The 288,358-nt window shown below is 42.2% G+C and overlaps 2 protein-coding genes across 4 annotated transcripts in view; both read left to right on the forward strand.

Moving 5' to 3' along the window:
- The first annotated feature begins 9,784 nt into the window (after positions 1-9,784).
- On the forward strand, positions 9,785-146,035 carry ESYT2 (extended synaptotagmin 2). 3 transcript variants are annotated; one of them, XM_054021081.1, is made up of 23 exons: positions 9,785-10,512; positions 51,314-51,355; positions 52,113-52,247; positions 56,664-56,740; positions 63,618-63,690; positions 64,438-64,527; positions 99,442-99,497; positions 106,695-106,815; positions 108,060-108,236; positions 109,093-109,175; positions 110,393-110,441; positions 111,246-111,335; positions 114,986-115,081; positions 119,407-119,508; positions 127,592-127,666; positions 132,841-132,927; positions 133,829-133,978; positions 135,131-135,516; positions 136,331-136,429; positions 139,804-139,935; positions 143,160-143,265; positions 144,312-144,361; positions 144,446-146,035. In XM_054021081.1, exons 1-23 carry the CDS (start codon positions 10,159-10,161, stop codon positions 144,486-144,488), a joined length of 2,673 nt encoding a protein of 890 aa, XP_053877056.1. In that variant the 5' UTR covers positions 9,785-10,158; the 3' UTR covers positions 144,489-146,035. The 3 variants fall into 3 exon arrangements, with proteins under 3 accessions (XP_053877056.1, XP_053877057.1, XP_053877058.1); XM_054021082.1 differs by lacking the exon at positions 119,407-119,508 and adding an exon at positions 123,710-123,772 and having other exon boundaries at positions 9,790-10,512; XM_054021083.1 differs by lacking the exon at positions 119,407-119,508 and having other exon boundaries at positions 9,794-10,512.
- A 20,262-nt stretch (positions 146,036-166,297) lies between these two features.
- NCAPG2 (non-SMC condensin II complex subunit G2) overlaps positions 166,298-288,358 on the forward strand; it is a 127,778-nt gene continuing 5,717 nt past the window's right edge. The window contains exons 1-27 of the mRNA XM_054017023.1: positions 166,298-166,377; positions 171,006-171,117; positions 175,923-176,111; positions 177,122-177,236; positions 180,718-180,878; positions 184,568-184,702; positions 187,380-187,474; positions 189,610-189,679; positions 194,791-194,877; positions 207,353-207,448; positions 224,302-224,427; positions 225,447-225,626; positions 226,581-226,733; positions 237,039-237,261; positions 240,314-240,417; positions 240,848-241,021; positions 246,664-246,734; positions 247,016-247,169; positions 247,324-247,497; positions 249,094-249,210; positions 249,304-249,444; positions 263,121-263,220; positions 269,014-269,201; positions 270,426-270,569; positions 273,222-273,325; positions 277,722-277,819; positions 278,242-278,344. Coding sequence (XP_053872998.1) covers positions 171,040-171,117; positions 175,923-176,111; positions 177,122-177,236; positions 180,718-180,878; positions 184,568-184,702; positions 187,380-187,474; positions 189,610-189,679; positions 194,791-194,877; positions 207,353-207,448; positions 224,302-224,427; positions 225,447-225,626; positions 226,581-226,733; positions 237,039-237,261; positions 240,314-240,417; positions 240,848-241,021; positions 246,664-246,734; positions 247,016-247,169; positions 247,324-247,497; positions 249,094-249,210; positions 249,304-249,444; positions 263,121-263,220; positions 269,014-269,201; positions 270,426-270,569; positions 273,222-273,325; positions 277,722-277,819; positions 278,242-278,344 — 3,380 coding nt within the window. The 5' untranslated portion in view covers positions 166,298-166,377; positions 171,006-171,039. The remainder of the gene's footprint in view (positions 166,378-171,005; positions 171,118-175,922; positions 176,112-177,121; positions 177,237-180,717; positions 180,879-184,567; positions 184,703-187,379; positions 187,475-189,609; positions 189,680-194,790; positions 194,878-207,352; positions 207,449-224,301; positions 224,428-225,446; positions 225,627-226,580; positions 226,734-237,038; positions 237,262-240,313; positions 240,418-240,847; positions 241,022-246,663; positions 246,735-247,015; positions 247,170-247,323; positions 247,498-249,093; positions 249,211-249,303; positions 249,445-263,120; positions 263,221-269,013; positions 269,202-270,425; positions 270,570-273,221; positions 273,326-277,721; positions 277,820-278,241; positions 278,345-288,358) is intronic.

A 288,358-nucleotide genomic window follows, 5' to 3' on the forward strand; every position in this document is an offset into this window, starting at 1 on the left:
ACCTTACAAGACCGGACATAATTAGCAACGTCCTTGCCCATTCCCTCCCAGTGGAAGGACTTCCCCAACCGGTTTTTGGTTCTGTTCACCCCAGAATGGCCACTGGGATAATCATGGGCTAAGCTTAAGAGCTTTACCCGATACTTAGTGGGAACTACCAACTGTCTTTGAGGATGCCAGTCTTTCTGGTGCCCACCAGAAAGAGTCTCCTTGTATAAAAGTCCTTGTTCTACAACAAACCGGGATCGGTTAGAAGAGCTGAGAGGCGGTGGGGTGCTCCGCGCCACCGCCCAAGCTTTTTGAAGGCTGTTATTTGCTTCCTGCTCGGCCTGGAACTGTTCCCTTGATGCTGGAGACATCAGTTTCTTCTTGGACTGTGGACTGGGGCTTGGTCCCTCTGGAAGTGATGCAGGTGCTGGGGCTGTTTTTATTGACTGTGAACCGCTGTTCGCTGGTGCACTATGTGGTAACTCAGGCTCTGGCTGAGCCTCTTGGGTAGGGTTATCTGCTGCTTCTGCCAGTTTAGGCTCGCTGGTGCCCTCTGGCATTGGAGTTGTAGACGGGTTTGCAAGCGCTGGACTTAGGGCTGGCAATGGTTTTGGTGCTGGTTGCGTTGCCAGTTTCGGTTTTGGGACTGGCTTTGGCTGGGTTTTTGGGATTGGATTCACTACGGCTGTTGCAGTTGTTGGCAGGGGATTTAGTTCCACCACCTTTGTTTGGGTTTTCGGTAACACAGACGGGGCCCTGGTGGACGGCTCAGGAACAGGGATGGGGGTGAAAGCTTGCTTAGCCTGGCTGCGGGTGACTATTCCCACCCTTTTGGCTAGCTTTACATGGTTGGCCAAGTCTTCCCCCAGCAGCATGGGAATGGGATAATTGTCATAGACTGCAAAAGTTCACATTCCTGACCAGCCCTTGTACTGGACATGCAACGTGGCTGTAGGCAAGGTTACAGACGGTGACACGAAGGGTTGAATTGTCACTGTAGCCTCTGGGTTGATGAGTTTGGGGTCCACTAGGGATTGGTGGATAGTTGACACTTGAGCCCCAGTGTTCCTTCAAGCGGTAACCTTTTTTTTGCCCACTCTTAAGGTTTCCCTTTGCTTCGAGGGTATGAGAGAGGCATCTGGGTTTGGGGATCTTTGGTGTGATTGGGGTGTAATGAACTGTAATCGGTTGGGGTTTTTGGGGCAGTGAGCCTTTATATGTTTCAGTTAATTACATCTAAAACATCGCCCTGCTAAGGTATCACCGGGACGAGGTTGGTTGGTGGAGACTGGTGTGGTGGGGTGAGAAGGCGTCTGGGGTTTCCCTTGGGATGTGGGTGGGGCCTTGGGTTGTCCCCGGTGGTAAGGTTTTGTTTCGGCTTGCCCCTTCTGATATTCGCTCCAACTGCTACTAGTTTTTTTTTTTTTTGCCACCTTCACCCATTGGGCTCCAATCTCCCCCGCCTTAGTTACAGTTTTGGGCTTCCTATTTAGGATGTACCTTTCTATTTCCTCAGGAACACCCTTTAAAAACTGCTTCATTTTTACTAGGGAAAGCAGATTTTCCAGAGATTTAACATTTGCTCCTGATACCCAGGCATTACAATTTTTGTTAATGTGGTAGGCATGACGGGTAAATGACACATCCGGTTTTCACTTTAGGGCTCTGAACCGCCGACGGGCATGCTCGGGTGTTAGCCCCATTTTGAGTCTGGCCTTGTTTTTAAAAAGTTTATAACTGTTTATGTGTTCCTTAGGCATTTTAGCCGCCACCTCTGCTAAGGGTTCACTGAGCTGCGGCCTCAGCTCTACCATGTACTGGTCTGCAGTGATGCTGTATCCAAGGCAGGCCCTTTCAAAATTTTTTAAGAAAGCCTTAGTATCATCGCCTGCCTTGTAGATGGGGAATTTTCTGGGATGGGAAGTGGTACCTGGAGGGGGGTTGTTAGCATTGGCTAGTGCATTCTGCTTAGCTTTTGCTACTTCCAGTTTATGCTTCCTTTCTTTTTTTCTTTCCTTCATTTCTTTTTTTTTTAGCTCCATAGTTTTTTTGTGAGCCTCCTCTTTGGCTTTTTTTAGCTCCATTTCTCTTTTATGGGCCTCCTTTTTGGCTTTTTTTTCTTTTTCTTTTAGCTCCATTTTTCTCTTGTGGGCCCCCTCTTTGGCTTTTTCCTTTTTGTTTCTCAGCTCTATTTCTTTTTTGTGGGCCTCCTTTTTGGCTTTTTCTTCTTTGGTAGTTATTTTCCTGTTTTTTTGTGCTGGGTCACCCCCTTTGCAGTTGACAAACTGGGAAGCTCTCAGCTCTGGCTGCTGCAGAGTTAACAGTAACTTTCTAACTAGCTACTTCCGAGGATGTAAAAAGAAAAAAAAACTATTCAGCTTGTAAATACCTTTTACCAGTTATTTGCTAATTGAACCCTTCTCTTAACAAAGGACCTGTAAAAAAAACTTAACACCTCTGCCTTCAGGCAAGGAGAGATAAGATATGCATCTATCTACTTCCAGCTCGGCTTTCCAAGCCGCTAGAAGGAAAAAAAAAATCACTGGCTTTTGGGTTTAAAATGATCCCACCGCTGCCACCATGTCAGGACTGAGATCCCCACTTTGAACTTTAGGGTACAAATGTAGGGGCCTGCATAAAAACTTCTAAGCTTAATTACCAGCTTAGCTCTGGTTCGGCTGCCACCATTTTTAATGGATTCCCTCCCTGGGAAACCTTGAAAAACCTTCACCAAATCCCTGGTGAAAACAAATTCAACCCCTTGGATTTAAAACAAGGGGAAATTAACCATTTCCCTCCTTCCTCCCACCAACTCCTGGTGAATCAAGATCCAAAACCCCTTTGGATCTAAAACAAGGAAAAAATCAATCAGGTTCTTAAAAAGAAGGTTTTTAATTAAAGAAAAAGGTAAAAATCATCTTTGTAAAATCAGTATGGAAATCAACCTTACAGGGTAATCAAACTTAAAGAGCTCAGAGGACTCCCCTCTAGTCTCAGGTTCAAAGTACAGCAAACAAAGAGAAACACTCTAGTAAAAGGTACATTTACAAGTTGAGAAAAACAAAGGAAAACTAACACGCCTTGCCTGGCTATTTACTTACAAGTTTGAAATAGGAGAGGCTTGTTTAGAAAGATGTGGAGAACCTGGATTGATGTCTGGTCCCTCTCAGTCCCCGAGAACGAACACACTCCCAAACAAAGAACACAAACAAAAGCCTTCCCCCCCCCAAGATTTGAAAGTATCTTGTCCCCTTATTGGTCCTTTAGGTCAGATGCCAGCCAGGTTACCTGAGCTTCTTAACCCTTTACAGGGAAAAGGATTTTGGAGTCTCTGGCCAGGAGGGATTTATAGTACTGTACACAGGACAGCTATTACCCTTCCCTTTATAGTTATGACAGAGGCCCTGGCTGGGTTTCCTCTGACCCTAGTAGCTGATGCCTGGCGAAATTCCTGGCAATATCTTTGTGGAGCTTGCTCTACCCTGGGAGCTTCCTGCAGAGCCTCATGGCTACCCGGGTGAAATTTCAATAGGATTGTCTCTTCCTTTCAAAGAGACTGGTGTGAGCTACTTGTGGGCTATGTGAAGAAAGATGAGAAAAGACAACAAGCTCCTTCATTCCCCCAATGTATCCCTGGGATGGGACGTATAACGTCTTTATCTAAAGTATTTAAGGCCCCTGGCAGAGGGAAAGATGAGGGCCAAAGACATGACAAGTGATACAGTATCACACTGCAGGCAGGGGCGGCTCTATGTATTTTGCCACCCCAAGCATGGCAGTCAGGCGGCTTTCGGTGGCATGCCTGCAGGCGGTCTGCTGGTAACGCGGATTCGGCAGCATACCTGCGGGAGGTCTGCCAGTCCTGCGCCTTTGGCGTACCCGCTGCTGAATTGCTGCCAAAACCGCAGGACTGGCGGACCTCCCGCAAGCACGCCGCTGAAGGCAGCCTGACTGCCACCTTTACAGCGACTGGCAGGCCGCCTCCCGTGACTTGCTGCCCCAGGCACGCGCTTGGTGCCCTGGTGCCTGGAGCCGCCCCTGACTGCAGGACACTTAACCCACACTAATTTTCAGGGCTCATAGTGTGGGTTTGAGTTGTAGGAGGTGGCTTTTTAATGAAATGCAACATCATTTTTCAAGTCTGTCAGTGGGTTTGGGGTGTTTTACCCACGAAAGCTTATGCCCAAATAAATCTGTTAGTCTTTAAGGTGCCACTGGACTTCTCATTGTTTTTGTAGCTACAGACTAACACGGCTACCCCCTCTGATACAAGTCTGTCAGTGTAATTCTTCCTCCTGTCAGTGACTTTAAATGCTTTAAATAGATAAAAGGACTTAAATTTCACTCCTCGAATGTATGCAAAATGCTGGGGGGAGAGGGAAGGCAACACGAGTCTAGAGCCCAGAAGTAGCTATTACTCTAAAGGCAGCTCCTCCTTGTATCTGACTGCAGGTCAGGTGGTGGGTTGAAGAGGCAACATGATCTTTTGGATAGGGCACCGGGTTGGATCTCACAAGACCTGGCTTCCATTTCCAGCTCTTCTGTTATCCTGCTGCGTGGTCTTTGGCAAATCATTCTACCTCTGTGTGTCTGTTTCACTTCCTATCCCTTGTCTGACTTGACCATTGACATAGTCCTTACAGCCATGAAAGCTTATGCCCAAATAAATACATTTGTTAGTCTCTAAGGACTCCACGTTGTTTTTACAGTCTCTTAGGGTATGCTTACACTTAAAACACTACAGCGACACAGCTGTACCAGTATAGCTGAGTTGCTGTAGTGCTTTAGTATAGACACTACTTAAGCTGACAGGAGGGGTTCTCCCATCAGCATAGGTAATTCACTTCCCCAAGTGGTGGTAGCTAGGTTGATGGAAGAATTCTTCCATCGACCTAGCACTGTCCACACTGGGAATTAAGTCGATATAGCTACGTCTCTCAGGGGTGTGGATTTTCCACACACAAGGGCAGTCTACACTACAAACTGTAGTGCAGTTATAGTACTTCTGGTGAAAACACTAAGGGCTTGTCTACATTACAAAATTAAGTCAACTTAAGTCGATGCACAGCCACCGCAGCAATTAAAGTGGTGGTTCACATCCATACTTGCTCCTTCTGTCGGTGGTGCACATCCTCACCAGTCCCATTTCCACTGACTGAAGTGGAGCATGGTGGGACACTGACAACTGGAGCCCTGGAGCGGCTGTCCATGGGGAGGCAGGGCCGGCTTTAGGCCAATTCAACCAATTCCCCTCAATCGGGTTCCACCCCTAAGAGGGCCCCACGCCCAAGCCCCGGTACTGGAGTGGCCCGGCTTTCCCAGGGAGCAATTTAAAGGGCCTGGGGCTCCCAGCAGGGGCTGGAACCCCAGGACCTTTAAATTGCCACCAGAGCCCCACTGCTGGAGCCCTGGGGTAGGGCAGCAGGGCTCTGGGGGCTATTTAAAAAGTCCGGGGCTCTCGTTGCTTCTACCGCCCCGGCCCTTTAAATAGCCACTGGAGCCCCACCGCTTCCCCAGGGCTCCCTCAGCTATTTAAAGGGTCGGGGTGGTAGAAGCAGGGGCCCTTTAAATAGCCCTCAGAGCCCTGGGATAGCGGGGGGGCTATGGGGGCTATTTAAAGGGCTGGGGCTCCAGCTGCCTCTGCCGCCCTGGTCCTTTAAATAGCCACTGGAGCCCCGCCGCTTCCCCAGGGCTCCCTCGGCTATTTAAAGGGCTGGGGCGGTAGAAGCAGGGGCGCTTCGGGCCCTTTAAATAGCCCCCGAGCTGCTGCTGCTGCTATCCTGGGGAGGGGGGGAAGAAGGAGAGGGGGCACTTACCGTACAGGGTGGGCTGTACCCACACCCCCTGCCTGCACCAACCCCGCACCCCCAGCCCTGCCCACAGCCAGCCCGTCTCCAGCCAACCCCGCACCCCATGCCCCGCCTGCAGCCAGCCCCACACCCCCTGCCCGCAGCCAGCCCGTCTCCAGACAGCCCCTGCCGCACCCCCTGCCCGCAGACAGCCCCTGCCGCACCCCCTGCCCGCACCATTGTTCTTCAAACCTCAGATCAGTGAAATGCAGCTTTGCATTTGAGATATTATATGACTGTAGTATATTTTGCACTGCCTGCATCTACACGGACATCAGGAGAGGAGAAGAGGACAAGACTGTCCCTAGCATATATGATTTTTTTAAAAAAGGCGAGACACATCCACCCACTATCAATGCAATAAGAAGGGAGAACAGTAGCTGGGGCCAAGAGAAGATGCAATGAAACCCTCCTGTACCCACAACTGATATCTGAAAAGCATCAGTCACTCTGCAGATCAAAGAAAGAAAGAGCAGCCAGTATTCAGACAGATAGGATCCTTATGACCTATATTGGAGAAGTGCACTTTCTAAGTAAACTGTAGCAGTTTCCCAACAGAGTTTTCTTATGGACTTATTTATTAAGCACAAATTAAGATTAGGAGTCTGATTTAAATTATGTAAATTTTCAGTTTCAGTTAATTGTGGAACTATTGCAGCCACTTTTATTTTACTCCTGCCTTCATAAAAAGCTACAGAATTATAACAGATAATTAAAAAGACTAAAGTACATGCTTTAATATAATTAGGACCGGGCCATCCAAGATGAAAACTACACCATGGAAGAGTCCTACAACCAGAGTATTTGAGGCCAATCCCTTTATCAATGGAATCCTCAACCAAAATGTGAGGAAGAAGAAGAGTACACCCTCTAACTTTTGACAATAATTCAAGGTCAGCCAGCCACCAAGAAGAGCAACAGCCAAGCCACATGTTGAATCCTATTGCAAACAGTATGGGTGACGCATGAGGTATTCTGAAGCAAGAGGAGATTACTGGAAAATTTTAAATAAGACACAGAAAGAATAAAGTTTTCCTAGGTTTTGTTTCTGTCGGATTTATTGTATTATGTATAGTAAGTGTTTAATATAAAAATCAGGTAGTAGGGTTTACAATGTTATAACAAGAGATTACCATTATCCAGTCAACTTGCACACTACTATTTTGAATTAGTGATAATTCACAGAGAGAGAAAGAAGAAAGCTGAATTTAGAGAACAATTATTAACCAGATTCCTGGTTATTCACCAGCCACTTTGCTCCAGTCCATAGTACAAAGCACCATAAACCCAGTAGAATCTGGCCAAGAGACTATTCACTCAAATTGGCATCTGCTACACTCCTGCACCCCCACATTCCCAGTCACCACTATTCAGGAGATAGCTAAGTGAAAAGGTGGCATGGCTGAAGCATTTAGCAGGCAATTGAAAACTAGTATAGAGCACTTTCCCTGAGAACATTGCTTAATTCTGAGCACTGGGTCTGCAGCTAGTCAGCAGTGAGACTGAGGAGACATGACTGGCATCTTAAAGCGCATTTACCCCTCCTTCCTTCACAAGCTGCACTAAGCACAGTTTCACAGCCCCAGGAGCAGCACTGGGGGAGTGGGGGAGGATAACCCAAAGTCGCTCCTTTGCCTCCTGGTTCTGCCGCTCCCTCAGCCCCCTCGGCTGAAGAGAGACCACGAGAAAAAACATCCTCCTTCCCCCCCTTTTCCTTCCTTCTCCACCTCCTCCGCCGGCACCAGCTGGGCTTCAGAGCCACCTTCCCTGCCGTGCGGCCGCCTCGCTCTGCATGGGGCTGCTGGGGGCCAATGGGGCTGCTGCTCCTCAGCCCCCCCCGCCGTGCAGGGGAGGCTGCGCTGCCGCCCAGGAGCGGTGCCAGGGTTTTTGCCGCCCTAGGCAGCTGCGCTCCTCCTCTGAGCATTCAGGGGGCCTGGGGTTTTCGGCGGCGGGGGTCCTTCCGCTCCGCATCTTTGGGGCACTTCAGCGGCGGGTCCCGGAGCAAGAGGACCCGCCACCGAATTTCCGCCGAAGATCCAGAGCAGAAGGACCCCTGCCGCAGAATTTCCGCCGAGGGTGGCAAAATGCTGCCCCCCAAATCCTGCCGCCCTAGGCCACCTAAGGTCGCCTAGTGGAAGCGCCGTCCCTGCTGCCACCCCTTCCCCTCCTGGCAGAGCCCACCCCTGCTTAGAGAGCCGGGCAGTTGCAGGCGGGTGGGAGCCTCCTCCTCCTCATCCCCGGGGAGCCCGGCAACCAGCCGATGCTGCCTGCAGCCCCGAAGCGAGCGAGCCAGGCTGGGGATGCGGGAGGGTGGTGCGGAGACCAGAGCCAGCCTGCGGCCGCATGGAAAACCTAGCTTCGGACTTCAAGTCCGGAGCCCAGCGCTGGCTGCGTGGAAAGGCGCTACTTTTGGAAAATGTGCTCATGGGGGAGCAGCCGCTCCCCCTGCTCCCCCCCTAGCTACGCTACTGGTCGCAGTATTGCCCCCCTCACTTCTGTGCTGCCTTCAGAGCTGGGCGGCCGGGGAGCAGCGTCTGTTGGTCAGACGCCCAGCTCTGAAGGCAGCGCACTGCCAGCAGCAGTGTAGAAGTAAGAGTGGCAATACCATAGCATGCCACCCTTACTTCTGTGCTGCTGCCTTCAGAGCTGGGTGGCTAGAGAATGGCATCTGCTGACTGAGGGCGCAGCACTGCAGGCAGCAGCGCAGAAGTAAGGGTGACAATACCATATTATGCCATCCTTACTTCTGTGCTAGTGGTGGCTCTGCTTTCAGAGTTAGGCTCCTGGCCAGCAGCAGCTGTTCTCCAGCTGCCCAGCTCTGAAGGCAGCTCTGTTGCCAGCAGCAGCACAGAAGTAAGGGTAGCAGTACCACCTACAATAACCTTGCAACCCCCCCCACCCCAACTCCTTTTTGGATCAGGACCCCTACAATTTACAACACCATGAAATTTCAGATTTAAATAGCTGAAGTCATGAAATTTATGATTTTTAAAATTCTATGACCATGAAATTGACCAAAATGGACCCTGAATTTGATAGGGCCCTAGCTATACCAATGTTAGTTTTGAGTGTAGACAGGGGCTAACTATGTATCTGTATAGCACTTAGCACAGAGGAGCCCTATTCTTGACTGGGGCCTCTAGGCACTACTGTACTATTAACAGTAGGATGTCAGAGACAGCAATAGTAGAGTTGAGGTGAGAAAAACTACAGGAAAACCTGATGTAGCTGAGAACTGGGGGAAGCAGCTGGTGGATCCTTTGAAGCTACTCACTTCTTAACCGTTTGTTCTGTGCTAGTTATGGGTGCAAAGTATGTGGAAGGCAGCTTCCCACCTGGGCTGTAACAGGTAGCAGCCTCTTGACAACCACTAGCATGACTAGTACAAAGTGGGGTGATGAGGGGAAAAGCAGTCACATGGGACTAAGGTAGAAGAGAAGGAGATGGTGATGTGTGTGGAGAGTACAATGTACATCTGTACTTGGGGAGCCCTTAATTCTATGGCCCTACAAAGTGGGTTTGTCTCACGTCTCCCATCTGTGGTCCTTCTCCCTGATTTTGACCAGCCGTCCTATATTTCTCCCTCTCCTGTCCCAGTCCCCTTCTCCATGCACAGTTGGGCGTTGACCCTGTGATTAGTACCCCAGGACCAACTGAGGGAAGCTGGGATGCTGGTATTACCGGCGGGGCGGAGTTGGACAGCCCCCTGGCTCCCACCCAGGAAGCATGCGGGGGTGGGGGGAAGAGAGAGAGGCACTGTTTGGCTTTCTCTGCACGCCGGGCTGGCCCAGAGCCAGCTTCAGTAATGGTGCAGCTGCACCCGCCCAGTTGCCGGGGGTGGGGCCCCTGTGCAGAAGACCCAGGGGAGGCAGCCCTGGTTCTGGGGCCCCGCAGGGCGCGGAGGGTCCCACGTGTGGCGTGTCCGCTGCGGGGGTTGATGTTCACTTGGGCTCCCTGGGGAGGCGCTTGGCGCGGCGGCGGGCGCTCGGGGCCCGCCTCTGGGGAGGGGCGCTCGGGTTCCCTGCGCTGCCGAGCGGCGCCTACAGACGCAGCGGGCTGAGCGGACGGCGACCCAGGGCGGCTCCTCGCAGCGGGCAGGGGAGGGGACGGGTTCGCGGTTGGGCAGCTCCGCGCCCCTCCCTCGGCGGGCTGGGCCGGGCCGGGCCGGGCCAGGCCGCGGCTCGGCACCCGGAAGCGGGCGGCCGTTGGCGTGTGGCAGTGCGAGCGGGGCTGAGCGCAGCATGCGAGGCGCCGCCGCCCAAGCCCTGCCCCACTGCCCGCCCGGAGCCAGCGCCCGAGGAGCAGTTGCCGGCGGCAGAGCATGAGCGGGTCAGCGGCCCAGCAGCCCCCCGGCGCGGGGTCGGGGCAGGACCCCGCCGCGGCGGGGAAGGCTGCGGCCGGGGAACCGGTGCCGGAGCCTCCCCCGATGCTGAGCGTCGACGTGTCGGGGCTGGTGTCGCAGTTCGCGCGGAGCTTCGCGCTGATTTTCCCCGTGTACGTGCTGGGCTACCTGGGGCTGAGCTTCAGCTGGATCCTCATCGCCCTGCTCGGGCTCTTCTGCCTGCGCAGGCACCGCATTGGCAAGAGCTCCCGCCTGGGCCGGGCCCTCGCCTTCCTGCAGGACGAGGAGCGGGTGGTGCGGCTCAGCGTCTCCTCGGCCGAGCTGCCGGCATGGGTGAGTGACACCCCGCGCCGGGACCCGACACCTCCCTGCCCCCGGCGGGAGCGACACTCCCGGGCCGCGGCCTGTCGCCACCCTCAGGACTTGACCACCTGGGGCAGTGACATACACCCCGAGCTGGGATCTGGCACCTTCCCCCGGGGGAAGAGACACAAGCCAGGCTAGAACCTTCTCAGTGACTGGGCTGGGGGGCCCGACCTCCTTGGGGCTTCTTTGCGTGAGGAGCCAGAGCCACACATCACCTGCCAGCGCCCCTAGGGTGCCTGCCCGAGTGTTTCCACCAATATTCGTGACTCCACCCGTGTCTGGTGGAGGGGTGCTGCTTCTCTCTCATCCCCAGGCCGGGCGATAGCACCTCTTGGCCCCTTCGCCGCCTACCTGCCTACTCGCTGTCTGGCCCCCACTCGCTCACCCACCCTGCCTTGGGAGCAGCACTCTCTGCCCACCTTTTTTTATTAGCTTCAGTTCTCAGACACTTATACCCCATCCAGTTTAATATCTCTGCTGAGCATGAAGCAGTCACTGCCTTCTGCTGACTAGTAATTTACGTTTACGAGTAGGGTTTGAACCTTTCATGGCTGGGGTTTCTTGCAAAGAAAAAATGTAGCTCAGCATTTTAGCTGTATACGCTGGTGTGGATCTTAGCCTCTTACATTAGCTCTGAGGAAATAAAGAATCTTTAAGGTATAAATCTCATGCATCAGACAAATCCTGTAAGAGTAAATTTTCTAAAAAACAAACACTGAGTATGACACTTCAACACCACCCCACAGCTTAATTTTACCAGTGATTCTTAATGAACCTTGAATAGATGGATGAGGTTCTGTTTCTGGCTCTGGTCTCAGAGTCATGCCGTGAGGACTGACCTAAGGCTATTTGAGTAACTTTAGTGTGTGAACTGATTTATTTTAAAAAAGGTCTTTTAGTGTTTTATAAGTGGAGCTTTAATTTTGGAATTTGCTGGCTTTTTAGCACTTTGAGAAATATAGCTGTTATCTGAAGTTAAATTTTTTTCAAATTTTAGGTTGACTAAGGTTTTTATCTAGTAATTCCTTTAAATCTTAATTATTTTAAGAATAGCTTAGACGGGATTACCTGGAATCCACACAACAGTGTCAAGGGACCTTTCAAATGTCTCAAAGATAGATCCCCATTCCTTCCTGGACACTGTTGTCTGAAGCTACCAGTGTGGTGGTCTGCTTTCTCCTATGTTGATATCACTCGGCTGAATGCGTCTGTTCCCTCTGTGTGCTGCCCCAGCTTTGCGCAAATAGCTGACACAGCAGACCCGAAGAGAACCCCCAATAACCAGAGAGTCTAGTAAGATGCAAAGTCACGTTGATTAGGTTTATTGCGATCTTGGACACAATTGCAGTTCCCCGTAGATTACTTAGTTTACCGGGCATACTACGAGAAAGTGCCTCTTGGCCAGGACCCGGCTCAGTGGCGGGACTTTCCACTGCCCCCGTGGTCGGACAAAGATACCACCCCAGGGATACATTCTTATACGCAGGTACAAACAAGTTACACATCACTCCTGACGTATTGAGGTGCAACCCCTCTACGTAGTAAGGTGCCGCCTCTCACCTTGTACACGTTGGTTCAATCAAAACAACTCTATCCATCATTTTACCCTTTTGCCCACGTCATTGGGATGGGTCGGCCTGTTCCATGTTATCTGTGGAATGTTCCAGTATAGTATGTCTTGGTACCATGTTTATACTTTAATTTTGCTAGGTGAATATATATTTATGCAACATCAGCCCTTTCCTTGCCAGCTTCTGTGAGCAGGGCCTGCCTCTGGCTCACAGTTTAACTTTGCTTTATGTTAGCAAAGTCTTGACTATTACTTTAGTTCAGGCCTCAAGCCTCATACTGGGCCTTCACTTACTACAGACACCTTCTCCACATCTAACTTCTGTCCTCACAGTCTCCGCATCACACCTCTAGACTGGAAAGATTAAATGGAAATCCACAAATCTACTTCTGTGTGATTCCTCTAATAACTATTCTTCTCTCCATCCCTGTCTCTCAGACATCCACATTTGAGCCATGCATACATTGCAATGAATGCATCTAGTGTTGTGTGAGGATAAGCTTAAAATACATGTGTAGTATTGTTTTTTGCTTTCATTTGCTCAAATCTTTATATTTAAATAATCTAATTGCTCTCTGATCTGTTCAGAATTAGTAAACGACATTTCTTCTTGTTAAACACTCCAGTAGAAGTGATTTTTGGAGATGTTTCAGAGAAGACTAGTGAGAGGGGAGGGTGGCAAGTGTTTGAAACTTTTAAATCTCCATAACTGTAACTGTGTGACTTGCCCCAAACTTTGTATACAGTCTAGTCTAGGATGAAATGGGAGCAGTAGACTGGTTTTGAAGTTGGGGTGTGTGCATTTGGAAGCTTGGTTAATTACAGGAAGCAAATTTTAACTATATAGCATGGCTAGTTCATCTCCATAATCTAATTTGCTGTCTAGATTCTGTATAGGAAGATGCTTACAGTAATTACATATGAACAGTAAATCCTCTGTAGTCAAGATTAATGTTGTATATTTTAGTTTTTGCATTATGACGTTTTGTATAGGCAGTAGAGAAAATGGGATTTATTTCCCTGAGGGTGTGTAGACCAAAGACCTAAAGCTTTGGGAAGTGTGCCTATATAATGTCTGTCCCTTAGAGGGTTGAAACTATACTTTGTAGGCTGTTGGAGAGACTAAATTCTAGTGGATATCAGAAGCTCAGCTAATGATGGAAAAAAATAGAATTAGGAACGCTGTTAGATTTAATGCAATATTTTTTTATTAAATAAAAATGTTCATTATCAAATAGAACTCTTCATCCTAACTGCAAACCAGTGGTTTGTTTTTAGCCCTGACCTTTTGTAGTGATTGATTACCCAAGATTTTCAGTCTGTATTAATGCAGCTCATAGATTCATAGACTCTAAGACTGGAAGGGACCTCGAGAGGTCATAGAGTCCAGTCCCCTGGCCTCATGGAAGGACCAAATACTGTCTAGACCTGAATATCTACTTCAGGGAGCTTTGACAGCAAGACCAGCTGAAAGAACACCTATATGGTGCTCAAATTTTCCTGTTATTAGTGCTAATAGAAGTAGTTACTGGATAGCATGCTCCTATTGGTTAGCTCAGTGGTTCCCAAACTTTAACAAGCGGTGAACCCCGTTCACTAAAGTGTGAAATCTTGTGAACCCCCTCCTAAAAATGAATATTTCTAGGGATTTAAGTTTAAATCTCCTCAGTGTGATGCCAACATTCACTTACCTCTCACTGAAGCAAAACAGCACTCCAGAGAAAATGACTTAGTATCGAATTACTGAGGCACCTGAACACTGCTACATTGACTGCTACCTGGTTCCGGCTGGTTTGGCGCGCAAACACCTTTTCTTCCACCACCAGGACCATCCCTAGGAGAGTGCCCCATGAGGGACAAATTAGTCTGGCCTACCCCCCACGTACAGCATGGCCCCTGCTCACTCTGCCCCTCATGCCACCCAACTTCCCGTCTGCCAAGGACAGGGATCCGAGCTGCCACCTGCGTGCCTGGGGTCCCAGCTGCCTCCCTGCCTGCAATGGGGGGTGCTGCCGGCTCCACAGGGCTTGGGCTGCTGGCCCCCACTGACTGCTGGGGCTTGGGCTGCTGGCCCCAACTGCCCGGCCCCGTGCTGCATGGGGCTCAGGCTGCCGGCACCTCCACTGACCGCGGCTTGGCTGCGCGCTCTGCGCGGCTCGGGCTGCTGGCCCCGCGCTGACTGGGGCTCAGCTGCCCACTCAGCACTCCACAGGGCTTGGGCTGTCTGCTCCGCAATTGGGTCACACCTGCTGCCTCCCATGCCCGGGGTTCTCTGGCCGCCATTAAGGAAATTTTTCTGGTGACCCCCCTGTAACATTGTGTGAACCCCCAGGGGTTGGCGAACCCCAGTTTGGGAACCACTGGGTTAGCTTCTCCATAGTATGTTACAGTGCAATGAGAAATCTGTCAGATAGGAAAGCTGCTATCTCCAACATGACCTTTTACTTGGGAAGTATATTTAATATATATTAGTAAACCTGCATTTGTTCTTCCTGTCTAATCAGATGGCTGGCCTGAATGTAAAAAATCTTGGTCCTCTTTCACCAGATAGATGTAATGATGATACATTTTATCCATGAAGAGAGAAGGCCTGCTGACCACATTTCTAAAGTCAGATCTGTTCCTTAAATGGACAAAAGCACTTGCTGCCACAGTCAATACAAATGAGCTTTATGGGAGTTCTTATTCTGTCTTTTCCTCCCTCATGTAATGTATCCCAGAAGATTTTCTTTCCCTCATCTCTCTCTGCACTTTAAAGACTTTTTGAGGGTCATTGATTGCAGCTGCTATTCCAAAATGAGGACATTTGGACAAGACACTGAATCCACTGCAGTATAACTATCCAAAATCAGAATCAGGTACTGCAGGGCATTGCACTGTCTGCAGGTCACTGGAATAATGAGAGAGGGTGTTTCCTTAATATCTGAGGCTTACTACTTTTTATGGGACAGAAAATGAGTCAGGGAGAGCATAGAATACACTTTCTATTAAAAAATTACCTATAATCCTACATCTGAATCATTTCTTTAGTTCCATTTGTTCTATTTTTGGTATACACCACTGCAAAATTGAAACCTAAATTTTGGGTAAGAATACTGCTTTAGTACTATGTATTGAGGGAATGTAATAGTTCTTTGTGGTGTTAATTTAAGCAGGCAGTTCCAGTTGTATGCCAAGGATATTAACTGCTGTGTCAACTGTGATTTGAAAGTAATGCTACTCTTCTGCTGAAATATCTAGAAAAGGTATAAGGTCAACTAATCCTATCTTGTGATTGCAGTTCACTTTGTTTCTGTAACCAGGTGGTCAGGCAGTGAGAATACTTTGTTTTTAAATACACAAAAAATAAGTTCATTGAATATTAACAGGAGTTGCATAACTTGAAGAAGCCGCCCTGATCCATTTTTAAATACGTGTATTTAAATACACGTTTAAACAGTGTAAATATTCTGTTAAAAGAAACTCTTTGGTACTATTTTTTATTGCCCTTAGATATTTGGGCACCATGTTTTTTTCCATATTTTCAACTTCGCATGACTGTTTTGTGCATCAGCATTCTCATTGTGAACACAACCTGAAATGGAGTATAGAATAACTTCTTTAAAAAGAGTAGGATCCACTAAAGCAATAAACACACTAAAATCTAGGTAAAGCTTTGGTATGTGTTTTTACTGGGAAGTTGGCAGTGATTCACATATAAAGTGGCTGTTTTCAAATCACTAGTTCCTCTGTTTATTTTAAATAGGAGTAGGATTGGGGCTCAAAGTGCTCTTACAAGCAAGGGCAACACTTCTTACCCAGCATTGTGAAAGGGTTTACAATCTTCAATACAAAGAAAAGCAGCAGTTGAAGAATTTCACTTTAGAGATGGAAAGTGGGACTTTCCTCCAGTTTGTTTTAAAAGACCAATGTCCCACTGGGCTTTGTACTGTCAAACAGGTTGACAGGATTTCAGACTCTTAGAAGTAAAACCTTTACTTTCTACCATCTTACAAAAAACAAACAAAAAAACCCTTACGTGATTCTAAGTTTGATCTTTTTTTAAGGTGACTGTCTCCTTGTTTTCATTAGGGACATGTATGCAGGCATTTGTCTGAATTTCGTGGATGAGTGAAACTTCACTGCTTTTTTCAGCACATAGTTGATGACTGTCTCAGAAATTTTTCCCAGATTAATACATCTGGCTGGGGAGAGAGACATTGCAGCCATGCAGTCTCTGATAGCAGTCAGCAGAGAAGCACATGAAGAAATTTTAGCATTATTAACCATTTCTGCATGAAAACATTTAAGTCACAAATACTTTATTGGTGTTTCCAACTGATGAACTTCAAATGATTCTGAAGCTTAAATGTTTTGATCTTTGTGGCAAAGATAATGACGTGAAAAGCTTAACTGTAAATTTCTGAAACTGTTTTGCAATCTGTCTTTGTCTACATGAGAGGTTACAGTTAAACTAGAGTTGTGTGTTTTTGTTTCAGAATGGCTTATTGTTGTTTACTGTAAACAGTGTCCTCATCTAATTAAAATTAAAAACCTGGTTTAAACCAAAACAGGTGTCTACACAGTGGGTTTGGATTGCATCTGTATAAGTAAATCAGGTTAAAATAAACTGTCGCAACTTTCTTGCATAAATAAGTCAAAAGTGATGCTTTTATGATTCAATGAGACTGCACTATGCCACTACAACAGTTAAAGGGAAAGGACACTAATATATAATTACCAACATGTATTAGTTTTACGAGGATGTCCCTAAAGACCTGAACTAATGAGTGTATAGCTACAATGTATTTAGAAATTTTATTTAGTTTATATTCAGTAAAGCATTGATGAAATGGTGCAAAGTGTGTGGCTTTACTTCACACAATGTATATTTAAATATCAGTTTGATCTTAAATATTGATATATGAACAATAAACATTAGTTCCTTGCAAGAAGAGGTGAGGGATCATGCTGCTGAAGAATAAATTGAGCATGCCTACTGAAAATATAAAGAACTTCTTTTCATAAACTTTCTTGGTATATACAGGTGTTTAGTCTTCATTTTTTTTTAAATAAAATATACAGCTTTTGTGTTTTGTCAAACCCTTCAGTATGATTCTACAGAGATGATGATGGAATTCTGACAAATTAGACAGTTTTACTTTACTTCTATTAACACTACAATTTTGAGTTACTGGGTCAAATTCTGCCCTGGTTTATGTCTATGGATTATAGAATTTGAAGACTGAGGTGACAGAGATGCAAGGTGCGTAAATTTGTCTTGCAGAATCCTTGACTGGTGATGAAATGTGAACTAAAAAGAAACAAACTTACCAGCTGGATCTTAGGTTCACTTTTAAGGCTGGCACTCAAAACAAACCACTTTTCTACTTATGAATGCAACAAATCTGGTACACAAATTAAACACAAAAATGGAACCCCACAGTGCTATTTTTATCACTTTTCAGAGTATAAAGAGACTTCAGTTAAATTTTCCTATACCTAGCAAAGTGAAAAGACAAAAAACAGGGCTACTGATACTACTGCTTGATGTTGTTGTTATCCTAGGTATAGCAAGTCCAGGAGACTTCTTATTCTAAAATGCCAATACTCAAAGTTGGAGGCTGAGTCATAAATGTCCAGGTACATTTCTGTGGTCAGATCTAAGTATAAAATGTGTCCATATTAAATTGAACTTGCCTACAAAGTGATGGTTGGCCTAATAATTTGCTGCAGCTAAAGCAGTTTGTATGACGAGTATTGCAGACAATTGTCTAGACATCAATTTTATGTGTGGGAAATACGAAAGAGTAGCAAGGACATTAATAGAGAATTAAGAGTTAACTTGTTTACTTTTAGCCAACATATTTTGACACCCCCTCCCCGTTCAGCGCTGACTTTTGAGCTAAATTCAAGCTTGTATTACATTTTGAAACAGGAGAGAAGCCACACCATAAATTTTACCTGCAGTAGCTTTAATAAAGCTCTAGTTCATCTTGAGTGCAGTTGTTTAAAAAGGCAATGTAACAAAGGTATATTGAAGCCACTGCTAAATAGTGTCTCACCCACTGTTTGCTGCCTTTCTGATTTTAGGCCTCGATTCACGAATATACTTAGGCATCATGACAGCTGCATCACCGCACCTAACTTTTAGGTGCATAGAAAATCACAGGAACACACTGCAATCCATGAAGTCTGAGTTAAGCACCTGGGCTCCTATACAATGAATGGGGAGAGATGGGGGTCTTAGACTGCAATTCATAAAGGCAGCATGCTAGGCGAGGAGCTGCTTAAGCTAGTCAGTGGGAGATGCTGACGAGGGGTACGTGCTAGACCTGCCCCTTTAAGGCTACGTCTACTCTACGGACCTTACCGCGGCACAAGGGTACCGCTGCAGCTGCGCCGCTGTAAGGTCTCCTGTGTAGCTGCTCTGTGCCGGTGGAAGAGAGCTCTCCGGCCAGCATAATTAAACCATGCCCACTGATATTGCGCTGTCCACACCGGCGCTTTTTGTCAGTGAAACTTATTTCAGTCAGAGGGGTATTTTTTTCTCACCCCTGACTGACAGAATATTTGCCAACAAAAGTGCTAGTCTAGACAAAGCTTCAGGGAGGTAGGCACCTGCCTGCAGCCTGGATTTAAGCACCCTATCTCTGCTAGGGAATCTCCGCTGTAAACTCACTTTGGAGTTGGAGGTCAAAGATACTTTTGCAAGAAGCTGGGGTGGGGGAGGATATATCCCTCAACTTCTATTCCAGTGGTTAGGATACTCATCTAGGAGGTGGGAGACTCAAGTCCCTGCTCCACCTGATGAGAAGAGAAGAGATTTGAACATGGTGTTTTGCTGCCTTTCAGGTGAGTGTGCCGTAACCGTTGGGCTATGGGATACTTTGATGTAGGACTCCCTCAGTCTCTCCTGTTGAAACCGTTGCACTGTGGATAAATACATTTTTTTTTTTTAAGCCATTGGAGCAGGGTAACTGGGTCTCCCTAAAGCTCTAACCACCAGGCTATAGAGCAGTGGTTTTCAACTTATTCGGCCCACGCTGTGTTACCTGGGCCCCAGAGAACTGGTGGCAGGGCAGCCCGGAGTCCAGCTGTGCGGGGTCGGTTGGCTGCCTGCCCCGGACCTCCGCCATGCCACTGCCTCGGCCTCCAAAGCTTGTGGGGCCGGGCAATTGCCCCAGACCCCCACTGCCCGGCTGCCCTGTACGCCCACCCTCTGGGGCTGACTGGGAGTCCTGGAGTTCGCGGGGCCAGGTGCCTGTGCCGGAGCTTGTTGGGCCCCCTGACCTCTGGGGCTGGCCGGAAGCCCTGGAGCTTGCAGTGCCAGGCACCAGCCCTGGACACCGTGGGGCCGGACAGGAGCCCTGGGCCCCTGACGCCGGGGGTCCAGCTGGCTGCCTCAACCCTGGACCCTTGCCGTGTGGGGCAGGCTGGTAGCCCTGACCCTGCCATGCTGGGCTGCGGGACAGCCTGGGCCCCACTGCACCGGGCAGCTGGGAACCTGGGCCCAGCCACACGGGCCAGCCTTTAGCACACAGCTGAGCTGGGCTTCAGCGGTGTGCTAATTGGGCCGCTTGCAGGCTGCTGGTTGAGAACTGCTGCTGTAGAGTCATTCTTACGCTTGTGCGCACGCGCTCTCTCGGGCCCAATGATTCTTTCATTATTTATCCATAGTGGAACTACTTCAATGGGAGAGACTGAGGGAGTTCCACATCAGAATATGCAATAGCCCAATGGCTAGGGCACTCACTTGAGAAGTGGCAGATTCCTGTTTTTAAAAAAAAACCTCTCTTCTTAAAAGGTAGAAGGGGGACTTGAACCAGGGGTCTCCCACATCCCAGGTGTGTACCCTAACCACTGGGCTAAAAGCAAGGAACGTTCGCCTTCCTTCTCTCTCCCCCCATCGGTTTTGTATGAACTTGCCTAAGGGGCCACGAAGTGGTAGGTGTGTTCTAAAGGATGGGGATGTTAGAGTCTGTTAAAGAAGAGGTTTCCCAAATGTTTTAACAGAGGGTAAAGTAAGTTTTTTCCCACTTTTGTTCTCCAGAATGGCTGAACTGGTTTGTCTGAAGAAGTTTTCCAAAATATTTAGTGTAAGGCAGACACCTGGCATGGAGACTTTCAGCCCAAATAATTTAAGTTTGGCAAAGTTATAAGCAAGTGAAAAGAGGACCTTATAATGGGAAGAGTCAGGCAGTGTTGTTAGGTGCTACCAGCTCTGCCTGTGATGTTTGAAAAAATATTTCATGCATGACAATTTCCTAGTGAAGAAGAGAAACTATTGCAATGGAGTAGGCAAATGCTCCATTGAGATGTCAGTTGGTGAGTGGTGAAGGCGATCTGTTAACTTGCTCATTACAATTAAACTTGTAATTTTATGCTGTCAAATCTGCCCATCCAATCTCTTGTGTTTCACCATTTCAGATGAACTGTTAACCAACTTCGTTGCAAAAAAAATTCAAATAACACTGAAAATTAGGTTGTTTACAAGCCATCTTTAAATTTAGCATTCTGGTATGAAAACTGGCCTATAAAAGATGACAAACTTAATTTGCATAACATATTTACTTAGTTCTTTAAATGCACTAGTGAAGACATTGAATAAATGATGGCTGCTTATTTTGGAGAGATCACTTGTGGGAGGTAGTGGGGCTGATTTTTAAAAAAAATTATGTATGTGCCTATCAGCCAAAAAATATAGTATTAAAATTTTGTGCAGCAAACTGTTAAAACATAGTTTATCTAGTAGAACTCTTCTCACATAAATAACCTTTAGAAGAATTTGGAAGAATAGCATTCCCCTGCAATGAGTCAGTGCATTAAGTTTTTCCACTGTATGCTGCTATGACTGAAATTCTCATCCAGAGTTAAACAAAGATTTGAAAAATGGATTAGAGGTTCACAATTAGCTGAAGCAATCTAGAATTATGTACCATGAAGTTGTTACTAGAACTGTGAGAGTGTAGGTTTACCTTGTCTGAAAATAACTGTCACGTGATAAGTATTATGTTGTCATTTGGCGGTCCTTATCATGTAGCAGCATGGCTTATGTTCTCGTTAGTTCAAAGTCAGCCTCTTTTTATATTAATAGAAATAATTTGATCAAATATCTTTCCAATAGAACATAAATCTTAATCAGATTATAGATACAGTTTACATCATACATTTAACACTTCTTAATGAAGATATTAACTAAGGCAGGACCTAATGCACATCTCTGCAATATCTCATTAGACTATTGTTTTCATAACCTTTGTTTACATTTCTTCAGCCAGTTGTTAGTCCATATGAATGTCCCTGCTGAAGTCTATTTGAATTAGGATTTTGTGAGACATAGCATCAAATGCTTCATTTAATTCTGAATATATCTACTGCTTTCCCTTTGTCCACTAAGTGTCTGTCTTTAAAAGAAAAAGCAGCTACATTTCTGTCAAGATGCAGATTTAACTTCCAATTTAAAACAACCCAAAGAAAGACTGGTGCATGAAGGAAACTGTAAAACATGTTTCAGATGGGAGCGATTGAACCAGTCCTGTGCCAAGAGAGCACATTATGGGTGGTAGGTATAAGAGGCCAGGGGATGCTCAGCCTCCCCAAACAGGATGTGGCACACCTACCTTTGGAGGTGTGCTGGCGGCCTGCTGCCTTTGGAGCGTCGCTGCCGAAAGGGCACCTGAGCTATAGCCCTGCCCATGCTCCGCCCCAAGGCCCTGCTCCTGCGTCCTGCTCTTCCCCCAAGGCCCTGCCTTTGCTCTGCCTCATCCTGTCCCCACTCCGCCTCTTCCACCAAGCTCCCCCCGCCTTCCTCTTGCGGGAAGGTGCCAGTTAAGCCAGAGGGCTGAGCAGTACCAACTGCAATGGCCAGGACAGGAGTATCCCCTGCCACCTCCACCTGGTCCAGAGCCCTTCAGAGCGTTCTGGTGAGCAGCAAGTGGCAATTATGGGGTGTCTGAGAGCAGTGAATGCCGCCCCCCGAAGTGTTTGTACTTGCTCAAAGTTCCATGAGGAGTGGGAGGGGCCTTGGCAAAGAGGTGCCACGGGTGAGTGGGGGGGGCTTGGGATGGAGCGGGGGCAGGGCCTTGGGTGTAGAAGGCCGAGCAAGAGCAGGGCTCAGGGTTGAGTAGGGGTGGGGCCACAGTCTGGGACCCCCCCCTCCCCTTCTAGGGAGCTTTGGTGCTCATGCCTAGCCTCCCCAAATATAGGAGTCACACAGTGCCCATGGAGCATGTTAAGGGTTATAATCCATCTTGTTTCTAGTGTCAAAGATCTAAAGAAGTGGAGCAGTACTCAGTCTGAAACAGAAGAGTTTCCTGAAGAAACAGCCGTTCAAGATGGAAATGCTTACGTTCAAGTTAGCAGACTTCAGCATAGGTGATCCCTCTCATACTTAGATTTGAAGGAAGGTTCTCTTCACGTCCACGTTTTACTTTATCACACAAATTCTTTCACTTGTTAAAATCTCATAACATCTGCATATCTCAGTGCTAAGACTAATAATGTATCCATACTTACTGGAATTTCCTTTCTTTAAGTGTTAAGATCTACAAATCCTTTGCCCAAGGTGGTTTGGGTCTGTGGTCAAACGGATACAAATTGATATCCAAAAACTTTTCAAGAATTCTTGCCACATCCTGCTGTGGACAGAATGTTAAATATAAAATATTTTACTATTGTATCCCTGTAGTCAAATGAATTTACTGTGGTTGTGGAAGCTGTCTCAACTGGCAGGCTCATAGAGAGTGGCAAGAGATACTCTCCACGCCTGCTGGTGGTGAACAGGTCTGATTCTGCCCCCAAACTTCAAGCAGACTGACATTATTTGTAATGGCTGTATGAACCTATTATGTGAAGAAAGGAATTTTTTTTCCTCTCTGAACATGAACATATTCTTTAATTCAGAATATATGCCTGCTGTATCTGCTTTCTGAACAAATGTATGCTAAACACCTTTTTGTTCTGATGTCTACAGATCTGTCTTGTTCTGTACTGTACTAACAGGTATATTTAAAGCACCAGATTTTCTTTTACATGCTGCGAAATAAATTCTTTGTTTTTTGAGCCTTGTTTAATTAATTATTGAATGATGTATGTTGGGATATATACAATATCTGTTACTCACCTCTCATATACTAATCCTCACCCAGTGTTTTTCCCTCTTATATACTTTAACTTGAAAGACAACACCCCCATTTAAATGTCAGAGACAACAGGAGCTATAACTTAGTATTTTATACATGTGGATCTGTGTGTCATTGAACCATATATGCTATAAGGGACACTACTGGGTGATTTTTTACTTTGAATTACAATATAACTAAAACAGAGAGCAGCATCCATCCAAGCCTCTGACTGCCCTTGACAATCTCTCCTTTAAAATAAACATTTAAATAAATTAATTCTAAAAATAATTCAACTTCTTTGGTTTCTTTTTTGCCCTTTTTCTAGAGACGGCGTAATTTGTGCAAAGTTGATACCATGTTAATATAAAACTATCCTACCAGAACTGCTACTGTTCATTAAAGTCAAGGGGGCTTCTTTTCTATTACTGCCTTAATCAGCTGGGCCCTTAACTGTTAGGAGTTCACTTTAGCTCTTTGACAAAATTGAAGGAGCTGAGTACATTTTTAGTTCATTATTGTTTAATTGGAGATGCTAATTCAGCAGCTGTAGTATATCTGTATGTCTAACATTCTAGATATAAAATAACATAGGGAAGCTTGAGGAAATAAAGCTCTTCAACTGGTACTCTTTTGTATCTAGGTATAATTGAAAATGTAGTCTGTTGTGAAGTTTCTATGTCCTTTCAATTTGTATCCTGTCTTTCAAAGGGTGGATAAAAATTGTTGATTTAAAAAAAATTGATTTTCTTAACTGAAATTGGATTTTGTGTTTAAACGCAGATTTATTTTAAAAAATAAACCAATTTCAAATTACTGTAAATTTGAAATTGACAGTGTATGTTGAGGCCTAAACTACTTATAATTTATTAAAATAATTAAAATACAAAAAACAAGTAGTACAGGTTTGCTGCCAAGTTTTAAACAAAGTCAGACCACTGAACTGGTGGAAGTCATGGACCAAACACCTGGAACCAGAGTTTGTTAAAGTACTTTTGATAGCAGTAGCCCCTTCTGCAGGGACAGAGAGAATATTTTCTTCATTTCAGTTTATTCAACTAGTTCAGTTCATTGACTAGTTTATTAGACATTAAGAAATGAACTGGGAGTTGGAAAAGCAGGAAAGCCTGTTTTTTCCGCTTCCAATCTGTTAATAAAAACTAGGTGTGAGAGCATGAGGTCTACTAGTTCTAAAATTTTGAACACTCGATGACTAGAAATAATTAGTTCAATTAACTAAGTAAAGAAAATACCCTTTGTTTAATAAATGTTACTTAAGTTTTAATGCAAAACATGTTTTGATAAACTTTTTGATAAACCTAGTATATTAAGTGTTTTACTTAATAAAAGCAATCACAATTTTTTTTACATTTTTAAGTGAATTTGACTTTCCATCCAAATTGAGCTTAACAAATGACAAGTAAAAGTTAATCTACAAATAAGAAATTAATATTTTCTAATACAATAAAACCTTTAAATTTTAAGAATTTGAATAAATGTAAGGTAAGCTATATAAATTGCTTAAATAAATGTGTATAAATACAGTGTTTCCCTCCAGGATAGCAAAAAGAAAAACACCCACTTTAGTGAAAAATCTATCTCTAGTTGCATACATGAGGCACTCTTGTCTCCTGTTTCATTTAAGCAGTTGATTACTAATGTTTTGTTATTGATTTTCACAAGCTCGATTACTATGGAGGTTTGGGAATTTGTTCCCCAATTCAGTTGGTTAGTAGCTATTTTTAGAAGAATAAGAAATAGAATATTGCTGAGTGAAAGATGAGGGACTACAAAAGCATTCCTATAAATTGGCAATCCAGGGTTCAGTTCTGTTCCATTCTCTCCATTGGATAATAGCAATTTATAATAAAGCTATCTGCTACAGCTTGAAAGTACTATATATTTTATTTTAAATCTCCAGCAGGTATAAACCTTTGTTACAGTAGCACTGTGACAATACTTCAGATAATATTGAACTTGCAAGTACAATAGTGGACACTGACACTCCTCTCTCCCCCCCCCCCCCCTTTTTTTTTTGTTTTTGTTTTGTTATTTTGCTAGCATTAAATTTCTGTGTTGAGAAAAACAGCTGTAAGGTACAGTGGTGCTGTGTAGTGCACAGACATGGGAAGGAATTGTAGATGGAGCAGTGTTTTAAATTCTGAATTCTTTGCCTCTACCCTTTTAGCTGGAAAAAGTGAAATGGGGCAAATAAGTTGTAGGCAACTTGTTTGAGTTAAAGGAAATTTTCTCATTATAAATCAATCAGACTTCAAAACAAGCCAAATGTAACTCCATAAAAAGTAATAAATGCAGTGGGACAAATTCTTTCCTAGTGTATCTCCTTAATACCTTGTGGAAATCTGTCCTGGCTTCCTATAAACTTTCTTTTGCATGTGAATTGGTGGAAGATGTTCTATGTGCCTCTCTTAAGAGGACCAGACAACAGTGCTAATACAGAATTAGAGGTTTGATATGCATTGTGTAGATCCAGTGCCTACCTTGGTATGACATTGTGAAATGTCCATTTGTTGGACAAGAAGAAAGTAACAATATTTTCTCTATAATTCTTTTAATTGTAAAACATAAAGTTCAGCAATAGCAAAATGTCCACTTTACATAAATGAATGTCTGCCAGATGATGGTGTCAAATTATTCTTTGGACGATATCATGAGCTGTTGTTGGCTGGACTATGTCTGACATTGGTTCAGTGGTTTTAAATAATATTTATTTGAATGTATATATAAACAAGTTAATATTGACTGAACCCGAGTTAGTTGTTTTTTTCCTCCATTGAAAGATAGATTCTAAATGAATGGTCCTATTCTTGTTTTGGAAGATATATGGCTGGGCTTGCTTCTAAATGAATAAAGCCACTATGATTAGTAGGGGAGTTTAGTTTGTCAAATGATCATCAGACTAAAACATTGCAGGGAGGTGTGTCAAGATTTCTATTACTTGCTGAGGCCTGAAAATGAAAGTGATCTTTGTTTTGATGAATACTGGATTAGTTTCTCTAACAAACACAATTCTGTAATCTTGTTTTCAGTATTTAGCATTCCCAGTGTCCATTTATGGCACTAAATATGTGGGAGGGATGTCACTAGGTAGGGTGACCAGATGTCCCTATTTTACAGGGACAGTCCCGATATTTTGGCCATTTTTTTTCTATAGGTGCCTATTACCTCCCACCCCCGTCTCTATTTTTCACACTTGCTGTCTGGTCACCCTATCACTAGGTTTCTCTGTAGAGGTATTTTTGGTCTAAAAAGAAAGAACTTCCACCATTAGGCATATTTTGAGGTGTACTGTATTGACCTTAAAGACCTGAAAGAGGTGTCTTGCAAGAAATGGAACAGCTGCTTTTGAAACTGTCGTGGTAGATCCTCCTTTTCCCCTAGTAAGGGTCTTGAGTTGTTTTTACTTCATGGTGTCCCAAATGATGATTTTATGTCACTGAGAGATTCTCCCTGAACCCTTAAATTGCTGTAGCTTATAATATCAACAGCCATCTATCAGCAAATGATTTCTAGAAGTCATAACAGTGTTGATTATTTGCAAGATCATCAGAAGATACTTTTAAAACGTCTCAGCCAGTAGCCAGGAGAAGAGATAGTACTGGGGTAATGTGTCTGGGCAGAAGAAATGTTTCTCAATATGTCTGTGGAACCTGAATGTGTTTTGTGTATTATTTTCCTAAAATACTAAGAATAAGATGCAAGAGAGGAGTTCATATGTTAAAAACGTATTTTCTGATATGGCAAATATGGGTAGTGAGTTCAGCACCATAAATGTATGAGGTGTACAGCCATGACCATAATCCTCAGCATATTGTGTTATAGAATGTATAAATGATTTCTTATTTTCCAGTCATAGCAAGTCCTTGGTTTGTCACAAGGAGCAAGTGTTTGTTCTGTGACCAAGCTTTTGTTTTATTAGTTACTCAGGGAAAAGAATGGTCTTCCTGATCCCTCTACTAGATGTGACAGAGGCTTGGTCACAGAACAAACACTTGTTCCTTGCAACAAACCAAAGGTTTGTTATGGTTAGAAAATAAGCAGTCAGTTATTGCGTGGAGATGAATGTCGATTTCAGACCTCCTAATTATTGACTCAGAAAACAGGAATCAAAGTTGAATGTTGATATATGCAAAGTAATGCACATTGGAAAACATAATCCCAACTATACATAGAAAATGATGGGGGAGTAAATTGGCCGTTATCCCTCAAGAAAGAGATCTTAGAGTCATTGTGGATAGTTCTCAGAAAACATCCACTCAATGTGCAGCGGCAGTCAAAAAAGCGTATAGAATGTTGGAAATCATTAAGAAAGAGATAGATAATAAGACAGAAAATATCATTTTGTCTATATATAAATCTATGGTATGCCCACATCTTGAATACTGTGTGCAGATGTGGGCGCCCCATCTCAAAAAAGATGTTTTGGAATTGGAAAAGGTTCAGAAAGGGGCAACAAAAATGATTTGCGGTATAGAACGTCTGTCAGATGAGGAGAGATTAATAAAACTGGGACTTTTCAGTTTGGAAAAGAGACGACTAAGGGGGGATATGATAGAGGTCTATAAAATCATGACTGGTGTGGAGAAAGTAAATAAGGAAGTGTTATTTACTCTTTATTACAAGAATTAGGGGGTCACCAAATGAAATTAATAGGCAGCAGGTTTAAACCCAACAAAAGGAAGTATTTTTTTCACACAAGTACAGTCAACCTGTGGAACTCCTTGCCAGAGGATGTTGTGAAGGCCAAGTCTATAACAGGGTTCAAAAAAGAACTAGATAAATTCATGGAGAATAGGTCCATCAATGGCTATTAGCCAGGATGGGCAGGGATGGTGTCCCTAGCCTCTATTTGCCAGAAGCTGGGAATGGGCGATTACCTGTTCTGTTCATTCCCTCTGGGGCACCTGGCATTGGCCGCTGTTGGAAGACAGGATACTGGGCTAGATGGACCTTTGGTCTGACCCAGTATAGCCATTCTTAAATTCTTATGAAGAGCACAAAAAGGGGCTTTATTGTTAGAAATAGCAATTGATGTTTAAAATAATCTTCTGTGCAAAATACTACATGAAACCAACATATAAACTGCTTGGTAGGCTACTCTTAAGGCTGGTCATTAGAGATGCAAAAATACTGTCTTGCCGTTCAACTCTATTGTTTGGCCACAGATACCTTGAATGGTCCTATTATCACCCTTTCTTTTCTCCAGTAATATTGCACTGGAATTTGTGCAGACTGAGTTTTTGATCCTTGATGCTCTCTTCTTCCGACTATTCTTCAAGCAATAATGAGTTGCAGTATACCTCCTTGATTTGATAACCAAACTGGCAGCAGTATCTTCTAGGTTATCCAAGGTTGGGGGAGTGGCCATTGGGGTGTTTGGAACTGACATCAGTTTCCAATGGATTATTCTGTTGTAACACCTCGAGGTTTCCTTAGCACTTGGCTACTGCACTATACATTCCATCATAATTAAAATGTGCATCTTTAGTTTTGTCAGTGTTCTGGTCCACAGAAGATATAATAAGAAGGTTTAACTTAAAAGGAAATTGTGTTCCAATGATTCCTGTTTACTTCTGTAAAGTACTAAGGGTAAAAAAGTTAAAATCCCAAAGTAAGCCATATAGGTAAGATGTTTTAAGAACACAAAATAGAAATGGTAGGTAAGAGAAATTGCCTTCTTTTATATCTTTCTCCCCAGGCCTGTTTTCCTATTATTTTTTGGCACATTAACCAGTCTTCTTGAATGTCTGTGAAGGGTATAACACACCTTTGATCAGTTTAAATACTAAGACCTCATCGACACTCTGTTTTTATTTACCTCTGTATCTGCACTAATGCCCATCCATTGTGTAGACACAATTTCACACTGCATTCGTGTAAATTGTCCGTAGGCTGCACCAGTGCTTTACTTGCTTTTGTGCAAGAAAATTCTTGGAATTGTTTTTCTTGACGTAATACAGACAGACAGTGCCTTAATGATATGCTGTAGCATTTTTTCTTTCTTGTTTATCTTGCTGTCTCACTTATGGTGACCCTTGCAGATTAAAATATTAAATTGAAAATAATCCATACCTGTGTACCAAATATCACCTTAGAGTGCTTATTTTGGTTGGTTTACTGTTTGTGCATTGTTTCATTCTGAGGAATGATGATAGACGACTCAATATTACTTTCTGGATCTCATGTGTTAGACCCATGTTGCTGAGCTGTCAACACCACAGAGAGTTTCCATAAAGTTTTCAGAGAAACTAAAGTTCGTTAAAATGTTTTTGGTATGTCTTGTAAAATATTGTAACACAAATATTAGATCTAAACTCATTGACTACTGTTACACTACATGTGGATTGATATCAGATGAAGTGCATAGCACGCATAGTAAACATGTGAAACCGTAGAACTGCACTGTTGTTAATCTTGTTCAGGCAAAAAACATGGTTGTGCAGACTTGCATAATTGTATTCGATCTGAATACAAGAACTGAATCAGCCAGATTGTTCTCAGTGTTGTTTTTTTACATTGCAGATTCCTATATTTGTACACCATTCAGGAACCAAAAAAAAAAAAAAAAAAAGGACACACACAACTCTGACTCCTTCTAGAAAAAAAACAAAAAACATGAAACTAAAATATGCATGCTAAACAATCACTCCTTTTTTCCCATTGCATCCTCCTCTATCCTCTGTCTATTCACAAAGTATGAACTTGTCTTCTCACAAGTCAGGCATGTTTTCTTGGGCAATATGAATAGTAAAAATCTTATCTGTGTTCTACAGATCCAGGAAGGCTTCTACAAATGTAAACAACATCAGATTTACAAAACTTACTCTGAATTTCTGTAAGGTGTTTTTTGTGGTTTGTTTTTAATTAATTCCTGTATAAATCTCATCTAAGAGCCAGGAACTGACAGACTGCTTACAAGTTTTAAGATTTTATTTGAAAAATGAAATGACAATTGACTATGACAGTCAAGGCCAAGTGGTTATCATGCTGCTTACAGGTGCTTTGCCAGTTCCCTCATGTAGCCAGCTCTACCAGTGTATTTTCAGTGTTGAGATACCACAGTAATAGGTACTTGACAAATATCTAAGCTAGAGTGTGCTTAGCAACAGTCTTGGTATTCAAGTTCTGTAGCTTTCCTTTTAGTTGCCAAGTTGTAGAGGATCTAGAAGTGGATCAGTATAAACTACTGAGACACCACACAACTCACTATTTTACTTTAGATGCACTAGATGCAAAGATGAGCCAAAGATGACTAACACATGCTCATTAATCTACTGTGACACATAACCTGTAGTTCTATAGGTATTAATTCCAGTTTTTGTTACCTATATGCCATGCTACACAGTTTTCTTCCCTCACTCCCCTTGCCCTCTGCTGAATGTGCTCATAATCTGAGACAGGTATTAGAAATGAGTATTAACAAAAATTCTTGCTTTACTTGTATGTCACAGCTTGGATAAAAAACTCATAGTAGCCAAAAAACTGCTATTAGCATGCCATACTAAGTAGAGCTTTGCAGGTGACACTTGAGGTAACATGGAATATATCCATTATTGTTGTTGTGGTTTTTTAGCCCAGTATACCCACTTTTCATCAGCTGTGAATGGTGGTGGTAAAGATTTTAAATGACAGATTTGAATTCCTAGGTTGCCTCAGTTCAAAAATGCCTGACACAATTTCTGATGTAATTGACGGCTTAAAAGAATAATGAATCTTTTGCCTTTACTTCCAGATCTGGATGAACAATGCTGACTTAAAATATTTTTAAATTCAAAATCTTCCACTCCCTGTAAATCCACAGGATTGATGAAGTTTAGTGCATTTTTACTCTCTTGATGGGCTCCAGATGGAGTAATCATAGTTTGGCTTTTGGCAGGCCTGCCAATAGCAGGAAGATGAGTGTGAGATTCCAGTGGCTTGTAATTCCATAAAACTCCAATGTACTGTGTACAATGATGATTTATTTAATTCTAAAATTACTACATCCAATGATCTCATGAGTACTTTTAAAATCTATTCCTGTGAAATTCCCTAAAGAAATAGAAGGCCTGTGACTTTGTCTAGTTTCAACAAGAATCAATCCTAGTTTGTTTCTGTTTGGTAGGGGATTAATCCAGATATGGCACCGGCTACTCTGTACAGTACCTGTTACTATTGCAGTTGGATTTCAGACATTTGGAAGAAATCTCTGGGGCTAGTCTGTGGTAGTGAAATGAGGGGCAGTTGCTAACTGGTAGAGTTTTTTCCCAATAGAATCTCTGCTGGAAGTCATGATAGTCAGAGTAGTGACTTGCGAGGTCTCAAACAGCAACCCAGCTCATGAGGTAGGGTTGTCAAGGTTATAGATTAGCATGGATATATTGAAATTGTATGGTTGGGACTAGGACTTCCTTCAGTCCCTAGGGTCATTGAGTTGGAGACTATACTCCATCGCTATGCAGCTGTTAATCATTCCCATCCCTGGGGCTAATGCTCTGGGAACATTGCAACTGCATTGAATTTTCTGATTAACTTCATACTGTTGCATGCTTTTTTTACTTGAAACGGGGATAGTGTTGATTTACTGAGTATAAGAAAAGAGAATTCTAATCCAGTTCTCACCTACTTGACCAATAAAAAATATGAAGATTTAATACAATTCTCAGGATGTACGTGAGTGCCATCATGGGACTAATGTTAAATAGTTTTGAAACTATTTTACTTTGGTAGAGAAAATGATGGCTTTCTGCTTTTCTTCATGCCTGATTTCTAGGACTGGTTGTCATTAGTTCTGACTTTCATGGCCAGCTCCTAGGAAATGCAACTACTGTGCTGACCCCTGAACCATATCATAGAGCGCTAGCCTTCATGGGTTCTACCTTCTGGCAGGACTGTTCTTGCCAACCAAAGTCTCCTTATCTCCCTGTGGCCCAAGACTCAGCAGAGCTCTTCTTGTTCTCCATAGCTAGGTGTGTTATCTTGAGTAAGCAGAGTATGCTTGGCATAAGGCTAGTAATGGCACCACTTTATGCAAAAGAGTGATTGGCTATGGCTCCACAGCCACCACAAACCTAAACCATTTCCTGGCCTGCCTAGCTCAGTCCTTGCTTGGCTGCAAGCCTAGGAAAAGTAGGGACTGTTAATCGCCAAACTGTTATTTCCAGTAGTTGTTGCCTTGTCTTAAGGGCACCTTGTCCCAATACTGTAACAAAAATCTAAAACAAATATGTCTTCCTTTTGGGAGTGGGCAAAAAACCCTCTATCCTAATTTTATTTAAATGAGAATTTTATATTGCAAAAAATGTAGCTCTCAATAAATTGCTTGGAATTGTACCATCAGTGTGAAAAAACAGCAAATCTCTAAATTAAAAAATTAAGGTTCACTATATGATTGGTGAAAACTCTCTTGTATCTTTCTGAAAGTTTTAAGATGTGACTCTTCAGTGAGAACAATATATTCTGGAGATGCCTTTGCTATTATTAGTGAAGGTTGAGTTGAGATCTTTTTAAAGCAGGGCCTAAATATCTTAAATATATAGAGTGCAGTGTATGCGTCCACAATTTTACAGTGCTTACTCTTCAAGAATGCAGACTAGATATTCAAGTAAATCTGTAAGTTTGTGTTATAAGCATTTTAAAATGACTGTTCTAAACATTTTTTGTGGTCCAGACTTCTTTGGTTTGATTACTCTAGAAAACAAGTCAACCTTTTTTAAAACTGACTGACTTGGAGTTCTACAATCTGCAAGATCACTGTAAGGAATAGAGTGAAACCGCAGATTTTAGGGAAGAGAATAGCAGTGAAATTGGAATTCATTTAAGTTTTGTTTGTTTTGTTCTTTTTTACATATCCTTGGGCTCTTTCTTATTGTCTAAACTTGGAAACTAGTTCCAGGGCCACCCATTAACTTATCCTTTTATGGTGTTAAAAGCATGAGATTTTTTTCCCTCACCTTAGCACAGTAGACAAAAATAGGAGGTGGGATTTTCAAAAGTGCCTAAGTAATTTAGGAGTTGCATGGCTCCTAAGTCACAAGGTCTTTAGACCTGCTGTCCATTTCTGATAGGGGGAGAGAGGGATAGATCTAATTTCAAAAGCTGTTGCAGCCAAATATCAAGCTTAAGAAAATGTCAAATGGAGTTGACCAATTATTGAACACATTTCAGAGCGTGGTCTTTCACCAATGCTTGCACTGACTCTGAAGCAGGTTGCTCATGCAGGCATGAAACAATAACACATTTGTTTGTCTGGATCAAAAATCTGCATTTACCTTGTATAGATCTCTGCAAGATGTTTTGTGGCTGCTCTTATGATTTGCTAGATTGACAGAGTGAAGGTAACATAGAATAATGACTAAAATTAAAGCTAGTAGAAAGTATTTGGATTTTTTGTGTGGTTTAATACTAAGTATGTGTTTCCCCCAGCACACATCTTGCTCTGATCTACGATACAAACTTATGTTGATATAACTATGTCGCCCAAAATCCACACCCCCGAGCAATGCAGTTATGTGGACTGAACTCCCAGTGTAGACAGCGCTATATTGACAGGAGGGCTTCTCCCATCGACGTAGCTACCACCTCTCACGGAGGTGGAGAAGATCTCCTGCTGACTTAGGTAGCATCTACGCTAAGCATTACAGTGGTGCAGCTGCACTTCTGCCACACTGCAAATATAGACAAGTCCCTTGTCTCTTAGCACAAATCTGATTTAGAGAACGCTTTTTAAAAAAGCATTATTTTTGAAGGAAAATGTTATCCAAGCATCCATCACGCTTAGATTGTGTGGCAATTTACAAATCAATGCAGGACCCTTAATTTTTAAACTTGTTTACTACTATTGCTGTTTTCTCAATTTACATTAATTCCATTAGAGTAGAAATTAAATTCATTCAGTTAAATTTTTTTTAATTCCCACATTAAAAGCTACATTAAACTGGAATTAAGGTTGAGTATACATCTGTAATTTACAGATAAAACATTACAAGCATGTTGCAGTTATCTCAAAACCAAACATTACAAATCCAGGAAACACAGAGTTAAGGTAAATCTCAAGGAAATCCAAATATATTAAGGTATGGAAATGGAAGGGACCCAAACTCTGCTCTGTGCAGTAACAATATAATTATGATTAGCCTAGCTGTTTGTAGTCAGATTAGATTAAATTGATTTTCAAAGATACATTAGACTTTTTCATATCTTTTTTTCCTAAGTGTGCCACTACAGAGTAGAGTTGGGGTACTTAAGTGCATTTCCATATATTAATACTTTTTATACTTTGAGGATAATCAGTACTGTACAAGGTAGTGAACATAGGAATCTGTTAAAGAGCTGTTAACGGAACATGAACTCCGTATATAAGGCCCAATGGGTACCATGTATTTGTATTATAAATCCAAGGGCCAAATAAACAATTCTGTCAAAAATAGCATACATGTATATAGAGGTTTGCCTCCTTCCACTTGTAGTGGCAAAATAGAGAGAAGACTTGGGAGGCAAGGTTGAGCTCATGCTAGTTAGCACTAAATGAATCACTTCAGATTTCGAAGAGAGAGACCACATCCTGTTTGGTAACTAACACCATTTTCATTCTTTACAAATCACATATGTATGTATGTATGTATTTATTTGTGTGTGTGTGTGTGTGTGTGTGTGTGTGAATTTCTACAAATTTGACTGGATTTTCTTTGCCTTGAATTGATTAGCTCTTTGCTCCAGCCCTCTTCCCCTTCCTTCTCCCTCCATCTTTTTCCCTTGGCTTCACACCTTCCCCTCTTACCTTCTTATCCCTTGCTCTGTCACCATATCTCCTTTCCCTTCTAAGTTCCCTCTGCCATTCAAAAACAGACAAACAAACAAAACCCTAATGTGATGTTTGTTGCCATCTCGTTCACTCTGCTTGTGCATTATACCCCTTCCCCACTCTGTCTTGTCTATTTAGACTGTAAGCTCTTTGGGGCAGGATTGGTCTGCTATTCTGTATTTGTACAGTGCCTGGCATAATGGGGCCCTGCTCTTAGTTGGTCCTTAGCCATACTGTGTACTGAATGAAGTATAGTACGTGATTAAAGACTATCATAATGTATATGGAAAAGGGGGCTAAATTAAGGTTGCACAGACAACCTTAATTGTGGAATTTACTAACTTTTGAGTGGTTGACTTGACAACCTTAATGTTCTTTTAACATGGTGTATATGTTTATGGGTGTGTGTACAAGTGGTATAGTATTAAAATATTATCAAAGACTTAAGTTCTAGGCTACTCCACAGAAATGTTGGTATGCTGTGAAGTGGGGGAAGGAGAGGAAATAACTTCATCCTCTCATTTCCTCCGTATAATAGACTGAACAGGAAATTGCTGTTACTGTTTCCTGAGTTAACATTGTATGAGTAACATCAGTCTGTGGAAGGGATCTGATAAAGTTTGAAATAAGTGCTATTTCTGTTCATCAGACCTCTGGAAGCTGAGTCATATAGCCTAATCAAATTCTTCATTAAGCAGAAGAAATTTGCTCTAGATTGTACCATTTTGCAGTGAGGAACCTTCTTGTTTGGTTTGATCTGGAAATACTGTAAATACTCTACTGTTACAAGTAGACAGACTATTATTACCTTCTTGGCCAAGGATGCAATAAAATTGATAGAAATAATTCCAACCTTTCTGGGTAACTAGACTCTCTATCTCCACAAAACAGATGAAGTGGGTTAGTGGCAGTAGTGGCGTCCTCACCTTCCCCAAGCAATGTACCTCAACCTTGCTATCTAGTGATCTACCGCTAAATGAGAAGATAATTCATTCCCCATGTTCATTCAGTCTCCTGAGACTGCCAAAGCAAGCAAATTTTAGTTGACTTTTAATGATGCTGATTATAGATGCATATATTTCTGGGATGACAAGTGAGCATAGGAGAAGCAGAAAGAGAATTGCACACATTACCTACTGCCCGAGTTTAACCAGTTTTTCAGACTGATTGGTAGGGAAAGCAAGGTCAACCCAGGCAGCAAGGAAAGATGAGAGAGTATGCAGTCTGAGACCAGCACTTGTGTAGCTGGCTGTGTGCTTGCCTTCTCTCCATTGTTTGGATTTGGCTGCTAGTAACCAGTATGGTAAAAGCCAGGATACCCAGAATGGCTTTAGAGCTAGTTGTTCTGCTATCAACCAGATCTTTACTTCAAAACCATTTTTTAAGGAGATGTCTGAATTTAATAAATGTGCAGCACTTTTTATAGACTTACATTAGGCCTTGCATTGAGTAAGTTTGTGGGTTCTGATGAAGTGACTTGGTGTCCCTTGGATGATAGTGTCATCAATAGAAGAGCTCTATGATGGAATAGAAAACTGTTTGAGTTAATGATAAATACATGGCATGGTTTCCTATTTCCATGGGAATTTAGCAAGAGTGCGTCCTGTCACCATTGTTGTGCAATGTCGGCATGGACTGGTGGATGGATAAGCTTGAAGAGGCAGCTGTTAGAGATTTTGCTTTGAGATCTCAAGTACATCAAAGATACTGTCTTGCTGGCTCAGTTTGATGAATCACTGCAGAGATAGCTGATCTAGTTGGTCAAGAAGCAGAGTGCATTAGTCAGTTTGTTAATCCAGATGAAACTAAGTCCCTGGCCCTTGTCATTAAGTAGCCTCCAACTTCACATTACAAACAGTTCAGTATGAACCTATCCAGATGCAATATAGAGCAGATGGCAACTGTCAAATGCTTGGGAAGCTTCTTAGATAGATACTTCTTAGAGCTGGAGGATGCTCAAAAGATGTGTACATCCATATTGTAGCAGCAACTGTTGCCATGTCCCAGGCCCTTCAGCAGGTGGAGACATTGTGACATCAAGCTTACCAGGGAGCTGTGGGTCTATAGTACCTCAGTTATACCAACTCTATTGTATAATAGTGAAACATGGATGGTAAGGAAGCCGGAAAAGCAGTAAATTGACTATATCAGCACTGGTATGGTTTTGTTGGCCTTCTTAGTATTGGCATGTTGTTACTAGGATGGAAGACCAATGAATTAGGAAGTTACCAAGGAATGCTGCTACACAGTTGGTGATCAGATGGCTGCCAAAAGCTTTGGTGGCACGATAAGCTCACCAATGACATATACAGACTGAACATTCAGCCAAACTGTCTTAATGAGCTACCTAGAGATGGATTGCATTGGTACTCGATTTGTTTCATGGGCATCCTACTAGATTGCTAGCTGCTTTTCAACTGAAGTGTGGGGAGGGGGGGAGAGTGTGATAGGAGTGAGTGTGGGGCAGGGAGAGACAGAGACAGACTGTGTTGGGGAGTGAGAGAAAGTGTGTGGGAGGGAGTGTATATATGTGAGAGAGACAGTGTGTGTGTTGCGGGAGAATGAGTGTGTCGGAATGTTGTCTCTTTAAATTCAGACAGCAGCCGGAAGTAACCGGTCTTAAGGCAGGGGACACTCCCCGACATCAGTCCCGCCTTCCTCCCCAGCTCTGCACAGCACACCAGTCTCGCACACACGCACACATCCTAGGTGGTTTTATTTTGTTGGTAAACAGAGTTTTGCTGCCAAAAGTAGCATTGTCGTGTTTACATCGCCACTGTACACTGTGTAGTGTAGACAAGGCCATACTCTTGCAGTACTTCTTAAATGTATGCTTGTTCTGCAAAGTGATGCACTTTAGACGTGTGTGAATAGAATAATTTAAAATTAGACTGGACAAAGCACTAGACTAGAGGGACACTGTTATTCACTGGTTGAATGACTTACGCTAGTTGGTCTCATCTCTAATTTTTGATTTGGGCTTGAAAAAAACAATTTGAAACATGCTAATATTGCACTGCCTAATAAAACTAGAACTTTGTACTAATAGGGCTTATAGCTGATCAGAGAGTCACAACTATTGATCGGCTTTTCAATGCTTTCATTTGGAAGCAGGACCAGATATTCTTCTCACCTTTCAGATTTTGGGTTTTTAAGATGCCGTACCATTAGTAGCAATAAAATGCTATGCAGAATTGTTGCAAATGGGCAAAATAAAAACAGCTTTAGACATATTTTGGCTTAAGTTTTGAAAGTACTGTGTTTTGGATTAAACATGCCAAATGTAGTTAAACTCTATATTATGCTTACTGCTATGACTTATTGTATGAATTCTTCTACAGAATACTTTCTGAAATAGATAAATTCTCTTGGACTGTAGCCTCATATGAGGCTGTTCCAGATAGGAGACTACTTTTTGTGACTTGGAAAGCAGTAGTCTAAATTGCTTGAATTGGATACCAGCCTTATATAGACAACCTCTAAGTCATTATACTTTTTATTTTCAATCTTACTATTTTCCAGGGCAATTCTGTTTTCTTTGTTATCTGATAATGTTTTTGTGTAGACTTCTTCATAAAAAGCAGAGCTGATGGAAATCTGATGGAATGTTTTTACATCAGAAAATGCTGATTTGTCGAAAAAGAAACATTTTGTGGAAATGGGTTTTTGATTAAATTTCATTTTAAAAAGGAACTGAGCCTTCTAATAAGAATATTTCAACCTTTGATTTTCCATTTTGAAATAACTTTTTGTTTTAATTTTATGTCATACAACATAATACAGAAAAGTCAAAATCAGGACATAACATTTTGATAATCCCCAAACTAAGTTTTTCTGGAATTCTGTTTCGCTGGAAATTTCAGTATTTTTTGTTTTGTTTTTTTTCACGTGGTAAAAAAAATTAAATTGCAGATTCTGATTTCCATCCAGCTCTAGTAAAAAGCTTGTGTACAGTTTTATTTAGTGTCTCTAATGCTTCATGAGAAAAATTCTATTTAGGCATAATTATTTTATATCATGTATCTTCTGTTTCTAATTATTAAGGATGATTGGGTAACAGTCCATTGTATGCCCGTTGGTTGTTCTGTGGTGTTTCTCATTATGCAGTCCACTACCAGTAAAAAGATAATGGGAGACATAACACATGTGGTCTGAGGCCAGTATTAACTTTAAATGGCTTAGTCAGTTCACTGTTATGTGTTCCTTAGCATTTCACGTTTTTTATAGAAGCTCAGAATGATCAAAAATTTCAGAGTGATTCCATAGTGGTGTAGCAACTTCAATAAAACTGTTATATCTGTTGTATCAAAGGCTTTCATACAAGGGTCATACAGTGGACTTTCATGTAGAAGTTTGAAGATGACCTCACCTTGGTATGACATACCCATAGAGACATGCAAGCCAAAAGAAATGATCTCCAGGCCTGTGCACAGTTATTAGGGTTGAAAATCAACACAGGCAAAACTAAAACCGTAATAATCAATGCGAAACAAGAAACCCCAATAACACTTTCTGGGCCTGACATAGAAGAGGTTCAGTAATTCACATATCTTGGCAATATTATAAGTACAACACGTAGAACAGACGAAGGGGACTGGACTCGATGACCTCTCAAGGTCCCTTCCAGTCCTATAATCTATGAATCTATGAAGACATTAAAGCCAAAATAATGAAAACCAGACATGCTTTCATAACTGTAATGCCATTCTGAAGAAACAGAAATCATTCCCTCCAAACTAAACTTAAGACTTTTACAGTGGTTTTAAATATTTGGTCTTACTACATGGTGCTGAAACTTGGAGACTTAAGACCTTACTAACTCATCTCCAAGTTTTCATAAACAGCTGCCTTAAACAAATCCTCAATATTATGAGAGGCCAGAAAAAAATCACAAATGAAGAACTCTGGAAGAGGACGAAACAGAAACTGAGAGGGCAGGAAAGTATTGAACGAAAATGGAGATGGCTAGGAAATACATAAGGAAAGACCCAAATAACATAATAAAACAAGTTGAATTGGAACCTGAAGAGCCAGAGGTGACTAGATAAACTAAGGATAGCGTGGAAATGCATAATGGAAACAGAATTGAAATCTATCAAAATAAAATGGGAAGAAGCTAAGACTGCAGCAAGAGACCATCAAAGATGAAGGTTCTGTTCCACATGAAATAAAGAGGCATATGTCTAGTTTATGTTCTCTTGTTTATTTCTTATCCAAGCATTGTGACCTATGCTGTCACAGTGATTTGACATCATCTAAATACCTAGCTAGATCCTCTGTGATGTTACATAGTTGCTGTTAAGACAATTATGTCAGAGGATTCTGAACTCTTAAGGAACACATCTAGTTTTCTTGGAAACAAAGGAATAGAATATAAGAACATTGTACTAAAGCACTTTCTCCCCTCCGGTAGAATATGTTTATGAAGTGTCAGAGTCTCTTTAAATTTAATACTTATAGTAGGTGTTCTTTGAGCTTCCTTGCATGTTATGGACTGGATTTGTTCACATGGATGATGTTGGTGTGCACACGACACACATATTGTTTTCAAGAGCCATATGTGACTATGTAAGCTTCTCAAAAATGTGGCCAGGAAAGTCTCTTCCCTTGCATCAAAGGTCTGTTTATGCACAGTACCAAAATTCTGAAAAGGGCTTTAGTTTTTTAATTTCATTATGTGCTGCTACTTCAGGTTGACCCACTCTGCCCCTGACCTCCCCCCAGAAGGGGCGGGACCTTGGGCAGAAGGGGTGGGGCTGTGGAGTCAGCATCCCCCAGCGAGCCAATCTGCACTGCCTGGCTCCGGCCGCTGCTGCAGTAGGGGCAGCCGGAGCACCGGGCCCTTTTAAATCACCGGCCCTGGGGCATCTGCTCCTTTTGTCACCTCCCCCCATTGGCGGCCTGGGGGGATTGGGGGGGGGGCAATGACATTAAAGCGCTGCCATGGCATGGTACGCATGCTGGCCCGTACCATTTTACTTTCACTCCTGGCAACAGGAAATCTCTTGTGAATTTTCGCTTGTAATCCAAAGTGTTCCTTCTCACTTTGGCTAGCTCTACAGTAACCAGTTGGTACATTGGTATTTAAACTCCACTTACTGTGCTTCCAGCTCTGTATTCATACCAGGATTATTTTCCTTTCAAGTTCCCCTAATTAGTTTACAATGAAAGCTGCATGGGCTAAAGCAAACTGTAACAAATTAGCCTGGCAGTTATAGTTTAAAGGAACACTTAGTTTCATCTCAAAATTTAGGTTTTTCAGGCAAAGCAGGATGGCTTAGGATTGGAGATATGCCAAATCTAATATGAAGGGAATGACTTTTGTGAGCTGAACTGAAAATCTGTTTAAGAACAGTTCCTTGCAGTGTTGTGATTCTAAATTCAATTGCATTGTGTTGGTGCATGAGAACCAAAAGACGAAATGTATCCATCTAGTTTCATTTCTTTTCTTTCATTTTGAGCATAAAGTAAATGAACAGCATAAATGGAAGAAACTAACTTCAATTTTTGCATTTTCGTAATAGGGGTTTTAACACAATTCAGCATTAGTGCATATTGATTCTGTTCATTAATTCCTGAAGAAATCTATACTAACCTTTCAAGTTTTGGTCCACTTAGAAAATATTTATCATCATTAGTAGGCAGATCTCATTGTCACATGAGATCAACTAACAACTAGTTTTACTTAGCTGTGAGTACCCTGTATAGAAAACACTTTCTTGCTTTTCTAGAGAGAAAAGTGTTTTCAGATTCTGCTGGTGTACCAGTCCAGCCTTTAATGATATTAATTTGTAGACTAGTTTCTCAAATCTTTCAAGTTCTAGAAGAGAATATGCTTCATAATTGTAACCTTTTATTATCCTGACTTTAAAGAAGTCCTTCGTTTAACTGTAGTAATGTTAAATGGTACCATGATGTTAGTAGCATTTTAGTAATGCTTTAATTACTTTGATGTGATAAGCAACAGTGTTATGTAGATCACTGAAAAATATTTGGCTTACAGTAGTTTCTTTCGATTTTACGGAATAGACCTGGTAGCTGAGAACCATACTTGTGTCTGCACCACTTGAAAAATATAATTGGGTTTTCCAAAGTAGGAGAGTTATGTAATGTTACATGTTTTGGCTAATACACAGTTTTAAATAAGGCTGATGACAAAGGTAGAAAGATAAGACACCAGGTGTTTTTTGTGACATAGAGCATCAGCAGGCAACCAGTCACCGCACTGCAGCTCATGTTTTAAATCAGGCAGTTTATCTGAGATGTCTCCCTTGCTTTGAGTTACGCAAAACTGTTTCCAGGGGAATGCTACACCTCACTGCTTGCAAAGCTTCTTTGCCTTGTGCTTTCTTTTAGTGACACGTGTACAGATTTGTGAAACCTCCATTGTTAAAGGAGAGGAGATATGTTCCTCTCTCTGATGTACTACCTTTTTGACATACATTATTCTTAGTTATTTGCCACCCCCAGTAGCCACATGCTGGTGGTTACTAATTGTGGGTGATAGTGAAGTGAGCTTTGACAATGCTAACAGCAAATATGCAGCAGGGTGTTGCATTCCTTTTTCTGGGGCTTTAAGTTTTTAATTGGTCCTGGCAGAAAAAATAGTTCATCGTAAATTCAGGACTTGGCAGGGACTGGCAGTGTAGGGTGCAGGGCACATCGAAAATGAAAAATACAGTCAACAGTTATTCAGGGCTAAGCACAAGTATCTGTATGATAATGTGGACTTGTGTACATTTTAAAAAGTGCAGAACTGTATAACTCTAAGCATTTTGAAAAGAAATCTTAATATGAATAAAACATTCTTGAAACTATTAACATTGAATTTGATTTAGTGTTCAACACTGTCTTTAGGGTGTTGGTAATATTTGCCACAGTATTTCTACATGGATTATTCTTTGCTGTCTTTTTAATAATTAAAAATGTCTCCAAGTGGCGAATGTGACTGTACTTATCAAACTTGCATGAAAAGTTCAATAAAAAAATGGTATTGTGGAAAACATTTCCTGTTTCTGTATTTAAAGGTCCCTAATATCCCCTTTTTCCATCCACAAAGCTTGACTAGGCAGGCTTTGAATAGGAGTTAACTGCAGGCCTCCGATACCTGCTGCCCTCTCTCTCAGCACAGAACATCAGTGGAGTTGCTTTGTGGATGCTGTGTTGTCAAAGCTGCCAGACCCAGAGTCTAGGTACAAGAAGCTGGTGTCAGTGCCTCTTCTGTTGCAGAAAGGAAATCTTAGTCTTAAGTTGAGCTAGTGTGTATTGTAAAGATACAGGCTGTGGAATGGAACAGGGATTTCTGTATAGCCAGTATAATGGGCACTGTGTGAAAATAATCACTGAAAATGGGTAAGCTGCCTTATTGGGCACAGCACTGCTTTATCAAGTTAAAATTAGCTCTGCCCACCTGATTCATGTTTAAGGGGCCTCAAGCAAAAAAAAGCTTTATTTACCAATTTATGAACAATGGTGCTTCAGGCCATTTAGTCCCAAAGTAACTAAAAATAAAAGCCAGGGCTATACTACAAAGTTTGGTCAATGTAAGTTGCCTTGCGTTGACCTAGCTGTGCATGTATCTACACTCTTTCAAGGCCTCCCTCAGCTGCATGGCTCCACATGGAGCTCTTCTAATAGCCCGTGTGTCTGGTTGTTGGAAGTCAGCCAGCAGCCGCTCCGCATTGACACTTGAGGCAACTTTTCCTCACAAGTATTATGCAAGACTGAACAGGCAGCTGTAACTATTGAGATCTTTTTCTCACTGAGATCCAATCTTGTGAGTAAACCACACCAGCGCCGCTTCAGTCTACCGAAAGCATATTCAACTGTCTTTCCGCAGCTGCTGAGTGAGTAGTTGAATCTTTCCTTGGTGCTGTTGAGGTGCCTATTGTATGGCTTCATGAGCAAGGGATAGGCGTGGCTCCCCAGGATTACTATTGGCATTTCAACATCACCATTGGTAATCCACTGGTTGGGAAAGAATGTCTCTGCTTGCAGCTTTCTGAACAGTCCTGTATTATTAGAGATGTGAGCGTCATGCACCTTCCCTGACCAGTTGTCATTGATCCACCAAAGCTTGTATAATCGTAAAAAAAAGTAGTTTTTCTGTTGATGTACTCTGTGGCAAGGCGGGCTGGTGTCAAACCAGGGACATGTGTGCCATCTATCACCCCACTGCTGTTTAGAAACCCCATAGCTGCAAATCCATCCATTGTGTCCTGCACATTACCAAGGGTCACAGTCCTGTGTAGTAGAAGACAATTAATGGCCCTGCATAGTTGCAAAACAACGGCCCGCACTGTGGAGTTTCCAACTCCAGAATGATTTCCCATTGACCGTAGTAATCCGGCGCTACAAGCTCCCACTGTGCAATCGCCAGTCATTTCGCAACTATTAGTGCAGATCTCATTCTGGAGTCTCTGTGCTGGAGGGTTGCGGTGAGCTTAGCTCACAGATCCAGGAATGTGGGCTTTTGCATCTGAAAGTTTTGCAGCCACTGCTTGTCATCCCCAACCTGCAATTTACAATGCAATCCCAATCAGTTAGTGCTGGGGTGGGCAAACTTTTTGGCCCGAGGGCCACATCAGGGTTGCGCAACTGTATGGAGGGCCGGGTAGGGAAGGCTGTGCCTCCCCAAACAGCCTGGCCCTGCCCCCTCCCACTTCCCGCCCCCTGACAGCCCCCCCGGGACTCCCACTCCCTATCCAACCGCCCTCTGCTCCTCATCCCCTGACCACCCTGCCCCGGGACCCCCCGCCCCTAACTGCCCCCCAGGATCCCACCCCCTTGTCCAACCTCCCCTGCTCTGTGTCCCCTGACTGCCCTCCAGACCCCTATCCACATCCCCGCCCCCTGACAGGCCCCCCCGGGACTCCCACTCCCAACCCTCCCTGTTCCCCATCCCCTGACCGCCCCCCGAGAAGCTCCACCCCATCCAATTGCCCCCTCCTCCCTGACTGTCCCCCAGAATCCTCCACTCTCTTACCCAACCCCCTCCGCTTCCCGCCCCCTTACCAGCAGCCGGAAGCTCACAGCCATGACACCTGGCCAGAGCCAGCTGCGCCCCCCACGCTGCCCAGCGGGAGTGGCAGGCCAGAGCGCGGCCCGAGCGGTGGCGTGACTGCGGGGGAGGGGGACAGTAGGGGAGGGGCCGGGGACTAGGTTCCCCGGCTGGGAGCTCAGGGGCCAGGCAGGCTCATGTCTGAGTTACTGTTTGTTTTTCAGGCCCAGAAATGGCACTGCACCGTCTGCAGATGCTCCATAAGTGTCATCGATAATCTTGAATTGGTTTTTGCTGTGTCCCACAGCAGTCTGTCCTCCATGAAATCGTCATGTACCTTGCTGCTGTGGTTCTTCCTACGGGCTCTGCAAATAATGGAGGATCATTCATCCTGTGTTTGCAATGCTCATGAAAATAGTGCAGAGCTATGCAGGCTCCATGCTTCTGTCAGAGATGGCAGACAGCAAGAAGTGCTGTGTGGTTTTGTGGGACTTTTTAAAAAGGTGCAAAAATTATGGGACATGTGGCATTATGGGATGGGGAAAGTTGCATGGTTCTCCAAGTCTCCCTTGCGTATTCATTTTGCCCCACCATGCTTTGCTAAAATTTCCCCAAAGACAGTGTTCCAGATGATGGCGAGTTGCACACTGGGTTATGTATCCCAGTGATGCATTGCACTGTGCATCAGCGTAAGCACTCCTGATGAGTACTTGCAATGCTAATGCAAGGAGCCAAGTATGCACCTGCACAAGTGATATGGTAACTGTGGTGTCTTTATGCCAATGTAACTTGCATTGACCAAAGTTTGTAGTGTAGACATGGTCAAAGTGTGATGTAGAAGTGTAGACCTTCCAAAACAGAGCTGTGGAGCGTCTAAAATGCAACTATAGCTTCAACTCTTGCCCAGGGCGAAGGACCTGTCTGGTTTTAAGATTAAGCTAGATAAGTTTATGGAGGGAATGGTTTAATGGGATAACATGATTTTAGTCAAAGGAACAGCGTGCCATGGCAGGTAAATAGTATAATGGCTAATGAGGGTCAGGCTGGAGAATCTTGCCTACGTGCTCGGGGTTTTACTGATCACCATATTTGGGGTCGGGAAGGAATTTTCCTCCAGGGTAGATTGGCAGAGGCCCTGGAGGTTTTTCGCCTTCCTCCGCAGCATGGGGCAGGGATCGCTAGCAGGAGGATTCTCTGCTAATTGAAGTCTCTAAGCCACAGGATTTGGGGATTTCAACAGCAGAGTCAAGGGAAAGGGTAGGGACGGCTTTGTGGCTGCATCATGCGGGAGGTCAGACCAGATGATCATAATGGTCCCTTCTGACCTTACAGTCTATGAGTCTATGAGCTTGGGCTGGGACCCCTTGAGAGTTGATAGCCTTCATACTCTGGGGGAGGGGAAAATGCAAAAAATGTTGATTCAGAAGAGGTGCCATATGTATGCCATATGTCGCTTTGCTTGACCAAAAGTGTATTCTTTATTATTCTACCCTTAAGTCCTCAAAACATAAAGATAGATCAGGATCTTGAAGGGTGCAGATAGGGAATTAAATTACATACTTTTTTATGCTTAACTTTTAGTTCTTGTTATGATTAATAAAGGGACATCTAAAGGATTATATAGTTCCATACATTGTATACGGTTAGTACAGGGGTCTCAAACTCAAATGACCATGAGGGCCACATGAGGACTAGTACATTGGCCCGAGGGCCGCATTACTGACACCTCGCCCCTCCCGCCCCCACTCCACCCCTTCCATGAGGCTCCGCCCCTGCCCTGCCTCTTCCCACCCCTTACCTGCCCCCATTCCAACCCCTTCCCCAAAATCTCCACCCCAACTCTGCCCCCTCCCTGCCCCCAGGGGGTGCAGGAGGCATGTGGAGTGTGGTGGGGGCTCAGGGCAGGGAGTTGGGGTGTGGGGTGCAGGAGGGGTGAGGGGTACAGCAAGGGGTCAGGGTGCAGGGTGCGGCGGGGGCTCAGGGCAGGGGGTTGGGATGCAGGAAGGGTGAGGGGTGAGGCAGGGAGTCGGGGTGCAGGGTATGGCAGGGGGTCGGGGTGCAGGAGCGGTGTGGCGGGGGGCTTAGGGCAGTGGGTTGGGATGCAGGGTGAGGCAGGGGGTCGGGGTGCAGGAGGGGTGCAGGGTACGGCAGGGGGCTCAGGGCAGGGGTCAGGGTGCAGGAGGGGTGCAGGGTATGGCAGGGGGTTGGGGTGCAGGAGGGGTGTGGCAGGGGGCTCAGGGCAGTGGGTTGGGATGCAGGAGGGATGCGGGGTGAGGCAGGGGGTCGGGGTGCAGGAGGGGTCCGGGGTATGGCAGGGGGTCAGGGTACGGTAGGGGGTTCGGCTGCAGGAGAGGTTCAGGGGGCAGGATCTGGCCCGGCGCATACCTGTGGCAGGGCAGGCTGCCTGCCTGTCTGCCCTGCCCCCGCAAGAGGCTGAAACATGGGGAAGGGGGGGCGGAGGGGCTGTGCGTTTCTGTTGCTTGAGGCACTGCCTCCAGCAGCTCCCATTGGCCGCAGATCCCTGTTCCCGGCCAATGGGAGCTGCTGGGGGCGCGGCCTAAAGTAACAGCCACACACAGCCCCTCCGCCCCCCCCTTCCCCACGTTCGAACCTCTTCCCGGAGCTGTGCAGGGCAGGCAGGCAGGCAGGGGGCCTGCTCTGCTCCCGGTGCACGTCTGGCCACCGCTCTGGTAAACACTGGGGGAGGGCGGGGGGACTGCGAGGGGCTTGTGGGCCGCAGAAAATCACCCCGCGGGCCGCGTGTTTGAGACCCCTGGGTTAGTACAAGTATTAAAAACGAGACCCTTTTTTGTAAGGCATATACAAAGGTGTATGTCATGTGAATGTAAGGCAAGTAAGTATTAACCTGAGCCAGAACACACAATTGTACCCTGTTAAGCAAGGCTTAATAGACACATTTTAGTTTAATTTGAGAGAATTTATAAACTACTTTAATCTTGTGCGTTTGGCTTTTTCTCCCTCCTATTTATCTTTCCCACCTATCAAATGCTATCCTGCATAATTCAGAAGCAATGTGCGCGGGAGGAAAGTGGGTGTGGGAGAGGCAGGCAAAGAGAGACTGGAAGGAATAGGAGATGGAAATTCTACATGCAATATCAAGTTCAGCTGTGTGCTTAGCATTGTTCAAAACACAGAGGTGACATGGTCCATGCATTAAGGAGCTTATGCTCCAAATTCTGGATGTCAAACATATATGTGGAGCAGGCCAAATTCCATTTTGGATTATGGTTTGTGGACAAGGTATATATTTAGGATTACATACACTTCTCAATCTATAATGGATGTCAATGGGATGCTTCCACAAAGATCAAGGGTGGAATATGAAATGTATGTAAATAAATAATAAAATAATAGGGAGTGGGAGAATTCTTGGAACCATTGTATCAGTGGGTCTGCAGACTCAGGAAGGTAGCATTGCATCAATTTGAAAGGTGAGGGCTGCCACCTCGAGATCTAGAAACTTTTAAAATTTTATATATAGCTTAGATGCTACAGAATCTGAACAGGCAATGTGTGAGCCAAAAAAATACAGAATTTTGTCCAGGATATATTACACATCTTGTCTAAATGGACAAACTGTACAATTAACATAAAATACAGAAAATTGATTTACCACATAGTAGTACCACACCCTGCCCCAATCCTAGGTATTAAATAAAACGGTGTAGTGGTTTATTACTGATGACATCAGAATAACTGTGTTTTGAGGAAGCATTTGTAAGAGGAGATTACATCAGCAGTACATAGTATCTCAGGCAAATAGAAGCATGAAGGAAGGAATCTGGGGTGCTGGAACAATTTTTATAGTGGGAGTGATGCGAGCAGTTGAACCAAACTGTAAACCCTGTACATGATGGAAACCGCTTCAAGCCAGAGGGTGTGGCAGCACCCACTGCACCCCTAGTTCCAGGTTCCAGCACTTATGGAAGGAATATGAGAGCAGATATGTAGAAAGGAGAATTGTTCAGTGTTTTACAATCTTTAATGTGGAATGGAATTTAGGATATACAATAGCAACATGCATTATCTTATCCATCTACAGTAATCTCATATCTTTCATCAGCAGTGATCAGTAGCAGATGCTTTGAAGGAAGGCAAAAAAAAAAGTTACTTAACCCCTGCTTCCTAAATCTTCCTCTTTCTTTCTTTCTTTCTTTCTTTCTTCTTATACCTTTCAACCCTTCTGAAGGAGCATAGGTTTTGAGACAAATATTGAATTAAAGTTTTATGTTTAATTATAGGTTCTGATTCAGTGTAAACACGAAACATATACATATGTACTATTTTGTTTTTTTGTTATTTTTTTATTTTGTTGTATTCCTACTAGATACTTTATAGAGACATTTAAGTTTTGATTTCCCAGCCGTCTGCCTCTAAGTCAGCCTAGATTGCCCATCTATTGAATTCTACATTAATAAAATATTATAGTCTAGTACAGAGGAACACAAATATTCATTATTAATAATTTCCATGCACTTAAATTCTTTATATAGGAAATCTATATTGAACACATAGCCTCTTAGTGAAAGCCTAGTGAGGTTCAGAGATTTACTTAAAGAACAAACAAATATACAAAAAGGCAGAAAAAATCTACCCATGTTTGTAATTCCAGGGTACATATCTGCTAAGTGTAATGATTATACTGGACAAATTTCAGTGGTGCATTAAAAAAAGAATTTTTTTTTCCTGGAGAAAAGGGATTCCCAAAACTTTGACGCTGGGGTCAATATTTGTAACTTTAAGAATGTCAGAGCTACATAATTTTTTGTATCAAAACCACACATGTACATTCACATAACAATAGTTAAAAGAGAGGCAATCAGAGCAATCTCTTCTGCCACCACTTAATTGCAGCATGTGTGGTGTGTTTGGCATCTCCACTCACCATCATTTGTTTCCTCACTCTTCTGGCCCCCAGAAGCTTCTTACAAACTTTTTAAAAATTCAGGACATGCTTTGAAAAACTTCCTAGTGGAATTTGAACCCACAGCGCTGAACTTCACTTTATAGCAGAATAAGTACTACCTAATCCTACATTGCTACTTACCTAGACACCCTTCCATAGGACCTCATAAGGAGGGAGAACCAGTCAGGGTTCATGTCATCGCCACAAAGAGGGGAAAGCTTTGGGCCTGACTGTGCATAAGTGTCCCAACCTCAGGGCCACTGCTTCCCCATGTGTTCTGCTACACTTGCTGCCTCTGCTACACTTCTTGGGGTGACTTCCAGTCAGTCCCCACTGGGGATTCTTACTAGTCACCCTAATGTTCCTGAGAATCTGTAACCTGGAAGTAGGGGCTGGGGAAAGGGTTTATAAATCCTCCCCTTTGGTGCATGACAGCTTCACACTTCAAGCCAAACAGTCACAGAACTCCTCCAGGTCACAAGTAGGCAGAGTGCCCATGAGGAGGGTGGTGGTGGTGTGTGTGTGTCAATCCTTAGAGGGGCCACCGCTTTTCTTTCCCCTACTGGCCCAGACAAAGTCTCCCTACCTCTGAGGCTTGGGAGGAGGAACAGAGAGTAGAGGCAATTTTAGACTGTAAAGTGAGAGCAAAGTAAAGAACTAGAAACATATAAATAAAAATCTTATTTAAATATCTTGAAATACCTGCAAAATCACTTAAATTAAAAAAAATCAGTCCATCCTTTTTCATGGAAGCAGTGCAGAGCATGATTTGGCATGTATTTAACATCCATAGTTGCTTAATTCTTTTTCAAAAGTAGAAACTGAGATTTGTGTACGATTGTTCTTGCTCCCAATGAGCATACCTCATTCTTTCTCACTTCAGTTTTTTGAGGTCTTAATAACCACCAGACAAGTCATTTTTCAAAATCATCAGCTAGTATTCTGGTCTCTTACAAAATACCCAAAAGAGAAGTTACCCTTGTACAGTGTCCTTAAAACTGAGAGGCATGTTGTATTGACTAATCTCGCTGTGGACTTGACTGTTGTATTTATTGGTCTCACACTATCATTTACACTGTGCTAAAACAACACTTCCTACACACCTGTACTATGGAGTATACATGAGTGTGTATTTACCTGGTTTACAATTTTTTAATTGACATTTACTTCAACTATTTAACCACGTTTATACATTCTTATTATGAATCTTGGGTCCTGGATAATTAGTGGTTCTTTGTACCAGTTCCAGATATTAAATTTATTGCTCCTAATAGTACCATATCTACTTGTCATTTTTACATTGTATTTTCATTAATTAAGTGTGCTTGTAGTAATTGCTTTTTTTTTTCTTTTCCTTTCTCCTTAGGTTCATTTTCCAGATACAGAAAGGGCAGAATGGCTAAATAAGGTAAGATGTTCTTCCAGATAGCTGATGGACTTGAGGATAAAATATTTATTGTCCTTTTACATTTGATGTTTTGGCAGTTGATCAATGTACAGATCTGTACCCCACACACTAAATACAGTTTGTGTAAACCAAGGGCCAATCTTTCTTTAGTTGATAATTGTGATGCCAGTGTAATAGTACTAAATCATGATCTGCCATTCTTGAACAGAGTGATCCATTTCAATCTGCATTAAAATAATTTAAATCAGACTTATGGACAGTCAACTGCAGATTCTAAGCATAAATTTACCTTTTTGCTTGGCTCGTGTCCTAATGTACCATATACAAATTAACCAATTTTGTATTTGTTTTATAAGTGAACAGAACTTTGAAGTGCCATGTGTATAAAATAAAATAAAACACAGAACAATGCACCTTCAGTTGGTGTAGGGTCTTTCATTCAAAGTGTATCCCAGAACAATATTTTAGTAATAGTAAATATTAGAATAGAGAAATTAATATGTATAGTAATGGGCAAAAAAGTTCTTAAACAAGATATGAAAATAGATGGAGAATTGAGACACTGGTCCAAGAAGGCTTTTCCATGTGGTAGGAAATGCAGAAGTGAGGGATCTCTTGGCAAATGGCAGAGAGAAGAGTTGTATTATATTTAAAAAAATCTTTTGCTTTGAAGACTTTCTCCGTTGACGCATGTTGAAATAATACAAATATGTATGTTCTTAACTGTTCAATACAATCTTTATTTCTTTTTCCTCAGACTGTAAAACACTTATGGCCTTTTATTTGCCAGTTTATTGAGAAACTTTTCAGAGAAACGATAGAACCCGCTGTGAGAGGAGCAAACAACCACCTTAGTACCTTCAGTTTCACAAAGATTGATATAGGTCACCAGGTCAGTTTCTTCTAACATATGAGTTTTTAAATGTGTCTCTCTCTTGCTTGCTTTTTAACATGATACATGAATTTACACAAGTAAGGGCTTTTGGTGACATTTGATTGTAAATTCTCAGGGGCAGATTATGTCTTTGAATGTGTTTGTGCAGCACCCAGCACAATGAAGTCCTGTTAAGGGCCTCTGGGTGCTATTATAATATAAATATTAAAATACATATGTGTGTGACTTGGGAGGCAAATTTAATGCTGCCTTTTGATCTAAGGTCACCATTGTGGAAAGATTATCCCACTTGTGGGAGAATGGCAAAGAGTAATCCTTAATCTTAAAGGATTCTGATATTAACATAATTAAATGTAAGCCTCTCAATAATACCTTTTTAAATTAACTCAGTAGGCTTAAACGATAATTTAGGCGGAGGAATCTTATTTGCTTTGTTAATTTAAAAAAAATTATCACTGCTGATCCCATTGGTAACAAATTTTGGGCAAAAAAGACTAGTGTAAGGCCTATGATTTCAGTGGGGAGCACTAGTACGTTGGTTGAGTATGTATAATGCTACTGTTGTGCTAAAGTACTACACTACTGTGAGTTACGTTCTTGAAGAAGGAATTACACTCACCCCTATTTCCTTACACAGCAGAATCTTCATTCCAGCTTTGTGTGGTGTGGCTATTAATGTCTCATTGTGGTTGGTTAGGTGGATGATTGCTAGTATAATGTAGCTATAATGAAGTAAAAACAAAAAATAAAAAGATTGTAAAGCATATATAAGAACTTGTGTAACAAGCTTTTTAGGCAGTCAATAATTGATGCTTACAATTTTCTTCCCCCTTATCTTGAACAAATATTACCCTTCCCCTTTTCATGAGTCTGACAGTGTTTGAAAGTCAAATTCATTCCTTGTGTTTCTCTATTGACTTCAGTGAATTTAAATGAGTGAATGAATTTGGTCTCAGCCTCCAGTGTAAAGTCATAGGAGAAGCTCAGATATAGAGGTAACAATGTAGAGAAAATATTTGACAGCATACTTCCAGTCTAATTTAGAGAGAATGAAATCTTGCTTATATATTCATTGAATTTTAAGGATAGGATCCTGATTCATATTGCCACTTTAACTCATAAAGTTGCAGAACACACCAAAATTCCTCTGTCTGCTGGACTGTCAAGAGCTCTTCAGAAGACTTCTGTTGCTTCTTTGATAGTTCTGGTTTGTTTATATTTCCATTTCTTAGAACCTCAATGCTGATAATTAAAAGGATCAGATCCTGGGCACTGCTCTGGCCACTTTGCACTATGTCAATGACACAAATGGTCTGTACAGCTTCCTTAACAGTCAGCTGGGTATTCCTCTGGCAAGGCTGAATCTCTGGCTTGCAGAGAAGGCATGGCATGGCCAGAGCATGCTACCCTCTAGGAGTCCCAGCTGTGGAGCCCTTTGGGATTGTTCCAGCCAAATGAAATTGAGCTTCTCTGAGACTCCTTTGAATTACAACAAAGTCTAGAATGACCTCCAGTAGCCTTTCAGATTGGGGAAATACAAAGATGGGTTAGAGTAACCAATATGCTTATGCTCATCTGTGTCAAGTGGAGTTGTAGAGCAGTTGAGGATGTAGTAACACAGAGCACATCATGGGACACCGTGGGACACCGTCAGTACCAGGTCGAGTAATTGAGAACGCCGGTCAGGGAAATAACCCACTTCCTTCCTTCCCTGACAAACCAAGGGACGTGTCCCCTTCCCCCAAGTATTTATTCACTACACCAGTACTGACTTGGACTCTAAATACATTCTGTGGGTGGCCTACCTGAGATCACTTATCCACTTATGAGATGTTTTAAAAACTCCTGCATCCCAATCTGGGTCTATGCTGGTTATGTACTATGTATATATCTTATGAACCTTGTAACTGACACTTGTAATCCCTCATAACTCAAGCCTGACCCCAGATGTACAGTACCTTCCTTCTTAACTTGTGTAAATTTGATTTTAAACATCAACTTTAATATACTTTTTTTGTGTGGAAAAGTCCTACATTGTTCTTTCAACCTATCATGAGTGCGAAGAAGGGTTTTCATTGGGGATTTCAAAGTGCTTGCTTCTCCTTTTCTCCCATCATGCCCACTGGGAATCGGGAGATCTGAGGTTCAGCTTCCAGTGCTGCTACAGTCTCCCTGGCGATGTAAGTCAGTCTCTCTGACTTCATTCTGTAAAATGGGGATGATAATGCTTTCTTTCCTCCAACTTTTATCTGTCTTGCTTTTTGAGCCAGAGAATCTTACTATGTGCTTGTACAACACCTAACTCAGTGAACCCTGATCTCACTTGGTATCTTAAGGTGCATTTCTAATATAAATAGTAAATAATAAAGTTTAAGCTGAACAAGGTCAGCTCTTAGGCCTGGTCTACACTGCGGGGTGGGGGATCGATCTAAGATACGCAACTTCAGCTACAAGAATAGCGTAACTGAAGTCAATGTATCTTAGATCGACTTAGAATCACTTACTTCGCGTCCTCGCGGCACGGGATCGATGGCTGCCACTCCCCCTCGACTCCGCTTCCGCCTCTTGCCGTGGTGTAGTTCCGGAGTCGACGGCAGAGAAATCGATCCCCGTTAGATCGATCACTACCCACCGGATTGGGTAGTAGACTACCCTTAGATTGAAGAGACCCAGGAAAGGAAAACCCAGGAAGTGATGTTAATAAATAAATTGGTGGGACTCTTCCATATGTGTCAGTATTGAATCAGTGTCTGAGCATGGTGTTCTGAGTGGTGCAAGGTCAGAACCCTGGGAAGTTGAATATGCTGTCTTTCATTTGGGACACAAAACCGAGGCTTTGATCAAGACAAGAATAATACTGTAATATATAAAGAATCCTGGAGGTTAATTCTTACATTCTGGCTAAATTCCAATTCAGACAACTAAGTTGTGCATATGAAAACTTTCCCTGTAGTTTCAGTTGTGTAGTGTTACACTGATCTCCTTGTGTAGTGTTGCTCTCTGCAGTATATCTGAAACTTTCCACCCAGAAGTGGGTGATGGGAGAAATATGATTCCTTCGAGACTTTTTTTTTAAATGAAAGCTGCTTTATAAGTGTTATTTCTAGACTTGATAGAAAGCTTATTGAAATCAGTGAGAATGTTTATATTGACTTTCATTGGCAGTGGTCTTTGGGTCAGGCCCTCAGTGTGCACGCTCACAGGAGTTGCACATGGGCAAAATTAACATTCTTACATGTACCAAGAGAGGCTATAGCAAGATGGGTCTTTGTCTTCTCTCATAAGAACACGTATTATTAAAGAATTGTAAGAATGAAAGATACAGAACATGTATTTTTACATAATTAATTCCAGCATATCCTTTTAATACAATATAGAACTATAAAATCAATTCAAATTACCACAAGCTTCAATGTCTTGGAATCCTACCTTTCCACTAAAAAAGTTGAAGTTTAAACTACCATAAATGAGTCTTTTCATGATATAGTTTAGTTATTTTAGAAAAATCCAAAATGGAAACTTTGGTTAGTGAACTAGTTCTAACAATATAGTTTGCTGTGAGTTGTAAGGAAGGATTCAGAGGTCCTCACCCTCACTTACAAACAGACAAAATAAAATCTGTAAAAACAGTCATTAAAGAACATTAAACAGAACTATTTGCTTAGCCTCATCAGCGTGTGTCTAATTTCTTAATTTTTCTCAGACCTGGTGTAGACCGGCCCAATTGCACTGCTCTGCTATACCAGGGTATTAAAGTTTGAATCTTCGTCTTTCACTTTGGAGATCAGCAAGAGCTGAAAACTTTGCAGACGCTGCGGGCAAAAAATAAAATAAAAAAAAAAAAAATCTTGAGGCTCCTATATCACAGCTTCTCCACGCTGGTTGATATGAATGAGTTGCAGTGTTCTAAATTGCATACGATTCCTGTCAGCTTCCATTAAATGCTGCTGTTTTAACAAGCCTGATAAAGGAAGTGATGGGATGTTTCTTTTGAGGGGGGAGATTAGTGATGTCCCCTGTCAAGCAGGAAAGAGATTTTTAAGGGGAACAAAGGCTTATCATAAAATATATAGGTAAAGCCTGAAACCTAAGCCCTGGATGCTGTTTCCAGGAATGGTCTGGCAAGGTTTGTCGAGCCACAGCATGGCAGCACTTGGATGAAGCTGGGTACATGGCCAGTAAATTCCCACTCCTACTTCACTGTGTTAAATTGACAAATATGTTTTAAATTGCATTTTTTTGTGATGCTTTGGTGAAATAATGTAGATAATAAATATGTAAGCAATTCCTGCTGCAACTTTGTTTATGTTACTCAATACTATATCCTTCTGTTAAAGATAAGGTTCAAAACATGACAAATTTTTGAAGAAAGTTTAACATTTTTAAATGGACACCTTATTGTTATTGTTTCAGCCACTTCGGATAAATGGTGTAAAAGTGTACACTGAAAACGTAGATAAAAGACAGATCATTTTGGATCTTCAGATCAGGTAATCCTATTTATTTATTATCATATAAGAGCATGCACATCCATTATAAAAATATTTTAGAATTTATGATTTGTTTATTTTGGTTCTGCATTCATGTTGTTGGGGGTTTTATAACTGAATTTGTTAGGCGGTCATTCTCAGTTCTTTAAGCACTTCCTGGCTCTTTGAGCTGTGGCGCAAACGTAGTATCTGTTAATATAATTGTGCATATAGTCATTATCTAAAGCAGTCTGTATGTTTGCTTTATGAATACACAATTTAAAAATAACTTGAATTTTTCTAAAATGACAAGTCATCCCAATTCCCTGGCTGCCGGGGCTGGGCTTGGGTCTCTGCTCCCAGCCTCACCCCCAGGTCTGGCCCCAGCCTTAGCCCTCTTACCCCTGTCTGCATCCCCCCCCTCCCGGAGACTCAGCCCCACTCCTGGTTCTGGGGGCGCAGACAAGATAAGGAGAGATGCAAGGTAAAAAGTTTGGGGACCACTGCCCTAGCCTCTGATTGCTAGAAGTTGGGAGTGGATGATAGGGGATGGATCACTAGGTGATTGCCTGTTCTGTTAATTCCCTTTGAAGCACCAGGCATTGGCCAATTCCGAAGACGGATACTGGGCTAAATGGACCATCAGTCTGACCCAGTATGGCCGTTCTTGTGTTTTTTTAGGCATGGGAGAGCCATAGTGATACTATTTATGTCTTTCTGGCTTTCAATCTTGATTAACCTAGCAATGAATTTTCAGATATCTGTATCTCACAGAGGATGTCTGCTATTGCAAGACTATTCCTCCATCCGGGAACAAATAGGCTTAAGATGAATGCTTAGATGTAGTGGTTTATTACTCTCATGGACCCCAAAAGAGAAATCAACAAGTAGAATTTATTCTACTGGATGTTGCAAAGTCCATAGTTTAACTACCACATTAAACCCGTGAACATAGCCTTCATTTCCGCCAGGAGGGCCTTATTATGGAAGTGTAAGAGTGTCCAGACAAAAATTTCAGGTCTCTGTAGTCTGAGGTTCTCAGCACGTTCAGAAAAGGAAGTTTTCCAACTTTTCCAAGTTTTCCAAGAATTCCAACTTTAAGAACTTCCTCAGGGCAGCAACTTTATTCCAACCTCCCAAGGTCATACAGCATGATGTTGGAACCTCATTCTTCTCTTTACAGCACAGATTGAACCCTTCCACGGTTTACAAGGCCAGAAGGGACCATTGTGATCATCTAGTCTGACCTCCTGTGTAACACGGGCCATAGAACTTCCCCAATATAATTCCTAGAAAACATCCTGTTTTGACAGAAGGTGTCATATGCAGTGTTGTAGCCATGTAGAAGGTGTCCTACATCTATACATTAGCAGCCATCAGGATGTCTACTGTATCTCCAATTAGATTAGTTTATTTGAAGTTGGAAGCTTTCGCTAATGAGACCTAGTGTTACACATTTAATTCTGTCTGGTAGTCCTCAGAACTGTCATAATATTCATTCACTTCAAGAAATATTCCTCCTTTAGTTTAACATCAGAGTCCAGGTTTTACAAGCACTGATAATCTCAGAGCAGGATATTCACGTGTCCTGTACTGAGATTTGCTAGATAGCCATTAGTTAAACACATACTGCATATTGCTCATCCAATCTTAGCCAATGTAATTTCCTTTCTTTTTGCAGAAGTTTTCTTAAGGCCTTTGTGACCAGGTGAAGATGGCAGTGATTTATATATAATCTGCCTCATTTTGTTTGTCCAAATTTAAAGAATAATCCTGTTTCCCACCCCTGAAACACATCTGTATACTTTAACATGAAGAAGAATAGGAAAATGTATCTGTGCTTATCTGAAAATTCCTTTCTTTGTGTAGGATCTGGCTCACCTTCGGACAAACAAATGATCCAATATAAAGATGAAAATTAACATACAAGGATTTGAGTTTGTTGTTGTTATGTAGAATTCACCATGCTCTGCAATAGGAGAAATGTTTTCCATAAATGTGTTTAACGGAGTCGAATTTAGGAAAGTAGATTTGAATTATCCTGGCTGTGGAAGTTTCCTCAGCTGGAGGGCGCATCAGGAGATGGGGCACTTCTCTGTTGCGAGTGATTGACAAATCTGGTTCTGCCCAAGGTGCAAGCATGCTGAAGTACCCAGTGTAATGGATTTGTGGACTTTGGGGCTTGTCTCCCTGGCAAGTTAGAGCTCAAACAGAGAGGGTGTATTTACAGTACACTGGCTACTCTCCACTAATTCCCTATTTATTAATTCTTATTGCACACTAAAAGTTCCTTTGTGACTATTACCTTAATTCACTCTAGGGCTTAGCTATGCCGCAAACTACTATGTTGCAAGCCAGGAAGTGAATCTTTCCACACCAGCTTGCTTCACAGTAAGGTCCCATATGAACAGTGGTACAATGCAATGAAAGTCCTGGAGTGCAGCTTGGAGTATTACATTTTGAAGTAGCAGCACGCTAAGCCCTGCTCTGCAAATTTCACTGTGCTGTAGCAGTGTCTGCATGGGACTGTAGAGACACACCTTGGCTTGCTGTCAGGGTGGATTTGATTTAAATCAAATTGATTTAAATCACTAGTCAGGAAGACTCGATTTAATCATGGATTTCTACATAAAAGTGAATTTTTGTTGGTTGTTATAACCTTAATACATATTCTTCACAACTCAGAGATAGGTGTAGGTTTCATTTTTAGAAGGTACACACTATACATTTTTAAGGTGATTTATTCTGAAAACTTTTCAGATTAGTTTTACAGCTATATCAGAAAATGAATGATGGTTTGGTTATTTAATTTACCAAAGGTAATTGAAGCAGATATTTATGAAATAATTGGGAGGTGAACTATCTCCAATTCAACAGGTTAATCATTAACATTTTGAGGATTTTCTTGCCATAATGTATTAGGAGGAGAACATCCCCAGACAGGCATGTAAATTGTTTTATTTAACTAAAACAACAATGTTCTGTATTCTGGATTTTTTTCTTCAACAGCAAATATATAATATTTTAACAAAACAAGCATATGAATTTTTGAATTTAGTTAAACATTGAAGTTTTTTAAAATCAGGTTTGTTTTTGTTATAATTGTTTTTAACTAAAATAGTTAAATGAAATATTTTAAAAAAAATGTAATAGACTATGTCAGCCAGGTCAATATGAAAAACTTAAAATATTGTCATCTGCAGCTAACTCAGTCATCTTCACCATCATTTTCCTGTTTGTTCATAATCTGGAAAAGAAAAACAAGCTTTCCTGCTTTTTCAGGTCCCAAACGATTTCTCAATTTGGAATGAATTAGTCCAAAGGAAGAAAATATTCTTTCTACACTGGCAGAAGAAGCTACTGCTATTAAAAGTGAGATTATACTTCAACAGTCTCTGAATCCAAGTGCTTAAGTCACTTCCACCAGTTCACTGGTGTGACTTTCTTTAAAACATCATCAGCAAACATATATTTCTTGAATGGCTCTTATTCCCAAACTGGGTCTCTTTTGCAGCCTGCTGCTGTTATAGGTTTTCCCTTCTAGTCAGAGAATGGTATGGTAGATCTCAAATCAATGGAGGCTACACTCAGAAAGAACTCAAGACTTCTGGAATATGCTGCTCAAACAGTTTCTGTATTTCTTCACACAATGCACAGTCAACCTGTGGAGCGTTTTGCCAGAGGATGTTGTGAAGGCCAAGACTATAAGAGGGTTCAAAAAAGACCTGGATAAATTAATGGAGGATAAGCCCATCAGTGGCTATTAGCCAGGATGGGCACGGATAATGTCCCTAGCCTCTATTTGCCAGAATCTTGTAATGGATGACGGGATGGATCACTTGATGATTACCTGTTCTGTTCATTCCCTCTGGGGCACCCACCTGGCATTGGCCACTGTCGGAAGACAGGATACTGAGCTAGATGGATCTTTGATCTGACCCAGTATTGCAGTTCTTATGTTCTTATATGGAAAGGTAGTGCAGAGTGGCTAATGTGCTGTAAATTCAAACTTCCCCAAGTAGACAAGCCCTTATTATTATCTAAAAAGGGAAATTTTCAGGTAAGCACAGATGCATTTTCTTAATCTGCTTCGTCGGGGAAGGGAGAACATTGTCTTTTTAATTTATTTGAAAGGCTCACAAATGTTGAGAGCCATTTAAGTACTGAAAAAGATACAAAAAATCTAAATGAGATGTTAATCCATTAGGTCAGTAATCCTTCTGTTAGTCTGATACTGACTCACTAATGACTGTTATGGCTTGCCAGATAAAGAATCTGCACACTTTATTGTCTATTAATTCTCCTCTTTCATACTATGAGTAACTCCCAAAGCACTTTTATGGAACACACCGAGTGGATGAATATCTAAGAAATCAAAAGGCTGTGGATTAAAGTGTTCCCCACTAGACTGTGACATGTCTCTCTGTCACTTTAGTGATCTCCAAATTAAAGTAGTCTTAAATGTTTCTGGACCATTATGATCTCAATTGGATAGACTGTGCTTGTTAAATGAGACTCCAAATAGTAGGTGATGGTACAGCCTAACTGTGTCACATATACATGGGTCCAGCAAAACGTGTTAAAGGGCAAAGTTTTCTCTAATATATTTTAAGATTAAAGCTTGTTACTGATTTTTTCCAGTTTGGTGCTGTTTACTTCTAATGGCCAGTTTGTTTTGATAAACTCTTATAACAGACACAAAGACAAAGAAACTAATATATTACACACACCAAAAAAAAAAAATTTAAAAACATTATTAAGATTGCAAAGTCATGCACTGAAAAATTAGGAAATGTCCATACAACCTTAATTTGGTCTCTTTTTAGCATGTGCATTATGATACAGTGTTTAATTATGTGATTCAGTACTATTTTTTCCATAGGACCCTTGTTTCACTCAGCGCACAAGCTGGACCTGCTCTGGGGATAAATCAGGGTTGTGTAGTAAAGGAAGCTGTTGTCTGTAGGACCCCTGTTTCATCTGTAGCTCTAGCTGAGAGGTGTGTAGTGAATGAGCCAGGGGATTGCTGGAAGAGATGGTTAAGACAGTTGAATGCAGCCCTGGGGAATAGTATCTCTGGATGTGCCACAGAGTTCCTATCTGATGCTAGACAAGTCACTTAAACCAAATATTTCACAGGTGATCACTAACTGTGTGTTATGTCATTTCTGGATGCATGATTTTAGATTCTGGGGTCTGATTTGCAGAGTGCTGAGAACACACAGCTCAAATTGCAGTCAATGGGAGCTCTGCTTTGAACTTATAAATTGCTATATAATTCTAAGTCCTCTGAAAAATCAGGTCCTAGGTATCTCAAATTGAGCACCCAAAATTAGTGGATATTTTTGACCTTAATGTCTCTGTGTCTCAGCTTCCGATCTGCATAATGAGGATAGTAATATTCAAAGGGGTGTAGTGAAAATAAATTCATTAATATCTGAAGCACTCCAATACTATAGCAAGGAGTGCCATCAAAAAACCCATGAGGAAATGAATAATTCTATATTCATAACAGGGTTTTAATAGTGTGTACTATAAATAAGACCTTCATTGAACAATGAAGAGAAAACAAAATATTGAACAGCTAGCTAAATGAATGAGGCTGTGGTTCTATGGAAAAATAGTAAGTGATCATGTAAATAAAGACTGTATTGTAATGCATATGCACAAATTCAGGTTGCACATACAACCTTAATTCTGGCATTTCCTGACTTTTGATTACTTGACTTTCAAGCTTAATATTCTTTTACTGTGATTTTTTTGTGCCCAACATGCAAGTCCTTATTGCAAATCATGAGGGAGTCATAAATTTTAAGGCCACAGAGATAATTGTGATCATCTAGTCTGACCTCCTGTACAGCACAAGCTTTAGAACTTCCGCAAAATAATTCATAGAGCATATCTTTTAGAAAAACATCCAAGCTGGATTTTAAAATTGTCAGTGATGGAGATCCTTGGTAAATTGCTCCCATGGTTAATTACTTTGACCATTAAAAAATTTGCACCTTATTCCCTGTCTGAATTTGTCTAGCTTCAGCTTCCAGCCATTGAACCGTGTTACACATTTCTCTGCTAGATTGAAGAGCCCATTATTAACTTTCTCTTTGTTAAGCTTCATAGATTGAGCTCCTTGAGTCTATCACTATAAAAAGCATGTTTTTTAATCCATTAATCATTCTTGTGGCTCTTCTCTGAACCCTCTCTAATTTATCAGCATCCTTCTTGAGCTAGAGCTTTTTAAATTAAAAGTCACCAAAAAATTGTAATATGTGCAAAACAAGGATTTCCTCCCCAGCCTTGTTCATGAAAATGGCTGAACAATTTTCCAGAACAATTCAGCCTGAGTCAGACAGCATGGAAAACTTCAGCCCAAATAGTTAGTTTAGCAAAGTTATAAGCAACTGAAAACAGGGTCCTATAATTGTGTCAGACATCTATAATAAGAGATGGCCCTACTAGCTCTGCCTATAATAATCAAAGATACTTCTCAAGATCTGAATGTTTTCTCATGGCACCATACAACAAATGAGAAAATCTATCGTATAACACGTGCCCCTAAAAGGAAGTGTGTATTCATAATAAGTACTTCCATTATTTCCCAGAACTATAACTTTTCTGCTTTTTTCTCTTTTACATACAGTTTTAAAGATGAGAGTACACCTCTTCCATCTGATTTTACAATCTAACTTCAGGATAAAATTCTGTGTTTGTGCTTTAAAATGATAGTTATTTTTATATCGAATATAATTGTTTCTGAAAAGCACAATTGTTTCATATGAAATGTTTAGTGTTATTGGGAAAAGAATGCTGGCGTTAGCAATTAAATATGTGTCTCAATTTTAGAGTCTAGAAATGTAAAACATTTATACAGTACTGTAGTTTTTCTGTTTTTCCTCAGTTTTGTTGGCAATTGTGAAATTGATTTGGAGATCAAGAAATTCTTCTGCAGAGCTGGTGTAAAAAGTATACAGGTGAAGTTCAGTTTTTCTCTTGTTTCACCATAGCCACAATTTTACAAATTATCTCACATTTGTCATGACACAATTCACCAGTTGACACACAAAATATAATTTACCAATTCTTTTGCTTTTATTATTACCTCTGAATTGCATAGCATTGGTCTTTGTTACATAATAATTTAAATCTCATTAGTATACTCTTGACATACTAGTTAATTTATTCTCTCAAATATGGAAATAAATGTTAAACATGTGGCATGTTCTGCTGAGAACAGCATGAAGGCAAAGTAAAAGATTTTAAGAATGAATTAGTTCATAAGGTATATTTATAAGGATTCACATTTACTTGTGTCTCTGCTATACATGTATGTCTGTTGCAGCATTTTGTGGCATATGAGTAAATACATATTTCCACATTTATTATTTAGTTGTAGTAAAGTAGCATCTAAGAATGTTTAGCATCAGTTGTATATAAATCAAAAGTATGCTAGTGTGACTTAACAATTTAGGGTGAATGCATCCGTTTACAGTGGACTTGCACAAAGACCTATGTACCACTTAACTCCCCCTTGTTAAGGGCTTTAGTTAGACTGAGTGATGTATAGGGCCATCTGCACTTGCATAAACTAACCCATAATGAAAGGCTTTCAAAAAAGCAGTTATGTGTATATTTGCTACTGTGTGCACTTAATCTATATATAGTACCTAGATTGATAGGAGTCAATTACATTATCCTTCCCCCCCCTTTTTTTTCTTCAGATGCATGGTACTATGAGGGTTATCCTGGAACCATTGATTGGAGACATGCCCTTAATTGGAGCACTATCTATTTTTTTCCTTAGGAAACCCGTAAGTAAAAAAACTAGCTATGAATCATTGCTCTGCTCTTTGACTAGTATATTAATAAGAATAGTAAGAATGAATGAGCTCTTCTGATTTTATGATGGAAAGAGACTGAAGATAAGGACTCTGTATGCATCACAAGAATTCCCTGGACTTATCTTGTCACAGGACATTATCTAGAAGGTTTGACTATTAACTTAGCAAAAGTTGCAAGGCCTTTAATGCTAGACTTGTTTTTTTTAAACCTTGGAATTATATTCATAGTGAAATTAGATTCAGAGGTCTTAGAACAATAACATTTACATAACACCTTTCCTGTTAGTCAAGTTTTTTTGACATATTTTAAAATCTGATTTCTGTATTCGAAATCAGACTGTTGGTACAGTCACATTTTAGAAATCTACCCTTTCTCCAGGCACTTGTCTTTTCAAGATGTCTCTGTACCATACAAACAACAATGAAAATAGACGCTTCTTTTGTACAGCTAGCAGGAGTCTATATTTGCAAAAGCAGGTATATTCAATTTTGCAAATTCAGGGCTGATTTTAACTATAGTTAGTAGTTCTGCAGTTTCACATTTGAGTTCCTTCAGAACTCTTGGGGGAATACCATCTGGTCCTGGTGACTTATTGCTGTTTAATTTATCAATTTGTTCCAAAGCCTTCTCTAATCATACCTCAATCTGGGACAGTTCCTCAGATCTGTCACCTAAAAAGAATGGTTTGGGTTTGGGAGTTGTGCTTAGAACTGCCTCTCCATTTATCCCTTTCACCATTTCTTCTTCTGACTTGAATAGAATATAGTTTTTTCTATCCTGTTCTGAATCTGAATGTTCATTGTTGTCTCTCATTTTCTAGAACTGTTTGTTCACAGGACACTCCAGGGCAAGTTTGTAAATCAGATAGCATTTGTATGTTTTCATTCTAGGAAAAGCCTTAGAGCAACTGATGCTACTACATCTAGATTGGTTAGAGATGTTCTGTTTGAGGAGACTTACAGCTCATAAAGCTACGAAGTCATCCTTCACAGGGTTGCTTCATCTGGGACAAACAATTAGTGCCTAGTAAAAGGGAATATGGGTTAAAATTGCAGTGGTATATGTAAAAATGTTAAGGAAATATTTCAAGGATAAATTGATGATAAGATAAGGGGGTGGAGTCATGTAATACTGCTACATGTAAGCAACGTTGGATGACTGGAATTTAAAAGAATATCAGTTTTGTATTTGGAAGAAGTTGATTGGCTTTTTGTGGGAGGTCAGGAAATTTATTTCTATTTCTCCCCAGAATTAACTCCCTCTCCAAAATGAGTAAAAGTATAGGGATTTAGGGGGTTCTGTTGGTTTTGGGAGCATTTTTATCCTTTGGCATGAAAAATGTAAGAGTGTAGAGGACAGAAATGGAAGAGTTATTAAGTTGTTCAGACATGAATGGCCTATGTCCTGCTTCTGGCCCTACATGACTATATACCAGTTTCTTACAAGGGATATCACATGGAGCAGTACAGATGTTCTCACTAAACCCTGTCAATTGGATTTCTTTGTCATAGGCAGTACCTTTCTCTGTCCATTGTGTTTGGGATGGTGGGAGCCTTTGTTCATGTTAGCTCAGGGCTACTTGGCTAACAGGTGCTGTAAATGCAGATCCTTTGAGTTAAGATTTTAAATTAGATGCAAATCCCAATTAAAATCCCTTCCTAAAAGGTGTTGGTCACCTTATGAGTGACATGAGGTCAGGGTAGTACATTTTTTAGAGTCTCAAGATCTAGCAGTTGAGATTCACATGGCTAAATCCCCCCCACCAAATTCTATGTCTTTACATGCCCATTTAGTTCTTGTGAAAGGTGCCAGATAGACAGTGAAGCAGTCTATTCTCAGAACAGGCACAGTCTGGTACTAATCTCCTTCAGATTGTAGTTCATTCTGCATTCCTTTGGACCTTAGCTGGTCTCATTTGGGTGAACTATGGTCTTTTAGAGATAGTGGACACCTATGCACTAGGCGCTAGAGTGAGAATAACGGCACTCTTGATATAGGAAACAGAACTGGCATAGAATCGTAGGACTGGAAGGGACCTCAAGACGTCATCTAGTCCAGTCTGCTGCCCTCATGGCAGGATTAAGAGTATTATCTAGACCATCTTTGCCAGGTGTTTGTCTAACCTGCTCTTAAAAATCTCCAATGATGGAGATTCCACAATCTCCCTAGGCAATTTATTCCAGTGCTTAACTACCTTGACAGTTACAAAATTTTTCCTAATGTCCAACCTAAACTGCCCCTGCTGCAATTTAAGCCCATTGCTTCTTGTCCTATCCTCAGAGGTTAAAGAGAACAATTTCTCTCCCTCCTCCTTGTAGCAACTGTTTATGTACTTGAAAACTGTTATCATGTCCCCTCTCAGTCTTCTCTTCTTCAGACTAAACAAACCCAATGTTTTCAATCTTCCCTTATAGGTCATGTTTTCTAGACCTTTAATCATTTTTGTTGCTCTTCCCTGGACTTTCGCCAATTTGTCCATATCTTTCCTGAAATGTGGTGCCCCGAACTGGATACAAAACTCCAGTTGAGGCCTAATCAGCGTGGAGTAGAGCAGAATTACTTCTCATGTCTTGTTTACAACACTCCCGCTAATACATCCCAGAATGATGTTAGCTTTTTTTTTTCAACAGTGTTACACTGTTGACTCATATTTAGCTTGAGATCCACAATAACCTCTGTGACGGGTTGAATCACAGAAACCCCCTTCGGAGCTGCCACCTGATGTGCCAAGACTACTACTTCTCCTGCTTTCCCTTCCAGCTCGGGACCCCAGCACCCTGTCTTGCTGAGCCAGACTCGCCCATCTGCTCCAACACAGACGCGGGGTCTGAATTACTTGCCCCAAAGCTGCAGACTTAACTGAAAGCAGCTTACAGAAGAGTTCTTGTCTTTAACACTCAGATGCCCAACACCCAATGGGGTCTAAACCCAAATAAATCCGTTTTACCCTGTATAAAGCTTATACAGGGTAAACTCATAAATTGTTCGCCCTCTATAATACTAATAGAGAGATATGCCCAGCTGTTTGCCCCCCCCCCCCAGGTGTTAATACATACTCTGGGTTAATTAATAAGTAAAAAGTGATTTTATTAAATACAGAAAGTAGGATTTAAGTGGTTCCAAGTAGTAACAGACAGAACAAAGTGAATTACCAAATAAAATAAAACATGCAAATCTAAGTCTAATACAGTAATACAACTGAGTACAGATAATACCTCACCCTGAAAGATGTTTCAGTAAGTCTCTTTCACAGACTGGACGCCTTCCTAGTCTGGGCACAATCCTTTCCCCTGGTACAGCCCTTGTTCCAGCTCAGGTGGTAGCTAGTGGATTCCTTATGATGGCTCTTTCTTTGTTCTGTTTATATATTTTATAATATATATAAGGGACAAAGGATTCCCACCCATTTATATATCTTTTGCATAAGGTGGGAATCCTTTGTCCCTCTGGGTTCCCCTCTCCCCCATTCTCAATGGAAAAGCAATAGGTTAAAGATGGATTTCAGTTCAGGTGACATGATCACATGTCACTGTAAGACTTCATTACCCACTTGCCAGCATATACGTATACAGGAAGACTTACAGGTAAAACAGAGCCATCTGCAATCAATTGTCCTAGTTAATGGGGGTCATCAAGATTCCAAACCACCACTAATGGCCCACACTTTGCATAATTACAGTAGGCCCTCAGAGTTATATTTCATATTTCTAGTTTCAGATACAAGAGTGAAAAGCAACAGAGGGTCCTGTGGCACCTTTAAGACTAACAGAAGTATTGGTACTCGGTACTTGATACAAGAGTGGTACATTTATACAAATAGGATGATCACACTCAGTAGACTATAAGCTTTGTAATGATACCTTACAAGAGACCTTTTGCATGAAGCATATTCCAGTTATATTAGCATATTTTCATAAAATCATATAGAGTGCAACGTCACAACTCCCAAATCCCTTTCTGTAGTACTCCTTCCTAGGCGGTCATTTCCCGTGTTGTATGTTTTCAGTTGATTGTTTCTTCCTAAGTGAAGTACTTTGCATTTGTCCTTACTGAATTTCATCCTATATATTTCAGACCATTTTTGCAGTTTGTCCAGATCATTTTGAATTTTAATCCTATCCTCCAAAGCACTTGCAACCCCTCCCAGCTTGGTATCATCCACAAATTTTATAAATGTACTCTCTATGCCATTATCTAAATAACTGATGAAGATATTGAACAGACCTGGACCCAAAACTGATCCCTGCGGGATCACACTTGATATGCCCTTCCAGCTTGACTGTGAATCTTTGATAACTACTCTCTGGGAATGGTTTTCCAACCAGTTATGCACCTGCCTTATAGTAGCTCCATCTAGGCTGTATTTCCCTAGTTTGTTTATGAGAAAGTCATGTGAGACAGTATCATAAACCTTACTGAAGTCAAGGTATACCCCATCTGCTGCTTCCCCCCTATACAGAATGCTTGTTACCCTGTCAAAGAAAGCTGTTAGGTTGGTTTGACATAATTTGTTCTTGACAAAACCATGCTGACTTACTTATCACCTTATTATCTTCTAGGTGTTTGCAAATTGATTGCTTAATTACTTGCTCCATTATCTTTCCAGATACTGAAATTAAGCTGACTGGTCTGTAATTCCATGGGTTGTCCTTATTTCCCTTTTTATAGATGGGCACTCTGTTTGCCCTTTTCCAATCCTCTGGAATCTCTCCCATCTTCCATGAGATTTCAGAGATAATTGCTAATGGCTCAGATATCTCCTCAGTCATCTCCTGGAGTATTCTAGGATGTATTTCATAAGGCCTTGCTGACTTGAAGACATCGACCTGGTCTAAGTAATTTTTAACTTGTTCTTCCCCTATTTTAGCTTCTGATCCTCCCTCATTTTCACTGGCATTCACTAGCATTTCACTGGCATTCATGTTAGACATTCAATTGCTATGAACCTTTTTGATAAAAACTGAAACAAAAAATTAATTTAGCATTTCTGCCATTTCCACATTTCTGTTATTGATTCCCCCCCCCCTTGAGTAACGTGCCTACCCTGTCCTTGGTCTTTCTCTTGCTTCTAAAGTATTTGTAGAACACTTTGTCTCTAGCTAGTTTAATCTCGTTTTATGCCTTGGCCTTTCTAATTTTGTCCCTACATACTTGTGTTATTTGTTTGTTTATATTCATCCTTTGTAATTTGACCTAGTTTCCACTTTTTGTAGGACTCTTTTTTGAGTTTCAGGTCATTGAAGATATCCTGGCTAAACCAGGGTGGTCTCTTGCCATACTTCTCTATCTTTCCTACACATTTGGATAGTTTGCTGTTGGACTCTTTAATAATGTCTCTCTGAAAAACTGCCAGCTGTCTTGAACTGTTTTTCCCCTTCGACTTGCTTCCAATGAGATCTTACCTACCGACTCCCTGAGTTTGCTAAAGTCTGCCTTCTTGAAATCCATTATCTTTATTGTGCTGTTTTCCCTCCTACCATTCCTTAGGGCTTGTCTATACTACTGCGCGGGGTCGATCTAAGATACGCAACTTCAGCTACATGAATAGCATAGCTGAAGTTGATGTACTTAGATCTACTTACCGTGGTGTCTTCACTGTGGTAAGTCAACAACTGACGCCCTCCCATCGACTCCGCTTGCGCTCCTCATTCTGGTGGAGTACCAGAGTCGAAGGGAAAGCACTCAGTGGTCGATTTATCGCATCTATGCTATACTAGATACAATAAAGAGACCCCGGCTGGATCGATCGCTGCCCGCCGATGCAGTGGTTAGTGTAGAATCTTGAACTCGACCATTTCATGATCTTTCACCTAAGCTGCCTTCCACTTTCAGATTCTCAGCCAGTTCCTACCTGTTTGTCAAAATCAAATCTAGACTAGTCCCCTACATTTTGAAATGTATTTTAAAGTCTAGATTTAATTGACTTAGAACTGCAAGTAGACTAGAGTATGAAAATCAGAAATACTTGAATAACCATAAAATTCCTGAAAATGTCAGATCCTACCAATACCTTGAGACTCAGCCAGTGAGCCAGTCCCACCCCTACTGAATAGCACTTGTCCAAAATCAATCGACTCATAAAATTAGTTTTATATAGCAGGTTTATTAGTACTGAGTAGTAATGTTTTTGTTTTATTACAAGATTTCTTTCCCACTGTATCTTCTTCAATATTTGTGTTTTAATCTTCTGCAGCAAGATCTAAAATAACTTTTAGTATAGCAGTGAAGTTCTATAACAAAATCCTGTCCACCATTTAGAAACTGAGTAGCTGTAGCCAAGAAAAGCTTTTCTTCACTTTATTTGTTAGGGGAGAGGAGGAGGAATTAGTTGGCAACTAGCAATGGATTTTGTTCTCATATTTTCCAATCTAAAGTAACTGGCAATAATTCCACTCACTCTGTAGCATCTCTTTGCTGGCCTTGATGACTATATAAGGCAACGCTGCCTAAATTAATAATTCTGAACATACTTATCTAATGAGTTTGCCAGAGTTTTCTACCACTTTCCTGAGCAATGCATAGTTTTTTGGGGTTGTTTTTTTTTTTTTTTTTCAGCTGCAGGAGTTCCCACTTAATACTTTCTAATAAAACATATTTTAAAAAATAGAGGCTAATATGCTTATCAAATGTGTTTGCATATGCATCTTTTAAAAAAGAAAAGAATATTTTTAAATGTTCCTATACTCTGAACCTAGTTTTTCTTCTAAATCTGGTGTGCCTTAATGCCAAAGAATTGAAATGGAATGTTGTGTAACAGAGCAGAAAACTGAGTCCGGAATCATGGAGTTTTTTGTATGACTATCTACAGTTCATGAATGAGCTTATTTAACTGTATATTTCAGCTTTCCCTGTAAAGCTAAATTCATCTCATCTACACTAGTTGAAAGAAAATGGTGTAATCAGTTAGTTATCTTGATTTTTTTAAAATTAGGTCTGTTTATATTCATTCTGTAAATTCATGACCTAGTGACATGCTTAAGTTCAGATTCCTTTCCCAATCTCTATCTTTCTGCAGCAACTAGAATAGTAGGTTATAGATATTTTAAAAAATGAAAGAAGGCAGAATAAAAATCAATTTGCATTTAATAGAGAAGATGCAGTTGCTAGATAACATCCTTCCATTTTTATCTGTTTATTTCCTCCCTCTCAGTATACGACTTTACATGTATTTTTACTAAATCAAGTACTATCAGGAGAGACTATCCACTTTGCAGTTTGGTGCTGTCCTCCTGTCTTCTACCTTCAATTTTGGCAGTAGTTGCAAATTTGAATATGGGGTAGAATTTACAAAATCGGCTAAGTGAATGGAACTTAGGTTCCTAAGGCCCACACTTTTAAAGGTAGTTAGACATTGCTGCACTCAGTGTTGCAATGCCTAAGTCTCATTTTCAAAAGGGGTTTAGACACTTAGGAGCCTAAATCTCTTTTGACAGCCAATGGGATTTAGGCTCCTAAGTGCCTAAAGCCCTTTTGAAAATGAGACTTAAGCATTGGTACACTGAATGCAGCAGTACCTAAATATCTTTTGAAATCTGGACATAAGTGACTTAGGTACTTTTGAAAATTTTATCTGTGATCACATTTATACCAAAGAAATGTCTGACAAAGAAGACTATAAAACTCTCATGCAGGATGCAGAGGGATGTGGTTAGTAAGTTGTTTGATATGTTTGAATTGGTCAAAAAAACCTCTGGAAACCTTTTTTTTTAAATTGTACTGGGCTACAACATTGCTTACAGACACAGTAAGTCACCTTTTGATACAGAGGTGCTCAGTGGAATATCTGGAAGAACTCCACGTTCTAAGAATCATTGCAATAAATAGTATTCTTTAGAATTACATTAATTTATATATTTAGAAAAGTAAAAGTAAAAGAGGTCTTTGTCATTTCATGCACTTTAGCAGTATAACTTGCATCTTTTAATTCATGCATTTGATAGGTTAAAGTTGGGATGGCCTAAGTGAATATTTCCAAAGTACAGGCATTACTATGGGTTAACCCTGCCCATCTAATGTTGTATTAAGTTCCTGTCTACATTGAGAACTACATTGAGTTTAACATCCTGTTAATGAATCCAATGCAATTTCTGATTGTGTGACCTTGCATGAGCTTTGCCAGAGAGTTTGAGGCATCATTATACCTTTGCAAAACGTGTTTCTAAGGTGCTGAGAGAGTGCACTGGAAAGCGTCCCATGTTACACCACAATGTAGGCAACTATCTCTGCTAATCCAACTGTTAAAGCATGTAGGAATTAGGGTTGTAGCCCTGTGCATCTAGGGAAAACATCCAATTACATGTAAATCAAATATGTGCTTTATTTGCCAGACTGGGATTACAAATAAATTGGGAAAAGCTGTTCCTAAACCGAACTCAGAGGATCCCCTTTATAGGAGCCATACTCAATTCAATTGTGGCAAGAGCTTTTCTCCCAGAGGAGAGATTGATAAAAATGTCTATATATCTCCTCCTCCAGTCCCTACAACACCCAACTATTTTTCCCCTCCATCTGCTGGATCTGTTGGCATTGAACCACATCTTCAGGAGAATAGATTTTCAATACAGGTGAGCGATAAATTGTAAGATAGGCTTAGACAGCATGCATCACAAAATAGTAATCCCACAGCAGATATTGATATCACTAATATGTACTCAAAAAGTAATGAGGAGTACTCTTTTCAGTTCCGTTGTGCTGTCAGTAATACCTCTGATGCATCTACACTGGGCTGGGGAGCACATTTGAGGAACAATTTGTTAGCCGGATCTTATTGGTCACCAAAAGACAAGAACCTACATATCAATATATTACAGCTGAGAGCAATCAGATTGTCTCTTAAGTCACTTCTACCTCAGGTCAGACGGGGGGTAACAGACAATATGATGAAACTATGAGCAAGCAAGTGAAGGCTCATTCCCTACAATTATAAATTGATGCAATTAATCTTTGGAAATAGTTTATAGAACTTGATGTTCATGCAATAGCAATCCATGTAGCTGGGGAATAAAACACCCCTGCAATTTACTGAGGGGTTTGAAATGTCAGATGCATGCGTGGTCTGTGAAGGACAAAGTAGTTACACATTTCATCAGATTATGGGGAATCCAATAATTTATCTTTACATCCAGTAGCAACAGGAAGTGTCAGAAATTTTGCACAAGAGCAGGCGGAGAAAGGGACTTAATATCGGATGCCCTTTTAATACACTGGTCAGGGCTTACTGTATGCATTTCCCCCCTTTTCCCTCATTCAGAGTGTGATAAACAAGTTAAGACAGGACAAGGACAGGGTAGTTTTAACAGCACCAGCATAGCCTAGAAAGCACTGGTATCCAGAATTAATTTACCTGTCTAGAGGACTAATGGAGCCTCTGCCACTGGTACCAGACTTGTTGCAACAACCCGGGATGGTTTATCATCCATATCTTGGGTCTCTTCATTTAACAACATGGGGAATAGGATTCTGTGACAGAAAAACGTTGTTTTACATTCCAGGAAAAAGTCTATGTAGAAATGTTATAGTTGTAAATGCAAAAGGTTTTTATTGTGGATTTCTGTGTATGATATCCATATACAGCACCAGTTGATTATATATTAGAATATTTGTTGTAGCTTAAGAAACCAGTTCTTCCACTGTCTTCAGTGAAGGTTCATCTCTCAGCCATATCAGCCTACCATGTACCTGGGGAGGGCTAATGAGTTTTTACAAATGATGTCATTAAGAGGTTCTTAAAAGGCCTTAGTAACTTGAACCCTTCAATAATATGTCCTGTGCCATCTTGGGGGTCTTAATTTAATACTATTAAAATTGATGAAACTTCCTTCATCCTTTTGAACCTTTGGGGAGTTGTTCTTTATTTCAGTAGTCTATAAAGACAGTATTTTTTATAGCAGTCACTTCTGCAAGGCATATGAGTGAATTACATACATTAATGGCAGATCTACCATTTCCAGTTTTTAGTTCTTCATATGCACCCTAGGATATTACCAAGAGTGGTCTCCAATTTTCACATAAACCAGTCTATAATTTTACTGGGTTTTCCCCCCACAGACATAATACTCAGGATGGTGGAGCTAAATTACATACTTTGGATTTTAGAAGCACTTTAGCCTTTTATTTAGACCAGACAAAACAATTTAGACAGTCCCAAAATTATTTATGGCTTATGAAAGGAAGAACCAAGGAAAAAGCTATTTCTGTGCAAATGTTTTCACGCTGGGCTATATTATATTTTATTGAAGCATATAAATTGAAAAGGTTACCCCTTCCTCAAGAATTTAGAACAATTCTACTAGATCAAAGGCAGTCTCTGTGGCTTCTTCTGGACACATTTCTCTAACAGAGATATATAGAGCAGCAACATAGAGTTCTGTTCAGACCTTTACTAAATACTATTCTTTAGATTTAGAATCTAGATCTGATTCAAGATTTGGCAAGACAGTCCTGCCATCCTTATTTAATTGGGACTCCATGGACCCACCATCCTGAGTCAGAGTACTGCTTATTAATGAGTTGGAATATGTAGAGGACTGTTGAAGTAGAAATGAATGCTACTTACCTGTAACTGAGGTTCTTTGAGATGGACTCTGCATATTCACACTCCATGCCTGCCTTTCCCCACTACCTTGGAGTCCTATGTGCCAAAGGGCTTGGGGTTGCGGGGGAAGGAACTGAGATGACTAGAGCCCCACACCTCTTTTTATACCCTCGCTCTGGAATGCTCAATGTTCATTGAAGGGAGGGGTAAAGGAGGTGCATGAGCACTTCACTGGCTACGGCTAGCTGGAATTTTATGGTTCAGGGTGCACCCGTTGGAGCATCGCATGAGTGTGAATATGCAGAGTCCATGTTAAAGAAGCTTGGTTACAGGTAAGTAACCTTACCTGTAAAGGACAGTAAACTATCTAAACTCCTACATGCCACAGGGGGCTACAACAGTGGTACCCTCAACTCACCTAACAATATTGTTAATCTATCCAACCACACACTTAGCCCGGTGGAAGAGTCTGTCCTATCTCGGGGACTCTTTCTGCCCCACTATCCCCATGAACATGATACAGTTCTGCGGTGATCTGGAAACCTACTTTCGTTGTCTCCAACTCAAGGAATATTTTCAACACACCACTGAACAGTGCACTGACCCACAGGAACCCTCCTACCAACACTACAAGAAGAACTCTGCGTGGACTCCTCTTGATGGTCGAAATTACAGACTGGACCTCTACATAGTGCTTCCGCAGAGGTGCACAGGCTGAAATTGTGAACAAACAGCATCACTTACCCCATAACTCAGCCATACAGAACGCAATGCCATCCACAGCCTCAAAAACAACTCTGACATTATAATCAAAGGGGCTAACAAAGGAGGTGCTATAGTCATAATGAACAGGTCGGATTATGAACAGGAGGCTGCCAGGCAACTCTCCAACACCACATGCTACAGGCCACTATCCGCTGATCCCACTGAGGAATACCAAAAGAAACTACACCATCTGCTCAAGAAACTCCCTGCTACAGCACGGGAACAAATCTACACAGACACCAGAGCCCCGACCAGGGGTATTCTATCTGCTATCCAAGATACATAAACCTGGAAACCCTGGACACCCCATCATCTCAGGCATGGGCACTCTTACAGCAGGATTATCTGGCTATTTGGACTCTCTCCTCAGACCCTACGCTATCAGCACTCCCAGCTATCTTCGAGACACCACCGACTTCCTGAGGAAACTACAATGCATTGGTGATCTTCCTGGAAACACCTCCAGGCCACCATGGATGTAGAAGCGCTTTACACCAATATTCCACATGAGGATGGACTACAAGCTGTCAGGAACAGTATCCCTGATGAGGCCACAGCATGCCTGGTGGCTGAGCTTTGTGACTGTCCTCACCCACAACCATTTCAGATTTGGGGACAACTTATTCCTTCAAGTCAGTGGCACTGCTGTGGATACCCGCATGGCCCCACAGTATGCCAACATTTTTATGGTTGACTTAGAACAACTCTTCCCCAGCTCTCATCCCCTAGTGCCCCTCCTCTACTTGCGCTACATTGATGACATCTTCATCATATGGACCCACGGAAAGGAGGCCCTTGAAGAATTCGACCTGGATTTCAACAATTTGCACCCGACCATCAACCTCAGCCTGGACCAGTCCACACAAGAGATCCACTTCCTGGACACTACAGTGCAAATAAGTGATGGTCACATAAACATCACCCTATACCGGAAACCTACTGACCGCTATACTTACCTACATGCCTCCAGCTTCCATCCGGGACACATCACATGATCCATTGTCTACAGCCAAGCCCTAAGATAAAACTGAATTTGCTCCAATCCCTCAGACAGAGACAACCACCTACAAGATCTTTATCGAGCATTCTTAAAACTACAGTACCCACCTGGGGAAGTGAGGAAACAGATTGACGGAGTGAGATGGGTACCCAGGAATCACCTACTACAGGACAGGCCCAACAAGGAAAATAACAGAATACCACTGGCCATCACGTACAGCCCCCAGCTAAAACCTCTCCAGCGCATTATCAATAATCTACAACCTATCCTGGAAAACGATCCCTCACTCTCACAGACCTTGGGAGGCAGGCCAGTCCTCGCTTACAGACAACCCCCCAACCTGAAGCAAATACTCACCAGCAACTACACACCACACCATAGAAACACCACCCAGGAACCAATACCTGTAGCAAACCACGTTGTCTACTTTGTCCCCATATCTAGTCTAACGACACCATCAGAGGACCCAGCCACATCAGCCACACCATCAAGGGCTCATTCACCTGCACGTCTACTAATGTTATATATGCCATTATGTGCCAGCAGTGCCCCTCTGCCATGTACGTTGGCCAAACCGGACAGTCCTTACGTAAAAGAATAAATGGACACAAATCGGACATCAGGAATGGTAACATACAAAAGCCAGTAGGTGAACACTTCAAACTCCCAGGACATTCTATAACAGATTTAAAAGTAACTATTCTTGAATAAAAAAACTTCAGAAACAGACTTCAAAGAGAAACAGCAGAACTAAAATTCATTTGCAAATTTAACACCATTAATTTGGGCTTGAATAGGGACTGGGAGTGGCTGGCTCATTACAAAAGCAGCTTTGCCTCTCCTGGAATTGACACCTCCTCATCTATTATTGGGGGTGGACTACATCCACCCTGATCGAATTGGCCCTGTCAGCACTGGTTCTCCACTTGTAAGGTAACTCCCTTCTCTTCATGTGTCATTATATAATGCCTGCATCTGTGACTTTCACTCCACGCATCTGAAGAAGTGAGGTTTTTTACCCACGAAAGCTTATGCCCAAATAAATCAGTTAGTCTTTAATGTGCCACCAGACTCCTTGTTGTTTTTGTGGATACAGACTAACACGACTACCTCCTGATACTTCATTTTCTTAACATTTTTTATAATTTTTATTGCTTTCCTCTGGACTCTTTCCAGTTTCTCCACTTCTTTCTTAAAGTGTCGTGCTGAAACTGGATATGCTACTCCAGCTGAGGCTTCACCAGTGCCAAGTAGAGTGAAACAGTTACCTCCTGTGTTTTATATAAAACATTCCTGTTAATATACCCTAGAATTATACTTGCCTTTTTCGCAACTGCATCACATTGTTGTCTCGTATTCAGGTTGTGGTCCGCTATAATCCCCAGATCATGTTCTGCAGTACTATTGCTTAGCCAATTATTTCCCATTTTGTATTTGTGTTTTTGATTTTTCCTTCCTAAATGTAGTATCTTGCAATTGTCTTTACTGAATTTCATCTTGTTAATTTCAGACCAGTTCTTCAATTTATCAAGGTCCTTTTAAATTCTAATCCAGTCCTCCTAAGTGATTGCAACCCCTGCCAGCTTGGTATCATCCTCAGGTTTTAGAATCATACTTCCACTCCATCAAGTCATTAAAGAAAATAATGAATAATACTAGACTCAGGTGTTTATGGCAACTGCACCTGTATTCCCTCTTCTCTGGTCCTTCAAGGGTACCCACTCTAGGATCCAGCTCCTCAGTCATCACCTCTCTTTGGTGGAGACCCGTGCCTCTCTCCCTACTGACCGGGAGTTTTCCAGGCTGCAGTTCCCTGCCTATTCCCAGCAAGCCAGAAAGCTTAAATAAGCCAACATCTGCACTTTGCTTTCTCTTCGAAGGCTATGAACAACTGTAGTTGCCAGCAGTTATAAGTTCCCACACAGCTCTTTATAAGCAAGCACATTTATTCTTAAGGTGGAAGCGTTATAGAGAGAGCATATTAGAACAATACTTGAACCTACAGGCATGCTAATAAGCCTATCAGAGGTCACCCCTCCCCCAACTCCAGCAAGGACTGTGATAGGAGACAGTCCTTCAGATGCCATCAAGCCATCTGTGGTTACAAGTTCATAATAGCCTCAAGATATTTAAACTTAATTCAGTAAGGTTTTACAAGGATACTACAGGAAATTGCTATATCTGTCACACCAAGACCCGACTCCTATGGGTCCCCATTAGATAAGTCCTTCAACTCCTCCTGGATATAACAACATTATGCTTCTCTTCAAAATTACTTACTATCCTGCTCAGTATACATCCTAACCTTTGTGTGCTTTTTTTCTTTGTTGTTGCACGTTCTGATCTATTCAAGGTCTTATACCACATTCATAACTGGCACTTGATAGAGCAGAAATATTCCTGGAGATATCTGCAGTGACACCTATGTCCTTTTTTATTCTCTCCCCGCGCATGATTACAGTTAATATAGAATCCATCAGTGTGTGTGAGTAATTAAATTACTTCCAATGTAGCACAGTACCTTTAATTTGTTACACTGAATTTAATCTGTCAATACCCTACACATTCACCTCGCTTTCCTATGTGCATCATACTTTAGTCAAAATCATTCTCTAAAGAGAAAATTTGAGTTGATCATTTGCAAATTTTGCTGCTTCACGGTTGCACCTTTTTTTTCAGATAATTGATAAATATGTTTAATACCATCATGCCAGGTATATATGGAACCTGGGAGCTCTCTGTACTTAGTTTCCATTTTCTGAAGGCTACCTCTTTGGCTGAAGTAAACTTGGGAACTTTGCCAATTTCCATAATGATTTTGCTAGGCTGACTTTAAAGGGCACACTATGTTAAGTAGTTGAAGTTCAAAGTACAGGTTTTTAAAAGTATGTTTTTTCAACACCTAAATACCATAAGTATAAGAAATATCAAATATTTAAGGTGGCAAATGAAGTAAAACCTGGGAGGAAAACTATGGATTTTTCTCATTTTCAGTGAATAATAGAAACAAAATGAACTATGAAGTTTTAACAGCACAGTGTACTTTGCCTTATTTTTTACTTTTACACAATAAGCCAACGGGCACAGTGGTGGTCTTCTGTTTACTATTAGACTTCTGTACTCATTTAGAAATAATATTTAAAACATGAAGCTTAATCTCTTAGCTGCTAGTCACTTGCTAAGTTCATAGTTGGTGTTGACCCAAGGATAGCTGAAGGTCTTGCATCAGAACAGAGATGCATAATATTATAGTTCTACAACTGAGTATGATGACTTTGGAGGAAAACTATACTACTAGGTTGGACTAAAAGTTTTATTTGCGAAGTATTTGCTAGTTGAAGGCTAGCAAGCTGGAACAAGCTTGTCAGTCACAACTGAGGCCCAAACACTATCTCCATTGCTTGGCTAATAGCAAGATTTCTAAAAGTATATTTTAATTTGGCTTCCATTGAAAGTCAAAGGGACTTAGGCTCCTGAATCATCTAAGCACTTTTAAAGTTTTTTTACCCATAATATGTATTGTCTCATGTCAACAGATACAAACGTACCATGGTGGGGAATTGTTATGACATGGTAGTGTCCTGAATGTGTTGTAACATGGTTTGGTATTACTTTTGTAGGCAGACTAAATGGTATTAGAAACGTGTTACAGAATCACATTACAGCCCAGGAGTGAAATCCTTTCCACATTGAAGTAAATAGCAAAATGCCTATTGACTTCAGGGGGCAGGATTTCACCCTAGACCTCTTCTGGAATATAACACTATATGCTCATGTCTATGAACACAAGGTCAAAGTGAGTAATGTTTTCTGGGCGCTGTTGTCTTGTAACATGATCCCCCCAAACACTGTGGAATTGCCTCAGTATATATCCATTTTAAACTCATTTGATAACTAAACTTGTTCTATTGTGTGTGCTAGTTATCTATTGTAGCAAAAAGTTCATAGAGTACATAATTCAGATACCTTACAGTTTGTCCATGGCAGCACATACCCTAGAACAGTCTCTGACTTTCTTAAGTTTCCAGATAACTATTTTTCCTATACTTGTATTAAAATGTTAACCATGGGGTAAGTCCATGGTCATTCAAAAGTCTTGCTATATGGAGTTCTTTCACTACATTTTAGAGTGTGTTAATGTTTTATTTGCTATCCTTCATTACAGAACATAGGTAAAATATCACATCTGATTTATTTTCAAGGAAAAATTGTTAATCAGTTTTTCAGCAGGGTTGGGAAGTTTGAAATAGGAATACATGTGATGTGGCAGTATGCACTAGTTAATTATTACACTGTCTGAAATAGTGTAGGCCAGCAAGTTTACTGAGTAACAATCTTTGTTTGCAAAATGTATCACCTGTCTCAATTGCAATGGGTTGTGGATAGGCTACATATTTCTTCCAGCTGTTGGCAACATTTCACTCAGTGACAAATTCTGAACAAGATCTTTTCAGTGTCATGTTAGCTCAGCTGCAGAGAAGCAGCTTGTATTCCTTATGTTCAGCTAAACAAAGAGGGAATTGTGTGTGTCTTATAAACTGATTACAGAGAAGGAAATTACATTGCTGAGCAATTTTGAAGATACTATATATTTTCTAATTTTTGCCCCCCCACGCTGGTTGGTTAAAAATGGTATCTCCCAAATTCATAGTTTGTGTGTGTGTGGCATGACTACTAAAAGAATGAGTCCTTTTGATACTTATATTTTCCATTATAGAGTGCCTGAGTTTGAGTAATTTATAGAGGAAAATATCAAAAGAATCCCGCCACAGTAGCGTTTCACTTCAAAAAGGGGAACTGCATAAAAATAAGGAGGATAGTTAAATGGAAATTAAAAGGAACAGTCACAAGAATGAAAAGCCTGCAAGATGCATGGAAATTTTTTTTAAAAACACCGTAATAGGGGCTCAAACGATAGAGACTGGGCTATCCTACAGGAAGATCTGGATGACCTTGTAAACAGGAGTAATAGTAATAGGATGAAATTTAATAGTGAAAAGTGCAAGGTCACGCATTTATGGATTAATAACAAGAATTTTTGTTATAAACTGGGCACATATCACGTGGAAGTAACAGAAGAGGAGAAGGACCTCGGAGTATTGGTTGATCACAGGATGACTATGAGCCGCCAAGGTGATATGTCTGTGAAAAAAGCTAATGCAGTCTTGGGATGCATCAGGCGAGGTATTTCCAGTAGAGATAAGGTGGTGTTATACAAGGCACTGGTGAGACTGCATCTGGAATACCGTGTGCAGTTCTCGTCTCCCATGTTTAAGAAGGATGAATTCTTCTTCGAGTGATTGCTCCTGTGTATTCCACAGTAGGTGTGCGTGCTCGCCACGTGCACCGGTGCTGGAAGTTTTTCCCTTAGCAGTACCCGTACTGGGGGAGCACCGCGGCGACCCCTGGAATGGCGCTTGTATATCGCGCTATAAGGGGAGCTACGGCTCCTCCCACCCTCAGTTCCTTCTTGCTGTCAGTGAAGGTAGTCGGAACTCTTGTGCTCCAGCTCTGTTGCAGCTCTTCTTCTCGACCTTAGTGGTACGTTGTAGATTGTTCTTCAGTGGACAGAGCGGGCTCGGGGCATGAGGTAGGCCGCCACCACCGACATACATTTCGTGAAAACTCTGGGAGCCGTGGATAGGCCAAAGTGGAGGACCGTGAATTGGTAGTGGTCCATCCCCACCATGAATCAGAGGAAGCGTCTATGTCCCTCGAAAATATGGACATGAAAGTACGCGTCCTGGAGATCCAGGGCTGCGTACCAGTCCCCCAGGTCCAGGGAGAGGATAATAGAGGCCAGGGACACCATGCGGAACTTGGAACGGGTTAGAAACCTGTTCAGGTCGCACAGGTCCAGAATAGGCCTGAGGCCCCCTTTTGCCTTCGGGAGTAGAACCCTTTGACCTGGAACTGAACTGGTACCCTTTCCACCACCCCTAGGTGGAGCAACTGGTCCACCTCCTGACGCAGAAGGCGGACATGTTCCGGGTCCCCGGGGGCCATTGTGGATGGCGGGTGATTTGGCAGGGGTGAGGTGAACTGCAACATGTAGCCCTTGGAGATAGTACTGAGGACCCATTGGTCCGAAGTTATGCGGGACCACGCCTTGAGGAAGGCAAACAATCGGTTGCAGAACACAAACTTTATTAATTGGGGGGTCTCCCTGGCAACAGGACCGGTGCCCCCCTGCAGGTAGTCAAAACTGCCTCTTCCCTTGCCTCTTGCCCTTAGAGGGACCAGGCTGCGGGTCAGAGCGGGACTGTCTCTGAGACCGATGCTTCTGGTCTCTGGGCCTTTTGTACGGGGGCTCATATCTGCTCCTCGCAGGCTGAGCCGCCAGAAGCGATTTGGCCTTGTCCTTAGCCGGAGGGACATAGAGGCCCAAGGTCTGCAAGGTGGTGCAGGAATCTTTCATCCCATGCAGCCTGACATCCATCTGGTCCACAAAGAGCGCCTTGCCATTGAATGGGAGGTCCTGCACCAGTGATTGTGGCTCCGTTGACAGCCCAGACAACAAGAAGCCATCGAGTGGGCCGCCGTGTCCGCTGCATCAGATGCCGCTTGCAGGGCCGCCTTTGCCACCGATGACTCCTCTTCCACCACGGCCTTGAAGTCCTTCCTGTCCCGGTCTGGGAGGAGGGGCTCAAATTTAGGCAGGGACTCCCACAGGTTGAAGTCGTACCTGCTCATTAAGGCCTGGTGGTTGGCTACTCGAAGCTGGAAGCTAGCCAACGAATAAAATTTTCTGCCAAAGGAGTCCAGTCTCCTGGGGTCTTTGTTTTTTGGGGTGGGTGCGGGCTGGCCCTGATGCTGTCTGTGGTTTACCGATTCCATGACGAGCGAGTTGGGTGCCGAGTGTGAATACAGGTATTCATGTACTGGGGGAGCACCCGTACTGGGGGAGCACCGCGGCGACCCCTGGAGTGGCGCCTGTATATCGCGCTATAAGGGGAGCTATAAGTGTAGGTCCTTTGCCAGCACAAAGTATTTCCTCTCGGCCTTTTTCAAGATTGGGGCCAAGGAGGCGGGAGTTTGCCACAAGGAGTTTGAAATGGCAATACCCTGGTGCAGAGGCAGGGCCATGCGGCCTGGTGCCGAGGGAGACAGGACATTAAAGAGGGAATCGGATGGACCCTCCATCTCCTCGGCCTGCAGCTGGAGGTTGGAAGCCACCCGCTTTAGCAGGTCCTGGTGCGCCTTGAAGTCCTTCTGCGGAGGCGCCGCTATGGTGTTGTCCGGTACCGGAGAGAAGGCCCATACGGAGCCGGGCACATCAGTCAGTGTCGGGGTGTCGATACCGAGGTCAGAGTCCCGGCGCATGTCTGCCTACTCGTGACCCGCCGACTTGTCTTGTGGGCGGCCAGAGGAGGCCAATGGAGCCCGGGACGCTCCAGCGACCGAATGGGCCTCCGCTTCGGCTGGCACCGATGGCCATGGTGCCCACTGGCACCACTGTCCTTGCCATGGAGTCCCTTGCCATTGGTTCGGCTGAGCACAGGATGGCAATATGTGCCCCGGCAGAACGGCACGTGCTGAGGGTGGGTGGACGTGTGCGAGGCCGAGGTCGCCGAAGAATGCTCAGTGCCGCGGGAGCGGTAGGAGCGGCATCTGTGGCGTCATCTTCCTCGGGACTGGGATCTTGACGACGATGAGCGGTACCCACGCGACGAACTGCTTCGGTACGCGTGACGGCGACGCAATGCTTGGTGCCCTGACGCCAAGGTACCCCGAGGGGAGCCTCTGGCGTGGCGCCTAGACAAGTGGGAGCTGGAACGGGAGTGGCGACATCTGTCCCGTCGAGAGCGGCTCCGGTACCCACGTCTAGCAGGTGAGCGTTCCCGGTGTCTCTCTCAGTGCCTCCGCTTGCTGGAGGTGGCATGGTCCCTGCGACTCCCATCCCGATGGTGGCCCGGACGGTCTGGCCAGTGTCGAGGGTGGCCAGGAGCTGTCCAAAGAGCGGCTGCTGCACGCCGAGCGGTGCGGGGATCGATCTTCAGAGCGGGAACTGCGGCTGCTCGGAAAGGTCTGGTGGGCACCCAAAGGGGGCATGCCCCGCTACCTAGGGCCCGTACCCGATTGCAAGCTTGGGACGGGCAGGGACATAATGTCCTTCGCAGCCTGCAGTGCCTCCGGCATCGACGGCATCCGTACCGGCGGGGATGCCTGGGTCGACGGTACCGGGCTGCTCCACTCCACACGAGTCGGAGCCTTAAAGCCCAGGGGGGATCAAGGGCTGCCCAGTGCGGGACCAGCATCCCCCTTGTCCTTATCGCAGCGTTGTTGTGAGGCCGAGCTCTTCCCTTGCCTTTTGGCGGGAGAGCGGCGCCGACTGGTCGAAGGGGCCTCGTTACATACCGATGACGCAGTGGCCGGTGCCAAGTCCGATCTGCGCACCGGCGTCGGAGTCAGCGCAGACTCCATCAGGAGACCTCGAAGTCTGAAGTCTCTCTCCTTCTTGGTTCTTGGCTTGAATGACCTGCAGATCTTGCAACGGTTGCTGATGTGAGTCTCACCCAGGCAGCAAAGGCACTCAGTGTGAGGGTCGCTCCCGGGAATAGAACGGCGCCAGGAGTCGCACGACTTGAAGCCTGGGATGTACAAATCTTCCCTTACCTGGACGACTGGCTCCTGAAGGGGGAGTCCCGTTTCGAGGTGGAGCCCCACGTAGAGCTGCTCCTCTCGACATGCGCCGATCTAGGCCTGGTCATGAACGAGACCAAATCAACATTAGTGCCTGTTCAGCGCATAGAGTTCATTGGGGCCCTGCTGGACTCCTCCAGGGCCACAGCCTCTCTCCCCCTGGACAGGTTCGAGACCCTAAGGGATCTCATCGCCTCGGTCATGGCCTTCCCAGTGACCACAGCGAGGGCGTGTCTTCGGATTCTGGGACACATGGCGGCGTGCACTTACGTGGTCCGACATGCCAGGCTCCATATGAGGCCCCTCTAATTATGGCTGGTCTCCCAGTTCTCCTAAGCTCAGGGCGGTCTGGACAAGGTTCTCACGGTCCCATCCCCGATACTCGCTTCCCTCCTATGGTGGTCATGCCCGAGCAATATGTTGCAAGGGATTCCCTTCAGGGAGGCCAACCCGTCCATAGACCTGATGTCCGATGCTTCGGACCTGGGCTGGGGAGCCCACACGGAGGACGTGCAAACCCAGGGAATGTGGTCGGCCCCGGACTTGACCCTTCACATAAACGTCAAGGAGCTCAGGGCGGTTCGGTTGGCATGCGTGGCATTCCTCACGCATCTCCGCGGCAAGGTGGTCAGAGTCCTCACGGACAACACCGCCGCCATGTACTATATCAACAGGCAAGGCGGGACTCTCTCTCTAGCCCTCTGCCGGGAAGCCCTGAACCTATGGGAGTTCTGTATAGCCCATGATATCTCCCTGAGGGCAGCTCACCTCCCGGGCGTCCACAATACGCAAGCGGACCGCCTCAGCAGGGTCTTCTCCCCCCAGTACGAGTGGTTGCTCCACTCAGAGGTCACTCACCGGCTCTTCCAAGAGTGGGGAGCTCCCCAGATCGACCTGTTTGCAAACCGTCAGAACAGGCGTTGGCCCCGGTTCTGCTCCAGGGGAGGGGGAGGGGAAGGCACGATCTCTGATGTGTTCCTCCTGAGCTGGTCGGGCCAGCTCCTGTATGCCTCTCCCCCATTCCCCTTCATCGCCAAGGTCCTTCAGAAGTGAAAGCGGACAAGGCAAGAGTCATTCTCATAGCCCCGGCGTGGGCCTGCCAGCACTGGTACAGGCCCCTCCTATGCCTCTTAGCAGACCCCCCGAGGGCACTGCCGCGCCGCTCGGACCTCCTCTCCCAGGATGGGGGGTACCTCCTCCATCCCAATCTGGCCGCGCCTCACCTGACAGCATGACTGCTCCGTGGCTGAATGAAGAGGAGAATTGGTATTCGGAGCAGATAAGGCAAGTCCTCCTGGAAAGCAGGAAGCCGTCCACGCGTCGGACGTACGTGGCAAAGTGGTCCAGGTTTGCCAGGTGGGTGAGTGAGCGGGGAGTGTCCCCTTCTGCCGCACCTCTCCAGTTTATCCTGGACTACCTCTTATACCTTAAGGCCCAGGGACTGGCACCTGCCTCAGTCAGGGTGCACCTGGTGGCCATATCAGCTTTTCACCTGCCGGTGCAAGGCCACTCGGTCTTCTCCCACTCGATGACCTACCGTTTCCTGAAGGGCCTTGACCGTTCGTTCCTGTACGCTAGGCCCCCTGTGCCGCAATGGGACCTCAACCTGGTCTTGTCCCGTCTCACGGGACCCCCCTTTGGACCCCTGGCCACGTGTTCCTGGTCGCACCTCTCATGGAAGGTGCCCTTCCTAGTAGCGATCACGGCGGCCCGATGTGTCTCAGAGCTCAGGGCTTTAACCTCAGAACCCCCCTATATGGTTTTCCATAGGGATAAAGTCCAGCTCCGCCCACACCCAACGTTCCTCCCGAAGGTGGTCTCCTGCTTCCATATGGAGCAGAGCATCTTCTTCCCCGTGCTCTGTCCTAAGCCCCACTTCTCTAACGAGGAACGCCACCTCCACACGTTCAATGTGTGTAGGGCGTTGGCTTTTTATCTGGATCGACTAAGCCATTCCGGAAATCCTCTCAACTCTTTATTGTCTCGGCCGAGTGGGCTAAGGGGCAACCCATCTCCACCCAGCGGCTTTCCCGCTGGATCACCTAATGCATACGCACGTGTTATGATTTGGCAGGGATTCCCCCGCCACCGATTGTAAGGGCACAGTCTATGAGGGCGCAGGCCTCATCTGCTGCCTACGTTGCCCATGTCCCCATCCAGGACATTTGTAGGGCGGCCACGTGGGCCTCAGTTCACACATTTACTTTGCATTATGCAATTGTCTCCCAGTCTAGGGATGACACCGGGTTCAGCAGGGCGGTACTTCGTCCTGAACCATCGTGAACTCCTACCCACCTCCAACAGATATTGCTTGGAATCACCTACAGTGGAATACACAGGAGCAGTCACTCAAAGAAGAAAGGATAGTTACCTATTCCGTAACTGGCATTCTTCGAGATGTGTTGCTCCAGTCTATTCCACACCCCGCCCTCCTTCCCCTCTGTCGGAGTTGTCTGGCAAGAAGGAACCGAGGGTGGGGGGAGCCGTAGCTCCCCTTATAGCGCGATATACAGGCGCCACTCCAGCGGTCGCCGCGGTGCTCCCCCAGTATGGGTACTGCTAAGGGAAAAACTTCCATACCTACTGTGGAATAGACAGGAGCAACACATTTCGAAGAATGCCAGTTACGGAACAGGTAACTGTCCTTTCAAACTGGAACAGGTACAGAGAAGGGCTACTAAGATGATCTGATGAATGGAAAACCTGTCTTATGAAAGGAGACTCAAAGAGCTTGGCTTGTTTAGTCTAACCAAAAGAAGGTTGAGGAGAGAGATGATTGCTTTCTATAAATATATCAGAGGGATAAATACCAGGGAGGGAGAGGAATTATTTAAGCTCAGTACCAAGGTGGACACAAGAACAAATGTATATAAACTGGCCATTAGGAAGTTTAGACTTGAAATTAGACAAAGGTTTCTAACCATCAGAGGAGTGAAGTTCTGGAATAGCCTTCCAAGGGGAGCAAAAGACACATCTGGCTTCAAGACTAAGCTTGATAAATTTATGGATGGGATGGTATGATGGGATAGCCTAATTTTGGCAATTAATTGATCTTTGCCTATTAGCGGTAAATATGCCCAATGGCCTGTGATGGGACACTAGATAGGGTGGGATCTGAGTTACTACAGAGAATTCTTTTCTGGGTGCTGGCTGGTGAGTCTTGCCCACATGCTCAGGGTTTAGCTGATCGCCATATTTGGGGTTGGGAAGGAATTTTCCTCCAGGGCAGATTGACCCCTGGGGTTTTTTCGCCTTCCTCTGCAGCATGGGGCACGGGTCACTTGCTGGAGGATTCTCTGCACCTTGAAGTCTTTAAACCACAAGTTGAGGACTTCAATAGCTCAGACATAGGTCAGGGGTTTGTTACAGGAGTGGGTGGGTAAGATTCAGTGGCCTGCGTTGTGCAGGAGGTCAGACTAGAAGATCATAATGGTCCCTTCTGACCTTAGAGTCTATGAATACCCCAAATTAAAAAAAAAAAAAAAAAAAAAAAAAAAAAGAGGACCAAAAATCATGCTGCCATGGCTAAACAACAGAATAAAGGAGGTGGTTAGAGACAAAAAGACATCTTTTAAAAATTCGAAGTCACATCCTACTGAGGAAAATAGAATCTGGCAAGTCAAGTGTAAAAATATAATTAGGCAGCCCAAAAAAGGATATGAAGAGCAACTAGCAAAAGACACTGAAACTAACAGCAAAACATTTTTTAAGTACAACAGAAGCAGGAAGCCTGCCAAACAATCAGTGGGGCCAGTGGACGATCAAGGTGCTAAAGGCGCATTCAAGAAAGACATGGCTGTTGTGGGGAAGCTAAATGAATTCTTTGCATCAGTCTTCACTGAGCCATTCTTGTTAGGTAAAAAATCTGAGGAACTGTCCCAGATTGAGATGTCAAAAGAGAAGGTTTTGGAACTAATTGATAAATTAAACAGTAATAAGTCACCAGGACCAGATGGTATTCACACAAGAGTTCTGAAGGAATTCAAATATGAAACTGCAGAACTACTAACTGTGCTATGTAACCTATTGCTTAAATCACGCTCTGTACTAGATGTTGGATAGCTAAAGTAATGTTGATTGTTTTAAAAGGGTCCAGAGGTGCTCCTGGCAATCATAGGCCAGTAAGCCTAACTTCAATATCTGGCAAATTGGTTGAAACTATAGGAAAGAACAGAATTAGCAGACACATAGATAAACAGGTTATGTTGTGGATGAGTCAACGTGGCTTTTGTAAAGGGAAATCCTGCTTCACCAATATATTGGAATTCTTTGAGGGGGTCAACAAACATGTGGATGAGTGTGATCCACACACTCATTAGTGTACATGGACTTCCAGAAAACCTTTGCAAGGTCCCTCACCAAAGGCTCTTAAGTAAAGTAGGCAGCCATGGGATAAGAAGGAGGGTCCTCTTATGGATCAGTAACTGGTAGGATTAAATGGTCAGTTTTCACAGTCGAGAGTGGTAAACAGTGAGGTCCCCCAAGGATCTGTAGTGGGACCAGTGCTGTTCAACATATTCATAAATTACCTGGAAAATGGTAGACAATGAGGTGGCAAAGTTTGCAGACAGTACAAAATTACTCAAGATAATTAAATCCAAAGCTGACTGTGAAGAGCTAGAAAGGGATCTCATATAACTGGGTGTATGGGCAACAAAATGGCAAATGAAATTCTGTGTTTATAAGTGCAAAGTAATGCACATTGGAAAAGATAATACCGACTATACATACAAAATGATGGGGTTTAAATTAGCTGCTACCATGTAAGAAAGAGATTGTGGAATCATCGTGGATAGTTTTCTGAAAACATCTGCTCAAAATGCAGTGGCAGTCAAAAAAACTAACAATGTTAGCAACCATTAGGAAAGGGATAGACAATAAGACAGAAAAGATCAAACTGCCACTATATAAATCCATGCTATGCCCACACCTCAAAAAAATATATTAGAATTGGGAAAAGTGCAGAGAAGGGCAACAAAAATTATTAGGGGTATGGAGCAGCTTCCATATGAGGAGAAATTAAGAAGACTGGGATTGTTCATCTTAGAAAAGAGACGACTAAGGGGAGATATGATAGAGGTCTATAAAATCATGAATGGGTACTCCTGAGAGAATTCTGCACTAAAAAGTTAAAAATTCTGTGCACAATATTTTAAAATTCTGCAAAATTTGTCAATAAATAAGAACCAATGAGGAGAGGGCTGCACGCTCTAGATGTCACGCCCTTCCACAGATCAACCCAGCTCTTTTATCGCAATAGCTGACAGGATGCAGGTTCTTCCAGTGTCCTCTCAGAGGATTTCGAATTGGATCTCCACTTGCATCCGTTTTTGTTATGAGTCGGCACAGACTGTGCCTCCACCGATAGTGAAGGCTCACTCGATTAGGGCTCAGGCATCTTTGGCTGCCTTCCTGGTGCATGTTCCTATCCAGGACGTCTGCAGGGCCGCGACATGGTCTTCAGTACACACGTTCACGATGCATTATGCCATCACCCAGCAAACCAGAGATGGCGCTTGATTTGGCAGAGCTGGGCGTGTTGCAGTCGTCATGTCCATGAACTCCTACCCGCCTCTGATGATACTGCTAGGGATACCTACAATGGAATGGACATGAGCAAGCACTCGAAGAAGAAAAGATGGTTACCTTTCATAATTGTTGTTCTTCGAGATGCGCTGCTCATGTCCATTCCATGACCCACCCTTCTTCCCCTTTGTCAGAGTCTGGTAAGGAGGAACTAAGGGAGGAGGGAGCCAGCAGCGCTCCTTATACTGGCACATATGTGCACCACTCCAGAGGGCACTAGAGCCGGTCCCCTACAGATACCACTGAGGGAAAAACTTCCAGCACTGGTGCATGTGGTGAGCACACGCACCTACAATGAAATGGACATGAGCAACACACCTCGAAGAACAACAGTAACTAAAGATAACTGTCTTTTTCTTTTATCTCCCCAAAGTCTCTTTTTAAGGCCCCAAAAAGGGATGGTGGAATAATAATTTTGTCCACCAATTAAACCTCTTTTTGGACCCTCCAGTTTTGGTTCATTGATTTCTGATCCTCTGCTTCTCTTTTTTACCAGTCATAATCTTAGCATAGTCCTTGTGTAGTATTAGTAGATCCTTTGTTTAAATTAATGTAGTCTGTCTCTTTCTCACATCTTTTCTTTAAAAGTTTTATACAGCAGATCTTTGCGACAATTCATGAACCTTTACCCACTTTTCACCCATTAGGTAACAATTACAGTAGCTTGCGAGGCCCCAGTTACAACAGTATTAATAAAAATGAGGATTTCAGAGGTACTCTGACCATGGTGTCTGATTATGATAGAGGTCATGGCAATTTCACACCTCTTACCACAGAGTTTATTTTTGGAATGTCATTTATTTCAAGCTGTTCATGTAAGCTGATGTCACTGGCTATAATTCTATTATATTCAGGCCTTTCCTAACAGTGTATGTCTATGACCTCCAGGACTGTGTTTATCTCAAGTTTGAATGAAACTTACAGGGGCAAGCTCATAGTACATAATAAGTACTCCTGTTCTTTTTGATAATACTGTGTGTCACTTTGATCCTACAGACTAACTTTTATACACAGAATCTAGAGTGTAACTGACTAATCATGTGGCAGTAACTTTTTGGAACAGATTCATTATAAAAATAAAAACCACTCCAATCACCAAATGTAATTAATTACCAACAGATGAATAAAACCCTCAATTACGGTTTCCAGTGAGATACATTTCTCCAACAATCTAGGAGCTAAAAAAGAGAAATTTTACAAGCTACAAACATAAGGGATATTTATCAATATTTCTTTTTGCACAGAAGTGCACAAAATGTACCAAATCTTGTTTGAGTGCATTTTTTGCTTACCTATGTTTTTTTTTCATCATGTATTACTTTTGGTCCCTGGCTAGGGTGTAATGCTGAAAAGGAAATCAGAGGGAAAATTAACACTGTTATTATTTCATAAATTATAATTTTTCATGTCTTCTTGAAATATGAAATAAATCAGCACTTGCTTCTCACTGTAGCCTCAATCCTGCAATCTTTGTATTTATGAAATTCCTGTTGGCTTCGGTGGGGCTTGCAATGAAGGCCACAGGTTTGGACTTTTAACAAAAGGGCAGTAGTTCTGAGAGATACTTGCAGAAAAATGAATGAGTTGTAAACAATGTGTGGAAACAGTTTGTTCAGGCCTTGAGCAGGACAGTAAAGGGATGTTGGTTCTTTTTCACAATGTTATCATTATTACATCTAGTGAGATACTCAGTAAACTTACTGGCAGGATATTTGGTGTTAAAAAGACAAAAGTTTTCTTCAAAGATGTTGAGTTTTTGGAAACAATTTTTCAAATTAGTTATTTCTTGCAACTTTACATGTAAAATATGGAATTCTATTAACTAAGAAACTAATTAAAGAAACATTTACACAATACCCACTTGAGCCATTTCTGATTATAAAATGGGAAGGAAAGAACTACCAACACGTAAATAAAATTTGTTTCTAAATTTTAAAAAATCAATTTAAAATTATTTAACTTTTTAAAATTTGATTTTTTTTATTCTGATTTTTATTCATTCTGGTATTTTCATATTTAGTCATATGGAAACATGAGAGGTAATAGATTCTTTAGGTAGCTTTAAGTTTTACTGCACACAGTTAAATGTCAACATCATGAAAGCATGTTTATCAACCTTTTCTTTCAGTAGGAATTTCTCTACCACGACCAACAGAGCTATGTATATCATCTCAAAATCATAGGTGGGTTTTCCCATAAATTTTGTTCAATTACAAGTACTGTAGTGGGAAAGCCCTCTCACCTCTTCCTTATATAATAGAACCTCAGAGTTATGAACACCTTGGGAATAGAGGTTGTTTGTAACTCTGAAATGTTCATAACTCTGAACAATATGTTATGGTTGTTCTTTCAAAAGTTTACAACTGAACATTGACTTAATACAGTTTTGAAACTTTACTGTGCAGAAAAAAATGCTGCTTTTAACCATCTTAATTTAAATGAAACAAGCACAGAAATAGTTTCCTTATTTTGTCAAAATAAAGTTTAAACTTTACCTTTATTTTTTTAGTAGTCTATGTTTAACACAGTACTGTACCGTATTCATTTATTTATTTATTTTGGTCTCTGTGGCTGCCTAATTGTATACTTCCAGTTCCAAATGAAGTGTGTGGTTGATTGGTCAGTTCGTAACTCTGAGGTTCTACTGTAGATTTTAATCCCTGTCAGTTCTTGCAGTTTAGTGTACAGTATTTACAACATATACCAAAAAATGTTTGACAATAGACCCAGTTCTGAAAACTCTTCTGTTGGGACTACGCATGTAGTAGGAGTAAGCACTATCCCCACCAGGAAGCATGTGCAGGATCAGATCTTAAACTGGTAACGTCTTATGTGTTTGTTTAGAGACTACAGAACACATACCTTATTTGTTTTTGGAAAGAGAAAAATCTGGTTCCACTTTACCATGTGTTCAAGTATTTTACTTGGTTTTGTTTTTAATGCTCAGAGCATTTTGACCAGAGGGCATGGTGTTTTGGTTTAAGGAATTTAAGGGGGTAGTATTTATTCTCTCTCTTGTAGTAATCAGATAACTCTCACTCCATGTTCTGATTGCGCTCTGGAACTTTGGCTGTGCAGTATTATAATATGAACAGCTTCAATTCATAGTTGGCATTCTCTGTGTGTATGTTAACTTATATACATTTGTCATTGGTTGAAAGGTATCTTGTCAACACATCGTCTTATTAAACCTCTTCATGTAACAAGTCTCATATGAACTTTTTCCCCTTGGGATATTAGGTCCCCAGGTCACCTTAAAGCTTTAGCAAGGGGTTCATAACAAGGTTGGAAAAACCCATTGCCTGGTGTTAATCTGAACAAGTAACTCTACACTGCCTGATGGAATGAATGTAATGTGCATCTTTCAGTTTGGCAAGTGTTCCTGTAGTACTCCCGGTTAGCACGATGTGAGTCATCAAGACAAGTAATTTTTTGAAAGATGTCCCTTGACCTTGGCACCACAGAAAAGACTATTAACTTTTCTTTACAGCTGCTTTCCAAATGAATTGGAACTCTACTGCAAGGTTTGTTAGTTGGTTTTCAGCACTCCCTCAGTGACATTTCAATTGGTGAATATACCTGTCTGGAAGTGATTACCACTCATTGCTGTGAGACAGCAGATTGTTGCTATATTTTAGACTATTCATCAGCAATACAGAAAGTACTGACACCTGTGAATGGGAAGATGTCAGTATTCTGAGTGGAGCTCCAAACACCGATTCAGAGTAGGTCTTTGCTACACACATTTGAAATGTCCCCACTGGCAAAATCTGAAATGTCTTTTGTACCTCACCTATTCAGCATACGTTAACTTGCATCACCCTTTATTCATCCCAGTTAATGTGTCCCCACTTCTTCAGATGCATGGAGTGAAAGTTACAGATGCAGGCATTATATAATGATAAGAGAAGAGCGTACCTCACAAGTGGAGAACCAGTATTGACAGGGCCAATTTGATCAGGGTGGATGAAGTCCACTCCCAATAAAAGATGAGGAGGTGTCAATTCCAGGAAAGGCAAAGCTGCTTTTGTAATGAGCCAGCCACTCCCAGTCCCTATTCAAACCCAAATTAATGGTGTTAAATTTGCAAATGAATTTTAGTTCTGCTGTTTCTCTTTGAAGTCTATTTCTGAATTTTTTTTGTCCAAGAATAGTTCCTTTTAAATCTGTTATAGAATGTCCTGGGAGTTTGAAGTGTTCCCAGCCAATGGGAGCTGCACCTGTGTGCATGTGTGTGTGGGGCGTGCAGCACGCGGACCCCTCTTGGCAGGCCCTAAGGCTAGGAGCCGGACATGCTGGCTGCTTCCCGACCCAGGAGCCGTGTGGCGGCTAGCAGGGAGTCTGCCAGCCCTGCTGCGCGGCACATTCCGGTCAGCACCCGCCAGGATCCCTTTTCGACCAGGCGTTCTGGTCCAAAACCAGACACTTGGTCACCCTAGGCACAGCAGCAGCAGTGATGAGTGAGAACAGTGCCATGACTGGATCAAAGTCCCAGAGGTGCCTTCCCCCCCCCAAAAGTTTCCATCACAGCCATTGCCTCCACAAGCTTCCCAAGGGCGTAGTTTGGAAGCCACAAACCTCTATCCTCATGGTATCTGAACTCCATCAAATAGTTGGAGCAAGGGTATTGGATGTCAAGAAATCTGGTTTCTCACTACCTTACTGAGAAATTAGGCAAGTTGCTTTGTAGATACAAATGTAGTCCCTCAGTTTTTCAGTCTATACAACAGTAGTTGTACTTACCCACCTTCATAAAATCACATTGAAATCTTCAGATGTATGGTAGTATGTGAAGGCATAGTCTTCTTGTTCACTGTTAGTGTAAGGATACAAAAGGAACTTTCCAGTTAAAGCAAACTGTTGAGATAGATTTGGTTCTTTAAAAAGAATGGCACGAGCTTTGGTTTTGAAATAACAAAATGAATACACGTGAGCCTTTCTGCATATTTATAGTAATCATGCATCATAGACAGTTGCAAAAATCAGTCCTTGATATTTGTAGGTAAAGAAACAGCATAGTGGTTCAGCCAAAAGGCAGAAAGGAAACAAAAAGCTGTTGTGCCATTTTGCTTATGCAGTCATATTACCATTTGAGTAGATTTTTTTTTTTTTTTTTTACCACTCAGCCAATTTTTATGCAATTGATAGAATATTTTTTAGAAAGTAAAAAGGAGATTGTAGCCAAGGAAATTCAATTCGGTCAACTTGTTTACTTATTCAAAACCAATATGAAGCTTTTTCTTGCAAGAGAAATATAGAGGGAGATGCTGGCATTGTTTTAATTTTTCTAAACCAAAAAAGGAGATTCTCTAAATCAAACAATTCAGTTTGTGTGTTTACATATTTGAACTTTTAAATTATATGGATTAAATGAATATCAGCCTACAAAGGTATCAGCCATGGACTGCATCATTTGTTCTCATAATACAAGAATAAAGGGACATTAAATGAAATTGAAAGGCAATATATTTAAAAACTGGTAAAGGAAAATATATTTTGACACAAGGCACAATTAATCCTAAACTCACTGCCACATAATGCCATCGAGGCCAGGATCCTAGTAGGATTCACAAAAGGATTAAGTATTTGAATAAACAATAAGAACATCTACATTTATATAGTAAAAAATAAAAAGGCATATAAACCCTGAAGCTAGATTTAGGGAAGAATTTCTCCCATGGGAATAATGCATGCCACAAAGAGTTCCGTGCATGAGGGTGGTCAGAGCAGGTCAGTCTGATAACCACTGCACTAGGCCAACTGGCTCTCAAACTTTTGTACTGGTGACCCCTTTCACACAGCAAGCCTCTGAGTATGACTCCCCCTTAGAAATTAAAAACATTTTTTTAATATTTAACACTGTTATAAATGCTGGAGGTGAAGTGAGGCTTGGGGATGGAGGCTGACAGCTCATAGTTGTGAGCTCAATCCTTGAGGGGGCAATTTAGGGATCTGGGGCAAAAATCTGTCTGCGGATTGGTCCTGCTTTGAGCAGGGGGTTGGACTAGATGACCTCCCAAGGTCCCTTCCAACCCTGATATTCTATGATATTCTATGTAATAACCCTGTGACCTCTTAAGGGGTCACACCCCCAGTTTGAGAGCCCCTGTCCTCTAGTGGTCAGGCAATGGCTCCACAATTCTTTCTGGTCTGGTCATTCTAGACAGGGCTCTGGCTGATTCGTATGTGGCAGGCCTCAATCTCTCCTGAGTATTTCTTCTATTCCCCTTAAGGTTCTGTCACAGAAGAGGTACAGGAGAGTAAGGTGGGGGACCCAGGGCTTCCAATTCCACTGGGTCCCTCCTGACCTGGGGCCCTATAGGGGCATTGCAGTGTTTGGACCACTTGCTGGTCCACCCCAAGTTATACTCCCCCCCCCCCCCCCCCCCCCCGGTCACTTCCTACCAGGCTGTTGCTCCTCTAGGGCATTGTCATGGGCTCGGGAGTATCAGGTTAGTCTGTCAGTGGGACAAGATCTTGTTTTACTCTCTCTTGTGAGTTTACAACTCCCGAAGAAGGGGGAGCTGAATCCGGATCATCACATCCAGAGTAGCTTTAGGAATGCTGCAGCCAGTCCTTTCACAGCTCCAGGCTCTTTTCACAGCTTCACAGTCTCACTTCCTGTTGCTGTTACCCGCTCAATTTAGAGTACCAGGTCCTTTTAATTATCCCTCCCTCCTCCCTAGCCCAGTACTGCTCTATGCCATGCTCAGGTTTAGTGTGAAATCTGCGAACTCCATCACAGAAGTTCACCTTGTAAATTGAGGTGGTGCATTTACTTACAAACATTGTTCTAGTATGTCACTAGCCAACTGAGAAGGAGAGATACTAACAAATAGAGCAGAAAGCCTGAAGAGAGGTGGAGTTCACTTTCTGAACATAGTTTTCAAGAACCTCAGGTTTATGAGTGATTTTTTCATAATGTCCAGTGAATTACAGTAGAACCTTAGAGTTACAAAGATCAGAGTTATGAATTGACCAGCCATCCATACACCTCATTTGGAACCAGAAATAGGCAATCGGGCAGTAGCAGAGAGGGGTGGAGGGAAGCAAAGACAGTACAATACTGCGTTAAACGTAAACTACTAAAAAAAGGGAAAGCAGCATTTTTCTTCTGCATAGTAAAGTTTCAAAGCTGTATTAAGTCAGTGTTCAGTTGTAAACTTTTGAAAGAACAACCATAACATTTTGTTCACAGTTACAAACATTTCAGAGTTACGAACAACTCCCTTCCTGAGTTGTTCGTAACTCTGAGGTTCTACTGTAAGTAAAAATATAAAAGGTAGGTTTTCATTGTCTAGAGCATTGGTTCTTAACCTGGGGTGCGAGATGCCCTTTCTGGGGGTGCGAGACACGCCAGATTTTTTTAGAAGGTAAATCATCAAAAACACAGATTAAGCCCAGGCATGTAAGTACAACTACTTTGTTTCATCAAACTTATGTATTTATTAACATTATAAATTTTTTAATGATTACTGTAATATACAAACAAAAATATATCTAGGTTTAAAGAACTGACCTACTTCAACTAATTTTGATAAAGGGTATAAGAACATATTTTGATTTTTGATAAGGGGTGCGAGAACATATTTTGAGATTCAAAAGGGTGCAGGCTACAGTAAAGATTAAGAACCACTGATCTAGAGGTAAATGAAAAATGATGGCCGACTCCAGTAATAGGAGTTGATACTGAGTCCACTGAGGAAACTTGTTTTATTTGTAGACACAATACTTTTGTGTCTTTCATTAGTCACTTTGTCAAGAAATATGTGCAAAGTGAACGTATGAATATTTGACCAAAGGAGAAAACCACTGATTATAGGACCAACCTTATTACACAGGAGGGCCACAGAAATCTAAGCACAACCTTATGTGGACCAAACAGATTCTACATATTTTAATAAGATTTAAAGTCACCCGTATTAATTTATATTTTAAGTTCAACTTGTTTGTATGTCTTTAGATAGGTTGTTTCTATGTATAGTGTTTTCTGTTTACACATGTGTACACTAAAGTGATGTAAACATGATGACAAAACGCTAATGAATTGGCTGTTATAGTGTGTTGAAGCAGGCCATGGGCCTTATGAAATGCTCTGGTGGGCCGCAGGTTGGGCACCCCTGGGTTATAGTAATATGTTGTTGGTTTGGCATGTCTAGAACCCTCCTGATACTGTATATGTACACTTCATACTGAGAGATTAATGATAGGATCAGTGTGTTTTTTAGTTTAAAAACAATAGCTTCCTGGAAGCTAGCCATCAGCTTAACACCTATCAAAATGCTTATTTTGTCAGCTTTGTTTCCTCAGCACTGAGAACTGTGAGCAACTTTTATTTTTTTCTCCTGTTTACAGCTTCTGGAAATTAATTGGACAGGACTGACCAATCTTCTGGATGTTCCAGGACTGAAGTAAGCATAATAAAAGTCACTGTGTCTGTTTTGTCTCCTTGTCCATTTCCTCAAAAAAAGTGTGTGTGGAAGAGGCAGAAAGTTAGAAAATCTAAAATATCCTGGTTAGATCTGAAACCAGCTAAATATGTAGGTTAAATGTCTTATGGCCCATTGCCACTTAATATTCCATTTAGAGTGTGTAGAAATTATATAACAATGAGGATTTAATGATAAAACATTATAGTAGTATAAGAAAGGGTTATGTCTACAACAGCTGGCTTTTCCAGCAAAACAGTTTTCAGTCACTTTATTCACAGGACTGGGATCGAACTGCTGATACGGAATGCTGCTGGGGAGCTGGGCAGCTGGCAAACTGAAAAAAATCCATTTTGGTACTTCTGAAATTGAATTTTTCTTGCCTTTCCCTCCTATGAAAAATTGTGATTGAAAATTTTTGCAGAATGGAAAATTCTGTTCCCAATAAGCTCTCATGTCTAAGCTGTTCCCAATAAACTACTACTATTGTGTGTATATGTGTGAAACAGCAATATGCCTTCAAGGGCTTGAAACCTCCCATTCACTTCAGTGGGAGAAAGAATTTGAAAAAAAATAAAGAAAAAGTATTTATATGAATTTCAGTTACTGAGGTTTAAAATAGTCCATGATTATGGTCTGCCTGTTTAAAATTCAGTAATATGGGGTATTCTCATAGCAGTTAGTTTCAAAGGTGTTCATGATTATTTTTTCCTCATTTGAAGTGTTCAGTTTCCTTCCTTTCAAAACTTTCTTGGGACCCTGCACTGTATTAAGTGGTGATCAAAGGAAGTGATGAAGGAATATTGCTTTATATTTGAAAACAGAAAAAACATGTTGACCTGGGTTTCATGATTCTTTGTGATATTAAAGGATAAAAATTCTTCACGAAATAAAGAATTGGGAGAGGGGGAAAAATGCTGTGATATAAGGGCTTTGATATTAATTAGGATAATACCATTAATTCCTTCACATTAAAGTTATCCATGTTTAGCCAGGGCTTTAAACTGTTGTAATAGTGGAACAAAGACTAATGAGAGGAATGAGTTTGACTCAGACGTTTGGGATCAAATTAGAAGACTGGCAGGCCAATCACCAAAGCCAAAATTATCAAACTTAAGTTTGATACCTGAAAATAAGATGTTTAAACTCTCAAGTGTTACTTGATTCCAGAATCGTTTTGGTAACCTTGGATAAAGGAATGAGATGAAAATCCTTCATTACTCAAAATGTATGACTAAAACGTCACTTAATGATATTTGAAGTTGTGTGAAATCCCAACTGAACAAATTGAAATTAGAATTGCATTAATAAAAATTAGGATAATGGTTGCCTAACTGCTTTTGTTTAGATCCCACTTAAAACTGACTCTTTGAGGAAAGAAGTCCTCTTGGCAAAAGAGAAAATTATGTACTTCTAGACTATAGCCTTTGAGTAATCTTTTGCTGTTTTCAGCTACTAAACTGATTAAGATATCAGCAACATTTAGGCCCACTAGACTTTAGAGATTCTTCTCTCTGTCTAGATATATATTGTTTGCTTGGAAAACAAAGACCTAAAATGTAAATAAAACTGTGTAAGTTTGCCAAAGTCAAAAACTCAGTAACAGTTACCATAGCACCCTCAATTTGGCCACACATCTACATAATGTGTTCAGCGTGGGCGAGGTGGAGTTGCTGTGGAAACTAAAACTGAGTTGACTCATGTTTACTTTCACCGGTAACACTTTAGTGCTGTATTGGTATTTATTTTCCTTGATTTGGGAAGATGGACATTCAAAACAAATCTATTTTAGCCATTGTAACCAGTGATGAATAAGATGTTGCTGCTTGCAAGGAAGGACATAAAGTCTCCCATTGACCATCTAATTCGTGCTTGTGGCTCTGGCAGTTATGTCAGCTGTTTAACATTTTTGTTTAAATGAAGGGAAAATAATTTTATTTTGAAACAATATTTGAAGTGTTTATCTTAAGTAATAACATTACCTTTTTATCACTAAATTGCCTCAACATTTTTTGTCACATGCTAGCAGGGATTAGGACTAACTTTGATGCTCTTCTCCTGCAGTACGTAGTGGGTGCATTAATTGAGAGTTTCTTGTTGTATTATTTGAAACTGGAAGGAAACTTATTTGAAACTGATAAAAATAAATATCTGATTTTACAAAATATAATTAACTTATGATACAAATTGCCACAAGACCTCACTGAAGCCATGAGCTTAGTAGAATTCAATGTTTACATGGGTACAGAATACCCACAGCTATGTTAGAGAGGATGGTAAGAACTTAGTAATGTAAGTGACATAAACATTTATACTTCAGGGCACTCGTGAACCATTAACTGACAGGGATTAGGAGAACACTTCACTATTGGGCAAAATACTCCATAATTGTCCAGTATGTGTTTTCTTGCACCACCCTGAAGCATCTGATAGTGGCCAACATCAGGGTGCTGAATGGATCACTGGTCTGATGCAATTTTTCAGTTCTTATGTTCCTATAACAGTGGTTGCCATTAAGAAGTCAGTTGTTTGCTAACAGGTGCCATAGTTACCAGAGTTATTTCTTATTTGAGGTGTAGGAGGAAACTGGGGAATCACAGATATAAACGGTGTCTGACTGCTAACCAATAACTGACTTAGTAGCAACTACTGTACATCAGCCTTCTGTACAAAGTTGAAAATGTTTTACTAAACCAGTGGCATTTTCTCTGTAGTCTTCATCAATATACCATTTAGAAGAAAACAGTTCTCTCCTGAAAGAAGACTTGATAGGATTTTCGCTTTACTAGACACACCTCATCTTGGAGTGAAAAAATGTAGCAATTCTAGTTTTGTCACAGTCCAGCTGTCCCAAACTCAGGATGTTAAATATTTGAGGTTAACTGGTAACGCTCCACCCATTACAATAAGTTCTGTAACTACAGGCCCCTGTTGCTGTCTCATGTGTTTATTTTGCTGGTTTTCACTTGAGCTGTAAAATCATTGGCTAAAGTGTCACAAATATCTGTTTTAGGCTTTTTACTCGCCATATTTTGATTCCTCTATTTGATTCCATACACCCACTAAAGATAAAAACATTTTCCTAGGAGTTTAAAATATTTTGAAGACCCAAAACTGTCAGCTGAGTATTTTGGTGAGGAAAATTTGACACTACCAGTTTCATTAAGTGATCACCTCTAGGGTTTGGCAGTGGAGTTTCAGGGAAGGTTTGGGAGTGGTGCCTTCTGCCAGCTGCATGTTTCCCTCAGGTAACATGCTCATTCAGAGATGCATGGGAATCAGGAGGAGGAGTCCTTCAAAGCAAATTTGTAGCTTCAGGTTCAATGCCTATTTTAGTTACCCAGTAGTCACACTACAGGTAATATGTTGATTCTGTTATCAGCCTCTCTTTGCAGAGGTTTATCACATACCAGCAAATACTCTTCCCAAAATGAAACTTTAATATGCTTTGATGCAACATTCCCATCTTACTTGTTTCTTTACATGAGAGTTTATTCATGTATTAAAAATTTTGGTTTACTGCCTAAAAACATTTTAAACTTTTAGCTAACTCAAAACTGGTTTAGTCTGTTTTAAAACAAAAACAAAAAATCAAAGCAAAGACAATAATATGAAAAGGAGTTTAAATATCCAGGAATTGTAGTGCCTATGTAATGCCCACACCTCTTAGATGTGGTGCTCTGTCCCATCTAGTGGCACCGAGACCACTTAGAGATTAAGGAGTCTGCTACAGCCTTAGCTAAGAGGCATGTGGGTTTTAGCTTATGCATTTAGCTCCACAGAGCCAAGTTCTATCCCACCCCCTGACAAGTGTCATCGGTGTTACACCTAGGCACTGTTTTCTCTCTTCAGATAAAATAAAACTTTCTGACAGTAAAACTTGCATTTGGATTTGAATGTGTCAGCAAAACTCTGTGCAGTTCTGAGGATATATGTGTAGGAGTAGGTGTGTTTTGTGCTAGTGAAGGATGGCAAGGACAATGTAAGATAATGGTGACCAAACTGACCACTGTAGTATGTGTGCATCCAGAGAGTTGTAGACGAGTGCTGTTTTATTACAGCAGGGTACATATTTTAGTAGAGACCCAAATTGGGGCACAAAATATATCTTGTGATTAGGGCCTTGTCAACACTTAAGAATAACCCCAGTTCAGCAATTGGTGGGGCCTGGACTGTACTCTTCTTGTACCGATAAGGGGAACCAAGAATTCACCTATCAGTTAGTTCAATCAGTGCCAACGCTGGCTTGCCCTTGTCTATACTTAGCTGTCAGCACTTATTCCGCTATACCAATTGCTGAATCAGGGTTACATCTGAGTGCAGAAGAGACCTTAAACAAATTGTCCACGTTGTATGTCCTGTTGTGAGTAGTCCAGAACATTTGCTAATACTTATTACCCTAAGTCCTATCTACACTGACATTTCAAAATAGCACCTTTAAAATGTGTGGCTTCACTGGCAAAATCAAATCTGCAGTTTGCCACTGGCACAGCTGAACCAGCTGTAGCAATAATTGAAGCTGTTATTTAGAGAGGGCTCAGGTATATCTCCCTATGTTATCTAACCGTGGTTACAAACTCCTAAACCTCACTATGGTGCTGCTACCACTCGCAGTGTACCAGTAGTGAAATACATGTCCAATTTTTACAAGTGTAGACAGTACAACCAGACAGTGTTGTTTCTCTAGAAATGTGCTAATATTGTTTCAGAGCTCAGTTTAGACCCTATCTTACTATTTTTCTCATTGGCATTGCTCAGGAGAAATAAGATTTTGTTAATGATTCCTAACGAGTTTGATTTTAGTGCCCTTCTCTTCATAATGTGACACTAGTTCTCTGTTCGCTGCAGGCTATACTTCACTCTCACCACACACATTTTTTCTTTGTGCATTTTGTTTTTAATTTAAACCCTCCTAATTTATTTGAATGCATGCAAAAAGATAGCTTGTTTTGTAATAGTACAACACAGCCTAGCTTTCCAAAGCAGAGTTGAATGATTAAAATAGTCACATTTAAAAACTAAAATGCACAACGGTGAACATCTGCTTCATCAATATGTAATGGAGGTAACAGATCTTATACTTCATTCAGTAGCCTTTTTTCCTGGATGATGATGGTGAGAGGCATAAGAACATAAGAATGGCCCTATTGGGTCAGACCAAAGGTCCATCTAGCTCAGTATCCTGTCTTCCGACAGTGGCCAGTGCCAAGTGCCCCAGAGGGAATGAACAGAACAGGTAATCATCAAGTGATCCATCCCCAGTCGCTCATTCCCAGCTTCTGGCAAACAGAGGCTAGGGACACCCCATTCCTGCCTATCCTGTCTAATAACCATTGAAGGATGAATTTATCTAGTTATTTTTTGAACCCTGTTATGGTCTTGGCCTTCACAACATCCTCTGGCAAGGAGTTCCACAGGTTGACTATGCGTTGTGTGAAGAAATACTTCCTTTTATTTGTTTTAAACCTGCTGCCTATTAATTTCATTTGGTAACCCCTAGTTCTTGTGTTATGAGAAGTAGTAAACAACACTTCCTTATCTACTTTCTCTACTCCACTCATGATTTTATAGATCTCAATCATATCTCCCCTTAGCCGTCTCTTTTCCAAGCTGAAAAGTCCCAGTCTTATTAATCTCTCCTCATACGGAAGCCATTCCATACCCCTGGATTAATTACACTTGTTGAGGGAAAAGCAGAATCGTATAGCAAGAGAATCTTAGGCCTTTCCATTATTTTATATCTGCTGCTTCCACCTGGTGGCCATTTGGGGTGAAAATGCTGGGTGGCTTAAAATTAAGGCTACAATTTAGTCATGGGTATTTTTAGTAAAAGTCATGGATAGGTCACAGGCAATAAACAAAAATTCACGGCTATAACCTATCCATGACTTATACTAAAAATACCTGTGATTAAATCTTGTGACCGGGAGGGTGGAGGGGGACTGGATGGGGAGGTGTCCGGGGCCAGCAGTACCAGCTGCCAGGGACCGTGGACCACGGCTGCTCTGACTAGTCACCTGGGGACCGCTGCCGGGGCCAGTGGACCGCAGCTGCCAGCAGGAGCAGCTCTATGTATTTTGCCGCCCCACGCACGGCAGTCAGCCTTTGGCGGCATGCCTGCGGGAGGTCCCCCGGTCCCGCGACTTCGGCATACCTGCCGCCAAATTGCCACCAAAACTGCAGGACCGGCAGGCCTCCCACAGGCATGCCGCCGAAGGCAGCCTAACTGCCGCCCTCACGGCGACTGGCAGGCCGCCCCCCGCGCTTGTCGCCCCAGGCACGCGCTTGGTTTGCTGGTGCCTGGAGCCACCCCTGGCTGCCAGGGCTGCAGATCACAGCTGCTTCCGCCAGCTGCCCAGTGTCCGCTGCCAGGAGCTGCGGATCATGGCTGCACCGGCTGTCCCAGGGCCACTGTCGAGGGCCGCCGGAGCAGCGGCTGGTGTGACTGTCCCCAGGGTTCACCTGAGTAGCTGGTCCCAGAGTCAGCTGCTTGGATGGCCCTGGGGTCAGCCACACTGGTCCCTGCAGAAGTCACGGAGGTCATGGAATCCGTGCCTTCTACAACCTCCATGACAGACGTGAAGCCCTACTTAAAATCCAGATAAATTAGAGGGGAAAAATCTATACAATTTACACAAAAGAAAATGTGCCCTGTAGCCAAAAAAATTGGCATGTACACGTGCAGCTTAATTGATGAACAATATAAAGGGCAAAATGTTGATTGTTACAAAGTTCCTGTACAGTGCTATGCAATAAAGAGGAAAAAAAAGAGTAAGATGTAATGCCCACTCCCTTCTCACTAAGGATGTTGCCCATATACGTGAAAACTTCAGTAAGGACTCAAAACTTACTCTCCTAAAGTAGTGTTACTACCAGGGCTTTGGAGCTGTGCTCCGGCTCCACTCCAGTTCCAGGCAAAAACCTGCAGCTCCCCTGCTCCGGAACTGGTCCATGCTCCAGCTCCAGGCTCCACTCCAAAGCCCTGCTTACTACAGCATTTTTGCTTATTGTCCTGTAGTATGTTAGTATTTTAAGGATAATTCTAGATCTGCTAAGAACTTCTATTATGAAGATGATTGCAAGGGGTCATGCCCAAGCAACTACAGTACGTTAATGTCTCATGAACATGTCCTTAAGATCTTTTATCTTGTTAATTAATTGATATTTTTTATCCAACAGTGGTTTATCGGATACCATAATGTTGGATATAATATCCAACTACTTGGTGCTTCCAAATCGAATCACAGTCCCTCTTGTGAGTGAAGTACAGATTGCCCAATTGCGGTTCCCTATACCAAAGGTAAGCACTTTTTGTATTATAAAGTAAATTGGTATTAATATATCAATTGAGTATAGTATTGATGTTTTTCAAGATATACCGGTACCTATACGTGTGTGGGTGTATAAAACATTACAGCTTACTCTGAATGCAGTCATATTGTTTATATTGAGGTTCCATTTATAAGTAGTTTATAAAGTGTTTATAAACTATAGCTATAAGTATGACACCAAATCCATTACCTTCTGCGTTGGCAGAACCTTTTCCTCCACTAACCAAAGAATATAGTTAGATGTTTAGACCAAAGCCCCAGATGGGTGTTTTTATTGAAAAATCAAATAAAATTTACTATTTAATTTTAGATGATAGCATTTGTTGGCAGGTATGGTGCTGCAGGGATGCTCTACCTTAATTTCCCCCAATGGGTTGTCAGTAAGTTTAGCATGGTTTTAATTAATCGAACAGCCACTCCGCTTCCAGCCCCCTCCCCCTTCTCAGGGTCTCATTTTATTAATGGGAAGTTCGACACAGACACAAGAAAGACCTTCACCCAGGCTTCTTAGACTCAGATGGAGTATTCCCTCCTGCTATCAGTTCCACGTCCAGATCCTTTACCCGGGAGTCACTGTCAATGCTGATTCCTTCCTAGGAACAAGGGCCTTCCCTGCTGTGACTTCAGCTCTTCTGTAGGCAGCACTCAGCTCTTTAAGTCTGGCCTCCTGCAGCTATCTGGGAGGTCCCTCCTGAAGCTCCTTTCCCTGGTAGTTCTCCTGCTCTCTTCCCTGGGAGCTTGCCTCCTCACAAGTTGTCTTTCTCTAGGCCAACTCTCCCTAACTGAGCTCTGGTAGTCTTTTATCGGGTCTTGGTCCTTGTTTGCCATTTAGCTGCCAGCCAGTCATCTCGGTGGTTAATTACTTGCAGGTGGACTGAAATGAGCTGGTTCTCCTTAAAGAGGCCCCATAGATTTGGTTATCTCTTCCCCTTAAAAGAGCCAGCAACTCTGTGACACCTGTTTGCAAAAAGTGCCATTAGCATTTTAATTACCTTGTCTTTGAAGACCTCAACTGAAGGAAGTCAGATACTGTAGATTAAAGTTATTACTATAAAATGTTTGGAAATACAAACTCGTATTCAACATTAAACACAAATATAGTCTCAAAATAGTGATGGAATGTTTTTAAAGGATTTACAGAAACTGCTTTTGAGAATATTAATGATGATATATATTTCTAGATCACTAAGTAAACACTTCTTCATTTTCTCAGGGTGTTCTAAGGATACACTTTATTGAAGCTCAGGATCTGGAAGGGAAAGATACTTACCTAAAGGGAATGGTCAAGGGAAAGTCAGATCCTTATGGAATCATTCGTGTTGGCAACCAAATCTTCCAAAGCAAGGTCATCAAAGAAAATCTCAATCCAAAGTGGAATGAAGTGTATGAGGTACAATCTGCCAGAGTTTGCATTGCACAATTTAAAATAGTTCTCCAATATGAGTCACTTTGTTCTGGTCAGTGGAAAATATTAGGGAGATTTTGCAGATAAACTTCTGGATGTGTCTCCTGCTAAAATCCCAGTTATTGATACATAAATGGTCTGTTGATTTAAGATGTAGCTTTCTTTAGTCTGGGGTTAGTCCCAATATTTCTGAAGACAAATTCTAGGCATACTATCAAAACATTAATATATAGAGTATGAACGTCAGAGTGGGCTAGATGCATCCCATTCCTTTAAGGGAAGATCTGTCATTACATTTTGCCATCATCACACATAAATCATGAGATTTTTATCACATTTAACAGAAAAATAGAATATTAAACCAAATCACAGAGCAGTAGCATACATATTTCCACCTACAGGAACATAAATATAGAGTTAATTAAAATAAGTGAATCTTTCTAAAGCCAGGAACTGCTGTGTTAAGTATAGGTTTCAGGGTAGCAGCCGTGTTAGTCTGTATTCTCAAAAAGAACAGGAGTACTATAAATTTGTTAGTCTCTAAGGTGCCACAAGTACTCCTGTTCTTTTTGTGTTAAGTATAAAACTTCATCCTAGCACTGTTATTTCTAGATAATGTTACTGATACATTATAATGCATCTAGTTTTCAGCATTTGGATGCTAAAATCACTTAAAAATAGTTGACTTGGTCCCCAAATTCAGATTAAATATTTATTATTGCATTTTCTTTGTGTGGTGACAAATGCACAGTGGTTCATAATTTTTCAGCATTGTTTTGCTATAGTAATACTGGCTAGGTAATCTCACCCATCTATCTGCTAATAACTACTATACTCCTAGGCCTTAGTGTATGAACATCCTGGACAGGAGCTGGAGATTGAGCTCTTTGATGAAGATCCAGACAAAGATGACTTTCTGGGAAGGTAAATACAACAGGAATATCTATTGTTAACTATGGCCAAAGAAATGAAATGTTCTGAAGTACTCAGCTGGAATTTCTTGCTATAAATTTGCTATAAAATAAAATTTAAAAATAACACATCTTTTTTAAAAATTGTAAATAAGCAAATAGAAGAATTCCCTAATTCCCTGGATATGTATTCTGGAATCCCAAACGTATATGTTACTATTGAGTACCATTTTGTAGATAAAATTGATCTCTATTTGCATACGAAAACACTTTAAAAGAAGTGAATTAATTCTTAAGCCACCTAACATTTTGTACAAGTTTATGATGATACATACTTTTTCTCTTCCAATTTAAAACTTCAAAAATTTGTAGAAATGGAAACATTTACAGAAAAGTTGTTGATGTTTCCAATAAAATTATTGTTTTAAAGTAGTGTTATAAAAAATGGTACACCAGGTAATTTTCAAAATATTCTTTATAAAAATGTCTAACTCTGGACTGAAAAAATTAAATGCTTGATAGAAATAGATATAGCATTGCAAAGTCAAACCTACGGGGGTGTGGGTGTGCGTGTGTGTATAATTTCCTTGCAGACAAAGTAAAGATAGCTTCAAATGACAGAATAACTGCCCTTTTTTTCATTGTAAGCAGAGTTTGAAAAAAATCCTTGACACTTTACTTGTCCAAGAACTAACCCTGATAGACTGTGTGAAAAATATCTGAACTGCCACATCTTCCCCAACAAAATGCTTATCCACTGCACCTCTCCACCAAGAAATTTTTTTGTCCCACATCCCTCCTTCTTCAAATAATTCTGCCATCTTACCTCTTACAAGGCTCCCTGACTTCCCTTTGCCATGTTAAAGGAGTAGCAGTGCTTGGCCATTCTGCTACTTTTCTCCGAGCTCCTCTCTTGAGAAGGAACCTGCTGCACACAGGTGCTGACTTTCATTTTTCTTGGTGGGTGCTCCAAGACCCCCCCCACACACACACACTTCAATCTGCCCCTTCTTCTGTGGGCCTCCTGCCCACCACAGAACAGCTGATCAGCAGGTGGCTGGTGGGTGCTGAGCACCCACTATTTTTTTTTTCTGTGTGTGCTCCAGCTCCAGAGTACCCACGGAGTCGGTGCCTATGCTGCTGCAAAATTATGCTTGCCAGGATAAATGGGTTTTTCAAGTCCTGTGCTAGGCTTTGTGATTCCCCTCTAAAGTTTTTTTGTTCTTCTAGTCTAATGATAGATCTAACTGAAGTTGAGAAGGAACGCCTCCTAGATGAGGTAAGTCTGTCACTTTTTGATAGGAAAACTTTTGCTGTGTACTCACTTGTTTGCCCTTTCTTTCCCCCATGGCAATCAGTCCTGCAGTCCTTACACATGGGTGAACTCAAGTGGCATGTCCCATGGTCTGGTCCCATGGATTATAGTTGTTAAAGACTTCATTGGGATTAGTCAAAGGAGTGAGTGGTTTGGATCAATGAAGGTTGCAGGAAGAGAGCCTTCACCTTTTATCACACCATGCCTAAGATTGCCAGCATATGCAAGCAGGAATTAAGCATCAAAAGGATTGATGTATTTTTGGTGATTTGGTCTTTGTAAAAAGCAAAAACTCAGTAGAATAGTTTCTTTTGCCTAGATGAAGTACTATTAGACCTGTCAAACTAATTAAAGTAACACCTGTTATACGGTGTTGATCATGGAGTGGAACTTTGTGCCATACAGCAGTTTTATGGATTTACTGTAACATTATATTGTATTTGTAATTCCCAGACTTCTTTTAAATTTTTTTGAAGAATTATTCCAATGATTTACAGCATTTTGTGCTGCAAGAAATTGGGACTGCATGACTCGCCAATTTATGTTATGGAGCTGACCAGTTGTATTATATCTTAGTCATTTATGTAATGGAGCACATAACATGTCTGAATCCTTTTGCCTTTCAGAGTCTGCAGATTAGAGCTCTACTTGATTTATTCTAGTTTACAATTTAAAAAAATCAATTAGCCAATTGTAATGATAGCTGTTCATGTAATGGTGAACTCTTAGCTATTTATTATGATTTTGCTTAATTTGCTTTGTTTGCAGTGGTTCACTTTGGATGAAGTCTCCAAAGGAAAATTGCACTTAAAACTGGAATGGCTCACATTGATGCCAACTGCTGAGAATCTTGACAAGGTATTAAAGTCTGAAGCAAGTTCCTTTATCCTAATCACACTGCCTCTTCTTTCTTTGTTAAAATTTTAACTGAGCCAGTCCTCTAAATATAATAAGATTGGGAAAACTTGTTGTGTTACTCCTGTAGATACAGCTTTAGAACCTTTCAGACCAGTCAGATGTGTCTGTGACCCAAGCTGCATCTGTGACATTGTAGCAGCATTACTAAAGATCATGGGACAATGGTTAAAGGAAAACAATAGCTTTGTGAGATTTAGTTGCTTTGTAGCACCAGGCAACTAATTTAGTTCTTTATGGATTTATTTTTACATAGCAGTTATACTATTTTTTGTGAATTAAAAGTGTTTTGAAGCTTTGTGGAAATATGAGATCATCTTTAAATACACATTGCTAGTTAGAAACTTCTCACTGATGGAATTCAGTTTTAAAAGAGCTACCCATAGTAACAGCTTCAAAGTTCCTAATAATCCTTAAAGGCTAAACATTCAGCTTTTTTTAAAGAACATATTTTAAAAAACAGATATGAAGACTGCACGAGGATCCCTGCATATAATATGTAAAGACATTTATGGATTTTGAGTGTTCAGTATTCTGATATATTAGACACAATGGAAATTCTTAACAGATACAATAGATATGTTTAATGGTACTCAGTTCCTAAATTATGCAACATGTGGGCATAACTTGGTTAATAAAGAGCCTAGCTTGAAGGCAAAGTCTCCAGATGTGTTGTATATCCCTTGAGGAGGGTAAATACTGCACTGTTTCATGTAACCATCTGTGGTTGCATTGGCAAACTTTAATAAATTATCATACACTTATTGTTAACAAGTCACTTTCTATTTGTTTTTACATTTTTACCTATGTAATTATTAAAGAAACACTATCAATCTGTTCAGGTGAATAAACTGACTATTACTAAAACATTTAAAAAATGATGAAGACTGTCCTGTATGTAACTTTTTTAAATCCACCATTCATCACCAGAAAAGAGCCAGAACTTTGTGACACACTAAAAATTAAAACAAAAAAGTTTGAGCAATGACTACTTTCTAGAATGAATTACTACAACCAATATTATTGAAAGCTATTCACAGACTCCTGCCAAGTTTGGCATTGATGCTGGTGCACAGAGAAAAATAAAAATATCTGTTATTACTACAGCAGAAAGAAAGGGGGGAAGTGGTACATCTTCATCTAGAGAAGGAGTAAATCACTGGGGAAATACATTATTTCTAGCTCCAAACATAGTAAAAAAAATCTTAAAACTGACAGTCTCTTATCAGGAGGCAGCTTGGACTGGAGTTGCGGAGATGCAAGATTGCTGCAGATTAAGCGGAGTTCTGTTGGGATCATATTACTACAGTATTTTATCATGTATTAGCATGGTTGCAAAGAATTGAGTTAATTGATGCTCACCGCGACCTTGTGGTTTAATCATGATTAGCTAGTAAACAACTTGTCTTGGGCTCTACTGACTGCAAAATAAAGATGAGCATCATGCCCACTAACTTGAATCTTCAACATCATGTTCAAATCTTTTTTTTTTTTTTTTTATGGAAGACCAGCCTGTTGGCAGAGCTGTTATCTGTTATCTATCTTTTGGTCTCTAGACAAGCTTTCTAATGATTGACTTTCACCATTCCTGTTATCTTTTTACTTCCATGTTCATGTATTAATTCAATCCAGGGTAAAATATTCAAAGGTGCCTCAGTTTCACTAACTTTAAATGGGAAATGGATGTCTAAATGTGTTTTTGAAAATGTTATCTATAGAGCCTATTGCCATGGCAGCAAGGCCCATTGAATACAAAAAGTTTTAAAACACAAATAACCAACCTTCATACAGACACTATGTTCAGTCTCACCTTGTGCCAAATGTTAATCCCCAGAAAACCATGATAATTATAAAACTACATAAGGAACAAAAGCTAAAACAATACTAAATTGTCAACTAAATGCTAAACAAAATTAATCTTAATAAACCATACCCTTCTACTTACCAAATTCTGGTGGACCTCCAAAAGGAGGAAAAAATAAAAGGTAGTGCCTTCCACTGAGAATTCTCTGCTACTTTCCTTAGAGTTATGCTTAAAACTGACAGTGAGAGCTGATTAGTTGATCTCAAATCAGATTTAGAATCTGAATCATTTTAGGCTTAGAAATTGTCCTAAAAAGTTTAAGAAAGGAACTCAGGATCTATAGAAAATCTTTAGAGAAGACAGGTGTATTTATCTAAAAATAGCATTCTTTGAAGATAGTATTTTGTCTGGATCAACACATATCAACTTTCCTCTGTTAAGGTAGGAATTACTCTTCTGTTTAGGAGGTTAATGGACTAGGTTGATAACAGACAGTTAAGTAGTTAATGTGACAAGGTGTGTGAGGTAATATCTTTTACTGGACCAAGTTCTGTTGGTGAAAGAGACAAGCTTTCGAGCTACACAGAGCTCATCTTCCGTGAGGCTCAAAAGCTTGTCTCTTTCATCAATAGAAGTTGGTCTAATAAGAGATATTACCTCACTCACCTTTTGTCTCTAATATCCTGGAGCCAACATGGCTACAACAACATTGCAAACAAGTAGTTAATGTGGCATTTGTACCCAATGTTACTTAACAATGAACAACAGCTGGTTTAGACTCAAGGCTAAAGTCTTTACTGATGAAACTATAAATTTATCTCCATTGTCACATGACAGATGCCACATGCCCCATGAGTTGGAAATCCACAACAATTCTGTTTTTCAGGCTCCTTAATACAAAGTGTCTTGTGTTTGCTATAAGAGAGGCATGATCATGGGAATACTGCCAATAATTGCAATCAGGCCTATCCTAGGAAATTAGATTGGTATACCTGTGTGAAATCCATTCAATTTAGCTTTTGAGTGTTTAACAACATACTAAAAGACCTGCCTACCAAATGTAAAATTACTTCCCAAGGTAACAGCAGAAACTTGTGCATCTTCTGATGTGGAAGTAAGAAACAAATGAGTTCCTAACTCCTGTCAGTTGAGACTGTTTTGCTATCAATGGATTGCTTATATAGAGTATTAATAAATAGGATACATTTAGCAAAAATTGCTGGCTATTTGTTTTATTTAATCAAATTTAATTAAGAGCTATATTAGACATCAGAGAAAATACACCGCTACCTCGATATAACGCGACCCGATATAACACGAATTCGGATATAACGCGGTAAAGCAGTGCTCCGGGTGGGGCGGGGCTGCACACTCCAGTGGATCAAAGCAAGTTCAATATAACGCAGTTTCACCTATAATGCGGTAAGATTTTTTTGGCTCCCGATGACAGCGTTATATCGAGGTAGAGGTGTATATGGGAAAAGCAGTGTTTGGAATTCATAAGTAATGTGTGCAATACTATAAAATCATCTGAAGACCTTCAAGAAGATGGAACTCATATTTAATCTTACACTTGATGTAATTTGTCTTATAAATGAGCTATATTGTTTATTACAACTTTTATCACTATATACATTTTTATTTGATTTGCTAATTATGAATACTGTTATTTATAAGCAAGTGTTTTGATGTATTTGTGCATAAGAAAAAAATAATCAGGGATGGATCTAACATTGTATTACTATTTCCATGTATAGAAACATACTTAGTATATATTCTTTAATTTTAGGTGCTGTCAAGCATTAAAGCTGATAAAGACCAAGCCAATGATGGGCTTTCTTCTGCATTGCTTATTCTCTATTTGGATTCAGCAAGAAATCTGCCAGTAAGTCATATTGTGATAGTAGCCCATGCCTTGGGTAGCCGTTACTTCCTTCTAGCACTTCTTGCTTAACAGTATGCCGCACTGCTTCACTAACCCACATGCCATGTTTTCCACTCTTGCTCATGTTTTCACGTGTACAATGTAATGGTCCATGTCTCTCAGAAACTAGTACAATGTAGTTAACTATATTTAATAAAGTCTGCTGTTTAATCAAGGTAATTTTTAAAAGAATGCTCCTTTGATGGATTTGGCAAGACTGCGTATTTTATTATGGAATATTTTCTAAAGAAAATAGTATGGACCAGCCTATAAAAGACAAATGGACAGCCCCCATTACCTTGAGTTCAACAGACTTATATATGTTTGGGCTTTAGGAGCTGTTCCATAGTGAAGAATAAATTTGTGAGCACTAGTTTCAATTAAACCAGTATATATAAAGGTGCCCAAGAGTAGGAAGGGCTGGTTATCTTGTAGTTGGCCACAGATTACTGAAGTGGTTTTCATACTTGTAAACGATAACAGGAACAGAATGAACGATATCTTAAGTTGGAGTGTGAAGGATACCATTGGGCAGTTGAGCTGGTTGTAGCTATGATGTTGGCTAAAACATTAACCCCATAAGGCTTTTAAACCAAGAAAAGAAAATATTATAAAAGTGAAAAATTATGCAACTAATTTTTTTGTTAAAATTAGCGTCACTTTAAAATATGGCTTAAACGGAAAGATGACAGATGTAACTGTAAACATGCTGAATAAGTCATCCCCATTCCTGTCTTCCTCAAACATCACTATTTCACAAGTCATTTCATAAATACTCTAGCATAGGTTGTATTTTTTTATATAGTAACAATTGGTTGGAAATTGTGTGGATAGTTTGTATAGACAATAAAGGGAACCTTCATGTGTGGATTTGCACACTGAGGCTACCTTGTTACTTCAGTAGAAATGAATGGGGCATAAATCTGCGTAGAATTTACCCCTGTTACTCAACGGGAAGTCTCTGGAATCTGTCTATATAGTTTAATTTTATTTTATAATACTCCAGCACTTAGGAAAGTATTTATCTACCATCTATTTTTGTTTTTGAGAAATTGTACCCTCCTGTCTGTTATGTTGTATTGTTCAACTACTGGGTTTTACTCAAAGTTTTGAGTGTGTGTATGTATAGAAAATATTGTAAAACACAACAAAACAGATTATTTCTTTTTCCCTTTTCCTTAAAGCTCTGCTTCTCCATAATCGTGCAGCTTCCCCAGCAAGTAGCCAGGCACTTGTTGGGAACTCTGCCTCAACTCTGACTCTGACTTCTTCATATTCCTGCTTCCTGTAAACATCCAATAGCTTCATCTAATTTAGTCTGATTTCTCTCTAAAAGGTCAGAATAGAATTTGAATCTTTTAAAAAAAAAAAATGTACATCTAGGAATAAATTTGAGATTTGCCTGCTCTTTGGGACAATATTTTTAGCTCACTGTGTAGGAGTTTGTAGCATTCATCTTTATATTGTGTTAAAACCTTAAGGCGTAATCTGATAGGGAACACTGATTCCTCAGTACTAGAATAATGTGAATTTTTATCCCAAGTACAAACAGGACTGCCTTCTCTTTAGTTAACTTTAATCTCCACTAACGAGGAAAATAGGCCCTGGCTGATACTCTCTATATTACTGCCTGTCAAGAGCATGTGACTGACATTTCTGCATTGCAGTTTGAGGATTGCTATCCACTCAGGAAAAAGATCTGAGTGGTGCTGCCAACAATTCAGCAATAACCTCAGCTTGTTCTGCAGTGTTGCCAAAAAAGCAAACAAAATTTGAGTGGAATAGAAAATAGAACTGAAAATATTAAAAATGCTTTTATATACAGGGATGGCAAGTTTGTATAATTTTTGGTGGTGCCCAGAACAGGTCCAAGTCCTGCCCCCCCCCCCACCTGCCTAGTAAGCCAATATATATTTTTTTTAAATAATGTAAAAATGTGATGGCTCTGGGGTGGGGCTGGTGATGAGGGGTTTGGGGTGTGGGAGGGGCTCAGGCAGAGGGTTGGAGTGCAGGGGTGAGGGCTATGGGGTGGGGCCGGGGATGGGATGCAGGAGGGGGCTCAGGGCTGGGGCAGAGGGTTAGGGTGCGGGGGGATTAGGGTCTGGCTGGGGATGAGAGGTTTGGGGCAGGGTTGGGGATGAGGAGTTTGGGGTGCAGGCAGGCAGGCTCCCCCCAGTCCTTTCCCCGCCGGCAGCAGCAAACTCCGGGGCAGGGACTCCCTCTCCCCCCTCCACCCCTCCCGGTAGCAACACTCCCCTCGCACCACTGTCACTGCATGTGCTCCTAGGGCTCCGCTCAGGCCCAGGAAGCCCCCTCACCTCCCCTGTGGTGCGGGGCAGGGGGCTGCCATCACATATGCGCCTCCTCTCCTGCCGCTGCCCCTCACTGTAACCTCACTGGGGGTGGAGGCAGCAGCTGTGACTGCGGGTGGGCAGGGGGCCCTGTGCAGGTGGAGGGTCCTGCCTGAAAAGAGAAGGGTCCGAGGCGGAAGGGCAGGGTCAGGGTCAGCCTGCCCTGGCACTAGAGCAGGGGTCAGCAACCTTTCAGAAGTGGTGTGCCAAGTCTTCATTTATTCACTCTAATTTAAGGTTTTGCATGCCGGTAATACATTTTAACATTTTTAGAAGGTCTCTATAAGTCTATAATATATAACTAAACTATTATTGTATGTAAAGTAAATAAGGTTTCAAAATGTTTAAGAAGCTTCATTTAAAATTAAATTAAAATGCAGAGCCCCCCGGACTGGTGGCCAGGACCCGGGCAGTGTGAGTGACGCTGAAAATCAGCTCGCGTGCCGCCTTTGGCACGCGTGCTATAGGTTGCCTACCCCTGCACTAGTGGATGGGGGCACTAGGACCCCGTAGCAGCAGTTGACGCTGGGAGCCAGCAGAGCAGAGCTCAGCCTGGAGCTGCAGAGGGCAGCCACTGGCTTGAAGCAGGGACGCTCCAGAGCCCGGGGGAAGTGTGTGGGGGCAACAAGTGGGGGCTGGAGGACACTCAGGGGAGGCATGCGGGGGCAGCAGGCAGGGCCGGGGGAGAGACCTGACCCCAAACATTTGTGGAGCCGGCCCCCCAGGCCCTGAATATTGCTGGAGCCCAGGCACCACAGGCCCGTCTAACTTGCTGCCCCTGGTTATATAAATCAACGGTATGCTCTCCTGCTATATTCAATCCTGGATATCCTATCGCAAAAATGATACAACAAAAGTAGAGAGAATTCACAGATAAGTGAAAAAATATTATTAGTGATATGGAAAGACTCCATGTAAAGAGAGATTGAAAAGATTGTTGTAGATGCCAAATTAGTCTGCTATAATAAAGATCTTGAAAGTTCTAGCAAGAATATTTCTTATATGGGGAGGAGGGAAAGAACAAGAGCGTCTTTCTACTCTGGAATTGCCCAAAGGTGGCAAATTGTCTTCAATGTGTCCACCCTAATTTTGGTATGAAATAATATTTACAAGCCCAAACATGAAAGGCGTCCGACACTTCTCAATGTGCATATATTTATCAATGGAATAATTTTGTGTAATTGTTAGTTGGAAACTGAATCTCTTCAGCACTGACAGCTGTTAGGGATGCGGAACAGGGAAAGTTTACTTATGTCATCCTTGATCAGTAGTACATTTCAGATCTAAGGCGTTAGTGTCAGACCCACATGTTTTTGTTTTTGTAGGTAATCCCAGTCAGAGGCATTTAGTTTTAACAGCGAGTCAGACGGCTTTCGATTAACAATATTTTTTTCAATCTCTAGCCATAACTCTCTCTATAAAGAAATGTCGCTTTTGCATTCAAAGATGGCTTGTTAATGGTATTGCCTTCCCATTGTGAATTACAAAGCATTGCATTTGAGGAAAAGGATCTTAAACTTTTCAGACTCCTCAAAGACTGATGTTAGATGTGTTCTATCTTACACTGGAAATGGCATAGAAGAGGGCTTGTTGCTCTTCACATACTTAGTAGTACTTGTCATGTTAAAACATAAATGTGGAATATCCAGGGAAAACCAGGAGAACGTTTGAAGATCACTGAGGGATCCTCTCATGGTTACTGTACTATACAAGTACAATGTACTTATATAATTGAAATACCCAGTGCTAAAGAAGTGGGATTACTTGATGAAAAGTTATATGATGGGGAAACATTTACTTATATGTTACATCTTGCAGTTATTCTGGAATCTTTTGACTGTTTTCCTTAACTTTCCTATATAGTAAAGCTGCTTGTGCATTCATTCTGCCACAATCCCATCACTCTCTTTCTCCTTCCATTTCCATCTTCCTAAGAGTATCTACGAGGGAAACTTTGGGTGTGGCTACTTAAAAGAGAGGAGAGCATCGGGACTAGTCTTTTGTGAAAACACTACCTCACTCTATAGAGCACTATTTGTGAGTTCTCTGGTGTTATATATATGTTTATTTTATTTACTTGCCAGAGTGTGGATTAGTTCTACTAAAGCCACTGACTCTATAGTGGAATGACAGAGCATGCCATTTGTTTTGCTGCATGGTTTCAACCAGTGTGCATTTGTTTTTGTGCTACCTTTTGACTGCATTTTAGAGTTTTAAAATTTCATTTATTATTACAACATATCTGGTAAGTAAATTATGTTCTATGATAAGAAACTCAAGATGTGTAGGTTATTAAATAGTAAGAGCTTTTATTTAGATTGTTAGATTCATGGAGTAATAAAATACATACTGTATCAGCATACTGTGGATGAAATGTTGACTTTTAGTACCAGAGAAATGAAACTATAATAAATCATTACAACCAACCTCCTTTGTCACACTCTTACAATGAGATGTAGCAGTATTTATGAGAACTTGCAATCTTCCCTCACCTGGTTCAGGTTTCAATAAAAAGTTCTTTGTAGCTCTTTGTGCTCCCCTTGTTATGCCAATTCCAATTCCTTTTCTCTATTTCAAATAGTCTTTGTTAGCCAGCAATGGCCCCATTTAGTGGAGACCATCACTTACTAAGGCTATGGCTACACTAGAGAGCTTACAGTAGCACAACTGCACCGATGCAGCTGTGTCACTGTAAGCTCTCTAGTGGAGCCACTCTAAATCAACGGGAGAAAGCTCTCCCATTGACTTAATTAATCCACCCTCAACAAGCGGCGGCAGCTATGTCGGCAGGAGAAGCTCTCCCATTGTCATAGAGCTGTCCACACCGACGCTTAGGTTAGTGTAATTTATGTCCCTCAGAGGGGTGGCTTAGTCACATCCCTGAGCAACATAACTTATACTGACATAAGTGGTAGTATAGACTGAAGTACTTTGTGCTTGCATTGAACGCTATAGGGTTCACTGAAAACTGATGGCTGCCTTTGAATTTGAATAGTCTTGTATTTTGACTAACAATCTTTAAACAGACAAGGTGGGTGAGGTAATATCTTTTAATGGACCAACTTCTTTTGAAGAAGATCAAAAGAAGTTGGTCCAATAAAAGATATTACTCACCCACTTTGTCTCTCTAATATTCTGGGATGGACACGGCTGTAGCTACACTACACACACACTTTAAATACACGCACTGCTATAAACAACCAGAGATTGGAAGCCATGTGTGTATTCAGGTTCAGAGTTCCTGAGCCAGAGAGAGCTGAATAAGCCTATGAGGATGTGCAGATTAAAGTGTTGCTGGTGGTCTCTTATTTGATCTAAGCCAAACACAATGGTGATGGACCAAAAGAGCTGGTTGCCTGGTCCTTTCAATTAATATCCTTCTGTTTAAGGTTCAAATACCAAATCATATGAACCATATGTAAATATTTACACTTCATCTAATAAAATTTAAAATACAATTAAATATCTAAATTTACAAATAAAAAGGCATGGTGTGTAGGTGTCCTAAGCATAAAAACATACTATAGTATTATTTTCTTGGTACTAAAATTTCAAGGTAATTGGTGTTTTCTTCAATAAAAATTATTCTGCAACCTTAAAAAAAGATGTAAAGGAAATATTAATGCTAAATTTTGGTCAAAAGCTTCTATTTTTATTGCTTCTTTTTAGATTTTAGTGTGCGACTTCACATAGGACATCTCTTCCACGTATATCTCCCTTTTAGTCACTGGATAAAATCTACAAAAAGAGCTAGGTGACTAATGACCCTAAATCCCTTTTCAAAAGTGCCTTAGGTGCCCAAGATACTTACGAAAATGTGACTCCGCTTATAAGTAACTTAGTGGGTAAAATTTTCAAAAGTACCCATCATTAGTATTAATATGCACTGTCCTTCTTAGCTCAGAGTACTGGGTTGCAAATATGTCTGCCTTTAGATTTTTACTTTGTACAGATCATGTACCAGTCGCACCGAGTTTAATACAACTGTTGCAAGGTCACTATCTTCTAGGGTTACCATATTTTCATTTTAAAAAAGGAGGCCACTCCACGGGGCCCCGCCCCCGCCCCTTCCCCAAAGTCCCCGCCCCAACTCTGCCCCCTCCCCTGAATGTTCTGCCCCCTGCTCTTCCCCCTCCCCTGCTTCCCACGAATCAAATGTTCGCGGGAAGCCTGAAACAGGGAGGCAGCAGGTAAGTGGGGCCAGGCCTGGGCCAAGAGGCTCTGGCCCCGGCGTCTCCCTACCGGCTCGGCTCGGGCCCTGGGGTGCCAGCCCCCGGCCGAGCACCCCTGGGCCCGGCCTCTGGCCGAGCACCGCCGGCCCCAGCCCCGCACCCCCAGCCGAGCACCGCCGGCCCCAGCCCTGGCCCGGCCCCGGCCCCAGCCGAGCACCGCCGGCCCCGGCCCCCAGTCGAGCACCGCCGGGCCCTCCCTCCCTATTTTCCCGGACGTGTCTGGCTTTTTGGGATTTCCTCCCGGACGGGGATTTGAGGCCCAAAAAGCCGGACATGTCTGGGAAAATCTGGACATATGGTAACCCTACTATCTTCTATAGATCACCAAAGGATGCTCTCAGAGCTTCAGAAGTTTCTGGAACCCCACTTGAGACCACAGGAAGGATTTATGAGACATGGGAGTAATTAGTCATCATGGTTCAAGGCATTAGTTGACCTCCAGCTGGGGTGAGGAAGACTGCACAGCGAGGGTCTGATAGTAGGCAAGTTGCAGCGATTTGGAATGGGTGGATTTCCCCCTATGGTTACTCACATCTTCTTGTCAACTATTTGAAATGGGCCAGCCTCATTATCACTACAAAAGTTTTTTTTTTTTCTCCTGCTGATACTAGCCCACCTTAATCAATTAGGCTCATTAGAGTTGGTATGGCAACACCCATTTTTTCATGTTCTCTGTGTATATATATCTTCCTACCATATTTTCCACTGCATGCTCAAATAAATTTGTTAGTCTCTAAGGTGCCACAAATACTCCTCGTTCTTTTTGCTGATACAGACTAACACAGCTACCACTCTGAAATCTATTCATACTGAAACACAAACTTCTAAACTGAATGCCAGGAATACTATAGTACATGCTCTCCTAAGCCAGGATATGGCTAATGACATCACAACAAGAATATTAAAGAATTTGTTTTTCTTCTTTTCAGAAAGAACTGACACTTAATTTTAGTCAACAGTGCATTTGAATTTTAGAAAGATTTTCTCTTGGCAAAGTACTGGTAGCATTGCTTCCTGTCTTAAGTGTGACATGTTTGAAGAGCTGCTAGTGCTAATTCCTGGGCTGCCACATGCCACAGCTTTTTAAGCAGAACTCCCCATTGCAATCAGTGGGAAATTGTGCTTGAAAATCAATAGGATAATACAAAATCCTGGAAAGCTTTTGTTTCCTTTATTTAAAAATCCTTTACTTAATTCCTAAAATTACCCCCCCCTGCGTTGGTGGCAATGCAAATTTCCCTTAATGTTTTACAGTTTCCATGCATCACTTCAAGGATAATATGACTATTAATGACGTAAAATGAGAAACCTTGTTTAGTTAGTGGAAAAAGGTCAGAGGGCTGAATTGTCATTTCTTAAATCTGCTCAGATTTCTATTGCTGATAGATTTGCACATCCTCAGTTCAAACTAGTAAAATATGTTGCATTCCTAGTAGCAGGCAAGGTATTTGCATTGGTCTGTTGGAAAAGAAAAAGAAGACCAAGAAAAGAAGATGAAAATGCTTACGTTTACAATGGACTAAGCCTTACTAATATCTGGAATAATGATATATTTATTTTCCCATAAAAGTACGTTCTCTCGCATCCCCATTTGATTTATCTTTCTTCGTGTCAGCTTCTGTGTTGTGGTATTTCAGAAAACATACTTTCCCATAATAGGAAAGAGCAATGTATAAAAGGGCTTTTGGGAAAAGCAGTGCCCCATATAATCCTTTTAGTAAACCTTGTTGCCTTTTTGTATATCAACAGAAATGATACAGGAGAATATAAAAGGATAGAAAGAAAATGAGTGTATTTTAAAAGCAGAATACTTGTAGTAGAAGAGGAGAGAAGAACAAAAGACTTTATTGGGCTATTTTGAAGTAACTTCTGCTTGGTTATTGTTGCTGCATTGTTTTGGGGTGATTTTTTGTTTGTTTGTGTCATGTCATTAATTAATTAACCTAGTGGAATCGCTTCATTGCATGACTTATTAACCCTTCATATGTTTTCTTCTGACTTAAAAGAATAATCCATTAAACTTTAACCCTGATGGCTTGAAGAAGGCTGCTGTTCAGAAAGCCCTAAAGGTAAAACTAATACAGTTTTCCATTTAAGGTCACAAAGTTAATTGAAAACACACAAATGTCTGCAACATGTCTTTGCCAACAGTGGATGGATTTCTATTGTCAGCAATGCAGTTAGTGCCAGAATATTTAATTCCTAGCACCAAGAAGTAAATGACATGGTCAAGACAAACCGAGTATTTTGGTCTGTGAGAATTTAGGCTCTAAATCAACTAAATGATGCATAGTCGGCTTTAGAATTCTGATTTAAAGTACACCTCTACCCCGATATAACGCGACCCGATATAACACGAATTTGGATATAACATGGTAAGCAGTGCTCCGGGGGGTGGGGGGTGGGTTGCGCACTCCGGTGGATCCCAAGGACAGCATTATATCGAGGTAGAGGTGTAATACTTCATTAACAGAGCTGACACCCCCCACATGTCAAATAAGACTTGGTTACTCATTCAGAAATAGGTAATAAACACAATATTTTAGTCCTGTTGGGTTTCTAAGATACATTTTCAGTTGGATGTTTTTCCTAGAAGCTGTCAGTTTCCATCCAGGGCTCAGTCCTGCAAGATGTTGAGCACTCTCGTCCCAACCCAACAAAGTACTTGCTTAACTCTAAGCATATGAGTATTCTCACTGGAGAATCAAAGCCTTAAGGAGATGTATCAGAACTGAGCTCCACCTCATTATAAGACTTACATATACAGGTTCATAAAAACTATGTTCATTGACACCATGATATGAAAAGTAGTCTCTCTTTTGTCAATTTCTGAAATCTTTAAGAATCTCTGCTTTAGTGACTGATCTAAGAAATAGAAAACTTTAAATACTAATTTTCTCTATTGAGGAGTTGAATGTCAATTTTGAATTAATATTGAATCAATACACTTTAAATATATTCTGAATGTGTGTATATCTATATATATATATATAGAGAGAGAGAGAGAGATACTTATCTCATAGAACTGGAAGGGACCCCAAAAGGTCATTGAGTCCAGCCCTCTGCCTTCACTAGCAGGACCAAGTACTGATTTTGCCCCAGATCCCTAAGTGGCCCCCTCAAGGATTGAACTCACAATCCTGGGTTTAGCAGGCCAATGCTCAAACCACATGAAAGTTTAAAAAATAATGCATTTAGAATGTTCTTTTCCTTGATTTGATTTTTATAAAAATTCTTTGGATCATAGAATCATAAAATATCAGGGTTGGAAGGAACCTCAGGAGGTTATCTAGTCCAACCCCCTGCTCAAAGCAGGACCAATTCCCAACTAAATCATCCCAGCCAGGGCTTTGTTAAGCCTGACCTTAAAAATCTCTAAGGAAGGTAATTCCACCACCTCCCTAAATAACCCATTCCAGTGTTTCACTACCCTCCTAATGAAAAAGTTTTTCCTACTATCCAACCTAAACCTCCCCCACTGCAACTTGAGACCATTACTCCTTGTTCTGTCATCTGGTACCACTGAGAACAGTCTAAATCCATCCTCTTTGGAACCCTCTTTCAGGTAGTTGAAAGCAGCTATCAAATCCCCCCTCATTCTTCTCTTCTGCAGACTAAACAATCCCAGTTCCCTCAGCCTCTCCTCATAAGTCATGTGCTCCAGCCCCCTAATCATTTTTTGTTGCCCTCCGCTGGACTCTTTCCAATTTTTCCACATCCTTCTTGTAGTGTGGGGCCCAAAACTGGACACAGTACTCCAGATGAGGCCTCACCAATGTTGAACAGAGTGGAATGATCACGTCCCTCGATCTGCTGGCAATGCCCCTACTTATACAGCCCAAAATGCCATTAGCCTTCTTGGCAACAAGGGCACACGGTTGACTCATATCCAGCTTCTCATCCACTGTAACCCCTAGGTCCTTTTCTGCAGAACTGCTGCCTAGCCATTCGGTCCCTATCTGTAGCAGTGCATGGGATTCTTCTGTCCTAAGTGCAGGACTCCGCACTTGTCCTTGTTGAACCTCATCAGGTTTCTTTTGGCCTAATCCTCTAATTTGTCTAGGTCCCTCTGTATCCTGTCCCTACCCTCAATAAATACATAAACACACACAGATTATATTATGCCCAGACATATTGCATGTAAAATCCAGAGATTAAATTTAGAGAATAACTTGAGAACAGCATGAATATAAGGTGGAAATTGCAAGTTTAGATGCTGACATGTCCAGTGAACAGTAAATTCAACCTGCCAAAGGCATATATTATGGAGGCGGGTGGGTGGGTGGAGGCGCAAGATATCATTTATTTCATTAGGACTAAAATGATTACATAAAGCTACTGTGTAGTCAGTATTAGTTATAGGAATTTTTGCTAATGCCTCTATTGTTATTTACATCTTTATACAAAGAAAAGACATTTTTAGGCAACATTTTGTGAAACAAAAAAAATTCAAAATAAATCTTCCTTATTTAAGTCTGCAGATAGCATTCTTTAACTATGTTGATGGATTTTAATCTTATTTTCATTGTATTCCCTGAACACTTACAGCTATTTTGGGTGGGACTAAATATTTAAAGTTTAAAAACAGAAATTGAGCATTTGTCCACGAGAGGAATATTCCTCTTGTCTGATCAAGTGGGCATTCACCCATGAAAGCTTATGCTCCAATACTTCTGTTAGTCTTAAAGGTGCCACAGGACCCTCTGTTGCTTTTTACAGATTCAGACTGACACGGCTACCCCTCTGTTCCTTTAACATTGTGCTTTAAAGAAAATTCTGACAATAAGCAAAATGTATCTGATAAGAATCATTTCATATTATCGGAAATATTAGATGTAGAAGATTAATACGAGACATGAACTGATTCTTAATACTTAAGAAGTTCAAAACAAGAGTAGTGATTCAATCATAAAGTACATTCTTGTGACCTTACATGTTTTAAGTAGGGCTCAACTAACTTTTCTGTTTAATTTATGTCTAATCTCATTAATCTTTTTTGGGTAAAATCTAAAATAAATTGACCTTGTATATTGTTTTCTTAAATTGCGTTAACAACTTCTTGAGATGATTAATGTTTATGTCTAACTTTTCTCTCTGGCTTAAATTTTTATTTGATAGGCCAATCTAAAATGTGTTATGGAAATACCTGGTAGAAATATTTCTATTTTATATAGTTTGATTCTAAATTAATGTTTATTTTTACAGTTTGATCTAATGCTATGCAGCTGTGAGCTAGGCTCAGATATGGGAGTTGGTTGATTCTCTAATAAAGAGTATTAGGTATTTCTGTAGTTTACCAATCAGGTACATTACAGTGCATCTTCATTCTTCCCATCCAAAAAGGAGAAATGTTGATGACCTGGTATTAAATCCAGTTTAATTATACTGTAGCATTGTACATAAAGTAAGCTTCCTGAGTTGGCACTTTCTCCATATCTTCCATCGGCATGCTAACCGCAACATTCATTTTACTGTTCTGATGACACTCTGTGAGTTCTAATACTCATTACAAGGTTGGGAGGTTGCACTTTTCCAAACAGTTGCATTCAAAGGGTAGCAAGAGAACAACAGTTGGAAGGACTCTGAAACTCCAACTTGCTTGTAGCACTGTTCTTAAACTAGTCTACTATGGATGGGTGAGTCTGTATCATTGCTCTGTGTTAAGCTGCTAAGAAGCCACCAACCATGTAAATGTGTGCAGATCATGCTTTCTGTTAAATACTGAGGATAGTAAAAATGCATATAGTAGAATGAATACAATTTTAATATTTAAAAAACAGAGTGGGTTCAAAGGCTGAGGGGTATTAAATACTGGAGTGAAATTGAAGTAGAGGGAAATGTAATAGCATATTCTAAAGATGAAATGTATGCTTTCTCCTCTTTATCAGTCAGGAAAGAAGATAAACAGCAACCCCAACCCTCTTGTCTTATTGTCAGTTGGACACAAGGCACAGGAAAGTAAGGTAAGCTACTGTTCTCAACACTGAGCTCTTTCAGAGACATTTGGGTCCTTAACTATATGTGCTTGGCAGTGGACTACCAAGCCTTTAGCCCCTAGTGCAAGTTGTAACCAAAAGTCAATTTAAAGTCTTATCTGTCTGAAATGAGCTGGTGAACTCAGTCCAATGTCCAGTTATCCAACTAACCAAAAACCACCCCCATAATTGGCACTAATTAGCATCCTTACTGGCATTCTCAGCAGAGAGGCCAGAGAGTGAATGAACATGAACATAGGCTATAAACTCTTTGGGGCAGAGATTGCCTTTTTGGTCTGTGTTTGTACAGTACCTAATCCAGTGGAGTCCTTGTCCATGACTAGGGCTCCTCAGCGCTATGGTAATATAAATAAATAACAATCATCAGAACTACCTGTTCTTTTTCAAGTGATGTCCCTGTGGATGCTCCACTTAAGGTGTTGGTGCGTCCCTGTGCTGTTGATTGGAGAATTTCAGCAGCAGTGCCATTTGGGTCACATATGCACTGTTCCCGTCTCATGGCGCCTCAGCAAGCACACATGACCTGAGCTCCTCAATTCCTTCCTTCCTCGGCCAGAGATGGAGCTCCCAGAAGTGTCTCAACATTAGCTTGTTTTAGTGTTAAAATAGTTAGTAGTAGTTACTTACCTCCTTTCCTTTCTTCTGCTTTAGTTTTAAAAAAATATTTTTCTTTTTCATAGACCGTTTTAGTGTCTATATCTGGAACGAACTGTTACTTTTTCAGTTATGCCTGGTTTACCAGGATTTACGCACTGTCTGTCATGCCGGATGCCATGCCCACATCAAACCGACACTTATGCTGCTTCCGCTACTTGGGTGAGTCGCACATTCCTCAGAAATGCGCTCACTATAGCAACCTGAAGGCTCAAGCTAGGAGGGACAGGGATATGCGCCTCAAAATCATCTTTATGGAGTCATCTTTGTGCCTGGCATCCGACCCTAAGCCGCAGACCCCCTCTGCACAAAGATCCCTGGAGATCTCACCTTCTGCTCAGAGGAAGACTCACTCCTCTAAAAAATCAACGAGGAAACAAGCAGCAACTTCTCCTCAGAGAGAGCCGATCAAAAACAAAGCGGTCTCCAGCCAGATCGCTCTCCTCGGTACTGCAGCTAAGTACCTATGAGGCACCAGGATCCTCCAGCACCACCTGCACCGTGGCCTCTGCCAATTCCCAGCATCCAGGCAGAGAGACAAGAGGCCGGAGTAAGCCTACCGCCTCCATAGTGGCACAAGCAACACTGCTTAAGGAGATGAAACTGCCAACACAGGCTATGCCAACACGTTGCCTGCCCCATCGGCTTCATCGGCACCGACCAACTCTTCAATAGTGATGCCATCGGCACTGACCAAATTGCTGCCAAAACCATCAGCACCGTCGTCTGCACCGCTGGATCCATTGACATCAATCACTTTGGCTCCGAAACCATCAGTACTGTGTCACCTTCTCCATCATAAGGACATATTAGTATCGTCCATGCCAGCGTCATCACTTTTTGGCACCAACGGCTCTCTGGTGCGCACGGTACCAGAATAGCCTGTATCACCAATAGCACCTCCATTCTCCAGTGAGGAGAAAGATAATGAGGAAGAGGGTGTTTTTTTTCTTCACAACATTCCTCACAACTGATAAACGCCAACCTCTGGACCTCTAAGAGCGAGGCCTCAATATAGACAGGACATACAGCCATGGTATGGGCACCCATGGAAGGCCCAACCATGCCGTTCCCCATGCAGTGGCCTGGAACCTCTGGGCCACCTATAGAAAGCATTGCAGCAGGCCCCCCAGTACCTATGAAACGAGGCCATGAAACTGAGGAATTGGTGCATTCAACACAATATCAACATCTCAGCCTCCTACCTTCCAGGCTGTCAGAACACTGCAACGGACATATTGAGCAGAGAATTCTCGCGCGATCATGAATGGGAACTGAACAAAGTAGTCCTCCAAAACATATTTCAACTTTGGGGCCACCCATCCATCAACTTCTTTGTGACATCATAAAATTTCAAATGCCCACAGTACTGCTTGAGAGCCTGCCTGGGACCCTGATCACTAGGGGATGTCTTCCTCCTCAAATGGGAAGCACCACTTCTTTACATATTTCCACTAATACGACTTCTATTGAGGGTGCTGCTGATGCACAAAATACATACCAACAAAGTGAAGGTCATACTGATAGCCCCAACGTGACCAAGACAGACTTGGTACTCTTACCTGCTGCAGATGGCAGTATGTGCATCATGCACTCTACCACTCTAGACGGACCTCCTCTCACAGAACACTGGACAGGTTCACCACCAAAACCTGGAGAGACTTCAGCTGAAGGCAAGGCTCCTACGTGGTTCGATCATGATGAATTAGCCTGCTCAGAATAGGTTAAGCACATGTTACTAAACAGTAGGAGGACAACCACATGCAATACTTACCTTCAGAAGTGGAAGAGATTCTCCACATGTTCCCGCAATTTCCACATCTCTCCCCTTGATATTGGACTATATCGTAGAGCTAAAAAACTCAGGGTTATCTATTAGCTCACTCAAAGTACATCTTGCAGCATCGTGAGATCGACAAGGCTTCACTATTTGCGCATCCAATTACCAAATGCTTCCTTATGGGCATTCAGAATGTTTACCCTGAAGTATGTGCACCCACGCCACCTTGGAACTTGAATCTGATATTATGGTGCCTCACCAGGTCTCCATTTGAACCCTTACCAACGTGTTCACTGACACACCTATTAATGAACATAGCATTCTTAGTCGCTATTAAATCGGTCTGTCATATCAGTGAGTTAGGGGCTCTCGTGGCATGTCCGCCATATACCATATTCAATAAGGACATGGCCACCTTGAGACCACATCCAAAATATCATCCTCCTTCCACATAAACCAGCCAATCCATCTCCCTGCTTTCTTTCCCAAACCTCACTAGAGGGCAGAAGATGCTCTACTACATATTCTAGACATCAGACGCACATAGCGTTCTACCTTGACAGAACTAAGCCTTTCAGAAAATCTCCAAGGCTTTTCCTTTCCACCATGGAATGTTATAAAGGATCTGCCACAAAGGCTATCAAAATGGATCTCCGGGTGCATTCATCTCGGTTACCAGCAAAACAACTTACGACTCCTATTGAGGATCAGAACTCATTCTACCAGATCTATAGCAACCTCAGTAGCCTTTTTGAACTATGTACCACTCCTAGATGTATGTAGATCTGCCACCTGGGCCTCTGAACATACGTTCATAAAACACTACACAATTACCCAGAGCGCAGGCTCAGATGCACTTCTAGGTCTAACAGTGCTCTCTTCAGTCATTCAGACAACAACTCTGAAGCCTCTTCTATTCAATGTGAGGCACTGCTCTACAGTCCTCTGAAGTGGAGCACCCATAGGTTACTCACCCTGTGCAGTAACTGAGGTTCTTGGAGATGTGTGTCCCTGTGGGTGCTCCACTACCCACCCTCCTCCCCTCTACTTCGGAGTTCAATTTATAGACTCTCTGATAGAGAATGAACTGTGAGGGGTCAGGTTTTGCATGCCGGATGAGGTGTCAACAATGCCGCAAGACGGGGATGGCACATGTGCTACCCAGAAGGGCACTGCTGTTGAAATTCTCCAATCAATGGCGCAGGGACGCACCAACACCTGAACTGGAGCACACACAGGGTCACACATCTAAAAGAACTTCAGTTACCGCACAGGGTGAGTAACCTTCTCTTCTCACTAACCGTGTTCTCTCTAGGTTGGGCTTAGAGCACATTGGTAGAACTAAGTATAGAAGCTTGCATTGCAAAGACCTGTAGATAAATAGGACTTTAATCTCCGCAAATATTGATCAAGCACTAAAAATTGTTTAAATAAAAACAAATAAATTAATGACAAATATTAGCAACACAGCAGTGAGATAAATACAAGGAACTGACTATTTTTAAGCAAAAGATGCAATGGGCCAAACTGGAGATCACATTACCAGTGGTGGTTGCCTTTTTATATCTATGTTCACATATCTTATTGAAAATTTTATCAGAAGACCAACAGCATGTTGTACATGCAACTTTCATATAGATATTGATTTGAGAACTGGAAGAGAATATTAACAAATATATCGGGGTAAATTGTTAACCTGAACTCCACATAACAGCCCTTTTTAATGTCAGTCTTTCCAAAAAATGCTGCTTTCTGGAAATGACGTGGCAGTTTTCACTAATCACTGGAAGTAGTGAAATTCAGTTTTGTTGTGTCATCCAGTCTTGGTGCACCCACTGACACTGAGGAAGACTGGGAAAGAACAATCACCAGTTTGAAGATAAGTTGGAACCTTATGGTGAAGTTACTTTCTTCACAGACCACCACCAGTTTCATCAACTGGAATTACACTTTGCACAATATAGTGCATTGAACTGTCGGTCCATGTAACTTACAAAAGAAGTAGGGCTTCTGATTTTAGGTTTTAACTGATATATATATATATAGATAGATAGATAAAACATCCCAAGTAATAAATAAATAAAAATCAACATTCATTCAAAAAACACCAGAAATGTTAATTGTATATAAGGGCTTTTCTACACTGAACAGTAATGCAAACTTCAGGGGTGTGATTTCTAAAATGCACTAATGTGTTGCTCATTAATTGGTCTTTGTAGACCCTGCTGATGCACACTAAAGGTTCCCTAGTGCACTTTAATGCTGTTTGAAACAGTACAACGTTAAAGTGCACTAGGAACACTATAAAGAGATTAGTCATTACAGTATATACTACTCTAATGAGTAATGTTTATACATAATATACATAATTATACATAAGTTTTTACATAACTCAATACAGCATATACAAAGTATATACAAGCCTCAACACCCTCCACCCCGATTTTTGGATACCTACCTAAAACAAAAAATAATTTTAAAAAATTTAATAAACCCCAAAAAACAGCAGCCCTAAGAATAAGTTTTATTAAATAGACTATATGCACATATACTGAACTATATGTGCTTTGAGCTAGCCCCATTTGCCAACTTTATAGATAGATCAAGTTCGGAACATGATTGTTGTATAACAGAGGACATCTTCAACACCAGCTTTGTTTGAGAGAAATGCTCTACATGTAACGTGGGTTTTTTTCCCCCCCTTCAGATTCGATACAAGACCAATGAACCCGTATGGGAGGAACACTTCACTTTCTTCATTCACAATCCCAAACGGCAGGACCTTGAAGTTGAGGTATGGTATCTCTTTGTCCTCATGTATTCTTTTTTGCTAGAGCATTGCAGATTAGCAGTCATAGTTACCAAGCTCTTAATGAGCCAGACATCATGGAGATATTGTAACAAGCACTATAATTTAAACTTTAACAATTTTTAAGAACCAGCATAAAGATGACCTTTTGTGGGCGCTTGCTTGTTAAAGGTTGAAAAAATAATTATAACTAAACTCCCCACCCCAACTGTATACTAAATGTGATGTCTCACATTTTAAATGTACTAAATTAATCATCCTGTGATGGTTGCTTGAGTCGTAACAAGCAGCTCTTTCAATAACCCACTAATTTACAGAAGCAACATTATTCTGTTTATCATGCCCAGGTCCTTCATGTAAAAATAGCAGAGTCCTGTGGCACCTTATAGACTAACAGACGTGGTCCTTCATGTTGCTCTCTCCTTGAGATCTTCCCTACTTTGTCCAACTATTACTCCCCTTCATGCTTTTGAGGCCATATGTGGACAGTTGAAGGGATCTAGAGAAGATGGGGAATGTTGAGTTAATGCTGTTCCTTAACTGTTGAGTTCACTTTTGTCTGATATAGTTGACTGTCAGCAAACTCTAGCTTATAAATTTAGTCTTCAACCCAACTGGACACAACTGTTATCACTGGTCTTCTTTCGTATTTGCATCAGTGCTCAGGCTAGACTGTTTTCTTTCTAATGAAGGTAAAGATGAAAGTGAATGGATATCGAACACATAGTTCTTTGATATTTCCTGCCCTATATAAGACCAACCAAATTTGTGTTAAGGGCAAACTATATCTGAACACGATGAAAACTTGTCATTAAAATTATAACTTTCTTTTCTTTTTCTGGGTGTTTTCGTAAAGCTGAGCATGTTGTCTTCTGTATTGCTCTAGGTCAAGGATGAACAACATCAGTGTTCTTTGGGAAATTTCAAGCTTCCTCTGAGCCAACTGCTGGCAAGTGAAGATCTAACTATGCATCAGCGGTTCCAGCTTAGCAATTCTGGTCCAAACAGCACCATAAACATGAAGATGGCACTCAGGGTATTATAAGGGTCTTTTAAAATTCATCTGTATAATAAGATTGCAGGACTTTCTGTGTGTCCGTCTGAAACCTAGAATGTCTGAGTCAGTGTGAAGTGATGGAAACAACTACAAGCATGGTCGAGAGCTGCTTTTGTTTCACACATCACTGGGTTGAATCATCACTGGGATTTGCAGTCTGTAATAGCCCAGTTTTTAAAGTTCTCAGCCATTTTCAGCTTTTTTACATTTTATGTATGGCAGCACTATTTTTTACCAAGTATATGTTTGAGTTGAGGTAGCATGTTTCAGACTTCTGGTAGCCTGTATTTTCTGGCTTTAAAGGAAGGACAACATATTGTACTGTGTGCTGTTCTCAATTGTGGAAGGGTAGAGATTAACACTGTTGATGAAGTAGACTGAGAATTACAAAAAGTGTATTCTGTAACATTAGTCCAGTGCTGAGTTGTCCTCAGCTTGTCAATAGCATAGAAAAATGACTTCAAAATAAAGCTGCAAACAGCTGGATAGATTCGCATTGTGTTGGATATTGGTGATCTCCCTATTTTGAGGCCTAATGAATTAGAAGCTCTGTCCCTGCACACTGCATAAGTAACAGTAGACTGCAATACATTCAAATCCAACTTTATTTTGGGTTTTTAATTTGGGTGTATTTTAATTTACACAGCTTGTATCCCCAAAATACTTTGCAGAGTTAAATATAAACAAATTGGGGATAAGTTAGACTATTCTGGTGCAAACAAATCTGATGTAAGCTGAGATTTCAAAAGAGATGAGGCAGAAAGCTACTTGAAGGCTTTCCAGATGGCAAGAGCTGCAGAGTAGACGATTCTTGCACCAACAGTGGCCATATTGTGGGAAGGAATAATGAGGATGAAAATGCCAGATGAGTAGGGAAAATAGTAATGTTGAGTAGTTTTAATAGTTCATTAATTTTAATATGCAATTTCCATACAGAGAACCACATGTTGTGCTTTGCAGTGTGGAAGTATTCACATTACAGCAAGCATGAATAAAAGTTAGACTAATACTAAATGAAGGCACAAAACCATGCCAAAAATGTTTTACCTTACCAAAAAGCTGGTAGAAATAAATATGTATTCTTGTTTTCTTTATTATCATGTAGACCACTAATGTTTTTACTGCCTGTAGGTACTGTCTCTTGAAAAGCCAGAGAGGTCTCCAGATCACCAACACTCAGCCCAAGTAAAGAGGCCCTCTGTTTCCAAAGACTCAAGAAAAGCTTTTAAGCCTCAGGTCCCTGTTTCACCACCAGCTGATTCACACAAACCTGTCCCAGCTTCCCCAGTGATCGACAGTGATAAAAAGACTGATATAGCTGAAAAAAATCATCCTCCTAATGCCAGTCCCCAGTGGCCAACAGATCTCAGCCGAAGCTCCTCCAGTCTCCTTGCCTCCAACGTCACCTATTCTCCCAGCCACCTCTCAGTCAAAGAACCAACTCCAAGTATAGCCTCAGACATATCGCTGCCCATCGCCACACAGGAGCTACGTCAGAGACTGCGACAACTTGAAAAGTAGAGTGTTAAATACTTGTTTATTGCAATACACTTAAGTTGCTCTAGTAAACCACTGTCAGTACCAGTACCAAGAGGGAAGAGCTTACTCATTTCGATTTTTCTAACTGCCAGGACTGTAGTCAGCTTGGTATTTGAAAAATTGTCTCTGATCTTTCTGCTTCTTAACGCCTCAGAAAGAAAGATTCTGCAATTAGAATTTAGTTGTCAAATTTGTTAATGCACAAGGTAGAATAAATTCCAGCTTATGCTCCGTAGCAATATTGGCTGTGCAGTGCAAAGAGGAATGAAATCATTATTTTTATCAATAAAGTAAAGTATGCAAATGAGCAGACCCACAGTAAGGAAATAAGAAGGTACCATTTTTACAGTTATCTTTCAAACCATAACCACATTTTAAAGAAATGTCCATATAATATTGGTTCATTATGGACTAGTGAAATTCAGCCTACTTTTCCATGGGATCCTACTAATATTAATGTAACAAAGTCAGTTAGTTATGTTGAGTCTGGTCTTTATGAGTAGGTGAAAGGCAGGGTTGACTGCTAAAGGACTTAATGTGAAATCTAGGATGTTTAATAACCACTCTGTTTCTATTAGACTAATGAGGAATGCTGCAAATAGTCCTCACTGGTGTTTAAATTTCCTTTTATTCTTCTTCTGCCATATTTGGAGTTCTCAAAGGACCTTCATGCTTCTCACTAAAGATAGTGTGGAGAAGCACAGCAACCATTCTACTTTGCAAAATAATTCAACTGATCTGTTCTTTTATATGCCATTTATATAACATGTAATGTTATATTTCTTTTCACAGTGGAACAACTCTGGGACAGTCTCCATTAGGCCAAATTCAGTTGACAATTCGTCAGAGCTCACAAAGAAACAAACTTATTGTGGTGGTGCATTCCTGCAGGTAAACACAGCATATCAAACTGTATATTTTTGCATGACGCTTGGCATACCTACCAATGTCCAGTCTCTTCCTCCATCCTCTTAGACTGGTCTGGTTGGCTGGAGCTCTTTTAAGGCCACATGTTAGAGTACGATAATATGCAAATGACAAAATCATATACTGTTGTACTCATCAGTGGTAGACAGACTAAATCACAAAATCGCCACTACTGCCGTTAGATGATAGTTCTCAACAGTGACATCTAGATTATATCAGCAGGAACTGAAAGCCACATGTAGGAGCTGCTGTCACTCTGTGAGAAGATATCCAAAACCCCAGTGCAATTTGGGGAGGCAGCATTGTCTAGTGGATAGGGGTATAGACCGAGAGTCAAGGCATGGGCTGTGTTCCCAGCACTCATCTGTTCTGTGACCTTGGGCAAGTTACTTTACCTCTCTGTGCCCCCCTTTCCCTTCCCATCTTGTCTGTCTTATCTATTCAGACTGTAATGTAAACTATATGCAGCAGGGACTGTTGTGATAATTGGGCTGAACTATGAGAAGTGAATGTAAGTTCATAATATTGTCACAGTAACCTGTAACAGCAAATGTTGGTGGGAGAAGGTGCAAAAAAGCAAGACAGAGGCTCAGCTAGTCCAAACAAAAATGCTGCTGCTATCATTTAAGGATTGTGTTAAGATCATGCTTGGTAAACAAGAGAATGGTGGAACCAGAAATCAGTGAACCAGAATTTGTGTGTTGAAAACTAGGACTAATTGGTGGACAAAATAATGTGGAGATGGGCTATTCCATCCAGCATTCCCTTTTGGGGTTCTTAAAGAAAGTAAGAGAAAAATGGCTACTGAAGTGAGCCTCACCATCTCCCCACCTTCTCTTATGGCCCCAGGTCACCTTCTTCCTAATCCTGAAAAATGTCCTGACCAAGCCAGGCCAGAGAGAGGGACCCAGATGAAATTGCCACTTCCACCAGCTTCCGCTAAATCCCAGTCACCACCTGGAATATGAAACTTTGTTGTTTCCTCTCCTCCTCCATGTGTCCTTTTCCTTTCCTACCTTATTTTGCCTCTTTAAACCTAATTTCTCCAATACGAATTTCTCCCTACTTTTACTCACACCTTCTTGTCAACTGTCTGTAATGGGCCACTCTCTTACCACTTCAAAAGTTATTTTTCCTCCCTTGGTATCCTGCTGTTAATTGATTTATCTCGTTAGACTGACCTCACACTTGGTAAAGCAACCCCCACCCTTTCATGTATTTATATCTGCTCCTGTATTTTTCACTTCATGCATCTGATGAAGTGGGTTCTAGCCCACAAAAGCTTATGCCCAAATAAATGTGTTAGTCTCTAAGCTGCCACAAGGACTCTTCGTTGTTTTTGCTGATACAGACTAACACGGCTACCACTCTGAAACATATCTCTCTCTTATTTCCTTCTGTCTAATGAGAGTCTAGCTTAGCCGGCCAAGAATACACATTTTGCAACACTGCTCTAAGCCTGTGACTAGAGAATCAGCTAAAAGCAATGCCCTAAACAGCCTGATGCTTGTACAAGTTTGGCAGGTCTCAGAGTAGCTGACAAGACCATCTGTTGTGCTTGTGTTTTTCCAGCAGTGAGATTGCAAGTGCAAGTCAGTATCAGAGACAGAAACTGCATTTTCTATCTTTGCTATTCTTTTTTCTCCCTGTTTGTCTTGTCTTCTTAGACAATGCAATTGGACTTTAATAACAGCCGCAACAACAGCACTATCCCTGCTCAACTAACTTCTTCTCTTTTCCTCAAAAGAACAGTTATTACTATCTTTGATACCATCTAAGAGACTGTTAAAGAAGGGGATGTTTTCTTTTAAAAATTCTCTTCAGCTAAAGGGAAAGGGAAAAGGGGATGTTGTTAAAATGAAAACCTTATTTAATACTTTGCATCTTAAATGCTTTAACTGTTTTTCCTTCTTTTTCTGTATCTCTAATAAAATACTAAAAGGATATTAATGCTGTGATTGCCATGGTACTAAGCAGGCTGAGGTCTCTGTATGCCAAATGCCAACCCTTGTTTAATACAGTTTAATGTTGGACAGTAACTGGGGTCATTCATGTGTAATACTTTAGACCACATATTCTATCCAAATTAATACAACAGGACTATCTCTTACTAAGTGTTAATATAGCACCTATCACAACAGGGCTCTGATCTCAATTGGTGCCTCTGGGTACTACTGCATTACAATTAATAGTACCTACTAATAAGCAATTATTGCTAGTGTAACAACATCCAACATTGCAGAAATACAATGCTGGTGGTAAACAGCTTTAAAAAGTTGACTATTGTCTTCACACTTACCTGTCAGAAAACTTAATGTATTTCAAAAGGCTTATTTCCACTTGGCTTGGTACTCAAAGCACAGCAGTTTTTCATATATTAAACATCATAGATACATGTATAGGAGATGAAATAAATTATTTGAACCTTCTAAATTATAGTGACAATTTTATAGAAGTTAGAAAGGGGGGAAATTGCTTTTAAGTAAGGCTATGATTTTGTCACGGAGGTCGCGGAAGTCACGGAATCCATGACTTCCAGAGACCTGTGTGACTTCAGCCCGCAGCGGCTGGGAGCTGCGGCATCCCACCATCACCTACAGTGGCTGGGAGCATGGGTGTCCCACAGCTTATGGCCACAGTAGGTGGTGGAGGGACCCTGCAGCTCCGAGCCGGGGCCTGTGCAGGCAGTGTGGTGACCTTGCAGCTCCCCATTTTGTCACACATATTTTTAGTAAAAGTCACAGACAAGTCATGAGCTTCCATGAATTTTTCTTTATTGCCTGTGACTGTCCGTGACTCTTACTATAAATATGCGTGACAAAATCTTAGCCTTACTGTTAAGCCATGTAGTCAATCTCACTTGCAATGCAGGATTTTTTCCTAGAGTATATTTTGTTAGTTTTTTGTCCAACCTAGTTTGAAATCTTGCAAGCACTTGGGCTTTCTCCACTTAGTTTAGGAGACTTTCCCACTGTGCAAAGTATTCAATTGTTAGGAATTTTTTCCAGGTCTTGTTTTGTTCATTTCATCGCATCATTCCAAGGTGCGTTCACAGTTAGTTCTCCCTAAACTAAACTCCCTAGTTCTTCTCCCTCTGCATTGTCTACATGACTCAAATACTTGTAGTTCACGTCATGTCCCCACTTAGTCACTGCTTGGCCAAACAATCATCAGCTGTTTCTTAATTTGACAAAGGATGAAAGTGTAAGTTGACCAAAAAAGTGCAGTCAAATTGGAAACTAGCACATTATCCTTTGTTGTATTTAACAAGCTATAACTATGTTCTAATCTGTTTTTTCTCTTTGGGTGGGGGTTCTCTTTGGGTTCTTTTATCACAGAAATTTAATCGCCTTTTCAGAGGAGGGATCTGACCCGTATGTCCGAATGTATTTATTACCTGACAAGAGAAGATCAGGAAGAAGAAAAACACATGTATCAAAGAAGACATTAAACCCAGTGTTCGATCAAACGTATGTTACATTTTCAGTTTACTAGTTTTACATGATGTAAGAGGCAAAGCTGTGAAACTTCTGTTGCATGAACTGGGGGTAGGCTGGAAATTTTCAAACAAAAAGTCAAGTCCTTAGATTCTTACTTAGGGTTTTTTTTTTTTTTTTTTACTCTGTCTGTTCCCAGTGACTTCAGTAAGGCCTTGTCTATTCTGACAAAGATTTGGCCCTGTAAATCACCATCAGTCTCTTCTACCAACGGGAATTGGTGGAGACAGTAGTGTAGACAGGGCACTTGTTTTTATCGTCATATCATTTAATCCTTGAGCTTGATCTTTTATAAAGCGTCCACTGTTGTTAGCACTGTGATGAATTACAGGTTCCACTTTTGCTAGTGCAAACACAGCCTAAAGACCTTTCTTTAGAGGTGAAAATTTTCAGACGTGTCTCACTGCTGCTAACTGATTTGACTCCACTGATATTAGGAATGCTGAGAGCCCTAGATGGGCAGCTGACTGGCATTTTAAGCTCTATGTCATCTAATCTTGCTCAGAGAAGTTCTAATTAACACATTTGTTCAAGTCGTGTTAGCAGCTAATGAGGTGTCTACATTATGGCTCTCACCATTCATAACACCTTTACAGACAAACAGGTGTTAGTAACAGTGGGAAACCTAATGTACGTAGGGCCTAAAAGTATTGCTTGTATTTTGAGTCTGATTCAGATCAAGACCAATTTTACAAAGGTGTCAGGGCAACATCCATGCACTTTGTAAATATGGTGTTGGTATAAGTGAAATTAGATTTTTATATGAATTTGTAATGCTCTCAAACATTAAATTTCTTATACAGCTTCATTGTAACCAACAATTTCACTCTGTTCTAACTCTCTTGAGAATCAACAAATAACCAAGTTCACTTTTAGTGGTTTTTGTGTTAAAATGATTAAAAGTTTAAAACTTACAAATATCTCTTGTGAACATAAGATAGGTTTAAAAAGCCAAAGTTGTGTCTGTTCCTATATATTGCATCATAAATAGTCTGCTTTCCATGTCAATTGGTTTCATGAATTAAAAAATATTAAATATTAAATATATTAAAATATTAAAAAAGTATGGATTTGATTCTGCTTCAGGGAGTAGGGAAGACTTGGGGCAAAATTTTCCTCTTCATTCCACACTGACATTGATGGACATTGTATGTGAAGAATACATAGCCCAGATCTGCAATGTAGATAAGAGATTTAGGCTACATCAGAGAGAATTTTGCTGTTTAAATCAATATTTCAGAGCTTTGAAAATAAGCTATGGCATATGATCAGACGTTGGGTTTCTAGAATGCTTTTCATATTCACGGTGTGATCTGGAGTGTGTGTGCACGGCACTAGCTTGGCACAAGCTAGCGTGCTAAAAATAGCTGTGTGGACATTGCAGCTGCAGCTCTGCCTGAGTTCAAACCCAGTCAGTTGGGTGGGTAGGCTTGAGAGCCTGAGCTGCAGCGTCCATTCTGCTATTTTTAGCATGCTAGCTTGAGCCCTGCTAGCATGAGTCAGTCTACCCTGGCTGACAGACTCAGTCCCAACTACAGTGTAGACATACCCAGGGTGACCTGCGGTATTGTAGAAACCAAGGTTTACTGGCAAAAAATAGTAATCCACAGGTGGCGTTTGGCATCACAGAAAGAGCAACATTATAAATGATGGAATGTATGTATACATTAAACCTGTAAACAGAAAATCAAAGCACAAAAATAATAAATCAAAGCCTAAAAACACACAAGAAAGCTGAGGTTACTCCCAGTCTCCTGAGCAACATGGGGCAGTCATAGGCTGAGGATCTTAAATAGTGGCTCTTTTTCCTGCCTCTGGGGGATCATTCTGCCTGGAACTAGGCCTGTTTGCCAGCATGCCAGTACTGAGGCAGAAGAGGGCCTTTCAAAGTGGCATGTTTCCTGTGAGGATTATTTCCTAGTCTGCCTTGCAAGACTTCTCCCTTACAGAGCCAATCTGGAAACAAGATCTTCCCTTTTTAGAATTGCCATTGCCAAAGTATCAGAGGGGTAGCCGTGTTAGTCTGAATCTGTAAAAAGCAACAGAGGGTCCTGTGGCACAAAGGTGCCACAGGACCCTCTATTGCCATTGCCAAAGTGTCTCAGTCCCAGGTGAGCTCCACACAAGTGAGCTCTCGACAGTGGCTTGACTTGCTCCTTCCCTTGCTCAGTCCTTACAAGGATTTGGGACTGTAGCAGGGAATGCTAGGGTGCTTGGCGTTTACCTGTAGCCAGCTCAGTAGACCAGCACATCTGGTCTTTTGGATAATGGAAGAAAGGGACTATTATCAGTCAGTCAGATGTTAGAGTAGCATCAGTCCACTTTGCTACCAGAGCCCTGGTTTTTAGATCTTTAAAAATAGACAAGAAAAACAAGAGAGTTGTTAAAATCCACGGAGGCTTCCCGAAGACTACATCTCCATCCTCCCCCTCCAGGTGGAAGATTTGAGTTTCTTTGTTCGATAAAACAAAGTGCTTTAGAAAGCAGTGAGTCAGGTATGGGTATTGCAGTGATAATAGATGTGAATGCATAGCTGGAGTCATTATGGTATAGAGACTTCCCTCACTCTCCAGAAGTGCAGAGGTCCCAGATGTAAAGGAACGAAATGCATTCCACTCTGTGAATAGAGAGGATTTCAGAGTCTACTTGGCTCCTTGTATGCTGTTGTGGGGGAGAATTGGGGAGGGACTCTGCATGAGGGCCAGTAGCTCTGCTGGTGTCCAGACTCACCAGCTGTTTCCCCCCGGAGAATGGGGACATTGAGCCATGGAATCTGATGCAGCCTTGAATCTTGATTATAAAATGTAAAGCAGCACTACAGCGTGGAGAGTAGGATTCCTTCTCCTATTTCCCCCAGATAACCAATGATCAGCCCATTTATTAGCACTAGGTATTAGGAACAGGCTCAAATGCGATAGCTCTGAACATTTGATTTAAGCACTGAACATTTTATTGAACAGAAATGTTGGACAGGACAGTGGGATTATCCTCTTCTCTTCTTTCTTTTTCTCGCTCTCTCTCACCCATACCTTATTTGTTGTATGTTTTTATTTTGTAATGTAAAAGAAATGCTCTAGAAATGGGTCAGTGAGAATTGTGGTGTTTAGCAGCAGCAGCAACAAAACTAGCAGAGTTCAAAGCATATTACATGTCTCAGGCACCAAATCCTCACTAAAGCGATATTTTTTTCATGTTAGCTTTGATTTCAGTGTTTCTCTACCTGACGTGCAGAGGAGGACGCTAGATGTAGCAGTGAAGAACAGTGGTGGTTTCTTGTCCAAAGACAAAGGGCTGCTTGGCAAGGTAAGTTGAAAACAAGCTGAAAAATGTCATGTAGCAGGTCACAGCTATAAAGGCTAAAACCCTTGGGCCTAAGCCTGATTGAGTGAGTGCCTGGTTCAGATCTGTTGTTTTTCAAAATCAGTGGCATTCTATACCTCAAGCCTCAGTGAGGACAGGAAAAAATGGCAAGGGATAGGAAGAATGGCAGACCAGAAGATGGCAGAAAGTGGGAGGATAATACATGCCTGCTGAAATATACACAAGTGCTCTAAATGCCTGACTTATTGATGGTACAGACAGATAAGGAGTAATAGAAATGGATGAAATTCCAGAAAATGATCTCCCAGAATTGCAGATCCTGAAAATGGGATCTGAGCCATTTGATTTACTTTAAATTATTATTCCTACAAGTAATTGTAGGGCCATTGTAAGGGCATGTGTACTTGGCGTTGAACTGAACAAGCAAGTAAAAGCACTTTTCAAAGTACACACAAGAAATTCACACACAGTAATCAAAATAACAAAATGTACAAAGGCATGAAGAGAACCTCTGTCAAAGACCTTCTCTACCCCTTAAAAAGTTAATCTGTCAACCCAATTCACCATCCTGCAAAACCTCTTTAATCTCCACCATGCCTAGGAAAGGTTTTGGGGAAAAATAGGCAAGACTTGCAGTCCTGGAAGTTACTGGATCTGGGCTCTGATGGACTGAGTAAGGGATTCCAGGCCTGAGGATCATTCACAATGAATGCTCTGCTGTCAGCTTCCTCCCATTTTAACTAGGGGGCTTTTAGCATGAGCACATCAGCCAGTCAGAGCTGCCATGATGTCACAGGAGCGAAAGTTAAGCTTTCAAGTGTCCTGGACCCAAACTACTTTATAGATCAAAATCAACAACTAGAAATCAACCTGTATCAAATACACATGCCAGCATGTGTGTAAAATGCTCTCTGCTGGCAATATTGCTTTCAGTGTAGGCCAGTGTCAAACTCTTACCATTTAAAGAGAAGTTTAGACTTAAATATGCACCCAATGCATTGATCATCTATTTAACATCCCTCTCACAGTTATTGATACCTCTGGCATCTGAAGAACTCACCAAAGGCTGGACCCAGTGGTGAGTATGATGATGTTTTGGGGGGGTTACAATAACATAACTCTATTTTAAATAATAATTCCCCTTTGCTCTGTCCCTTTTTAGGTATGACTTAACAGAAGATGGTACAAAGCCACATGTAACCTAGGCGCCGTTAGACACCAGGAGTTCCCCCTAGCTTACTTTTGCCAACCTTTATATATTTTAAAAGCATTGTTCTCACAGATGTATCAATATTATTTTTATAGCTTCATTTATTTACTTATTAGACACATCCCAATAGTTTTATAACACTTGGACATTATATGTAGATTTAGCCAATCTTATTGTTAAACTTTGTATTTTAATTTGCTGAACTACTTTTCATGTTACTGTAATGTGCAATGGTATGGTAGAGTAACCTCTTGTGTTTAAATTGAACTTTATGGCAGTTGTACCTATTAGAAAGTGAAAAGATACTGTTCTGCTGTTTTCCTGCCTTGTTTTGTATATCACCGAGGTACACTGTACCATGTAAATATATACTATTTTTTTTATAATTTTTCCATCCTGGTTTGAAGTCCTAAGAAAACCGATCAAGGATAGATATTTTCTTCTAAATGCATGTTAAATTCTTTGGACAAATCTTGTTTTGCCCTTGCAGCAAAATGGTCTTAAAATGATTAATTTTGTGGATTTTTTTTAATTGAAAGACATTATTAAGATTTGACAGTGCATTTCTGGCCCTGTAAGGCTAGTAAAAGAAAATGTACAAAACATTAATATTTTAATATTTATATAGAAATGTATTATTGGAAAGTCATTCTAGAGAATATAATAAATGTGTTTTAGAGTTGAAAATTCTAGAAACATTATATGAAGAAAGGATTGTCATGGTCCATGAATCACAGCATATAAATCTGGGGTTTCATTTGGTGCAGGAATGAAGACTTATAAACAGTACAATATTTTATTATGCAGATTGACTTATTATTTCTTATTGGTGTAATTTATTCCCATAATTTATAGCACCGTACCTATGATCTTCTGAAAGAATGGTGAGGACAGTCACCTTCCATATTAGAAACCAGGTCTCCTAAATAACCACTCATGGACTGTCCTAACAATTGCATTGTCATTTCATGGACAGATAAGGTATATGAAGCATCTTATAATTCAGGCTCATCAAATAGACACAGTAGTCTTTTTATTATATGGAATATGTATAATATGAAAGTGGAGCACAAACTGGAAAAAAAAACACTATGAAATCCAGAGTTGACACTCTTTCCGTAATTGCTTCATTGCTGCCTAATGTACCTGGTACATGAGGCAAAATGCACCCCCAATACTACCATGTGCCAGGTAGGTTCTTTTGAAACATTGCTGTATTCTTCTACCAGGACCCGCAACAATGTAGATAACACACACCAGCAAGAAAGTAGACAATTGGGAGTTGAGGACACACCCCTACAACCTTCCTGCTGTGAATCACAGGAAGACTGTTTTTGTATCCAATTTGTTTTCCTTTTTGAAAGCTTTCTCAGACTGTTATAAAATGTGCATTATGAACGCAAGAGACCAGTGCAGCTCTTTCAGAGCCATTAGCCTCATGATCTTGGGTAAATATGCAATCAGACAACAGAAGTGTATTATTTAGTTAAGAGTCTAGAATTGAGTCTTAGCCAAGAAAATTTTTTTAAGGCAGAATAAACTCCTGAAAAAATAGCTTTATAATATAAAAAGAAGAACAGGAGTACTTGTGGCACCTTAGAGACTAACAAATTTATTAGAGCATAAGCTTTCGTGGACTATAGCCCACTTCTTCGGATGCATCCGAAGAAGTGGGCTATAGTCCACGAAAGCTTATGCTCTAATAAATTTGTTAGTCTCTAAGGTGCCACAAGTACTCCTGTTCTTCTTTTTGCGGATACAGACTAACACGGCTGTTACTCTGAAACTTGTCTTTATAATATAATTACTAACAGAACCTTAATTCTAGATGTAGAATATACCTACGTTACTAGATATACCAAAGTGCCTACCGTAGATGTAGCCTGTTCTTTCCATCAAAATTAAGCATAAGCCCATTTTAGTTTGATGTCAATCTGTGTTTTCACATGATTTATGTATTACACACATACTCATATATACAGTGGAACTCTTTTATAGTGAGGTCATTTTATTTCACAGAACAGCTTCAGCAGACAAAACTCTCACTGGGAGTTTTGCAAGCATTTAGACTGCAGGATTGAGTTGTGCAAAGAGCTCTATAACCATAAGAAAACTGGAGAATTTTCCATTTCATATAATAAGTCTGCCTCTTGTTCAAGTTCACTAAAGGTTCCACTCTATATTAATGGGTATGTATAAATACGTACACGCACTCATTATCTACACACACAATGGAATATATTATGAACTATAACTTTCCTTGTGGAATAGTCATTCATCCCTTTACACTGTAGGGAGGAGGAACAGAGAGAGAATTGTTGTAGATGCAAATGAAGGTGCAGAAAGTAAGAGCTGATGTAAGTAAAGGAGGTGTAGCTCAGTGGCATTGCCTTTTGCCTCAGTTCAGCTTCTAGAAGGAAGGATTTTTAGTATAAATGTAGTTGACAGCTGTGGTTAACACCATGACCAGTGACGACAGGGGGTTCAATCCCTATCTAAAGGCTAAATTTCAGCCCCATACTATGGTTCAACTTTAAGTGCTGACTTGAGGAAGAAGTTAGACTTCATGCTGGATCACAAATAACCGCATGTTTTTCCTTTTTTAGTCCCTAGGAGGAAAAGGTGGTGTTTGTGGTAAAGACAAGAGGTAGTAACACAAAATGGAGGAGAAAATGAATGTAGAATTTATAGCACAGATTTTCAAAATGGCTCAGCACTCACCATCAGGCCTAGATTTTCAAGATAGCCCAGCTCCACTTAGGCACCTAAAATGAAGAGGCCACATTTTCTAAATAACTGAGCACCCTACAGCTCCTGTTTGTTCTCAGTAGTCACCGGTGGGTGCTTTTTGAAAATCTGGCCTTGTGTAAAAAACGGATCAGAACAATTTGGTCCAAGTAAGAGTGTCTTTTTCTGCCCTCAGCAATGTGGGGGGGAATCTGTGTGTCATAGTAAATGTAAGTCCTGGCTTGTTCTTTTATTTGGGAAGAGAAAAAAGCGAGGATGCTTATTTTTCCTTTTATTCCAAAAAAAACTGTCTCATTAGTAAGTAAGGGTTTGAATGTCAGCTGATTAGCTTTCCATGTAGTTTGTTTATCCTGTGCCTTAGAATACGAACATATAAAGGTGTTTAAAACATGTTTTAAAACAAAGATGAGCTTTGTTAGCTGTATTTATCAACATTTATGTTCTGTGGTGTGGAAACGGTTTTTAGAAATGCTGCGCTTCACTGGGAAGAAGACCAGCACTCTTAAATTCAGAGCTGGCATAATCCAAAAATAAATCACCGTGTGTCACTTGGATTAAAAGAGATGAATCTTTTGTTTGGAATCCTTTCTTTAGCAGAGGTGTAGCAATTGGTGAGAGTTGAAATGAGAACAAAGTGTGATCTATTTTGTACAGATTGCCTTTTTTGCTCATGTAATTCTACATTATGATGCATGTATTTATTCAATAAACAGTTCATATGGAAGTCAGTGTGTTGCAGTTCCCTTTCATGCAGGCCCTTGCAAGGAAACTAACTACAGCATCTTGCAGACTTGAAAATACTAGTGCTTTCCATTTTCAGAGTTGTATGGTATATACATTGGCTACTGTAATCAACACAGCACTCCTAGGAGGGATGGAGAGAGGTAAGTAGTATCCAGTTTTACTTATTTCATCCGAAGAAGTGGGCTGTAGTCCACGAAAGCTTATGCTCTAATAAATTTGTTAGTCTCTAAGGTGCCACAAGTACTCCGGTTCTTCTTTTTGCAGTTTTACTTAGAAAATTGAAGGAGAGAGGTTACATGATTTACCCAAAGCCACACAGTTTGTTAGTGCAGAACTGGGATTAGCACTCAGGAGTTTGTATGTTCTAGACCCTGCATTATCAGTCTCCTCAATTCATGCTGACTCTCAAAACTATTTGCTGAAGGAGAGAAGTTGTCAAAATTCAAACACATTTTATGTTTCAGTTAGTCTTCACTTTCTGGAAAGATGCTGTGAGTGGAGACGCACACTGCTGAGAAGAGGTTTTAAAAAAAGGATTAAGCAAGATAAAGATGTATTTTTAACCACATACCAAAAATATTCTCTTGGCTTTTTTGCAAACCTTCCAGAATCTGTTCTCATCTTGAAGAATGTATTAATGCCGCTCCTACTTTAGAGGTATAATTTCCTCTCTGTGAATGAAATGCCATCCACTGCTCACAGGGCACGTAGTAGGTGCATGCAATACTTAAGCATCCCTTAAATCCTGTTTTGAAGGCATCCACCTCTTCCCCTCTTTGTTTTATTAACACAATGTTGAGTGTCCCTGGCTCATTCTGTGCTACAGACCATACTGTGTCTGATGACATGTCATCTATGGGAGGTTGTGAAGAGAGGCAACAACACATCAACAAATGTGTCTACAAATGTCTAGCTACATTACTGCCTGGAAGTACAACTCCAAAAGCAGTATCTCTGAGAATGACATCACAGCAATAACATAACAATATTTCTCACCAGGTTAGCATGGGACAGTTAGGATAGGTTTAAATACCAATAGTTAGGAACATTGGTGCTGCCATATTGCAATAGACCCAAAGTCCATTTAGTCCAGTATCCTGTCAGATGATGGTCAGTACTAGCTGCTTCAGAGGAAGGTGTAAGAACCTCACAGTAGGCAAATATAGGATAACATGCCTGCACATTGTTTTATCTTGATCTCTAATGGTTAGAGCAAGGGTAGGCAATCTATGGCACGCGTGCTGATTTTCAGTGGCACTCACACTGCCCAGGTCCCGGCCATCGGGGCTCTGCATTTTAATTTAATTTTAAATGAAGCTTCTTAAACATTTTAAAAACCTTATTTACTTTACATACAACAATAGTTTAGTTATATATTATAGATTTGTAGAAAGAGACCTTCTAAAAATGTTAAAATGTATTACTGACACAAGAAACCTTAAATCAGAGTGAATAAATGAAGACTCGGCACACCACTTCTGAAAGGTTGCCGACCCCCGGGTTAGAGAATGGCGTAAGTCCTGAATCATGAGATTTAATATTCCTTACAACATTTTTATCATTAATTATGATAACCCAGGATGATATTGTTATCCATATAAATGTCCAGTCCCTTTTATTAATCTTGCTAAGTTCTTTGCTTGAACAACTTACAGTGGAAATGAGTTCTGTGGTCTAATTATGTGTTGTGTGAAAAAGTATTTCCTATTATCACTTTTGAATTTCCCAGTTAATTTCACTGAATGTCACCAAGTTCTTATATTATGAAATTGGGAAAATGGAAGCCGACATTCATTGTTGTACATACTTGTGCCCTCTCTGCTGCCTCCTTTCTAAGACAGACAATCCCGAACTTTCATAATATAAGATTTTGCCCAAACCTTTGATCATTTCTGTCACCCTTCTCTGAATCCCCTCTAGTTCTGCAATATCTCTTTTAAGATAAGGTGACCAGTACTGCACAAAGTATTCCAGATGAACACACACCATTGATTTATGTAATGGTATTATAGTATTTTCCATATTATTCTCTCATTCCTTATGCATACTGCCATCTTGTTTGCTTTTTTGACTGCAGCTGAACATTGAAAAGAGGTTTTCATTGAGCAGCCTACAATGCTGCCTGGTTCCTTTCCTGAACTGACAGTTAATTTAGGAACCTGTAAGGTGTAGGGGTAGTTTAAACTTTTCTTTCCAGTGTGCATTACTTTTTGTTTTTATCAACATTCGATTTCATTTGTCATCATGTTGTGTTAATGCTAACTTACATAAGTTTCTCTGAAGTTCTTCACAGACGTTTTTTGGTCTTGACTAACCTAAATAATTGTCATCTGCAAATTTCACTACTCATTTCCCTTTTCAGATTATTAATATTAAATAATATTAAATAACACTGGACCTGGTACAGAATGTTGAGGCCCCTCACTGTTAAACTTTTGCCAAGATGAACATTAACCATGTAATCCTACTCTTTGTTTTCTGATTCATGACACTCCTTTGCTTCTCTCACCATGACTATTAAACTTCTGTAGTAGTCTCTTATGAGGGATCTTGTCAAGGCATTTTGGAAGTCTAAGAAAAAAATGTCAAATGATTCTCCTTATCCACTACTTTATTGAGATTTTTGAGATGAGACACAATGTTCCTTTGCAGAAACTGTGCTGGTAAGGCCCTATCATATCATGATCGTCCAGGTGTTTTGTTACTGTTTCTACAATTTGCCAGGTACAGATATAAGACTTACTGATCTCCAATTACTTGGATCACCCCTAGGTCCTCTCTCAAGAATAGGTACATCATTGCTCTCCTCCAATCCTCTGGAAACAGTATTTAATGAGATTGCCAATTTTGATTAGGTGCTCTCCACTTTACACCTCAGCTCCTTCAGAATTCTGCACCTGGTAGCTTATTGCTTTTTAAATTATCCTTTTTGGTCCAGCACCTCTTCTTCTGACACCTCGATCTCTGATAGTAGCTCCTCTTTATTACCAGAAAAGAGCAGGTCTGGGTGAGATATCTGCCCAACTGTGGTGAAGACATGCAAAAAAATCACTTAGTTTCAGCCCTAACCCCTCTATACTCCCCTATGGATGTGCTGTGATGATGCCAGTCAACGTCAGACATGCAGATGTAGAAATAAATGGGTGACTAGCAATCTTTGGTGATCTGTAGGTGACAGAGATATCTGACTATTCACACTATCCCATCCAGCTGGCCTAATCTCTGCAGAGAATGCAGTTGTATGAATTGGTGCCATGTATATTATCTCTCCATTATATTGCTCATGTGATGTCAAGTTTTGCTGTGGTGTTGCTCAGGAAGAGAGAAAGTAGGGGGTGCGCCAGAGTTCAGCTAGAGAATTGCTTGTGGCTGTCACAGATTAAAAGGGTTCTTTTACCAAAGTCTCAATGCTTAGCTAGCATTTACTCTGCAGAAAATTGTCTTCTAGAGAAGAAGGGAATAATAGATAAATGGTTTCCAAAGGATTTTACCACTGAGGTGCAGATAATAGAGCAGTAGAGTTGGACTGTATTTTCAAATGCTATTGTGAACACTGCTTATTAAAAAGAACAGGAGTACTTGTGGCACCTTAGAGACTAACAAATTTATTAGAGCATAAACTTTCGTGGACTACAGCCCACTTCTTCGGATTAGAGCTTATGCTCTAATAAATTTGTTAGTCTCTAAGGTGCCACAAGTACTCCTGTTCTTTTTGCGGATACAGACTAACACGGCTGCTACTCTGAAAAGTGCTTATTGAGTTGGTTGAAATACTGTTCCTAAATTTAAGATATATAATTTAGTGCTTCATTTAAAAGCTTGAGACATTATAAAATGCAGCACTCTGTCACATTCAATTACATCAATCAATCACGTATAACAAAGCTGTCAGCTGTAGTCTATGCTGGGTCTAAGACCTAAACTAAATGCCTAGCAACAACTAGCATTCTATTTTACAGTGATCATAAGTGATAACCTTACAGTTTATTGTGCCAGTTCTTTTTTCTACTACTGGTTAACTATCTTTTATTGAGCCAAGCTGGGAAGACTGAGGTAATATCACAAGTTGAAGAAATTATTTTCTCCTACGTCAGTGTTTCTTGATTAACTTTTAAAATTAGTCTTTTGTAGATTAAGCAATGGCTATAATAAAAACACTCAGATAAATGGGAGATATGCAACATTTTCTAACAATAAAAATGGATGAGAGAGCAATTGTTGAGGTTTTCTGTAAAGTTTAATAGTTTTGTAGTAGTATGATTTTAAATGTAATTTTTCTTATGCAATAATGTTATGTAGAAGTTTGCAGCATTATGGTAAACTTTAAACAAGTACTTAAAGTTTTATATGGTGTTTTAAATATGTTCATGTAACTCTTGGTAACTAGAATCCACAAACAAGGCCAGCACATTAGAAAATAGCTCTCTAGTTTCACTTAGGACTGTTCTTAAATGAAGATGTCAGTGATACGCTTTAATATTGTAGATAGCTAAATAATTCTTTTCTAAAAATATTACATACAAACATTTTTTGTAATATTTTTCATCTTCTCCATTCTCTGCTCTCTCTGTCAATGGAAGCTATTATCTCAATAATAAAGCAGAGATAATTGTTTTAAAAAGACATGTCTTTGGAAATAAAGTAAGTGAGCTCATACTTAGGTCCAGTGATGGGCTTATTGGTAAAAGGAAATACTGTCTAAAAGGCATGTATAGTATCTTATATTTTTTTCCAATATTGAACAAATTATCTACAGTAATTCTGGTAGCCTGAGAAAAAATTGTACAGATCCACAGGGAAAGAGAGAACTCCATCCACTGTTTAGAGTTGGGATGGGCAAACTTTTTGGCCTGGGTATGGAAATTGTATGGTGGGCCATGAATGTCCAGTGGGGGAGGGGGACTCTCTAAGGGATGTTACCAATGTGGGAGGAGGGGGGGATTCAGGGGTGTGGTGGTGGGGGTTCTACAGGGGGCAGTACTGGGGACTCCTGGGGCCCTCCCCGCAGTGACACCAAGGTGGCCATATTAGGCACCGCCATGGGCAGAGGCACCCTAACTGGGATGGGTGTGTCCCCTGGGCGGTTTCAAGGCTCTCAAGGGTGGGGCCGTAGGAGACCGGGAGGGAATTGGGCACACTGCTGTGTTTGGCGGGGGGTGGAGGGTGCTGCGTAGGGGTGCGGTTCTGATCCCAGAAACAGCATGGTGAAGTCGCACCTGTGCAGTGTGGCTCTGTGCATGCTGGAAGATGGAATTGTGAGTCGGGGGTAGGGGAGTGCCGGCCTGGCGGACCAGGGCAAACCCCCAGCCCCGCTCCCTGGCGGGAGCTAGAGGACCAGATAAAAACATCTGATGGGCCGGAAGTGGTCCACGGGCCGTAGTTTGCCCACCCCTGGTTTAGATGATGTGGGGATAGCTTAATGGTAAGAAATCTATTAGATCCCAGAAGAGTGCTCACTCAGCGGCTCAGTTTTGCTTGGTAATATACTATATATGAATATATGGTAAAAAAGTTTTTAGACAATATACTAATCAAGGCCAGCGGTCTTTGGGAGCTCTGCAGAGCAGGGGACAGTCTTCATATTACTGACCACCATAACTATCAGACTAGGCTTGTGCAGTGGCATATATCAACCAACAGGAGCAACTTGGAATTCATGGTGATGCCTATGTTCTTGAGTCCCCTTACAGTCATTTGTCTCAAGAAGTAAACGTGAGAAGGATTGCTTTATTTGGTACCCCATGACCCACGGGGGGAGAGAAGTTTTCACTGGTAATTATTCCTCTTCATCTCCTGATTGCAGAGTGGCCTGGTTCACCTTCAAGGACACTCAGGCCCTCACACTTTGCCTGCACTTCCTTGACTCTGACCATTTCCTGGGATTGGGAAGGAGTTTTGATATCTGTTTTCCATCTTCATCATTCCTCTGTTACCCAAGATTCTTTGTAGGGTCACATCAAATACTGTGGATGTTCTTTAGACACCTTATTTCTTTGACCTCCTAGTCCTATCAGTGGCGCAGAGATGGCCCATTCCCCTTTGAACAGATAGGCTCTGCCTAGGGACCAATGCTTTACATGGGCTGGAAGCAAGGCTTGCGTACATATAGCTTAAGAAAAGTGTTCTCCCCAGTTATGCGCTAGGGTTCTGGCTACTAGAGACAAATTTTCAATATTTGAAACCTGCAACAGATGATGATCACAGATTTCCTTATTAATTAGTCATTGCTTCCGCCCATTTTCCACCTAAACTACTTGAACACAAACTTTGCTCTTTACAATCAATGAGAGAGAGATGAAGTTCTATTTGGACAGGACTCAAACTTTGAGAAAGACTATGTGAGAACCAAAGCGTATAATTTGGTGAAAGAGCCACTTGGCTATCAAATAATTCAGCTAATTTGCCTAAATTCTTGAGGTTTCTGAACTAAGTTGCTATTTTGAAAGAAAAAATTGGCTCCATATACTTTTGATGGGTTTTTTTAAAAGTTAATCTTTAAAATCCAACAAATATTGCTGAGACTAACATACGTAACCTTTCACTAAATTAAGAATTACACAGTACATTTATCAGATCAAGTTCACCATTTGAATCAAGTCAATAAATCAATAACAATGACCCTGAACAGAATCACCAGTTGCTCGAGTCATAAAATTAATACAGCCAATAATCAAATCACGAGGTTAATGCAGCACATAGAAAATTCTTACAAATATTAACCTGGGAATTTAAGGAGGCAATTGTCCATTTAGTTTCTAAACACCAATTATGGGATCTTGCTCATGGGAAGTTAATGAACTGAATTGGTTGAACGTTTTAGATTCAAAAGCAAATTTACATGTCAGACCTCAAAGTAAATTTAAACTTCTGAAGTTCTCGTATGCCCAGTGGCTATCCTGTTTCCTCCTCCCAATCTGATTATATAACTTGATACAATACTGGCATCAACTCTCACTTCCTCTTAGTGTACAGTGTGATTTTGCTGATACTTTTCACTAAATCAGGGAGATGCACAGGTGATTTTAAAAGCAGAATTTACGTAAAAATTATATTTAGGGAATTATTACTGTTGCCTTCACACAGTGAACTTCTATGGATGCTTATTTGTGTTTGCTAGCATCCACACCTCAAAAGAATAAGAGAAAAATTATAACGGAAGACATTTCCACTCTTTCAATATAAAAAGAGAGAAAGATACTTTAGGTTTAAAAAGGAGTTCAAATTTTTCAGCTTGCATGGTAGTTGGATTCGTATCATTAGTGTTAAAACTGCAGTTTAAGGGTTGATGTGATGACATCAGTACTTCACACTGCTGAGTACTTAAGATGCTCAGGCTCATGTAGCCCATACTTGTCTTTTTCTTCTCTTTCCGTAGGACCAGCCTCGAAAAATAGGGGTGTCAGCCTGCCTTGGTGTTATATTCCAAGAAGAACACCCCGTGTTTTGCATTCACCTTGGTCTTAAGATTGCCAGTCTAGCCTGATCCACCTTTTGGAACCTCCCTGGAGGTCTTCTGAGCAAATCAGAGGCATCACACATCTCAGACCCTATAATGTGGGCTAATCCTCATCAAGGTAGACAAGGTGACTCTTGATCAATTTGGAAAGTCCTCTTAAACTGGGAGTTCTCTTACAATACTTGTGGTTGCAACAATAGATAATGTAGGCTCCAAACATAAAAAAGAGTTTGATACATAGTAGGCAACCCTGAAGACATTACCGCACCCCTCCCCTCAGCCCCCACCTCAGGCTAATGGCTAGAGTATGTCAGATGGCACCAGGCCTTCAGTAGAAGACCTTAACATGCTCCTGAAGATAATCAATGGCCCAGTGAACAACTACTATCATTTGCCCACTCATATCTTCATGCATCTTCTTAACATTTCTTAAAATAAGGGCTTGTCTACACTTACCGAAGGATCTACACTGCGGCGATCGATGCATCGGCTGTCGATTTAGTGGGTCTAGTGAAGACCCGCTAAATCAACTGCCAATCGCTCTCCCGTCGACTCCTGTACTCCACCTGATTGAGAAGAGTAAGGGGAGTCAATGGGAGAGCGTCTCCCGTCAATGTCACGTAGCGTGGATCCCGCGGTAAGTAGATCTAAGCTAGGTCAATTTGCAACTGCAGCAATTTGGCCTGGGCTATGAGAACCCTGACAATTATTCCTAGCTATGTGGTGTTCTGCTTTTAATCAATGGTGGCTAAATACACCCAAAATGGCTGTGGTTTAGTTTAGTTCTGGGGTTACAGATAGAGAGATGGTTTCAGCTGCTAGAGTGTGGGCTACCTAAGCAGCTGACCTGGCTTAGGTGCCTAATTCCAGGCAAAGGTTCAACCTGAGGATCCCAAGCAGAGGATGATCGCTATCTGGCCCATCATTCAGGTGTACCAGGTCAAACTGCATTAGCACCTAAGCCCTTCATCTCTGCCCATCCTTCTTCTCAGCATTTCACTTCTGGCTAGTTTAGGCAGCTCTCCACTCGGGGGCCAGCTTCTAAAAATACCTTCCTGAGGCACCTGGCTCTCCCAATGTATCATATGGGGAGCCTGGGCACCTAGCTTGGGGGCTGAAAATTCCTCTGGGTATCAGGGCTTCTAGGGGTTACACTTTGCAATGCTAAGTGGAGCAACACGTAAATACTTTTAAGTGTCTGTGCCTATGTCTTATTGATAGCAACTTTTAAGCTAGAAGGGAGTTGTTTTAGATCTTCAAAAAAAGAAGAACAGGAGTACTTGTAGCACCTTAGAGACTAACAAATTTATTAGAGCATAAGCTTTCGTGGACTACAGCCCACTTCTTCGGATGCATATAGAATGGAACATATATTGAGGAGATATATATACAGAGAGTATAAACAGGTGGGAGTTGTCTTACCAACTCTGAGAGGCCAATTAAGTAAGAGAAAAAAAACTTTTGAAGTGATAATCAAGATAGCCCAGTACAGACAGTTTGATAAGAAGTGTGAGCATACTTACAAGGGGAGATAGATTCAATGTTTGTAATGGCTCAGCCATTCCCAGTCCTTATTCAAACCGGAGTTGATTGTGTCTAGTTTGCATATCAATTCCAGCTCAGCAGTCTCTTGTTGGAGTCTGTTTTTGAAGTTTTTCTGTTGTAATATAGCCACCCGCAGGTCTGTCACTGAATGACCAGACAGGTTAAAGTGTTCTCCCACTGGTTTTTGAGTATTTTGATTCCTGATGTCAGATTTGTGTCCATTAATTCTTTTGCGTAGAGACTGTCCGGTTTGGCCAATGTACATGGCAGAGGGGCATTGCTGGCACATGATGGCATATATCACATTGGTAGATGTGCAGGTGAACGAGCCCCTGATGGTATGGCTGATGTGATTAGGTCCTATGATGATGTCACTTGAATAGATATGTGGACAGAGTTGGCATCGGGGTTTGTTACAAGGATAGGTTCCTGGGTTAGTGGTTTTGTTCAGTGATGTGTGGTTGCTGGTGAGTATTTGCTTTAGGTTGGGGGGTTGTCTGTAAGCGAGGACAGGTCTGTCTCCCAAGATCTGTGAGAGTAAAGGATCATCTTTCAGGATAGGTTGTAGATCTCTGATGATGCGCTGGAGAGGTTTTAGTTGGGGGCTGAAGGTGACAGCTAGTGGTGTTCTGTTATTTTCTTTGTTGGGCCTGTCTTGTAGGAGGTGACTTCTGGGTACTCGTCTGGCTCTGTCAATCTGTTTTTTCACTTCAGCAGGTGGGTATTGTAGTTTTAAGAATGCTTGATAGAGATCTTGTAGGTGCTTGTCTCTATCCGAGGGATTGGAGCAAATGCGGTTATATCTTAGAGCTTGGCTGTAGACAATGGATCGTGTGGTGTGTCCTGGATGGAAGCTGGAGGCATGTAGGTAAGTGTAGCGGTCAGTAGGTTTCCGGTATAGGGTGGTATTTATGTGACCATCGCTTATTAGCACAGTAGTGTCCAGGAAATGGACCGCTTGTGTGGATTGATCTAGGCTGAGGTTGATGGTGGGATGGAAATTATTGAAATCATGGTGAAATTCCTCAAGGGCTTCTTTTCCATGGGTCCAGATGATGAAGATGTCATCAATGTACCGCAAGTAGAGTAGGGACGTTAGGGGACGAGAGCTAAGGAAGCGTTGTTCTAAGTCAGCCATAAAAATGTTGGCATATTGTGGGGCCATGCGGGTACCCATAGCAGTGCCGCTGACTTGAAGGTATATATTGTCCCCAAATGTGAAATAGTTGTGGGTGAGGACAAAATCACAAAGTTCAGCCACCAGGTTAGCTGTGACATTATCAGGGATACTGTTCCTGATAGCTTGTAGTCCATCTTTGTGTGGAATATTGGTGTAGAGGGCTTCTACGTCCATAGTGGCCAGGATGGTGTTTTCTGGAAGATCACCGATGGATTGTAGTTTCCTCAGGAAGTCAGTGGTGTCTCAAAGACAGCTGGGAGTGCTGGTAGCGTAGGGTCTGAGGAGAGAGTCCACATAACCAGACAAGCCTGATGTTAGGGTGCCAATGCCTGAGATGATGGGGCGTCCAGGATTTCCAGGTTTATGGATCTTGGGTAGCAAATAGAATACCCCTGGTCGGGGTTCTAGGCATGTGTCTGTACAGATTTGTTCCTGTGCTTTGTCAGGGAGTTTTTTTAGCAGATGGTGTAGTTTCTTTAGGTAATCCTCAGTGGGATCAGAGGATAATGGCCTGTAGAATGTGTTTGAATAAGGACTGGGAATGGCTGAGCCATTACAAACATTGAATCTATCTCCCCTTGTAAGTATGCTCACACTTCTTATCAAACTGTCTGTACTGGGCTATCTTGATTATCACTTCAAAAGTTTTTTTTCTCTTAATTAATTGGCCTCTCAGAGTTGGTAAGACAACTCCCACCTGTTTATGCTCTCTGTATATGTGTATATATATCTCCTCAATATATGTTCCATTCTATATGCATCCGAAGAAGTGGACTGTAGTCCACGAAAGCTTATGCTCTAATAAATTTGTTAGTCTCTAAGGTGCCACAAGTACTCCTGTTCTTCTTTTTGCGGATACAGACTAACACGGCTGCTACTCTGAAACCTGTTTTAGATCTTGTTAAAATAAATTCCATGTAAGATAAAATTAGCTTATACCAAGCCAGTTCTCTTTTAGGCTATTTCCCTCACAACAGAGACCTTTTACTTCTATGGTCCAAAGATAGTTGTTTTGATCTCTAAGACCACCTTAAGCAACTGGCTACAATCCAGTATGAATATGACTTAACACCAGTATTGGTAACAGGACACTGCACCAGAAGATTTCCTACTGCAGGACAGAGGCCATACCCTCACAGTCTGCAGGGTCACCAGATGGTCTTAACCTCACACATTCATCAACTATTATCTAGTACACGTCAAGGCCTCCACAGAGATAGATTTCTAGTGCAAGGCACTCCAAGACACCTCTTGAATATGCTTGCCTCCTTGCTGGGGATACTACTTGCTACTTTTATTGACTTCTGATTCTTCCAGTAGAATGGGAGAAGAGGGATATAATCAGCAAGAGAAATGTACTCACTGGTAAAGAAGTTGTCAAAATGCTTCCACTATCCTGTCCTACAGCTCTCTTTTCCCTCCTGCCACCTCATTATCTCCACCCCCTTTTATGTCTTTCATTCTCTCTTTCCTACTTGGGCTTTTCATTTCCCCCTTCCCTCAGCTGCTTCTGGTGGCATCAGCTGGACAAGAAAGAAGAAGAGAGGCAAGGGCCCTGGCATGGGGTGGGAGATAAAGAAGGTCAAGGGATTTCCATTCCTTTGAATGCTTCTACTAATCTAGCATGGGCGGGGGGTGGGAGGGGGAGACCCTCCAGATCTCTCCCTTCATCATTCTTTCCCGTCTGACTTCTGTCCGTCTCCCCACACTCACACACTGCACACAATGAGAAGGATAGATTGTGTGGCACTGGGGGAGGAAGAGGGAGAAGGGAAGTGGGAAAGTGAAAGGGACAGTAAAGGAGAGTGAGAGTGATGGAGAGGAAGTAATAATGAATGTTGAGAATGGAATGAGGAAGGAAAAGGGAGGAGTGAATGACAGGTTAGACTGAATGAGGGAGGAGAGGAAGGAACGGGAGTTGGATAGACTGCGTTCACAGGTTTTAAATAAACTTAAGCTTAAGTCACCATTTGTTCTACTCACAGAAAAAAATTAAAGGGAACATTAGTTGTGGTGTAAACAAACAAAATTTGAATACTGTGAAATTTAGATCTCGTTTTTATTTTTTATTAAGAGTTTCAAACTCATTTATTTACTCTGAAAACTTTGAAAGACTGACCATTTGACCTGGCCGAGTATTTCACAAGTATTAATAATTTCATTAACATATTTACCTATGGCAGGACCTTTGTACAGCTCTGCCGTGGATTTCATACTTGCAAAGTGCTACCAGAGATATACTTAAACACCTGAAGAGTCATGCACATTTTCTGCTACTATCTGGACTTTCAGTTAATGTTAACATATTAGGATGTCTTCTGACTTAAAATTAATAAGACCCTATTTCTGGTTGTCAATGATTCATGCAATGCTATGTGAGCTACAGTAACTGTGATTACCACTGAGCATAACCTACATCATAAAGTTCAGCACAAAACCCAGTTTGATAAATGTAAACTATGCCAACTGCATCAATCAAAATGGAAATGTCACGCTTGTCCCAAGAATTGTCATTCATACACATGTCACTTCTGAAAAATGGCCCTGGATGTTTGATGGGACTGCAATTATATTAATGCTTTTCATACAAAGCATAGGCAAAATTACACAGATCAATCTGTTAATTAAATAGCATGTAAAATACCTTCTTTATAGGTATGAGGATTGTAACATGCTTAAAGGAATTTTGTGAATAAGAATATAATTATATGGGGGTTTAAGATACTTTTGTTCTAAGAAAATAATTGTCACATTGAATTTCATTTCCCTTTTCTAGTTAAGATTATTGAAAAGGTTGTGGAAAGACAAATCTCTAAGGATCTAGACTTTCAAAATAATCATTTCTTAATATTTTGCTTTACATACATTTATTATGCATTATAATTTTTGTTTTGACTTTCTTGTCTTCCACACAGACTCAAATCTTTTATTCACTGGTAAATGATTAAATTAATGTTCTCCAGTGGAGTGTTTTCCCTTCTCTAATGATGACACTTAAATTCCACTAGATGGTGCTGTAGACCTGTTGAGAAATATCCGAGGTCATAAATATCTCTGCTGTAGAGTTTGAATGGCTAATGTAACCAGTAGACACTGAAACATTTGGAAAGCAGTATTGATTGGGTGTTGCTGTACTATGCGAAAATGAGAAGATGCTGCTCTACAGTTTACCTAATAATTACGAAGGTTAAAATCTTCAGTCAAGCAGCCAGTCTGAGTAGCCAGACCAGGCACTGGGCAGATGTAGCAAGTGGCCATGGAGTAGCTTGGAGCCTACTGCAATCTTTTCTTCCTCGGCCCCTCCCACTCCCACATAGAAGTGCAGGACTGGAAGGGACCTCCAGACATTATCTAGTCCAGTCCCCTGCACTCAAGGAAGAACTACGTAATAACTGGACCATTCACTGGATATAACTAGGCATAACTAAATGTAGCACAAGACTGGGAAAATCAACACAGTGGTAGGTTCTCCATCTCACCATGCCCTGACCCCTTTTCTCTAAAGCTCAACTAACACAAGCTTCTTGAAATAATTTGATAATTAGGTTAATAGTAATCCCTTATACTGTCTTAGTGCATTGCCTTTGTAGATATCAAAGTGCTTTACAAAAGTGCGTATCATTTTCCAGATAGGGTTACCTGAGGCATGGGGATTTGAAGCCACTTGCCTCAGAAGTACTATGATTTGATTGATAAGACATGGGATTTCCCCAGCAGAAATGAAGATTCTATTCCAAGGAAACTTCCACTGTGACTTTGGACAAGTCAGCCCCTTTGTACCTCAGTTACCTCATCTATAAAAGAATTGATAATATACATCTCCTAGGGAGAGAGGCATAAGGCTCTGAGTGCGCTAAATAAGGTTGTAATGTGCAAAAAATTAAGACCAGTCATGGGTACAGGTAGAAGTATGTACTCACCTGAGGAAAGTTACTCATCTGAGTAGCTCTGAGGCAGACGTTGCCTCTTTTCTATGGTTGTATAGTACCCAGGACAATGGGGCCCCAATTCCGATGGGGGCCTTTGGGCTATTCTATAATATAAATATTTATTATTACTACTAATAATAATAATTAATAATAAGCACTTACAGGATGAGGCCCTAGTTCGCAGTGCCTTTTAGTACTGAAATATGGTCATGGGGTAACACAATAACCAAATTAGGAGAATACTTTTTAAAAAGTGGAAAAAACAAGATTGGATATATTATTTTACCTAACAGTACATTAGTTTTTTTCTAGAGGCATGAGCTATAAACATTTGTTTAATCCTGTTTTCACTGGGCATCTCTTGGACCCAAAGGCTGATCAGTCAGTAGACCAGGAAAATTAACATTAACCAGAAGGCTACAATTAAATTAAAATAGTTAAATTTACAAGTGTTACCATTGGTCTATTCAGACAGACCTCTCTAGCTAGTTTGTCTCAGTTCCCAGCTTTAAATTCTATTCATTCAGCATAATTAAATCTTAGCTATCACAGTCCCATCTCCTGCCATATAAATAACCCACCTTCCCCAAACACAAAATAAAATAAATCATGAAACGTGTATCAAACATCTTTCTGATCACTCTATTTGTATATCTGTTTCCCCTCATTTGTCCATTGAGTCAGAATCAGAAATGATTACAAGAAAAAATAAAACATTTACTACTATCTACTTAAGAAACGATCTTAGTTGCAAGGCAAACTTTCTCACCACATGTTCCAGCAGATTGCTGACCAAACTCTCAGGTCAGGACCCTATCCGCCACCCCCACCAGAGTCCAACAGCTGTTTTCCTTTGTCTTCTTAGGTGCAATGCCAGAGACAGACAGGGAGAGAGAGAGAGGAGGGCCGGGAGAGAGAGAGGGCTATCTGCCCCTTCTTTTTATAATCCTGTCCCCACCTTTGAGAAGCATTTCGAACTGGGAGCAAGGTGACAGGCAGTGTGGTGAAGAAAGGAAACTCCACACTATTTCTTTGCTAAGATGTAGATTTTTGTCACTGCCCCCTTCCTTGCCAAAGAACGGCCACTTAGCAGGTAATGGTCCATCAGCCTTGTTTGACACCTGGCTGAGCAGGAAGAAAAATTATTCTTCTTACCTTTTGAGGATAGGACAAGAAGCAATGGGCTTAAATTGCAGCAAGGGAGGTTTAGGTTGCACATTAAGAAAAACTTCCTGTCAGGGTGGTTAAGCACTGGAATAAACTGCCCAGGGAGGTTGTGGAATCTCCATCATTGGAGATTTTTAAGAGCAAATTAGACAAACTCCTGTCAGGAATGGTCTAGATAATACTTAGTCCTGCCATGAGTGCAGGGGACTGTACTAGATGACCTCTCAAGGTCACTTCCAGTCCTATGATTCTGTGATAATTAAAATGAACTGCATCAGGCATTCTGAACTGCTTGATGGTTCAGATGTTTGTAACAGGGATCTCTTACGCAGGCCACCAACCAGGAAAAAAAAGGACTGCTCTATGAAGTGATAGCACAAAAGGAAATCTGTATTTGCTGCTGTTTAGCAACTATGTGTGAAGGGGACATTTTTTGCTATTGCCTTAACTAGATGTGACAGGAAAATAAATGTGAGATTAATATCAGAGGGTATTGATTATTTTGAACAGACATGTCAGAAAAGAAGCATACAATTTGGTAGTTCTTGAAAGATAGAAGGTTGGAGAAAGTGAGAATGGGGTGGTTAGCTCAGTACTAATTTACTGTACAATAAGTGATTCTTCTAAAAATGACAAAATCCTATTCCAGATCTCTGGTTTTCCTAAGAATCTCTTCAAAACAATCTTTTGATATTATTCAGTCTGTTATTATTTCTGTGTCGACTCTTAATTACAATAATATTTTTTAAAGTCCCTCCGTGGTTTCTATGCAACACTAATACAAATTCCAAGCAAAACTATGTTTTAATGAACTTGTTAAATGGATATCTGCCAGGTTAAATGAACAGTGGCCAGAGGAATAATATAACAACTCATTACAAGACTAATCAAGGTATTAATGATGCATCCATGAGTTCAGTCTAAGATGTCAAAAATATTTAATATATTAAAAAGGAATATACATTAGTGTATTCAGAATAATTTAAAAGTCAAATTTGCAGGCTGATTTATTTACTCTTACTTTCGTATCCATGATAATTGTTCACACAAATTAGTCAAACTGTTGAAAATTTTTGTGCACTCAACTGAGCACCTATCTTTTTTAAAAATCCGATCCATGGTCCCTGAGATTTCCCTGACCTGAACCTTCTTCCCTCTATAGCAGCAGACACCTCAATGGTGCGACATCTCCATCAGGCAGAAGCTCGCTTTGAGAAGTGCCTGTCCCTCGAAGCAGAAACAGCAAGAAGGAAAAAGAAAGAAATTTCTCCGAGCAGGCAGCTGACCCACCAGGAAATGTTTCTACCTACTGCGGGCAGATCTGTGGTTCCAGGATCGGACTCCTGAGTCATCTCAGGACCCATATGTAAACCTGTGGTAGAGATCATCCTTGAATCGAGGGATTGCCGATGATGACATTGACCTAACTTTATAGTGTAGACCAGGCCTGAGACACAGAGAAATGGGACTGTCCTGCCTAGGCAGGACTAGGAATAGAATCAAAACCTCCTGTCTCATAGTCTTATATATTAACTACCAAATCACTGTGGTATGGCCTTTCAAGGGACTGTATTCTTCCTTTACAGAGGTGGCTGCACATCAGTGATGGCTGCAGCAATGTTCTTCTCCAGACATACCATGTTCTCCACTGCCTCTTTGTGGCTTGGGTTATAAATGAATTCCAGGGGCAGGGGCAACCCCCAGCAATTGCTGCACTATCTTCAGCTGGAGAAGATGTACAGCAAGGAAGCCCCTCAATGTTTCAGGAAGCAAAGGACAAATGTGTAAAGACTACCGGAAGTGCCAACTCTCATGGTTTTGTCTCATGATATTTGAATATGTTTCACTTAAAGCCTCAACTCCTAGAGACAGCTCAGCAGCTGCTGTTCTTAAAAAGTAAGTATCTAGGTCTCAGGGTTGCAGAAGAAAAAGCTTAAAGCTATGATGCAAGTGCACTTTGGCTGTCAGCACCAGCAGGGCCGGGGCAACCCATTAGGCGACCGGCATTAACATTTGGGGTGGTGGTGACCGTGGCGGCCGGATCGTCGGCTGCCCTGGTATTTCAGGGGCGGGACCTTCTGCCGTCTCTGTCGGGGGCGGCATTTCGATGGCCGGACCTTCAGCCACCTAGGGCGGCAAAAAAGCTGGGCAGCGCTCCTGAGCACTAGGCTCTGAAACCAAAAGTAAATTAAAAGCCCCCCCAAAGTGTTATATAAAAAAAATTCTCATGATTTTGAAGCCATTCTTGTGATTTTTGGGGCCTGCCCCCTGTACAGATTACAGAACCCAAATGTAGCTGATGTGTAAGGGCATTGACCTGTCCCATTCTGCAAGTGGTATGAAACTGCCTGTGTCACAGCTCCCGGGCTGGAGCCCAGATGCTGCTGCCCCATGGGCCACAGCATTTCCTGAACGCATCCTATCGACATGAAGTGGGAGATGGGCTCTTGGGGAACATCTATGCTGCAATCAGACAGCAGCCGCTGGCCCTGCCAGCTGATTTGGGCTGGGGCTGGGCGACGGTTTAATAGTTCGGCCTGGGGCAGCAGCAGCCTGAACTCTGGGATCCTCTGCCTCAGAGGCGGTTTCCTGCCACCAAGGGGAGCCGAGGCCAAGCCCTGAAATCCGTGCTTGGGTGTGGGCGGAGCCTGGAAGACCCTCCGGCCATGACCCGCTGGGGGGGGGGGGCGGTGATGGAACGTGCGTGGGGTACGCGGGGAACTGGTCGAGTCCAAAGAGACATTACTCGCCACCAAAGGGCCCTGCTGAGGCGCAACCACCGCCGGCTGGCGGGTGGGCCCAGGCACTTTGGCGGGGAGTCGCACCCCCTCCCACCTTGAGAGGCGGTAACCCCTAACCAGCCAGCTCCCCCCTTGACGTTCCACGTTCAACTGCCGCAGCGCGCGCACGCCACGCCCCCTCCGGGCTGGGTGCAGACAGAGTAGAGTGGGTGGACGTAGAGGAGGCGGGTGCGCGCTCGCACTTCCTCTCGCGCACGGCTGAGTAGCGGCGCTTGCGTATTTGCGTAAGGAGTGCTGGCGGTTAACGGCCGTCGCGCCGCGGGATAATTCGAAACGGGGAGGGAGCGAGCGAGCGCCGAGCGGCTCGGGCCGATGTGAGTCTGAGGTTGCTGGGTGCGGGGCTGGCACTGGGGGCCGGGGAGGAATGATGCCGCTGCCTGTCAGTGGCGGGGCTGGCCGAGGCGCCTGGGCGGGGGCGGTTGGTTCTGTCACGGCTGTGTGTGAGAGTGCGGGGCTGTAGGCGGTCGGGAGTGGGGGGATGCTGGGCTGGCTTCCCGGGAGCGGGAGCGCGAGCGCGGGGGGGCGGCGCTAGCCCGGTTCGCAGCGGCGGGGCGGCTGCCCGAAGCCTCGGCTGTCTGTATTCCCAGCCCTCCCCCGCCGCTTCGGCTGCGCCTCAGGGAAGCGCTGCCCCGGCTGCGGGCCAGCGATGTTGTGCGTGGCCTGGGCACTGCTCCGCCTAGAATCGTGGTTCCCAAACTTTACCAACCTGTGAACCCCTTTCACCTAAATGTCAAGTCTCGCGAACCCCCTCCTAAAAAGGAATATTTCCAGGGATTTTCCCCTCTACCTGAGCATAAATTATAAAAGCAGTGATCTTGGAAATATAAAATTTGTTTTTATGGCATGCTTATTACACACTATTTATTATTAATTATTAGTTATCATTACAGTATTTTTATTACATTATGAAAACGGCAACACTCTTCCAAGCTCTCACTTTCGTAGCTTGTATCACTTTGAATGAGCCTGTTATAAGACAAGGCTTCTATGTTTCATCAAGAGTATCAGATGTGAAACAGCATGAAGGCATTTAAGAAGCCAACTCAAAGAGTTCCTCCTACACAAGCATTCAGGTCTTGAGCAGTCCAGGCAAACAATGCACATTACACCAAAGCTTAAAAGTGTTCATAATAATTTTAAAAACAATACTAGCTGCCTATTTAATTTTAAAAATAGCAAAAAATATCCACCTCCCTTTCCATTTCTTATAAGGAGTCTTGAAGTTTAAATCTCCTCAGTGTGACAGCTATGTTTGCTTTGATCTGCTTAGCTCTTGGAAGTCCAGGGGCTCCGGGCTGCTGGCCCCATGCTGCCCAGGATCCCTAGGGACGGCTCTGACCGCCATTAGAGAATTTTTTCCCGAGAACCCCCTGTAACATTTTGTGAACCCCCAGGGGTTCACGAAACCCAGTTTGGGAACCACTGGCCTAGAGTGACCAGACAGCGAGTATGAAAAATCGGGACAGGTGGGGGGTAATAGATGCCCATCTAAGAAAAAGCCCCGAATATCGGGACTGTCCCTATAAAATCGGGACATCTGGTCACTCTGGCTCTGCCCCAGCTAGCAGACGTGGCCTGGCTCCTTCCTGAAGGGACCTGCTGCCTTTCAAATGCCCAGGCTGTTAAATCTCACCGAGCAGTCCGGCGACATTAACAGAAAAAACAGGGGAGATGATTCATAGCACTGACTATGAAACCTGCACCATTAACTGGGCAAAACCCTTCTATATGCTGCAAGTACCAATTGTCCTATGCCATGCCTCGGGTCAGGGCTAGGTAATAAAATAAGACTTTTTCCTTCTCTACCGTTTTTACAAGTTTTTTTGATGAAGGGTTTTATAAATGGAATATACTTCAATTACACCGTTACAACACATTATTTGTGTTTTCACCTATTAAGTAAAAGCTGGCTTATGTATGACTAGCAATTGAAATGTTAAATTCTGTTTAATTTCTATCTCACTTTTTCTCACACATTTCCTGCCCTGATATGATTTTATTGTTACAGCTTGAGTTTTATAGCCATTCCTTTGCTCATTCCCTTGGTATATACATTGTTACACCTTTGTAGCCCACTTATTATTTCTAAATAAAAAACATAACAGAGAGGAGCTACTTAAAAAATACCACAAACTAGTGATAATTTTTTCTCCTGTTTTTTCTGTATCAGAAAGTTTTATGTTTCAGCGACCAAAGTTGATGGAAGATTTGGAATAAATATTTGCAAATTATGTAGAGGAGAATAAAGTGGGATGGGTAGGTAAATATGCGTAATGACAATAAAATGCCTCAAGTATAACCATTATTGATGGTGGTAGAAGGGAGCTGAATCTTGTAGGTAGTTATGTAAAAGGGAGAATTACAATGTAAAGCGGTAGACATCTTTAAATTTAAAGATCATGCCCAGCCTATCCCACCCCCAAGTTAACAAGACACAAGTATCAACTTCTCATTGTTTTACTCATATGTGTTGAGGTAGTGGTACAACAAACAGGTAGAGTTGGCAACTGCTTTTCATTCCTCTGTTGGGTTGGGGGGAGCCCATTGGGAGCAGTTTGCCTATGTACATAGGGACATCCTTTGTATCATCCTGAAAGATCTTGATGAAAATTTCACAGAGAAACTCAGCAATCGTCTCGTGAAGGTCTCTAGGGATGGCTGCCTTATTTCTTCCTCTGGGGTAGGATGCTTTCCCTCTTTGGTCTCTGATGAGTTTGGCTGGGATCCTTGCAATAAACAGGCTAGCAACATGTGGGCCTAAGTGGCTTCAGGATGTCAGTAGCAGCTGTGCTGTCTGTGCCTTTGTTACCCTCCAGAGTGAGATACTAGCTAAAACCATCACCATCTGTGGAAAACTGCTAGTATTAAATGCCATTGCCCTATGTCAGTGGTTCCCAAACTGGGGTATGTGAAATGTTACAGGGGGTTCTCGGGAGAAAAAATTCCCTAATGGTGGATAGCGCTGTCCCTAGGGATCCCGGGGCCAGCAGCCCGGAGCCCCTAGACTTCGAAGAGCTAAGCAGATCAAAGCAAGCATATCTATCGCACTGAGATTTAAATTTCAAGCCTCCTTATAAGAAATGGAAAGGGAGGTGGAAGAAAGAAATGTGAACTTTGGCAGCTGTATACCCATGTAATTTGTATCAACCAAAGTTTGTAGTACAGATACGTCCCTGGAATTTAACATATTTCATCTCTGGAGTGGATAATGTAATACTTCTGCAATCTAGCCGGCTCAGTCAGCAAATTAATATAAATGTGAGGAATTTTGTCAAAATTCACAGCTACTTTCCTCTGCTCCTTCCCCCATTAGATCTCACATTTTTGTGGAGATCTAACATTGTTTCTCCCTTGCAGTATCAGTCAAATATTTTGGCTTTTTAAAGTGAACTGTTTTACTGCTGGGGTAAGTTCTATAGAAAATCTCCAAAACTTCAAAAATATACCTTGCAAAACAAAAGTTTGAACCGGTGACATTATAAATATCAGTGATAACTTTTTATCCTGTTTTTAAGGCTGGCAGCAAATGTCAATTGTTTGACTAATGGAAAGGTTTTGATTATTTTTAATGCCTGAAAAATTTGAGGCTTACTAACATAAGAGAGACCATACTAGGTCAGACCAAAGGTCCATCAAGCCCAGTATCCTGTCTGCTGACAGTAGCCAACGGCAGGTGCCCTAAAGGGAATGAACAGACAGGTTATTATCAAGTGATCCATGCCCTGTCACCCAATCCCAGCTTCTGGCAAACAGAGGCTAGGGACACCATTCCTGCCCATCCTGGCTGATAGCCATTGATGGATCTATCATCCATGAATCTATCTAGCTTCCTTTTGAACCCCGTTATAGTATTGGCCTTCACAACACCCTCTGGCAAGGAGTTCCAGAGGTTGGCCGTGCATTGCGTGAAAAAAATACTTTCTTGTGTTTGTTATAAACGTGCTACCTATTAATTTCATTTGGTGGTCCCTTGTTCTTGTATTATCAGAAGGGGTAAATAACACTTCCTTATTTACTTTATACCACTCATGATTTTATAGACCTTTCATATTCCCCCTGCCTCCCTTAGTCGCCTCTTTTCCAAGCTGAAAAGTCCCAGTCTTATTCATCTCTTCTCATATGGAAGATGTTCTATACCCTTAATAATTTTTGTACCCTTTTCTGAACCTTTTCCAATTCCAATATAAATTCTATCCAGAAGAGTAATCAGAGGTAGATATGAAAGATGAATGCGGGGCTTCAGCAAAGAGATCCTTGGGTAACACACTAGTGAGAAGTGTAGTCAAGAGCTAGGCTTAATATATTTAGAGTACTGTGTTTTCTCTCCCATCATAACAATAAAAGCAGTTAGAAACCAGGCATTCCTACCAAAGGCAGGCAACTGGACTAGTAGGTATATCTTGTAGTAAAAACTGGGTTAATTGGGCGCTACTTAGCTCTTGCTGGTCTAGGTCGTGCTCCTTAGGTCAAGGTTGAAACTATTTGGTGAGGCAGCACCAAGAAAAGCTTGAACTGCCACTGTTTGTGGCTTTGTGTAAGTAAATATTGCTGTCTGGGATGTCAAGTTATTAGCTAAAAGAGGAGTTTGGTGGAAAAAATGATCCCCATTTAAAAAAAAAAAAAAAAAAAAAAGTTCTTCTAAACTTTCTTTAAAAAACATCTTTCCTACTAAATGTAGGTGTTTTTTGTTTGTTTTGTTTTTTTATTTTAGGTACAGATTCTAAAGGTTGCTGTCATTATTAACCAGAAAATTAGCTAGTAAAGCTATCTGAACATGCTTTTTGGGTAATAAATGATGTGGTCTGTTTCTTATGGAGTATGATTTGGATGAGACATTTATTAATCTTACTCTTGTACTGATAATGGCTCTTCATCTGAAAAATTACACTATATACTGATTGAAAAAATGTTTTCTTTGATAACTTTGACTTTTTTCTCCTAGCTTCACAAATTAAGCACCTTAGGAAAAACAAATCATGACAAGACGTGAAGCATTTCTACAAGTTGTATCTACAGATACTGTTGAAGAGTTTGTGCATTATATGCAGCTTCATGTAAGTAATCCATGATAAATATGGATAATAGTAGCAAAATCCTCCCAAGCCTATCAATATTTAGATTTTTTAAAAAATCTTCCATGCTAGTAACTGCAACCATGTTTAGAATAATTATTGTGGTAAATATTAATTTAAAAATTAGTATTTAAAGTGCATTGTCAACTTAAACTACTCATGAGTTCTTCTGGCTACCTATCCAGTATACTAACATTAATTTGTTTCTATTTTCTTCTCCTTTCCCCTACTTTTTTGAGATATTTTGTCTTCTCATCTCTCCTTCTGGTATTTTTTGGCTTCCCATCACCTTTCGTATGTCCTCTATTCATTCCATCTTTTCTCCGCTAAAATACAGCATGTGCTGTTATTGGATCTCAATGAAACTGACTTAAGCATATGTATTTGCTTAGTTTGCATAGGATACTTCTGTTTCTCAGCAAAGCTTAGACTGAGTTCTACTCAGTTTCACTATTATGCTGTTATGAGAGCCTTCCATGTAAGTCTGTCCCGCAGGGGAAATTTAAATATGAGCTATCTGCTATCCCATGCCAGATATAAATTCCTGAGCTCCATAAAGAGATATTGAAACAAAGTATAATTTGATGAAATTATATACATATGAACTATTAAATAGACTTTAGAATTAAGTATTACGAATGGCAAATACCATAAATCACTGTCTTCAATTGAGAAGCTTAATTGCCAAATAACTTAGTCAGGAGTAGACTTTCAAAATGGCAAATGAAGATTTAACCATGTGATTCCCATTAATAAAGAATTGGACAATTATATATTTCACACTACTTTGAAAATGTGCTTGTTTTAACCCTGACTCAAAAATGAAACATTATTCACTGCAGATATAATACCAAGTAACTACATTGTATGTATGTTTTATAAAACACTGTTGTGTTTATATACAACTTGCTCGCTCTCAAACTATGTTCATAGAGGAGAAACACTGCTGAATTGAGGAGCTCTCTAATAGCATTGATGTTGCCTAAACTAATTGTAACTGTGGTCACTGGACGGGCTAGACTGAGAATGCTCAATCAGGGCAAACAGCAAAGAATAGGGCAGATGATCCCCAAAACTAGTGAATTATTCTATAATTAGATTCACCAAGCCAGTAACCAAACAGCTTCTGTAATGCCTTACTCAGTTACTGGTTACTAAGACACCAAAATACAGTTCCCTTCAAGCAATCCAGACTTTGGCTCCCACCCAGACAGCCACATCTAATATAGCGAGGGTTACTAAAAACCTTATTCACCATATATAAAGTTCTACCAATCTCAAGTGATTGGACACATTTCCGACTAGGTCAATGAATATTTCAGATCTTACCCAAATTGGCTTACAGTCAATCCTTATTAACTAAACCTAAGGTTTATTTGAAAAGAAAACAGAGTTATTGTGGTTAAAAGATCATTATACATACAGATATGATTAAAGTTCTTAGGTTAGGTTTCAGAGTGGTAGCCGTGTTAGTCTGTATCAGCAAAAAGAACGAGGAGTACATGTGGCGCCTTCGAGACTAACAAATTTATTTGGGCATAAGCTTTCGTGGGCTAAAACCCACTTCATCAGATGCATGCAGTGGAAAATACAGTAGGAAAATATATATACAGAGAACATGAAAAAATGGGGGTTGCCATACCAACTCTAATGAGACTAATCAATTAAGGTGAGCTATTAGCAGGAGAAAAAAAACTTTTGCAGTGATAATCAGGATGGCCCATTTCAAAGTTGACAAGAAGGTGTGAGTAACAGTAGGGGAAAAAATAGCATGGGGAAATAATTTTTAGTTTGTGTAATGACCCATCTTAATTGATTAGTCTCATTAGAGTTGGTATGGCAACTCCCATTTTCTTTCTCTCTCTCTCCTTATTTTCCACTGCATGCATCTGATAAAATGGGTTGTAGCCCACGAAAGCTTATACCCAAATAAATTTGTTAATCTCGAAGGTGCCACATGTACTCCTCGTTCTTTTTGTTCTTAGGTCATTTTCATAGCAGAGATGACGAGGTTGCTGATTTGTAAAAATCCTTCTGAAATCAGTTTAAAAGGTATAGTCCAATAGACAGTCCATGTACAGAGATTTGTCAAATTCTTCCATGACAAATTGCAGGGATAATCAAGAGTAGACCTGGACACTTTAATCTTCTGATTTAGACTTTCCCTGACAAAATTTAAGCAGATCTGAGATAAAACAGGATCAGGACCGACTTCCTTTATAGCTGAAGCAAGTTGTGGTTACAGCAGGGCTTCCTTGGCTGAAGAATAGGAATGTATATTGTTGCTTTGAAGCTAATCTGTTTCCTAGACATACACTGGTAATTTAGTTGCTTTCATTAGCATAAAACAATTAACCATCAAACCAATCACAGGTAGTTTACTACAAATTTCAAAGAGAAATGAAGACAATATTATTACACCACAAATTCCATCTAAATGTTAATATCCCATTTTGATCTCTGAATCAATAGAATACAGTAATGAAACATAGAAACAGAAGTTTAGCATCTAAAAACTAATTATATCACATTGTTAAACTTCTAACAAGATCTAGGTAAACACAGACAAATACAATTATTATCTACTTTTGATCTTTTAACAATACAGGCCTACATGCCAAGCACTTTAATCTATTTAACATGACTTTGCTAACTATCTACAAGGAATGGCCCTGTTTTACCATTTCAGTACTCTTCTAATATGTCCGTAAGGGTTGTTAAAGCCTGCTGGTTGCTTAACCCTCGCTGGCTCAGTGTTACATTAATTGTTCGGGGTGAATTCAGTTCCCACATGGATGACTGTTACTGAGGGTCATCTGAGGACTTTATGATGCCTGTACCCGTGTGTGAAAGTTAGGTGTTTGACCATTATTTGCCCTTTTTAAAATATTTTTTTTATTATTTTGAAGCTGGGATATACACCTTATGCCAGGGTAATTTTGGTTAGCCTGCATTTAGAAGCTAACAAATCCTGTTAGGGTTGAGGGCTGTGAGAAGGAAAGGAATTTTGTCAGACTGCTCAGTTGATATTTTGTTAGGGCATCATAATGAGATGCTGTCCTCTAACATTGATACAGATTTCAAATGTGTTCTTTTAAAATTTAACCTCCACTCTGAATTGTGCTATTTATTAATACTTGCTTTTTATATATTTCCAGCATTCAAGAAAGGAATTTACCCTTAAGTTACACACACAATTCATATACTTTTTCACCTTTCGCTTTAGACAAAAGCTTTGCTAGGAATTTCTTTATTTTTCTATGCAGTGTTGTTGTAGCCATGTCAGTCCCAGGATATTAGAGAGAGACAAGGTGGGTGATGTACTATCTTGTTTCTCACCAACAGAAATTGGTCTAATATCTACCTTGTCTCTTTATTTTTCTAAACATTCTTAAGCCTATTGGAGGGGAATCTTGGTTCTATAAAGCCTAGCAACTTCACAAAAGGGGAGCCCTTATGAGGTACACAGGAGGAGAAGGAATACTGTACTCGGCCAGGTGGCCGCTGAGTCCATTGCTAACCGCAGTTTGAATCACCTCTTCTATGGAGGGGAGCTTTGATCCTGCAGACCTCTCAAGGTCCTTAGCATTTAGTGTCCCATTCTACAGAGCTTAGGAAATGAGTATGGGTAGGATTTCTCAAGGTGTTCTGGAGCTGGTGGAGTTTGGGTAGCAAGACTTAGAAGCAGTGCAGTGTACCACAGGACATTGTTTCTATCCTTCAGAACTCCTGTCTCCAGCTAAGTTCTTCAGGAATGGGAGCGCCTATTCCTTAGACTTTCACACTTTTATTTTCATCTTTTCTGTTTATCTTGGAATTTCTTCCATTAGACTGCACTGATTACTTCTTTTGAATGCCATCACAAACCTTTATCTAAAAATACCATCAGTGCGGGATTCTTACTTCTGGGTTCTAATTTTGTAATACGAGAATGGTGAAATTCCCTCTAGTTGTAAGTCAATAAGAACGTGATAGGAACATTTGGAGCATTTATACTCAGCAGGTGATGATATTGTGTGGTGATCAGTGGGGAACCTGGTTCATGATTAAGGCTACGATTATGTCATGGAAGTCACGGAATCCATTGACCTCCCTGACATTTTCTGCCCTGGGGCTGGAGCTCCCAGCCAGCCCCGCCCTTGGAGCTCCTAGCCCCCAGTCTGGTGGAGCGACCCCATGCAGCTGCCCAGCCGTGGTGGGCGGCCGGCAGGACCCCGCGCAGCTGCCCAGTGGCGGGTGGCTGCAGCCAGCGGCTGTGGGACCCTGCAGCAGCCCAGCCCCAGGGGCAGGGGGACCCCGGAGCGCCCATGCACCACATCGGTGGGGGACCCGGGAGCCCCAGCAGCAGTGGGTGCTGAACTCACCTATCCCTTTTGTCAGGGATATTTTTAGTGAAAGGCTACTGTGAATTTTTATTTCCCATGATCGGTCCATGACTTTTACTAAAAATACCCGTGACAAAAACTTTATTTAAGATTGATACCACTTACTATTGCCCTCAAAGATTAAAAGACTTTGAGTTAAGGAAGTTCTATTTGTTTTTTGATAAGGAGTTAAGACTTAGAAGCAGGAATCCTTCAAGTTGATGTAATCAAATAAGTAGAATTTCAAGCAAGTGATTTCCCCTTTATTACTAGGTATAATATGAAAGGTTCACAGAAGTTATAACTGAGTGTTTGGGAAAAGGAACTTTGTTTAAAATAAGCATTTATTTTATTGCACATGACTGTATCAATGTAAACCACTACACTTGCACAGAATAAATTTGTTTTCTGATCACTTTACAGAAGGATCCATTTGATCCATTTGATCTGAATGAATTGCTTCAGGAATTACCAAGAAAACAGAAGGAAGCATTATGGGGGAGGCTGACGCATCTATTAACACACATTTTGGTAAAGAACCCAGTGGAAGGATGGCAGAGGATTGAAGATGAAAGTGATGATGATATGGAAATAGAGGAAAGTCCAAAAATGGTAAAATAAAAATACAAAATCTTCCAATATGCTATTCAAGATGCTGAGTACTTTGAATTAGGATCTTCTACCAGCAGATGTATCCACTTAGAGATTGCACAGAATTGGTTTGTACAACTTCCAAAAAACAACTTGGGGTTTTTCAGAGTTAAAGCTCTTTAATCTTTTCTTGCTCTCTTTATAGTCCAGCGTTTTGACCGTTTCTGGGGTATACTTATATTAATTGATCAAATGTTATTACAAGTTCAGTCTTTTACAAATTCAGTGTTCACAGCAGGAAGCCTACCAGCTGAAGCTGAGAAATTGACAAGAATGACAACCAACAGCCAATGTAAATAACTCCGTGTCTACACTGACACTGCATCACCCTAACTACACCTACATAAGCCTTACGCCTCTTGTGGAGGTGGAGTTATGTTGGTGTAGTAGAACACTTACGTTGGTGGGAGGAAGGCTGTGATGTGTAGTGGTCCACAAGTTATAAAAGTTGGAGAACCGCTGCACTAACACAATAATGCTTTACCTTATATAGCACATTGCATCTGAGGATTTAAAACAATTTAAAATTATAAGTGCATTAATCCACAAAACAACCCTGCTAAATAGATTCAATTTCTTATCTCTCAAATGGGGATATGCTGCAAAGTTTGGATTGCAAACCAGGCTCGTGGTTTAAATATAAACAAAATTTTTGTATTAGTAATTAGGAATTAAATAATAAAAATCCAAAGCCTTTTCTTTGAATTTAAATTTTGTACAAACTTTGTTTTTTGCAGATATGAATGTTGTGCCACAATTGACTAGATTGTTCAATGTTAAATGGAAACTAAGCAAGTGGATGTGTGTCCAGAACATTAAGTTTGAGCCATGCAGACTTATTTTCTGTAGCTAATGCTTATTTTCCGAGGCTTTTTTTTTTCAGAATTATAGCCTATTTTGAAGCCTCTTGAGTTGTTATAAAGAAAACTATTTTTCAGTTTACTTAAGATGAATTGTTTTTTAACTTTCAGAAACAAATGATAGCTGTGATCCAAGGGGTGACAACTGTAGTTACTGCTTCGATACCTGTAGTAGATGAAAATATAAACTACAAAGCTCTTCTAGAATGTGCTCTAATATTAAATGGTGGGTATTTTTCTTAATGTGGAGTTTTATATAGTATGCTGATTTTAGGCAGCACTTTAGTACACTGGTCTGCTGCTAATGGTTGAGTCTTCTTGTTTTTGTTGTAATTTGAATAAAAGGGTGTACTTTGGTGCCAGAGACACTGATATTTTGGCCTGCAGGCCTTATTTACTATGACCGCTTACTGTGAAGGATGGCAGGCAGGGAGTTGCATATCCTAATTTGGATTCCTTATTTCCTCCAAAAAATAAGTTTACAATCCATCCCATAAAAAAAACACTGTTTTATGTAATTTTTTTTTTTTTACGTTCTGTTGGTAGACTCTCCTGTTCCTAAAAAAACAAGTGAACTATCAGTTTAAATACATTGTTTCAAATCTTCATGTCCAACATTCTATGGGACAGTTACCATCTCTAAATGGAAGAGGAGATGACGGTCACTGTAATTTGTAAAAAGAACAGGAGTACTTGTGGCACCTTAGAGACTAACAAATTTATTAGTCTCTAAGGTGCCACAAGTACTCCTGTTCTTCTTTTTGCAGATACAGACTAACACGGCTGTTACTCTGAAAAGTGTAATTTGTGCCCCTACTATTTAAGAAGTATCAGTACGTTATAAACATACAGAATTATTAGTCCTGAGGTGGGGAGGGGAGGAGTCAACGCTTATGCTGATCTACATGGCATATTATCCTATGAGAGTGTCAAAATGCAAAATGAAGGATAAATTATTTCTACTCAAGGAGCAACAATTCTCCCTTTGCTGCTTTTGCCCGCTGTGGTGGGGTTTTGCAAATGAAGACTCTGTGCAGCCAATGTCAATATGACACCTGTTTCCGCCGGGCTATTTGTATTGATGGAGAGGCAAGATTGTGAAGTCAGGACTTTAGGGTGGGATTCACAAAGATACTTAAGTGCCTAGGTCTGGTCAGTTTTAGGCTCTACTGTGATTCACAACTCCCACTGAATTCTGTAGCCTCCTAAACTCACTCAGTGCCTAAATTTTCAGGGTACAAGTTTCCCTCTGCATCTATTTTCTACCTCTGGGCACATGCACTGCTGCCTAACTCTAGGAGTCCAGACACACAAAATCATAGGGTTAGAAGAGACTGCGAGGGTCATCTAGTCGAACTCCTTGCCAAGATGCAGAATTTGTGTCTAAACCATCCAAGACAGATGGCTATGCAGTTTCCTTTTGAAAACCTTCAGTGAAGGCGCTTCCACATCCTCCCTAGGCAGCCTGTTCCATGTCTCCTACTTAAGCCCCACAGTGGTTCACAAACCACAGAAGATAGGTGTTTGCCTACCTAAGTCATGTGCGGGGCCCAATCTGGTAGGCGTGCTCAGAGACTGCCTACTGGATTGGGTCCCATTCACAATTTGGCTGGAGGTAGTGGTGAGGCCCACTGTATAGCTTTTAGCCTGGTTCTTAGAGCACTCACCAGGAATGTGGGAGGGCTGGGTTCCGTTTTCCTCTCCTCTCCCAGAGGTGGGGAAGAGCATTTGGACAAGGAAAGTGCTCTAACTACTGAGCTATGGGATATTTTGATGCGGCGCACACGCTTGGTTTCTCCTGTTGAAGCCATTCCATTGTGAATAAGTAATGAAAGAGTGATTTGGCCAGAGAGAGAGAGAGACTCTGTAGCCTGGGATATGGTAGACCCAGGGTCCAGCTGCCCTGTTCCAGTGATTTTTTTTAATTATTTGTCCAAAGTGGAACAGCATCAGCAGGGGAGGTTGAAGGAGCCCCACGTCAGAATATCCCATAGCTAAGTAGTTAGAGCACTTTCCTGAGAGGTGGGAGGACCCCTGTTCAAATCGTTCTCCTCCTTTGGTAGGGGAGAGAGGGAAATGGAATAGGTGTCTCCCACATCCCAAGTCAGTGCTTTGACCACTAGGCTAAAGCTATAAGGTGGGCAACTCCTCCTTCCCCAGTTTTATATGAAGTTAGGTGCCTACCTATGCCATTCTCACAAGAAACACCTAAGTCACCTAAGCTGCTTGACCACAGGATATGGGATCCCAGTTGTGAATCGCTGGTAGAGATAGTCGCTTCTCTGCAGCCTGGACTTAGGTGCATATCTTCATGAGGGGTGGGGTTTAGAACACGCTCTTCTAGTCAGTATTTCCCATTGGATACCTTAGGTGACTTGCTGCCTAGTATGCTGGCTTTTGTGAATCCCATTGTATAAGGCATCTAGGCACTTAATGTAGGCTTTGTGAATCACGCTTGTTCCTGTTGTTTTCTAAGTGCTTAAAAGTTAGGTGTTGTGATGCTCAGCACCTAAATCCCTTTGTGAATCTAGCTGTTAGTGTATTGGTAGGCCAAGATCCTTGGGTCTATTGCTGCTCCTGGGGATCTGCGTCCTTAGCTTCTCAGTGACTCTGTCCTATTTCCTCCCAGATACACCCTGTTGCAGGTTTCACTTGTGAGAAACAACAATGTTGGGGGGGATGGAGCCAGCCCAGGAGAAGAACATTCATATTAAAGTGAAGCACTTAGTATGAAGGAGGTGATATTGGCTGGAGTTGTTAACTTGTCATGTTGTCGATATAGTACCACCACAGTTTTTACTCCATTATGGAGATTTTGCCTAAAAAATCAATAACATCGTATGGCCAACATAGTCTTCTGCAAAGTGGAACTGGTTAGGATTATTCAGTTTTTCCTTGAAGCCCTCTCCTCAGCAACTTGATCATCAAAGTGAAATTAACAAGAGTTAGCTTACACTCTGTTCATTTATGGAGCTGAACACCAGCTGGAGTAAGGAAAGTTTTAGTATGTCATAATCTGACATTGCCTCTCTTTTGAGCAGATATCCACCAACTTCAGAATTAAAAAAAAAAGAAAAAAAAAGGCATCTCTCCTTCACATAGATATAGCTATTGCTCCAGTGACTCTTTGGTCAAGAATCAGGGTACCATCTGGAAATAAATTTATCACCAACTTAATTGTGGTTTTCTAGAGCGTTTGTGTAAGTTAATATAGTGCTAAGTATACTGAGTGTTTGATTTTAAATTCTGTCTATGAGATTGGTATTTTTTAAAATGTAGGGCATCTAGAATTGTAGCTGTGTGCTGGAAAAATAAAAGGGATGGGGGGGTAATAATTTAGAGATGTGTCCAAAGCTAAGCTGTGCATCTTCATCCCCAAAATCCTGTACAAAAATTCACTAATTAACTACCCCATGTGAGGTAGGTAAGTACCTTTATCTCTCTGTCACTATTAAAATGGGTGAATCTTATAAAATTCAATTATTGCTGAGCCAGTGTACTCTGACAAATAGCTTAGAGCTTAATAGAACCATGTATGTAAACCCAAACAACTTTTTTCTGTTTGTGATTGGTATTGTGGGCACCAACGTAGGAAGAGCAGAACTTTGAGGTAGGCATCATGAGACAGATTCAACTTGCTAATAGACTGTTGTGCCACAGGAGTTTGATTATACTTGCAGTAAATAATTGCTTTGCACTCGTTGTAGGTATTCTTTATGCATTATCTGAATCTGAAAAAGTCCTACAGGGTGCCATCCAGCAATTATGTGCTATGTGGTGGGAGAAAGGACTGGAAGGAAAAGAACAGCTGGGGAAAACAGCTTTTATTCTGCTGCTAAGAAAAAGTCTGAAGAGCAAAACTGTTACGGTATGTTGAAGCTATGTGGATAACTTTATAATTATTATTGAATATCCAGAGTTCATGTGTCTCTAAAATACACTTCATTTTACTTGAGCTAATTGGTCTTCTCTGTCATAAAGGCCCCTAATATAATTTATCCAACATATGTTTAAGGCTTATTGGGTCTAAAGTGTCTCCAATGATACCTGTCTTGCAATTTGTGTTTTTAAATTGTTATAATCCGGTGTAGAATGAATTTAAAACTTGAATCCTTTTGAAAATATCATGTGATAAGTTAGCCACTTCTTCTTCTGCAACCTTTCCTGTCACTTCCTCCTCTTCTTCCCCCCCCCCCCCCCCAAAAAAAAAAGTTAATGGTCAATATTTGTAGAGTGACTAATGATTTTGGGCGACTTAATTTTGGGCTGTCGTTCCTGAAAAATCTTAAAGGGGCTTTATTTTTCAGAGTACATGTGCTCAGCACTTCCCAGAAATTATCCTTTTTTAATTCAGCCTCATGCTAGATGAGCCTTTATTGTGCGATGTCACAGGTGCTGTCCACACTCTGAGGGTCAGGCACCCAGGCTCTGCTAAGGAGAATGAGCCAATCTAGATCCACCTCTGGATTGGTAATGGGATAAGAACGGCCATACTGGGTCAGACCAAAGGTCCAATTAGCCCAGTATCCCATCTTCTGACAGCGGCCAATGCCAGGTGTCCCAGAGGGAATGAACAGAACACTAATCAGCAAGTGATCCATCCCCTGTTGCCCATTTCCAGCTTCTGGCAAACAGAGGCTAGGGACACCACCCTTGTCCATCCTGGCTAATAGCCATTGATGGACCTATCCTCCATGAATTTATCTAGTTCTTTTTTGAGATGGGGCGACCACATCTGCACATAGTATTCAAGATGTGGGTGTACCATGGATTTATATAGAGGCAATATGATATTTTCTATCTTATTATCTATCTTTCTTAAAGATTCCCAATATTCTGTTTGCTTTTTTGACTACCGCTGCACATTGAGTGAATATTTTCACAGAACTATCCACAATGACTCTGAGATCTTTCTTGATTGATAACAGCTAATTTTATATGTATAGTTAGGATTATGCTTTCCAATGTGCATTATTTTGCATTTATCAACATTGAATTTCATCTACCATTTTGTTGCCCAGCCACCCAGTTTTCAGAGATCCTTTTGGAGCTCTTCACAGTCTGCCTGGCACTTAACTATCTTGAGTAATTTTGTATCATCTGCAAATTTTGCCACCTCACTGTTTTGCCCCTTTTTCCAGACCATTTATGAATATGTTGAATAAGACTTGTCCCAGTACAGAATCTTGGGGGAACACCACTATTTATCTCTCCATTCTGAAAACTGAACATTTATTCCTACCTTTTGTTTCCTATCTTTTAACCAGTTACCAATTCATGAGAGGACCTTCTCTCTTATCCCGTGACCACTTACTTTGCGTAAGAGCCTTTGGTGAGAACTTTATCAAAGGCTTTCTGAAAATCTAAGTACACTATATCCACTAGATCCCCCTTGTCCACGTGCTTGTTGACCCTCTCAAAGAATTCTAGTAGATTGGTGAGACATGATTTTCCTTTACAAAAACCATGTTGACTCTTCCCCCAACAAATTATGTTCATCTATGTGTCTGACAATTTTGTTCTTTACTATAGTTTCAACCAGTTTTCCTGGTACTGAAGTCAGACTTACCGACCTGTAATTGCCCTGGTCACATCTGGAGCCTTTTTTTAAAAATTGGTATCACATTAGCTATCCTTCAGTCATTTGGTACAGAGGCTGATTTAAATGATAGGTTACAGACTACAGTTAGTAGTTCTGCAATTTCACATTTGAGTTCCTTCAGAACTCTTGGGTGAATACCATCTGGTCCTGGTGACTTATTACTGTTTGTTTTATCAATTTGTTCCAAAACCACCTCTAATGACACCTCAATCTGGGACAGTTCTTCAGATTTGTCACCTAAAAACAATGGCTCAGGTTTAGGAATCTCCCTCGCATCCTCAGCCATGAAGACCAATGCAAAGAATGCATTTAGCTTCTCCGCAATCGCCTTATCATCCTTGAGTGCTCCATTAGCATCTCGATCGTCCAGTGGCCCCACTGGTTGTTTATCAGGCTTCCTGCTTCTGATATACTTAAATTTATTTTTATTTTTTTGCTATTACTTTTTGAATCTTTGGCCTTCCTAATTATAGTTTTACACTTAATTTGCCAGAGTTTATGCTCCTTTCTATTTCTATTTTCCTCACTAGGATTTAACTTCCACTTTTAAAGGATGTCTTTTTGCCTCTTGCTGCTTTTTACTTTGTTGTTTAGCCACGGTGGCACTTTTTTTGTTTTCTTACTATGTTTTTTTAAATTTGGGGTATACATTGAAGTTGAACCTCTATTATGGTGTCTTTCGGTAGCTGGGCATTAGTTAATTAGTAAAGGAACACCTGGGCTTTATCAAGAGCCAGAATACAGAGGAAGCTTCTGGGCAGAGGAACTACCCCAGAACACAGATTTCCAGAGGAGTGATTACAAAGCTCTCTGGACAGGAAGGCCTAGGTGATTCCCTGAGTCATCAGGGGAGAGACTAGGCAGTGGAGAAGCCTGGGGAGTTACAGCTGAGGGAGAAGGCTTGTTTAGATACCATGTTTGGCAGTTGATTAAATAAACTAGACCCCGGAAGGGGCATTATTGACTGTATATAAGCCTCATTGAATTTATTGAAAGGCCACTAGGGGAAACTGAGGCAGAGACATAACTGCAGTTCCATACCCAGCGTGTTCCAGAGGTATGTCCACTCCTTTTGCTTAGCTTTCCATTGTTCATGAACTATATAATTCTTAGCTCCCAGCCTCGCATGTCATTTTTAATTGCTTGCTTTATTTCAGTTTGATTTCAATTAATTTTCTCGGACGATTTTTGTCTGTGTTTTCTAAAGCACTGTGCACATCTGTGGCAGTACCCAAGAAATTGTTTCCTCTATAGTCATTCTCATTTTTGTCATCTCTTCGTCATTCTAATTGCTTCTGTCATGGTTATCCCATCTCTGCAACATTGTCTTGTTTCTTCCCCTTATCCTAGTCCTCTTTGGTTTCTTTTCCTTCTCAAAGAAAAGGTTTCTTTTCTCAGATTCACTGCAAGTCTTTTTTCTGTGGTTATGCATGTTGTTTTAATTTGTTTCCATTTCCACTATATCAAGGAAATTTAATGTTTTATGCAGTCTGAAAAAGTACCACTGCCTATATGGTACAGGGTTGGTTCAGGTTCTGAAACTGAAATGTGGTTGGCAGGAGAGCTCTTAGGGCACGTCTTCACTACCCACCGGATCGTCAGGTAGCAATCGATCTATTGGGGATCAACTTATCGCGTCTAGTGAAGACGCTATAAAATCGATCCCCAATGGCTCTGCCGTCGACTCCGGAACTCCACTGCGGCAAGAAGCGGAGTCGACGGCGGCGCGGCAGCGGTCGACTTGCCGCCATCCTCACAGCCAGGTAAGTCGACCTAAAACACGCAACTTCAGCTATGCTATTCACGTAGCTGAAGTTGCGTATCTTCTAGGTCGACGACCCCCCCCCCCCCCCCCCCCCCCCCCCCCCCCCCGTAGTGTAGACCTTAGACAGCGAAGTCTAAAAGTGTAATTAGGTTTACTTTCACTATAGCATAACTGTGTTTCTTTTTTTTAGGGTGCAGATATAGTTCGTCTATGGCATCTACACCAGACATTACTGTGTTTTGATTATGACCTCGAGGAGACTAATGAAGTAAAAGATTTGTTGCTTCAGTGCTTTATGAGTGTTAACCATATAAAAAAAGAAGAGGTAAACAGACATTTTTCCATATGTTTTCAAATATTTTAAATGTTAACTTCTTTCAGAGTTAGTCTTTTTGTGACGTATTTGTGGAAGTACCAGTTCTTAACAAGTCATATAGTGAGCTTTAGACAGAAAATTCACCACTTATTTCAGGTTATGGAGCTAAGAGTCTAGTTTTTCCTCCCCAAAGTGAATCTTGGTGGGTGTGTGTGTGTGGTTTTTTTTTTTTTTTTTTTTTTTTTTTTTTGTTGCTTAGTAAAGACAACAGGATTTGGCCCTATCTGTTATCACGCAAATACACACATTGTGAAACAGGCTTTCTGTTGACTTTTGTCTCCCTCAGCACAGACAAACCATTCTGTGCTGCAGGAATGTTGTCAAGAAAGGGAAAAAGCACTCCAAAGTGAGTAACCTTCTTTAACTACAGTATAATTGTTACCCTTCTGATTCCATATCATAGCCCACTTTTGGAATTATGGAAGTATTATCAGTTTCTGCAAACTCAGATTTGTACTGCATTTGCAGAAGTCTTAAACCTGATCTCTTTTCCGTGAAGAATTGCTTTCAGCTGTAACTTTTTACTTCAGTTTGCACATTAGGGAATATTGAGATCTATACATTACACACCTTCCAATGCCATAGCACGGACTGAAACCAAGATATATTAAGCCAATGGAGAAAGTACAGTAATGAACTAGTTTTATTCTGGAAGGGGAGGAGAAGCTTATATTTTTTTTTTTCTAACACTACAGCAAAAACAAATTCTAAATTTGTTACTGTCCCCTTGACTTAGTGCATTCAAAGGTAATGAAAAAGTCTGAGAACCGTGCTTGCTTGGTCACATCCTATACTACAGTAACTAAATATAATTATATGAATTAAGGGTAATAGTAGCCATGTTAAATAATTTTGTTGCTCTAGTTAGATAGTTTCTGAATGATCTGGTTTACTTTAATATTACCTAATTATATATGGACAATAGAAGCATTGAAAACTAGCTGTTAGATAATGCAGATTTATACATTTGTATATCTTTTAGCAACAAATCAACATGTATGTTTGTTTCTCCAGGTCTTGTTTTTTATAAGGTCTTTACTTGTTACTACAGACCTATTATTCCATAGACAAACCACAATTCCAGTTTTCCTCAGGCTGAAATATTTTGACTATGGAACAAATCTGTGTTATTAAAAAAGACTTTAGAAAATCACCACGTGCAAACAGTTTCTCTGCCTTTTAAAAGATAGTGCATTAATGTGGTTCTACACCTGACTTAAAATTTTTATTAAGGGGCTCTTAGCACGAGGTGAACTGTACAGTACCTGGAGAACTTAGCCTGAACTTGTATATAGTACTTAGCATATTGGGTTCTTGATCTCCAGTTTGAGTCCCTAGGCACTCTGCAGTACAAATAAATACTAAGTAATTCTTGAGTTATACTAGGCAATAAAAATGCTTAAGAATCTTACAACTTTTCTTAAACAATCAGAATATCACTTAAATATATGCAGTTTTTTTTCTTTAGGAAGCATTACCTGCGACCTTAAGTTCTTCGAGTGCTTGCTCCTGTCCGTTCCAGTGTAGGTGTGTGCTTGCCCCGAGCACCGCCTCTGGAAAGTTTTTCTCTCAGTGGTATCTGTTGGGTCAGCTCTGGTGCCCCTTGGAGTCGCACCCTCCTAGTACTGTTATTTAGGGCCCTGCCAACCCCTCAGTTCCTTTTTACCACCCATGACAGTCGCTGGAACTACTGCTCATCCTTGTGGTTTTTTTCTTTTTTTCTTTTTCTAGAGTTTGAGTTTGTTCATTAGTAGCAGACACAACTTAGTGGGGTTAGCCCTTCCTTGGCATCAGGGTAGGCCTCAGACCCCAAGGTTCAAGCCATGTGCATCATGCCATAAGCCGATGCTGCTTAGCAACCAACATTCCATCTTCGTCAAGTGTCTGGGGGGAGACGCACACGGAGGAGCGTTGCAGGATTTGCAAGGGCTTTAGGCCCAGAACTAAGAAGGATAGAGACACTAGACTCAAGTTCCTCCTGATGGAGGCAGTGTTTCGTCCCCGTTCCAAGCAGAGTCACGTTGACCCAACACCGCGTACTTTGGCTTCAGTAAGAAGCACCTTGGCATTTCTAAGGGAGATAGAGATAGGAAGGACTCTGCATATATGGCATTATGCCATCACCTAGCAAACTAGAGATGATGTGAGTTTCGGCCAAGCTGTTAGTGTGTCAATGAACTTCGAACCCTCCACCTGCTCGACTGCTTAGGAGTCGCTTACATTGGAATAGACGTGAGCAAGCACTTGAAGAAAAAATGGTTACTAACTTTCTGTAATTGTTGTTCTTTGAGAGTGTTGCTCATGTCCATTCCAAAACTCCCTCGCCTGCACCTCTGTCAGAGTTAGCCGGCAAGAAGGAACTTAGGGGGCGGTGGGGCCCTATATACCACCGGTGTCGGAGCACAACTCCAGGGGGTAGAGCTGACCCGACAGACAACACTGGGAAAAACTTTTCAGTGGTGGTACTTGGGGTGAGCACATACCTACATTGGAATGGACATGAGGAACACATTTCAAAGAACAACAGTTATGGAAGGCTAGTAACCGTTTTTTCTCAGTTAACAACTTGAAATGGATCTTAAATTGATTCCTGATTTGGGCTTATTTCCGTTTTTTTTCTTAACAGGGAAGAAGATTCCTTAGCTTTCTGTTGAGCTGGAATGTAAACTTCATTAAAATGATCCATGGGACTATTAAAAACCAGTTGCAGTGTTTTTCAAAGTATGTATCACAGTTACAGTGATTGCCATTATGAATGCTGGCCACACTTTGCTTTCAGTTTTCAAAGATGGAACATCTAGCTTATGGATGAAATACACCTGAATGAAAAGATCAGATTCTACAAATATAATGAGTAACTTCCATATTGCTTCAATAATTCTGTGTCTTTATCTTGTCTATACAGTGGATGCTGCTTAATAGCAATAATGATATTAACTTCTGGCTAATAGCATCCTTTTTACAGGAACCAGTCCTGTTCCATTGACTTTAATGTTAATGGGATTCAAATATTGGCAACAGTCATGCCACTTTTTGACGTGTTCCATGGCTGCAGCCCTTGCCTGTAGCCGGGAGGAGAAGCTGTGGGCCTGGCAGCTGCAGGAAGGAGGAACTGCAGCCTGGGTAGCAGGACTTTCTATGGGGAGTGGCGGTACTGGGGGCCACAAGACTGCACGGTACCTCTCTGCTCTCCAGGCTGTGCCCTGCCCTGTCTCTGTGGATCTGGGCTTGGCACGTCCTAGAGCTTCCTTTCATGGCTATAGCTCTTCAAATCTGTCTGCTGGGCTACAGCCAGCAAAGGAAGTTCTGGGACGTGCGTTCCAAGGGTGCAGCCCAACAAACTTCCCTGCAGCTGTCCAGCTTGTAGCCTCCCCTATGTCGATGAAGAATGTATATATTTTTTTTGTATTGATATTTTTTCTTTTTTAGCTGACTAAAACCCCAAGAACTCTCATATGTTTTACAAACTAATCAACTAATGTTGTATTAAACATATTGTGAACCTAACTATATCAATCAGTAGCAACAGGTGGTTTAGCTATGTACAATTCTCAGAGTGAATGGGAGCCGAATGGCCAAAACGTCACGGAATCTCAAAATATATGGATGTTTATGTCAGCCAAACTAAATATTTTGAACCAGATGCTTTCATGTTGTCTCTTCATATTTTTAAACAAATTACAAAAACACACAGGCTTATTTGTACCTGTTTTGGTTTTAAATTTTACTTTTCCCCTGTAATATAAATGTAGTTCTATCCACAAAAAGGTTGACCCATGGCTTGTATCCCTGGCTAGGTAGTGCATGGCAAGCTGGGGTGTGAATGTACAGCATGCTACATGTGCAGTAGGGAATTTTTTAGTACAGGATAGTAGGTCTGCACAGTCAGTTTAGTACATTGCAGGCTAGCATGCTGTACATGCACACCCTATCTTGCCATGTACTAACTAGCCATGAAGACAACCCTCTGTCTTTGTATATTTATATGTTGTCTAACACAATGGGGCATCAGTCCTAACTGGATTACTACAATTAAATATATTGCAGAATGTCAAAAACTAGCACAGGTCCTCTGGATAGGGACAGTATTGTATTTGCCTAATTGGAAGAATTCATCTGGTTTGATAAATTACTAATTATGTAGCATTTTACTGTTATATGGTACCAGTTTAAAGAGATTTTTCAGAGATTTGCAGAGATTAATTGCCAAATTGTTCAGTAAAGATAACAAGTTATTCTTTAAGTTAAAATAATTTGCATAATGCTTCTGATTTAGAACTGTTTTTTTTCAGATTTGCTTTTTAAATAATTTAAAGCACTCGAGATTCAGTGCAAGTATTTTATTCTATATAAATTCGTCAGTTCTCTCGCTTCTGAAATGTGCAAATACTCTTATGCTTAGCTCTTTTGGTTGTAGTTCTTATTTCATTAATATAAGATTAAGGCATGTATGCTGCCAAAGGAGACTGCACAATACTGCATATATTGGAATGTAAAATTAAAAACTGCATTGCTTTGGAAACATACCCCTATCTTTTTTTTTAAAGATGAGGTAATATATAATACCTACAATAATATTCAGTGGGTGCTTGGTTTTCTCTTTAAATATAAAATTTTATTGGAGGTTTCCTTTGAAATCTGTAACTGAGTAAACTTTATATTCTTCTGTTGGTGTATTAATTACTAAAATAGATTTCAAGTTTTTGCTGGTATTAAAAACAGGGCTGCAAGAGAATGTGTAATACCCTCAAGACCCATTGCCACTCAACACCGACAAACATTAACTTTTTATAAAATATTTACTGTAAAGATGGTATAAAGTTTGATATTTCTTCTCTCTTAATTTGTTAACACAGATCTCTGATGGCATATGTTGCAGAAATTTATTTTAGGGCTTGGAAGAAGGCTTCAGGAGAGATCTTAGAGGTACATACTCTGATTTGAACTTGCTATTAAGATTAGTTCATCTAAAGATTCTTTGAAATTGATCCAGTTAAAAGGTTCAGAATTATTTTTTCCTTTTGGCAGTTGTATAGCTCTATACGCACCCTTATCCAACATTTCTCCCTTCAGTTTTGGCCTCTAGATCTGATGCCTTATTTGGGTACCCCCTACTGGGGTTGTGTAGTAATTTTTGTTGTCAGAAGGGGGTCATGGTGCAATGAAGTTTGGGAATCCGTGCAGTAGATTAATGCTTTGATGAATGAAAGTCAATGTGGCTTGCTGAAGAACTAAAACAACTCAAAACAATGCCACCTCTGAGTTTAAGAAAACAATACATCTCTAATCCCCAAATAAAACTTTTCATTTGAATAGTTTATTGTTGTAGACTTAGAACTATTAGCCTTTAAATATTTACAGTTAATACTTGGGCCACACCATTTGCAGCACATACATTCAATTTCATCCTTTTCTCCTGTTTTTTGTTTTTTAAAAACTTTTGAATACTTTCTTGTCTTCTGAAACAGGTTCTGATACAGATTTTCGTTTTCTTCCTATTTTAGTGTGTCAGATCTTTAAACCGTTATCTTTAAGGTTGTGGATTAATTGCAGTTAATTTAAGAGATTAACTAAAAAAAATTAATCGCGATTAATCGCCCTGTTAAACAAGACCAGTTGAAATTTATTAAATATTTTTGGGTGTTTTTCTACATTTTCAAATATATCTATTTCAATTACACTGCTCTACAGCCAAAATGCTTCTGAAATAAATGTAGTCAATGCTGGGTCACTGAGAACGAAAATGATGCTTAAAATTGTTGATTGGTTCTAGTTTTCAAGATATGCTATTGGGTCAATATATACGACTCTTGACTTGGGAATGGCAGAGGATAAGTGAGTTATAAAGGGAAGGGATCTCAATTTAAACCAGAAATGACTAAAATACATCTTTGACTGGATCTATGACTGGCTTTGGACAGTACTTGCTTTTTAGGGAAAACAAGGAATGCTGCAATCTGAAGCTGGTATTGTGTCATACATGATATGAATTGCATCATGTTATTCCTAGAAGTCATGGATGATGCAATCATATCGAAGATTACATCACTCTGCTGAACAAATTGCCCTATATCAGCTCTAGAAATCATACAGTGTTTGATTTTGCAAAGGGACGCATTTCTGTTTAGCCAAAGTGAGCAGAGATGCCTCGTACTTGTGTGAACAGTGCAGATAACTTTTGCTATGTTTGTGGTGAAGTGACTTTTGCATCACAAAAGCGCAGTATAACCACTATGGTTAAGAAAGCCTATCACCTTTCTTTTGGCTGCAAAATTGGAGATCAGGACAAGAGGTGGGCCCCACACAAATGCTGCAACACTTGTGCAACAAATCTTCGCCAGTGGTTGAACAGGAAAAGGAAATCTATGCCTTTTGCAGTGCCAATGATTTGGAGAGAACCAACAGATCATACCAGCAATTGTTACTTCTGCATGGTGCCTCCAGTTGGGAAAGGTGTGTCAAAGAAGAAAAATGGACTGTACATTATCCAAACATTCCATCAGCCATACGTCCAGTATCCCACGGAGAAGGACTGCCGGTTCCTGATGCACCAGAATCATTCTCACTTGAGTAAGACGAGGAAGAGGATGAAACTTCTGGTCCTGAACCATCAATGTCCAGGACCCACATTTTCTCCCATCCTCCTCCTCTGAACCACACCTCATAACACAAGGTGAACTGAATGACCTTGCCAGGGATTTGGAACTACCCAAGAGTAAGGCAGAGCTGTTGGGCTCCAGACTACAGCAGTGGAATCTCCTGGCAGGTGATGTTAGGGTTTCCATGTTCCGTGACCGTCAAAAGGATCTTGTCCCATTCTTCTTCATGGAAGGTGATCTTGTAGCCTGCAACAACATCCATGGTGTGATGGCAGCCCTCAAAATCGTTCACGATCCAGATGAGTGGAGACTGTTCATTGATTCATCGAAGACGAGTCTTAAAGCTGTTTTACCGCATAATGGCAATGTTTTGCCATCAATTCCAGTTGGTCATGCAGTCCATATGAAGGAAACCTAGGACAACATGAAACAACTTTTGAGGTGCATAAACTATGACCAACATCAGTGGCAGCTTTGTGGCGATTTGAAGGTTGTTGCTCTCTTGCTTGGTCTGCAGACTGGATACACAAAGTACTGCTGTTTTCTCTGCGAATGGGATAGTCGTGCAAGAGATTCGCACTACATCAAGAAAGATTGGCCACTCCGACAGTCATTGGAGCCTGGGAGAAAAAGTGTTCAGCATCCACCACTTGATTCAACAAGGAAGATTTTGTTACCATCCTTACACATCAAGCTGGGTGAGATGAAGAACTTTGTCAAGGCCATTGACAAAACACAAGCAGCTTTCAAGTACCTCCGTGGAAAACTTCCAAGGTTAAGTGAAGCTAAGATAAGGGAAGGTGTCTTTGTTGGTCCTCAGATTCATGAACTTCTTCGAGACGATGCATTTGACCATGCACTGTGTGGCAAGGAAAAGACGGCCTGGAAAGCCTTCCAGTTAGTGGCAATAAATTTTCTCGGAAACAACAAGGCAGACAACTACAGGTTGTTGAGGAGGTTTTCCACCAAGGCATACAAAAGCCTTGGTTGCAACATGTCACTAAAGATACGTTTTTTGCACTCTCATCTAGATTTTTTTCCCACTGAACTGCGGAGCAGTGAGCGACGAGCACGGCGAGCGAATTCACCAGGACATTGCAACAATGGAGAAAGCCTATCAGGGCTAATGGAGCCCATCAATGCTTGCAGACTATTGCTGGACGGTGACAAGAGATGCTCCATTTAATGAATACAAGAGACAAGCCAAGAAGCGCCGAGTAGACACTGAATAGGACTAAACTATGTACATAATAGTTTTTTGCCTTTTGTTTCATAATACATTTTATTTATATAACCCTTTTGCTGATTTTTAAAGTGTTACATAAACAGGACAGGTGAAATATTATCATGTAAAGCAACCATAAACACATGAAAAGACCTAGGTTTACAATTTATGATTAAAACTCTATCTACACAATATACATAGACATAAAATGTAAAAACTTAAATATCTTAGAAACAGTAGCCAATCAGTTGTTTTAATTGTCATATTTGAATTCAGCACATCAAAATACATAATAAATAACACATTTTATCTCTGAAGCAGACGACTTCTCAAAAATTGTAGACCAGTGTTACAACACAATACAAAGTGTACAGTGCTCAAACAAGTATTGAAGTGCAATATCTTTATCATGAAAGTGCAACTTAAAAATGTATTTTTTTTTTCTGTTATATAACTGCACTCCACAAAACAATATAAAACTTAGAGCCTACAAGTTCACTCAGTCCTACTTCTTATTCAGCCAATCGCTAAGAAAAACAAGTTTGTTTACGGGAGATAATGCTGCCCGCTTCTTAATTACAATGTCACCTGAAAGTGAGAACAGGCGTTCGTATGGCAGTGTTGTAGCTGGCATCATAAAATATTTGTGCCAGATGTGCTAAAGATTCATATGCCGCTTCATGCTTTGGCCATTGTTCCAGAGGAGATACTTCCATGCTGATGACGCTCATTTAAAAAAAAAAAAAAGTGTTAATTAAATTTGTGATTGAACTTCTTGGGGGAGAATTGTATGTCTCCTGCTCTGCTTTACCTGCATTCTGCCATATATTTCATGTTATAGCAGTCTCGGATGATGACCCAGCACATGTTGTTTGTTTTAATAACACTTTCAGTGGAAATTTGACAAAATGCAAAGAAGATACCAATGTGAGATTTCTAAAGATAGCTGCAGCACTCGACCCAAGATTTAAGAATCTGAAGTGCTTTCCAAAATCTGAGAGGGGTCAGGTGTGGAACTTGCTCTCAGAAGTCTTAGAAGAGCAGCACTCTGATGCAGAAACTACAGAACCCAAACCACCAAAAAAGAAATTCAACCTTCTGTTGGTGGTATCTGACTCAGATGATGACAATAAACATGCGTCGGTCCACACTGCTTTGGATTGTTATCTATCAGAACCCATCAGAATGGACGCATGTCTTCTGGAATGGTGGTTGAAGCATGAAGGGACATATGAATCTTTAGTGCATCTGGCATGTAAATAACTTGTGTCGCCAGCTAGAACAGTGCCATGCAAAGGCCTGTTCTCACTTTCAGGTGATATTGTAAACAAGAAGCAGGCAGCATTATCTTGTTTGCCTGAGCGATTGGCTGAACAAGAAATGAGGACTGATAGGACTTGTAGGCTCTAAAGATTTACATTGTTTTATTTTTGAATGCAGGTTTTTTGTACATAATTCTACATTTGTAAGTTCAACTTTCATGATAAAAAGATTGCACTGCAGTACTTGTATTAGGTGAATGGAAAAATACTATTTTTGTTTTTTACAGTGCAAATATTTGTAATAAAAAATAAATATAAAATGAGCACTGTACACTTTGTATTCTGTGTTGTAATTGAAATCTATATATTTGAAAATGTAGAAAACATCCAGAATATTTAAATAAATGGTATTCTATTGTTTAACAATGCGATTAATCTCTATTAATTTTTTAATCACTTGACAGCCCTAGTTATCTGCTAACAGCTTGAAATGTGCATGTGGTAGGTGTGAGATTCATCAGTATATTCAGATGCTTATGTACTTCAAATTTGCATGTTTGCCTATTTATTTATGTGCATCTTCTAGTCTAATATACCCTTACATCAGCAGGCAGCTTTGCATATACACACAGCTTTGCATATACACATGTATATGTAATACATATATCTCATGCAATATATTGTATTTTCCTAATAAAACAAGTTATTTTTTATGTATCTGAATGATCCAAATTAGGGTGAAAATTGGGGGGGAAAATGAATAATAGTTTTGTAAAACCCGGGATTTTTTCTGTAAAAATCAGTTTAAACTGAAAATAGAGGGGCTTAGCTATAAGCATCTGAAAACAGAATATGAAAACTTAAAGTATCAAGCAACCTTAAGTAAATCACTACCTGTGCCACCTATAATCTTGTATGTTAACTGTAGTTTGTAATGCATTTTTATTTTAGATTCTTGAGCATAATTGCATTCAGGATTTCATGCATCATGGAATCCATCTTCCTAGGAGTTCTCCAGTGCATCCTAAAGTGAGAGAGGTATGTTACTGTCAAACATGACATACAGTACTAGCACAACATGTTTTTAAAGTCCTTTTCAAAATCAGATTATTATAATATGAGAATATTCTGTTTGTTTTAAGTATATCTATGTTAAGAATAGTCTACTGATTCTGAAAATCTATTAATTTGCTTTAGTTAACTGGAAATATTGGCTATCTGAACAAGTTAAAGGAGCACTTTACATAGTTTAGGTACAAATTTAAGTAGTGTTCAAGATCAAAAAAATAGAAGGAGGGATTTTGCATAACTTAATATGAATTTATGTTCAATTTCATAATATTAAAATAAAATCTGTTAAAAGGTTTTTGTTTGCACTTATACACTTCCTGCACTATTTGCAACCGAAGCATTGTATCTTATGTAAAAGCACAGTGAACTTGACTAGAAATTGTCACACTGCTAATTTATTTTAAAATGAGTGAAATGAAAAGGTAGATAATAGAGATGGTGAAGTTCATTATTCAGTGTTGCATTAGTATCATAGATAAGAAGTTTTCCCCCACAATGACTTTAAGCCCATTAGTGATCCCCTGTGTTTTAAAATTACCTTGTCAGCTGTGCCCATCGCATGTAAACTGTTTTCATGAAGTCAGCTTTAAAAACAATTCGTTCTCAACTGAATGCTAATATAACTTTTTAAATGCTTCTTTTTCCATTAGTTTAGGACAGAGGTGGGGAAACGACGGCCCGCGGGCCACATCTGGCCCACGGGACCATTCTCCCCGGCCCCTGAGCTCCTGGCCCGGGGGGCTAGCCCCAGGCCCCTCCCCCGCTGTTCCTCCTCCCCCGCAGCCTCAGCTCACTGCACCCCCAGTGCAATGCTCTGGGCAGCAAGCTCCTGGGCCAGTGCAGCTGCAGGGTCCGCCTGACCCAGTGCTCTGTGCTGCGCGGTGCGTAGCTGGCTCCAGCTGGATGGCGCAGCTGCCTGTCATGGTGCAGCCGCGCCGCCAGCCACCAGTGCTCCAGGCAGCGCGGTAAGGGGGCAGGGTGCAGGGGAGGGGGGTTGGATAGAAGGCAGGGGAGTTCAGGGGGTGGTCAGGGGCTGGGGATGTGGATAGGGGCAGTCAGAGGGCGGGGAAGAGGGGGTTGAATGGAGGCTGGGGTTCCGGGGGTGATCAAGGAGAAGAGGTGGTTGGATGGGGCAGGGGGTCCCGGGGGGTCAGTCAGGAAGGAGAAGAGGGGTTGGATGGGGGGCAGTTAGGGGCGGGGAGTCTGGGGGTGGTCAGGGGACAGGGAGTGGGGGGAGGTGTGGATGGGGCAGAGGTTCGGGGGGGGGGGGAGGGCTGTCAGGGAACAGGGGGGGTTGGATGGGGCAGGAGTCCTGGGAGGCCATCATGGGCGAGAAGCCGTGGGGGGGGTCGGTCCATGCCTGGCTGTTTGGGGAGGCACAGCTTCCCTTATTCGGCCCTCCTTACAATTTCTGAAACCCGATGCGGCCCTCAGGCCAAAAAGTTTGCCCGCCCCTGGTTTAGGAGTACATTTATGTGCTGTTGGTCTAATGGGAACTTTCTACACCCTAGTCTTTAGAGACAGCTTGTTTTATTGCCATAGGTTGTGATGGTATCTGGCAGCCCATGCTCCTTCCTTCTGTTCATAGTGCTGGCAGAAGCTGCTTCTTAAAGAGGATTCATGTTTCCCAAATCAGCTCTTGCTTCTCATTCATAACTGAGTTTATCTCACGGATAGAGTATCGCAGTCATGAAAACAGCTCTTTCTTTCAATTAGATAGGGAGACCATTCCCTGCTTCTAGCAGCTGCTAATTGAAGTTCTATTCATGCTGTCCCTGTGGGTGCTCCACCTCACGTGACAGTGTGTCCTGGTGCCGTTGATCGGAGTCTTTTCCATAGCAGTGCTCAGTCGGACTGCACGCACGCTCCTGTCTGTCCCATTGAACGCGCGTGCACGGCTTGCCCCCTTCAGTTCTTTCTCAACTGTCTTTGGCTGAAGACAGAGCTCTCCGCAGTGCGACAGCCCTTTCTCCCTAGAGTTTAAAAAAAAAATAGAAATTAGTAGTTTAAAAAGTTTTCTTTACTGTAGTTTTCATAGTTAACTTGTGTCAAAGTTCGATTCAGGACTCACAATTTGTTAGATCACTCTGTTTATTAGCACAGCACTCTGCTAATACATTCAGATAATGTGAGCACCGTGCAAGACCCACAGTACCTTATTTTATACAAATAAAAAGGGCACGAATTTAACAAGAGGACAAAAAGAACAGGAGTACTTGTGGCACCTTAGAGACTAACAAATTTATTAGAGCATAAGCTTTTGTGGGCTACAACCCACTTCTTCAGATGCAAGAGGACAAAGAAAGCAGAACTGACAAGTTTACCTGAGGCTAGACATACATATTCATTTTTCTTACTAACTTTTACAGATCTCTGGCTAATGTTCCACCATTAGCTTAAGTGGACTCATTGTTTATGCCTTAATGTTCCTTTTCCTGACACCTGTATTTCAACATTTCTTATTTCTGCTTAAAGGTACATACAGCATTTCTTTAGTCCATTCTATTTTTACAATATATTTCATTCTACTTTCACACTTGTTTTTTTTTTTTTTAAATAAAAATTTATTCTTTGCTTTGTTAGTTTTCTCTAGTTTGTAGTTTTTCCCCCTTCAGGCCACGAACATTAACGTTAAGGACTATGCCAGGTTACCCTGGCTTTAAGAGATGGAGCTCATGCCGTGAGGCAATGCCTAGATTTGATGGTCACTCTCAACTGTGGGAGGTGCCTCGGATATCTATTCCTTGTAAGTGCATTCACTGCAGCAACTTGAAGGCATGAGTCCACCAAAACCGGGACCTCCACCTGAAGATGATCCTAATGAAGAAATCTCTTCTCCCAGGGTCAGACAAGGATGACCATAGGTCCTCTGGAAAGTGCTCACCAATGTGGTCTGAACCATCAAGGAGCACGGCTCTATCCGCCTCCGAAAAGAGGAAGAGAGTCTCGACCTCTGCACAGCGGGGACCATAGAAAAAGAAACAGTCCCCTGCGTGGTCTCTACCTCTGGTGCTGATGGCTAAGAGTGAGTACATTCGACTCTCCTGGCACCAGCTGTGCCGCAGAGCTGAAAGACAAAAAGGAGGAGTCGAGACATATGCTGCCACATGTTTCCTCCATGGCACCGACAACTGTGCTGGCACTGACCATGCTGCCACCCCCGGTACTGTCCACATCGTTACCATCGACATCTACCTTGGCACTGACACCGGGGCCAGCAACACCAAGGACCCGGCACCGACCAAGTCGAACCACAAGTCTCCTGGTAGACAAAACGATTTGACAGTACCGACACCATCGGTACCGCAACACTTTCTCACGCATGCTGATATCACCATGTCATTGCTACCACAGTCACCCCTTCTCAGCACCTACAACTGTTAGGACACCTAGCTGCCACCACATACATGGTAAAGCATGCCAGGCTACACATGCGGTTCCTTCAAATCTGGCTGAACTCACCAAACACAGCATTCATAGACTAGTCAAACCACCCCCCAAGGTCCTGGATTCTTTCAGATAGTAGGCGACATCAGCAAATCTAACGACAGGTATTCCCTTCCAGCAAACCCCAACCTCTGTACTGATCACAACAGACGCTTCTCTATTGGGTTGGGGAGCACACTTAGACCCCCACACAGCACAAGGCAAGTGGTCACCAGCCGAAACATACCTCCACATAAATCTCCTGGAACTCAGAGCAGTGAGAAATGCCTGCCATCACTTCCTCCCTCTAATAAGGAACAGATCCATCCAAGACATGACAGACAATGTAGCATGCATGTTCTACATCAACAGACAAGGGGGGGGGGGGAAGGGGGTGATCCCACTCCCTCTGCACCGAAGTCATGATGCTATGGAACTGGTGCATTTGCTACAATAGAGACATCACAGCCTCTTATCTTCCTGGATGCCAAAACACCACTGCAGACAACCTCATCAGAAACTTCTCATGGGAACACAAATGGGAAATGAACCCCACAACCCTCCACAGAATATTCAGATGTTGGGGGTTCCCTTCCATCGACTTATTTGCCATGTCCCAGAACCGCAAATGAATCCGGTTCTGTTCCAGAGCAGGACTTGGTGCCCGATCCTTAGGGAATGTCTTTCTAATCCAGTGGGACACCTCACTTAGGTATGTGTTCCCACCAATACCTCTACTCCACAGAGTCCTACGCAAAATACAGGAAGACAACTCCACAATTATTCTGATTGCCGCAGCGTGGCCCAGACAAACGTGGTACCCTTACCTATTATGTCTGTCGATCCGTCCGCCACAGACTCCCCCGGTAACACGAGATCTTCTGTCGCAGGACAATGGACAAGCCCTACATCCACAATGAGAGAAGCTTCATCTGAAACCATGGTTCCACGAATGTGAGCTAACCTGTTCAGAACAAGTGAAAACTATTTTACTAAACAGCAGATGCAAATCTACATGCACTACTTATCTGCAGAAATGGAAGTGTTTCTCCATGTGGTGTTCAGACAAACAGATCGCTACATGTACCACACCATTACCGATGGTACTAGACTATTTGGTTGAATGGAAGAATTCAGGACTATTGCTAAGCTTTATCAAAGTTTGCCGCACAGCGCTTAATACTTTCTATGACAAAATCGAGGGGTTTTCAGTTTTCACACACCCTATTACAAAGCGCTTCACGGTTGATCTACAAAACCTCTATCTGGAAGTACATTCTCCCATCCCCATGTGGGACCTGAACTTAGTACTCAAGGGCCTCATGAGACCTCCATTTGAACCAATGGTTACTTGCTCCTTACTTCACCTGTTCATGAAGGTGGCTTTCCTAGTGGCCACTACCTCCACTAGACGAGTTAGCGAGCCAGCCCACCCTACACCATCTTCTTTTAAGGACCAGGTCATGTTATGACCCCATCCAAAATTTCTCCCCAAAGTGTCGTCAACCTTCCATGTCAACCAACTCATTCACCTTTCCACATTCTATCCCAAACCGTGCATATGCTCACAGAATGCAGCACTAAAATAAATATATAAATGGAGATATCCTATCTTCTAGAACTGGAAGGGACCTTGAAAGCTCATCGAGTCCAGCCCCCTGCCTTCACTAGCAGGACCAAGTACTGATTTTGCCCCAGATCCCTAAGTGGCCCCCTCAAGGATTGAACTCACAACCCTGGGTTTTAGCAATCCAGTGCTCAAACCAGTGAGCTATCCCTCCCCCTAGATGTCAGATGGGCAATAGCCTTTTACCTGGATAGGATGAGATCTTTCCGAAAATCACTGAGACTTTGTCTCGACAATGAAACAATCCAAAGGATCAGCAATATCCAAATGAATTTCGATATTAAACTGGATTCGTCTATGTTACAAAACAAGGGAAATAGAATCCCGTATGGGCATCAGATCCCATTTCACACATGCCATGGCAACTTCCATGGCTTTTCTTCACAATGTACAAATTTCAGAAATTTGCAAAGCTGCCACTTGGGCGTCAGAACATACCTCTACCAATCACTATGCAATTACACAATTCTCCAGGGATGATGCCATACTAGGCCTTTTAGTCCGCTCTACTTCAGTTAGCCATGTACCTCCAAAGTCCCAGTTCCCCCCCTCCCCCATCCATGATAGGTACATTCAGCTGTAGTGCAGCACCCACAGGGACAGCACTCGAAAAAGAGAGGGTTATTCACCTTGTGCAGAACTGAGGTTCTTTGAGATGTGTCCCCCTGTGAGTGCTCCACTACCCACACTCCTCCCCTCTATTTTGGAGTTTGATACGAGGATTCTATGGTAGAGAAGGAACCGAGGGGTGTGGGCCACACACGTGTGCTCAACCAGACAGGCGCTGCGAGACACCTGGAGCACGCCTCCTGACCAAGCACTGCTATGGAAAAGCCTCCGATCAACGGCACCAGGACCATCACCTGAAGTGGAGCACCCACATGGGGACACATCTTGAAGAACCTCAGTTACTACACAAGATGAGTAACCTTCTCTTCACAATCATTATTATTGAGTACAGTATTGTTTAAAATTGTTTAAAACTTATTCTGTATATGTATATAATGTCTTGTGTCTGGTGAAAAAACTTGCCCTGGAACTTAATCTCCCATATTTACATTAATTCTTATGGGAAAATTGGATTAACTTAACATCATTTCACTTAGTCTCATTTTTCAAGAACATAACTACAATGTTAAGCGAGGAGTTACTGTACATTTAACAAAGTTATTGTGAACTTCTTATGTACACAGACTAAAGTGTTCAAAAACCTATATTTAGATACCTAAGAGTGGGGCTTTGAAAAAAAGACCTAAGTGACTTAGGAGCAAAAGACCCATTGACTTCAAACTATAAACCTGATGAAATATATAGTCTGGTCAAAGCAAAACTGTCTTTTAAAAATCTGAAATTCTAGTGACAATTAGGATATTAAAGAAACATATACAAATAATTTGCTTGAGTAATTTGACAGATATTTCTTTTTCTTCCAGTTTTATAATCTATGAATACAAAAATCTAATTTAAACTTGAATTCAACTTCATTTAAAAAAATCATTGTTATCCACCCATAAATAAGTGATGTTGTTTGTTCATAATTAAAACAATGACAAAATTCCATGGATTGGCCCATCATTATCAGAGAAATTCCATGGCCTCTTGACTAAACACTTTTTTTTTTTTCCTCCAAATCTCTACTTCCTTCCCTCAACCAAAATTTGTGCTAGATACATAATACAAATCTTACCTCCGAAGATTCCCACTTATAGACTTACTTTCATTATGGGCTAACTTTCATTTTGAGTACCTGAAATATTCCACTGAGAGGAATATTCCATGTAGAGCTCTGATTGAACGCTTCAAATGGAGGAGCTGCCCTGTAACACCTCTGAGCAAGTGGCACAAGTAGTCCTGCAATTTTGTCTTTGTTCCTTCTCTTTGTGCTATTCTGTTTTTAATTTTTTTATTTTTATAGTTGAATTAGGGAAAAGCTGAGAACCTCAGTATTAGACACTGCTAAATACAAGCTTTTAAATCTTGTGTATTGCATGGAGTGAATATGCCCTCTTCTGACCAAGGCATGTCTCCATTTCTTTAATAATAAATAATCTACAGTGGTAATGTATTTGGAAGACATGAGCTACTAAGGCCTTGTCTACACTACGAGAGTAGTTCGATTTTACTTAAATCGAATTTTTGGAATCGATATTGCAAAGTCGAACGTGTGTGTCCACACTAAGGACAGTAATTCGACTTTGTGAGTCCACACTAACGGGGAAAGCGTCGACATTGGAAGTGGTGCACTGTGGTCAGCTATCCCACAGTTCCCGGAGTCCCCGCTGCCCATTGGAATTCTGGGTGGAGCCGCAAATGCCTTCTGGGTAAAAAAAAGGTGTCCAGGGTGCTTTTGGGTAACTGTCGTCATCCGTCCATCACTCCCGCCCTCCCTCCCTGAAAGCGCCGGCGGGAAATCAGTTCGCGCACTTTTCTAGTCAGTGACAGCGCGGACGCCACAGCACTGCGAGCATGGAGCCTGCTGCAACCATCACTGCAGTTGTGGCCGCTCTCAACGCCTCGCAACTTATCATACACCTTTCCCTGAGGCAGATGCAGAAAAGTCAGGCGAGGAGGCTACGTCAACGCGGTGATGGCCTGAAGTCTGAGAGTAGCACAGACCTCTCAGAAAGCAGGGGACCCAGCGCCGAGAACATCACGGTGGCAATGGGTCATGTTGATGCCGTCGAAAGGAGATTCTGGGCACGGGAAACAAGCACTGAGTGGTGGGACCGCATAGTGCTGCAGGTCTGGGATGAATCCCAGTGGCTGCGAAACTTTCGCATGCGGAAGGGAACTTTCCTGGAACTTTGTGAGTTGCTGTCCCCTGCCCTGAAGCGCAATGACACCCGGATGCGAGCAGCCCTGACTGTCCAGAAGCGAGTGGCCATAGCCCTGTGGAAGCTTGCAACGCCAGACAGCTACCGGTCAGTCGCGAACCAGTTTGGGGTGGGCAAATCTACCGTGGGGGTTGTTGTGATGCAAGTAGCCAAGGCAATCGTTGATGTACTGCTGCCAAAGGTAGTCACCCTGGGAAACGTGGAGGCGATCATAGATGGCTTCGCAGCGATGGGATTCCCAAACTGCGGTGGGGCCATAGATGGAACTCACATCCCTATCCTGGCACCGGAACACCAGGCCAGCCAGTACATTAACAGAAAGGGCTACTTTTCCATGGTGCTGCAAGCACTGGTGGACCACAGGGGACGTTTTACCAACATCTACGTGGGATGGCCGGGCAAGGTTCATGACGCTCGTGTTTTCAGGAACTCTGGTCTGTTTAGACGGCTGCAGCAAGGTATTTACTTCCCGGACCACAAAATAACTCTTGGGGATGTGGAGATGCCTATAGTCATCCTCGGGGACCCAGCCTACCCGCTAATGCCCTGGCTCATGAAGCCCTATACTGGCGCCCTGGACACTGAAAAAGAACTCTTCAACTACCGGCTGAGCAAGTGCAGAATGGTGGTGGAGTGTGCTTTTGGCCGTCTCAAGGGGAGATGGAGAAGCTTACTGACTCGCTGTGATCTCAGCGAAACCAATATCCCCATTGTTATTGCAGCTTGCTGTGTGCTCCACAATCTCTGTGAGAGCAAGGGGGAGACCTTTATGGCGGGGTGGGAGGTTGAGGAAAATAGCCTGGCTGCTGATTACTCACAGCCAGACAGCCGGGCGATTAGAAGAGACCAGCGGGAAGCGCTGTGCATCCGGGAGGCTTTGAAAGCAAAGTTCCTGAGTGAGCAGGGTAACCTGTGACTTTAAAGTTTGTGTATTGAGAAGCTAAACCTGCCCCCATTTCTTTGCCCAGTTAATGTTGACTATCCTATCCAGTTACATACCCCCTTCACCCCACTTCCAACACACGTTTCAAAATAAAAATAGTTCTACTTTGTTAAAGCACACCGTTTTCTTTAATACTGTATTCGCGGGAATTTTTTAAAACTGGGACGCAGACTGTGGTGCGGAGCGGGTGTACTGTAGTGGCGCGAATGCAGCTTCTAAACTCAAGGATTGACAGGCTCCGCTGCGGTGGGATGGTTGTTTCAACGGAGCCTGTCACCCCTCCTGATAGGGACTGTGTGTATGGGGGGGTCTATGTGACTTTGTGGCAGGGGGAGGACGGTTACAGATCCCCTGCTGTGTGGCTCTGTGATCCTGCCTAAGGACCGCCGCTTAAGATCTGTAACTGCCCTCCCCTGCCACAAAGTCACAGAGCAACCCACCCCCCACCACATAACATGAAAACAACCTCCCAGACTAACCAGGGTAACTAGTCACTGCATCACTGCACTATGTATGTGCCCTGCTGCTGTGCCTGCCCCCGACTATATACCCTGCCAAAGGTGACTGTCCTGTCGAATTACCAACCCCCTATCCCCCCCTCCTGCAAAAGAACATGATGGAAACAGTAGTTAACAGAAACGTATTTTTTATTATCAACCAAACATGGAACTGGGAAAGTGAAACTTGGACGGGGGCTTGTGTCAGGCGGGAAGGAAAGAACTTGTCAAATTTTGGGGAATGAGAGCCTTCTGCTGCTCGAGCTCTCTGCAGGGGTGGAGTGAGAGTTAGCAGGGACTCTGCCGCCTCTCCTTCTGTGCACTTTGGGTGAGGGGAGTATGGGACTTGGTGGCGGGGGAGGGCGGTTAGAGATGGACTGCAGCGGGGCTCTGTCCTCCTGCCTCCGTTCCTGCAGAACATCCACAAGGCGCCGGAGCGTGTCCGTTTGCTCCCTCATTAGTCCAAGCAGGGTTTGAGTCGCCTGCTGGTCTTCCTGACGCCACCTCTCCTCCCGATCCATGTTGGCTTGGTGCATTCGGGTCAAGTTCTCCCGCCACTGGGTCTGCTGTGCTGCCTGGGCTCTGGAGCAGGCTATAAGCTCCGAGAACATGTCCTCCCGTGTCCTCTTCTTCTTATGCCTAATCCGCGCTAGCCTCTGGGAGTGTGATGACAGGCTAGGTTGTGAGACAGTCGCAGATGGGGCTGTGGGAATGGGAAAAAGGGAGTGAATTCCTCAGAAAGATAAATGTAGTTGTGAACAAAGAACATAGTCTTTCTCTGTTAACAAGACCATGCACAGCACCTCTCACATGCGCACTCAGCACAAGGTCGAATTCTCGGCCTTCGCATTCAGTGCCTGGGGTCTTCTACAGCACATTTGAGAAGCCTCTCAGGAGAACGGAATTTCTGTTGCAGGCAGACATGGTAAGCCGTAGACTTGTGGCAGCTTAAAACTTTAATATTAGCAATGGCCTCATTTCACATTGAAATCAATGTCGGTCCCTGCTGCCAGCAATTCGGCAAGCAGGAAGTCTGCTCCTGTCCCACACCCTCGCGGCTGTCCCCGGGAACGATCCCTTTCGGCTGCCCCTCTCCCGCCTCCACCGCGTGGCTGCAAACCAGCGGTTACAGTTCTGTAAAGGAACGGCAAAGCAGTCCCAACACTAACATTCCCCTACCTCATTCAAAGCAGGTCATCATGAGCGACATCACCCTCATGAGGATCTCTGACAGCGAGAAAGAGAGAATGCTCCGGGAAAGCCTGCAAAGACCAGGGCCGTATGCCGCCATGCTGTGCAGAGCAATGATTCCAGAGTACTTGATAGTCTCGTGGTGTGGCAACGTGTCCTACTACGGAGGACCCAATAAGGCCGCTCTCCCCAAGAACCTAATGCAGCGGATTTCCAATTACCTCCAGGAGAGCTTCCTCGAGATGTCACAGGAGGATTTCTGCTCCATCCCCGGACATATAGACCGCATTTTACTGTAGCTGCTGTAGCAGTGACTAACCAGTAGAGCGGCTTGGGCAGGACAATCATGCAAAACCGGACATTGCTAGATTTTTTTTCAATAGTTGCACTGCCCATGACTGAACCGTTAAGCTAATCAAACTAATCATGAGAAACCCATTTTTTAAATTGTTAATATTCCTGTTCTGTTACAAATAAATGTTTAGATTTTTACAACACTTACTGGCTGATCCTTCCCCAGATTCTGTGTCCGGGGTAACGGCTGGGGAGGGTTGGTAGGGGATCTCTGTAAGGGTGATGAAGAGATCCTGGCTGTCGGGGAAATCAGCGTTGTGAGCGCTGTCGACTGCCTCGTCCTCCTCATCTCCTTCCTCATCTTCCCCGTCCGCTAACATGTCCGAGGATCCAGCCGTGGACACTATCCCATCCTCAGAGTCCACGGTCACTGGTGGGGTAGTGGTGGCGGCCGCACCGAGGATGGAATGCAGTGCCTCGTAGAAACGGGATGTCTGGGGATGGGATCCGGAGCGTCCGTTTGCCTCTTTGGTCTTCTGGTAGCCTTGTCTCAGCTCCTTGATTTTCACGCGGCACTGCGTTACATCCCGGCTGTATCCTCTCTCTGCCATGTCTTTAGAGATCTTCTCGTAGATCTTTGCATTCCGTCTTTTGGATCGCAGCTCGGAAAGCACGGACTCATCGCCCCACACAGCGATGAGATCCAAGACTTCCCGATCAGTCCATGCTGGGGCCCTCTTTCTATTCTGAGATTGCACGGCCATCACTGCTGGAGAGCTCTGCATCGTTGCCAGTGCTGCTGAGCTCGCCACGATGTCCAGACAGGAAATGAGATTCAAACTGGCCAGACAGGAAAAGGAATTCAAATTCAAATTTTCCCGGGGCTTTTCCTGTGTGGCAGTTCAGAGCATCCGAGCTCGTACTGCTGTCCAGAGCGTCAACAGAGTGGTGCACTGTGGGATAGCTCCCGGAGCTATTAGCGTCGATTTCCATCCACACCTAGCGTAATTCGACATGGCCATGTCGAATTTAGCGCTACTCCCCTCGTCGGGGAGGAGTACAGAAGTCGAATTAAAGAGACCTCTATGTCGAACTAAATACCTTTGCGGTGTGGACGGGTGCAGGGTTAATTCGATGTAACGGCGCTAACTTCGACATAAACGCCTAGTGTAGACCAGGCCTAAGTAACATTCTTTCATTTTTAATAATAAAAAGGGGTGTTTGTGCCTCCCATATATGCTTCCTCAGCACTAAAGTTGCTGTCTGTATTGTCCTCTTCTCCCTAAAAAATTATAGATAAATAAGGATGAAAGGGAGCTGAGGAAAAGGAACTCTTGCCATGATTTTGCCCTTCCTAATTGCACATCTGTGTAGATATGAGCTAGTGAGAGACAATACCTCTTTCTGCTTTTCCTATTTTAAAATGAGAACACTTTAATACATAGACTAGCTTGACCTAAAATAATTTTATCTCTTGTATAAGTCATTTTATTGTATTTATACAGACTTAAAAAAGTCAACTTTCTTTTGTAAAAGACATAGTGGAATAAAACAGGCTGCCTTTCTCAAATGTATTGAACATAGCATATGAAATGTATTTCATGCATTAACATTGGTTTTGCTTTGACAGTTACTGAGTTACTTTCACAAACAAAGTAAAGTTCGTCAGGGAGTTGAAGAAATGCTGTACAGACTGTATCAACCTATCCTTTGGAGAGCATTAAAGGTAATTCTCCTTTACTGGATAGCCTCAAATTGCAGTTGGTGTAACATTCACATTGATTTTTTTCTTTAAAATGTTACAATTTTTAATAGTTATATTAAAACAAAATGTCTATGAAAATGGGGTTCTGTACAACTTGGAGCTTAATTGTATCCGAAGTGGCTTTAAAGGATGGAGAACTAAAAGGAATGGGGTCTCATATAATTGTATCATATACAGGTTCTTATACTATACTCATCACTGGCACTTACACTGTGCCTTCCACTAGTGCATTAAGCAATGTGACTAAAAACTTTCACGTTTTGTTCTCTCATCCTCTTCCCAGAGGTAGAAGTGTTTGCAGTGGATTGTCTTGTTTTGGAATTTTTAAACATATCTATATATACAAATATTGCTATGTTTGTTTCAAAGATTGAGGCAGAAGGGGCTATTGTGATAATCTAGTCTGACCTGCATAGCATAGGCCATTATATTTCCCTGAATTACTTCCTGTTTGAACTGGAGCATATCTCTTAGAGTAAGTCTATACTGCACTTTTCTTATGGGGGCCTGTAGAATACCTACATGGCTAGCTCCCCCCTAAGATGGGTATAAAAAGCAATGCCTCACTATCTACAGTGCTATGGTGAGTAAAGGCACGCTTGAAGCCTGTGGGTCTATACCCAGGCATATTCCCTACATGGCTCTCATAAACAGTCCTTCCTTGTCTAGTATCTCCCTGCCTCCCCACTGTTGGAGCCTTCCCTCACTATAGGGAGAGACTGGAAGTTGGGAAAGGTTCTATCAATGAGGAGGCAGTGGGGAAAGGCTCCACCAGCTCCCCGTTTCTGGAGCCTTCATCTGCTGTAGAGAGAGAATCCAGCAGCAAGAAAGGGCTCTGGCAGAAGGGAGGCAGCAGGAAAGGGCTTGAGTAGCAGACAACTGCTTTCCCCCTGTCGGAACTAGGGATGTAAATAACATGTAAAAGCAGTAACCATATAACCTATCGGTTAAATGTTTAACCAGAGAGCTAAGGGTGTGTGTGGGGGTGCTACAGCACCCTACATTTTACCCGAGGAGCCGGGATCCCCAGGCACGGGGCCTGCAGCCAGGATCCCCAGGTGTGCAGGGCGGCAGAGGCGTTTAACCGTTAACTGAAACCAATAAGTATCAAGCTTATCAGTTAACCGATTAAACTTCTACATGCCTAGCTAGAACCTTTCACTGACAACTGTAGCTATGCACTGTGGTATAGATGCAGCCTGCTTTTCGCTGTGGTGTGTAGCTACATGTACCTTACACAGTGCTGACAGCAATGTGCAGTGTACAGATAACTTTAGAAAAACATCCAGACCTCATTTTTAAAAATTCCAAGTGATGGAGAATACATCATAACCCTTGATAAATTGCTCCAGTTGTTAATTACCTTCACTGTTAAAAAATTGGCACCTTATTTCCAGTCTGAATTTGTTTAGCTTCAGCTTCTAGCCATTGGCTCTTCTTATGTCTGCTAGATTGAACAGCCCACATAAACATTTCTGTGGATATTATAGACTTTGATTTAGTCACCCCTTACTCTTTTCTCTTTAAGATTAAAAAGATTGAGGTCCTTGAATCTTTCTTTACAAGTGGGCTTGGTAGAATTCGATTTTTATTTTTTAATGATGTCAACAGATATAATTGTTAAAGCATGCTCTATTTTTAATAATTTTTAAATTTTCACAGTTGCAGGAAATGGTGGGGAGAGTCAGAATAATTATTACTGGCAGTAGACATTGAGATTCAAACATTTAGAGCTTTATAACTATTGAAACACAAATTGTCAACATCGCTTGTCAAAATATACGAAGTAAAAATGCTTAAATCAGAGTTCTCAAGCAGCATTTTTTGTACTTTGCCTATCTGTAAATTTTGTTTATTGATGAAAAAATATTTTCATTGGTTTGTGTGTGTGATGAAAAGAACACTTATCCAATAGTTAAGCTTCAATTTTTATTGGTGTGTTTTCAAATAATTTAATCATTTTCATGGATCGTCTCTGAACTTTCTCCAGTCTTTCAAAAATTCTCCTTGAACACACTATTCCAGTAGCACTTGCACTAATGCCAATATAGAAGTAATAGAACCTCCCTACTCCTACTTGCTATTCCCCTGTTTATACATCTAAGGATTGCATTAGCCCTTTTGGCCACAATGTCATTCTGTCATATTCAGCTAATTCTTCTTTAAATAGCATCCCTGTGTGTGATTCACATCAGGCTGTGTGTGCGCCTGTGCACTCTGGATTGGAGAGTTTCATCAACAGTGTCTGTGCCTGTGCTGTAGACACCCCCGTTGAGGGAATATAGGGAGATGCAGACCTGGCACCACTCCAGTTCCTCTTTGAGTGACTAGCTGCAGATATGTATTCCACTCAGGTGTGCGTACACCATGCACACTGAAGCCAGAGAAGGTTGCTAAGCAGTACCTGTCAGGGCAGCACTCGTGCCTTCTGTCCCTTATAGCCCCTCCCATAGCTATTTATGGGCGGCACTGCCCTGACCCCCCTCACTTCCTTCTCACCGTCTGCAGCTTAAGTCAGAGTGTTCTGTGTGGTATTTACCTCACCCTTTTCTTGTTAACTCAGAGTTTTCGTCGTCTTTTTTTGGTATATAGTTAGTATTAGTACCTTAGTGTTAGATTAGTTAGTTTGATAGTTTGTTTTTGCCTGGTGTAATGCATTCACTGGGTTTCAAGCATTGTCCCTTGTTTGCTGGGAGTTTATAGCCCCATGATAGATGTTTCCACGAGGGTCAGCAATAACAGTAGCAACAATACCGACAGTATTCCCAGAAGTATTTCCGGCAGTCAGATTATCCACTTTAGAGAGAGATCTCAAAGGAGAAGGCCTTCCAATTTCAGCCAGCTGGCCCATCCTTCATCAGCTTTGTGCAAGCAGCCAATACACTGACTTGCATCTTTGCTTCTTTGCCTGTTGTTGGTTGGCTACATAGTATACTTCTGATCACATTCTACACCAAAAAAAAAAAATTAAAAATTCTGCACACAATATTTTAAGATTGTGCAAAATTCTGTAAATTTTATTTGTCATATAAATGTGGAGGCTCCAGCATGGGATTGGGGAGCAAGGACCACTGGCTGCATAGAGGTGGGAGATCATTGTGCAGCTCCCATCCAGGACACGGACTCAGCGGTGAGGCTGCCCCCAACCCTCGCACAGTGCAAGGTCCAGGTCTGCCCCAGAATCATCCCAGGGCCCTGCTCCTTCATGCCAGGTGAACCAGGTGTGGGCAGGCAGGCTCAGGAAGGCAGGATCCAAAAGTGGAGGGGCTTAATGTGGGGGGATCCAGGTGTGGGTTGAGAGGGTTCTGTGTGGAGCAATCTGGGTGCAGGCAGCTAAGTGGGGAATCCAGGTATGGAGAGGGTCTGGGTGCACAGGGGTTTATTGGGGTTCTGGGTGCAACAGTGATGGACTCTGCAGGGGCGTCCAGGTGAAGGTGGTGGGGGGTTTGAGTGTGGGGGGGGGGATAGAGCTCAGCAGGGGGGTCTGGGTGTGAGGGGCTTAGTGGGTGATCTAGATGCTGGGGGAGTGGGGCTCAGTAGGGTTGGGATCCAGGTGTAGCTGGTTGTGGCTCGGTGGGGTGGGAATCCCTGTGCAGGTGGCTCAATGGGGTAGTCCAGGTGCAGGGGGAATGGGGCTCATTGGGAGAGGGGTCTGAGGGCAGGGGGGTGAGGCTTGGTGAGAGGGTCTGGATATGAGGGGGTCTGGATGTACGGGGGTTGGGCGGCTGGGGGAGCAGCTCCTTGTACAGGGATCCCTCCCCCTGCAGCTGAGGAACAATGGGTGCGGGAGTTTGCAGAGCTTCCTGCAGTTGGGGAAGAAATCTGGGGGTGGCCCCGGATGCCATGCAGGGGAAGAGGAAGTCACATACTGCACAGCTGGGACTAGCAGCTGAGCCCGGTGCGGGGTAGGAGCCACCAGCCGGGTCTTCCCCAGTCCTGCGTCCTGCCCCACAGTGATTTACATCTCTGCTGGCTACCCTGGGCACCTGCAACATACTGCTAGGGATAGTCGCATGACCGCTTTTTGTGGCTTCCCTGTCAGAAAGTCATTTTTCTGTGGGGAAGCAAAGAAAGCTGCAGGGGACATAAATTCTGCACATGCGCAGTGGTGCAGAATCCCCAGGAGTAAAAACTGTATTATCCGGCACTTTATCAACCAGGAAGCTCTATTAACTGTCATTTCTGATATCTCTCAATACAAATCTTCAATCTAGTAACCGGGACTAGTATACTGCCCAGGAGGTGAGGCAATTGCACATTCTGCACTCTTTTTTTATGCAAAAGAGGCAGAAGACAACAAGCAAGCTGATTTCAGGGATTTATTCAAAAAAGCAGCTTCCAGGGTTTGTCATAGGGTCATGACAGATTCAGCCCAATCTCCTGCACTGTCTACATCTATGATGAGAATTGATGTTGATAATGATGACACTGAGGCATTGCAAGATCCTGAAGTGCCTTCTGAGTCATCAAAGAAAGATTAAATTATGTTCAGTATAGTTTTAGTGTTAAGTGTATTTTTAGTGATCTGGGTGTACGCCATGCACTGCCCATAGTGATATGTAGTGTCATAAGATAACCTACTGTATAGAAAATTTTACCTGTATACACCTAAGTGCTTCAAGAAACCAACCATTCTACAGTGCAGTACTACTACTGGATTGGTGAGTACCTGTATACTATTTTATTCTTTATTGATTTTATTGTATTCTAATTCTTTGAAAATTGGTATTCCATCGGTAAGTGTAAGTCTTAGTTAACAGGCATTTTTTGATTACCCCCCCTCTCCCCCATTCTTTCCCAACATGCCGGATAACAAATCTTTTACTGTACTTGGCTAGGTTAAGTGCATTCATCAAACTATTAATGTCAAATTCCTTGTGGTGTATGTGTCTGTGGTGATGCACAGATCATCTACATAGATAAAGCATCTTTTTCTGGGTTGTTTGTGTAGATGTTGTATAATGTAGGTGCTAAGACAGTACTCTTTGGGAGGCCATTCTACTGTCATCACCATCAGCTTTGTTTGCCACAAAAGTTCATGAAGAATCTTTTGTCCTCCAGTATGGTCTGTATTAGTTTCATGAAGTGGTGGTTCTTGGTTAACGTTAGTACCTTGGCAAGGAATCCTCGACGATTAACTATCATAAGTGGCTGAGAGGTCAACAAACAGTGCTCTCATAATTAATCCCCTTTCATGTCCATCTTCAATATGTTAAATTCAGAAGCTGTACAGGACAGGACCGACCCCAGCAAAAACCAGCCTGTGTTTGTTGATAAGAAATGGTTCGATAAGTGGTGTAAGGCAGAATAACAGTAGTCACTCAAACAGTTTTAAAATATCACACAGGCGTGAGATAGGTTGAAAGTTTTTTGGGTTGGATGGTTAAAAAGGGCCACTCCCTTGGCTTTTCACCAGTTTTTCAGGAGCTTGAGCTGGATGAAAGTGGTATTGAACATACTCAGGAGCCACTTCTGTGTATAGTGTCAGAGGGGTAGCCGTGTTAGTCTGAATCTGTAAAAAAGCAACAGAGGGTCCTGTGGCACCTTTAAGACTAACAGAAGTATTGGGAGCATAAGCTTTCGTGGGTAAGAACCTCACTTCTTCAGATGCAAGTAATGGAAATTTCCGGAGGCAGGTATGAATCAGTGTGGAGATGACGAGGTTAGTTCAATCAGGGAGGGTGAGGTGCTCTGCTAGCAGTTGAGGTGTGAACACCAAGGGAGGAGAAACTGCTTCTGTAGTTGGATAGCCATTCACAGTCTTTGTTTAATCCTGATCTGATGGTGTCAAATTTGCAAATGAACTGGAGCTCAGCAGTTTCTCTTTGGAGTCTGGTCCTGAAGTCTTTTTGCTGTAAGATGGCTACCTTTACATCTGCTATTGTGTGGCCAGGGAGGTTGAAGTGTTCTCCTACAGGTTTTTGTATATTGCCATTCCTGATATCTGACTTGTGTTCATTTATCCTCTTGCGTAGTGACTATCCAGTTTGGCCAATGTGCATTGCTGGCACATGATGGCATATATAACATTGGTGGACGTGCAGATGAATGAGCCGGTGATGATGTAGCTGATCTGGTTAGGTCCTGTGATGGTGTTGCTGGTGTAGATATGTGGGCAGAGTTGGCATCGAGGTTTGTTGCATGGGTTGGTTCCTGAGTTAGAGTTGTTATGGTGCGGTGCGTGGTTGCTGGTGAGAATATGCTTAAGGTTGGTGGGTTGTCTGTGGGCGAGGACTGGCCTGCCTCCCAAGGTCTGTGAAAGTGAGGGATCATTGTCCAGGATGGGTTGTAGATCACTGATGATGCGTTGGACAGGTTTAAGCTGAGGACTGTAGGTAATGGCCAGTGGAGTTCTGTTGGTTTCTTTTTTGGGGCCTGTCTTGTAGCGGGAGGCTTCTGGGTACACGTCTGGCTCTGTTGATTTTGTTTCTTTATTTCCTTGTGTGGGTATCGTAGTTTTGAGAATGCTTGGTGAAGATCTTGTAGGTGTTGGCCTCTGTCTGAGGGGTTGGAGCAGATGCGATTGTACCTCAGCGCTTGGCTGTAGACGATGGATCGTGTGGTGTGTCCGGGGTGGAAGCTGGAGGCATGAAGGTAGGCGTAGCGGTCGGTGGGTTTTTGGTATAGGGTGGTGTTAATGTGGCCATCGCTTATTTGTACTGTGGTGTCTAGGAAGTGGACCTCCCGTGTAGATTGGTCCAGGCTGAGGTTGATGGTGGGGTGGAAGCTGTTGAAATCATGATGGAATTCTTCCAGAGTCTCCTTCCCATGGGTCCAGATGATGAAGATGTCATCAATGTAGCGTAGGTAGAGAAGGGGCGTGAGTGGACGAGAGCTGAGGAAGCGTTGTTCCAGGTCAGCCATAAAAATGTTGGCATATTGTGGGGCCATGCGGGTGCCCATAGTGGTGCCACTGGTCTGGAGGTATATATTGTCACCAAATTTGAAATAATTGTGCGTGAGGATAAAGTCACAGAGCTCCGCAACAAGTTGTGCTGTGTCGTCATCATCAGGGATACTGTTGCTGACAGCTTGGATTCCATCTGTGTGTGGGATGTTTGTGTAGAGAACCTCTACATCCATGGTGGCTAGGATGGTGTTTTCTGGGAGGTCACCAATGCATTGTAGTTTTCTCAGGAAATCTGTGGTGTCACGGAGATAGCTGGGAGTGCTGGTGGCGTAGGGTCTGAGTAGGGAGTCCACATATCCAGACAGTCCTTCAGTGAGAGTGCCAATGCCCGAGATGATGGGGCGTCCAGGATTTCCAGGTTTGGAAATCTTCTGTGTATGTGGGCTGAAATTTTTGATCTGCCCAGTTCAGATGTCATCTTGGCCTGCTGCTTTCCCTGTTTTCAGGCATTGATGCCAGTGTCCAATTCCTTCAGAGAGAAAGACACTGTAAGATCTAGATTGTGGGATATATCCGGGGGTATTTGCTGGAGTAATGACCAGTTGAAAGTGGTCCACTTAACCTTCCCATTGAGTAGCATTGGGTGGGTGAGCTGATCAGCTGAGATGTTGAAATGTCCATTCATCTTTGTATTATCAGAGTTTATGTATGGTTGACCATGCTTTTTTGCTGTTATGGGTCATATCCATGGATTTTATCAAGTTCTGCTAGGATTTTAGGCATTCTTGAGTAATTTCTGTCAGTAAATGTTTGCTAGTGGCTATTGTCATAGGCAAAGATGTGGTCTTAGAATTTTTGTATGCCTCCTACAGTATAGCTGACTGGGGTGTTAGGCAGGGGTTATTCCCTCTGACAAAGTAGGTTTCTCCTAGCAGAGCGATATACAGCATCAATAAAGTGGATGTAGTTCTTACCTATTGGTTCAATAGGTCTGACAGCTATGTCAGGATCTTTGGAGAATGCCGGCCAGTTTGCTTTCAAAGTTGAACTGACATCAGAACGGTGTAAAGATAGGAATGACAGCAGCATGTACCTCAATTCCAATAGGATGATGATGTGATGTCGGAATTGGGTATAGCACCAATTTTCTATGTGTGAGAGCTAAAGTAGTGCTAACAAAGGCGAGGTCAGGTTTATACTCACACTTCTATGAGTGTGAGTATAAACACAAAGCTCTGGCTGACACAGCACTGGCTGGGATGATTTAGTTGGGGTTGGTCCTGCTTCGAGACCTCATTCTGAGGTCTCTTCCCACCCTAATTTTCTATGATTCTACCGGCAACTGTTAAAAGAACTATGTAGCTTCAAGTGATGAATCAGGCTTAACTGATGAGCACCTGCACACGTCACGGCCATTGTCATTGTTCTCTGTATAGCTTTATTGAGTGGTATGGCTGGTGAAATCACCAATTATGATTCATATGGTACACTTCGTTGTTGTGTGGGCAGTCTGAAGAAATTGAAAAGTATCTCTGGCAGGTAGGTAGATGTTATAGAGATCTCTTTGAGCGCAACGGTGAGAAACATGATAATATTCTCTTCCGTTTTGTAGGTGGATTAATGAGTTGTTGGCTTTTTCAGTTGTGTGGGGCATCAGTTGCTTATGACTCTTTTTCACAAGCCGGGGGCACGTGGGTCGGAGTCAAAGGTCTTGGATCAAGACTTTTTTAGGGTGTCCAGAACTTCATGATGAGTGAATGTACTGAACACCAGGATTGCAGGCAGCCTGTATATTGGTGAATACAGGGAGGGCAAATCCAGGTGGTTGTTCTTTGAGTGATGGTCCCTATTGTATTCCATTGTGGGTTACATATGCACACTGTGTGCCAGGAGTTGGAGAATTTGAGATGCTGGTCTTTTAGGGTTCTGGGGTGAAATCCCTTGCAGATCTTGCAGTGCTCCTTCAAATGGCTCTCCCTCAAACATGAAGTGCGTGGGTTGCTCCTGGGCATAGACTTGCCATAGTCTTTGCAGGCTTTAAAACTCTGAGACCGAGGCATGTCCCGGTGCCGGGAGAGTGTTGGGGTGGGGGGCCCAAATGAAACTTGTAGAATATAACTACTAAAACTACTGACTATAAACAACTGTATACCAGGACACTGCGAAGACATGCTTGCCCAGGCAAGAGCTAAGGGTGTTCCAGCTAGCCATCACTGGAGTTAAGAAGGAACTGAGGGGGTGGCAGGTTGGCAGGGCCCTATATTGAGCGCCATGAAGACGCGACCCCCATGGGCACTCAGGCCGACCTGACGGGTACTACTAGGGGGAAAATCTTTTGGCTGCTGTGCGTGCGGCGTGTGCACACCTAATTGGAATGGACATGAGCAACACATCTTGAAGAACAACAGTTACAAGAAGGTTAGTAATAGTTTTTATCTCCTGGTCAGACCAACTCAACTACTTCTTTCTTCCACTATCTTTCCTACGTTGGGTGATCTACAAAATCTGATGAAACAAGGCAACGGTCATTCTGATTGCCTCCTTCTGGCCCAGACAGTTCTGGATCCCCAATCTCCTGCACATGTCATCCCATCCACTGATTACCATCCTGAACTTCCCCAATCTTTCTGATCCAGTACAATGGCAAGATCAGGCATCCCAATCTATGTCCACCCCACCTCAGAGTGTGGTGTTTGGATAAGCATCAACTATAGAACAGGCATGTTCCTCGGCAGTACAAGACATTCTCTCTAAGAGTAGGAAAGATTCCACTAGAAGCCGTGAAGATTCCCCAAATCCTGGACTACGTTCTATCTTTCAATACAACAGGTTTCACCCTCAGCACATTCCATCCTCCTGTGGAGGGTTACTGTTTTTACATACCTGCTAACCACTGGATTTTGGAAAGGCTTCCTAAGAACCTTTGCACCCCTGAAAAAGATTGAGCTTCAATAGGACCTGAATCTGGTACTCTTGGTATTAACAATTCCCCCCATTCCCATTTTGAATGAATGACATCTTGCTCTCAGTCCTTCCTCTCCATGAAGGTCGCCTTCTTTGTTGCTATCACTTCGGTGAGAAGGGTTTGTGAACTCGGAGCTATAATGGTGGACCTGCCATTTATAGCATTCCATAAGGATAAAGTTTCCTTATGCCTACACCTGAATTTTTTTTACCCGCGGTGATCTTCCAGTTTCATATTTACCAATCCATTCACAGTTGCAGAAGAACATAGGCTCCATTCCCTCGACATCTGACAAGCTCTGGCCTTTTACCTGAAGAGAACAAAAATAATCACAAAGTCCCTTAAACTGTTTATTGTGATAGCATTGAGAATCAGGGGACAGGCCATCTTCACCCAGAGAATCTCCCAATGAATTTCCGGCTGCATTAAACTCTGCTATCAACTGTTGAATCTACCTCACCTCACTGGCATACAGGCTAGCTCCACTAGAGCTCAAGCAACGACCACGACATGCCTTCAGGATGTGCCTCGCATAGACATATGTAGAGCAGCCACACGTTCACAATGTCCTATTCCTTGGTCCAGGACTCAGCAGCGGATGCCTCCAATGTTCGCTCTAATTTTTTCCATCCATGTGCGGAATGAATTACGTTATGTGCACCATATCGAGGTAATGTGCAGACGTGTGCCACCAGTAGAAACAAAAAACCTAGATATAATATATATTTTTTAAAAGTTACCATAGGGGTAATTACTCCAGCCAGGACAGGTTAGGCATTTTAGAACTCACTACTCAAAGAATTAAATTTAAGCGTGAGAGAAATAAAAATTATGAAATACATAGACCAGTCAAAAAACTAAAATAATACACTTTGAAATAAGTATCAAGAAGTAACAATAATACAAGTATGTGTTGGGAGGTAGGTGTGTGTGTGTGTGTGTGTGTGTGTGTGTGTGTGTCTCTCTCACACACACACACAGAGACATGCATTGCCCCTTTAAGTACGCTCCTCTTTTAAGTAGATCACCAGTCTGAAGCCTGCTTGTTCAGACAGAACAGCAGCTGCCAGCAAGCTCCGTCCGTCCCACTCCTGGGCCCTATCATGTGTGTTCTCTCTCTCCTCCTCCTCCTCCTCCCCACCAGCTCTGTGCAGATGGGGTAGAGGGGAGGGGGAAACCCTGACATCAGCGCCCTCCTTCCCCCTTCCTGTTCTGCACAGGAAGCAGGAGGCTTCCAGGAGCCTCTGGCCAGGAGCTCCAAGGCAGAGGGCAGGAGCAGCGCGGCAGTGGGCGGAGGGGCACCTGAATTGTGCGGCACTTGATAGACTGTTGGGCGGCCGTGCAGCTTAGAGGGAACTTAAGATGCCTTGTTTGGCACGGTGATTCTCCACATGACCCTTCCGTCCTCATCCTCACACCCTCCTCCAACTTGGGTACTGCTTGTCAATCACCCATGATGGAATACAATAGGAAACTATCATTCAAAGAGGAGAAGGTTACTTACCTGTAACTGAAGTTTCTTCAAGTTGTGTGGTCCCTATCTGTGTGTCACTTCCTGCCTTCCATCCCCTCTGCTTCAGATCTGTCAGTTTCATGATGGAGAAGGAACTTGAGATGTGGTCAGTCTCCTGTGCCCTTTGTCACCTCGGATGGAAGCACAAGGCTTGGGTGCATGTGCAGACCATCGGACACTGCTTTTAAATTCTCTGACTCTGGGTGCATGGTGCGCATGCATAACCCACAGTGGAATACAGATGGGGACCTACATTTTGAAGAATTTCCAATTACAAGTAAGTTATCTCCTCTTTAGGAAGCCTTCCTGAATGTGAAAGATCTTTTCAGTGAAGTAGGTTGGTAGTTCTGATGCAGGCTGTAGTCTCAGGATTGATGAAGAAGCAGTTTACTTGGATGGTTCCTTGAGGTGAGATTTGGAAACTTCAATGGAAATTGAAAGGAAGGTTCACTTGTTGTTTACTTTAGCTTCAGCGTAGGCTTTGAGACATATGTTGTGTTCAGCCTTTGTTTTACATCATTGGCATTTGAGTTTCTGCCTTCTCTCCATCTGGCACAAAGGAAATCTATGTAGGGAATGGGGAGGAAGGGACTACTTAGGGGCCGGCATGCCCCTCGTTGAGAGAAACATCTGGTGAATCAGCACTGAATGCTAAACTTCTTTTTGAGCAACATTTCTTATTCTTTATCTGAAAAAGGATATAAATTTGGTTTAAAATAATGTACAGAAGGGATAATATTAATCTAACCTTGTTTGCTATATACCACCTAACTTGGAAACAGTGATAGCTTTCATAAACAGTTTTACCATGATATAAGTGAAGTGAGTATCACAGTAACAATATAAGAGTGATTTTGTTTTGTAAATTACACAAAAATATGTTCAGGTCTTCCTTAGTTACGTGAGCATGCAAAGATCATTTTGCTAGCCCATCACATTGACCATGTCACCCCTTTCTTTGCATTGCTCCCCTAACTCCCCCTTCTCTATCACATCAAACTTAAGCTACTTGTTTTCACTTTGAATGCACTTCATGTCCTGTCCTTACGCTGATTCACTCTCTGCTATCCTCTCTGATTCGCTATCAAGAAGTTGATTCCCACTTCCGATTAGCCTATGATGCCAACCTCAATCTCCCAGTTGTTAAATTTCCAAACAAGCATCTTCGTGCTTTCTCCCACGCTGCTCCTCATATTTGGGAGATGCTCCCTGTAAACATCTGCAAAACTAGTTTATTATCCATCTTCAAAGCCCTTCTTAAAACTCCTTTTCCGTAATGCCTACAAAAAAGTGACAACAGTTAGGTCCTTGGTGTGCTGAGACCACTGCCTATCATGTTCCCCAGTATTGTCTCATTATTTTCTTGTACTCCTCATCTATTCTCTTTTATGCTTAAATTGTACCATTCTCTGGGGTAGGAACTGTTACTTTTTTCTGTTTTATACAGCACCTAGCCCAAATGATGTCCTGGTCCATACTAGGGCCTGCAGATACTATAGTAATACAAATAATAAATAATATACATTTTACACTTATAAAGGTTATATAGTTGTGGGGTTTTGGTGGGGGGTATGTTGCACTAATGCCAAACAGCAGAACTTTAAAACTTAGGGTACATCTACACTACAGGAGGGAGTCGATTTAAGATATGCAAATTCAGCTACGTGAATAGCGTAGCTGAATTCGACGTATCGCAGCCGACTTACCCCACTGTGAGGACGGCGGCAAAATCGACTTCTGCAGCTTTCTGTCAGCGGCGCTTACTCCCACCTCCGCTGGTGGAGTAAGAGCGCCGATTCGGGGATCGATTGTCACGTCCCAACGGGACGCGATAAATCGATCCCCGAGAGGTCGATTTCTACCCGCCGATTCAGGCGGGTAGTGTAGACCTAGCCTTAGAGTGTAATCTTTGTTCAGTTTGGAAACAATAAGGTTAGGAAATACATGCATTACAAGCGATTTGAAAATAGTGTACTGAACATGTGCAGTATTACATTTCCTTTACGAAATACATCTGAGATTTAGATGAACACATGGCAATAGAACAGCTGTGCAACTAGACCTTTATATAAAAGCATTACCTTTTCTTTTGTGTATAGTTAATGCTGATGCTATTCCTAATTCTCAGTTCAAATAATTTCATCACTACAACAAATAGCAGAATCCTTTCTAAATTTCACTTTAGTAGTTTTTGTAGGAAAACATGCTTACTTTTCAGACTGTTTTTCTGACTCCCTCTGTGCATCTGGCAACTGTTGCCTTGCAACCTTAATTTAATGAATGAATGAAGGCAATCTACTCTTCTTAAGTGGGGTTTCAGTGGTATTTTTAAAAAAGCGTCATCTGCCAGGTGAGTCAGTGGAACAAAAGCCTTCATTTACTTGCAACTCAGTAAAATGCTTTCTTCTTTGAGTGCTTGCTCATGTTGATTCCATCCTAGGTGTGTGCGTGCCCACATGCACAGTTGTCGGAGGCTTTTTTGCCTTAGCGGTATCCGTAGGGTTGGCTTGCCTAAGAAGTGGCAAAAGAAGACAAGCCTCCTGGCTCTTGGCCAATGTCAGGCCATGTGCCCTTCATGGGTGTACCACGGAGGTTGGACCCCCCAGCTCGACCAGAGCCCTCATTGCCCAAAGTGACCCCGGTGGCTAAAGAGCAAGTAGGCCGACTGGCACCGCAGACACTGCACCAGGCGGCAGACTCAGCTAAGACTCCGACATCTAAGGGCAAGCTGATCATAGGACCACCTCATAGGGTGGTGGAGCACCCTTGATCACCAGATCACAGGAGATCTCCATCTCCGCGGCTTCGGACTCCGGCACCATATCCTAGGTTGCCGACTAGAAGTCCCAGGTCCTCAACGCGCTCTCCACCTACATGACATGGGACACCGGAGTCGAAGCACCGGAGTCCTGTACCACCAGTACTGGTGAGCTTCCCATCATAGATCGCCACGGCCCAACTCACCTTCGCCCAAACAGTCTCCCAGATGTTGGTCCCCGCCCAGGCAGGGCTGCTCCTCGACACAGCACTAGTCCCTTTGCCCTGGTACCTTTCTTTGGGAAGATGCTGTTCCTCGCCCTCACTTCACCGGTTGCCGACCAAGAGTCAGTCGGCAGACTCAGGCTCCACCCTGGTCACCAGAAGGGCAGTGGTCCGAGTCGAACTGGGAGTTCAGCTCCTCGCCAAGAAGGGGTGATGCGCTGCTGACTCATGAGTCCGGCACGGCACCTGCAACGACAACGTGCAGCAGGGGCAGTGGCCTGCTCAATGGCTGTATTGGAACCCGTCGGGCGTGCCAGTAATGCCGGTGCCTATGTTCCCACCAGCCCTCCCTGGCCACCTCGGACCAACTGGCCCTGGCTCCCTCAGCATCGGAATCAGAATGCAGTGCCGAATCCGATGTGGGGGCAGCATGCTGAACCCCAGCACCTAAAGAGCTGTCCCTGGAGCGGAATGGGGAGCCTGCTCTTCCACAGGTGGTGCAGTCGTTGTCCCCAGATGAAGCGGGGGTGGATCCCTCCCAAACGGACAGTCCCCCTGTGACAACTTCAAGGAGCACCAGGCCCTCCTTAAAGGGTGGCTGCTAACTTTAACCTACAAATTGAGGAGGTCGTGGAGGAGTCCAATGACCTCTTCAATGTTATATCCTCCTCCACCCCAGCCCGGTTCATGCTGCCTGTCCACCTCGGTCCTTAAAATTGCCAAATCGCTGTGGCAAACCCCCTCTTCCATTCCACCAACTTCTTAGAAGGCGGAAAAGAAGTATTACATCCCTGCAAAAGTCTTCAAATACCTCCTACACGCACTCCCCAGCGGCATCACTGGTCATGTCTGCTGTGAATGAAGAGGGCCAGGACATATACTTACCTGTCTTCTTCCCAAAGGCCTCATACGTCAGATGAAGAATGCAGATTGGACGCCCTCAGGAGGGCACTGGCCTTTTACATAGACAGGACCAAGGCGTTCCATAAGTTGACGCAGTTGTTCGTTGCAGTGGCAGACAGAATGAAAGGTCTCCCTGTGTCTGCTCAAAGGATTTTGTCCTGGATCGCGGCCTATATCCACTACCGCTATGAGCTGGCAATAGTGCCTCCGCTGGCAATTGTGACGGCACACTCAACTAGGGCACAAGCATAATCAGTGGCCTTCCTGGCGCAGGTACCAATCCAAGAGATCTGATGCCTAACCACGTGTTCATATCTTATTACGCACTTACCCAGTAAGCTTGTGATGACGCTGGCTATGGTAGAGCAGTGCTGCAAGCTGCGTGACCATGAACTCTGAGCCCACCTCCATGGACACTGCTTGTGAGTCACCTAGAATGGTATTGACATGAGCAAGTACTCGAAGAAAAAATGGTTACCTACCTTTCGTAACTGTTCTTCGAGATGTGTTTCTTATGTCCATTCCATTATGCAGCCTCCTGCCCTTCTGTTGAAGTTGCCGGCAAGAAGGAACTGAGAGGGCACAGAGCTGGTGGCGCCTAATATACCGACGGAGCGCCACAGCTGTTCCTACGGATACCACTAAGGCAAAAATCTCAAATGACCGTGCAGATGGGTGCGCGCACACCTAGAATGGAATGGACAGGAGCAACACATTTCAAAGAACAACAGTTACAAAAGGTAGGTACCCGTTTTATCCTCCCTTTAAAGCTACTGAGGATTGTTGTGTTTGCATTCTTGTGTTTGCTAGGACCAGGGCTACTTTCAGTAATTTCAGACAGCTATAGGAGATACTGATGCAAAAATGTTTGTTTATTGTAAATTCTAATTTTAGGTTATTACAAGATTGCCTTTTCTGAATTTAAGGAGTAAATTAAATTTACAAATTATTTTCATACACATACTGCTTGAAGAATATGATGGATGATATACTTCAGTTATTGGTTATTTGTTTAATTAAATGAAATGTTCAAACTAATTAAAGAAATCTCTATGAAATTTCCACTTTTTGTCAAGTAGTGACAAACACCAAAAGTGTCAGGGGATGACCTTTTTTCCCCCTCTTCCCCCTCCTCCGCCCCCCTCCCCCAATAAAACCGCTAAGTATGTTTGCTTGAATTCAATTTCCATATTCTGAGCACTAATTTAAGGGTTGAGACCAAAGTACCACCTTTTATAGCTGCAGCTTCTCTATCCCAGAGCACATGTTTGAAGGCCTGTAGCAGTGCTAACTGACTTTAACTATTCTAGGCCAAAACAAGATGGCACTCCTCCAAGTGTGAATCCTCTGCATCTTTGAAGCCAATATGCTCTGAGAACTCAATTTACAGCTAACCTAGAATTTACTGGTTGGGCAGAACTTTGAACTGTGAGATGTAGAAGTTGTTATAAATCGTTATGTTTAATCCAATTACTTTATTAGAATTCGTACTTGATTAGAAGTACAAAACTGATGATGGTGATTTGAAGAATATTTGTCAAATAAGTTTTAATAAAGAGTATCAATTTATGAACAATTTCTTTTCTTCTCCTTTGTAACAGGCCAGAAACTCAGAAGTTCGATCAAATGCAGCATTATTGTTTGTTGAAGCATTTCCTATTCGTGATCCCCATTTTAATAATGAGGATATGGATAATGAAATTCAGAAACAGTTTGAAGAACTTTTCGTAAGTTTTCATGAAGACAACGTGAAAACAAAATGTTAAGTTAAATATTTGGCAAAATTTACTTGGCAGTAAGACCATTTGAAATGCATGTACTGCAATTAATGGCGTAAGGGGATTGAGAATGTTACCCACAAGAAAGAGTGCAGAAATATGCAATTAAATTCCTTTAATCTTGTGCATTCTCTCATTTCTGGTGGAATAGCAACATTTTGGAAAGGGGCCTAAATGCTAATGAATTGGGGGTCTGGGTTTACATTAATTGAGCTACAAGTATGGTTCAAAAAACTGAGAGAGAGCTTAGGAAAGCCAGATGACACTGGTTACATACATTCATGTCCTATTTACTTAGGATACAATGGGTGAGAAGGGCTCTACACTTGATTACTTGACTTTGTGGTTCTACAATGAATGCCTAATATTAAATATCTGCAGCTCCTATGATGGACTATCTAAACAGAAGTATGGGGGAGTTAAGAATTAAAATAATGAATTAGAAACATGAGGGCTGGCCAGTTTATTCCTAAAGCAGTGTTTTATTCTGTTTGGGAAAACTTACTGTTGTATTCACAAGAATAAATATTTGATCACTGAAGATTCCTGGAAATTCCAGGTTTTAAGGTCATTCCCTCTCAAACAGTGAACAGTGAGACTTGACAATTAGGTGCATAAAGATGAACCTTAGGGATGAGATTTTCAATTGTTTAAGTGACTTTCATGCACAAGTCTCATTGACTTTCACTTTTGAAAATTCTACTCTAAGAGCCTAACTTTAGGGTGATGTTTTGGAAAATCATCGTCAATATTTTTATCTTACTTTTGTTTTCTAACTAAAAATTATTTAAGAATAGCAATAAACACTCATTTGGAGAATATTCCAGATATGGAAATATTTCATACTATCACATCTTGTATGGTTTGGTTAAATGCTAATAGCAATGATTTTTTTCTTATTTTAAATATCAACAGACAGCATGATGATGCATACATGAAATTTGTTTCCTCTTCTTCTTTGTTTATAGAGTCTTTTAGAAGATCCTCAACCCTTGGTCCGCTCTACAGGGGTACTTGGTGTTAGTAAAATAACATCCAAATACTGGGACATGATTCCTGCAACCATCCTTGCTGAGCTTTTAAAAAAACTAATTGGAGATCTGGCTTTTGATGTAACTTCAGCTGATGTTCGTTGTTCTGTTTTTAAGGTAAGTTTAATATGCTGACTTTAAAAACTTGTATTGATAGTAAATTTTTAGGTTTTTCTTGAAGCATGTGACGGAGGTTATTAAGGGTCAACTTCAGTAGAAGGCGTGCTTTTTATAAAAACTTTTGATTTTTCTCCGAGTTGGTCTTTGCATAATTTCCCTTGAGATGTACTTCCTGGTATTTAAGTTTTGCAAACCTTCTAGAAAAAATGCCTTCTGGGAATGAACAAGCAGCCCCTTGTGGCACCAAACATTTAGAGCTGAGTTTGAGTAGCTGTGTGATCCCTGACCACCTCAATTCTTCTCTCTGGTTATCTGAAGGTGGAAAGCCCTCCTCTTCATGCTCTTGGTTTACTATTTTGACCAGACTTTCTTGTTCAGATAATTGTAAATCACTAAATCTTTATACTTAATCACACAACTGTGTAGAAAATGTTTCCAGGTTGGTTCCAAGGCATCATGTGTGACCCAGAGAGAGAGACCTGGAAAAAAAGGACTGTGTTTAAGTGTTGTGTTTTGTACCCCATGGTCAGTCTTCCCATGGTTGGATGCATATATTACTGTCTGTGTGTAGGGGAAGGCTGTTCCCCAGATAGTTGTTCAGTATACCAGGATTGATTGGTCAACTCCATCTAACAAATGTCAGAAAGACTGACTTCCTGGGCATAAACGTATTCCTCAAGTACAAGAGATGAACAAAAACATTGCCTCAGGTCAGAAGATCTTACAATGTAAAACCACTTCATCTGAAATGAAAGGCATTAATAAGAGATTTTGAGTTGCTCTTTAATACTTTCTTTTAAAAGATAATTATAGAAAAAATACGTAAATGAAACATCTGCCACTATATTTAGCCTTAAGTTTAGTAATTTTAATAATTTTAGTATAGTTTTTGTATGTCTGCTATTTTTGGTTTTTTTTTTTTTTTTATTCAGTGTGATATTTCTGTTGCAGTGTCTGCCTATAATTTTGGACAACAAACTAAGCCACCCATTATTGGAACAGCTCCTGCCAACAGTAAAATACAGTCTCCATGACAATTCTGAGAAAGTGCGAGTGGCGTTTGTCGATATGCTGCTGAAAATTAAGGCTGTCAGGGCTGCTAAGGTAGGATGATTAGGACTTGGTAGGCAGCACACGGGAGATGTAAACAAAACAAGGCAATTTATTCTGAAAGATGTATATTTATCAATACCACAGTCAATCAGTTATTAGAATACTTAATAATTTGCAGAGGCTTGCAGGAAATTGTTTTATTGGTCATGTATGTACCATTAAAGGTTTGAGATGTAAAATCCTGGATAGTGGTATTTAAGCGTTTCCTGCTATATATTTGAAAATTAATGTTATGGTTGTCTAGATTAAGTGCCATGAGACTAAATCTAGTGTCCTGTAATCTTCCTGCCTCTCCATGATTGTTTCAATGGAAACGGGGGCACCACTAGGAAATACTGCCACGTCAGGAGATTACTGCATCAGAATTTTTGTTACCTCAAATGAGGATCAAACTTTCCATATAACAAGTTAATCTTTTCCTCTTAGATTCTTAGTAACTTTAGTGTATTCTTGATTAGTACCTCTCAGTTCCTTTTTTAATAACAAGAAGAGTTGCAGCTCTTGCCTTTTTCTGTTGGGCCAGTAGCTACTTAAGAAAAAGAGAGAATATGGAATCAGCCCTCTGGAACCAGAACTGGCAGAAGTAAAAACAGAAGCTGCTTATGGGGCAGAGCCAATACTGGAGAAAGAATGCCCATGAGATCAGAGAAGAAGGGAAACAAAGCACAGAGAATAATGTATAAGGAAACATGGAGGGGAGAGAAATGAAAGAGATGGGATGAGGAGATGAAATAAAATTATCCTTTTTTAAAGAAAAGATAAAGCCGTTCAATAGTTGCTACAGTGAGGCTACAGAGTTCCAAATAGAGGAGGTGGTCACCTCTGAGATGGATCCCACTCTGAAAAAGCTTGTGAAGCCTGGGTCTAACGAAAATACTGATGCCAAAGCAGGATTTCCTGATAGTTCTCTTTTCAGTAAAGCTAGCATGGAGTGGCAGAAAGATCACTGTGATACTAATGCTTGTGCTGATACTGCAAGTTAAGCCTCAATGCAAATCTTACCCATCTGACACAAACTGATTACGATATCAGTGCTTTAGCACTGGTGTCTTGGAAGTTTGTGCATGTCTCATTACTCTAATACTAGTCTCAGAGGACGTGATTCTAAACTTGTTTGCAAATCTCATCTATCAAAATGCTTTTCTTCATATTTTAAATTTGAATAAGATTTTGAGATTTGAAAAGGCAGCAAATTTCAAATTTCATGTCAACATGTATCTTGGGCCAAGAGCAGCAATTTCTGGGAATGGGGCTGTATTATTGTAGTTTCCAATATGAAAATCCACAGTGGTCCTGCACTGGCACATACTTTAGTTTTATCAAGAGGTATGAGGTTCGGCCATCCTAAAAATGCATCAATATCCTGTAATACAAGTGTCCATGCTGACATGGCTATTGCTATTAGAGTATGAATCGTTCATTTTATTACAGGTTTCAGTGTAGCCATGTTAGTCTGTATGAGCAAAAAAACCGAGGAGTCCTTGTGGCACCTTAGAGACAAACAAATTTATTTGTGCATAAGCTTTTTTGGGCTAGAACCCACTTCATCAGATGTATGAAGTGAAAAATACAGGAGCAGGTACAAATACATGAAAGGATGGGGGGCTCATAGCACTGCCTATTATTAAAGTTGCCTATTAAGAATGTGCTGCAGCCCAGAACTTCAGCTGATTGAGCAGGACTTCCCCTGCAATTGCAGTTCCTGGTTGCTCTAGTCTGCGCCAGATCCAGGCGCTAGAACTGAGAATTGGGAGCCTGTCTGATCTATAGGTGTTAATATGTTGGCACGTGATAGAATTTGTTTGGGTGGGGTTTTTTTTTTTTTGTGTGCAACTTCCTAGCCTTATTAAAAAAGCAATATTAAAAGAACATTATTAAGTCAAGCACACTAGGAAATGCCAGAATTAAGCTTGCCTGTGCATTATATCGGTCCTTAATTACATGTTCGCTTTTTTTTCCTCCGCCGGATCAATCAAGTTGTGTAGTAAAACAGGCTGTTGTCTGTAGGACTCCTGCTTCATTTGTTACAGAAGATGGAGGGTGTGTAGTGAATGAGGCAGGGCATTTCGGAAAGAGAAAGTTGGTCTCTCAGTTGAGGCAGCTGATGAATGCTGGAGAATTGGGTTCTATTCAGGCTTCTGCCACAGAGTTCATATATGATGGTAGGAAGTCCCTTAACCAAATTTTTCAGAGATAGCCACTAATAATTGTGTTCCTTTTTTTCTGGGTGCCTGTCTTGAGACCCTGGGGTATCACTTGCAGAAGTACTGAACACTCAGAGCTCCTATTGACTTCAACTGAAGTCATGCTTTGAACATAATAATTGCTGTATTATGCTACGTATTCTCAAAAAATCCAGTCCTAAGTTTTTCAAATTGGGCACAGAAAATTTAGTGGGAACTTTTGACCTTAATCTCTCTCTGCTTCAGTTCCCCATCTATACAATGTGGATGATCCTCATTTCAGAGGGATAGTGTGAAAATAGAATATTAATGTTTGAAGAAATACTGTAAGGATACCATAGAAAAAGTCTATGAGGAGATCAGTAATTCTGCCTTCTGGGCAGGGTTTGAATAGTGTGTGGTAAGTAAAGCCTGGAGCCACATATTTAGAGCCTCGTATTTTTCGCAAATGCGAAATAACACAAAATAAAACACCATAATACTAAAAAAAACTGGTGCATGATGTAACAGTGCTGCTTAGGTTTAGCCTGGCCACTCCTCTGTCATGATAACAGAGGGGCAACTGGGCCAAAACTGAGCAGTGCTGCGACTTCATGTGCCAGGGCACTACATTTAGAGCCAGTGCTGCAGGGTGAATGCAGGGTGGTCTCACTCTCCAGCACTGTCCCTTAGGACCTTCCTTCTTCACTAGACTGAAGCAGGCTTGCTCTCCAGGCCCTTTTCCCTCCCTGGGAATTTTTCTGCAATGTTCATTTTATTTTGTTTTATCCCCCTCCCAGGAGATAAAACAAAATTTCTGAAAAATTATTGAAAAGAAAAAAGAATTTCACAGGGCTCTACACATACTGAACAATGAGGAGAAAACAAAATATCAAATAATTACTCACTAAGTGAGCACCATCCTTCCTGTGCACAGATGGAGACAGGGTGCTGTAGAAAAAATAGTATGTTATCCTGTAATTAAAAACTGTGCCGTAGTGCACAGGCAACCTTAATTCTGTCATTTACTAACTTTTGAGTGCTTGACTTAGCAAGCATAATGGTCTTTTAATATAGCCTTTTCTGTTTAATTAAAATAACTTAAGTAAAGCTTATGCAACTAATTTTTCCACTAGGAAAAAGTAGTCTCCAGTAGATTGATAACAGAAAAAGGGTTTCCCCTAGTAATATGATTGTATTAATTTTATAGCTTTTAATTTTTTTAAAGTTCACTGCCAGCCCTCCTTTCATCGGTAGTTTGTAACTCACAGCCATTTTTGCACTTTGTCTTTATTAGTGGGTGGTAAGGGGAGAGGTTTCCAACTATATGCTATTTCATTTTGATCCAAACCAAGTTTTTTAAGACCCTTTTGGTTTGTCACTTTTTTTTTTTTTAAATTAGTTTTCAGTTTGATCTTTAGACAGATTCTAAAGATGAATGCAAAGCATTCAAATCACTGCATACTTTTGTTCTTCTATTATTTGTGAAATAATTTGATTCCATGATTACAGACTACCCTAATGCACCGGCAAAAAGAAAAGAATTAAGGTTGTACATGGAACCGTAGCTGTTGCATTTCTGATCTGAGTGCCCATTTAATGTTTTCTGTGTGGAAATTGAAGTAGTAGAATTCCTAGGTATTCACATTCAATTAATTACTTAGGCCTTAATGAATGGTATAGGCATATTGCAGTGGGTAATTGCAAAGATCCGCAGTCCTCATTTTGGAAGATCATTGGCAATATGCGGTTGTTTTCACGGCCACTGAATACTGTGTTTTGTGACTGTTTTCCAGATGTTTTAATTTGCACCTTCACAAGTTAAATCTCATTTTACTTTCTGGTCTTGTTACTAGTTTTTCTAGGCTCCCCTAATATTATGTAAAACATACGAGGTTCATGGAAGCATTATATGAAAGTACCATGCAAATATCCATAAGAAGAGTCTCTTGTAAGTGGGAGAGGGGCAACAACAACCCTGTCCTCCATTCCTATTGTTCTCTGTACATAGTGCAGACACCTACTTTTATTGTAGGTTAGATTAGGCTTTATTTTGTTTAGTATAAAAAGATTTGCGAGGGAAAGAAACCGCCATGTAATACTAAATTCTTATTGGAATATTATGATTTAGGTTTCTGGAAATGTTCCCTGTGTGGTCTGAGTATTTATCAAAAAAAAATTGGTATAGTGATTAAGTTTGCATGTAGAGTTGTATTGTTTAAAGTATTCTAAAATTTTAAGCAGAGATGAACTATAGCAGTAGATTGCTATTAGTTTTATTTCCAGTAGGTTGAGTTAATTAAGCTGTCTGTCCATTGACATGGTGGCTTCCTGAGCTTGAAATGTTGTGTAAAATGTTTTTCCAAAAGGGAATGTGTAATCCTGCTTTTCACATCAGACCAATGTGAGCTAAGCTTTCTCACGCTGCATGTGCACTAAATTTAATTTTTTTCCAAAATCTATTTACATGCCTTTGTTTGGTTAAAATAGATGGATGTGGTGGTGTTATTTTAAAACAGACTGTTTAATATTTATACTCTTATATGTTTTGTCATTAGTTACATTTCTTCGAGAAATTGCACATGTCCATTCTACTCTTAATATTCGTGCTCATAGTCGTCAGAAAATTTTCACTCAGTGGTACCCATCGGGTGGCTTGAGCATCCTTTGCTGCCACATGGTGGTATAAAAGGCCCAGCTGCCCCCAAGCTTCATCAGTTCCTTCAGCTTGTGAGTCATTGGAATCGCTTGTCTTGTCTTAGCCAGTGCTCTGTGTGTTCATTGTAAATTAATTGTACATAGTTTTCTATATTTATTGGTTTAGTACTTAGTGCAAGCTTTTTCTTTTTTGGTTCAACTGGCGAGTACCAAGTCTGTTACTTGGTACTGTGGGATGCCTTGATCGCTGGGCTTCATCTCTTCATCCTGCATCTCTTGCACTAGGCCAATGCCCATGAGCTATCCACACTCAAGCTGCTTGAAATGTTTAGGAGAAGTTCATATTCAGGATCATTGTCAGAACTGCAGAGACTTTAAGTGTTGGACAAGGAAAGACAGAGAAGGCCAACTAAAGTTTTTGCTCATTGAGGCCGCCTTAAGTCCTCTGTCAGAGCCCGGTCAGTCAGACTCTGCACTGAGTGCTTCAGGTTTTGTTAGGAGTGCACCTTCTATGCTGCCTGAGTCCCAGTGCACTATCTGCCTAGAAAGAGACATAAGACGTCTTAAGCAGACCACTGCGAGGGGAAGGTTGCCGGGCATGGGGGTAAGAATAGAGCGAAGCCAAAACATAAGCACTGCTCTTCTGTGGCACCACAGAAGCTGGCATCATTGATTGCAGCATCAAGGCAGTTGCAGTCACGTCTGAAGCCTGAGGGAGCGCCTTCTACAACTGTGGCACCGTGCCATTCTGAGACCATCTCGGTAGTGACCACACTGGAGTTATTTGTGGTAGCAAGAGATCTGCTGAGCCTTTCAGTGCCAGTTTCTCTGACAGTGCAGGAGACTGTGCTCTCTGTACTGGTGCAGTGCTCAGTACCATGTCAACCTCCATTGCATCAGTACCATCAAAGGGGAAGCCTGCAACGTTGACTGCTCAGTGTCCTTCTCTGACTTGACACTGGATTCCGACACCATTTGGACTTTATGGCAACTCTAAAGTTTTTGTGGGTGTATACTCCAGTCCCATCCAGTTAGCACTTACATCCACAGCAGACCCACTATTACTTTGCCCTTGCTTCTTGCCAGGATCTGCAGAGAAAAAATGAGTAGGGGTTGTAGATATAGACCTTTTTCTCCTTCTGCCTCTGCATCACGGTCTAGTCCATCTAGACACCTGGGGGTGCTAAATAGGCATTTTGATGGGATACTCAAGCTCGCCATGCCAGTTTCCATTTTCCCCACACTTGCAAACTGCCTTTCCCACTTCCCCAGTGCTTGGTCCTGGATTAGCTCAGACTGATGGGTATTAAGCACTGTGGAAGTGGGATATACCCTCCAATTTATTTCTACCAAACACTCTCTCTTCAGGGGCCACTCAGGAGGAGCTCCTACAACAGGAGGTTCAGTCTCTCCTTCAGGTAGGAGCCATAGAAGAGGTTCGTAAGTGTCACTGAGGAAAAGGGTTCTATTCCTGTTATTTCCTAATCCTGAAACCAAAGGGAGGTCTCAGACCAACTTTAGACCTGCACCAACAAATACCTCAAAAAGAGAGTTTCACACAGTCACTTTGCCTTCCAGCCTTCTATTATTCTATACCTGTATCTTGGAAATGGGAATGCTGCCCTCAATTTGAGAGGACTACTTTCATGTGGCATTTTATCAAGGTCACAAAGTTTTTCAGGTTCATAGTGAATCACTTTAATTATCAGTTCATTGTGCTGCCTTTTGGCCTGTCAGCAGCATCTTGGGTTTTCACAAAATATGTCTGGTAGTGGTGTTTCTGAGGAGACTAGGAGTACAGGTCTACCTTACCTGGATGACTGGCTAGTTAAGGGCTGGTCCAGGGCTCAGGTTCTCTCCTGCATTCAACTCATCCTATCATCCTTCAGAGCTTTAGGTCTGTTTGTCTAAGTTGATCAGTCTTTCCTTTGTCCAGTGCAGAGAATAGGGTTTTTATAGGCAGACTGCTGGACTCTGTTCAGGCCAGAGCTTTCCTTCCAGACACAAGATTTCAAACAATTCATTCTCTTGTGGCAGACCTTAACATTCACCCAATCACATCAGCTCAAAACTGTCTGAGACTCCTATATGACTTTATACACATATGTAGTCCAACATGCCAGGCTGCAAATCATGACTCATCAAAGTTGTCTGGCCTCCGTTTATTCACCAAGTTAGCACTATCTGAACACTCTGCTTACTATGCCTTCACAGGTACTGACTTTGCTAGATAGGTGGACAAACCCACTCAGTGTTTGTGTGGGCGTTCCCTTTGTCTGCCCCGAGCCTTTACTGACACTGGTGATGGATGTATCTGTCCTGGTGTGGGGAGCTTATCTGGATGCCCTCCGAACTCAAAGTTTGTGGCCCTCAACGAATCTCTCTCTTCACATTAGTGTCAGAGAGCTAAGGGCTGTCTGCCTCGCCTGTCAGGCCTTCCTACCACATGTCAAGGCCAAAAGCTTATTTGGTCTCTCAGACACTGCTGTGGCAATGTTTTACCTCAACAGGCAGGGGGAACCCGCCTGTCCCTTCTTTGTCAGGAGGCAATTCACCTATGGAACTTTTTCATTGTCGATTCAATCAGTCACGAAGCTCCTTACCTTCCAGGGATGCAGAATGAGCTGGTGGACCACCTAACCAGATTATTTACAAATGGTCATGAGTGGTTTCTCTGCCAAAATGCAACCAGACAGTTTCCCAATTTTTCAGATAGACCTATTTGCAAACAAGGCCAACAGGAAATGCCAACAGTATTGCTCCCTACAAGGGCACAGCCCTGGTTCCTTTGCAGATGGTTTCCTGCTACCCTGGACAAACAAGCTCTACTATGCTTTTCCCCCAATCCCATTCCTACACAGAGTCCTGCTAAAGAACAAACAGGACCAGGTCCAAGTTATGTTAATAGCCCCAGAGTAGCTTTGATGCACTGGTTTGCCATTGTATTGGATCTGTCAGTTGCAACTCCAATTTCGCTCCTGTTGCACCTGGACTTGATCTCCAAAGATAATGGTCAGCTGCTCCACCCAAACCTGTGGCCCTTCATTTAACAGCCTGGAGGCTCCAAGGCCAAGTCCTAGGGGGAGTCTAGCTTGAAGCAAGTTCACCATGTCCTGTTAGAAACAGTTAGAAAGCCCTTTTCCAGAGCTGCTTACATGTCAAAATGGAGGCCTTTTTCTGTCTGGTCTTGTGAGTTTGGAGTCTTGCCAATGCAGTCCTCTGTCCAGCATATTCTGGACTATGTATTGCATCTAAAACAGCAGTAGTTAATGGTTCTTCTATCAAAGAAATCTTCTACCAAATGATTTTGGCAGCAATATCAGTTTTCCATCCCTATGTGGATAACCGTTCTATATTTTCTAATGATATAACAATCAGATTTGTGAAGGGACTGGAAAAGTTGTACCCTCAAATAAGGGAACCTATCCCCACCAGAACTTGAACTTTAGATTTGTCAAAGCTCATGGGGCCACCATTTGAGCCTCTACCAACATGTTCCTTACTGTACCTATCTGTAAAGGTGGCTTTCCTGGTAGCTATTGCTTCAGACAGGAAGGTAGCCAAATTGTGTGCTCTGACATCGGAACCACCTTATACAATACTCTTTTAAGGATAAGGTGAACTCGTGCCCTCATCCAAGATTTCTTTCAAAAGTGGTATTTAATTTTCATATTAACCAGTCAATTTACTTTCCTACATTTTACCCCAAACTGCGTGCCAATAGAGGAGCAACGTTTGCACACCTTAAATGTCAGAGTGTTGGCATCCTATGTAGGGAGGACTAAAGCGTTTTGTTTGTCAATCCAGCTATTGGTGGCCTTAGCAGACAGAATGAAGGATCATCCTGTCTCTTGACAAAGAATTATGTTTTGGATAACTTTCTGCCTTCGTGTTTGTTATGATCTGGCAGGCATTTCCCTGCGGGGCAGACTGACCGCACGTTCCATGATATGACAGGCAGTCTCTACAGTGTTTCTTGCTCAAGTCGGAATCCAGGACATTTGTAGAGTGGCAGTCTAGTTTTCAGTTCATACCTTTGCATCCTATTATGCCAGTACTATGTACTCCAGAAATTATGCTAAATTTGGACAAATTGTACTCCAGTCTATGCATGTGTACATGAACTCATTGTACATTATGCCTTGTGAGTCACCGAGTGGAATATACATGTGCAATCACTCAAAGAAAAAATTGTTTCTAGCCTTTCACGAAAGCTTATGCTCTAATAAATTTGTTAGCCTTTAAGGTGCCACAAGACTCCTCGTTGTTTTTGCTGAAACAGACTAACACGGCTATCCCTCTGAAACCTTTCATAACTGTTGTTCTTAGAGATGTGTTGTACATGTCCATTCCACGACCCACCCTCCTAGCCCTTTGCTTCGGGGTGGTCCAGCAAGAAGGAACTGAGGGAGCTCAGGGGTGGGTGGGCCCTTCATACTGGCACTGGTGCATGGCAGAAGAAAGTGCTTAAGCTGCCCTGATGGATACCACTGAAGAAAAAACTTCTAACAACTGTGCAAAGGGTGCACGCACGCCTGGAATGGACATGTGCAATACACGTCTAGGAACAACAGTTACAAAAGGTTAATAACCATTTTTAAATAGGACATGTGTACTTAAGTCTTGGATGTTGGAAAATATGGTTTGAATAAGCTGTTGTTAGTAAAGTGATTATTAGAAGAGGCTGATCTATTGAGCTGCATGCAGTAACACCGTATTTTGTAACCACAAGGGGAATACTGCTGTAATCTGAGCCAGAAGGAAGAATATTTTTCAGTGCCTAATAACAGTTGCAAAACTTTTTTGAAATCCCATATCTAAAAGCATAGACCTAATTAATTCAAGACCTTGCCACAAAAATGACAGACGTAGAGTAGTAGCATTACTATTCCATAACTAAGAATTTACTTTCTGCATTCCATGTCTGTAATGCAGTAATTGAACAGGACTGAGGTGGTGGCAGCTGATGGCATGGGCTAACCTTTGGTGGGTATATCTGGAAGGGAGCTTGTGCACAGTTACCCTTACAGCTGCCTCAGAACCTAAAATTTTCATAGGTAGGGAATTCTATCCTCTCTGAAGTTGGGAGTGTGAGACATGAGTGAGAATCCTGAATAATAGTTTTTGCAGTGATATTTTCAAAGTATTATTACTGCAGGTAAGAAATTCTTCCTTATCAAACTGAACTGCGTAAAGAATTTCAGGTACACCGGCTTGTAATTGCCTGAGTTGAAATTTGACTAATACACTTGATATGCTATATAGTACCAGTACTATAGCATTATTCAGGTGCAATATAGCGCTATGGATTTTAGTATTTTACTTTAAACAATACATTTTAGTTTTGTTCAGAGTCAATGTTTTGGTGCATAAAGTACTCTTAACAAAAAAAAAATTGTAATATCTTGTTTCTCTTTCCCTTCTTCTGTTGCCCCTTTAACTGCCTCCCCTTCACACTTAAAAAAAAAAAAAAAAGTTCTGGAAAATTTGTCCCATGGAGCATCTTCTCTCTCGCCTTGAAGTTGATTCACGTCCTGTGTCACGCCGCTTGGTAAATCTCCTATTCAACTCTTTCTTGCCTGTTAATCAACCTGAGGAGGTATGGTGTGAACGCTGTGTTACGCTAATCCAGATGAATCCAGCAGCAGCCAGAAAATTCTATCGGTATGCTTATGAGTATACTGCTCCCACCAACATAGGTAAAGTATTGGACACTACAAGAGTCCTGGAAATGTCAATTTTATATTACTTGTTTAACACTTAATTTGTCTCCAATACTTGGGGGCCTTCAGTATTGTCAAGTGGCTGACTCTCTACAAAAGTCTCTTCTGAAAAATTCTTCCAGATTTCCCTAATTGAAAATGTTCTTTGACCAGCAGTATCAGGGAGATACATTGCAGGAAGTTTTTCTTTCTAGCAAAGAATGCTATTGAATCCATGCCAGCAAGCAAACCAGGAGAGTGGTTTTATTTCCAGAACTTGTTAATGTCCGAAAGAGAGAGAGAATCTGCACAGAGTGATTCCATGCTCAAGACATCTGGTCACCCAAAGAACAATCCCTACACATGCATTCTAGAGATGAGGGTGATTGTGTGGACACTGAGAGATTTTAAAGATAGTAGCCTAATTATGTGTTCTATAAATATAGTGGATTTATGTCTAAGGGGGAGTGATGGTTCTCAGGGCACATAAGACCCAGTCACTTTTACTCCCTCCTCCAGGGAGATGGAGCCTTTCTTGTGGTAGCTGGATGTCCTCTCCCTGACACCAACCAGACTTTCAGCCACTTGACCACTCTTCTCCGGACTATGCCAGCCTAACTTCACATTGTGGGTTAACAATAGGTGCACCCTGAGTCCCTTGGAATTAATCCTTTTTGATATCAAGCCCCTGACATTGGTTATTCACAGAAATTCCAGATCATCAGCCTCCAAAGGTGCAGTGTACCCCAGATTACCAATTTTATCTTAAACCATTGTTCCTGTAAACCACACAGCACTATAGTATTGTAAGCACTTACAATAAAACAAAAGTAGATTTGTTTAAGAAAGAATAAAGAGTTAACGAGAAGTGAGAGAAAGTGATGGGAACAACACAAAACAAAATCATAAAATGTGAACTCTTGTCAGTAGTTACCTTTCCTATATAATAAAGTAGGCTTCCTACCCCCAGAAAGTTCAGCCCTGTGGAGAGCTGGCTGGTTTCACAAGAATCAGGATCCAAACATTCATGAAAGTCCCCTGCTCCTTAAAGGATTTCTTCAATGGATACAGAACCTTTCCTTACACTTGGTGATATTGAAACAGTCTTTTGTCTTTATTCACAACCAGGGTGATCTTCCGCCTGCTATAATGTTCCTTGACACCACCAAGTGGTTTATATTGTTTGCTGCTGTCTTTGATGGCTTTCCATTGTTCTTATTTGCAAGGGTAGATAATAGAGCCTTTCATTACCTCCCTCTTGCTTGAATGGATCTTCACCAAGTCACACTACCTGGATGACTTAGGGTACATCTACATTTAAAATGCTACTCATCATCCTAGGTAATCCATTTCCCCAAGAGAAAGTAGCTAGGTCAATAGAAGAATTTTTCCATTGACCTAGTGCAGTCTACAGTGAGGGGTTAGGTTGGTTTAATAATGCCACTCTGGTGTGGATTTTTCACACCCTAACCACCGTAACTCAACAACCTAATCTTCTAGTGTGGACCAGGCTCAATTTTTACGTCAAGTCCATAAAGCATACTTTCAATATAAATACATTATTCTTTTAATATTATCCATCCATCCATACATCTCATAATGATTGAGTCTTGACCAGGAGTTTTCTGTAGATACCTTATATGTTACTCATTATGGATAAATCTCCTGTAAGACAGAGTTTGGTGTAGTGAGTGTCTTAGCTCTGAAGTGAGAGTTTGCAAATAACAGGGGACCCTTTGCCAAGGAGCCCCCATGTGACAGAGAGCCATCATGTTTTGAGACTAGTCCATTGAAGTAATAACCATTCCAAATAAATTCATTAGCTTCCTGTGATCTTTTCTCTGGAGAAAAATACCACACGAAGGGACTTTGTATTTTTTTGTTTGTTTGTTTGTTTGTTTTTTTTCAATTATTGGATCAGAAAGGGTGATAATTACTTGAAATTTATCCACATTAAATTTCATTTGTCAAGTAATGCACATTGGAAAAAATAACCCCAACTATACATACAATGTGATGGGGGCTAATTTAGCTACAACAAGTCAGGAAAAAGATCTTGGCGTCATCGTGGATAGTTCTCTGAAGCTGTCCGCGCAGTGTGCAGAGGCGGTCAAAAAAGCAAACAGGATGTTAGGGATCATTAAAAAGGGGATAGAGAATAAGACTGAGAATATATTATTGCCCTTATATATATCGATGGTACGCCCACATCTCGAATACTGCGTACAGATGTGGTCTCCTCATCTCAAAAAGGATATACTGGCACTAGAAAAGGTTCAGAAAAGGGCAACTAAAATGATTAGGGGTTTGGAATGGGTCCCATGTGAGGAGAGATTAAAGAGGCTAGGGCTCTTCAGCTTGGAAAAGAGGAGACTAAGGGGGGATATGATAGAGGTATATAAAATCATGAGTGATGTGGAGAAAGTGGGTAAAGAAAAGTTATTTACTTATTCCCATAATACAAGAACTAGGGGTCATCAAATGAAATTAATAGATAGCAGGTTTAAAACAAATACAAGGAAGTTCTTCTTCACGCAGCGCACAGTCAACTTGTGGAACTCCTTACCTGAGGAGGTTGTGAAGGCTAGGACTATAACAGCATTTAAAAGAGAACTGGATAAATTCATGGTGGTTAAGTCCATTAATGGCTATTAGCCAGCATGGGTAAGGAATGGTGTCCCTAGCCTCTGTTTGTCAGAGGATGGAGATGGATGGCAGGAGAGAGATCACTTGATTGTTGCCTGTTGGTCCACTCCCTCTGGGGCACCTGGCATTGGCCACTGTCGGTAGACAGGATACTGGGCTAGATGGACCTTTGGTCTGCCCGGTACGGCTCTTCTTATGTTATGTTATGTTATGTACTTAAACTACAAGTGTTTCATATTTAAATATATTAAATTTACTTTTAATGGAATTGGTATTTTATATACTAGCTGTCTTCTTATCTCCCACTTCCCCAAATAATGCTTATAATTACCTGTAATATCTGTTGCTGATAAAGGGTACTTAAGTGGAATGGTTGTCTAAATTATCTACTTCTAAAATTTAGCTAAATTCATGCTCACTATTCGGCGCTGCTTGAATGCCTGCATCCAGAGAGCAATAAAAGAAAATCAAGATGATGATGAAGAAAGTGAAAAGGAGAATATAAGTGTAAGTGAACATGAAAGAGAGAGACCATAAGGGGAACAAATGGGGATCTCTAGGGATAGGAAGACAGGGAAAAGTTGCTATCAGGCCACTACTGTGATGTGAGAGAGTGGCAAGTAGGTTGAGTAGCAGGAGTAAACTGGGAGGAATTCCAGGAATACTTAAAATGGGTGCTTGTCTCATGCTGATGGTTATTCTAAGTATACAGTAGTAGAAATGATTTTGCAATTGTATTTATTCAAATATGGATCTATCAAAATGACTGTATTTATGCACAGATTAAGTCTGAATTGTGGCATTCACCTCCCCCTACAATAAACATAGCTCCTTTGTTAAATGAAGAGTTCAGAAAAAGATTTTTGACACATAATTTTAACCTGCATTCATATTATACAGTGTTAGCTATTTTAATCCCCAAATGTTTGCATTTCAGATGCTAAATAATGTGTTGTCAATAAACGATGTGGCTTCCATGGCAAGTTTACTGGAGATTACTGTCATTCTCTGGAGAAGTATTCACAAAGCACTTGATCACAATGAAGAAGCCAAAGGTTACACAATCAGAAAGTTTGCCTCTGTACTACCAGAATATTTTAAAGTTTTTAAGGTAAACTTTAATATCATAGGTTAAAAATTGTGGCAAATTTAAAATACAGATGAATGACTTCCTAGAAACCTGTATTTTTTTTAATTATTTTCAATTCTAGTGCTTGCATGGCATATATGTGCATGTCCCTTGTCTGTCTTTCCACAGTCGTGTTTTCATATGGTGTCTGGATGATGCCATGAACTAAAAAGTGGCTGGAGTGAGGTCCTTGAAATTTCCTAAACAAGAGAGAGTGCTCTATAATTTCAGAGTCTGGCAGATGAGCCCTTATAATTTTAAGTATTGAAACAGAAACAAATATATAACTATTTGTTCTCCTTTGATTATCATCCTAGATCAGGGGTCGGCACCTTTCAGAAGTGGTGTGCCGAGTCTTCATTTATTCACTCTAATTTAAGATTTCGCGTGCCGGTAATACATTTTAACATTTTTAGAAGGTCTCTTTCTATAAGTCTATATTATATAACTAAACTATTGTATGTAAAGTAAACAAGGTTTTCAAAATGTTTAAGAAGCGTCATTTAAAATTAAAATGCTGATATTACGCCACCAGCCTGCTCAGCTTGCTGCCAGCCTGGGGTTCTGTTCACCTAGGCCAGCAACGGGCTGATCAGGGCCTGCGGCCGGGACCCCAGACCTGGGGGGAGGGGGGTGTTTCAGGGGTCAGGGCAGAGGGCTGGGGGAGGGGGTTCAGGGCAGAGGGCTGAGATGTGTGTGTGTGTGTGTGTGTGTAGGGGGGGGTTCAAGGGTCAGGTCAGAGGGCTTGGGGCTGTGGGGGGTGCAGGGCAGAAGCTTAGGTTTGTGTTGGGGTGCAGGGCAGAGGGTGAGCGGCTCAGGGCAGGGGGCTGGAAGGGATATGCCCTGTTCCACCCCCTTCTCCCAGGCTCCGTCCCTACCTCTTCTCTGCCTCCTCTACGGAGCTGTGTGCATGCTGCCACTCTTCCCCCTCCCCCTCACTAGGGCCATCAGCTGATTGGCCAGGGATGGAGAGGAGGTGGGGCAGGAAAGCGCCACGCTGGGGGAAGAAGTGGGGGAGGAGGGAAGCTTGGCTGCTGCAGAACCAAGCTTCTGCCTCCTGCCCCCTCAAGGAAGAGCAGGGGCGGGGGGCTGAGTGGGGCTGGGGGCCGGGACTGCATCAGGGGAGCTGTGTGCCACTCAGAATCGGCTCGCGTGCCGTAGGTTGCCGACCCCTGTCCTAGATCTCTATTGCTGGGAGTGCATGTGCTCTTGGTCTCTTGGCACCATGGTAAGAAGTAGTGAAAAGCAATGGCTCTTGAGGCTCCCCTGCAGAACAAAATATTCAGTGTTAAGTCATATGAGGAGTTTCCCCCCGCCATTCTGAATAATCACTACCCCAGTTCCTCTTTCACTACTTGAGCAGACAACTTAGAAACATCAGTGTCTTCTTCCCTTCCTTGCACTTGTTTTTGCTGTCTTAATTCTGCCTTGTGGTGAGCATTCTCTTGATGCACTTGCTCATTGTTAGGCTTTGACATGTTTGACTCAGTTAATTCCATTAATCTTCATAGTGTTGGTCCAGTTCATCTATTCACCTAGTCCTGCGGTATTCCTCATAATAGATGCCAAGCTCTATTTGTTACTAATAGTACATGTGCTGCCTGTGATGCCTTTGGAAGGATCATCCAACGAAGGTTTCTCTTATTTGTGTGGATTTTGCTCTGAGAGCTCTCAAGGACTGTGAAAGCCATCTGAAAGCTTCCTTAGTGGAAGAATCATCCTTTCTTCTTTGAGTAGTGTCCCTAAGGGCGCTCTTGGAACATTTTTGCCCTCTATACCTCACATCAGAGATTTTAGAGCGCATTTGGCCTGCTCATGCGCTCTTCTCATCCTGTACCATGCACCAGTGCTATATAGCATTGCGCAGGTGAACTTCCCTCTCAGTTCCTTCTCAGACACCTTGGCCCAAGAAGGAGCCTCGGCAGCATCTGAATTGAGATTACTTCACTTGTATTTTTTTTCTCTCGTTCAAGATAGTGTTAGTTCATGGAGTTTCTGTTAGTTCGTGTACTCCCTTTTTTCTTTTTTGAGTTAAAAAAAAAAAAAAATTCTTATTAGAATAGTGAACTGTTCCCCATCCATAATTGTTTTTTCTTGTTTCTTCCATCTGGGGAAGTGGAACCTGGAAAGGGTATGCCCAGCTCCCCGGGTTTAAATGTTACCTTTCCTGCCAAGAGGCTATCCCGATCAGTGACAGACATAACCGGAGTCACATGTCCCTCAAAAGTATAATTTCTCCCTGAAATTAAGGTCAAGGCCAGAAAACTGAACTAAAATAGAGTCTACTTATGACGGAGAGTTTGCTCCAACCAGCTTCCGACCCCAGCCCCGGGATCCCCTCTGTCCTACGGTCCTTGATGAGGCTGTCTCCATCAACTTCCTTGGCACAACACTCCCCTGCAACTTCCAAGAAAAAATTCCTGGATTCCTCTCAAAAAGCTTCCAGAAAGCGGGTGCTTCAAGTCGCTTGGGTAGAGAATCTACCACAAAGAGATGATTCCCGATCAGGTCGACCAGCTTGGCACCCACTGATCTCTCACTCAGTACTCACAAAGCTGCAGGTTCCTCAGGTACCGTCATTGCCAGCAAGCCTAAAGACTCTAAGAATTCAGGCTCTTAAACCTTGGGTCGAATGCAGTAGCTATCTTTAGAACTCTCACATTGGTACCTTCTTTGCGTTTTTGTCAAATCTGCAGTGAAATTGTTCTTTAAACGAACATGCGCTGGGTCATCATCCGAGACTGCCATAAAATTAAATATATAGCAAAATGTGGGTAAAACAGAGCAGGAGACGTACAATTCTACCCCGAGGAATTCAATCACAAATTTAATTAATGCGTTAATTTTTTTAATGAGTGTCATCAGCATGGAAGTATTTCCTTTGGAATGGTGGCTGAAGCATGAAGGAGCATATAAATGTTTAGCATATCTGGCACGTAAATACCTGTAGCAATGTGGGCTACAAAAGTGCCATTAGAATGCATGTTCTCACTTTCAGATGTCATTGTAAATAAGAAGCAGGCAGCATTATCTCACATAAATGTAAACAAACTTTATTTCTCTCAGCGATTGACTGAACAAGAAATAGGACTGAATGGACTTGTAGGCTCTAAAGTTTTACATTGCTTTGTTTTTGAGTGCAGTTAAATAACAAATTTATTTGTAAAGAGATTGCACTACAGTACTTGCATGAGATGAATTGAAAAATACTATTTATTTGATCATTTTTACAGTGCAAATATTAGTAATAAATATATAAAGTGAGAACTGTACACTTTGTATTCTGTGTTGTAATTGAAATTGTAATTGAAATCCATATATTTGAAAAATATGCAATAAATTTCAATTGGTATTGTTTAACAGTGCAATTAAAACTGCAATTAATCCTGATTAATTTTTTGTTAATCATGTGAGTTAACTGTGATTGACAGCCCTATTCCAAACTGAATGCCTTGATTGACTATCTTTCAACAGACTAGAGAGCATTTTCAGGTGATCATTGCTGAGGGCCAACTCTTTGCAAGGACAATCCTCTGTAGACACCGCTGACACAGCTACTCATTCTAACTCCATGGCAGTGGTCATGAGGAGGGCTTCCTGGCTTCAGGTATCCAGCTTTCCAAAGGAAGTCCAGTCTACAATTGAGAACCTTCCATTTGAGGGACCAAAGTTGTTCACTGAGAACTGATGAATCCTTCCACATGTGAAAAAATTCTAGAACCACCTTTATGCTCGCTGGGAATTTACACGCCTGCACAAAAAAGATTCAAGTAAATCTCTGACAGCTCAGAGATCCCAGCCTACTCAGTCCACGCCCCACTTTCCCCCAAGGCATTATGAACCCCAGTGCAAGAGACAGCATTTGCAGAAAAGGAGACCAGCTGCCTCACAGCCCTCTACATCTAAACATCAGTTTTGAGGGGTCGTCCAAGGGCTCGATTTACTACCTCCATCCTTATCTGCTGCAACAATCCGTACATTTCTCTCACTTTGGTGACCACCTTGGTCCTTTTCATCAAGACTGGGAATACATAACTATGGACAAATGAGTTGGAGATAATTTCTACAGGATATTCTATCCATTTTACCTTCCTTATCACTTGCCCTCCTATCTCTCTTCAGGGACCCTTCTCATACACCTTTTATGACAGGAAACAGACTCTCTCCCAAACCTGGGTACTTTAGAATTAGTTCCCACACAACACAGAGGGAGGGGACTTCTCCAAGTACTTTGTGGTACCGAAAAACAACAGCGATTGGAGGACTATTCTAAAACTAAGATCACTCAACCGATTTGTAAATGTTCAGAAAAGTAATTCTCCCAGCAATAATTCCATCTCTGGACCAAGCGGACTGGTTCTCGGCCCTCGACCTACAGGATGTTTGCTTCCATATTGCAATCCACCCATCCCACAGAAGGTTTCTATGATTCACTCTGAATCAGGATCACTTTCAATACAAGGTACTCCCATTCATCCTGTCATCCGTGCCCAGAATGTTCTCAAAGGTCCTTTCTGTGGTAGCGGAACATCTTCGCAAACAAGGAATTCTGATTTTCCCATACTTGCATGTTTGTCTGCTCAAAGCATGCTCCTTCAACAAGGGTTTGACCACACAAAAGGCCACGGACCTATTCCTCTGACTGGGACTACAATTAAACTTCAAAGTCCACATTAATTCTAATACAGCATCTGGAGTTCATAGGAGCTTACCTTGAGGCAGTAGCAGCCAAAGCATTCTTCCCCTCACACAGGTTCAACATGTCAGTCAGTTTAGTCTTGACAATCCAGGTCGAGTTCCGGAGTCGACGGTGAGCGCTTTCGGGGATCGATATATCGCGTCTTAATGAGATGCGATATATCGATCCCAGATAAATCGATTGCTATCCACCGATATTGCGATACCCTAAGTCACTTACTTTTTATGTATATTTCAGTGACACCTAGGGACTCCAATGAGGGCACTGTTGTGCTAAGTGTTGCACAAACCTATCTAAACAAGGATATTGCAGGCTGCTACTTGATGTTTAATCCCTACATTTAGGCAACATTACCATTGGCTTTGAATCCAGGTCCCATGCCCAATTTTCAAAAATAATCCCGCAGTCTTTTAACTAGTTCTCAGACCCATTTCTTTGAGGGATGACTGATAGTTAATCTTCCAACATTAGGGATCTCTGGTAAAAATGGTTAGAGAACAAATGTTATCTAGTATGAATAAATTGCCACTATAAAGCTACATTCCTCACCCTGTGTATACCCATTTCTTTGGATTCCATTTCTAATACATTATTTAAATGGAAAGGAATTGGATGGAGTCATGGCCATGCATCTTCATATTAACTTAAAGTAAATGTTTGCTTTTACTAGCAGAATATGTATATGTATATGGCCACCAAGAACACATGCAGTCCCAAGTATATGAATTTGACAATCTACTCTCAGTACAGTTTTATGCATTTCTCTTCAATGCTGTTTCTGGTGGTTCTCTAGTGGATATGAAAATTCTGCTGTGACAGAATCCACTCCTCGAAAAAAGGTGCTTAGATTCTTGTTGTCTATTAGTTAGATGGGTTCAGTCTTTTTTTTTTTATAATTTTGGGTTTTTTTGTTTTTAAATCCTAGGATGATCGTTGCATGATTCCATTAGTTATTCTGGCATCTTTCATGCCAGCTTCTGCTATTCCTACATTCAGGTACTATTTCTTTAATATCAAAATTGAGCGGGGGGTGGTTGTCTCTGTTGTTCAACTTTAATTTTATTTTTTTATTTGGTATACATTAAAATACCCTCAATGAATAACATCAATTCAGGCAAATTTATCCATTCAGGAAACTTGATAACTTAGTAAAATCTGTAGGGGCCAATGGGCCTATAAATTGTTTTGTTAATATTTCAGGTATCGTATCAGTTCATTTTATGTCATATGCTGCGCTAATGAATAAAAACAGCTGCTATATCTGAAATTGTTTTCAGCTGTGGTGTGATCTCTAAATTGAGGAATCTTGAGAAGGGAGCTGATGAAAATAAATACTCCACCCTGATAGACTGCTTGTGTTGCTGGGGACAAGTGGGACACATTATGGAGTTAATCTGTGATTGGATGTCTGATGAGATGACACCAAGAAAGGTTTGCAAAGAAAACACTGAATTCTACTGCTATGTTGCATTATATAATCTGATTCTATTAGTCCTTTAATCTGGAGGATAAGTAATTACTATAAAGTTTATTGTAGTATCTTTTATATCTCATTGTTTAATGGGCTTCTCTCCTCCACACTTAGAGCAATACAGCATCTGAGCGGCGAGTACGTATCCAAGTAACATACCAGTCAAAACCAGAATTAGCACTCGATTATCTAGAATATTTATTGACTCATTCCATGAATCGGGATTGCCTGCTATCTGTCCCCAAAAAGAAATTGAACCAGCTTTTAAAAGTACTTGGAGCTGCAAAGGTAATATTTGTAGAATATTGAATGTAAAGTACTATTTAATGTGTCTCAGTACCACTACTGAAATTTAGATTTTACATTTTTCTTCAAAAATCTCAGTAAGATCCACCACTCTTCCCTCCTTTGGATCTTCTGCCATTATACGCATGATGATCTTATGAACTGATGAAATATTTTAATGAAAAGAGTGATTAAAAAAAACTATCCATAGTGTTTAATAGTCTCTTCCTATCTGAAAGTGTACTGTTTGAACTTGACCAAACTGTCTTCTGCATACTTTGATGCTTTAACAACTGTGACTAACAATCTCATTCCAGACGTTGTGTCAAAGCACAAGACAGTAGTACCCTTGAAGATGTATAGCTAAGGGTAGCAATAGAAGATAATACTACCAGAAACTCAAAATATAGTTATTTTAAGTAATTAGCCTTCCTTCCAACCTTACAAAAAGAGAGAAACACTAGCCATCAAAATGTAATGATTGTGTGGACTATTTGTGGGCTGGGTTAGCTGTACCAATTTATCTGTATCAAATGTAACTATTGTAATTTAAAACTTGCATACCTCTGAACTTTGTGAATAACTAGCAGTTTAGATCATGAATAGAAATAAATTATAGGACTACAAGACTTAGTCCCAGACATTTTTGAAAATCTTGTTTTTTTGTAGGTGCCTCAAACTTGTCCAATTTGAGACATCTGAAAGGAGCCTGACTTCTAGAAGATAGGTGCAGAGCATTTTTTTTTTAAAATCAAGCCCCTTTGAAGCGTAAAGTTGGGCACTCAAAAAATATATTTGAATTTGAATTTCAGTCTTTAAGCAAAAGCAAAATGCAGAGCAGAACTTCCTGAAAATATATTTTGTTTTTAAATATAAATGGGAAGAGACTGTCTAGGAAGGAGTATGGCAGAAAGGGATCTAGGGGTTATAGTTGACCACAAGCTAAATATGAGTCAACAGTGTGATGCTGTTGCAAAAAAAGCAAACGTGATTCTGGGATGCATTAACAGGTGTGCTGTGAGCAAAACACGAGAAGTCATTCTTCTGCTCTACTCTGCGCTGGTTAGGCCTCAACTGGAGTATTGTGTCCAGTTCTGGGCACCGCATTTCAAGAAAGATGTGGAGAAATTGGAGAGGGGCCAGAGAAGAGCAACGAGAATGATTGAAGGTCTTGAGAACATGACCTATGAAGGAAGGCTGAAAGAATTGGGTTTGTTTAGTTTGGAAAAGAGAAGACAGCAGTTTTCAGGTATCTAAAAGGGTGTTATAAGGAGGAGGGAGAAAACTTGTTCACCTTAGCCTCTAAGGATAGAACAAGAAGCAATGGGCTTAAACTGCAGCAAGGAAGGTCTAGGTTGGACATTAGGAAAAAGTTCCTAACTGTCAGGGTGGTTAAACACTGGAATAAACTGCCTAGGGAGGTTGTGGAATCTCCATCTCTGGAGATATTTAAGAGTAGGTTAGATAAATGTCTATCAGGGATGGTCTAAACAGTATTTGGTCCTGCCATGAGGGCAGGGGACTGGACTCGATGACCTCTCGAGGTCCCTTCCAGTCCTAGAATCTATGAATCTATAACTGTAAATTATAATATTGCAGGAGATTCTTGGCTCGATTATGAAAGCAACAGGTGCAGGATCTCATAGCTTCAATCAAGCAACTGTCATAAGAGCCTTCACCCTCTACTGCAGATTAAGCATTCATCTTCAGCACAAGGTATTGTTTTTTAAGGAGGTATTCGTGGGGGGGAGGCGGGGGGAAACAATTATCAAGCTCTGCTTTTATTATTGTTTGTTTTTTCTTGCACAGTTTTCTTCTGAAGGAAAAGTTTACCTTTCACATCTGAAGGAGACAGGTGCTTGGATAGAAAGTCATGTTCTACCTTTAATGCATGAACAGGAGGAGAATGTTCTAGAGCAGCACATTGAAGTTTCTCAGCTAATCATCCAGGTTAGACGTTTCTTTATAATTACTTCAAATGGAATTGACAGTAGTATCCATTTTTTTACAATTGTTTTTAAATGCGTTATTGATATGATTTGTATGGTTTAGGTACAGTAATTGCATCCCACTAGTCAGTGCCATAGCAGTATTTCAAGTTTGGCACCTACGTCAATTTCCAAACAGTGTGTACATCAACCATACACTTGAGAAGGAGAAATCAAATGCATAACTACAAAATGGGAAATAACTGGGTAGGCAGTAATCCTGCTGCAAATGATTGGGGGGGGGGGGAGGGGGTTATAGTGGAACACAAATTGAATGAGTCAACAATGTGATACAGTTGTGAAAAAGACTAATATTCTGAGGGTTTATTAACAGGAGTGTAATTTATTACCACAGGAGTAATTATCCCTCTTTACTCATCACTGGGGAGGCCTCAGCTGGAGTACTGTATACAAGTCTGGGTGCCTCAGTTTAGGAAAGATATGGACAAATTGGAGAAAGTTCCTAACTGTCAGGGTGGTTAAACACTGGAATAAACTGCCTAGGGAGGTTGTGGAATCTCCATCTCTGGAGATATTTAAGAGTAGGTTAGATAAATGTCTATCAGGGATGGTCTAAACAGTACTTGATCCTGCCATGAGGGCAGGGGACTGGACTCGATGACCTCTTGAGGTCCCTTCCAGTCCTAGAATCTATGAATCTATAACTGTAAATTATAATATTGATCTGTGGCAAGGGAGATCTAGGTTAGATATTAGGAAAAGCTTTCTAACTATAAAAGGTAGTTAAGCTCTGCAACAGGTTTGCAAGGGAGGTTGAGGAATCCTTATCACTAGAGACTATAAGAACAAGTTAGATATGCACCTGTTGTGGATGGTCTAGGTATGCTTGGTCCTGCCTTAGCATGGATGGACTAGTTGGCCTTTCGAGGTCCCTTCTAGACCTATATTTCTACGATTCTATAACCTTTATCTAGCTATGGAGTTGTGTGCCCTGTATAGCTGAGAGGGAGAATTGGGTTCATGGAAATTTTATGCTTTCTTGGATTTTCTGTGGCACTCGTCACCAAAATATCTGTGCACCTCACATTCATTTATCCTCATAATGACCTTGTGAGATAAGGAAGTATTGCAAAACCCAGATCTTATACATCTCAGTCCAGTGCTGTAGCTGCTTGAATGATGGGTACTTTATTATGTCATACCCTATTTTAATTATTTTATAGCTTTTATTTTTTTTAAACTGCATTTCCTTGTTTAAATGTAGCAGCAACATACTGTCAAGCACAACAACTGTTCAGGAATACACATCTTAGGTATGTGGCCCCCATTACTACAGTACCTGAGTGCCTCACCATCTTTAATGTATTTATCCTCACAATACCCCCATGAGGAAGAGTGACAGACTTGCCCACTTTCCTAGAGGCAGTCTGTAGAAGAGAAGGGATTTGAACCTGGGTCTCCAAAGTCTGAGGCTAATGTGCTAACCACTGAACCATCTTTCCTCTCAATCTCTGTTTCACCATCTATTAAATGGGATACTTTTTGTAAAGGAATATATTCATTCATGTTTGTATGGAAAAAATTATATAAAAAAGCTAAGTGGTAAACAGTATGCTAGTGGGAGAATACTGTGAAAAGGATTTTTATCCCTATTTAATAAGAATGTTCCAGAGCACAAGAATTTGGTCAAGGATTTAAAATCTCATTCTTCTTCAAGTGATAGCACATGTCCATTCTACTTCAATATGTGTGCACTGTTGGAGATTTTTCCTCAGCAGTACCCATCGAGGCAGCACATGCGCCCTCTGCCTCCTCATGCTGCGTGATGGTATAAAGGGCAGAGCTGCCCCTGACCTCCCTCAGTTCCTTCTTACTGCCCCTGACCGCTATTGGAGTGTTCTTCCTTGCTATTGCAAATTTTCCCTTATTCTTAGCGTTGTATATAGTTGGTTCTCATTAATAGTTGTAGTTTGAGTAGTAGGATATGTTTTTTTTACTCTGCAGTTCCTGCCTTTTGGGTACTGGTGCCAGGGCATCCCTTGGCTTCAAGTCCTGAGATGCTTGCATGAAGCCTATGCCAGTTAGTGGCCCACACTTCAGGTGACTGAGGTACCTAGGAGCAACTCAGAGACAGGTGCTAAATCTGCAGAGCCTTTAAGCCCAGAACTAAAAATAGACAGGGAGGTCAGACTAAAACACCTTCTGATAGAGGCAGCCTTTTGCCCTCCCTCAGAGCCTCCCGATTTGGAGTGTGTAGCAAGCACATCTGCTTCAGTTAGGAGAATTCGTCCTGTCTTGGCAGAGTCTCAACACTGATCTCCTTCTCTGGTACTGAAGAAGCAGGAGATTGAGGTCTCTGGCACCAAAATCCAGGAAGAATGCAGGAAAAGCAAATAGAGTGCACTCAGAGTGATTCATTGCCTCTTACCGCGGTATTGGTCCTGTTGAGACCGACCTTTGTGGCTGCACCATCTAGTTCAATGGTGCAGTCTTCGTTGGCTCAACAGCAGCAGGAGTCTATCCTAGGGCCAGAAACACCCGACGCATGTGATCTGCGAGCTTCTCAGTACTGGCTTTGCTGGTGATTGAATAATCTTCATGCCCAGTACTGATAGTCACTTGTTAGGATTTGCCAGCTATTGAAGTTCAGCGCCCAGTACCATGGGCACCTCCACATACTGTAGTACCTCCTTGTACAGTGCCATGGAGAGGTAAATGACAATGATTTCACCAATGATGTTTTCCCAGACTTCTGGCACTGAAAAGAACCACATCTCCTTGGTCAGATGATTCTGGTTCATTGTCGGTGTCAGAAGTGGGCTCTTGTGTCACAGCTTTGTCACATTAGCCATCACTCTTCTCTGAGGAGTTTCCACCCTGGTATCCAGTGGAAGCTCCACATTGACCAGCTGGTAGAGACCTTTGGTCATGAAGAAATTGTGGTCTGGGACCATATCAGTGGCCGTATTGGAACCTTTGCAGGTTTTCTCCTGCCTCCAGATCATCTTTGCATCCTCTCCTCTCTATGTTCTCCAGTAGGTGTCACGATCCTACTGCAAGAAGCCGTTCCCAGTACTGGGCTCAGTGCCAACAAGAGTAATCTGCTCAGATGAATCCCCCCCCCTTGCAAGAATTGGAGGAGATTGCATCTCAGGCAGCCTTGGCTTTCTGCTTTTCATTGCCAGATGATCTAGTTGTGTTGGGGGACTCCTCACCTCCACCGGATGATTATAGAGTCCACCAGGACCTTCTACAGAATGTGGCTTCTTCCATAGATATTCATGTGTAAGTGTCTCAAGAGGTCTCACAGATAAGTTATTACTTTGGGATCTGTGGGACCCTCTTAAGTGGTGCTTCCAACAAATCAGTCTAAAATGGAGCCTACTGAAGTTCTGTGGCAAACTTCTTCCCTACTGCCTATACTGAAAAGAATTGAGTGGAGATATTATGTTCCTTTTCAGGGATTTTAATGTTTTTACACCCCCCTGCTCTCAGGGTCTTTGGTGGGCTCAGTTAACAATGAGGGAGAGTGCAGGGTCAGCAAGCATCTACCTCAAAAGCAAAGGATGTGAAGAAGCTTGTTGATCTTTTTCGGAAGGAACTTTATTCAGCAGCTGGACTACAGCTCCGGATCGCTAATCAGCAAGCTTTGCTGGGATGTTATGCTTTTTTTCCCTCTAGGACAACGTTTTCAACTTTGTGAACAAGTTGCCAGAGGAGGCAAGACAAATTTTCTGGCTTTGGTGGACGAGCGGAAAATGGTGTCCAGGACCTTGCTTCGGGCAACATTAGTTCTTCTTTGAGTAGTGTCCCTGTGGATGCTTCACTTTTAGGTGGCAGTGCCTCCCGGCGCCGTCTATTGGAGATTTATGGTAGCAGTGTCTGCGTGGGTTGCACATACGTAGTAGGCATCTCGCGGTGCCATTGGTGCTGTGTGTAGCATGCACATGACCTGAGCCCTCCAGTTTCTTCTCAACTGTTCTTGGCTGAAGACGGAGCAAAGGGGCAGTGTTAGCACTTCTCCCTAAAACCGTTGAGAGAGCTTTTAGATACATATTTAGATAAGTTGTTAGAGAGATACTTAGAGTTAGTGTTGGCGGGGGGTGGGGGGGAAATCTTGTTAATTCGTTAGACAACTCCCCCTTAAGGGAACAGTTACTAGTTAAAATGCCTGGTTCTCCGATGCGGCTTCTGCTGCTATGCCGTGCCCAATTCAGACGGACACTCTTTATGCTTACGCTGCCTGGGTGAGGAGCATATTCCCCAGAAATGCCCCCACTGCAGCAACCTGAGAGCCAGAGCCTGACGGGACAGGGATTTCTGGCTTAAAATGATCTTGATGGAGAAGTCCCTCCAGCCTGAGGCAGACAAGCAAACAGCCGCTCCAGGCAAACCTCAAGATGGGAAAGGAGACCTACCCTCTGAAAAACCAAAAAAGAGGGCTCAAACATCTCCTCAGAGAGGTCCGCAAAAACAGAGGCAGTCCTGCAAGGTCGCTACCCCAATGCCATCTTTCTCTTGGCACCTCTTACTCCAGGCATCTCTGGCACCGAGGTCAGAGTGAAAGAAATGGAGTCAAGGCACTGACAAAAACGTGCCTCCTCTATGGCACCCAGCTCACCGGTATGGGACTTGGCACAGTGTGTCTCAGGCACTATGCCTCCACTCCCAGCACTGACAATTCAGTCGACACCAGTAGACACCACAAAATTGGCACTGATGGCACTGGCCAAACAACAACACCGGTCGGCATCGGCTCCATCAACGAAAGGGAAAGTACCCCCGGCACCGACTACTCAGAAATCGACACCAACAGTCTCTGCTGCATCAGAGAGACTTAAAAATCTCATCAGCACCACGTTCACCAGTACTCAGAGCTGAGGGCTCCCCCACAAACTCCAGAGGAGATCACAGCCCACAAGACATGGCACAGTTCTCCAGTGATGAGGAGGAGGATTTGCAGGGACAATACCCCCTATAACCATGTCACTCCTTACCTAAGGCCCACCGACCAACGGGGAGCCACATGGTCCAAGATACCAGATATGAACCAACCATGGTGCAGACCCCCATGGATGTACCCTCCTGTGGCTTTCTCACTGAAATGGGTGCATTGGGAACCTTGGAGCTCATATAGGGGTCAGCATTCTAGACCGTCCACAGTGCATAGATGTGAACTGCGCTCTAACCCAGCATCTCCCACACCACAACCCTGGGAGACACAGGAAGGGGGAGAGGACACAGAGACGGGCACAGACCATGACACATCTCCTGTACACAATTCGTCTTCCTTCCCAGATGAGGTGATTATGCCCCCACCGCCAACCTCGGCGGATGACTTTAAACAGTTTCAAGAGCTATTCAAGGGAGTTGTGCAAAGCTAAGACATCCCGCTCAAGGTGGTAAAGACAAACCAGCACAAGCTGGTACAAATATTGCAACCCGCATCTACCTCCAAGATTGCCCTTTCCATCAACGAGGCCATCTTGGATCCTATGGAGACAGTCTGGCAGACGCTTCTATTCCACCCACTGCAAAAGAGGGGCTAGAAAATATTATGTACCATCCAAGGCTTTCTATTTGCGCTCCGGCCTCCCGACTCCCTAGTTGTCGAGGCAGTAAATCACCATAAGAAACAGCCATAATTCAAGGTTTCGCCCCATGACAAAGAACACAAAAGACTTGACTTGTTCGGATGCAAAGTATATTCCTCTGGCACCCTTTGGTTTCGAGTGGCCAATTATTCAGCACTACTGGCCAAATACGACTGACAACTATGGGAAATTTGCCCAGGTCACATCTGAGCTCCCAGAGGAAAAAGAGACACAATTCCAGGCCATTGTCACTGTGGGCCAAGTCATATCCAAAACAGCCCTTCAGGTGGCATTGGACACAGAAGACAGGGCAGCCGGAATGACAGCCACATGCTTGCTGAGGACAGCTTGCTAGTTTGCCAACTTCTCCTACCATGATGTTTTCCCACAGGCTATCCTACTACCCAATTGCTTGGACCTGCATCACTTCAGACGAGTGGGTCTTAAGCATGGTGGAATTGGGATATACCCTATATCTTTCAATTTATTGCAACCCACTTCCTTTCCCATCCCTTTTCAGGGACTTCTCTCACAAGAAAGTTCTCCTTTGGGAGGTACAATCTCTTCTTCTGTTGGGAGCCAAAGAGGAAATTCCTTAATTATACAGAGGGAAGGGTTTAATCTGGCTATTTCCAAATCCTAAGAGCAAAAGGAGGTCTCAGACCCACGCTACACCAGCGACAGCTCAACAAATAACTAAAGAAAATAAAGTTTCACGTGGCATTCTTGCTTCCTTTATCTTCCCTGGTGACTGGTATGCTGCCCTCGACTTAAAGGATGCTTATTTCCTTGTGTCGAGACACCAAAGCCACAGGAAATTCCTCAGATTCATGGTCAACCAATCTCACTACCAGTTTGAAGTCCTACCATTTGGCCGGTCTGTAGCCCCACATGTTGTGTTCACAAAGTGCATGGTGGCAGCATTTCTGAGAAAGTCAGGAGTTTGTGTTTTCAAAGCTGGATGATTGGTTAGTGAGAGGCTGATCCAGGAGCCAGGTGGTGTCCAGTGTGGCCATGATCCAATCCACCTATGGCTCTCTAAGATTGCTTTTTCCTCATTCATAAGCAATCTTATCACCTGTATGAAGATTAGAGTTTATAGGAGTTGTCTTGATTGTACAGAAGCTGAGACATTCCTCCCATAGTCCAGGTTTCAGATGATGCTAAATATTTCTTTGGACCTGAAGGCCTATCCTACCACAACAATACGGAATTGCCTCAATCTTCTGGGGCATATGGCCTCATGTACTTTCATGGTTTAGCATGCTAGGCTGCATCTGAGGAAGCTGCAGGGATGGCTGAGCTCTGTGTACTCCCCAGTCTGTTATCCTCTGGACATGCTGGTTTAGATTCCTGTATGTGTCCTTAGTCACTTTGGAATGGTAGACAGACCCATCCACTGTGTTTGTGGGAGTACCATTTGCTCCTTGCAAGTTACTTTAACTCTGATTACAGACACTTCCACCCTGGGTTGGGAATCAAGGGCTATAGGGTGGCCAGGACTTAGCTCTACATATAAATGTAAGATAACACTGGTCTACAATTTTTGAGAAGTTGTCTGCTTCAGAGATAAAATGTGCTATTTATTATGTATTTTGATGTGCTGAATTCAAATATGACAACTAAAATAACTGATTGGCTACTGTTTCTAAGATATTTAAGTTTTTACATTTTATGTCTATGTGTATTGTGTAGATAGTAGAGTTTTAATCATAAATTGTAAACCTAGGTCTTTTCATGTGTTTATGGTTGCTTTACATGATGATATTTCACCTGTCCTGTTTATGTAACACTTTAAAAATCACCAAAAGGGTTACATAAATAAATTTTATTATGAAACAAAAGGCAAAAAACTATTATGTACATAGTTTAGTCCTATTCAGTGTCTACTCAGCGCTTCCTGGCTTGTCTCTTGTATTCATTAAATGGAGCATCTCTGGTCACTGTCCAGCAATAGTCTGCAAGCATTCATGGGCTCCATTTGCCCTGATAGCGTTTCTCCATTGTTGCAATGTCCTGGTGAAATCACTCGCCGTGCTCGTCGCTCACTGCTCCGCAGTTCGGTGGAAAAAAATCTAGATGAGAGTGCAAAAAATGTATCTTTAGTGACATGTTGCAACCAAGGCTTTTGTATGCCTTGAGGAGGTTTTCTACCAACAACCTGTAGTTGTCTGCCTTGTTGTTTCCGAGAAAATTTATTGCCACTAACTGGAAGGCTTTCCATGCTGTCTTTTTCCTTGCCACGCAGTGCATGGTCAAATGCATCATCTCGAAGAAGTTCACGAATTTGAGGACCAACAAAGACACCTTCCTTTATCCTAGCTTCACTTAACCTTGGAAATTTTCCACGGAGATACTTGAAAGCTGCTTGTGTTTCGTCAATGGCCTTGACAAAGTTCTTCGTAAGACCCAGCTTGATGCGTAAGGGTGGTGGATGCTGAACGCTTTTCCTTCCAGGCTCCAATGACTGTCGGATTGGCCAGTCTTTCTTGATGTAGTGGGAATCTCTTGCACGACTATCCCATTCGCAGAGAAAACAGCAGTACTTTGTGTATCCAGTCTGCAGACCAAGCAAGAGAGCAACAACCTTCAAATCGCCACAAAGCTGCCATTGATGTTGGTCATAGTTTATGCACCTCAAAAGTTGTTTCATGTTGTCCTAGGTTTCCTTCATATGGACTGCATGACCAACTGGAACTGATGGCAAAACATTGCCATTATGCAGTAAAACAGCTTTAAGACTCGTCTTCGATGAATCAATGAACAGTCTCCACTCACCTGGATAGTGAACGATGTTGAGGGCTGCCATCACACCATCGATGTTGTTGCAGGCTACAAGATCACCTTCCATGAAGAAGAATGGGACAAGATCCTTTTGACGGTCACCCCGGAACATGGAAACCCTAACATCACCTGCCAGGAGATTCCACTGCTGTAGTCTGGAGCCCAACAGCTCTGCCTTACTCTTGGGTAGTTCCAAATCCCTGGCAAGGTCATTCAGTTCATCTTGTGTTATGAGGTGTGGTTCAGAGGAGGAGGATGGGAGAAAATGTGGGTCCTGTGACATTGATGGTTCAGGACCAGAAGTTTCATCCCCTTCCTCTTCCTCGTCTGACTCAAGTGAGAATGATTCTGGTGCATCAGGAACCGGCAGTCCTTCTCTGTGGGGCACTGGACGTATGGCTGATGGAATGTTTGGATAATGAACAGTCCACTTTTTCTTCTTTGACACACTTTTCCTAACTGGAGGCACCATGCAGAAGTAACAATTGCTGGTATGATCTGTTGGTTCTCTCCAAATCATTGGCACTGCAAAAGGCATATATTTCCTTTTCCTGTTCAACCACTGGCGAAGATTTGTTGCACAAGTGTTGCAGCATTTGTGTGGGCCCCACCTCTTGTCCTGATCTCCAATTTTGCAGCCAAAATAAAGGTGATAGGCTTTCTTAACCATAGTGGTTATACTGTGCTTTTGTGGTGCAAAAGTCACTTTACCACAAACATAGCAGAAGTTATCTGCACTATTCACACAAGTACGAGGCATCTCTGCTAGTCACTTTGGCTAAACAGAAATGTGTCCCTTTGCAAAATCAAACACTGACAAATAGAGCACGACACTGTATGATTTCTAGAGCTGATATAGGGCAATTTGTTCAGCGGAGTGATGTAAGCTTCATTATGATTGCATCATCCATGACTTCTAGGAATAACATGATGCAATTCATATCATGTATGACACAATACCAGCTTCAGATTGCATCATTCATTGTTTTGCCTAAAAAGCAAGTACTGTCCAAACCCAGCCATAGATTTATTCATAGATCCAGTCAAAGATGTATTTTAGTCATTTCTGGTTTAAATTGAGATCCCTTCCCTTTATAACTCACTTATCCTCCGCCATTCCCAAGTCAAGGTTCGTATATACTGACCCAATAGCATATCTTGAAAACTAGAGCCAATCAACAATTTTAAGCATTATTTTTGTTCTCAGTGACCCAGAATTAGTAAAGTTTGACTACATTTATTTCAGAAGCATTTTGGCTGTAGAGCAGTGTAATTGAGAGCCATTTGATGAGCATGTCACACATGTTCCTCCCCCATATCATGGGAAGGAATTTACTAGTACTCTTAGGGTACGTCTATATTTACCTCCGGGTTTGGTGGTAAGCAGTCAATCCCAGAAGTGCTTGCCGTCGACGCCGGTAGTCCTCCTCTCGCGGAGCAGTACGCGGAGTCGACGGGGGAGCCTGCCTGCCGTGTGTGGACCCGCGATAAGTACCTTGTAGTTCGAACTAAGGCACTTCGACTTCAGCTATGTTATTCACTTAGCTGAAGTTGCGTATCTTAGTTCGTACTGGGGGGTGAGTGTGGACCAGCCCTTATACCATGACCACTGTATTGTCTATGTGAATAGACAGAGAGGGGGCAGATCAACCCAGCTATCCCAAGTGGCAATGCTGCTGTGAGACTCTTGTATCACCAGTTCAATCCATCTTGAAGACTCCTATCTTCCAAGATGTCCAGAACAGTCTGGCAGATCAGATGAGCAGGTCATCATGAGTGATCTCTTTGCCCAAATATAGCAAGATTCATATCCCAATTGTGGGGGATTCCCCACACGGACCTGTTCGCAACCAAAATCAGCAGGAAGCATCATCTGTGGTTTTTTTTTTTTTTTTTTCCTCATGAGCAGGTCACAGTCCAGGATCCCTTGGGCGCCTTCATGTTACCTGGACAGGCAAGCAAATGTACACGTTCCCTCTAGTTCAGCTACCACACAGAATAGTGGTAAAAAGCAAGCAGGATCATGCTCGAGTGATACTCGTTGCACCAGTGTGGCCTTACCAATATTCATTCTGCTAAATCTCTCAACCAGGGATCAGTTGACCTTACTAGTGGATCCAGATCTCACAGGACCTGTTACCCACACAATCTAGGGCACCCCATTTTTACCCTACCGTGGGCTCAAGGAGTAATCCTGTTAATTTAGGCACCCCACTCTTTCCTGTCCTAGGTTCGGGGCATAAGGATGTAACCTTCTGCGGGTTTGTGGGACCTTTTACCAGTGAAAGAGCCTTACACAGTAATATCCTTGATCAATTGTTACTAAATATAGGTTAACAGAATACATTCGCTAAGCATGCAATGCTCAGCACTGACAAACTTTTCTTGATGGCCAGTCAGGATCAGGTCATCTGGGGCTCCAGGTTCTGAATGGTGTGGTCAGCAGGGTGTGATGGTTTTGGAAGCTCTGACCGTGGGCTGTGTTCTGGAGTTTGGTTCCAAATAACTTCCTATTGGCCCCCAGTTTATATAGTTAAAACTTGGGTCCTACTTAGCTATCCTTTAACCAATCATTTTAAACTGAAGCACTACAAAACAGTATTTTTCACCAATCCTAGCCCACTACCTAAGAGTTCATTTATTTTTGTCAAAATGTAAATTAAAGAACACACAGTGATAACTATAGGTAAACAAATGGAAGTATTACAAATTTAAAAACAGACAAAAGCAATAAATGGTATCTTTTCAACTGAAACTGCTAAGTGGTTTTTCCAGACAGAGCGTTATCTTGCAAAGTTTTCTTTACACATCTTAAGATTTGTCTGTCTGGTCACTATTTGTGCTATTAGGGCAGAAATGCTTCTCGACAACCCAATATTATATTGTTTTGGTGGAGTTTAGATGGGATGTGACTCCCAGCTTCTTACCTCATAGCTGCTGCTGTCCTACTATGGCTGCTGCTTCTTACTGCAGAAGGGCCTTGGCTTACAGACCATGGTCACCACCTCCATTATAACCGGGAGGCCCTTCACATCACAGCCTGGATGATCCATGGTTAACACCTCAGGAGAAAATATGTTCAAAGGAGGTACAAAACATCCTCTTAAATAATAGAAAATCTTCTAATAGGTATATCTGCCAGGTGAAGTGGAAGAGGTTCCCCGTCTAGTCCCAGCAGAAAGGCATTCCCTCAGTCCAAGCTCCGATACAACATGTGCTAGACTATTTGTTATAAATGAAACAGCAAGGCCTTGTCATTAATTCCACTAGGGTTCACCTAGCAGCTATCTTGGCTTTCCACCCTCCAATTGATCAATCACTTTTCTCCAACCCCATGTTGCTCTGGTTTTTGAAGAGTTTGAACAGGTTATATCTCCAACTAGAGAGGCTCCTGTTCCCCCCTAGGGTCTTGAAAGTGGTTTTAACAAAACTAATGGGTCCATCCTTTTAACCGCTGGCTACCTGTTCATTGCTCAATGTCTCACTGAAAGTAGCATTTTTGGTGGCAGTCACCTCAGCCAGGAGAGTGGGTGAATTAAGGGTTCTGGTGTCTGACCCTCTGTATACATCAATCAGGCAATATATTTACCAACTTTACCAACATGCTCACGAGGGGGAGGGTGTTAATGTTTTACTTGGACAGGACTAAACTGTTAAATCGCCCTCTCAGTTGTTCATGGCAATTGCAAACAGAATGAAGGACCTTCTGGTTGGTTCTCAAAGACTCTTGTCCTGGATTCCTTCCTGTATCCATTTGTGCTATGACATGGTTACTGTAACTACACCAAATAGGATGATAGCACATTCAACCACATCACAGGCAGCCTCTGCAGTCTTTTTAGCCCATGTGCCTATTCTGGATGTTTGAAGAGCTGCAACTTGGTCTACAGTACATTTGCCTCTCATGCTATCTCCCAACAGTCTAAGATGATGCCAGATTCAGATTGTGTGCTCTTTCAATCATTATTCAGGTAGACTCCAATCTGACCTCCAGATCAAACTGCTTGTGATTGACCTGAAGTGGAATGAACATGCTATCACTCAAAGAAGAAATGGTTACTAACTTGTTCTGTAACTGTTCTTTGAGTTGTTTCACACATGTCCATTCCATGAACCACCCTCCTTACTCTCTACATTGGAATCCGTCCACTAAGAAGGAACTGGGGAATCGGGGGGCAGCTCTGCAGCAGAGGAAAAAGTCTCTAAAAACAGTGCACTGGGTGTGCATGCTCTGAAGTGGAATGGACATGTGCAACACAACTTCAACAACAACAGCTACAGAACAGGCTAGTAACCTTTTATCTCATAATAGGGGTTTTAAAAAAGTGAAATTATCAGTGGATCCAATTGGTCATGACTTAGGGTATCCCAAATTTATCCATTCCACAATACAAAATTACACCTGAGAGCATCAGAGTGTGCCTAAGCAAAATCGGTAAGTGGATGCAGGCTTTTGTTACTCTTCTGAACAACTCTTCTGAGATATTATGGGATATTCTCCTAGTGAAAAAGCTGACAGAGGAATAGTAGGGTTTTTAATGTAAATCTGACTACTGTTTCTGGACTATGAGAGAGACTTGGGAAATGCATGCATTTTGTGCTACTGTAAATCTTTTACAGTCTTTAGTTTCTGTTTTAGCGCGCGCGCTCTCTCTCTCTCTCTCTCTCTCTCATTATTAAATGTTAAGCTTCCGCTCCTATATATGCTCTCACACCAAAAAGCTACAATACTGTAATGTTATATTTCAGATTACATTTTTTCTTTGTATTTATTCAGGGCGGGTCTAGACAAAATGCTTCTTTCATCAGCATAGTTAATTCCCCTCCATGAGAGCTGTTAGCTATGTTAACTGGAGAAGCCCTCCCGTCGACATAGTGCTCTCAACACGAAGCTATGTTGGCATAACTGCATTGGTCAGGGGTGTGGATTTTTCACACCCTTGAGCTACATGGTTATACCAATGTAAGTTTCTAGTGTAGACCTGGCCTCAGTCTGAAAAATGTAAAATACAAATGTTTTTAAAAATTTCTAACTCAATTTGCAAAAAGAACGAGGAGTACGTGTGGCACCTTAGAGACTAACAAATTTATTTGGGCATAAGCTTTTGTGGGCAAAAACCCAAATAAATGTTTTAGTCTCTAAGGGGCCACACCTACTCCTCGTTCTTTTTGCTTGATACAGACTAACACGGCTACCACTCTGTAACTTGATTTGCTGCTTTTATTATTTTTAGCTAATACTAGAATATTGCTCTTAAATATAATCTAGGGTTGATACATTTTTGCTTCTCTTGTCTAGGCATATCTGACAGTGTGTAAGGATGCTATAATGGTTGGCCTTGGAGATACAGAGTTTCAAGCACACCTTTTAGATGTTACTCTTTCAATTATGCAAACAGGTACACCCTAATAACAATGTTTTTGTGGTACTTTCTTCTTCCCCTATGCTGCTGTAAGGGGTGTTTTTTCTCGTATACTCTTTCCCTCTCAAGAGCCTCCTGGTTGCTTTAAGAAAAAGAGTTAGGGAATAAATTTCTGCTAAATTAGCATAGCCTCTGCCTCTGCTTTGGATCTTCTTCCCCCATGAATAAACTCCAGTGTATGCCTCTGCTGCTGTTCGTAGCTTTTGCTAGCAGCAATAGTGTGAATCATTGTGACATGATTCTTGAGTTTCTTCTTTGAGTGCTTGCTCATGTCGATTCCATTCTAGGTATGTGCGCCCCCACATGCACAGTTGTCGGAGACTTTTTGCCTTAGCAGTATCTGTTGGGCTGGCTGTGTCACCCTCTGTAGTGCCGTGCTTATGTGGCAGTATATCAGGTGCCGGCGGCCCTACGCCCTCTCAGTTCCTTCTTACCGCATGTGACGGTTGTTTGGAGTGCCTTAGCAAGAGCATTAGCGGTTCTTCACTGTTCAGATCATTCTCCTATGATATTTAATCAGCAATTAGTTAGCTGTTAAGTGTTTTAGTATTCGTTAGAGTCCCAGCTGGCACTTAATCCTTGAGTGGGGCACTGCTTACCTGCGACTGGTTGATAAGGAACCAGAGGCATCTCGATCTGTTCCACTTGCCACGACCTGGGCCTAATTTGCTAGGCAAATGGCACCCCCAAAAATAAAGATGCCCAGAGGCTGGATTTATTTGGCAGAAAAAATTATTCAACAGCAAGCCTCCAGTTTAGGGGGTCTAACCATCAGGCCCTACTTGGCAGATATAATTTCAACCTGTGGCACTCCATCGGCAAGTTCAAAGAGAGCCTCCCACAGGATCAGGTGCAGGAGTTCACCATGCTGATAGAAGAGGGCAAGGCGGTTAGGGTGACCAGATTACATGAACAAAAAATTGGGACGCATGGGGGGCAGGTCCGGAGTGCCGCCGAAGCACCCCCCCCCCCCCCCCCCAAAAAAAAAAGCCCCGAGCCAGAATATCGGGACAAATGGCTATACATCCGTCAGGACGTGGGACAAATGACTGAATATCGGGACGGTCCCGATTTTATCGGGACGTCTGGTCACCCTAAAGGCGGTAGCCCAGGGTGTCCTCCAGAGGGCCGGGTATGCCATGGACTTGCGTCCAGGGTGGTTGCCTCTGCAATAGCCATGAGGCTAGCTCCTGGTTACAGACCTCTGGGCTGTCCCAAGAAATGCAATCCACCCTCCAGGACCTCCCTTTTGAGGGAACGGGGCTTTTCTCTGAGCTAACTAGTGCTAGGCTCCACAGCCTTAAAGACTCTCAGGCCACCCTCCGCTCTTTGGGCCTGCATACTCCTCAGCAGGCCAGAAAGCCATTCCGCCCTCCGCCAAGATCTTGGGATACCCCTCGATCAGGCTCCTACAAAGACAGGGGCTTTAAGCAATGCCACCAGCGGTGTCTCATCCACCTGCCCAACCTGGTCCTTCCAAGGACCAAGGCAGCCAAAAGCAGTCAGTTTTGAGGGTGCGCCTGAGGACAACGCTCCAGTCGCTGCACCGGATCCGTTCCCCGTCTTCCTCAACCACCTCTGCCATTTCCGGTCGGCCTGGTCCGATATCATCTCGGACCGCTGGGTGTTCGACACAGTCTTCTTGTCGGGCTATAACCTGCAATTTGTAGCCAACCAACCCTTTCATCCCCCTTCCCCATCCCTCTTCAGGGACCCTTCTCACGAGCAACTCCTCGTTCAGAAGGTTGAAAACCTCCTGCGCCTAGGGGCAGTGAAAGAGGTTCCGCAAGACATGGAGGAAAGAGGATTTTATTCCCACTACTTCCTCATTCTGAAGGCAAAAGGGGGCTTCAGACCTATTCTAGACTGCGTCGCCTCAACACGTCTCTCGAAAAGTTGAAGTTTCTTATGGTCTCTCTGGCCTGCATCATCCCGTCCCTGGATCCAGGAGACTGGTACACCACCTTCATTGTAAAGGACGTATGCTTCCATATTCCCAGGGCACTGGCGTTTCACATTGGGCCAGTGCCATTTCCAGTTAACGGCGATGCCCTCTGGTCTCTTGTCAGCTCAGAGAGTGTTCACCAAGTGTATAGCACCAGTGGCCGCTTACCTGCGATGTTGGGGTGGGGGTCCAAATCTACCCATACCTCGACGACTGGTTGATAAGGAACCAGAGGCATCTCGATCTGTTCCACTTGCCACGACCTGGGCCTAATAATAAATGACAAAAAGTCAACCCTCACTCTAGTGCAACGTATAGAATTCATTGGTGTGGTACTCAACTCCACTTGAGCCAGAGCCTTCCTCCCCAAGACTTGGTTCCAAGCCATAGTGGACCTCATCTCATCTCTGCATGCCCATACACTCACCGCTGCCCACACATGCCTTAGACTGTTGAGTCACGTGGCAGCATGCGCTTACGTGGTCCGGCACATGCAACTCTGCCTCCGGCCCCTACAGGTGTGGCTGGTGTCGGTCTATGTCCCCAACCGGCACAGTATGGACTGGGTGATCAGAATTCTGCACAGTGTACTGTTGTCCCTTACCTGGTGGCAAGATCTCACATCGGAGCTGGAGGGGAGTCCCTTTCGCAGCCCTGGTCTCGTCTGTGACTCCTGTCTCCGACACTTCGGACCCAGGCTGGGATGCCCAGCTGGGCAATCTCAGTACTAAAGGTTGTTGGTCCAGTCATGATCAGTCCCTGCACATCAGTGTCAGGGAATTCAGGGCTGTTCACCTAGTCTGCCAAGCCTTTCAGACTCGCATACAAGGCAGGGTGATTCAGGTCCTAATGGACAACATGGCCACTGTCTTCTATATTAACAGACAAGGGGGAGCCAGGTCATCTGCCCTCTTCCAGGAAGTACTCCGGCTTTGGGATTTCTGTCTGGAGTAATCCATCTTGTGGCCGCTCACTCCCAGGGGCCAGGAATGCTTGGACAGGATATTCTTATCTTGCCACAATTGATCCCTTCACCTGGAGGTGATCAGTTCTATCTTCCACGGGTGCGGAACTCCCCAGGTGGACCTACTCGCATCCAGGCAGAACAGAAAATGCCACGTCTTCTGCTCATTCCAGGGCAGAGACAGGGGGAATCCCGGTCGGAGGCCTCCTGCTCCCATGGTCGGGGGCTCTGATGTATGCCTTCTCTCTGGTGCCATTGCTGCCAAAGTTGTCATGAAGATCAAGGAGGACAGGGTGAAGGTCATCCTCGTAGCGCCGGCAAGGCTACGCCAGCACTAATTCAGCATTCTGCTGGATCTCTCGGTGGCGACCCCGTTCCAGATGCCATTCAGGGCGGACCGGTTATCCCAGAACCACGGCAGTCTCCTGCACCCAAACCTGGCAGCGCTACATCTGATGTCTTGGCTGCTGCATGGCTAAACACACAAGAAAACGGCAGTGCTTGTCAGAGGTCCAGTGAATCCTGTTGGACAGTAGAAAGCCCTCTCCCAGCACGACCTACCTGGCCTTGGAAGGTTGTGTTCCTGGTCGTGGTGACATCAGCCTGCCGGATATCCAAGATTTGGGTGCTCACCTCGGAATTGCCTTACACGGTCTTCTACAAGGACAAGGCTAAGACCGCACCTGGGCTTCCTTCCTAAGGTAGTCTCTCAGTTTCATTAGAGCCAAAATATTTACTTACCAGTCTTCTTTCTGAAGCTGCATAAGTCGGAGGAGGAGCGCAGGCTATATGCCCTGGACATCGTGCGGACTCTGGCCTTCTACATTGACAGGACCAAGCCATTCCGTAAGTTGACGCAATTATTCTTCGCTGTGGCAGACAGAATGAAAGGTTATCCTGTTTCTGCTCAGAGAATTTCGTCCTGGATCACTGCCTGCATTCACTTTTGCTATGATCAAGCAAAGGTGCTGCCCCGGCAATCGTCACTGCCTAACCTACAGAGGTGCCAGACCTGTTCGGCAGCTTTTTTGGCCCATGTGCCTATTCAGGACATCTTTAGGGCGGCCACCTGGTCATTGGTCCTTACCTTCACGTCCCACTATGCACTTACCCAGCAGGCCCAGGACGATGCTGGCTTTGGTAGAGCAGTATTGCAAGCCGCCAAGCGGTGAACTCTGAGCCCACCTCCATAGATACTGCTTGTGAGTCACCTAGAATGGAATCGACATGAGCAAGCACTCGAAGAATCAAAAATGGTTACCTGCCTTTCGTAACTACTGTTCTTCAAGATGTGTTGCTCATGTCCATTCCATTATTCATCCTCCTACCCTTCTGTTGGAGTTGCCGGCAAGAAGGAACCGAGAGGGCATAGGGCCAGTGACGGCTGATATCCTGCCGCATGAGCATGGCACTCCAGATGGCGCTACAGCTGGCCCGATGGATACCACTAAGGCAAAAGTCTCCGACAACTGTGCACATGAGCGTGTACACACTTAGAATGGAATGGACATGAGCAACGTATCTTGAAGAACAACAGTTATGAAATGTAGGTAACCGTTTTTCTCTGCTGTTCACAAGTTTCTGAATAGCCGTAGTGATTTTGACTTATTTACACTGCCGCCACAGCTTGATCAAACTGTCATTGGAGTTGTCTATCTCTAGGCTCCAGGAGATAACTCTGTCATATCTAGTATTCAGTTTGCATTTGGAGTTATCTCCATAATAAGGACTAAGTGAAAGCTTAATTTCTGAAGGAATTTATAGGTTAGGCCCCAATCCTCATCATTGAAAACTTCCCACTGAGTAGTGAAGAAATGGATTTTTCAGGCAGTGTGTGTAATGTTTCCAGCCCCTCTCACATATAATATAGAAATAAATATTACTCTGCTGTGCTGGAAATGCAGCAGAGTTGTGCTTGGTGAAAAACGGAAAACAAGACTAACTGAAGTGACCAGGCTAATATTCCTGATACAACTCAATAAACTAACTGGTCTCTTACATTTCTTCAGTGATACAGGATTTTGTTTGAACTCCCATTTAAATAGAGGAAGGAAGCGCCATAGTCTGCTTCCTCTGACTTGATCTTTCCTTTGGATGTTTTGAATACAACTTTTTACAATATGTAGGGTGAATTTTACAAATGCTGTTATAAAACAAAAGAGCGTCCCTAAAGTCCCAAGAGCTCCTCTGAAACCCACTTTCTTTTCTTCTACTACATAGTTTCCTTTTATTAAAATATATTTTTATTAATTCAACTTCAATTCTTTATGAAAGCAAAGTAGCAGCTCTCAATGTGAAAAAGAGCTATTTTACTGTGGGAGAGAGAACAAGTCCATAGGCATGTTTGTTTGAAAACAATTGAACGTTTTCATGTCTGGACCCTGTGTCCCTGCATGGCTTTGCAATTTAGCTGTTACCTTAAAATTAGTGTACAAAAGACACTATATACAAAACGTCATGATGTTGTTTTACATCTTAAAAATTAAATTTGCCAGACATTTAAGCTATCTAAAAGAACTGATACAGTAATTAAAACAGTGAAATCAGTAAGAAATCTAAACAGATGTTAATTAGCTAAATATAAAATAATCTACACTAGTAAATTACAGCCATTTATATAGTGTAAATGAATTTCATTCTAAGCTTGTAGCTAAAGCAGGGCTTAAATTTAGCCAGAGATGTCCAGAGTGGAGCTCTGATAAATATTTTTCAACCCCCCTGGAGTTTTAATAGTATGTTGAGGGGTAGGCTGCGAGGCTCTGGGAAATACTGTGAGAATTTAATCCCTGAGCTAAAGAATATCAATCTAGTTAAAAATCTGTAGTTTTTAAAATATCTAATATGATATTTGTTTCTCTAGAAAGAGGCTGCTTTTGTATTCCGACATTACTTTGTGTTCTAAAAGAGATTATTGAAGCTTCTTTGACTCAAAACATTGATACGGATGAAGAATTGGCAACATTTCTCCATGCTGTTCAGGCTCTGTTCCAGAAAATTTTAGAAAGTGTGGCACGCAGACTCAGAAAACAGCGGGAAGAAGGGCTTCAGGTATTTATCATCCTATTACATACCTGCACACAAAACCATGTGATTGTAAAGTTAACTATAAACACTGACTTTGACTTTTACTCAGTTGTGAGTTGGACACATTGGGTTTATTGGCACAAAAATACTTTATTATCCTCTTAGTTTAATAATTGATTTGACATTATGCCATTTGTGTCCTCTGCTCTAAGCCTTGTCATCGATAGGATTTTCCCCACTGCTGGTCCTGCTCAGTGGAAATACTAACATAAAAAAGAATCAAGCATTTGTGATATTAGTTTTGACTGCCAAACTGGATCAGGCATTTTTATGCTAGTTCCTCCTTCTCTAGGCTATTTGTCTCTTTTTCACAGCTATATGGCTTACAACTGTTCTCTCTTGCCCAAAGGAGTGGTGTCAAAGTCCTCCAGAACCTACTTTACTTCAAGAAAAGGAAATTTATATGCTTATAGCAGGGTCTGGACAGTGTTATCTTCCTAGTGCTGAGATCAGTAGATCAGTGCCAGGAAGTCTTGGATCCTTTCAAGTAATCCTATGTCTGCATTTGAGCTGGGAGGTGTGATTCCCAGCTCATGTGTAGACACCTGCACTAGCTGTACTCAAGCTAGTAAGCTAAAAATAGCAGCATAGAATGGCATAGGCAGGAATTTGGGTTAGCCACTCAGGTACATATCCAGGAAGTCTGGGTGGGTACATACTCGGGCATCTAGCCTAAGTTGCTGTCCATGCTACCCTAGCTACAATGTTATTTTTAGCATGCCAGCTTGAGCAGAGCTAGTGTAGGTATGTCTACATGAGCTGGGAATAGTATCTCCCAGCTCAAATGTAGACATAGCCTTAGGGTCCAAGCCTTTGCCTTTAATGCCCTTGGGGGATTTTCCTTGTGCTTTTCAACCCTTTGACGAGGCCCTAAAGGATAGATTCACAGAGACGTAACTGCTCTCGTAATGCTAGTTCTCTTCCTTATTCTGAGTTGCTAAATTGCACCAAAAGACAGCTAAACTACATTAAATATTTTCCTAACATTAGTTTTCTAGGTAAGCAATTGTTGTGGAGGTGTTACGTGATAGCAAATGGGAGAGACACAGTAGTTCCTGAGACACTCTATTAAGATGTAGTCAACTCTATGAAAGTTTGAGAATCCCTGACTGAAGGCTTTTAATTGCACTAAAATGTTCCCGAAGTGGAAATACTGTAACTGATCTATATTTTTATTTATTTATTTAGTTGATTCATTCTATTCAAATGCCTCTTGGAGAATTTATACACACAGTCCAGTGCTGGTGTTCATCTTGTCCAACAGTTCACCATGGTGTACTCTCTACTCTCCTAGCTGCAGTAGTGGTCGAGATAAGTCACACACTGCGAAAGGTAAAGAGTTTAAATAATCTGTTTTTTTTTTAGTTTATTATACTAAAAGTTCAACCTTTAAACCAAAGCAATTCAAAAGAGGGCTAGCAGTGGTCAAGCTTGAATTGTACAGTAGTGCCCTTCCTTGGTTAATCTGAACCTCCATTGACTGTACATCAAAGGAAAGTGAGAGATCCTGACCTGTTGAAGGAGGCGTTATGCAGTGATAAAATTGGCATTTTTGTAGGCTTAATAAAAAGCTTTGGTAATTATCCTCTTATGCCCCCCCAAAAAAAGGGTTTTCAAGAGCTTGGCTGTCTCAGGTTGCAGTTCAACATGTTAAGAGATATCAGAGGAAAAGCATCTTTCCATGGTAGAGCAGACCATGCCAACTGCTATCTCATTATCTCTGGACAAGGCAGTGGTTCCTACAACACCCTCTCAGCCAGATGATTACAAAAGCTCCCAGGATTTGCTCTGCTGCATAGTGGATTCACTGAAGACTCCTGTGGAGGTGGTACAGAACAGCTCTTGCGCTCCTAAATATACTTCATGCTCCCAAGTCTGGCATTACCAGTGAATGAAGCTTTATTGGCTCCAGCAAAGAACATCTGGCAGACACCATACGCTGCACCAACCTCCAAAATGGTTGCAAGTGCTGTCTTCTGGCACCTCTATACTCATAGTGTACTTGGCTGTTTGCTTACCACAGCAACTAGAAGACTCCATTAATCAAATTCTTAACTTTGTTGCACTGGGCCTAAAAATCAACAGAGAGATGCCTTCCTTGGGTACCAATATAGAGAATAGACTTGAATAGGGGCAGAATTGAACTCCATGACAGCAAGGGCCTATCTGCCTAAGGACATGTTTGACATCATGGTAGTCCTCATCAACTAGTTGCAGATTCATGCATACGCTACTGTGAGAGCTTGCCTCTGTCTGGTCGGTCACAAGGCTTTCTGCACACATCATGCACCATTTGAGACTTCGCTTTTGTTGCATGCTATGGTGGCTGAAGTTGTATACCTTCCAAACAGACACCACGTAGATATGATAGTGCAGGTCCCCTCTGAAGTCCTCTCATCCAGATCAGGTGTGAAAAGGAGTACTAGTCTTCCTACCTCTTCCCACCAAGGCTTTTATTTACAGATGCCTCCCTACTTGGGGGAAGCTGACCTCTACCACCTTCAGGCCTGCAGTCTATGGATCTGTCAGGAAACTCGAATGCATACTTACTAGAGTGTAGGGCAATTTTTTACACCTGTACAGCATTTCTACCAATGATTCAAGGACTGACCATACAAATTGTGACTGTCAATTTGACAGCTATGTTTTATAGACTATGGGAAACCCGATTGTCTCCTCTATGCCAGGAGAGTATTCGAGTTTCCCTTACAGTGCTGCACTTTCCAGGACTGCAAAATGCTTCAGCGCACCACATTAGTAGGCAATTCCACTATCCAAAATATTTTGAATGATTGAAAGAAGTCAATCATTTATAGAGTTGTTTTCACAAAACTAATGGGAGAAAACATCTTTGTTTCAGGCTATGCTGCTATTTAGTCAAACTTGGTTTTTTTTTTTTTAAAGTCTTATTGTTACTCAAAACTTGACACCAATAAGAGCTAATGCAGCAAACGAGGAAATCACCGTATCCTTGGTTATAAAAACTGTTTATTATCTAATGTTCTTGTTCCCTACATGGTGGGTCCCAACCCACTAGTGCGGTCTGGGAAGGGTCTAGGACTGTTGTGTGTGCCCCCCCCCACACACCCACACCCACCATGCCCTCGCTTACCCTGAGCAGCAGGCAGCAGCATAGGAAGTGGATTCTGGGTGGCAGCACCATGGTGGAAGCACCTTCAATGCATGTACAGGCTGCCTCTGTGCTGCTGCTGCCTCTTCTGCTGCCTACCTACTTTTACTTCCTGTGGGTAGCAGGCAGCAGCATGGGAAGCAGGATCTGGGCTGCAGTAAGCAGACCGTCAGTAGCCTGATAGCGATCATAGGCCTGGCCATGAACGGAGAGGGGGAGCAACTAGGGCTGCAAGAGGGGGTAGGACTGGGAGAGCAAGAGCACGGGGACTGGGGGAGCTGAGCAGGCTTGGACTAAGAAGGGGAGAACAGATGACTGAAGAGCTGAGAAGGGGAAGAGAGAAAGGGTTGCACCAGGCTGAGAGAGGCAAGGGGGTGGATTAAGGGTGTAATAGTGGGTCCCCAAAAGAGACCAAATGCGATTGGTGGGTCGCCTTAGTAAAAAGTTTGAGATCCACTGATCTAATACATAAAAATTTCCCCTCTGTAAGTATATGTAATATCTTCCCTGTGGGTGAGCTGCCACCTTTATAAATATTAATTAACAATATAGTTTAAATGGTATTTTTGCTAAAGATCATCTATGTATGATATTAGTTACTTCCTTTAATGTAAATGCCAAATATCTGGTTACAAGTTTTAATCTTTCCAATCAAACTTTGCTTTGTTTATTTTGACACTACTGAGTTAAACTGTCAAGTACTTTTCTGAAATGAACTAGAAAAATACATTTAAATGTTTCTCCCTATAACTTAAACATGCATTCAGTTAATGTAGCTACTGAAATCCTGTTTTTCTTAATTATTTTCTGTGTGCTTCTGTATTTATTTTGAATTTGAGCTATCTTCTTTTTAGGCTTCAAATGCAGAAGAACTTGCACCACCAGAGTCCATTGCAGACCTTCCTCCGCTTTCAGGCAGTTTAATGGCAATGATAATTAAGTCAATAAATGTGGTCAGGTAATCTTTGTCTGTTAGTTTCCATAAGGTTTATTAATGTGAAACCAGTAAGTTACCAAACAAGCTTTTAATTCTTAAATTCAAGTTTGTGGAATTAGCCAGTGAATACCTACATCACCTACTACATTTCCATGTAATATCCCATAATCCTTTACTTTTTTGTTACGTTGATTGTTAGTTTTTTGCTTTTTCTGTTGTCCTTGTATTAGAATCACATGACTATTCATTCTAATAATTCCTTTCCTCATAATCACTCTTCAAAACATACTTATTTCAAAAGGTATTTATAAATCCTAGCCCTTCCTATATGGAAGGGTTTAGATCAAACCAAAGTCTTTACCAGAAATAACACCAATCATATAACCTGGAACTAACAACATGCATGCTAAAACTCAACTGTAAAATACACACTGGCACTATGCAAATGGCATAAAGCAATTATTTAGTTGTTACTATAGTAAGTGTTAAGTATGCTCTGAAAGAGAGCTTGGTGTGCATTCTGCAGCTTTCCCAAGTGACTTTTCTGTAGGACCTAAATTGGAATGCTTGTTATGTCTTCTATCATTATTTTAGTGGAGGTTAGTTGAGTCTGCTGCAGTTACAGCTGAATTTCAATTTTCATTTTAATCATCCTTTTAAAATTTGTTCATAACTTATTTTTCTTCAAGTGATTAGCCACATGTATTCCAATTCTGCTGTGCATGCACCCCAGATCAGAATCTTTTTGAATAGCAGTGTCAGGGACCATGCCATGCTCTGTACACCTTCCAGTGCTCCATAGCTCAAGAGTCCAAAGGGCAGGGCTACCACAATCTCCCTTCTGTCTTGCAACCACAGGGGGTAAGAGGAAACTGAAAACCACATCTCTGCCCACTGCATGATTTTGTTATCTCTAGTTTGTTAGTTAGATTTATATCGTTTTAGTCTGTTGGCGAAAAAGGGAAAAGTCTTCAAATCTGGGGTGCCTTGGCACCAGATGCCCCTGCACATGGTGGAATCAAAGCTTCTGGGATTCAAACTCTGTCTCTCCTGTGAGACAGCTGTTCCCATCAGTGACACTCTAAGTGCCTCTTCTGCCTCAGTGAAGCACATACACCACAAAAGTGCTCTGTGTGCTCCTTCTTTTTGAAAAGGACCCAAAAACAAGGGAATCTCACCTCAAACTTTTCCTGATAGAGAGATCTATGAGAGCATCATCCATTCTTGAGAGGGAGAAGGGAGCCAAGCTGGACCAGACAGTCTCAGAGCACTCCGGTAAACCAGGGTCTATCTTGAGCTCCAGGACTCAGCCTTGAGAAAGGTTCCAGTCCTTGACTATGGAGTCAGCCAAAGCTTCCCTACATTCCTCAGATCAATCCTCTGAGGAGAGACGAAGGAAGGAGCATAACGTCCATGGTATCTGGAGACTCAGATCTCTCTCTCCAGCACACAATAGATCTAAGTTTAGAGGCAGTTTAAGTCCCACATTGGATCCCACTGATGCCTCTGTACTGAAGAGTAACCTCTTGAAGAAGCCATCCTTCTTTTGACCAGTATTGATGGTAGCCAAGCACCCATCCTGAAGCACTCAGAACCAAAACTTCTTCAGAGCTTCCTGAGCCAACTCCAAAGAACCTGGTGCAAGCTTCTGAGCTCCCAGCCCTAGTACCAAATCTTCTGGTACAGACACTGAAGTATCTTGCACCTTCCTCTGCAATACCATTCATAATTCCAGACACAGATGAAACCACCTCAGAACCAATGTTCATGTTTCAAGGAAGCTTGATGGCATCTGAGCTGCCAGAGTCTGTTGCTGGCATGTACTAGGAAACTATTGTCCTGGACCCGAGTACACCATCCTCTGTGTCAGTAGAGGATGCTCCAGGACCTGCTCCTGTGGAGGAGTTGTATTTCTTTTCCTCCTCCATCATCTGAAGTGACTAGGAAGGTGTCACCTATGTATTTGCCTCACTCACTGCCTTATGAACTGAGCTATTTAGACGGGGAGTCCAGGGGACACTTCTACAAGAGAGGGCATTTGAATTCTTGGTAGGAACATCCCTCATAGTATTCTCCATGGCCTGCAAAACCATTCCCCTATCCCATGCACATATAGCTATTTTGGGAGTGCATCTCAACAGAAGGGCTCTATCCATTGATCCTATTTCTAAACTCAGGTCTCCTTCTTCCATAGACCCCCAGGAAAGCCAAGTGATCCAGCATACAATCATACCTTCAGGACCAGGAATTTGAACAGGAAAATATGCAGGAGTCAGAGATCCAGCCTTATTTCTCAAGTGCTTTTTGTGCTCTTCTCCTGATGAGGCTGTCCACCCAGCTGTTCTGACCCAGCCAGAAAACTAGAAACTTCTCATGCACTATTCTCCACTAGAATGTCCAAGGTGTGTGGCATTCACTGGAGAAGTCTTGCAAATGTCTAGACAGTCTGTGTTCATTGGTCCTGGTAGATACCTATGGCAAAGCTCAGTTTCAGTGATGCCCACTTCCATAGTCAAGAAGTGGGACCTTTCTCAACATTGAGTCCTGGAGCTTCAGTGGTGCCCACCTCAGAGTGACTCTTCGGTACAGATATAGGTGCTATCAGTCATCTCTAAGGAGGTTGAATACTTTTATAACCATATAGTGCCTGGATCCTTGGTCATAACTGCTGTCCAAGAGATGTCTAAGCAGCAGGGAGTACTCAAGTGAACACCCCAGGACAAAGTTCCTCTCTGTGCTGCTGCAGGAACCTAAGTCCCTGGTGTTAGAGTGGCATCTGGTTGCATGGACCTCTCATTGAAGCCTCTGACTCCGCAATCATGCAGGTTGCTTGGTTGCAGTCCTCAGGGATACCAAAGGAGGTCTAAATGACCACCTTCAGTTACTCTGACCTCTTAATTAAGCATAATAATGAAACCGTGCACCTGTTAAAGGACTCAAGCCATCTTAGGTTCTGGAAGAGACACAATACAGGCCTCAGAATTATCAGAGACATAGTCAATCCCTCTAATCCTATTATGGCCAGCAAAGATCCTCCAAGGAAGAGGCAGAGGTTCCAGAGGAGGAAAACCATATATTCCGCATCAGGAGGTTTGAGGGTACGGTCAAGAGTCTGAGGTCTGCCCCACCCTGTTTTGGGAACCGTCTTGTTTTCAGAGAGCCTGGAACCAGATTTCCAGGACCAAGTGGTCCAAGGTTATAGGGATACACCATCCAGTTCCATTCATTCCCTACCCTCTTTCCCTGTCTCTTTCCAGGGATCCCTCTCACAAGATATTACTAAGAAAGGAAATGAACTCCCTTCTGCAACTCAGGCCTGGTTTACACTGGGGGGGGGGGGGGTGTCGATCTAAGTTACGCAACTTCACATACGTGAATAACGTAGCTGAAGTCGACGTACTTAGACCTACTCACCACGGTGTCTTCACTGCGGTGAGTCGATTGCTGCTGCTCCCCCCTCGACTCTGCCTGCACCTCTTGCAGTAGCACTCAGGGATCGATGCGATAAATCACCCCCTGCTGGATCGATCGCTGCCCACGGATCTGGCGGGTAGTGTAGACATACCCTCAGAGCGGTGGAGCTACCTGTGCAGTTCCAGAACAGGGAGTCTTCACTCGTTCCCTAATTTTTTACTTAGATCATAAACTCTTTGGAGGCAGGAACTGTCCCTTTGTTTTGTTTGTATAGCACCTAGCACAATGGAGTCCATGACTAGTGCTCCAGGGTGCTATGATAATACAAATACAGTCCAAAACCTATTTAGGCATTATTAGAAATTGCTATATACAATAGTGTGTCTGGATCCATCTGATCCAGGATACACTGATAAAGTTCCATTCCACCAGAGCTTAAGCAACCTCTGCTGTTTCTCTGAGTCATTCCAATATCTGAGATTTGTAGAGCACTGTCTGGAGTTTGGTTCACACCGTCATCAACTTGTTTGACTTCCACAGTAAATGACAGACAATTAAATGAGTTACAATTCCAGTTTATTTTAGAGCCAGTATTTTTACCTTTTAAGGACTTTTCTTTTTTCTGTCTGAATTGTTTTTTCTTTTCTGAATACACCAAAAAATCTTTATTTTTTGGTTACTGCTGCTCCTCTTCTCATATGAATTATTTCACCTAAATTCCCTTGTTCCATTCCTAAGCAGCCACCACTGAACAGAATACATAGGTTCAGAGGAAGCAATCAGCAGTGAAACTCCAGAGATCAGCCAGTTGTTAATCTTCTGTAAGAAGTACATTTGAGATTTCCACACTTAAACTGTGTTTTGGAGTCTCATGATTGATCCTAGATCATTGTTTCCCATGTGACGGTTTGGAGAACTACTGTTGTTGGGGGGGGACAATTAAAAGTCCTATTTATGTTTTTAAAGGAATGTGTTTCCCCATGTGCCTTTGATTTTCTTCTAGGTCATTTTTAAATGAATTAATGGAATGCATTGTCTGTGAAGAAATTGAAGGAATTATTAGTCTTACAGCTGCTGCGTACATAGTTGTTATAATCAAAGGTGAGTCAAACTAATTTTGTCTCCAATGCAGACTTTTGTCAGTAGTAGATTTTAGTCCAACTTAATTTTAAAATGTTACATTATTTTTCCAGTTAGCTGTGGAAATTCAGAAGTAGTAATTTTTATAGGAATGCAGAGTTAAAAAGAAAAATGCAAAGTTGTAAGGAATGCTATTAGACATTGGATCTAAAACTTCGTGGGGTCTTTTAAAAAAATAAAAAACTTTATCTGCTAGGCTAACATAGTCCTCCTATCTTGTTTTATAGGAATAGAATAGCATTCACAAGCACAAATTTATACACTTAACTTGTGTAATGAAAATCTAAGTAAATATGTCGCCAGTTTTTAACAAACTGTTAAGTTGTTATATAGATGCTACACAGGACTATGCAGACTTTTTTTTTTTAACATATTTCAAATAGGTAAGCACAAAGCTTCACTTGTTAAGGATATTGCACATGCCCTTCAAAAGAAGCTGATGACATGCAGAGAAGTTGACGTGGAAGAATCTAGCAGCATTGAAAGGTAAATCTGCTGTACGGGGGAAAAACCCACTGATTGAAAAAGGGCTGCAAGATTCTGTGCTTGCTGGTGAAGAAATTTATTGAAATCCATATGATACAACAGTGGTTCTCAAACTGGGGTCGGGACCCCTGAGTGGGTCGCAAGCTTATTACATGGGGGGTCGTGAGCTGTCAGCCTCCACCTCAAACCCTGCTTTCCCTCCAGCATTTATAATGGTGTTAAATATATAAAAAAGTGTTTGTAATTTATAAGGGGGGGGGGTCACCCTCAGAGGCTTGCTATGTGAAAGGGGTCACCAGTACAAAAGTTTGAGAACCACTGATATAGAGGGATTAAAATAGTGCCAAAATGTTGCAGGCTATTGAGCCCAGTTAAGGAACTAACTTACCATCTGAAAGGGGGAGCTGAACTAGGAAATTCTCTTTACATGTTTTGTTCTTTAAAAGGAAGCAGATTGGAGTATTGTGGGTTCTACAGTATATAGAACAAGATGTAAAAGTTAAATTTGAAGTCCAATCTCACTAAGAACTGCACAGAGAAAAGCAAGCATTCTTTGTAACTTTGCTGTTTCATAGTATTAGAGCTGAGGGGTTTTCTCTGCATTGTGTGTATTAGCGAATATGAATATCTCTAGCTAAAAATATATCCAGGGTCATAAAAAATTATTTTAGTGCCTTACCACAGTCATTAGATTCTGCTTTTGGTGCAATTTCAGCTTTATAGGAGGTTGGCTTTAGACCAAATTAGTCTCTTCTGTTTCACAGGTTAAAAGTAAAAAATGCTAATTTTACAACCACTTACATTTTAACTTTGCATATGGTCTGAAACAAAAGTTCATAGTTTCATTAACACTAAAAATACTCTTATTTACTGCATTCAGATAGAAATAAAATGTAATATATTCAAAATCTCCACCTTGCCTAATTATAATCTCTTCAGAGTTCTCGGGATAACAAATATAAGTTATAGCCGTTGATGACATGCATATATTTGTAGTATGGTTCCAACAATTTTTATTAGGAATTGGTGGGCAAATTGGACAGTCCAGTTTCCTGTGATTGCAGCAGGGAGGCATTGATGCACATCTGTTTCGTGTCTTCTGGTTTTTTTTAAAGCACATTGGTTTAATGGTGGGAAAAGATGGTAAAAAAGACCTAAGACAGCCTGTGGAAGAAAATATGTAAAATGGAAATTAGGAATGCTAAAATGGAATTTGAAGAGCAAACAGCCACAACTAGCTTTTAAAAAAAGATATTTTTAAGATACTCATAGAAGAGGGAATAAAGGGAACAATCAAAGAGGATAAAGTATGTTTCAGGGAAGCTAAGCGATTTCTTTGTATTAGTCTTCATCCCTGAGAATGTGGAGGATGGGGAAGGACCTACTGTTTGCTGGTAAAAAGATGAGGTACTGTCAGAAAATAAGGTGTCAAAGGAGAAGGTGCTGGAATAATCTGATACATTAAAAAGACAACCAGTCACTAAGACCTGATCATATACACCTTAAAATTTTGAAAGAACTTAAGAATGAAGTAACTGAGCTACTAACAAAGAATGCAATCATTCATTGAAATCTGCTGCTATCCCAGAGAATTGAACGGTAGCAAATGTATCTTTCTTTTAAAAACGTGCCCTGTGTTTCTGGAAATTACAGACCAGCAAGCCTTACTTTTTGTGCTGGTTGAAATGATGATGGTAATAGAATTATAAAATACCTAAATGATCATTGTTATGATAGGGACAAACCAATATGGCTTCTGCTAAGGAAAATGGTGCCTCACTAATCTTACAGTATGTCAACAAAATAAGGAGAACTAGTTGATATAATTTACGTGGACTTTCAAAAAATGTGTGATAGAAGCTCAGATTCCGTAGTTAGTTCTTGTAGTTCTGGGGCAATAGGCAAAGTTCTATAATGGAAACAAAAAAGAGAGGGAATAATGGGCATGAGTAGCAGACAGCACCTATTTGGTCTACTTAATCCTTCTCTACACACATGCACACTATGGATTATTTGGAAGCTTATTACGTCTACTTTAAGATGAGGTATGATGTGCAGCTGTTACCACAGAAATGAGGATAAACAATGTCACTATCAACATGTTAAAATGACCACTTTGAAATACTTAAATTGGTTTCTGTTAGTTTAATGACACTCTGTATTTCGAGACATAAAATTGAATTTCTTTGACTTCAGAGCATCACAATAACAATCTAAAGGGTAAAGCAATATCTGATAAACTTGTACAGTTATCGTTGAAATGTAATAGCACTGATGACATTTCTAGTGAACATCATTATAATGATCTCTAGCGAGAGTGCATGGGTTACCAAATATTCATTGTCTTGGCATGTGACGAGTTCTGTGCAAGGAATATTGTTCTAACTACAGACACAGTTGATTGTGCAGTGACCTCTACTGGTACAGGCACAAATAAGGTCTCGTAGAAGCTCAGGTGCCATTGGGCCCTTGAAGAATACAGAAATAGTTCTTCGTCCACATTTTTCTATCCATGTCGCAATGGTGATCTAATATCTGGTTTACCTATGTGTGAAAGCATCTAAACTTTTGCTTGCCAAGATGCTTTTTTGACATGCATTTCAAAACTGTCCTCACACAGTGGGAGTTTGGCCAGTGGCTCATCCTTTTTGATGGATAGATTGAGGTACAAGCAATTCAGATTTCTGAGAGTCTCCTTTTCATTCTCACTCTGGTCATACAGCATTGCTACCAACTTCTTTGCTGCAGACATTGCAGCTTGTCCATTACTCTTCCCCCAATTTAGCAAGCTCTGAAGTGGTAAGCTCTTTGTGTTCACAACATTAATCACAGATATTTTTGTAATACCAAATAGGGGATGACACAATCCCATCCTATTAATACATGTACAGCAGGAAGTATGTTTCAAAAGTCAGGATTGAATGTGCCACAAATTGCATGCACAGATATGAAGCAATGCCTGTCATTTGTGCTGGTAATGGTACCTGTTTCAATCTAGATGTTGTTTGTGTTCCATTTTTGGAAAGTAGTGAATAGCAAGGACCAAAACATGTGCATCAGGTGACTAATTACTATAGTTCCTTTTTCACCAAGAGACCAAAAGCCATATTGGCACATATAGCATGCAGAAGCATCCTTGTGTCCATTTTCTCTTGTGTTACTAGACCAGTCTTGGACTTCTTCATCTCCTCTGCTGGTAATGGACTTAGCTACTTCACCATTGCAAAAGCTTCCAGCAAGAAGGAGTGTTTGTGCTGTGCTCCTCCATTCTTATGTGCATTTTGAACCATTTGTTCACAGAATAATTTTACAAGTGACTGCTTGTTGGATGCCACATATAGAAACTTTTTTCATGGAGTCAGAGGGCGCCCACCAATCACTTGGTATTTCTTGCATCCAACCTTAGATCCTGTCTGATGCTGTCTTTTTGCAGTTTTCAGAGTTGCTGTTGTCGTCATATTTGTCAAAGACTATGATTACAGAATTAGCTTTGTCAAATCCTTTTAGAACCTGTCTTAAGTACTCAGCAGTCAGTTCACTGAATGTGTGGAATTTGGCGCTAGCCATCATTTGTATGACAGTCGTGACATCTCTGATGTACACTATGGTTTCTCTTTTGAATGGTCTTAGCTCATAGATTCTTTCAACTTGAGCTTCTAGATGATGCCCTAATTCAGCTTTGTCTGTTCTTCTCATTGTTCCATCACCATGGAAGAGGGACACAGGTACAGGACATAACAGTTGTCACTGAAACATCATCTCTGTATCTTGCTAAGGACAGAGCTCTGCGGAAAACAATTTCTGGACTGATAACTGCTGTGATGTCCCTCCCTTGCCAAATTTAAATGTGGTCATCTTGGCCATGTCAACAAATGTTTTGATACCAGATTTCTAGACTGGACTTATCTAGCTATGTGTTCCATCATAATCAAGTGCACCTCTCAAAAATCTTCCCATTTGTTCTTTACCAACATCTGCTGTTTTCAGTGGAGACTCTTGTACATCTGATGTTACATGCTGTCCAGTAGATATGTTGATAAGCACCTCTGGATGTGATTCAGGGTTAAATGGGTTTGTCATATTGTTGATGACATGGTTGGTAAGAGCTATAACATGCACTTCATCCCTCTTCAGTGCAGAGGCAAGGACTTGTTTGTGGACTTTGTATTCATTATTTCTTCTTCGAGTGCTTGCTCATATCCATTCCATTAGGTGTGTGCGCGCCGCGTGCACGATCGTCGGAAGATTTTCTACCCTAGCAACACCGGCGGGTCGGCTGTGGAGCCCCCTAGAGTGGCGCCTTCATGGCGCTGAATATATACCCCAGCCGACCCGGCGCCCCCTCAGTTCCTTCTTACCGCCCCTGACGGTCGTTGGAACTGTGGAGCGCTGCTTAGCTGTTCTCCACTCTCCCTAGCTTAGTTTGTTGTATCACAGTTATAGTTATAGTTATAGTGTTTATAGTTAAATAGTTAAATAGTTTAAAAGTTGTTCTAGTTGTTCTAAGTAGTTCAGGGGATTAAGGGGGTCGTCTCCCCCTTTCTCCCCCGGCCGCGGGGCCGGGCTCATGCCCAACGCTCCCGGCTTCAAGCAGTGCGCCTCCTGCGCTAAGCCTATGCCCACGAGCGACCCGCACGACTCCTGTCTGAAGTGCCTGGGAGAGTCCCATCAAACAGACAAGTGCAAGATCTGTAAGGCCTTCAGACCAAGGACCAAGAAGGAGCGGGACTTTCGGCTCCGGCAACTCCTGATGGAGGCGGCACTTAGTCCGGACGCTCCATCTACAAGTCAGGCCCCGGCACCTAGCACCTCGGTGCGCAGTGCCCCGGCGGCACCGGCTATGACGACCACGCGAGTGGCGTCAGACAAGCCTCCCCGGCACCGGACCTCGTCGGCACCGCAAGCAGTGGCTCGGCGCCGGTCATTATCCCCGGGGCATAAAAAAGCCCATAAGACGGGGACATCCGTGCCGAAGACGCCGGCTCCCCCAGTGCCGGGGGTAGAGCCGCGTCCGCCGGTGGAGCACCGGAAACAGGTGCCTCCAGCACCGTCGACTCCGGCGCCGAAGCCGTTGAGTCCGGTGCAGATAGCGTCTCCACCGAGACCGGCAGTGATACAGTGCCTCCCGTCGACTCCAGAGACCTTCGCGGCGGCGAGAGACTTAATAGCTCTCACGGAGCCGGCACCGCCTCAACCACCGGCACCGACTGCACCGTTGACTCGCCCGGTCCAGTCGAGGGGGAAACCTGCCGTGATGCGCCCTTCATCGCAAGGGCTGGAACCTCGGCACCGATCCAGGTCCCGAAGCAGGTCCCCACGCCGCTCGCAGTCCCGGCACCGAATATCGCCTCGGCACCGGTCGTACTCGCGGCCAAGATCTTCTTCGCGGCACCGCTCTACGTCTCGGCACCGCTATGATCGTCGGCACCGATCAACGTCGAGACGTAGTTCTCAGCACCGCTACGGTCGACGCTCGACGTCGAGAGGCCGCTCCCGGCACCGGGCATACTCGAGGTCCAGATCCGACTCCCGGCACCGACGAGGTCATCGGCACCGGTCGCGGTCCCGGCACCGATCGCCGGCACCGCGTAGAGATAGATCATCTCCGGACCGGCACCGTGCGGCACCGCAGCCAATCGGAATCGTCTCGACGCTCTCGGCACCGCCGTGGCCATCGAGATCGGAGTCCCACTCCTCGGAGGGCCTCTCGAGATCGGCATACCCCCCTCAGGGGCAAGCCGAGGAACAGGACTTGGGCCATTGGCAGGAGATGGCAGAGGACCATTCTCATGGCCCATCTCACTGGTCGTTTTGGACCCCGTGGGCGTACCATCAGGCGCAAGGGGCTCCAATTGCTTCGACCTCTCGCTCCGGTCACTCCATCAGAGGGGCCCCGGAGTCCACCATTTCGCGGCCTCCGCCAGGGGGCATGGAGGCTTCTGTGTCCGCACCACCTGACGCCCTGGACCCAGGCGCAGGTGATGCTCCAGCCCAGGAACAGAGAGACCAGGACCAGCCCTTGGATCCTGTTCCACCGGAGGCATCTTCCTCTTCTTCTCCGGATGAGGCAGTGGCGGGCACATCGTGCACAGACCCACCTCCAATAGATCTTCGGGCTCACCAGGATCTTCTGCGCAGGATGGCCCGTAATATGGACCTGCAGGCGGAGGAGATAGTGGAGGTGCACGACCCGATCATGAATATCCTTGGAGCGGATGCCCCATCGAGGGTAGCGTTACCCCTGATCCGCACGATACAAATCAATGCGGATACGATATGGCAAACTCCTGCCTCTATCCCACCCACAGCGAGAGGGGTGGAAAGGAAGTACTTTGTCCCATCTAAGGACTACGGGTACTTGTATACCCACCCCCAACCGTGTTCATTGGTGGTGGCATCAGTGAACGCACGAGAGCGCCACGGCCAGCAGGCTGCAGCGCCTAAATCAAAAGAGGCTAAGCGGCTCGATTTGTTTGGCCGTAAGGTTTACTCAGCCGGAGGGCTGCAACTTAGAGCGGCGAACCAACAGGCGCTATTGAGCCGTTACAATTTTAACTCCTGGAACTCTATGGGGAAGTTTAAGGAGTTGATTCCCCAAGAGTCCAGGGAAGAGTTTGGAGCCATGGTAGAGGAGGGTAAGAAGGTGGCTCGGACCTCCTTGCAGGCCTCCTTGGACATAGCAGACTCAGCTGCGAGGACCCTGGCTTCGGGTATCGCTATGCGGAGGATCTCCTGGCTTCAGGTTTCGGGTTTGCCTCCGGAGCTGCAGCAAACCCTACAGGATCTGCCCTTTGAGGGACATGGATTGTTCTCGGACAAGACGGACTCTCGTCTGCAGAGCCTCAAGGACTCGAGAACAATCATGCGCTCCCTGGGGATGCATGTTGTGGGCCCTCAGCGCAGACCATTTAGGCCGCAGCCTCAGCGCTTCTACCCCCCCCCGCCTCGTCAGAGACAGGACTCGACCCGGAGGCGAGGGCGAGGTGGTAGAAGAAGGTGGGCCGGCCCTCAACCCGGCCAGAACCAGGGGCCACCTAGACCACCTTCAGGCCCCAGGCAGAACTTTTGAAGGTGCGGTCGAGGACGGCGCCCTAGTCATCCCCCAGGATCCAGCCCCCTCCCTTCGGGATCGTCTCTCCCACTTCCACCGTGCTTGGTCCCTTATAACTTCGGACCGTTGGGTCCTCCGCACAGTGGAGAGGGGATACACTATCCAGTTTTCTTCTATTCCCCCCGCCCACCCCCCTTCCCCGTCCCTCTTCAGGGACCCTTCTCACGAGCAACTTCTTATACAGGAGGTTTCTACGCTCCTGGCCATGGGGGCCATAGAGGAGGTTCCGATAGAGTTAAGGGGCAGGGGATTTTATTCCCGTTACTTCCTGATCCCCAAGTCCAAAGGAGGTCTGTGGCCCATCTTGGACTTGCGCGGACTCAACAAATTCGTAGTAAAGTTGAAGTTCTGCATGGTCTCTCTGGGGGCCATTATCCCTTCCCTCGATCCTGGAGACTGGTTCGCCGCCCTCGACATGAAAGACGCATACTTTCACATCTCAATTTACCCACCTCACAGACGCTTCCTGCGATTCGTGGTAAACGTGGTGCACTACCAATTTGCAGTCCTTCCCTTCGGCCTATCCTCGGCCCCAAGAGTGTTCACGAAATGTATGGCTGTCGTGGCAGCGTACCTTCGTCGGCAAGGGATACAGGTGTTCCCGTACCTAGACGACTGGCTGGTACGCGGTCGCACCAAGGAGCAAGTTCAAGCTCACGTCCACATAATAGTGCACACATTCAACGAGTTGGGCATCCTACTCAACAAGGACAAATCCACTCTAGAACCTACCCAGAGAATAGAATTCATAGGCGCAGTTCTAGACTCCAGACGTGCACAAGCCATCCTGCCAGACAACTGATTTGGCACCATCACGAGCCTCATTCAAGGGCTCCAGACGTTCCCAACTACCACGGTGAGGTCGTGCCTTACCCTGCTGGGTCACATGGCTTCCTGCACGTACGTAACCAGGCATGCCAGACTTCGGCTTCGCCCACTCCAGACCTGGGTGTCGTCAATATATCGACCACATCGGGACAGCCTGAACATGGTGGTCACGGTCCCGATCTCGGTCCTGACCTCCCTCACCTGGTGGCTAGATCACAATGTGGTCTGCGAGGGGATGCCATTTCACGCCCCACAACCCTCTCTGCACCTGGTCACAGACGCTTCATCTCTGGGTTGGGGCGCCCATCTCAACGAACACCATACCCAGGGCCTGTGGACTGCACCCCAGCTAGCCCTGCACATCAATGTTCGGGAACTGATGGCGGTGCGCCTGGCGTGCCAGGCATTTCTCAACCTCCTACGTGGCCGATGTGTGTTAGTTCTCATCGACAACACCACGGCCATGTTTTACATCAACAAGCAAGGAGGAGCACGTTCGTCAATTCTATGCCAAGAGGCCATTCGCCTGTGGGACTTCTGCATCGCCCACTCAATCCATCTCACGGCATCGTTCCTCCCTGGAGTCCAGAACACTCTAGCGGACCGACTCAGCAGGTCCTTCCAGACGCACGAGTGGTCTATCCGTCCGGACATCATACATTCCATCTTCCAAAAGTGGGGGTTTCCCCAGATAGACCTGTTTGCATCTCGAGACAACAGGAAGTGCCACGTGTTCTGCTCCCTACAAGGTCGAGCTCCGGGCTCCCTCTCGGATGCGTTTCTCCTTCCCTGGAAAGACCACCTGTTTTATGCCTTCCCTCCGTTTCCTCTGGTCCACAAGGTACTGCTCAAATTGCGCAGAGACCAGGCACAGGTAATTCTGGTCGCTCCAGCGTGGCCGAGACAACATTGGTACACCACACTGTTGGAACTCTCGGTTCAGACACCGATCCCGCTTCCGTTGTGTCCGGATCTCATCTCTCAGGACCACGGCCGGCTGCGTCACCCCGACCTGCAATCACTCCACCTCACGGCGTGGCTGCTCCATGGTTCACCCAGGCAGAGCAGCAATGCTCGCACTCTGTCCAACAGATTCTGCTGAGCAGTAGGAAGCCCTCAACACGCACCACGTACCTGGCCAAGTGGAAGCGGTTCTCCTGTTGGTGCGAACAACGAGCCATGTCCCCGTTGCAGGCACCCATTCCTCTCATTTTGGAATATCTCCTCTCCCTAAAACAGCAGGGGTTGGCGATATCTTCAATTAGAGTTCACCTGGCCGCTATATCGGCCTTTCACCCAGGGGAACTCGCGTCCTCGGTATTCTCTAACCCGATGGTCGTTAGATTCCTCAAGGGCTTAGACCGGATGTACCCACAACAACGTCAACCCGTTCAGACGTGGGACCTCAACCTGGTTCTCTCCAAGCTCACAGGTCCTCCATTCGAGCCACTGGCCACCTGTTCACTTTTGTACCTATCCTGGAAGACAGCCTTCCTTGTAGCCATCACCTCAGCAAGGCGCGTTTCTGAACTCAGGGCGCTTACATCCGAGCCCCCTTATACAGTTTTCCATAAGGATAAAGTGCAGCTTCGTCCACATCCTGCCTTTCTCCCTAAGGTGGTTTCTCCTTTTCATATCAACCAGGACATCTTTCTCCCGGTCTTTCATCCCAAACCACATGCCACTCGCCAGGATCAACGTTTGCATTCCCTGGACGTACGAAGGGCCCTGGCCTTCTATATTGACCGCACAAAGCACTTTAGAAAGACGACGCAACTCTTCGTTGCAGTGGCCGACCGAATGAAAGGCTCACCGGTCTCCTCACAACGCCTATCCTCCTGGATTACGTCTTGCATCCGGACTTGCTATGACCTGGCAGGTGTCTCAGCACCGCACCTCACCGCTCACTCCACGAGGGCCCAGGCTTCCTCGACGGCTTTCCTGGCACAAGTTCCGATCCAGGACATTTGTAGAGCAGCGGTTTGGTCGTCAGTCCACACATTTACAGCTCACTATGCACTAGTGCAGCAGTCCAGAGACGATGCTGCTTTCGGATCAGCGGTTTTGCACACAGC

This window comes from Malaclemys terrapin, chromosome 2 (assembly GCF_027887155.1).
Source record: "Malaclemys terrapin pileata isolate rMalTer1 chromosome 2, rMalTer1.hap1, whole genome shotgun sequence".
In the NCBI taxonomy this organism is placed as follows: domain Eukaryota; kingdom Metazoa; phylum Chordata; order Testudines; family Emydidae; genus Malaclemys; species Malaclemys terrapin.

Coding starts and splice junctions, on each gene's coding strand:
- ESYT2 (XM_054021081.1), top strand. CDS start 10,159: ATGAGCGGGTCAGCGGCCCAGCAGCCCCCCGGCGCGGGGTCGGGGCAG. Junction 56,741..63,617: donor ATTTTGGATCTTCAGATCAG/GTAATCCTATTT, acceptor GTTTTTCCTCAG/TTTTGTTGGCAATTGTGAAA. Junction 127,667..132,840: donor ACAAGGCACAGGAAAGTAAG/GTAAGCTACTGT, acceptor CCCCCCCTTCAG/ATTCGATACAAGACCAATGA.